General features: G+C 42.6%; 2 protein-coding genes and 2 long non-coding RNA genes across 5 annotated transcripts; 2 read left to right on the top strand and 2 right to left on the bottom strand.

Moving 5' to 3' along the window:
- The first annotated feature begins 9419 nt into the window (after positions 1 to 9419).
- LOC115163023 (uncharacterized) lies at positions 9420 to 11367 on the top strand. Of its 2 annotated transcripts, XR_003869677.1 has the most exons (4): positions 9420 to 9446; positions 9861 to 9948; positions 10406 to 10479; positions 10629 to 11367. It is a non-coding gene; the product is annotated as an uncharacterized LOC115163023 (long non-coding RNA). The 2 variants fall into 2 exon arrangements; XR_003869676.1 differs by lacking the exon at positions 9420 to 9446 and having other exon boundaries at positions 9453 to 9948.
- A 19816-nt stretch (positions 11368 to 31183) lies between these two features.
- LOC115163022 (mRNA decay activator protein ZFP36L1) lies at positions 31184 to 34384 on the bottom strand. The gene is made up of 2 exons (XM_029714598.1): positions 34254 to 34384; positions 31184 to 33858 (listed from the first exon to the last, which is right to left on the bottom strand). The coding sequence occupies exons 1-2, from the start codon at positions 34305 to 34307 to the stop codon at positions 32710 to 32712; spliced, it is 1203 nt and encodes a 400-aa protein (XP_029570458.1). The 5' UTR covers positions 34308 to 34384; the 3' UTR covers positions 31184 to 32709.
- Positions 34385 to 39451: 5067 nt separating this feature from the next.
- LOC115163957 (uncharacterized) lies at positions 39452 to 40749 on the top strand. The gene is made up of 2 exons (XR_003869843.1): positions 39452 to 39541; positions 40554 to 40749. It is a non-coding gene; the product is annotated as an uncharacterized LOC115163957 (long non-coding RNA).
- A 48888-nt stretch (positions 40750 to 89637) lies between these two features.
- Positions 89638 to 222075, bottom strand: LOC115163021 (leucine-rich repeat and fibronectin type III domain-containing protein 1-like protein). The gene is made up of 6 exons (XM_029714597.1): positions 221231 to 222075; positions 141584 to 141772; positions 103985 to 105358; positions 99364 to 100012; positions 90912 to 90965; positions 89638 to 90687 (listed from the first exon to the last, which is right to left on the bottom strand). Exons 2-4 carry the CDS (start codon positions 141646 to 141648, stop codon positions 99454 to 99456), a joined length of 1998 nt encoding a protein of 665 aa, XP_029570457.1. The 5' UTR covers positions 141649 to 141772; positions 221231 to 222075; the 3' UTR covers positions 89638 to 90687; positions 90912 to 90965; positions 99364 to 99453.
- Positions 222076 to 253454: the final 31379 nt, after the last annotated feature.

The following is a 253454-nucleotide window of genomic DNA, read 5'->3' as shown; positions in this document are numbered from 1 at the left end:
GTTGCCCAGTCTCTCCTACTAAACAATTGCTCTACAGACCATTCCTGAGTAGTAAAAACCACATACCCCATGGTGAACAGAGTCAAACCCAGGGATATCATATTATTATTATTTGTCATGGTTATGAGGGTCTGATGAGGGTCTCTCTGAAGAAAGCTGTAGACCACACATGGCCGTACCATCTCTCCATTTTCCTGCAAATACTCCTATGTTGATGTCCAGGGTCAGAAAGCAGTGTGCAAACAACATATTTGGAGGCAATCTGACTTTGGTACATCTATATTTGTACTTCAAAATGAATTATATACACTGAGCCTACAACACATTAGGAACTCCTTCCCAATATTCAGAGAGACACCCTGTTTTGCTGTCAGAACAGCCTCAATTCGTTGGTGCATGGATGCTCGCACTTATTCACTCCAATGCTTCCCACATTTGTGTCAAGTTGGCTGGATGTCCTTTGGGAGGTGGACCATTCTTGATACACACAGGAAACTGTTGTGCTTGAAAAACCTACACTCAACAGCCCACACTCAAATCGGTGCGCCTAGCAGCAACTACCATACCCCATTCACTTAAATATGTTGTCTTGCCCATTCAACCTCTGAATGGCACACTTACACAATCAATGTCTCAATTGTCTCAAGGGTTAAAAATCCTTCTTTAACCTGTCTCCACCCCTTCATATACACTGATTGAAGTGGATTTAGCAGGTGACATCAATAAAGGATAATAGCTTTCACCTGGATTGTCACGGTTGTCGTCGGAGAAGGAGGACCAATACGCAGCAGGTACGTGTATGCTCATTTTAAATGATTATTTATTTTCAAAAACAACTGAATACAAAAATAACAAAACCACTAGAAACGAACGAACGACAACAAACAGTCTGGCAAAGCCTAAGCTCAACACAGAACAATCACCCACGAATAACAACCACAAACACACCCTAATATATGGGACTCTCAATCAAAGGCAGATAGACAACACCTGCCTTCAACTGAGAGTCCCAACCCCAATCAGCACAACATAGAAACACACTCACCAGACTACACATAGAAATACATAAACATAGAACATCAACCCAAAACCCCGGAAATACTAAATCAAACCCCCCTTTGAACAAACACACCACCCTGAACCACATAAAACAAATACCCTCTGTCACGCCCTGACCAAACTACAAAACAATTAACCTTATATACTGGCCAGGACGTGACAGTACCCCCCCTTAAAGGTGCTACCCCGGAAGCACCTTAACAAAAAAAAAAAAAATACCCCCAAACAATACCCAAAAGAAAAATTCCCCCTTACTAAAGGGAGGGAAGGGAGGGTGGCTGCCGTCAACGACGGCACTGTGCTACACCCCCCCTCCCCAACCCACCTATTTTCGGAGGTGGCTCCGGCTCAGGCCGTTCCAGGCTGTCTGGGCAGTCTGGCAGCTCGGGACAGTCTGGGCAGTCTGGCAGCTCGGGACAGTCTGGGCAGTCTGGCAGCTCGGGACAGTCTGGGCAGTCTGGCAGCTCGGGACAGTCTGGGCAGTCTGGCAGCTCGGGACAGTCTGGGCAGTCTGGCCACTCGGGACAGTCTGGGCAGTCTGGCCACTCGGGACAGTCTGGGCAGTCTGGCCACTCGGGACAGTCTGGGCAGTCTGGCCACTCGGGACAGTCTGGGCAGTCTGGCCACTCCGGCAGTTCAGGGCAGTCTGGCCACTCCGGCAGTTCAGGGCAGTCTGGCCACTCCGGCAGTTCAGGGCAGTCTGGCCACTCCGGCAGTTCAGGGCAGTCTGGCCACTCCGGCAGTTCAGGGCAGTCTGGCCACTCCGGCAGTTCAGCTCAGTCTGGCCACTCCGGCAGTTCAGCGCAGTCTGGCCACTCCGGCAGTTCAGCGCAGTCTGGCCACTCCGGCAGTTCAGCGCAGTCTGGCCACTCCGGCAGTTCAGCGCAGTCTGGCCACTCCGGCAGTTCAGCGCAGTCTGACCACTCCGGCAGTTCAGCGCAGTCTGACCACTCCGGCAGTTCAGCGCAGTCTGACCACTCCGGCGACTGTTGACTGGCGGGCAGCTCCGACGACTGTTGACTGACGGGCAGCTCCGACGACTGTTGACTGGCGGGCAGCTCCGACGACTGTTGACTGGCGGGCAGCTCCGACGACTGTTGACTGGCGGGCAGCTCCGACGACTGTTGACTGGCGGGCAGCTCCGACGACTGTTGACTGGCGGGCAGCTCCGACGACTGTTGACTGGCGGGCAGCTCTGACGACTGTTGACTGGCGAGGCTTGGTTTACGCACTTGCAGTTTAGTGCGGGGAGCGGGAACAGGACGAGTCGGACTGGGTGGACGCACTTCCGGGTCCGCACGAGAGACAGGAGCTGGAAACCCAGGGCTATGGAGGCGCACAGCCGGTCTAGATCTTACCTCCTGCACAACCCGCCTTGGCTGGATGGAACTAGTAGCCCTGTACGAGCGGGGTGCTCGTACAGGGCAGACTGGGCTGTGCAGGGGCCTGATGGTAGCCGTGCGTAGAGCGGGAGTTGGGTAGCCTGGTCCTCGGAGGCGTACCGGCGACCAGATGCGCTGCGCAGGCATCCTCCCACCAGGCTGGATGCCCGCTCTAGCACGGCACCTGCGAGGGGCTGGAATAACTCGCACCGGACTGTGCGTGCGTATGGGTGAGAGAGTGCGCTTCTCAGCAAAACATGGCGCTCCCCACCTCATACGCTCCTCCATATAACCACGGGTAGCTGGCTTCCGGCTCTTCCTTCGCCTAGCCAAACTACCCGTGTGCCCCCCCCAAAAAAATTCTTGGGGGTGCCTCTCGTGCTTCTCCCTCAGCGCGTCTCTGGCCTCGTACCATCGCCTCTCCGCCTTGGCTGCCTCAATTTCCCACTGCGGGCGCTGATAATCCCCAGCCTGATGCCAAGGTCCGGCCCCGTCCAGAATTTCTTCCCAAGTCCAATTCTCCCGCCAGTCCAACTCGAACGCCGTCTGCTCCTTCCTCTGCTGCTTGGTCCTTGAGTGGTGGGTGATTCTGTCACGGTTGTCGTCGGTGAAGGAGGACCAATACGCAGCAGGTACGTGTATGCTCATTTTAAATGATTATTTATTTTCAAAAACAACTGAATACAAAAATAACAAAACCACTAGAAACGAACGAACGAACGACAACAACAACAACAACAACAACAACAACAACAACAACAACAACAACAACAACAACAACAACAACAACAACAACAACAACCAGTCTGGCAAAGCCTAAGCTCAACACAGAACAATCACCCACGAATAACAACCACAAACACACCCTAATATATGGGACTCTCAATCAAAGGCAGATAGACAACACCTGCCTTCAACTGAGAGTCCCAACCCCAATCAGCACAACATAGAAACACACTCACCAGACTACACATAGAAATACATAAACATAGAACATCAACCCAAAACCCCGGAAATACTAAATCAAACCCCCCTTTGAACAAACACACCACCCTGAACCACATAAAACAAATACCCTCTGTCACGCCCTGACCAAACTACAAAACAATTAACCTTATATACTGGCCAGGACGTGACATGGATTCACCTGGTCAGTCTATGTCATAGAGAGAGCCTAATGTCATGGAATGTTACTAATGTTTTGTACAGTCAGTGTATATTTCCAATATGTTAAAATTATGAATTGAATCATATCTCCACATGTTACCAGTGCCTGTCCACAGTCTGTCAGTCATTTGGACAAAACACCAGTGGATGATGATGCTAAGCACCATGCAATGACGTCCCTCGTGTTACAGTAAGCGAGAACCCCTCACATAGCCTCTCAACTACCTCCCTCTCTATCGGTGGTGTATTATGCTCCGCTTGCTATATTAGCAGCAAAACTCTCAAGCTAATTCTGCAATATTTTTTTTAGGACTTCAGATGCAGCAGGTACCAAACTGTCGACATAGTGCAAGAGGCATTGGTCCAGAATGAGCTGCTCCTGTGACAGGCAACGCTGCGGTCTACACAAACACTGCCCATCTTTGATTGCAGAAGAGTGTGTACAGTGACGCTAAACACAGCTTGGGGGTTCACAATGATCTTAAAGTTGTTGGGGTTGTTGGGCTCCCGATATACATGCCCCATAATATTGACCCCTGGGATCCCTTGCCAGTCTGTCCAAGTGGATTGGTCACTGTTTTACTGTGGAGGGGAACACATTGTTTTCAAACTGAAAACACACATCTGGGCCGTATGGCCGTATGCCATCTCAAGCTGTGGCAGGAGTTCACCCCAGCTGTCCATGCTGAGTGGCATGATGAGCTCATCAATGTCCTGTAAGGCCACGTAGCGGCTCTGGTACATGTAGAGATAGATGCAGTCGTTCAGTGCAGGGATCTGCCCATAGTAGTGCAGGTCTCCCGGGGAATAGGACCGTTGCCACCCCTTGGACAGGTTGAGGTATGAGGTCACAGGCCAGTCGATGACCTCGACGAAGTCTCTCTCCACATTGTGATCCAGGACTCTCTCAGCAGCTCTACTGCAGCTGTTCCTGTAGATTGCCACCCGCTGCACGCCCAACAGTCGACACATCTCCAGGGTCTGCACCATCTGCAGGACGTTATCAAAGTCAAACAATGGCGAGATGCAGACAGTGAACTCATAGGGGAAGAACTCGTTCCAGGCCCTCAGGTTCAAGACTGGTATGAAAGTCTTGAATGTAAAGAGCTATTTGGTTGGGGACTTCGCATCTATGAGGGACTGGGCACATGATCTCAGCTGTGCCGTAGTCAAATTTATAGTGGTCAGAGTGGATGCTGTAAACAGCTAATGAGTTGTATTTTTGTCCATCACAGCAGAAGAGGCACTGAAAGACTGCCTTCTCCGGTTGGCCACTTCGGTACTCAAAGTATGCTTATACCATGAATGTATGTGTGCCGCCAATGGCCACTAGGGGGTCTTTCTTCACTGTTGAGCTGCACACCGGTTGGTGGGAGGCTGTGGTTGTCAATCTTCCAGGCCTGGTTGAGTTGACAGTTGATTTGAAGGGGATTTAGAGAAGGAGTCTCAGCTTTATCTTGTCTATCTTGAACCTGCCTGACTTCTTCACAAAACTCCTCCCGAACCCCTACCCTGAAAAGAAAAACCAGGTGTAAGGACTGGGAAACATAATAACATAACATTTTATGATACACCACTGGCTTTGACATTTATCACGAAAATGTAATGTGGGGAAATGATGTTCATGAAATGCTCGTTAGAAGAGTTTCAAACAAGTACATGAACACTCATTATTCAAGATTGTCTAGTCTTGTGTAAGCAGCCACAATGTCTCAATGCAACATTTACACTGAGTATACCAAACATTAGGAACACCTAACATTGAGTTACACCCCCCCTTTTGCCCTCAGAATAGCCTCAATTAGTCAGGGCATGGACTCTACAAGGTGTTGACAGCAATCCACAGGAATGCTGGCCCATGTTGACTCCAATGCTTCCCACAGTTGTGTCATGTTGGCTGGATGTCCTTTGGGTGATGGACCATTCTTGATACACACGATTGACTGTTGAGGGTGAAAAACACAGCAGCACTGCAGTTCTTAATGCCGTCTATATAACACCACAAACCGATGCTGGCACTAAGGCTGCACTCAACGAGCTGTATAAGACTATAATCAAACAAGAAAATGCTCATCCAGAAGCGGCACTCCTAGTGGCCGGGGACTTTAATGCAGGCAAACTTAAATCCATTTTACCTCTATCAGCATGTCACGCGCAACCAGAGGGAAAAAAACTCTAGACCACATTTACTCCACACACAGAGACTCTTACAAAGCTCTCCCTCGCCCTCCATTTGGCAAATCTGTTCATAATTCTATCCTCCTGATTCCTGCTTACAAGCAAAAACTAAAGCAGGAAGTACCAGTGACTCGCTAAATACAGAAGTGGTCAGATGATGTGGATGCTACGCTACAGGACTGTTTTGCTAGCACAGACTGGAATATGTTCCGGGATTCATCCAATGGCATTGAAGAGTATACCACCTCAGTCACCGACTTCATCAATAAGTGCATCGACAACGTCATCCCCACAGTGACCATACGTACATTTCCCAACCAGAAGCCATGGATAACAAGCAACACCCGCACCGAGCTAAAGGCTAGAGCTTCCTCTTTCAAGGAGAGGGACACTTATCCGGACGCTTATAAGAAATCCCGCTATGCTCTCAGACGAACCATCAAACAGGCAAAGCATCAATACAGGACTAATATTGAATCCTACTACACCGGCTCTGACGCTCATTGGATGTGGCAGGGCTTGAAAACAATTACGGACTACAAAGGGAAACATAGCCGCGAGCTGCCAAGTGACACGAGCCTACCAGATGAGCTAAATTACTTCTATGCTCGCTTTGAGGCAAGCAACACTGAATCATGCGAGAGACACCAGCTGTTCCAGACGACTGTGTGATCACGCTCTCCGTAGCCGATGTGCGCAAGACCTTGAACCTTTTCACACGTACCAACACATGGGTGTGATCATTCTACAGCGGTCCCTGTAACGTATGATCAAACCGGTGTGATTAGAACGCTTATTTAGAAAGCTTATCTAGAACGGCCAGTTTCGAATGACGCAACAGTCAGCATTTGAGCTGGCCACACTGTTTTTTCAGAAACATTTTGCACAAACACAGTCCTTACAAAGTTATGTCCAAAAAGTGAGCAGTTTATTTTTGGATGCAATGTTCAGACATTCACAGAAGTATCTACAGCATAACACAGTCATCCAAACTAGAAAAATGTAGGCTACATTTGTCCTAGCGCTAACTGAGGAATGATTGATGTAACACAAGCGGTCATTTTTATAACTCTCGGCTGACGGGTGAGCTCACCATTGATCAAAATAATTGAGTAAAACACTCAAGAAATCGAAAGTAATCTGACGATGGGTCGTTTCTGCGCGCTACCTTGCTTTTCTTCCCACAGATACTAAAGACAAGAGAAGACAAGATGAGTTTGGTCTGTTTATAGTATGCATGTTGAAGGGGGTGTGTTGTCTACCATCGTTCACATCCAACCATTCACTTCCTGAAGTTCTCAATAAAATTAGTGAACCCTTATTCACCTCATTTTGTTATAACATCTTTGGTCCGACAGACGATTACGTTAAACCCAGAATGCATTTTATGTCAACAAACATGTCTTCACACACACAACTGGAATTAGCTTGGCTCATCATAATCAGTACAGCCTTCAAAAAAGTATTTTACACACATAATATATGCCCATTACAATTTATAAAAAAATAAGAATGCGTGATTTGTCACCGGCACTTGAAAACGTGAATAAAACAGTAAATATTTAAATAATTACCACACAAACTATTTTCTGATAGTGATTTATTGATACAAGTGGCACGTGCCGGCAGTCAATCACGCAACCTCTCACTCCCACACGGAGCCATTCAGTATTGTTGTTTAAGTATGTAACTAGTAAGCCAAGCTGTAGCATTAGCAATGTCTTTCAAAATGAGACAAATCACAAATGCAAAAATTCTGGAGATTTTTTTACATTTATGAATTTATGAGTATGAAAGTCAGAAATCATATTGCTAAATGGGTGACAACCACAATTAGAGAACTGTATGCCTTCCTGGTGACAGTCCTTCTCATGGGGATAGTAAAGAACTCCCTAAGAGAATACTGGAGCACAGATCCTATGTTTGCAACTCCCTTCTTTGCCACCCTCTTTTCCCAAATGCTGCGATGCCTGCATTTCGTCAACATTGCTACTGCCATCCTAAATGACCCGTTATATAAAATAAAAAAAATTCTTACGAGCCTGACATCAGCATTTGGTCGGGTCTTTGTGCCATACAAGGAGCTATGCATTGAGACGTCCCTGATGTTATGGAAAGGTAGGCTGGTGTTCCGTCAATATATTCCCTCCAAAAGGCACAGCTTTGGGGTCATGTAACGAGTGCACTGAGAGTCGGGAAGCAAGTTCAGGGAGTGAGTGTTTAAATAAATAAACACGTAACACTAACAACGCACCGACATGAAAACAGTCAATAACACCTGAGGAAAGAACCAAGGGGAGTGAAAGGTATAGGGAAGATAATCAAGGAGGTGATGGAGTCCAGGTGAGTGTCATAAGGCGCAGGTGCGCGAGACGATGGTGACAGGTGTGCAGGATAATCAGCAGCCTGATGACCTAAAGGCCGGAGAGGGAGTAAACGTGACAGGTCAAGTTCTTTGTCATGTGAAGACAGGATTTGTCCAGGACATTATAGTTTACACATGGTACACCACTGACATCCAACATTATGAGGGGCTGGGGTGTCCGGTTCTGTGGTGATGGCAATGCTGGCTCCTCATCTCAGTGTAACAAAGTGAAAATGTAGAGTTTCCATCAACCTCGCGCGCAATGTACAGTCGTGGCCAAAAGTTTTGAGAATGACACAAATATTAATTTTCACAAAGTTTGCTGCTTCAGTGTCTTTCGATATTTTTGACAGATGTTACTATGGAATACTGAAGTATAATAAAAGAAAATGACTTAACCCCAGTCCTCAGCAGTCCAATCCCTGTACCTTTTGCAGAATATCAGTCTGTCCCTGATGTTTTTTCTGGAGAGAAGTGGCTTCTTTGCTGCCCTTCTTGACATTGTTATGGACAAGTCCCACGATACAGTCAATTCACAAAGCTCTAAGAATAATTTAGAGGAGGGTAGTGTGACACGTACAAGGTATGGAAGGGTTGTTAGACCAGTAAAGAGACTGGTTGAAGCCATGAAAATGCTTGTCAGAGAACCTGACATGTCAGAGCCCATAGCAACACTCCTAAATGTCCTGTTGAAAGTCTTGGATATCAGTGATACGTGATACAGAGTATTAAGTAGGCTATGTGTATTCAGTGTTGAGTGCAAGTGACAGTTTAGGTTACGGGACAGAAAGGGTGAAGGTGATGTGTAAAAGACACGTTATTACTTTGTACAATGTTTTGTACAGTCCTATGGATAGCCCATGGCTAAGGTTTACCATTCAGGTATTTTTTTAACAGGTTTAAAGTGCCGGCCCTAGTAATGTCTTTAAGGTCTGTATGGGTTGATGGAATTCTGCAGGGATGTGCATAACAAAGTGAAAATGTAGAGTTTTCATCGACCTTAGCGCGCAATGTAGATATCAAAGAACGCTGCAGTTCGCGGTAGAGTAGTAGGTGAAACCATTCAATACAGGAAAAGGGGTGATGTAAATAAAGTTTCCTTTCATTTTGTGGTACTGAATTCATAAAAATATTTGCTGCCATTGTAGTAAGGTTGATAAAAGGAGAGGTCTTCCGACTTACCATTTTTGTATTATTTTCTTTGAAAGAACAACTAGTGGGTTTTGAGCGCTTCTCCCCTATTTGGGAAGTTGGTCTGCCTGCTCCTCAGTCTGAGAGAGATGTCCTGAGAGCAGGTTCGTGTCTCCTTCCTCTGTATATAAAAACTGTTTAAAACTGTACTGTATAACATAATAGTGTTTTTGGAAAACTGGTTCATATATCCTGAACTCAATAGCGAATGTGGCTATGTATATATTTAATTTGCAGTTAATGTATTGAAGACCTATTTCAGCAAGTTTTTGCTGGCTTAGCTAGCCATGTTCATGATGAGCTAACTAGCACCGTTGGTCACTGCACTACAATGTCACGCTAGCTATTGCCAGCAGGTGATTTGCTAGCAGGTGACTTATTGAAATATTAAGTGAATGTGTATTTTCTTACTACCTTAAAAGGTTTATATAAAAGGGTTGTACTTGTGCTCTGTATTTGTGGATTAATATCACTTCACATTGAAGGTATGTATCACTACTGTTGCTCCTATCTAAAAGATATCTTGTGGGCTACCTAACCCGTGAACATGTGGCAGTGACCGTCCTGTCAATGCCTGTCATCACTGTTTGACATCTTTTACTGCAGGTATGCCTTTCTGTATTTTTGTTATTTTCTGAACACAACGCATGTATACTATACAATCACTTTGTAGATTGAGACTGAGAGAGATATTCTGAGAGCAGTGAACGTGTGGCTGTGACCGTCCTGTCAATGCCTGTCATCGCTGTTTGATATCTTTTACTGCAGAAAAAAACCAAGTCAACCTGAAGTGCGGGTGTCCTTGTGCCTTTCTTCTGGGGGGCTATGTAAAGTTGGTTACATCAGCAAAGGACACACTTTGTATGTGGACAATTGGTACAGCAGTCCCACACTCTTCCAGCACAGGGGCCTGTAGCACAGTCAGGTCGAACAGGAAGGGGATGCCGGCATTTGGATGCAGGAAGATACAGAGAGGGGAGGTGGAGTTCAAGGAGAACGGGCAACAGCTGGCAGTAAAGTGGCATAACAAATGAGACGTCCATGTCCTCTCCACTGTCCATAGAGCAACCATGTCGGCCACAGGGAAGGTGGACCAACTGACGGGAGAGAGAAAAATCAAACCAGACTAACTAACAGGTGAGATGATTACTGAACAAGGTATTTTTTGTAATTGGAAGTACAATTCGCATACAGTTCCATTATGCAATGATAGTGACAATATTTCACCCACCTCCCCACTGCCTCATTATCCTCTCCCTTCCCTCATCCTCCCCACTCCCTCATAGATAAAGTAATTACCTACCAAAAGTACAGAGAGAACCTCATGAGAGAGCTGCTGGAGGAGCACCACACCCATCGGCGCCCATCCACTGGGGGTCATCCTGCTGCGGACAATCCCCTAAGCCTCACAGCACGGCATTTTCCCTGCAAAGTCCCTCAAACTGCTGCTCAGGGTAGTCACACACAGGCACTGCAGAGTCTGCCTGTCTGGCACCAGGAGAAGAAAGCAGAGGAAGTTGACAAAATACATGTGTTTAGCTTGTGATACACCTTTATGTATTTCACCATGCTTTGGGGAGTATCATATGCTCAAGCAATATTGAGCATATCTGCAGCAATTAGTGACTGACTGACCTGAAAGGTGACTTGACAGGTGACCTTCCATGATACTATGTCTTTAGAGGTGGGGTTGGAAATGCACTGCATGAATATGGGTTATGCATATTCAGTTTTTTTTCCTCTAGTAAAACTTGTTGTTCAACCAACCACCACCGTTACTGCAGTAAAATTGACGATTTACATATTGACCTATTTGTTTTCTTGGTGTGTTTTCATCCAGTAAAACTGTTAAGGAGTGTACGGTAGCATACAAAAGCTGGCCTCAATCTGCAGCTCGAAAGATGTCCAGTTCTAGTTATGATATTGGCAAATACGGTTTGTGGTTTCTGAAAGTACAGAATAAAGAGGAATTGTTAGTAATTAGAATACAATAAGGATATAGCAATAAAACAATATTACAAAGAAGTAACATAATAAACACTGCTATAAAAACTTTATATTGCATTGATAAAATCACAAATTTGAGTTATAACAGTAAGAAACAGTCACTTTTGAGCTCCACAAGGGGGCAAGGCAGGGCAGAACAGAGCTATGCTAATAGGCCAAATGAAAACAAACCATGGTCATATATATATATTTTTTTATTTAACTAGGCAAGTCATTTAACAATAAATTATTATTTACAATGACGGCCTACACCAGCCAAACTCGGAAGACGCTAGGCCAATTGTGCGCCGCCCTATGGGACTCCCAATCATGGCCCGGTTGTGATACAGCCTGGATTCGAACCAGGGTGTCTGTAGTGACGCCAATAGCACTGAGCCACTTGGGAGTCATAAGGCAAGGGTAGCTTCAAAATACAACACAAGCTAATACTTCTCTGATGCAATTAGCATTGTTTTACAGAGCTAAAATAATTATGTAGCTAGCTACATAAGCACGATTGAATATAACACCATAAAGGTTTTGAAATGAGTAACGTTACATCGCATGTCCGTGGTTATAAGGAATATACACACATATATTATGCTCCATACATACAGTAAGCTACAGTAGAAACGACATACAGAAAGTATTATAACGTAATAAGGCACTTTGATAGAAATGCAGACATTTCCAAAGTTATTATTAGTAATGAAAACAACAATGACTGCGATGCGGGCAACAGACGGAAAATGTGAACAGATCCTGTTCTGATGGGAAATGTCTGCAGACTTGAACTGAACAAACAATTGGGAAGTGCTTGGGGAATTTTGTCCGGGTCAGAAATGTCCAAAAAATTTATTGTCTGCAAAAGTAAAAAGGACTCAATTTTATGTGAACGAATGAGGAGGCGGAACACACCTCAATTCAAACTGTTCTTAGAAAATAAAACTTGTTAAAAAATAATTTGAAATTGACAAGTTGAAACAGCCTATAAATAAAAACAGACTGCAGTGCGGATTAAATGTAGTGTTGCGTAACAATCACATTCTGGAATGGAGAGAACATTCTATCACGTGCATAAAAAAACTCACGCTGGGGCGACTGTTATAGATATTTGGAACTCACGTATGAAAAGGTTAAATAGGTCAACATTCACAAAGCTGCGGGGCCAGACGGATTACCAGGACGTGTACTCAAAGCATGCGTGGACCAACTGGCAAGTGTCTTCACTGACATTTTGAACCTCTTCCTGGCCGAGTCTGTAATACCTATATGTTTCAAACAGACCACCATAGTCCCTGTGCCCAAGATAGCGAAGGTAACCTGCCTAAATGATTACTGCCTTGTAGCACTCACGTCGGTAGCCATGAAGTACTTTGAAAGGCTGGTCATGGCTCACATCAACACTTTTATGCCAGAAACCCTAGACCCATTCCAATTTGCATACCGCCCCAACAGATCCACAGATGACGCAATCTCTTTTGCACTCCACACTGCCCTTTCCCACCTGGACAAAAGGAACACCTACGTGAGAATGCTATTCATTGACTACAGCTCAGCATTCAACACCATAGTGCCCTCAAAGCTCATCACTAAGCCTGGGACCCTGGGACTAACACCTCCCTTTGCAACTGGATCCTGGACTTCCTGACAGGCGCCCACAGGTGGTAAGGGTAGGCAACAACACGTCCGCCACGCTGATCCTCAACACTGGGGCCCCTCAAGGGTGCGTGCTTAGTCCCCTCCTGTACTCCCTGTTCACCCACGACTGCGTGGCCAAGCACGACTCCAACACCATCATTAAGTTTGCTGACGATACAGTGGTAGGCCTGATCACCGACAGCAATGAGACAGCCTATAGGGAGGAGGTCAGAGACCTGGCAGTGTGGTGCCAGGACAACAACCTCTCCTTCAATGTGAGCTGATCGTGGACTATAGGAAAAGGAGGGCCGAACATCGACGGGGCTGAAGTGGAGCGGATCGACAGTCAAGTTCCTTGGTGTCCACATCACCAACAAACTATCATGGTCCAAACACACCAAGACAGTTGTGAAGATGGCACGACAACACCTTTCCCCCTCAGGAGACTGAAAAGATTTGGCATGGGTCCCCAGATCCTCAAAAGGTTCTACAGCTGCACCATCGATAGTATCCTGACCTGTTGAAACACCGCCTGGTATGGCAACTGCTCAGCATCTGACCGTAAGGCGCTACAGAGGGTAGCGCACGGCAAGCGGTACCGCAGCGCCAAGTCTAGGACCAAAAGGCTCCTTAAAAGCTTCTAACCCCAAGCCATAAGACTGCTGAATAACTAAACTAATCAAATGGCCACCCAGACTATTTGCACTGCTGCTACTCTATTTATTATCTATGCATAGTCACTTTACAAATGACCTCAATTAACTTGTACCCCTGCACAATGACTCAGTACTCAATTAACCTGTACCCCCCTGTATATAGCCTCGTTATTGTTATGTACATTTCTTGTGTTACTTTTTGATTGATTAGATTTTTTTTACCTTAGTTTATTTAGTAAATATTTTATTAACTCTATTTCTTGAAGTGCATTGTTAAGGGCTTGTAAGTAAGCATTTCACTTGTAGGTAAGCATTTCACGGTGACAAATACGATTTGATTTGACACAAACTTGTGCACCTGGCATCTACTTCCATACCACGTTCAAAAGCGGTTTTAGTCACAGTCATTTTAGTAACTGTATTTTTTCCCATCAAATACTTAAAATGTACCTTTAATTTCCACCATGTGCACTGTCATGACGTAGCCCTTCCTGGGTGTAGATCATGGCTCCCACCTCTCTCACTAACTCCTACACCCAGGTTCTGTTATCTCAGGTCATAAATTCCTGGCGGAGACTCTCTCCCCCTGGCCATGCAGAAAGAGAGAATACAGAGAGAGAACAAGGGATTTCACTTGGCCAAACTCCTAAATCCCCATAATAGGTGTTTAAAAAAAATATGTCCACCTTTGAGAGTGTGAAAATGGTCCGTGGACACATAAGAGAACGTTATGTTGAGTGTGTTTCATTTTGTGACCTCATGAAGGACAGGAAACGCACATACAGTTGAAGTCAGAAGTTTACATACACCTTAGCCAAATACATTTAAACTCAGTTTTTCACAATTCCTGACATTGAATCCTAGTAAAAAGTCCCTGACTTAGGTCAGTTAGGATCACCACTTTATTTTAAGTATGTGAAATGTCAGGATAATAGCAGAGATAATGATTTATGTCAGCTTTGATATCTTTCATCACATTCGCAATGGGTCAGAAGTTTACATACACTCAATTAGTATTTGGTAGCATTGCCTTTAAAATGTTTAACTTGGGTCAAACGTTTCAGGTAGCTTTCCACAAGCTTCCCACAATAAGTTGGGTGAATTTTGGCCCATTCCCCCTGACAGAGCTGGTGTAACAGAGTCAGGTTTGTAGGCCTCCTTGCTCGTACACGATTTTTCAGTTCTGCCCATACATTTTCTATAGGATTGAGGTCAGGGCTTTGTAATGGCCACTCTGATATCTTGACTTTGTTGTCCGTAAGCCATTTTGCCACAACTTTGAAAGTATGCTTGGGGTCATTGTCCATTTGGAAGACCCATTTACGACCAAGCTTAACCTCCTGACTAATGTCATGCGATGTTGCTTCAATATATCCACATAATTGTCCTACCTCATGATGCCATCCATTTTGTGAAGTGCACCAGTCCCTCCTGCAGCAAAGTACCCCCACAACATGATGCTGTCACCCAAGTGCTTCACGGTTGGGATGGTGTTCTTCGGCTTGCAAGCGTCCCCTTTTTTCCTCCAAACATGACATAACTAACTATATCTCTGAATGTGTACATTTTTCAATTATGGGGTTTGCATTTAATTCTTGTATAAAATGAATGAGTAAAGATGAAACTATTTGTGAAATTATGTAATGTGATGTTTAACCTTTAATGTGAGAGAATGGTATTCCTTTTAAAGTTTAACCAAGTCATTGGCCTGCCCCCGTGAGCACAGATATGATCAGGCGTCATGGAACCACCCTCTTCTACTGTTACGAATAAAAGCCCCTCCTAAGATAATAAATAAAACTTGATCGGCCGTTCATGTGTGAAGGATTAGCATTTCAATTTATATCATTTTAGACTGTGTAATGAATCCATTTTGTCTTTCCCGCTCTCTCAGTCCACACCCCCTTCCCTTTGTCAACCAAGCCATCATATCGGTTTAGCCCACTAGGGAATCTTCCCTATCATTGTTAGTAACCAATATCTACTGTTTGTTTGTTTGTTTATGCATTTCTGTGATTATTTAGTTAGGTAGTAAATAAATGATTAAGCCAATTGGTGTATGGATGACTCATAGTTTAGGCTGGGTTAATGCAGATAACCAAGAATTCTACAATGTTTGAAATGAGACTGACGTAAGGTAAAGAATAATTCATTAATAGAAGACTAATTGATCAGATATTAAAATATCTGAAGAGTTATATTGTGAAAATTATAACGTTGTAATCTGAAGGTTTTCCATAGTGCCCCAACTTCCTAGTTAATAACATTTACATGATTAGTTTAATTACGTAAAATAATAATTACAGAGAATTGATTTGATAAAATAACAGTCTTCACATTGAATGATGCCAAAGACAACATATTATGCTGCCCCATGTGAGGAATCTAAGATAGAACAAGACTTTGCTGTTGAATTATGCAAATATATCAATTGTGCAAACAGAATTGTGCAGACAGACTGCTGTATGCGAATAGAGAAAGATATTGGTTGCGTGTGTTTCCATTTGAACAAGCTATTTGGAAGCGCCTCCGGTCGTGTGTCGATAGTGTCAGAGCGATGAGTTGTCAATTCCAGATTTAGTCCGTTAGGCCAAACGGTACGATTTCTGTCGGTCATTATTCATTTCTAGAGCAAGGGCATAGAGCCAGTAAAGGTAGAAATTAGAAGATAGATCTGTTCGTTGACCGAGCCAAAGTATTATCTGTCCACCTACTGCGCGAAGCCAGTGTGGGTAGGCCACAGGCATATCTGTTTTATGTACCGTGCGCTCTGGTAATATAATGCTAGCAAATAGTATGCCGAATGGGTTAATGTGAAACATCACTAGTAAACCTCCTTTTCATGGTGAAGGGGACCCCATTTTGTGCTTGGAAGTGAGATTTCTGTACAAATAGGATTAGCTTAGCACTAGATGCTACAGCTAACAAAGGGAAAATAGCATTTTATTTTCCTGTGCCACGTTGAAATTCCCCTGCCTTGCGTGACGGAAGTCCCGCCCTTTGTACTACCGTTTGATTTCAGCTTTCTGTGATCTGTGACCCCTGGTGGTGAAGAATCGCCAGTACATTTCTTGAAAAATAATTAGGTGACAACCAAACGTGGATCATGTTCAACATGTCGGTACTTTGGATATCGGTCTCATTCAATAACTAACAAGTGAAATTTCCAGATTTACCTTCCAAGTGGATCTTGTAAATAATATCCAAATTGATTGGTTTTTCACAATGAGACAATTTAAACTTTTCACATTAACCTAGATCAACAAGATCGTCAGGTTAATGTAAAGTTTAATTCCCAAATAGCCTATACATGTTTGAGTTATCATTCAAATTTATCAATCAGTAAAATGTGCTTTGGCAAAGCACATTCAGTAACCCCAGTACTGACGGAAGTCCCGCCTCCAGCGGGAATCCCATGTGGCTTTGGCCTTAGGGATATGGGAACCTAGTGGTGAATGTAACCTAACATTTGAACTACTCTTTACACTTATGATAATCCAGACACTCAAATGATTGGATATCATCATCTCAGTCAATTTAATAAGTTAAATTGTCGAACATACCTTAAGGTTCTTCCAATTAAATTAGACATTTTAAACTTTCCAATAGTAACCTAAATGAACTAACTTCCAAGGTTAAAGTTTAATTCCCAGATAGCCTATCCAGGTATGATTAATCATTATCATTGATTAATCAATTCAATTTGCTTTTGCAAATTCATTCATGTCCAACTCCCACAGTACTCACGTGTCCAAAATCAGTACTCTAAGCGCTCAAGTGGACTCTGCAATGCAGCATAATACCACCCTTAGGTACCATCTGGAGGAAGTCTAGACCCGGAGCCCTGTACTCAAAGGAGTAAAGACAATAGGTTTCAGACTTTGCCTCCCTCATGTGTCTCTCACTCTTCTCCTCTTGGCCATTTGGTACTGAGTTGTATGGTCCTTCTTGGCCAGCAAAGCCAAAGCTCGGCTTTTCCTCTTGGCCTTTCGGCCCCAATATCCCCACAGGAGGAAGCCAACCCTCGCCGCCTGCTTGGCGTGGAATACCTTGACGAACTCGTCAAGAATGTCCCCACCTTTAACCTTGTTCCAGGTCAGCCAAACGATACTGAGACATTCCTAGCTGACATAGAGGACGTATTGGATGGCTACCCGAACGCTACGGGTCCTGACGGTTTATTGGTTGAAGCGAACGTTGAATAGACACGTGACGAGGTTCATTTGTCTACAACAACAACACGTGCTAAATGAAATTAGAATTCAGTGGTTCCATGACTCGCAAACACGATGGCTAACACCATCAAACAAGCTCGGAATGAACACCCACAAGCTTACTATCATAGGCTTCGTTCAGCTTACTTTGGCCTACTCACTGAAACAGGAATGGAAGAGCTGTTACATTCAAACAAATGTTTCTGTCGAACATGTATCCCACCTTCATTACTTACTTGGGCCCTGCAGCCCATGTTGGCTTGCCTATCTTACAACTCAGAGCTTGCAAGCACAGCCTTTGAGGCATCAAAAGGTCACAACGCTAAGAGCCCTGACCACTCGGATTTGCAGTTTGACCAGGAGCACTCACTCCAGTTAGAGGGTGCATTATCAGGTATTGAGGTGGAAGGTTTCCCCTCTTTCCACTGGGATTATCTGCCTCTACCCCTATTACGGGGGCTGAGTCACTGTCTTACTGGTGTTCTTCCATGCCGTTTTCAACTCTCTAGAGACAGCAGGAGCGGTAGATATACTCTCAAAGATCGGCTATGAAAAAGCCAACTGACACTTACTCTTGTGTTACTGACTTGTTGCACCCTCAACAACTACTATGATTATTATTATTTGACAATGCTGGTCATTTATGAACATTTGAACATCTAGGCCATGTGCTGTTATAATCTCCACCCGGCACAGCCAGAAGAGGACTGGCCACCCCTCATAGCCTGGTTCCTCTCTAGGTTTCTTCCTAGGTTTTGGCCTTTCTAGGGAGTTTTTCCTAACCACCGTGCTTCTACACCTGCATTGCTTGCTGTTTGGGGTTTTAGGCTGGGTTTCTGTACAGCACTTTGAGATATCAGCTGATGTAAGAAGGGCTATATAAATACATTTGATTTGATGATTTGATATTGGAGCATTCAGAGATGATGCACAACAATGGTTTCTAACACAAAACCATGATTCCAATAACCTCCGCGGTCTAAATAACTGTAAAGTACGTCGCCATCAAAACGACTACCACTACAATCGACCTGTTCTCTACGTTCCTGCACCCAACCCACAAAAAAGTGTCAGAGCACAAGGGTAACAAAGGGTTAAAGGACGATCAAAATGTAGACCAATGTTCTCTAGAAGTTCCACTACGTGAAGAACTAAAGCGAGAATTTTGAGAAATGGGTAAAAGATAAGTCACAAGGACTAGACGATGAATTACCGGGCACCAGGTCCGCAGGAATTAACACCCTTAGCAAGAACGTTAAAATTCTAATTTCTCCCGCTCTCACTTGAGACCCTATCCAGGGCCCGCTTGATCAAGAAACAAGCCCATAGGCGTCGTCTATAGACTCTGATTTAAAGGTTGCGAAAAAAGGTCAAAAGCCCACTCAAAACCTGAGAAGTCGATCTGCTTACACCTTGAACAGAAATAACACATCCTAGGATCACAAAATACCAGCCTTAGTAAAGTTGAACATTTACTTTGAGGCCTTTGACTCTACAGCTACAGTAATCACCAGTTTTGTTCCCAGAAGTCCATAGGTCATCCCTGTAGACTGCCCAAAACTAGTGCCTGACAGCTGTAGACTTATCATATAGTTATCAACTTAGGATAGTGCTTAAGCAACAAACAAAGAAGGAAAACCCTAGACATGACATTAGAGACAATGCCGTGATAGAGTCATTTTGCCAGGACATTGGATGTATATAGAATACAGTCCAATTAGATGATTTTGGTGTGAGAACTATATTTTGTATATCTTTTGTTTATGCTTTCATTCCTTTTCGGTTCAGTTACCTTGACACTTAAGAAGCGATAGAGCCATAAACAAAGTCCCCATACAACCATCACTTAGTGCCACAACGCCGCTCATTGGGGAATTAATGTAATTATATATTTTGTGAGTGTATGTGCGTTAACATCTGCCTAAGTTACTGCCCAGATCTTCCAGTCTGGACGACCAGACGACCAGTCCGGAATGGCGATCCCAAACCGGACATCCACTGCCCATCCTTGTGGTGGACTGTCGAACACCAAACGTGCTTGCTTATTTCTTTCTTTAAGCAATGTTTTTTTTCTGCCCACTCTTCCGTAAGGTCCAGCTCTGTGGAGTGTATGGCTAAAAGTTTTCCTATGGACAGATACTCCAATCTCCGCTGTGGAGCTTTGCAGCTCCTTCAAGGTTATCTTTGGTCTCTTTGTTGCCTCTCTGATTAATGCCCTCCTTGGCTGGTCCCTGAGTTTTAGTGGGCGGCCCTCTCTTGGCAGGTTTGTTGTGGTGCCATATTCTTTCCATTTTTTAATAATGGATTTAATGGTGCTCCATGGGATGTTCAAAGTTTCTGATATTATTTTATAACCCAACCCTGATCTGTGCTTCTCCACAACTTAGTCCCTGACCTGTTTGGAGAGCTCCTTGGTCTTCATGGTGCCGCTTGCTTGGTGGTGCCCCTTGCTTGGTGGTGTTGCAGACACTGGGGCATTTCAGAACATGTGTATATATATACTGAGATCATGTGACACTTAGATTGCACACAGGAGGACTTTATTTATCTAATTATGTGACTTCTGAAGGTAATTGGTTTCACCAGGTCTTATTTAGGGGCTTCATAGCAAAGGGGGTGAATACATATACACGCACCACTTTTCCGTTAAAAAAAAACGGATGACAGGCAGACAGGCATTTTACTTCATCAATTTGGACTATTTTGTGTATATCTATTACATGAAATCCAAATAAAAATCAATTTAAATTACAGGTTGTAATGCAACAAAATAGGAAAAACTCAAAGGGGGATGAATACTTTTCCAAGGCCCTGTACACTTGTTAGTCTACAATTATCTGTTGTAATTAAGTACTGATGTTTCTACCTTTGACCTGTTTAACTGCCACTATCAAATGTCTGCCAGTGTTGAATGTTATGGTTAAAGTTTGATGCATCTGTATCTGTGACACTGGGTGATTCTGTAGCAGCTGATGTTGTGACTTCCTTCGGTACTGTGTGTTCGGTGCTGTGTGCTTCTGTTCTGTATGTGTCTCCTCGATGCAACTTGTATTATAAAATTGGTTGTTTAGATCCTGGATGCTGATTGGATGAGAAGCGTTCCAAGTCGTGCTGTATTGGACCTCCATTGGCCCACTATACCTGCTAAAAGTTCAATCTACAGTACATTATCACTGTGACTGGTCGACCTCAGAAGATTTGTTGGGTCAGAGCTATTAGCGTAATGGAAAAATAGAGAGTGAACAAATGTTAAAATCTCGACGGGATCGGTGTCCCCCCCTAAATGTTAATTTACAAATGTTAATGAGGTTGGAATGATTACATCCGGAAATGCGAGAAGTTTTATGACTTTTTGTTTGTTGCTTTGGAATATGGGAGATACTGGGATTTGGCACACTTGGAATAATAAAAGCTGGGTTGAAACTTTTTTCATGGATAACTTCATCATGCTCAAATGGATATTCAATGTTAGCTTTATTTATTTTTACTCATATACCAATAGGTGTCATTCTTTGTGAGGCATTGGAAAACCTCCTTGGTCTTTGTGGTTGAATCTGTGTTTAAAACTCACTGCTCGACTGAGGGAACTTACAGATAATTGTATGTGTGGAGTCCAGAGATGAGGTAGCCAAAAATCATGTTAACCCTTGTGTACTCTTAACATTCTGTATACTCCCCTTGTCCTAAGGGTCAAAAATGACCCGCCTTCACTAAACCCCTAAAATAAAGCAGCTTAATTGAATTTTAAACCCCAAATCTATTTAGCATGAAGAAACAACCAGTCATTCATCACAAACTTTGTGAATATCTGGGGTTTCCCTCTTCACAATGAAGAAAGACTGCATTTAATAATCAGTGGACACCACTCGTTTGTATTACAACACACCTGTCATAATTGTTTTCTTTACTAAAGTAGATGTTTATTATTATTATTATTATTATTGCTAAAGCTACTGCATAGGTGTTAACATAATTTTTTTCACAACGCTTATCAGGCATCCAGGTAGGGTTGATCTTGTTCCATATCACGAAGGCATTGTATGAGGACACATCAATGATGTTATGGAAGATGACCAGGGGCCAGCGGGCAGTCATCCTCCTGCAGCTGTAAGTTCCAATCACCTTGTCCAGGTTGTCCACACCTTTGTTGTGGTTGTAGTCCAGGATGATGTCTGGCTTCCTGTCCTCACGGTCATTGATCTCAGCCGTTTTGTGCAGTGTGCTCAGGAGGACCACATTCTTGTTGCTCTTTGGGAGGTAAGAAACTAGAGTGGTGGTGGGGGTGAAGGCAAACTTTGATGAGAAGGCCTCTCTCCCTTGTTCTTTCTAACTGTGCCAACCATGGTGATCTTCCTCTTTAGGAGTTCAATCAGTAGCACACATAATCTCAATTTCTCATTGTGTGTGTGTGTGTGTGTGTGTGTGTGTCTTGTGGTTTTTGTGGTGTGTAAATGATTTAATAACTGCCGGGTTATAAATGACCCTAAGACAATCTTTGTACCCTGGTGGTGTACAGCTTTCATGGAAATACGAACAAAGGCGATGTTTCACTTTTTCTAATGTTGGGGTCACTCTTGGAAAAGTCCTCAAATTTCAAGTTGAAAAATATCATTTAGGGGGTTTTCTCTGCTGTTAAACATAGTGGCGGGTTATTTTTTACCCTTAAGACAAAACAATGGTTAAACACTATTATTGCACGCAGAGTCCATGCCACTTATTATGTAACTTGTTAAGCACATTTTTACTATTGACAATAGATATTTCAGCTTTTATATTTTTTATTAATTGAAAAAATATTCAAAAAAAAAGGTAATTCCACTTTGACATTTTGGGGTATTGTGTGTAGGCCAGTAACACAAAATCTAAATGTAATAAATGTTTAATTCAGGCTGTAACACAACAAAATGTAGAAAAAGTCAAGGGGTGGGAATACTTTCTGAAGGCACTGTAGATTTCAGCATTGAGTCAAGAGCATCTTTATGTTCCTGCAAGGAAATGGAGGCATCTAGACGGATTGCTTGATTGACAGAAGCAATGGAAGATCCAAAGCGTTAAGGAAGGACAGCATCATATGACATAGAGAGAGATCATGAGAGAACTCAGATGTGTACAAGATAGAGTAATGCTACATTGTAATTATTTCGCCTCTATGGCCTATTTATTGCCTTACCCCCCTACTCTTCTACATTTGCACACGCTGTACATAGATTGTTTCTGTTGTGTTATTGACTGTACGTTTGTTTATGTGTAACTCTGTGTTGTTGTTTTTGTCGCACTGCTTTGCTTTATCTTGGCCAGGTCGCAGTTGTAAATGAGAACTTGTTCTCAACTGGCCTACCTGGTTAAATAAAGGTGAATTAAAAAATAAAATGAAAGAGTAAAAAGTAGTTAAGGCTTCATTGATTTGAGAAGGGAGGGTAAAGAGTGCACCGTCCTTATTTTTAATCATATATTAATTGCTGCCCAGTGTTTCCGACTGCTTTAGTCTCCATGCCAACAGCCTACTAGGTCTCTCTGCATTTTTTGCCTTGTTCTCAAGTGGAAAAAGACTTCCTCAGAACTTGTAACATTTTGTATTCAGCTTTCTAATGGTTAAATTCCTCTGCCTGTCATCCGTTTAATCACCTTTCATCATTATCTCTGCCAGACACCCCAATCTTCACATTAATCTTTCACTTGATCGCAATCAAAACACCTTTAGTTTTGTTAGCAGCACATGAATAAGATATAACCTTATCGTGTTCATTTTGAAATAGATTAATATCTGTTGTCGTTAAGTGTGTCTTGAATGGTGAGCTAAAGAAATGTATGTCTAAGTAGCTCCAAACATTGTATTATTTTTACCAGCGAGTTAAACCCCCGCACATTTAAAGTTGTTTCGTTTAGACTGAACATCTAATAGCTTGAGATATAATGTAGACAGTCAGTATGGATTGTAAGTAAGACATATAGAAAATAAAGTAAATATGAAATAAAAATACAACAAATAGTGAGCCACTGTGGTGGTGTTGCTTCAGGTTTGGAGTAGATACATACTGTTAACCTCCCCCAAACACACACACACACACACACACGCACACACACGCACACACGTAAACATCCAACCTCAGGCTCATGCAGGTAAGATCACAAAAAATAAAAGTACACACAGTCATCTATACATGGCCGAAAAAAAACAAACTTGCGATGTGCCTGCATGTACAGTCGTAACCTTTGGAGAGGAGTGGCCCTTTGCACAAGGATGGATGGGTAAAATATCTAGTCCTGGCTGATGGAACTTGGATACCTCCCCCCAATACACAAACACAATAATCCCTAATGGAGAACCTTCACCCCAGACACCTCTGTATAGTCAGTCTGTTGTGATATGATATGCCACCAAGACAATATTATGCCCCGTATCTGCCTCCTCTCTGACCCCACGTTTCATAAATAAAAGCTAAAAGCACTAGATGAAATTCCTGTTATATCACTGCAACATAATTTCCAGGTGAACAAAAAGGAGAGCAGTAGTTGATAAAACCAATCAAAGACAAATGCAGTTTAATACAATTATTCAGGGAGACATCTCTGGAACAGAAGCATACAAAATATCTAACGGGCCTCTTGTTGACTGGCCCTTTTGAGACAGTACGAAATGCTCTGTAAACATCAATCCGAGAGGCTTGTACAAAGTCACAAAAAAAGACAGTATCATTGCCAGCTGCCACACTATCACAGTGTTGATAATGCCATCAATACAATAATAATCAGTGTGTCCTTGGTCCTTACACCTTCAGTAGCTCTGGCGTCAAACAATATCAAATTATATGAGTATAAGCCATAGCATTCAGTATCATCAAACTGTACACAAATGAGTGTCACAAATAGAACACTGAAAAAAATAATGTGTATTACAGAAAGGGAAACATAAATATTATTATGATATGGGGATAGTTTAGTGTGAGGCACATATATATATATTTGTTCAGTATAGATGGACAACATACTACACTTCCACACCTCATCCCCAGGTGGCAGCACCAGCCGGGTCAGGGGGTTAGTTCTGCCAGGAAGCCTTGATAATTACTTAGGTGTGGATTTATTGACGGATCGATCAGGATTTATTGACGGATCTATATTGACAGCATCCATGGGTGAAATCAACAAATTTCAACAAATTTCACAACAAATTTCACAAAAGGGTGAAATCAACAAATGGAACGAAATGAGCAAAAGTTGTAGTGGAAGACAAGAATCTATCCAATAATGCATTTCTTGTCGGACCGTGTTTTCTGGACAAAGAGGCTCATTTGGAAAATCCATGTGTACTGTTGAAGATGGTGAAGAGAGCAGTGGGAAAGATGGATTACATCAAGGTGACTAGAAGCTGCCTTGTTTTGGTTAATTGTTTTGATGAAGAACAGAAGAAATGTGCATTGGATCTGGCAAAATTGCCTACATCGGAAGTAACATGTATTATACATAAAGTGTTGTTAGATCTAGATGTCGAGTACCTTATTCAGAAAATCCCAGGAGTGGTCAGTACACGTCGCCTGACCGATATGGTACATGGAAAGAAGGAGAAAAGCCTATTGATACTATTGTTGTTTGAGGAGACTCTACCTGCACATGTGAAGCTTGGATATGTGAGGTATGCGGTGAGAGCATTTCTGTCCAAACCACTACAGATTGGGATTTGCAAAAGATATGCCCACATGTCAAATGTTTGCAGATGGGAGAAGCATGTTATTGAAGAATCTGTGAATGGAAAATGTTGCATATGCAGTAAGGATAATACTCCAGACTTTTTTGAGTGCCTTGTTAGGGTGAAAGAGGTTGAGGTGTCAAGGATCAGGGCTGTACAGCAGATCTCCTATGTGGAGGCGGTGAAGAGAGTCGAAGGGGCAAGAGGCCACAGTGCTGAAGAAGATATGGTGATGGATGCACCTCAACCAGTTGCAAATGTTTTAAGTCAATCAAGTGATCTGGATACACTCATTGTGAAGAAAGTGGATTTTGTAGCATAATAATAAACTTTTGTTACTTTGCCATTGTCTGCACCTGGGTCTTACCTTCAAACCTGATAATATGAACTGGCCATGACTGACCCAGCAGACACGGGCCAGCTAGGCGACGCCATCTCCTCCTAAGGAGCCACCATCGGGAGGCGCAAGGAGCTGCTTTGTGGCATTATGTGTGGGGGGGGTGGGGGGGGGACTTCTCTTGCTCGCACCCCTTTTCATACCATTCTGTTGTGTGGAAACCAGTATAAATCTCTCTGGGTCCTCATTGACTCTGGGTCTGATGAGAGCTTTTTGGACGCAACCCTGGCTTCCGAGCTGAACATCCCCACTCAGTCCCTCTCCACTCCCATGGATGTTAGAGCACTGAACGGGCGCTCTATAGGCCGGGTCACTCATAATACCACTCCCATCAACCTACGGGTGTCAGGGAATCACAGCGAGACTAGTCAATTCCTGCTCATCAAGTCTCCTCAGATTCCCGTGGTTTTGGGATTCTCCTGGCTCCAGTGACACAATCCCCTCATCAACTGGACTAATGGTGCCATCATTGGCTGGAGTCCGTTCTGCCATGCCCAGTGTCTGAAGTCAGCGCAACCTGCCCCGGGACGTCTTCCTGGGGGCTCGGAAGGTGCCCCGGACCTTTCCGTCATTCCCGCGGAGATCCAGGACCTTCGGGAGGTGTTTAACGAGGCCCGTGCCACTTCACTTCAAGCCTCTCCAGAGGGCCACCGTGTTTTCCAAGCTGGATCTATGGAACGCCTACCACCTGGTGCGGATACGGGATGGGGATGAGTGGAAGACTGCCTTCAATACGGCCAGCGGCCACTACGAGTATTTTGTCATGCCATTTGGCCTCACCAACATCCCTACTGTGTTCCAGGCTCTGGTAAATGATGTTCTCTGCAACATGTTGAACCAGTTCGTTTTCATCTACATTGATGACATCCTTCTTCTTCTACATTGATGACATCCCCAAAGAACATGAGCTCCACGTCCGACAGGTTCTTCAACGCCTCCTGGAGAACCAGCTGTTTGTTAAGGCAGAAAAGTGTGAGTTCTATCGCTCCATCATCCCCTTTCTGGGGTACATCATCTCCTCTGGGAGTGTCCAGACGGATCCGGGAAGGGGAGAGCAGTGGTGGATTGGCCACAACCTTCGTCATTAAAACTCATTTTTCAACCACTCCACAAATTTCTTGTTAACAAACTATAGTATTGGCAAGTCGGTTAGGACATCTACTTTGTGCATGACACATAATTTTTCCAACAAATGTTTACAGACAGATTATTTCACTTATAATTCACTGTATCACAATTCCAGTGGGTCAGAAGTTTACATACACTAACTTGACTGTGCCTTTAAACAGCTTGGAAAATTCCAGAAAATTATGTCATGGCTTTAGAAGCTTCTGATAGGCTAATTGACATCATTTGAGTCAATTGGAGGTGTACCTGTGGATGTATTTCAAGGCCTACCTTCAAACTTTGTACGTCTTTGCTTGACATCATGGGAAAATCAAAAGAAATCAGCCAAGACCTCAGAAATAAATTGAAGACCTCCACAAGTCTGGTTCATCCTTGGGAGCAATTTCCAAATGCCTGAAGGTACCACATTCATCTGTACAAACAATAGTACACCATGAGTATAAACACCATGAGTATAAACACCATGAGACCATGCAACCGTCATACCTCTCAGGAAGGAGACGCATTCTGTCTCCTAGAGATGAACGTACTTTTGTGCGAAAAGTGCAAATCAATCCCAGAACAACAGCAAAGGACCCTGTGAAGATGCTGGTGGAAACGGGTACAAAAGTATCTATGTCCACAGTAAAACAAGTCCTATATCGACATAACCTGAAAGGTCGCTCAGCAAGGAAGAAGCCACTGCTCCAAAACCGCCCTAAAAAGGCCAGACTACGGTTTGCAACTGCACATGGGGACAAAGATCGTACTTTTTGGAGAAATGTCCTCTGGTCTGATGAAACTAAAATAGAACTGATTGGCCATAATGACCATTGTTATGTTTGGAGGAAAAAGGGGGAGGCTTGCAAGCCGAAGAACACCAGCCCAACTGTGAAGCACAGGGGTGGCAGCATCATGTTGTGGGGGTGCTTTGCTGCAGGAGGGACTGGTGCACTTCACAAAATAGATTGCATCATGAGGAAGGTAAATTATGTGGATATATGGAAGCAACATCTCAAGACATCATTCAGTAAGTTAAAGCTTGGTCGCAAATGGGTCTTCCAAATGGACAATGACCCCAAGCATACTTCCAAAGTTGTGGCAAATTGGCTTAAGGACAACAAATCAAGGTATTGGAGTGGCCATCACAAAGCCCTGACCTCAATCCCATAGAACATTTGTGGGTAGAATTGAAAAAGCACGTGCGAGTAAAGTGGCCTACAACCCTGACTCAGTTACAACAGTTCTGTTAGGAGGAATGGGCCAAAATTCACCCAACTTATTGTGGGAAACTTGTGGAAGGCTACCCGAAACGTTTGACCCAAGTTAAACAATTTAAAGGCAATGCTACCAAATACTAATTGAGTGTATGTAAACTTCTGACCCACTGGGAATGTGATGAAAGAAATAAAAGCTGAACTAAATCATTCTCTCTTCTATTATTCTGACATTTCACATTCTTAAAATAAAGTGGTGGTCCTAACACAGTGATTTTTTTACTAGGATTAAATGTCAGGAATTGTAAAAAAACTGAATTTAAATGTATTTGGCTAAGGTGTATGTAAACTTCAGACTTCAACTGTACATCCCTTCACCTTCTTTTCCCATCACCTCAACGCCACGGAGAAAAACTACAATGTGGGAAATTGTGAGCTTCTCGCAGTGAAGATGGCATTGGATGGATGCACCAACCACAAAAATTTTGAGTATCTCCGTACCACCAAATGTCTCAACACTAGGCAAGCTAGATGGGCCCTGTTGTTCACACGGTTCAACTTCCCCCTCTCATATCGACCGTGATCCAAGAATGTCAAGCCGGATGCACTGTCTCGCCGTTATAGCCCCACAGCTATTACCCCGGATACCGAGACCATCTTGTACCTTTGCCTGCCCGTGTTCGATTTAATAAACTTATTGTTACTTCGACATTGTCTGCACCTGGGTCTTACCTTCAAACCTGATAATAGGGGATGAATTTGTTACATACAGTACATCTCTGATCTTGTCAATATCAGATTCGAAAAGCTCCCTGGTCTTTGTAGTTGAATCTGTGTTTGAAATTCAGTACTTGACTGAGGGACCTTACAGATGTTGTATGTATGGGGGACAGTGGAAGGGATAGTCATTATAAAATCATGACAACCCCAATTATTTCACACAGAGCGAGTCCATATCATGTGTTATGTGATTTCTTATGCCACATTTTACTTCTGAACTACTCTAGGCTTGCCTAAACAAAGGGGATGAATACTTATGCAACGACTATATTTGATGAGATTTTTTTTTTTTACTCTAAAGAATAAGGCCTGATTATTTCTCCATGGTTCTGACTTTACCTGCTCGTTGCACATCGGCTTGTATCAATCACTGCGTTCGATAATCCGGGTACTATTTATATGACGATTGACGACGACCATTCAAACATTCATGTATTTTTAACACCAGCTGCTTTTGAAGTTATTAGCCATAATTGCAGGGGCTTACCTTTGTTTTAAGAAGACATAAGGGCTCCCGAGTGGTGCAGAGGTCTAAGGCACTGCATCTCTGTGCTAGAGGCGTCAGTAAAGACCCTGGTTCGATTCCAGGCTGTATCACAATTGGCCGTGACTGGCAGTCCCATAGGGAGGCGCACAATTGTCCCAGCGTCATCCAGGTTAAGGTTTGGCCAGGGTAGGCCGTGATTTTAAATAAGAATTTGTTCTTAACTGACTTGCCTAGTTAAATAAATAAAATAAATAAAAATACACTCCAAATAGCCTACCTTACCGCTCTGAGGTGTCTGCATGGTCCTAAAGCACACCGTTGCCTCGTTTTGTATCACATTCCAATGATAAAACTGGGGGGGACAAAATTTCAGAATGTGGGGCATATCCCCCAGTCCCAAGTGAAAGTTCGTGCCCTGCATAATTGTACAGTTAGTGTAGGGGGCCCCCTCGAATGATGAATAGAGAGTCTTAATATGTCAAAATTACGACTTGAATGAACTTAGCAATGTCAGTTTAAGTCAACAATGAAGAATCGCTAAACATTGCATACCGTGTAAATCTTACATAATACCAAAAGGTAAATGTTTATTCTCTTCACCACTAGAGGGCAGCAATAAACCAGGGGATTGTAGTACATGTAAGTAGCACTTCAACATAAACCTGGTATATGCAAAACATCATCACTTTGAAAATGTAATCATACTATCAGAACTATTGGTATCTACATAACTTCCACAGTTAGCCATATGCAAGTAGATCAAAGGGTTTTCAAAGAATGTCAATACATGTATGGATTGGTCTAGGTCTACATATTTATAATTCATATTATCACAAAGTCTATTGTTTAAAGCAGTGCATACGAATCCTCTTATGGATTACAGTTGGGATATTTTGCATTGGTTTTTCAGTCAGTCCCTTGGATGTCTCCAAAGTTTTGCCTGAATGATCTTTGCTTATAACTCTCAGACGAACACACACACCCATCTCTGCTACACCTCCTCCTCCTCCTCCTCCTCCTCCTCCTCCTCCTCCTCCTCCTCCTCCTGGTGAACAGTTGGGACATTCAACTGAAAGCCTCTACACTCCCCCCCTCCCTTCTCGTAGTCCCCAATAAATCTGCTCCCTGGACCTATGACTTCTCAATGGACTTGCAAATCGCCCTCCCCTGCTTCAGCCCATTTCCATAGGCTAGCATTAGCATACAGATGTTAGTAAGAAAAAGAGAGAGCAGTCTCACAAAAGGGCTGTGCTCCGAGGAGAGCCCCATGCCTTTTCATGTCTTGCAGTAACCCCCTCCATCCCAACTTTTCAATATAATGACCGATCGCTATTGTCTGGGATTATTCAGCAGGGTGCTAGCACCAGAATGCCAGAACAAAGCCAAATAATAAACACACAAAACCGAACTTCTGTTCCCTTCTGTGTATGTGTGTGTCCAAATAAAATATCATTTTTGTATCATGTTCTCATTTTGTGCAGAGATACATTTTTGTTCAATTTTCATCCTAAACATTTTATCCTACTATTTTTCCTCTTAGAAAGCATAGGCCTAAATAATTATACAAGTATTTATCTGTTAACGTCACTTTTTCTAAGATAATAAATAATATCACTTTATTGCATGACGGTGATGGTATAAGGTGCCTCTAAGTATAACAAGTCAGTGAGACAGTGATATCCAAAAGTTTTATTTTGAACCAAACAGGTAAAAATATATTAAGATAGAAACCGGGATTCATATCCCATGGAATGTAAACAATACACTTAAATTATATAGAAACCAACATAATATAAAACCGACACTATCATTTTTGCTTTGAAAAACAAAATAAATAAGTTTTAATTTAACAAATGCAAAGCCTTGTTTGTTTTTCCAACACAGTTAAAGGCTAAAGAAAAGCTCAGTCCTTTCTTGCTGAAGATGGGCCACAAAGACAAGTTCATTGTAAGATAAAATACACATAGTAGTTCATGCCACTTTGTCTAATAACAGCTGGTGTGCAAGAGACCAAGATGTTGATGTAACCCATATTGCTCATACATTGTGGCAACATTGTTTTCCTATGTTATTACCTCACGTACCCCGAGGAAGGCACAGTGATGCCGAAACGTTGGTAAATACCCATTAAAATTGCTCGGAGTTTATATATGGAATGTGCGACTTCATTTTGATAGTTTGTAGTTTATTCGCCGTTAGTCAGCAACCTCCACACAAACAAATGTTTTTGTGTGTGCGCCAGCTCATGTTTTTTAAATTACCTCACGTAACACCACAAATCATGTTTTAATATTATAAAAACAGTCACAAACTTGTTTATGAGAATCCTGTCTCACTGAGTAAGCAAAACTGGATGAATGTTTCAGTTTTCTTTTAAACTTGAAGTTGAATGGTGAAAACTCTGAACCCAAACTAAACGCTGAAATGCACTTGTTGTGTGAGATCACATAAAATATCTCCTGTAGCATCTTGCTATGACCGGTGAGGGCAATAAGTCTATTTACTGATTGAACAAGGTAACTTGTAACACAAGTATTGCCTTCACTGGCATAACGCGATGGTGGTGGACATGGCTCTGACAGTGTCTACACTCAAGCAATTCAAAGTTCTAAAGCTACGTGAGAGCTCAAACACAAAGCGAAGAGTAAAGCATGTTCTTCTGCATCACATACAAATGCACAACACAATTATAAACAAACTCTGTAAAACATACAAAATAAATACATCTAAAAAAAAAAAGCCCTATAGTTAGACTACCTGATAATACTGTCAATTAGTTGCCTTTACTAAAGGCTACATTTTGTTTACAGTAGGCCTAGCTACATTTTTGGATACATTTCAACATTTACTCTGCCTACAAGACAAGATACTATGTTCAGCTTTGGTTACACTCTAAAGGGCAAGGCTATAAGGAGAACCATTGAAGTTGTAAAAAGCACACGTGTGCACAGTAGGTTTGTCCTTCTACCAAGCCCAAAAGTATCATTACTGACATATTTTTTCGAAATGGGTACAAAGAAATTCCCCAAAAGACACCACGGATACTGTAAAGCTAGTTTAGGCACCCATAGTAGCTAAAACGGGTATACAACAGTATACATGGACGTTATGAAATTTAAAAAAAAATGTCGTCTAGCTTTACAACACTGAGCAGAATTCCTCTGTTTGGATGAGAATGCAATGTCCAGTTAAAGTTTAGTCATCTGAGACAGAGAGGCGGCTAAAGATAGGGAGACGCCTGCCCTCAAGGCCAGGGGACTCACAACCACTCAGGCTACTGGAGCTGGTATAGCCTTCCTGGTCAGAAAGAGAGTCAGGTGAAGCACACCGCTGCGTGGCAGGCAGGCCGGTGAATGAGAAGGCATTGCGGTGAGAGTTATGTGCAGCAGACTTTTGCGCACAGACAGTTTGGCACTTAGAGTCAGTGATGGCGTAAAAGTGAGGGTTGTTATTAATCTGATCGTTTCCGAAGTCAGATGAGAACGGGTAGTTGTGCTTTAGTGTAGCAGGTTCTAGAAACAATGGGGACAGCAGTTCTGGGCTACCTGTGGAGGGCGGGGATGATACTGAGGAAGCCCTGGAGAACAGCATGGTCTCTGGAACGGGTTGGAATCCGGTCAGCGCTTGGGGAGAGGAGAAGCCAGCGAAACTAATGCTGTGACGCAGCAGCTGTGGGCGTTCTCTCATCTTCTGTCGCTGAGGTGGCGCTCCGCCATCGGGCCCGAGCTGCTCGTCCGCATTATGGATGAAGTGACAGCGGGCGCCATAGGGGCAGAAGCCAATGGTGTGGAACGTGCGGCAAGGTTCGGTTTTGTACTTCGGGTGCCTGCTCAAGTCACGCTGCTCATCCGTGCCGTGGGCAAACTGACACTTGGCTCCGTATTTGCATGTGCCACTCTCCTCGTAAGTGCGGCACATTTCGGTTTTGTACCGGGTGGAGATGGGAGGGGAAGGGGCGAGTGACTTTGGAGATGACAGGCAGCTGGTGCTGATACTTAGGCCGGGTGGGGGCATCAGAGGAGGGGTGGTGGGGAGCTGCTGCTCGCTGTACCCGAGGCTGCCAACATGGCCCTCTATCATGCTGACCGAACGGTCCACACGGAATGGGATGTGGTTGAGAGAGGAGCGGGGCAACTGTTGCTGGTGTTTCAGGCTCCACTGCTGGTTAGCAGTGTTAGTAAGGGCCCAGCAGGCTGGCTCGCCGATTGGGTCCACACTGCCGCTGTTGAACTTTGAGTTGGGCAGGGTAACCGGGCATAGTGAGTGTCTGCGCTGAAATCCCACGACGCGCTCCATCTGCGTGGTGGCTGGTGCACCATCTGGCAATTCCAGACCACGGAAATTCTATCACACAAGAGAAGAATAAAGTCACATTCCAAGACTGGGGATTCAAGCCATGGTCAAGCTAATACAATGTAAATATATGCTGAACCAAATAAACAGTAAACAGCAAGCAAACACAATAGCCCATGTCAAGTTCCAAAAGTTGGCTATAGTGCGCTTGGTTTGACAAGGAATGAATGACAGATGGAAACTGTTACGCAAGGGAATCAGAAAGTTTGAAGCCTTTTCTTTTTAGCCAAAACGTTGATAAAAAGGCACACATACAAATCCAAGGTACAATTATTAAATGCTATATTTGATAGTGTATTATTTACCATTTTAAATAAAACGTATAACTTTCAGACATGTGCCATATAGCCTGATGTATTAATAAACACTTCAAAACATCTTCTTACCTTGCAGAACTCATCCTCCAGTTCCAAAAACGGCGTTAGGAAGTCGGATGGCATTGTACTGATGCCTCAGTCAGGTTATCCCACTTCACAGTAGAGTGTGTTCTGTGTTGGTGCAGGAAGACGCTCTAATCAAGCTCTTCTGAAGTTTCTCAGCCATCTGTTGGAATCCCAATAAATAGTTGAGAAGCCTAGCTCCACCCACCATGTTGGTGACAAGGCGTGTCTTGCGTGGAGGGGATGCCTCTTGAGTTGTAGCAGTAGGCTTCTCCCCCCATTCACGTTGATATGCTGGGTCCATGCTGAAACAAATACGTGGAAGTTGATATACAACACTTTAACATACAGGCCTCCTATAGGCTATACTTCATAGTTTAAACATACATCCAAACAGCCACAGATTTACACTAGGGGTCTGTTAGTGGGGTTAGTTATGTTGGTCTAAATATTTGTCCAAATAAATTGACTGTGTGTGCCATTTATGAATTCATTATATTTCTCTCTCTTGTGGTTGTAAGTCATGGGAAAGTGAAGATTCAATATAATTATAATTGCACTTATTTGTTTATTGGATATGACTGCTGCGGTATGCAAGGGTGAGCACACTTTCATCTCTTTGACCCATTGGGTCGTTATGGTCTAATATAATATGGGGATGTATTTTGTGGCATGTTTGGCATGTCAAAGGCCCAGAATTGGATGTGAAACCATGCCTGGAGGAGAGAGGAAATCTACAATTCCCTTCAACTATGATGTTATTTAAGGTATTCAGTTGTAAATGGCTGCCATAACACAGGCACAAACCTCAACAAGGGCCCCACCCTTAACTCAAAGGCCCTGCTGTCAAACTGTATTGTATTTTGAGTAAAGTGGGGAGGATGGGGTTCGCCTGTCTGGCAGATAACAGAGGTGGTTGTATGAAATGCAATATGCTCCATAACTAACCAAACCCTGCGGACTGATTACATGCTTATTACAGGCTTATGTGCTCTTTTTCTAAACCTTATGCACAGAACAGAACACATTCTACCAGAGACATTGTGGAAAAGTCCAACTAGACAGGGTTATTAGGCTCACAGTGGGTGGGAGAGCATACTCAAACATTTGAAAGATAGTGTAGGCAAATTCAAGAAGGGCAAATGCTTACAAAGGATGGGAAAAGCTTACAAACCCCAACACTTTCAACTGAAACTTAATTCGTTTGGCATTTTGTTCAACACAAATGTAGGATGTTAATATGATCTCCCTGTTACAGGAAAACTTTCCTGCAATGCAGGTATCCCATTTACAACTCATGGTGTATTTGAGGTTTAAAAGGCCACTTTGAAATTTCAGACTTGATTTTTCCTTACAAAAAAATATCAAACCCAACAAAACGTATCATTAATTCAAATCCACATAATTTCCAGTTGCTGCAGGATTATTTTCCTTCTCTAGCAAACTGGCTCAAATTAAGATCCTACATCTGTATGTCTCCTGATGCCTGAATGTAGGCCTCGTTCTGAGTCTTTCCCTCCCTACCTGACGTTTGGTGATGCGCACCGAAAATAACCCTAAAATCTACATCATTATGCATAGTACATGGGTAAAAACACTCCGGAAACATTTCCGTAGAACCTTTCAGTCGACAGAGAGCACTGTCCCTTTAAACCACTGTGATGCCTTGTCATCAACAGTAGAGTCAACATTTCTTACCATTCTGTAAGAACGGAGATAGGGCCCAGCCATCAGTCTGCTATCCCAGGATGACACTTGTTGTTTTGAAGTAGATAAGGAGGAGGGTTGGTTAATTAGGGCATGAAAAGACAAGCAACTGAAACTAAGGTTGCTGTTTGTCGAGTCACAGTGTCAGTAAACCAGATTAAAGTCTATCTACACAATGACAAGAGACAGTGTCAATTGTCTTTAGTGACAACAGGGAGAAAAAAACTCACTATACTGCCGGTGACAGTATATTGCTCTTTTAGGGACTGTCTCATGCAGGAGTCTGATTCATAGTAATAGAGGCTCATTTTAAATGCTATTTTATAGCTTTATCTCATGCTGGTATCTGTCTATTAGACATTGTGCATTCTACCACTCTCCTGGCACGGTTTAGTTTCTCTCGTGCTGTTTTTGTGAGGCTGTGGAGGTAGAGAGAAAGGTGGAGGGGCCTCCACAGCCATAGCCACCCCCGACAAAGAGAGAGAAAAGAGACAGGGATGGCCCAACTCCGAAAAGAGACAATTATCAGGGCACAGTCAATGTCCTCCCGGAGGCATGGTATGGTTCCACCAATTATGCTTGAGCGATGGTGCTCACTGGGGTAACAATGGGATTATGCAGACGCCGGCCTGGGCCTTCTCCCTCTGATTGGCCCTGCTCTATGTGAGCCATACCAGCATGCCTCTGTCACAGATTCCTGTGCATGGATCTATAGTGATACATGGAAAGGGCTTTGTTAATGATTAGACAATCAGGTCACAATGGCAGAGCCATCACACAAGAGGGGGTGCAATGGCTGTTATAGTTGCTGCTTTCGACCCTCAATGGGAACGTCTCAGCTTCTTTATGGTGTCTGACTTCTAGGACCTTTTTCGTCTTAGTAAAGCAGCCCACTGATGCGTCTCCAAGCTGCTATACAATAGGCATACTCTAATGCAAAGCCGCAGCAACATTTTGCCAGTTAAATGTTGTTTTCTCTACAAATGATTTATGACTTTTAGGACCACAATGAGTGTTTCATGAAAATTACAGTGTGTGCGCGATTCAAAAACGGTGATGCTCAATGGTTTCCTTACAGCGTTTGCGGTCAGTTGCTGTAACAGTCTGGCGTTAGCCCTTATCTGCCTACAATCATGACTGGTAGATGTATTGTTTTTCTTGCAGGAAGGCATGACTTAGCAACTGATTCCGTTGTGTGGTGGCCGTTACATAATCCATGATAACTGCCGAGGCTATCAGGGCTGAGAGAGGTAAACGGTAGCAGTGAGGTTTTGGTCCTAACCAGGGCCCACTCCCCAGAGGAAAGGAAAGCAAGTGGGTGAAGTCTGACCGTTAGTTTTTATACAGGCAATACAGTTAACTCATTCTGTGTATTGGTGTTCAAATTTTAGCGGTTGCGGGCAACAGAGAACGGTCACATTGCAAAAGGGAAACTGTTGGAGCTATAAATAAAATGGTTTTAGGAGAGGGAGAGACATGTCTTGGCATGTGTTGTCTTGACATGCTGCTTCTCATTACACAATCTTAACGTTTTGATTTTGTAATTTAAAACATGTTTAAGTAACATCACACTATATGAAGAAATGGTTGAAGTAATTATTAAATTGTCATTACATGATAATCCCAAGCCATAATTGCACTAGCATTACTAGCTATCTTTCTTGTTGTTACAAAGGGAAGCCTTTTGCTGCTTGTGTTTGTGATGCCATCCACAGTGACATTTATTAGTAATGCACAAAATATCCTGCTACCCCTCCCCTTCCTCTATCTTTCACCCTTTCACTGGAGCTTCCAGTTCCCCCATTCCAGCCCCAGAGCAAGATAGTTTCACAGAGCCTATGTTGGAGCTCCAAACCCCACCCCCACAGACTTCGCCCCCCCAAACGATCCAGGCCTGCCCTCATTGTGCGCCCCTCACAAGAGTCCCTTTGTTGTGGCCCTACATATGCCAGGCCAGAAATACGCTCTGCGGCTCAGATAAACATGGCCTGGCTGTAAACACGTCTGGAGCTCTGGAGGGCCAGGCAGGATGGGGAAGGAGGACCATGCCAGGGCCCAGACGCAGGCAGGCCGAGGGATAGCTCACCTTCTCAGCACAGTCAATAGCTACAGGAACAGACACATATACCTATAGGGTGAGGGCTCTTTCCTGTGCGTAAAAGTCCTCAGAGTCTTGTCCCTGTCTGGGTTGTTCTGGGGGACAGGGTAACGTGAGGTTCCCACAGACATCCGCTCAGGAACAAACAAGCCCCTCATTTAACGCGGTGCTACAGCTTCACAGCAAACATTTGTACATTCACACACAGGTGAAGGATTAGATCGTACAAACAACGTCAACAGAGCGGCAACATTGTAAAACACCCTCACGTTGTTGCAAGTTCCCTATTTAACATATGTCAGGGATGTCCAGAACACATATAGTATAGCATGTAGTCAGAACTTCCCTTGCATTGACTTCCCTGTCTGGGTACTTTTTCTCTTCTGTGTACATACATACGTGTGTTTGTTTTCTGGATGCGCTAGGGTTGGTAGGATACATTTGAAAGGGAAACCAATGGCAACATTGAGGTTAGGTCAGACAGAGCATCTGGTGGTAAGTGAAATGTGTTGCCGGTGTATGAATAAGAACTTAGCTTAACTTTAACGACAGAGAGAAACCTACCTACCGCATGTGTGGATGCTACATTTTAAGCTTAGCTAATATTTGTCCCAACATGTTGCCTTTGAGAAGACCCAAACAAACCAGTGATAAACGTGAGAGTTAGGAGAGTATTTCCTGCATCACACAAGTTATGTGTTACTCCCTCTACTGGTATTGATAACCACTTGTTAATATCATCTTAAGATGGAAGCCTCCATTAAATGATTGCATGTAATAAGTGTATGAGACTCAGAATGACAAGTTCCCACTAGGAAGACACTGCATTAGGTAAAAATGCACAAACCCAAAACAATATGGAGATATTGGTAAGGGAGTAGGGGTTTGCATGACACCACACATATGCAAATGATTAGGCAATAGATGGGCCATACTGACAATTTATCTTAACACACGCTTGCTGAGTCTTCCCTAACTGGCCTTTCTCATGGATTGTGTGTCAATTAGAGCATTTCCATATGCAGGTGGAGTTGAATGGATGTGAATGGCTCTGTTTGTATAAGTACTACCTATTGTTGTCACCCAGTGTTTGTATGGTGGTCCCAGTAGGGGTCAGTAGGGATCATCTCCATGCACTGTATGTAAGCATGGGCCTATTTGCTATTTCACAGCAATGCATAGCAGGCCAATTGTGAAAGAATTAGTGTTATACCTACACTGCAAAATTAACTACCATACAAGTATTTCCTGGCAGTCAATATACTAGAATTAAGCAACATATGTAAATGTAACCAGTACATTGCAGATAAAAATAAGCTACTACATTATTGTAACTTAAAGTTTAAAAAAATGACTAAACATACAAATATTTTCTTTTGAGGTTTCAGATTGTGGTTGTCCTCGAATCAGTGTTTTAGTGGTGTGTTAAAAATGACAATGGCACCGAACTTTGATGATCAGCAAACGGGGTGACAATCATATGCCAACGGTAGGTATGAGCGAGTCATCATGCTGCCCATTGCTTCACGTTTCTATTCAAATTCCTGCGCTTTGTTGTATGTTGTCAATTTGAAATCTGCTCTCTGGAAACATGAAAAATGTTTTACTGATGTCCATAAATCAGGTCTGTCTATTCCTTTCAGAATTATTATTTTTTTGTCTCAATAAATGTATTAAATTGTACACTCAATCATAGAACTCTGTCACACTTTTCACACCACAAACATACAGCAAGTTGACGTTTATTGTCATGAGTCTTGTCCTGGAGGCAGAACTGAGGGATTTCCCCTTAGATAGGCCAGCTACAAAGTCAAAATTGGCTGTATTGCAAAAATTCACGAAAACAAATATTATCTTTTTGGTCTTATTTTAAAATTAGGTTAGGCATTATGGTTAGCAGCGTGGATAAGGTTAGGTTTAAAATCAGATTTTTTGACTTTGTGGCTTTGCTAGCTAGTGACCACTCTGCAGAGCCGCCTCAGAACAAGAGTCATGATAAAAAATGCTCACTTGCAAACATACACTGACCTCCTCTGGATTTTGTTATATAACTCTACCCTTCTTCCATCCCTGGCTTGAGTTTCTCTCCTTTTCACCAGGCCTCGTTTCATGGTTCCCCAGATTCTTACACTCCACTTCCTAAAGTGTTTTCCAAACCCCCCTCCCCCAAACCCCCCCCCCCCCCCCCCCCCCCAAACCCCCCTCCCCCAAACCCCCCTCCCCCACATCCGGAAAAATGACAGCCTTTTCTTGGGTAAGGGAAATCCCTCCCCGCACAGTAGCTCTAGCGTCCCCTATTTCCAGTAAAAGTGTGACAAGGCACTGTGGAATGTGTTTGGACAAGAGCCGAAGAGGCGGCTGGACACACACACACACACACACACACACACACACACACACACACACACACACACACACACACACTACATACTGCTTTCGCAGAAGCATATAGACACAAAAAGTGCCACCACCCTCATCCTCACTCGTCTCTTTCCCCCCAGATCCTTTTCCTGATTCCAGGAAACAGCTCCAGCCTTTGTGGGTCCTCCCTGCCATATGCTGCCAATTGCTGCCTGCTGTGACGCAACACTGCTGACCATGAAGGACCGAGACGACTCTGGTTGGTTTACAATGTGCTTGTTATGGTGGTGGAATTGCAGATTTAATTGAATAAAAACAACATTTTTAAATAAGCAATTGCTTTCCCATATGTCTGCATTATGGAGACAAACAGTTGGCTATGCAGGATATTTTGGCGGACAAATTTGTAACATCAAAGTTAGCAATGGAAACACACGCTCTGTAAACAGCGACGCATCAGCCACAAGATTGGCAAAAAAAAAAAGTCATGCCCCTAAACTAGCAAATGTCCATTAAAACAGGAACCTTAGTTCAAACTCCCATGCAATTGCTTTCCACAACTGGTGTGCTTTAGTTGAGGCACTCTGTGCTTGCGCCATTATTGACGACTGGTGCTGTCTGGAGCATGCACACAGAGTCTGGTTCCCTGGGTGTGAGAATCAGTGAGGTGTTAAAGGAAACCAGTCTTCTTCTCTTGAGCAGCTGTTGCTGTTATTTTAACAGGGGCCTGTCTCTCTGTCTGCGCCAGTCTGTGCTGTCATCGCCCTCAGCTGTTGATAGCACGTTCCCTTTCCTGTTAAATTGACAGGCCAAGTTTGTCAGATGGCCATGTGATGTGCTTTTGGGAGTTGGACACTGACTTCAGAGTCATATTGCAGACTGCCCACATGTCGCAAATGAGATTTCAGTTTGCCTTTTTAACACCATTGAGGATTTGTTAGGATGTTGATAAAGGTTACTTGATCTCTCAGTATTATATTTGGCTGTTATACATTCATGAACAGATGCAAGAGTAATCCAGCGTCATTTGGGTCTGACTATTTGGGACATAGCAATGACTGTAAGTCAAATAAATAAAAGAAAACAGAATAAGATCCAATTTGCTAGCAGAGCAGTCCCCTGTGGTTTCGAAGTGACTGTATTGCAGCAGTGGCAGTTATGAATCTGCTTGTACTACCGGAGGAAACGCCTCATCTCAGGAACAGCGCTGATCTAAAATAGCAGGTGGGAATGTTCCACTGTGTCCCCTAAAGCAGGGGTTCTTACATTTTTTCAGCTCGATACCCAAATGAAGAAATTGACAGTCTCCCGTCACCCAAATCGTCCTCCGTTGACATAAATTAAGAAGAGATAGTGTGTGATAATATATGTATTCTCATAACTCGCGACCCACCTCTACCATGCCCAGGGCCCACTTTGGGTCCCGACCCATAGTTTAAGAAACCCTGCCCTAAAGAGATGCTGTTCTTTACCTTTGGATGATGTCTGTGCTCTGATAAAGCCTATCTGTGTACACAGTCTACAGACCATGTGTGTCTTTAGTCAGTGTAACTGTAGGCAGTTAGTGTAAGAACACTAACAAGCCAATCATGGCTGTCAGAATGGTGGAGTAGTGAACATTCATCATATTCACCCTAAATTACATTAATATATAAGCATTGTTGCCTCTGAGAATTCCCAACCCCCTTTTTCCTGTATATTAAGCATGAATCATGTATATAGTTAGGCTGGTTAGGCTAATCCAGCATTCCTGAGCATTGTTCTTCTTCCAATCTATTGTTCTGACTCTGTTTGCATCATGCTATATCTTTCATGCCTCCCCTTGTCCACACAGCACCTTAACTAGAAAGCTGGTTGAACAAATGTGAATGATGAAACCAAATAATACTGAATTCCTTTTAATATTACATTCGGAAAGTTTAGAGAAAGCTCAATCATCATTCATATACCAAATAGAACTTTTGCCGGCCTTGAAGACTTTGTTTCGTCTTCAAGTCGGACAAGTCAGTTAGGACCTAAGCGCGTGAGAGGGGGACATCGTTTAAAAGTTATACACTGAGTGGATTTTACTCCTGGATATGGAGCCTTGTTATTATTCTATATGAAACTAATGAGAGTGCACCTGGACATGCTACATTATGGAAGTACTTTATGACAACAGACAGTATCTGCACTGTTGATATTATTTTCTCTGGCTTCAGCCAAGGTGACTTCATATTTGGTTTAAAATATAACCTCCAATATGTATTTTCTTTGAAAGTCCGCCTGGCCCGTTGCTCGGTACTTGTTCCGACTGTTTAGAATGTCAACATTACATCCAAAGTTAGAAAACACTGGATAAAACGTGTGGGGTTCGTAAACGCAGGCTCTCGACATGTGCCAGACATTTAGTCTAAATAGCTGTCCTTTTAAATGCTGCTTATAACCCAGGTGGGGTTGGGAACATATTTGACTTTGGAACTCTCTCTTTCTCTCCTGGAGCGCTAGCTGAGGCCAAGGTCAACATATGCCCTCATAGCCTTCACTGGTCCTGCCTCATACCGCTCTGAAGGGGGCCGTACAGTGAAAAGTCAACACAGGCCTTTTACTGTTAATGTTGTCATTACTGTCCCAAAGCGGAGGGGTAAGGGGGCACCTCGTAACTCAACACCAGTTGCAGTACAGGGACTTTAAAGTAGGGTGGGGTGGATGGGAAGGGGGGTTCTTTAACCCTTTTAAATGAGCTCAGCACTTGAGATCAATAGGCTAGTAAAATGATGGAGCGCCTGGCTGTGGGGTAGATGTGAGGCCAAGTGGTTTGGGTCGTATAGGGGATGGTGGTCTGTACAGTCACACGTGCCTCCTGTCAGCAGGTGCCCAGCCACAAGCACCTGGTGACAATTTCTGGGTGGTAGACTGGGGACTAGACCGGTGGGGGGGGGGGGGGGGGGGGGAGCACTGGTCTGGTTTGGTTGCTCCGGTTCACCCCCATGGCAGCCCAGACACACACACAGACAGGCAGACAAACATGGCTTTCTTACAGAAAACACCAGCACTTCTGTTTGCTTTGTTTGTTTACATCCTTTTCGCAAATTCTTTCTCAGTTTGTGTGAACGACGGCTTATGATCAAGCTTTGTGGACACATGTTGAGAGTCGACATACTGGTAGGAGTAGCATTTTACACAGACATATACATGCAAATAGAGAAATGTTTAAGGCACAAAGACACCCTTTGTCCCATGTGTACACGCACGCACGCACGCACGCACGCACACTCTGTTTTCGGATGACATGTTACCAGTAACCTGTCATATATGGAGAACTTACATCAATCTTCTGAATTGTGTTGTCTGGATGTGGTGGCATGTTAAAGTAGAGGGGTTACAGAGTGTGAAGGCTTGTGGTGCTGATAACGGGTACCCCTCTATGCCCACTTCCATTCGCTCAAATTGATAACCACTGTGCAAGATGTTGTGGTTAGCCCAGCCGTAATGGGTGATACCTCGGGGCTAACGGCTCCAACCACTGTCAGTTAGCTCTACAACAACATCTCTGGGAGTGGGTTAACCTCTACTGTATGTTTGTGTAGACTAGAGAGGGTTGAACACATAAAAGTCAAGTCACATAAGCTGTTTGGGGTGATTCCAAATGAACGTAAAGATGTTAACATATTTATTTTTAATCGGACACAGAATAATTGTCTTTTGATGATATCTACAAAAAAGACTCACCTAACATTCTAAAATAGTATTAGGCTTTTTGTACAGAAGATGGGGACACCCATGACAGGACAATGCTTGCCATGACAGAAACAGGTTTGAGATGTATGAAACAGATAACAGGAATGAAGAACATGAGATCAACACGAGGACAGCAGAAAGGAGATTAACGTCTAAACAGATCATTCGATGACTGATTACTGTGGAAGGTGGCTGGGGACGCATTGGCCTACTGAATGACGCCTGTTGTAGAGAGGAATAAATCTGTCTCTTTCACAGCGGGAGCTGCAGCAAAGCATGGTTTTGTTCTGACACTCATCATGCCTCCAGCCAAGTTCATAGCCCTCATCCTGATCACGTTATGGTACGAGCCGCGTGATCTGGGTTTGACTCAGACCTTCCCTTCCCACAGTTGCCAAAGGAAATCTGCTTTTATTAGTGTCGTGTTGCACCAACTTCCTCTATGTGCGGTCTGTGTGTAACTGCCTGTTAACTGTATCGTGCCAAACTCAGCTCCCCCTCCTCACATACCTCTGGAGTGGAGTGGACAGCTGCTGCCAGTATTGGCGAGATTGCCCAAAGCTGTCACTAGACATGGAGGGATAATCTATGTTAACACTGGGCATTGATAATATTACAATCTTCTATAAAACAGGGTTTTAAAAAACGGGGATTCCATTTGCAATTTCGATGAGATATGAACAAGCTTTTCTCTGTGGTACAGAAAATAATATCTTTGTGTTTCTGGTACTAGAATATATTATGGCATATGTTATGCTGTAAGCGATACTGTATGAGTTGTTGGATGATAACAAGGTTATGTCTCTTTTCCTTTCCTGACACATAGCCTAGGCCCGATGAAATGTGAGTGGGCTTCAGCTACAAGGTCTTTGAGTTAACTTAACTGTGGACCTTTCCCGTCTGACAAAGCCTAAGAGGGTACATCATTTCTTATTTCAGGCTGGAACTATCAACACCAGAGCTGCTGACTGACATGAGCGAGCTCAAATATTTGATGTCTGAGGTCGGGAAACGGTTGGCTACGATTGCTCCCATGGCAGACATATTTGGTGTAATGTGTGTAAAGTTTAAATGGTTCATACTGACATGATGTGCACATGAAATATACTCTGTCTCTCTGAAGTGCGGTGTCTGTATTGTGCAATAGCAAGTACAGTATCTGTATTTTTCACCATGTGACAATTGTGTTTAATCTATAATCTAACACATAGTTTGGCTAGCAGTATAAAAAAAACCTTGCATGTTCTTCCCGTATAATAGGGAATGACAGTTAAAATCGAAAGTATGTTATTGTTTTTAACTATTTCTAAAACCACTTTTATAGATATTTGGTTCGTTCCCAACCGATTAACCCTTTGACATACAAAACCCCCCTGAAAAGTGAGTGAGCTGACCACTTGTATTTAATCCTGAGTGACGCAGAGGCATCACTACAGATCTGGGTTCGATCCTGGGCTGTATCACAACCGGCCGTGATCGGGAGTCCCATAGAGTGGCGCACAATTAGCCCAGCGTCGTCCGGGTTAGGGTTTGGCTGGAGTAAGCCGTCATCATAAATAAGAATTTGTTCTTAACTGACTTGCTTAGTTAAATAAAGGTTAAATAAATACAAAAATGAAAAATTCAGCTGCCTATCACATGAAAATGGAATTAGAAAAGGAGAAAAGTTTCCCTCATCTGCTCTATCCCCTTCTATCGAGGCTGTTTCTGAAGAGAAAAAGCTTGAGAGGCGAATGTTTTGAGAGTACCCTTGTCTGTTTTCTCTTCTCTGTCTCCGCTACTCTTTCCACTTTTTCTCCTTCCACAGGACTGGTGAGCTTGCACAAGAGCAGAACAGATGACAAGAAGGCCGCTATTCACCAATCATTTTCAATGAAGTTAATTATCTGTTGCTTAATTGCCCGCAGGGCCCTTCCACAGTAGCACGGGCTGTCCTGGGGGAAAAAAATGACTCTACATACATTTCTAAGAACAACAATTCCTACAACAAGCATTCTCTCCCAATGGGGCATGCTGAATACTGAAAAGCGGCCATTTAGCTGTGTCCTCTTAGGACCTTGTCACACTGAGGAGCTCCATACAATGATGTATTTAATGCAGCGGGTTTTCCAATGCTGGGTCCTGGGACCCCCTCTTTGTTTGTTGTGATCAGAAACTTGCCCCAAAGCACGTCTGTTTCCCAGCAGCCTCTTCACTGCCCCTCCGGCCCTAGCTATACTACAGGACTCACTTGGGGACAATTGGTTTTTGTGGTATTTGTGTGTGCATGGGCATTAGGTTACATTTACTCCTCCTCCCTAGCAACCGACTTGTGCCCTTAGTTTGCTATTCATTTGGGTGGTTTCTTCCAATGATTTGGCATTTCATTTTTTAAATACCCTTTACTCCTCCACCAACCCCCAATAATCGCCTCCTCCCCAGCCTATCCTCCCTGCCAGTCCCACTGGCTCTGTCCACACAAAGGCCCACAACGCCTTTCTCTAGCCCTAACGTGTCAGGACAACTATAGTTTATGGACATCTGGACCCATCACTAGGTGCAAAGTGGATCATGATCTGAGAAGACCGTGAGAAAAGTGGCAAGATTGTGGCTTGTGACTTAGTGTGTTAGCTACAGAGTATGTCCGGTGGGGGGATTCGTTGAATGATGGGTAGTTGATGGTAGTTGGTTTTTATGATGCAAAGCATCAAACGTGGCTTTGCATTATGAATCTACATTTGATGTAAAAGACAAAGAGTTCTTGATGTTCTCTTTTTTACTTCTCTCTTTCTTCTATGCTCTTTTATCATGCTTCTCTTTGTCCACACTTCTCTAGTGCCTGGGGTTTTGTGGTAATGCTGTCTGTTGGTTGTACTTTTAGAAATGATCAAATGTTTCCAAGCAACAGTAGGTTTCTTCAGCACTACAAGATTACTGAAATAATACACTGCATTAATTATTCAAGATCATTCTGTGTGTTTGATCAGCTTCAATGCACTGGCTTATTATATGGGTCATTAATTCATGCTCACTCTAGATGGGAACTTAAGCAGTATAGAATATACTAGCCTGCTTCACCCCTTTTCTGCTCCCAATAGTCCCACATCACCTTTCTCTATTTCCCTTTCTAGCAACTCTCTCTATCCCCCGTTTATGCCTCTATTCCCCTCACTAGCAGCTCTCTCTATCCCCCTCTCTACTCCTCTCTCACATCTGCACTCCTTCTGAATTTCATGGTCCGTCGGCGAATTGAGTCGGCAGCACAAAGCCGGGAGCCACGGCAACGCTGCAGTCCTTGGGGGCGATGACCCCTGACCTCTCACAGCTGCTTTTCTGCAACAGCACCTATCCCACAATCCCCACTTTTTTTCACTCCAGGGGCGAAGGTCACGAAAGGGGAGAACAAGGAGCTGAGTCTTCAGAGCCCAAAACCCAGGCTGGCGTGTGAATGCTCAAAAGCTGACATTCTGTGCCAAACAATCTCACAGGGAAGCACAGAGAAACAGTCAGGGAGAATGGGCATCTTTGACCCCTCGGGCAGAGTGGGAGAGTTAATGTCCATATCATTTCAGAGTTCCTCTTCCATTTAAACTTTGACACTGTCAATTCCATCTACTTTTTCCATTTGAAATAGTAGTGGTCTTTTGTTCTTTGTTTATTTCAGTTTGAATAGTTAAAGGGATAGTTTGGGATTTTGGCATGCATGCTGATCCGGCTACACCAGCAAGCATTTCGCTACACCCGCAATAACGTCTGCTAAATACGTGTATGTGACTAATAACATTTTATTTTATTTGGTCCCGAAGACTTCAAGTCTTTGAGCTAAGCTAGTTAGCATTGGCTTGTGAAACTACTTCTAACTTCCTTCATACTGGGCACAGAGATATAAAAATGGTATACACAAGTTCATCTGACGCTGGGGAAGTACACTATAGATAAAAGGCTTCATTGCCAAAATCCTTAACTATCCCTTGAAGTCAGTTTAAATTATTATTATTGTGTCGTATAATCATAGCAATGATAATATCCTTGAATATTTAAACGTTTATCCATATTAAACTGTTGTAATATTTCAATATCAGACGGTCAACCTGTCTATATTTGTAAAAGCAAATAGTAAACTGGAGAGATGAAGAAGTAAGAAAATAATGAGGCAAATCACTTGACTTTCTTGGTACTTTTTCAACTCTTGTTGAATTACGGTCTCGCTCATTAAAATGGCAATTCTTCCCTGAGCTTGATTGAGCAGCTAATTTTGTGCATCTGCAGAGTAGTTAAAGACAAAGTAGCTCAGATTTATATTGATCCTTCCTTTCTTTCCTTCCCTCCTTTTCCCTCCTTTTCTTCAGCTGTCTCTCACAGAAGGATTCTTCACCTGCAATTGGGTTCCCACACTTGCTCAGTCTACTCCCACACCAAATGATCAACACTTGCTGTGTGTTTCTATGAGTTATGTCTTTTCTAGTTTTCTGGTTTTTCAGAGTTTGGAGTTTTGCAGAGTTTGCAAGTAAGCTTTTACATATTTTCATCATGCTTTCATTGTCAGTATTTGATATTCTGCCCTACATGCATTTGCTTCACCAAATAAATGTTCTATTGATGCTGAATGTGTTATTCAGTTAACATACTACCCCATTCTCTGTCTTCTTGTCTTCTCTATCAATAACCCACTTTCTATTTATTCTCACTTCTTCTGATACTTCTCCCTTGTGTATCCCCCTTTCAATCCTGCAATCCTCGTTTTTTTTAACCAATTCTTGCATCCAATACGGGTCTCAGCACTGAACACCGTGAATGTAGGCAGAGCAGTGCTAACCTTCTCTTTACCCCCGTACCCCCAACAGCCCCCCACACCAACTCTTCTCACCCAAGCTCCCAAGGGACAGGGACAATGCAGCAGCCCCCTGCTACAGTGTAACAGACTGCCCCCCCACCCCCACCCCCATTTCAATTTCCACAACAAAGCAGGTCAGAAGATTCTCACGCTGCTCGGAGCCTGCCATCCAATGCTGAAGATTGGTCCTGCCCCTTTACACACACACGCACGCACGAACGCACAGACACACACACACACACATACACGCACGCACGCACACACACACACACACACACACACACACACACACACACACACACACACACACACACACACACACACACACACACACAGAACCTTCTCTCTCTCCTCCTGCTCTAGCACCCTCTCACATGAAAAAATACTATAGTATACCAATGTGTAAAGACTGTAGTATTGCTATTTTTATATACTAGTATACACTGTAGTGTTTTTGCGAATATCGGGGAGACAGACAGCAAGGTTTATGCTAATCTCTGCTGTCGAAAACTAAATGTTAGTCGAAAAGAAATGTCAGATAATGTCTAGATGCGTTTTAGTGGAGATCAAGATTATAAATTGCTTGACTGGGCTGATGAAACAGTAGTTTGTGCATTAAAGTGGAACAGAGTAAATAGGCATTTTAACATCATAGATTTAGCCGGTGGTAACTTGTGGAATGCGGTTGGAATGCGGTTTTAACCAATCAGCATTCAGGATTAGACCCAACCGTTGTATATTAAAGTGTGTAGTGTAAGGCTCTTCGATGTGTCATACAAATCATATCTCGATTTTATGGATGATTTACTATATATATATATATATATATATATATATATATATATATATATATATATATATACACTACTGTTCAAAAGTTAGAAGGCCAGCATCCCGAAGTCGCCTCTTCATTGTTGAGGTTGAGACTGGTGTTTTGCAGGTACTATTTAATGAAGCTGCCAGTTGAGAATTTGTGAGGCGTCTGTTTCTCAAACTAGACACTCTAATGTACTTGTCCTCTTGCTCAGTTGTGCACTGGGGCCTCCCACTCCTCTTTCTATTCTGGTTAGAGCCAGTATGCGCTGTTCTTTGAAGGGAGTAGGACACAGCATTGTATGAGATCCACAGTTTCTTGGCAATTTCTCGCATGGAATAGCCTAAATTTCTCAGAAGAAGAATAGACTGACGAGTTTCAGAAGAAAGTTATTTGTTTCTGGCCATTTTGAGCCTGTAATTGAACCCACAAATGCTGATGCTCAGCTAGTCTAAAGAAGGCCAGTTTTAATGCTTCTTTAATCAGCACAGAGTTTTCAGCTGTGCTAACATAATTGCAAAAGAGTTTCCTAATGATCAATTAGCCTTTTAAAATGATCAACTTGGATTAGCTAACACAACGTGCCATTGAAACACAGGAGTGATGGTTGCTAATAATGGGCCTCTGTACGCCTATGTAGATATTCCATAAAGAAATCTGCTGTTTCCAGCTACAATAGTCATTTACAACATTAACAAGGTCTACACTGTATTTCTGATCAAATTGCTGTTATTTTGATGGACAAAAAAAATAGCTTTTCTTTAAAAAATAAAAAAATAAGGACATTTCTAAGTGACCCCAAACTTTTGAATGGTAGTAAACATATGTATATATATATATATATATATATATATATATATATATATATATATATATATATATATATATATATATACATACATATACATACATACATATATATATATGGACTATGGACTGGCCCGCCCGTTCCCCAGACCTGAATCCAATTGAGCACATCTGGGACATCATGTCTCGCTCCATCCACCAACGCCACGTTGCACCACAGACTGTCCAGGAGTTGGTGGATGCTTTAGTCCAGTTCTGGGAGGAGATCCCTCAGGAGACCATCCGCCACCTCATCAAGAGCATGCCCAGGCGTTGTAGGGAGGTCATACAGGCACGTGGAGGCCACACACACTACTGAGCCTCATTTTGACTTGTTTTAAGGACATTACATCAAAGTTGGATCAGCCTGTAGTGTGGTTTTCCACTTTCATTTTGAGTGTGACTCCAAATCCAGACCTCCATCGGTTGATAAATTGGATTTCCATTGATTATTTTTGTGTGATTTTGTTGTCAGCACATTCAACTAGGTAAAGAAAAAAGTATTTAATAAGATTATTTCATTCATTCAGATCTAGGATGTGTTATTTTAGTGTTCCCTTAATTTTTTGGAGCAGTATATATATATACAGTTGAAGTCGGAAGTTTACATACACTTAGGTTGGAATCATTAAAACTCGTTTTTCAACCACTCCACAAATTTCTTGTTAACAAACTATAGTTTTGGCAAGTTGGTTAGGACATATACTTTGTGCATGACACAAGTAATTTTTCCAACAATTGTTTACAGACAGATTATTTCACTTACAATTAACTGTATCTCAATTCCAGTGGGTCAGAAGTTTACATTCACTAAGTTGACTGTGCCTTTAAACAGCTTGGAAAATTCCAGAAAATGATGTCATGGCTTTAGAAGCTTCTGATAGGTTAATTGACATAATTTGAGTCAATTGGAGGTGTACCTGTGGATGTATTTCAAGGCCTACCTTCAAACTCAATGCCTTGTTGCTTGACATCATGGGAAAATCAAAAGAAATCAGCCAAGACCTCAGAAAAATTATTGTAGACCTCCACATGTCTGGTTCATCCTTGGGAGCAATTTCCAAATGCCTGAAGGTACCACATTCATCTGTACAAACAATAGTACGCAACTATAAACACCATGGGATCACGCAGCCGTCATACCGCTCAGGAAGGAGACGCATTCTGTCTCCTAGAGATGAACGTACTTTGGTGCGAAAAGTGCAAATCAATCCCAGAACAACGACAAAGGACCTTGTGAAGATGCTGGATGAAACAGGTACCAAAGTATCTATATCCACAGTAAAACGAGTCCTATATCGACATAACCTGAAAGGCCGCTCAGCAAGGAAGAAGCCACTGCTCCAAAACCGTCATAAAAAAGCCAGACTATGGTTTGCAACGGCACATGGGGACAAAGATCGTACTTTTTGGAGAAATGTCCTCTGGTCTGATGAAACACAAATAGAACTGTTTGGCCGAAATGACCATCATTATGTTTGGAGGAAAAAGGAGGAAGCTTGCAAGCCAAAAAACACCATCCCAACCATGACGCACGGAGGTGGTAGCATCATGTTGTGGGGGTGCTTTGCTGCAGGAGGGACTGGTGCACTTCACAAAATAGATGGCATCATGAGAGAGGAAAATGATGTGGATATATTGAAGACATCTCATATATTGAAGACATCTCAAGACATCAGTCAGGAAGTTAAAACTTGGCCGCAAATGGGTCTTCCAAGTAGACAATGACCCCAAGCACACTTTCAAAGTTGTGGGACAACAAAGTCAAGTTATTGGAGTGGCCATCACAAAGCCCCGACCTCAATCCTATAGAACATTTGTGGGCAGAACTGAAAAAGCGTGTGCGAGCAAGGAGCCCTTCAAACCTGACTCAGTTACACCAGCTCTGTCAGGAGGAATGGGTCAAAATTCACCCAACTTATTCTGGGAAGCTTGTGGATGGCTACCTGAAATGTTTGACCCAAGTTAAACAATTTAAAGGCAATGCTACCAAATACTAATTGAGTGTATGTAAACTTCTGACCCACTGGGAATGTGATGAAAGAAATAAAAGCGGAAATAAACAATTCTCTCTACTATTATTATGACATTACACATTCGTAAATTAAAGTGGTGATCCTAACTGACAGGCAATTTTTAATAGGATTAAATGTCAGGAATTGTGAAAAACTGAGTTTAAATGTATTTGGCTGAGGTGAATGTAAACTTCCGACTTCAACTGTATATATATATATATATAATGAGGGAGCGAGAGAGGGAGACATTTTGTAAAAACTTTTCTTTAGAGCTTTGTTGCACAATTAAAGCTCAATTTCAAATCAAATGTCATTTGTCACATGCGCCGAATACAACCTTACAGTGAACTGCTTACTTACAAGCCCTTAATCAGCAATGATTTAAGAAGTTTTAAGTTAAAGTGACTATGCGTAGATAATAAACAGAGAGTAGCAGCAGTGTAAAAGAGGTTAGCCCTTTGATTAGCTGTTCAGGAGTCTTATGGCTTGGGAGTAGAAGCTGTTAAGAAGCCTTTTTGACCTAGACTTGGCACTCCGGTACCGCTTGCTGTGGGGAGCAGAGAGAACATTCCATGACTTGGGTGGCTGGAGTTTCTGACAATTTTTAGGGCCTTCATCTGACACCACCTGGTGTAGATGTCCTGGGCCATACAGTTGCCATACCAGGCAGTGATGCAACCAGTCAGGATGCTCTCGACGGTGCAGCTGTAGAAACTTTTGAGGATCTGAGGACCCATGCCAAATCTTTTCAGTCTCCAGAGGGGGACTAGGCTTTGTCGTGCCCTCTTTACAACTTTTTTAGTGTGTTTGGACCATGATCGTTTGTTGGTGATGGGACACCAAGGATCTTGAAGAGTGTGATCACACAGTCGCCCGGAACAGATGATGCTCTCATTCATGCTTCAGTGTTTCTTGCATCAAAGCAAGCATAGAAGTAATAGTCTGGTATGCTCGTGTCACTGGGCAGCTCGTGGCTTCCCTTTGTTGTCTGTAATAGTTTGCAAGCACTGCCACATCCGACGAGCATCAGAGCCGGTGTAGTACGATTGAATCTTTGTCCTGTGTTGATGCTTTGCCTGTTTGATGGTTCGTCGGAGGGTATAGCGGGATTTCTTATATGCTTCCGGGTTAGAGTCCCGCTCCTTGAAAGTGGCAGCTCTACCCTTTAGCTCAGTGCGGATGTTGCCTGTAATCCATGGCTTCTGGTTGGGATATGTATGCACGGTCACTGTGCTGACGACATCATTGATGCACTTATTGATGAAGCCAGTGACTGATGTGTTGTACTCCTCAATGCCATTGGAATAATCCCAGAACACCCCAGAACATCTGTGCTAGCAAAACAGTCCTGTAGCTTAGCATCTGCTTCATCTGACCACTTTCTTATTGACAGAGTCACTGGTGATTCCTGCTTGAGTTTTTGCTTGTAAGCAGGAATCAGGAGGATAGAATTATGGTCAGATATACCAAATGGAGGACGACGGAGAACTTTGCATATGTCTCTGTGTGTGGAGTAAAGGTGGTGTAGAGTTTTTTCCCCTCTGGTAGCCCATTTAACACGCTGGCAGAAATTTGGTAAAACGGATTTGAGTTTCTCTGCGTTACAGTCCCTGGCCACTCAGAGCGCCACCTCTGGATGCTTTTAGCTGTATACAGCTCATTGAGTGCAGCCTTAGTGCCAGCAATGGTTTGTGGTGGTATACAGACACCTACGAAAAATACAGATGAAAACGCTCGTGGTAAATACTGTAGTCTACAGCTTATCATGAGATACTCTACCCCCGGCGAGCACCACCTCGAGACTTCCTTAGAGTTCGTGCACCAGCTATTGTTTACAAATATACAGGCGGCAGGTAGCCTAGTGGTTAGAGCGTTGGACTAGTAACCGAAAGGTTGCACGATCGAATCCCTGAGCTGACAAGGTAAAAATCTGTCGTTCTGCCCTTGAACAAGGCAGTTAACCCACTGTTCCTAGGCCGTCATTGAAAATAAGAATTTGTTCTTAACTGACTTGCCTAGTTAAATATCTATTTTTTTTTAAATAGACCACCACCCCTTGTCTTACCAGAGGCCGTTGTTCTATCCTGCCGAATAAGCTTAAAACCCGCCAGCTGTTTGTTTTTCATGTCGTCGTTCAGCCACGACTCGGTGAAACACAAGATATTACAGTTAATGTACTGTTGGTAATATATACGTGATCGTAGTTTGTCTATTTTATAATCGATTGATTGTACAGTGGTTCCTCCTTTAAAAGTCACGGCTTCATTGCTCCAGACCACCACAAGGGGGAGCACTCATTATGCATTTGGGTCCCAAGGTTTTTATATGACCAAGCATATCAAGTGGTTCCAATGACAAATTTTGATGCGAGCCACCCTTGCCTTGTGGCGTTCTTTAACAAAGATGGCTGACAAAACATTACGGTGGAACCAGATGTAAGTTGTTATAACCTCATAACGAGTCAAACAAAAAATGTACAATTGAGAGGAATATGTTATTTAATGTAGAGGCAAACGTTTGTGCATATTTTTTTGTCAAAAAGTTAATTTACGAAAAACGCTATTTAGCAAGTTATCTGACTAGTTAACATTCGCCAGCTAGCTAGCATTAGGAGAATGAATTTGTAATTCATGTTGTTTAATGGTTTAGGGCCTCCTGAGTAAACCAGCAAACCAGGCTGTCGTCTTGTGAAACAGTGGATGTAGAATCTAGCTAACTAAAGCTTTTACTGCAAACTGAATGTACAATTGTGTAAGCTTACCTTGCAATGCAGCTGAAGTAACATAGCTAGCTAACTATTTACATACTTGCTTATTGTGTAGTGGAGGATAAAAATAACTGTATGCCTATGGATGTGTAGCTAGCTACAGTATGTAGCCGATCTGAATATGGACCCTAAAACGTATGGACCCTAAAACGTTAGGTTCTGAACTAATATTCATACCAAACTATGAACCTCAGCTATCATAGTTGTTGTATCAACTTCAAGTCTGAATGGCATTAATGAAGCCTATCGATAGAGTAGAATATAATAACTTTATTGTGCCAAGGATACAAGTCCTAAATACACATGTATTGTAGTTATTACCACGCATGAGATTCCCACATTGTAGCCTGTACATTGAATATATTCACTGATCATGTACTCTTCCTTGGCAAATAAAGGTGCGGTTCAGGTATGAATCTCTGAGACATTCTTTTTCAGTCATATCAAACTCCATTATTTGAATGATGCTGTGTCTGCATGTACGCATTACAATTATACACTACAACAGTGTTTACCACTCCTGCTCCTGGGACATCAATTATTACACATTGTAACTATGCAAAAGACTAGAAACATGATTGATTTGTAATTCATATATACCGAAAAAAAATATGGATATCTAACTCCCTTCATCTGCATTAATCTGTGCATTATAAAACGAGGAAGAAAGATGAGGTGGGGAGAGAGGTGTAGAAGGCAGAAAGGGAAAGAGGTAAGAACAGAGGCAGACAGCATATGATTCATGAATTACAGTGCTACCCTAATATTCTCTCAGTTCGTCACAATTGCGGTGTCTCCTAACCAGCCTTGGGCCCCCAGTTGGCCTGAAGGCTATCTTAAGAGCAGGTAAGGTGGCGATGACGGGGCTGGCTTCCTCTCTCACATCAAAACATACCTGCAGACGAGAGAGCATGATTAAACCTTGTTTTTGTATTCTAACATGGTCAGTCATCTTAAATCAGGAGGTGAAAAGCAAAACTGACCTTGGATCATTAACTCTGGGACTACTACATCTCTGTCTGTATTTCAATGTAAAGCATCTCTTTAATAATACTTCCTGTTGACCTGACCAAGTGACATCTCACCTATGATCAAGCTGTGCCAGCCAGTTCAGATGCGGGAGGGGTTCACCAAAACAGCTAATATAACCTAGAGGATTTAGGGAGAAGGGGGAGATGGATGAAGTGAAGAAGAGAGACTGTTATTGTGTGTGTGTGTGGTCTCATTTGTTGTCCACACTAAGTGGCTACAGAGTACTTTATTTTAATTGTATTTTATTTCACCTTTATTTAACCAGGTAGGCTAGTTGAGAACAAGTTCTCATTTGCAACTGCGACCTGGCCAAGATAAAGCAAAGCAGTTTGACACATACAACACAGAGTTACTCATGGAATAAACAAACATGCAATCAATAATACAGTAGAAAAATCTATATACAGCATGTGCAAATTAGGTAGGATAAGAGAGGTAAGGCAATAAATAGGCTATGGTGGCAAATGAATTACAATATAGCAATTAAACACTGGAATGGTAGGATGTGCAGAAGATGAATGTGCAAGTTGAGATGCTGGGGAGCAAAGGAGCAATAAATAAATAAATACAGTATGGGGATGAGGTAGATTGGATGGGCTATTTACAGATGAGCTATGTACAGGTGCAGTGATCTGTGAGCTGCTCTGACAGCTGGTGAGGGATGTAAGAGTCTCCAGCTTCAGAGATTTTTGCAGTTCGTTCCAGTCATTGGCAGCAGAGAACTGGAAGGAGAGGCGGCCAAAGGAAGAATTGGCTTTGGGGGTGACCAGTGAGATATACCTGCTGGAGCGTGTGCTACGTGTGGGTGCTGCTATGGTGACCAATGAGCTGAGATAAGGCGGGGCTTTACCTAGCAGAGACTTGTAGATGACCTGGAGCCAGTGAGTTTGGCGACGAGTATGAAGCGAGGGCCAGCCAACGAGAGCACACAGGTCGCAGTGGTGGGTAGTATATGGGGCTTTGGTGACAAAACAGATGGCACTGTGATAGACTGCATCCAATTTGTTGAGTAGAGTGTTGGAGGCTATTTTGTGAATGACATCGCCGAAGTCGAGGATCGGTAGGATGGTCAGTTTTACGAGGATATGTTGGGCAGCGTGAGTGAAGGATGCTTTGTTGCGAAATAGGAAGCTGATTCTAGATTTAATTTTGGATTGGAGATGTTTAATGTGAGTCTGGAAGGAGAGTTTACAGTCTAACCAGACACCCAGGTATTTGTAGTTGTCCACATATTCTAAGTCAGAACCGTCCAGGGTATGCTGAAAAACAGACACATGAGGACAAACAATAGAAGATAATGTCAATAGAAGACGCTGTATGTGACGCAGACACCTATCGGAGTGTACCTGAAACATTTAAATATAGAGGGCTATATGTCTCACCACTTGGTTATTGCAAGGCTAACCCCCAGGGAAATCATGATGTCACGACTTCCACCAAAGTCAGTTCCTCTCCTTGTTCGGGCGGCGCTCGGCGGTCGGCATCGCCGGTCTTCTAGCCATCATCGATCCACTTTTCATTTTCCATTTGTTTTGTCTTGTCTTCCTACACACCTGGTTTCAATTACCTCATTTCATGTTGTGTATTTAACCCTCTGTTCCCCACATGTCCTTGTCCGGAATTGTTTGTTGTAAGTGCTTGTGCACGTTCCGCTGGTGTGTGACGGGTTTTGTACCCATTTGATTTATTGTTCTGTTAACGGTGGTTTTTATTATTAAACTGCGCCGTTGTAAATCAGTTTTTGCTCTCCTGCGCCTGACTTCTCTACCGCCAGTACGCACCCCTTACACACGACTTGGCAGCAACAGATAGTCCAGTGAAAATGGCTGTGTTTATGTGGTGTAAATCCGAAAATTATCAGCTGACATCTTAAGTTTTTTAAAATTAATGCATGCGAGACAGGTTCCATGTACAACAAGACAGGCAGAGATGGAGAAAAAGAACACAGAACAGTTGAATTACCCTTGGTTATGGACACTTTTGCCAGAAATAAAGCTTCCACGACCTGTTCCTCAGACAGTGAACATCCGGCAATAACTACATTTTCGCCACCTTGGTCAGCTTGCTCTCTGAAAGTAAAGAAAAAATGATTTTTATAGATATGAAAACAATAACTGAGATATGACCGTTCAATCTAAAGCAGCAGATGTCATTTTTAGGATACGTCAATATAGCCCAGTGCTGCTTACCTGAGATGCCATCTTCGTAGGTGTCCTCTGACTTCCTTTGTGTTGGAAAAAGTTACTTTCAGAACATTTATTTTTGATTGAAAATGAAAAAAGGTTTTGCTCTCGACAAAAAGACACAAATGTACCTCCATAGCATATAACAATTTGCCTGTGAATAACCACACCTTCATACAAACTTGCTACTGTATGCAGAAGTCTTGACACACAACCGAAGATGCTGCCATATCCTGCCAGCATGCCCACAAGTGAGCCACTCAGGAGCAGAATGATGAATCATGGAAGAGGGATTGGAATGAGACGGGAACAGCAATTTGTTGCAAGTTGAGGAGGAGGGCTAATAGCTGAACAAAAGAATATTCAACCTTTACTAAAGAATAGTCTAATAGCCGAGCTAGGTGTGAACCCCCCCCCCCCCCCCTACAACAGACCAGATATGCCTTAACGACCAAGGGGTAGCTTGCTACTCAGTGTAATGAAGTAATGACTTTTCAAATAAGTTACCTTACACGTTATGTTGGCTGACAATTTGTTAGTTACGCTGTACTTACAAACCACATAGCATATCATTACAGCAGTATGTACCGGTATGTTAGCTAGCTACCTAACGTTAGTAGTTATACATCAAACTTGCCAGTATATTAACTATAGGCTATCTAACTACCCAACGTTTATTGACTTGATTATTCTCGTCATTCTTAGCTTAGCTAAATGGTATAGTCGTTGTGCTTTCATAAATTCGCTCTGGCTATGTATAGCCTGGACAATAGAACGAGTCAAAACAGCTTAAGAACGTTGGCTAAACTGGAACACTAGCGCGAGCCCATAGCAAATTAATGGAATCGAACGTTCGCAGAGCCTGTTTTGACTCGAGTGATGGTAAGAATTCCATAAAAAAGGTATCCCTTTTTATTTCACCACTACAATCTGTGTAGAAAGTTGTGTAGAAAGTAAACATCCGCACCTTGATGGTGTCAACTGTGCGTTTGTCGGTGTAATGAAAAAGTAGGGAAAAAATGAAAACTTCTGACTATTTCTGGTCTAGCGATCGATGACAAACGATCTCGCTGCCCAGACTTACATAATTACAAAGAGGAGATTCTCCTGATTAAAATGGTGTCCGTGTAACAGTTTTGGTGCCCGTGTAACGGCCCACTAACTTTTAAAGAAGGAACCACGTTGGCTAATAGGAACGATGGTAAAGGTAGATTAGTCTCCCGGTGACGAATCCTTACAAAGCACCCGAACCTTCGTCCTCGATATCTCCGTCTCTTTCTCCTGCAAATGACGGGGATGAGGGCCTTGTCGGGCGTCTAAAGTAAATCCTTCCCGTCCGACTGGTTGAAGAAAAAGTATTCCTCCAGTACGGGGTGAGTAATCTCTGTCCTGATATCTAGAAGCTCTTTTCGGTCATAAGACACAGTGGCAGAAACATTATGTAAAAATAAGTCACAAATAACGCCAAAAATACATACACAATAGCACAATTGGTTACGGGATCGTAAAACGGCAGCCACTCTCACTAATACACTGTATTTCAAACAGTCTAAATATAAGCCTTCCACAACCATAAGAACCCCAACAAATGTAATGATTTTATCAAAATAGTTTTAACCTGCTTTGTTTTGCAACCTGAACCATGCACAATGCACATCCCCACTAATAATGACCTACTTCTTGTAGCAGACATTTTAGAAAATGAACACAGATCTCCTCAAATCATAATGTATTGGTCATGTATACAGTTTAGCAGATGTTATAGCGGGTACAGAGAAAGGTTTATATTACTAGCTCCTAACAATGCAGCAAAATGTCAAACAAGAAAGTTCGGAATGAATCTCGTAAACAATCGCTCAAGCACAAGCCCCTTGTCAAATCTCCCTAGGAGAGGTGGGTGTGAAGTCAAGCGCAGGAGAGAAAATGATGTAGAGAAGGCGTTTATTCAAGAGTCCATATTAGCACAGGCACAGGACCAAATAAGCGGCCCACTAAATGATCCGGAACACAGTCCAGGAAAAATACACCTGTCTAAACGAACAAAATAAACCGCAAACCAAACGACAGGTACACACAAACAATCCCGCACAAAACCACACAGGTAGGGCGAGATTAAATACCCCACTAACGAACCTAAACTCGACACAGGAGATAACACAAGACAGACAAAACCAAACGAAAAGGAAAAGGGATCGGTGGCAGCTAGTAGACCGCCGAGCGCCGCCCGAACAGGGAGAGGAGCCACCATCGGTGGAAGTCGTGACAACCCTGTGCTAGTCAATTGGCAGCTAGCCTTTATATTTCAAGTTCAGTCAACTTGGAATCTATTTGCTAGCTAACAAGGTAGAACAGTTGAACAGCAGGCTAGCCTTTCCACTTGTTTAGATGTTGAAATCAAGTGGCCTACCTGGATAGGAAGATGCCTGCCAATTCCTTATAGAAATTGTATTTTTATGCTCATTGCACATTTACAAAACCCAGACTAGAGAGCTAGCACATAACAGTCTGTTGCTAAACCACAATGCCGACTGCAACAGAAACTGAGCATTCATTTTCCAGAAACAATGTTCATTGATACTCCCATTTTAGTAGGGTCTGCTCTCCATACATTTTGGGAGTTGAGACATAAAAATTGTATTATTAGAAAGGTTAAGTTCTCCTCTGTTACATACATTAAGGGCTAATCAACAATGGGCTATGAGTTCCGTAGAAAATAATGAAGGACGTGGAAGGGGTGTTCCACGACGTGCTAGTAGAGTGGAACTCCCCATGGCTATAATTGAACACATTTTCCACAAGAAATTTCAACAAGTGTTCAACATCTACTGAAATGTGTTCAACATCCACTGAAGTAGCTAGCAAGTTTAGTAGAGTCTACAGTAGTTGCCTTGGTAACCAAACATACAGACTTGCTAGTTTAGCTAACCAAACCACCAGTCCTAGGTTGCTATACGAGAGATCCCGTATATAGTCTCTCTACTGTTATTTTATTGTTGCTCTTGAATTATTTGTTATTTTTCTATTTTCTTCTTTTTATTTATTTATTTTTGTCTTGTAAGTAAGTATTTCACTGTAAGGTTTACACCTGTTGTATTTTGTGCATGTGACAAATAAAATTTGGTGTGATCACCATGATGTCACAATAGCAAGCAAATTTAGTTCCGGGTGGAGAAAGTTGCATTCTGTGCATGGTTCTCTGCATGGTTGTGCTCTGTATTTACAAATCAGTAATCACATAATGTAATTGACAGTACGGTAAGGAGCCGGCAAAATTGACTTTCCAATAACATGAAACTTTGTCATTGTCGCAGTGCTATTTCATGGTGTAATCTCAAAATTATCTAGCAGATGATGGTAGTGAGCCATTACCTCCATTAGCTGGCTATGTAAGGTTAGCTTGCAACTTCAAAAACTGCTTGTTCACAATAAACAACAAGCAATGAGAGCCCGTGCCCATTCACTCATTCATAGATGAATTATATCCCAGTAAAGCAATAATATCGTATTTTAAACAGAAGTTGTTATTTTCTGTGTATAACATTAGCTACTAGCAAGCAAGAAACTAGTTCAGCAACTAGTTAAGGAAATATTTGTGTGCTGATGTAGCTACCAAGCCATATTATTAATTGAAAACGAGGGTTGTCTTTGCTTGCTAATGCTACATGACTGACATCTGCATTCATCCATGCATGCTGGCAAGATAGCCAATGCAATGGCAAGGCAAGGATATCTAGCTAGCTAGCTACTGCACCCACTGGCAGGAAGCTTGAGGTCATTCGGTGTTCAAACAAGATAGGTGGAAAATAATTAAACAATAATTGGAACTCAGCTAGCTAACTAGGTAGTTAGCTAGGTAGTTGGGGCCTACAGATGGGCTAGCTAACATTAGCTAGCTACTGTTTTTACATACATGCATGCTGCACAGTGCCGGTGGGTGAAGCTTGGATAAGTAAAAATACCGTGAGATTGGCTAATTGTCGCTATTTTCATAAATGGAACTGATTAGCTATATATCCAACATTGCAATTAGAGCTAGCTGGCTGGCTATGTATTTCTATAAAAATACATGGCTGTGGCTAGCATACAGGTCAGCTGCAACCAAGGCAATGTAGCTTTGTAGCCAGTTGGCATTTCCTCCATGAACGAAGCAAACTAGCTATCTAGTTGACAACCTAGAAAAATGGAGGCTTGATAACAAGAGACTAGTGCTGATGATTTTATATAAAATGTTAGAAAAACTGGTGTATATTAATTATTCATTAGAAAATCTAGCTAGTCCGGCAGTGGTCTGCACGTGGTTTCCTATGTGTTCTCGAGTCCAGCTTTCCGATGCTCGAAGCCTGGAACTACCAGTTCGGCTTTGTTAACAAACATTGTTCTTGTCTATTATGAAAATCGAATTCAACAATGCCAATAATGTTTTCAATTCGACTTTTGCTTTCAAAAGCAGCTCAAACACTGAACATGTACAATAAGAATGAACTGGCCCCTTGGAAATTGAGCATAGCACAGAAAGATTGAAGGAGAGGAGACCAAAAAGACAACATGACAACAAGAGGATATAAACGTTAATTTAAAAACAATATGAATAAATAAACAATTCTTAAGCTACAGGCATTTGGAATTTCACACTAAAACATATATTCTAATTAATCAAATGTATTCAATATATCGTACAACCGTAGTGTAGTATAGTATTCTCCACTAAACTACAAAATTATATTGAAAGCACTACACATAATCAAGGGACAGTACAGTGTGTAGAATAGTATTCTACAGTATACTACACAATTCTATAGTAAACTGTATTATTGTTTCATGTGGGCTTCTCTGTCCATCATTTATTTTCCTTCAACCAGACCCCTACCACCCATACACACACAGCCCACCACGGGCAGCAGTGGGCCAAATGGCCCGCTGTCAGAGGAACAGATGTATTTAGTCATCCTGGAACACCACATTCTTATGCCATGGCCCCAACACCAGGGATTAGAATGGGTCATCAATAAATAGAATAATCCCCTAACCACCGTTTCAACCCCTCAGCCCCTGCCAACCGCGCGTCACTCTGCTTCATCTCATTGCCCAGCTTCTCACCCTTCTGTTTTACATCCAACTCTCTACTTATAATGTGTCTAACAACTCTGTTATTTTTAATACACACACATACACATGATCAAGGGACAGTACAGTGTGTAGAATAGTATTCTACAGTATACTACACAATTCAAAAAGATGACTGCTATGGTGTGTGGTCATCCACACCGACTTCCAAAATGGCTGCTGTGCCATTTTTCCCCCTTGCATTATTTGACATAGATGTGTAAATCTAGTAAGTCCAGAACTGGCACAGTCCTTTAATGGCTCCTTTAAGACAACGGGGCAGTACCAGTCAAACGTTTGGACACACCTACACATTCAAGGCTTTTTCTTTATTTGTACTTTTTTTTTTATTACTATTTTCATTCCCAGTGAAGTTGGTTGAGAGAATGCCAAGAGTTTGCAAGCTGTCATCAAGGCAAAGGGTTGCTATTTTGAAGAATCTCAAATATAATATTTATTTTGATTTGTTTAACACTTCTTTTGCATACTACATAATTCCATATTTGTTATTTCATTGTTTTGATGTCTTCACTATTATTCTACAATGTAATAAAAATAAATAAAGATAAACCCTTGAATGAGTAGGTATGTCCAAACTTTTGACTGGTACTGTATACACATATATATATATATATATATATATATATATATATATATATATATATATATATATATTTTTTTTTTTTCTTGGTTTATAGAATAGTTATTACTTCTACCCCTTCTCTCCCTGAATCTCCCTCTCTATCCCTCTCCAACTATTTCCCTCTCACCCCCACCTCTCTTCCACTCTCTCTCCCTTTCCCACTCTCTCTCCTCCAGTCCCTATCTCATCCTCTCCTTCTCACTGTCTCCCTATCACCCACTCTCAACCCCCCCCTCTCTCTCTCTCTCTCTCTCTCTCTCTCTTTCAGTGTTCCTCTCCCCTCTCCCCTGCAGTCTCTCTCTTGCACATACACCATTGTCTTCCAAGTGCATCTGCTGAGGGTTAAATCCCCTTGTTTCCTCTTGTGTCTCAATGTGTTGATGTGCCTGGTATCTGCCGAGGACACAACAGGAAGGACTTGGGCCTGGGCCAGGGCTGGCAAGGCTTCCCACCTCATTTGACTTTAAAGCAGACTTGTTCTCTCTCTGCTGTCTCTCTGGCTGTGGGCTGAATGCAGAGAGAGGGGATGGACACGCTGCTGGATGGTTATACAATTCATTAAAAACATATTTTCACACGCAGACAAGATGGCTGCGAGTCAAAAATGGTTCCCTTTCATGGTGCTGAAGAAGAACTCAAAAGCCACCAAGAGGCGACTCATTGTTTCATTAGCAGTCTGCATTGAGGTTTGTCTGGGACACAGAATAACTGCATTTAAAGTAGTCTTAAATTTAAGAGTTTAATTCCAAAACTCTATATATCCATTTTCAGAAAGAAAAATGGAATAGTGTTGTGTGCATATGTATTCACCCCTTTGCTATGAAGCCACTAAATAAGATCTGGTGCAACAAATTACCTTCAGAAGTCACATAATTTGTAAAATAAAGTCCACCTGTGTGCAATCTAAGTGTCACATGATCTGTCACATAATCTCAGTATATATATACACCTGTTCTGAAAGGCCACAGAGTCTGCAATACCCCTAAGCAAGGGGCACCACCAAGCAAGTGGCACCATGAAGACCAAGGAGCTCTCCAAACAGGTCAGCAGAGGTGTGGACTCGAGTCACATGACTTGGACTCGAGTCAGACTCGAATCACAAATAAGATGACTTGCAAATTTACTTTGACCTTAACACTAATGACTCGTGACTTGACTTGAGCCCTTTGACTCGAACTAACTTGATACCCTCCCCAAGCCCAAGTATTAAAAATGATGCTATTAAAATTGTGCAGCGCATCAACTCTTCATTTAACGGATTACAGTTTGAATCGGACAGCAGCCAAACAAATTGTGCCAGCTGAGAAAAAGTTGCGCGTGGCAATGCAGAGGAATGTCGGTGGGTGAATTTAGTCGGAGCCCTCGGAAAGATGATACCCCAAATTATTATTTTCGGATATGAAGACTACGCTGTAGTCAACAAAAAATGGATTACAACTTGCAAAACATGCGGGAAGAAAATTAGACAGAGGCGCAACTTCCAACTTGGTTCAACATTTGAAGCTGCAAAAAGAACGGTAAGTCATGGCTAATATAGCCAACAGCTATATATAACTGTTTTTGTATAGCATGTAGGCTAACGTAACATTAAGTCAATGAGCCTCCACACAGTCAGTCAGTGCGGGAACGTGATCATTGCACCCAAGATTGAGCTACAACTGGCTAGACAGTTTGTAGCCTAAATCCTGCCTGGTGTTACTGCTGATCCTAAAACCATTGACATACATTAGCCTACTGTAACCACACACAGAGAGGGTGTGTGTGTTGTGCGTTAAGTTTGGGCGATTGTGTACAAGCCTACATCGCTCGATTGCGGTCTTTCTCATGGCTACCCATGTATTTCCATGGAAATATAATGTTTATTTGGAAAGTAATAAATACATTTTTTTAAGCATTCATGATTTGCGTAAATGTAGTAAACTAACTATTACTCTTGTTAAAAATATGAAATGGTATACATTATGACTTGTTTAGGACTCGAAACTCAAGGTTTAGGACTTGAGACCTGACTCAGACTTGCCTGCCTTGACTTGGGACTTAACTTGGGACTTGAGTGCTAAGACTAGAGTCTTACTGTGACTTGTAAAACAATGACTTGGTCCCACCTCTGCAGGTCAGTGACAAAGTTGTGGAGAAGTACAGATCAGTGTTCGGTTAGAAAAAAATATCAGAAATTTTGAACATCCCACGGAGCACCATTAAATCCATTATTTACAAATGGAAAGAATATGGCACCACAACAAACCTGCCAAGAGAGGGCCGCCCACCAAAACTCATGGACCAGGCAAGGAGGGCATTAATCAGAGAGGCAACAAAGAGACCAAAGATAACCCTGAAGGAGCTGCAAAGCTCCACAGCAGAGATTGAAGTATTTGTCCATAGGACCACTTTAAGCCATACACTCCACAGAGCTGGGCTTTACGGAAGAGTGGCCAGAAAATAGCCATAACGTAAAGAAATGGCATGTGGGAAACTCCCCAAAAAATGGAAGGTACTCTGGTCAGATGAGATTAAAATTGAGCTTTTTGGACGTCAAGGAGAACGCAATGTCTGGCGCAAACCCAACACCTCCCATCACCCGAGAACACCATCCCCACAGTGAAGCATGGTGGTGGCAACATCATGCTGTGGGGATGTTTTTCATCGGCAGGCACTGGGAAACTGATCAGATTTGAAGTAATATTCTTGAGAGAAACCTGTTTGTCTTCCTGAGATTTAAGACTGGGACGGAGGTTCACCTTCCAGCAGGATAATGACCCTAAGCATACTGCTAAAGCAACACTTGAGTGGTTTAAGGGGAAACTTTTAAATGTCTTGGAATGACTTAGTCAAAGCCCAGAACTCAATCCAGTTGAGAATCTGTGGTATGACTTAAAGATTGCTGTACACCAGCGGAACCCATCCAACTTGAAGGAGCTGGAACAGTTTTGACCCCAGTGGCTAGATGTGCCAAGCTTATAGAGACATAAATTTTTTTTGTTTTATTTCTTGTTTGTTTCACAATAAAAAATATTTTGTATTTTCAAAGTGGTAGGCATGTTGTGTAAATCAAATGATACAAACCCCCCCAAAATCTATTTTAATTCCAGGTTGTAAGGCAACAAAATAGGAAAAATGCCAAAGGGGGTGAATACTTTCGCAAGCCACTGTACTGTCCCCATCGACACAGCCAGCAGGCTTCTCAGGTCATCGCGCAGACAGGAATAAAGAACTCTCCGGAAGAAGAAAGGTGGTTGTGTATGTTTCATGGTGTGATTGTGATAACATACAGAAAGTCAAGTATTTTTGTTCACCCCACCTAGAATACCTCACAATCAAATGCCGACCATATTTCCTCCCAAAATAATTTTCTTTGGTTATAGTCACAGCCATGTATATTACCCCTCAAACCGATACCAGGACAGCCCTCAAGGAACTACACTGGATTTTAAGCAAACTGGAAAACATATCCTGTGGCCGCATTTATTGCAGCTGGGGATTTTAACCTGATATGGATAGGGGGCAGTATTTTTACGGCCGGATGAAAAAATTTACCCGATTTTTAACTGGTTACTACTCTTGCCCAAAATCGAGAATATGCATAGTATTAGTAGTATTAGATTTGGATAGAAAACACTCTGAAGTTTCTAAAACTGTTTGAATGGTGTCTGTGAGTATAACAGAACTCATATGGCAGGCAAAAACCTGAGAAAAAGTCAACCAGGAGTGTAGGATCTGAGAAATGTAGTTCTTCTTTCTAGTCCCTTTCGAAACTACAGTATCTGTGCTGTTACGTTGCACTTTCTAAGGCTTCCATTGGCTGTCTAAAGCCTTCAGAAAGTGGATTGAGCCTTCTCCTGTCTCTGGGCAGAGTATAGGAGCTCAGTTACTGAGTGGTCTGCCTGAGGACAAAGAGATTGGATATGCGCATTCCCGCAAGCACGCTGTTTTTTCTTTTCCTCCTTGAATGAATACACTATTGTCTGTTTGGAATATTATCACAATTTTACATTAAAAATACCATAAAAATTGATTTTAAACAGCGTTTGACATGCTTCTAAGTACGGTAATGGAACATTTTGACTTTTTGTGTCTCGAATTGCCCTCGCGCGTTACCCTTTGGATAGTGACCTGAACGCACAAACAAAAAGGAGGTATTTGGACATAACTATGGATTATTTCAAACAAAAACAACATTTCTTGTGGAAGTAGCAGTCCTGGGAGTGCATTCTGACGAAGATCAGCAAAGGTAATACAATATTTCTAATACTAATTCTGAGTTTAGGTGACCCCGAAGTTGGCGGGTGTCTGAATAGCTCGCCGTGATGGCGAGCTATGTACTCAGAATATTGAAAAATGTGCTTTCGCCGAAAAGCTATTTTAAAATCTGACACAGCGATTGCATAAAGGAGTTCTGTATCTATAATTCTTAAAATAATTGTTATGTATTTTGTCAACGTTTATGATGAGTTTTTTTGTAAATTCACCGGAGGTTTTTCGTAGGAATACATTTTCTGAACACCACGCGCCAATGTAAAAAGCTGTTTTTGGATATAAATATAAACTTGATTGAACAAAACATTCATGTATTGTATAACATAATGTCCTAGGAGTGTCATCTGATGAAGATCATCAAAGGTTAGTGCTTCATTTAGCTGTGTTTTGGGTTTTATTGACATATATGCTTGCTTGGAAAATGGCTGTGTGGTTATTTTGATCTATGTACTCTCCTAACATAATCTAATGTTTTGCTTTCGCTGTGAAGCCTTTTTGAAATCGGACAACGTGGTTGGATTCAGGAGAGGTTTATCTTTCAAATGGTGTAAAATAGTCGTATGTTTTGAAAAATTGAAATTATTGGATTTTTGAGATTTTTGTATTTCGCGCCATGCGATCCCATTGGCTGTTGGCTAGGGGTTCTGCTGGCGGAACGGGGTACAAAGCAAATTTGAGGAAAACGCTACCGAACCTCTATCAACACATTGACTGTAGTATTCAATTAGGAAAAATACTAGACCACTGCTACTCGCCTTTTCAAGATGCCTACAAGGCCCTCCCCCGCCCTCCCTTCGGCAAATCAGATCACGACTCCATTTTGCTCCTCCCTTCCTATAGGCAGAAACTCAAACAGGAAGTATGCGTGCTAAGGTCTATTCAAAGCTGGTCTGACCAATTGGAATCCATGCTTCAATATTGTTTTGATCACGCGGACTGGGCTATGCTCTGGGTAGCCTTTGAGAATGACATTGACGTTTACAAGGACATGTTGAAGGAAGTGTATAGGGGATGTTGTTCCCATGGTGACTATTAAAACCTTCCCAAACCATAAACCGTGCATAGATGGCAGCATTGGCGCAAAACTGAAAGCGCAAACCACCGCATTTAACAATGGCAAGGTGACTGGGAATATGGTCGAATACAAACAGTGAGGTTATTCCCTCCGTAAGGCAATCAAACAGGAAAAACATCAGCAATTGAACGGCTCAGACATGAGACGTATGTTGCAGGGTCTACAATCACGGATTAGAAAAGGGAAAACCAGCCATTTAGCGGACACCCATGTCTTGCACACAGACAAGCTAAACACATTCTTCGCCCGCTTTGAGGATAACACAGTGCCACCGACGCTGCACACTCCCAAGGACTGTGGGCTCTCATTCTCCATGGCCGAAGTGAATAAGACATTTAAACGTGTTAACCCTTGCAAGGCTGCCGGCCCAGACGGCATACCTAGCTGCGCCATCAGAGCATGCGCAGACCAGCTGGCTGGAGTGTTTACAGACATATTCAATCCCTCCCTATCCCAGTCTGCTGTCCCCACTTGCTTCTAGATGTCCACCATTGTTCCTGGCCCAAGAAAGCAAAGGTAACTGAACCAAATGACTATCACCCTGTAGCACTCACTTCTGTCATCATGAAGTGCTTTGAGAGGCTAGTTAAGGATCAAATCACCCCTACCTTACCTGACACCCTAGATCAACTTCAATTTGCTTACCGCCCCAATAGATTCACAGACGATACAATCACCATCGCACTGCATACTGCACTATCCTATCTGGACAAGAGGAATACTTATGTTCATTGACTATAGCTCAGTCTTCAACACCGTAGTACCCTCCAAGCTTATCATTAAGCTCAGGGCCCTGGGTCTGAACCCCTGTGCAACTGGGTCCTGGACTTCCTGACGGGCCGCACCCAGGTGGTGAGGTAGAAAACAACACCTCTACTTTGCTGATCCTCAACACAGGGGCCCCACATGACTGCATGCTCACCCCCCTCCTGTACTCCCTGTTCAGCCATGACTGCATGGCCACAGATGCCTCCAACTCAATCATCAAGTTTGCAGACGACACAACAGTAGTTGGCCTGATTACCAACAATGACGAGACAGCCTACAGGGAGGAGGTGAGGGCCCTGGCAGAGTGTTGCCAGGAAAATAACATCTCCTTCAACATCAACAAAACAAAAGAGCTGATTGTGGACTTCAGGAAACAGCAGAGGGAGCAAGCCCCTATCCACATCGGCGGGACCGCAGTGGAAAAAGTGGAAAGCTTCCTCGGCGTACACATCACTGACAATCTGAAATGGTCCACCCACACAGACAGTGTGGTGAAGAAGGAATATCAGGAGGCTGAGGAAATTTGGCTTGGCCCCGAAGACCCTCCGAAACATTTACAGATGCACAATTGAAAGCATCCTGTCGGGCTGTATCACCGTCTGGTACGGCAACTGCACCGCCCGCAACAGCAGGGCTCCGCAGAGGGTGGTACGGTCAGCCCAACGCATCACCGGGGGCAAACTACCTGCCATCCAGGATACATACAGCACCTGATGTCACAGGAAGGCCAAAAATCATCAAGGACAACAACCACTCAAGCCACTGCCTGTTCACCCCGTTACCATCCAGAAGGCGAGGTCAGTATAGGTACATCAAAGCTGGGACTGAGGGACTGAAAAACAGCTTCTATCTCAAGGCCATCAGACTGTTAAACAGCCTTCACCACCCGACTACTCAACCCTGCACCGTAGAGGCTGCTTCCCTATACACATAGACATGGAATCACTGGACACTTTAATAATGGATCACTAGTCACTTTAATAATGTTTACATACTGCTTTACTCATCTCATGTGTATGTACTGTACTCTATTCTACTGTTTTTTAGTCAATGCCACTCCGACATTGCTCGTCCTAATATTTATACATTTCATTCTTTTACTTTTAGATTTGTGTATTGTTGTGAATTGTTAGATGCTACTGCACTGTTGGAGCTAGGAACACAAGCATTTCGCTACACCCAGCAATAACATCTACTATGTTCATGTGACCAATAACATTTCATTTGATTTGACCTCCTTGATGTCAAGATAACAGATTTAGGAAAACAGACTCTATGCATTGCCTTCATGCGCTCCATACAACCCCCCCAAATTGGGCCAATCGAGAGCTTAATTTGTGTCTACCTAACTCCCAGCGGTCTAAATCACTGCTTCTCAGTGCTAGAGGCATCACTACAGACCCTAGCTTGATTCCAGGCTGTATCTCTACCGGCCGTGATTGGGAGTCCCATCGGGCGGCGCACAATTGGCCCAGCGTCGTCCGGGTTTGGCCGGGTTAAGCCGTCATTGTAAATAAAAATGTGTTCTTAACTGGCTTGCCTAGTTAAATAAAATTAAAAAACGATCCATCTTTGATTGGCTTGAGCCGTTCAGGGTTTCTTCTCGTTAGCTACCATTAGCCTGAGGTCCAGGCATCCACTCTTCAAGTTGCTAATGATAATTACAGAAGAGTGGCTGTCAATGCCAGCCTTGCAGATGAACGCTCTTAAAATGGAGGCCACTGAGTCACTCCACTCAGAGTTAGGCTAAGTGGGGGGGGGGGGGGGGGGGGCGGAGGGGGGTACGTTTTTCCGTATTAGTGGACAATGACCTATGAAGGCCTTGCTTTTTTGACTCAACAATGCAAATGTAGATAATTATAGGTCAGAGGTTGTATGGTATACCTCTTACACCTTCTCTCAGTCAATGTCACTATGCTGCCGCTGCCGCTGGTGCTGACTGGAGACATCAAGTCCATGCAAGTTGACACCTGGCTGGCAACAAGACATATATCCCATTCCCTAAATCAGTGTTTCCCAACCCTGGTCCTCCAGTACCCCAAACAGTACACATTTTTGTTGTAGCCCTGGACAAACACACCTCATTCAGCTCATTGAGGGTTTGATGATTAGTTGACAAGTTGAATCAGGTGTACTTGTCCATGCTTACAATAAAAATGTGTAATGTTGTGGATAGTCTAGGACCAGGTTCGGGAAACACTGCCCTAAATCACTCTTTGGTCAATACATTGTGCTTTTGAAGATACGTTTTAAATGGTCACTTTGATCTAGCTGTATGGTCTAGTCCACAGAGATTCGCTGTCTCATTCAATGGGAAAGACAGACCCTCCTGCCAAGCCTTTTAAATATGCACACACGTCTTCCTGAGAACAGCCATGTTCTCTCTCTCTCTCTCAATTCAATTTAAGGGCTTCATTGGCATGGGAAACATACTGTATGTTTACATTGCCAATGCAAGTGAAATAGATAATAAACAAAAGTGACAAACAATACAAAATTAACAGGAAACATTACACTCACAAAAGTTCCAAAAAGAATAAAGACGTTTCAAATGTCAAAGTATGTCTATGGGGTGACAGGTTGCCTAGAGGTTAGAGCGATGGGACTCGAATCCCGAGCTGTCGTTCTGCCCCTGAACAAGGCAGTTAACCCACTGTTCCTAGGCTGTCATTGAAAATAAGAATTTGTTCTCAACTGACTTGCCTAGTTAAAAAAAAATATATACATGCAAATCCAGGGTGGAGTGGTGGGCCAGGTAGACATTAGGTTTTGAGGCACAGTCTCGTGAAATGCTTGCATTTACCTGCTGTATGGTGGCAGGGTGAAAGTATTTTCGTAGTAGCAGGGTGCACTTGTGTGCTGGGGAAAGTGGAAGAAGCTTTTTCAATCAATCCCTTGAGTGTTGTGGTCACCCTTTCCTGCCGGTCCCTCAGGTCATTTTTGCCTGTGTGAATGATTATGTGGCTGGGGGACTCTAGTCTGTCCTCTGACAACAGCTCCAGGGCATGTCTAGTGTTTGGGCACCAGAGTTTAGCCACTTTGTGGAAAACGTTTATCCTCTTTAATCTATTTGCCATTTGAGTCAAGGAGGAGCACAATCTCTGGATTTTATGTACCCTCAGTGGATGTGTGGGGGATGTCAAGAGAGCTATCAGGGAAGCTGACAGGAGGGCTGTTAGGAGGGTGTAGTGTCTGTTGGGTTGATGGGCCCTGTGTTATGTCCCGTTGTGGTCCAGGTCTGAGGTGGGCTGTTCTGCTCTCTGTCACACCTCTCACTCTCAATTCAATTTCAATTTAAGGAGCTTTATTGGCATGGGAAACATATGTTTACATTGCCAAAGCGAGTGAAATAGATGCTAAACAAAAGTGAAATAAACAATAAAAACTTAACAGTAAATATTACACTTACAAAAGTTCCAAAAGAATAAAGACATTTCAAATGTCATTATGTCTATATTCTTGGGGTGAAATGATGTGCAAATAGTTAAGTACAAAAAGAAAAATAAATAAACATAAATATAGGTTGTTATTGGTGTTTGTTTCTTCACTGGTTGCCCCTTTCTTGTGGCAACAGGTCACAAATCATGCTCCTGTGATTGCACACTGTGGTACTTCACCGAATAGATATGGAAATGTATAGAAATTCTGTCTCTTATATGGTCATACATTTGGCAGGAGGTTAGGAAGTGCAGCTTAGTATCCTGTCACGCCCTGATCTGTTTCACCTGTCTTTGTGATTGTCTCCACCCACCTCCAGGTGTCACCTGTTTTCCCCATAGTCCCTGGGTACTTATTCCTGTGTTCCCTGTTTGTCTGTTGCCAGTTCGTCTTGTCTACCCAACCAGCGTGGTTTTTCCGTGTTCTTGCTTTTTCCTTATCTCTGTTTTGCTAGTCCTCCCGGTTTTGACCCTTGCCTGCCTTGACTCTGAACCCGCCTGCCTGACCATACTGCCTGCCCTGACCTCGAGCCTGCCTGCCCCTCTGTACGTCCTGGACTCTGACCTAGTTTATGATATTTTGCTTGTCCACAACCATTCTCTTGCCTGCCCCTTGGATTATAATAAATATCAGAGACTTGAACCATCTGCATCTGGGTCTCGCCCTGTGTCCTTAATTTTTCCACCTCATTTTATGGGCAGTGTGCACATAGCCTGTCTTCTCTTTAGAGCCAGGTCTGCCTTCTGTGGCCTTTCTCAATAGCAAGGCTATGCTCACTAAGTCTGTACATAGTCAAAGATTTCCTACATTTTGGGTCAGTCACAGTGGTCAGGTATTCTGCCACTGTGTAATCTCTGTTTAGGGCCAAATAGCATTCTAGTTTGCTCAGTTTTTTTGTAAATTATTTTCAATGTGTCAAGTAATTATCTTTTTGTTTTCTCATGATTTGTTTGGGCCTAATAGTGTTGTTGTCCTGGGGCTCTGTGGCGTCTGTTTGTGTTTGTGAACTGAGCCCCAGGACCAGCTTGCTCAGGGGGCTCTTCTCCAGGTTTATTTCTCTGTAGGTGACAGCTTGTTATGGAAGGTTTGGCAATTGCTTCCTTTTAGGTGGTTGTAGAATTTAATGTCTATTTTCTGGATATTGATAATTAGCGGGTTTTAGCTGCTTCCCTAGGTGTTTGTCCCCCTGTATGCTGAGGGTGTCAGGTTCTTGTCCAGTTCTGGCATTTAGGTCGCCACAGACTAGTACATGTCCCTGTGCCTGAAAATTGTTGATCTCCCCCTCTGGGATGGAGAAGCCATCAACGTTAAAGTATGGGGATTCTATTGGGGGAATATAGGTAGCACACATGAGGACATTCTTCTCTGTTGAGATACTTTCCTTGTTAATTTCTAGCCAGATGTAAAATGTTCCTGTTTTGATACATTTAGTAGAGTTGGTTTGGTCTGCTCTATATCACATCAGCATACCCCCTGAGTCTCTTCCCTGTTTCACACCTGGTAGTTTGGTGGATTGGACTACCACGTCTCTGTATTCTAGAGGGCAACCAGTGGGTCCGTATCCTTTGTAACATGTTTCTTGTAGGATGACAATGTCTGTATTTCCAATTTCTTTGATGAAGTCTGGGTTCCTGCTCTGTAGGCCAAAGGCAGATGACCTCAGACCTTGTATATTCCAGGATGAGATAGTAAAAGCTTTGTGTTCCATAGTGTCTAGTGTAATTTTTATGTGGTTAGGCCCAGACCATTACAGTAGGTCTCTCTCAGTATATCTCCATCTTCTCCCTATGTTTTTAAAAACCCCAGGACACTCTGAGATCATTGTGTCATTTCTGTGTGAGTGTAGTATGATGGATAAGAACATTAACATGTGCCTCCCTTGTATGTCACAGTGTGCCTCAGGGTAATGGTGCGTTTGTGAAACTATGTTTGTCTGAGTGTGTGAATCAATGTAGCCCCACACAGACACACACACGAACACACGTGTAGAATGAGCTCATATTGTCACACCTCTCAAAGGCTCTGCATGTGCTCAACAAACCATCTGTGTGATTGCAGTGTAGATTATAATGTACAGTGCGTCCCTCCATGTGTGTATCACTAATAGGAGCGTGAGTCTGCTGAGGGGGCTGTAAGCTGTAGTCCAATTCTTTGTGTTCTTCAGATGGCGGTTGGCCCCCATACGGCCCCTTCTAACAGAGGGGTCAGGCTCCCGGGCCCCGGGGCCAGAGCATCCATCATCCCACTAGTGTTCGAGGCCGGCTCCGTCGACAACACCAATTATACTGAGGAGCCTATCGACAACACTCGCACACTGGGCCTGTCGATGTCCCACTTCTTTTGTCTTGTGCTCACAGACAGAGAGCAAATTATTACTAATGATGATTTATTAGTTATTTTTTCTATTTTGTTGTTTTTGACTGTTTTATGGACCGCATCTTTTAATTGTCTCTTTTTCAACATTTTGTTTCATAAGGTCTTTGTGAATTAACATGTTCCAACAATGTGCTGTTATTAACTAGTTGACAACAATTGAGAAATGTTGAAAATTGAAAGATTTGGAGGTACGGAATTGCCAGTGTATTCCTTCTTTGTGATAAAGTCACAGAAGTGAAACACTTGTGGATAGAGCTCCTCAGATAGAGCTCCTCAGAGACAGTACCCCCAAAGATGTGGATGTTATTCCAGCTCCCTGTCATGCCCCCTGGGCATATGGCACGTCACAATAGAAAACATGCACACTTGTGTCCCGTTTCCAAAACACACTGAAATTAATGACCAATTAGCTTACACAAGTCACTCTTAATTATGCCTCAGTCTGCTTGTGGCATAATAGGAATGTAACAATGGCCGTAGTTATCACGGCTCAGGAGAAGACCCAGATGCCGACAGTTTCGAAGTAACAAAAGTTTATTACAAAAACAAGGGGGCAGGCTAACGAATGGTCAAGGGCAGGCAGAGGTCAGTAATCCAAGGCAGTGTCACAAGCTACAGAATGGCAGGCAGGCTCAGGGTAGGCAGAATGGTTCAAACTGGGAAAAAAATACCTAGAGCACAACAGGAGTACGGGAAAACCACTGGTAGGCTTGACTAGACAAGACGAACTGGCAACAGACAAACAGAGAACACAGGTTAAAATACCCTGGGGATAATGGGGAAGATGGGCGACACCTGGAGGGGGGTGGAGACAAGCACAAAGACAAGTGAAACAGATCAGGGTGTGACAGTGGTGTTTGTGTGCCCTTCTCCAGTGGTATCCAAAATAAGAATGCTGAACTCTTTTGGACCATTTGCAGTTGCTTTCATGTATGATGTGTCTTAGATCTCCAAGGGAGGCAAAGTAATGACTCTAGCATTGTTTTCCAATTGGTTCGAGTGTCAAGTGGATTCTTATACTCCTCATTGCTTTTCTTTTTGATGTATTTCCAGTGGTTGATTATTGTTTTAGTTCATTATTTCATCAACTCATGAAATTAATTAAGTAAAGTACAATATGTTTGAACAGGACTTGAAGTATTATCACACATACATTAGTAGGTCTACAACCCAGACAGAACGATGTCCTGATTTTAGCTTTCGCAACTTCAATTCATATGGAAGATATAATAGGAAGGTAAATGCATAGAAATATAATGAATAGAACAGGCTTGGAAGCTCTAATGCTGGCAATTTGATTGGTAAACTCATGGGTACACTGAATGACTGCCTGGTATTGTGATGCAATCATTTCTATGGTAATTTGGAATGTTATATCAAATGATGCCATGGTAATGCAGAATTGTCATTCAAATGATGCTAACTTATGTGGCTTATGCAATGGAATGTATTTGTTGTAACGTCAGTTGAGTTGACTCAACAAATCACAGAACAGATTGAAGGGTACACTTCCTGCTTTTACTTCCTCCCACGGGGCTATAATAAAATGACGCCGAAGAGGATGGCTCACGTTTTACATGCCCGTAACCAATTGTGCTATTTTGTTCATTGTTTTGCGCTGTTTGTAACTTATTTTTTTACTTATTTTGTACATAATGTTGCTGCTACCGTCTCTTATGACCAAAAATAACTACTGGACATCCGAACTGGGATTAATCACCACAGACTGGAAGAAGCTTTTTCTTTAACAAGTCCGACGAGAAAGATATACTGCTCTCCCGGGAACAGTCCCAGATCCACATCATTTGCGTGACGAAAAGACAGAGGAAAAGAGGATGCAGATCAGGCTGCCTTTTGAGAATCTGTAGACGAGTGAGTAAACTCCCATTGCCATCAATTCTAATTGATAACATGCAATCATTGGAAAATGAAATGGATGACCTACAATTACGATTATCCAACCAACAGGACATTAAGAACTGTAATATAATATGTTTCACCGAGTCGTGGCTGAACGATAACATGTACAATATAAAGCTGGAGGAATTTTGAATGCACCGGCAGAACAGAGAAGCTACATCTGGTAAGACGAGGGGTGGGGGTGTGTCTTTTTGTCAATAACAGCTGGTACGCGACGTCTAATATTAAAGAAGTCTCGAGGTATTGCTTGCCTGAGGTAGAGTACCTTATGATAAGCTGCAGACCACAATATCTACCAAGAGAGTTCTCATCTATATTATTCATAGCTGTCTATTTACCATCACAGACCTATGCTGGCACTAAGAGCGCACTCAACCAACTCTATAAGGCCATAAGCAAAAAAGAAAATGCTCACCCAGAAGCGGTGCTCCTAGTGGCCGGGGACTTTAATGCAGGCAAACTTAAATCAGTTTTACAATTTTTTTACTAGCTTGTCACATGTGCAACCAGAGGAAAAAAAACTCTAGACCACCTTTACTCCACACACAGAGATGCATACAAAGCTTTCCCTCGCCCTCCATTTGGCAAATCCGACCATAATTATATCCTCCTGATTCCTAATTACAAGCCAAAACTAAAGCTGGAAGTACCAGTGATTCTCTCAATATAGAAGCGGTCAGATGGTGCGGATGCTACGCTACAGGACTGTTTTGCTAGCACAGACTGGAATATGTTCCGGGATTCATCCAATGGCATTGAGGAGTATACCACCTCAGTCATTGGCTTCATCAATAAGTGCATCGACGACGTCGTCCACACAGTGACCGTACGTAGTACATATCCCAACCAGAAGCCATGGATTACAGGCAACATCAGTATCGAGCTAAAGGCTAGAGCTGCCGCCTTCAAGGAGCGGGACACTAATCCGGACGCCTATAAGAAATCCCGCTATGCCCTCAGACAAACCATCAAACAAGCAAAGCGTCAATACAGGATTAACATTGAATCCTACTACACCGGCTCTGACGCTCATCGGATGTGGCAGGGCTTGAAAACTATTATGGACTACAAAGTGAAACCTATACGTGAGCTGCCCAGTGACACAAGCCTATCAGACAAGCTAAATGCCTTTTATGCTCGCTTCGAGGCAAGCAACACTGAAGCATGCACGAGAGCACCAGCTGTTCTGGATGACTGTGTGATAATGTAGCCGATGTGAGCAAGAACTTTAAACAGGTTAACATTCACAAAGCTGCGGGGTCAGATGGATTACCAGGACATGTACTCAAAGCACACACGGACCAGATGGCAAGTTACTTCACTGACATTTTCAACCTCTCCATGACTGAGTCTGTAATACCTACATGTTTCAAGCATACCACCATAGTCCCTGTGCAACAGGATCCTGGACTTCCTGACGGGCTGCCCCCAGGTGGTAAGGGTAGGCAACAACACATCTGCCACGCGGATCCTCAACACTGGGGCCCCTCAGGGGTGTGTACTTAGTCCCCTCCTGTACTCCCTGTTCACTCACGACTGCGTGGCCAAAAATGACTACAACACCATCATTAAGTTTGCGGACGACACAACAGTGGTAGGCCTGATCACCAACAACGATGAGGCAGCCTATAGGGAGGAGGTCAGAGAACTGGCAGTGTGCTGCCAGGACAAGAACCTCTCCCTCAATGTGAGCAAGACAAAGGAGCTGATCGTGGACTACAGGAAAAGGTGGGCCAAACAGGCCCCAATTAACGTTAATGGGGCTGTAATGGAGCGGGTCGAGAGTTTCAAGTTCCTTGGTGTCCACATCACCAATGATCTATCATGGTCCACACACAGCAAGACAATCATGAAGAGGGCACGATAAAACATTTTCCCCCTCAGGATACTGAGAAAATTGGGAAGTGTCCCCAGATCCTCAAAAAGTTATACAGCTGCACCATCGAGATCATCCTGACCGGTTGCATCACCGCCTGGTATGGCAACTGCTCGGCATCTGACCATAAGGCGCTACAGAGGGTAGTGCGTATGGCCCAGTACATCACTGGGGCCAAGCTTCCTGCAATCCAGGACCTATATAATAGGCGATGTCAGAGGAAAGGCCATAAAATTGTCAGAGACTCCAGTTACCCAAGTCATAGACTTTTCTCTCTGCTACCGCATGGCAAGCGGTTCCGGAGCACCAAGTCTAGGACCAAAAGGCTCCTTAACAGCTTCTACCCTCAAGCCACAAGACTGCTGAACAATTAATCAAATGGCCACCGGACTTTTACATTGACCCCCCCTCCATTTGTTTTGTTCACTGCTGCTACTCACTGTTTATTATCTATGCATAGTCACTGCACCCCTACCTATATGAAAACATTACCTCTTACCTGTACCCCCGCATCTGACTCGGTACCGGTACCCCCTGTATATAGCTTCATCATTGTTGTGTTATTGTGTTACTTTTTATATATTTTTTTACTCTTCTTGAACTGCACTGTTGGTTAAGGGCTTGTAAGTATTTCATGGTAAGGTCTACACTTGTTGTATTCGGAGGATGTGCCAAATAAAGTTTGATTTGGTCTAGCTCAAAAATATACAGGTTAAGACAACGTATTCACAAATCTGGTATCAGCGCCATTGCTAACTACCAGCGCCGTTGCTAACTAGCATAGCCATTGTTGCAAAGAGTTATGGGATATTAGAATTCTGTTGTCTTAACCTTTGCCATCTTCAACCTATGGGTACACTCACATGGCTGACAGTCCACCCATTATGCCACCATTGACTCGAACAGGGATATCCGTTCTACTCATTCTATTTCTATGGTTAGCTGTGTCGGTGAAAATAGGTCACCAACAGAAGACAAAAACAGAAAAATTCCAGCCCAGTTCAAAATTGGGAAAACTTCACACCTCAATGAACCTTTGAGAGAGCTAGGCAAAACAAATGCTGTGAAGGGGCCTGTGCTGCTCGTAGAGGGGGACACCCTAATCTCTCTTTTGTCCCGGTCCAGGTAGGGGTCTCGCTTTGGTATGAAGTTCCCCTTGAAGTGGAGTGAAGCAGGTTGGGTATAATGAAGTGTGATGGGACACCACCAGCCCCCTCCCCCATCACCTCTCACCCTGTCCCATACAGCCCAATCCCGTGCCATTATTGCCACTAACGTCCTTCCTGGGTCTGTGGAGAAGCCAGCAGATGTTGGCTGGTGTGAAAGGACCCTTGAGCTTGTAAACTAGCCGCCGGGATTTGGAGGGGACGGGATCAAAGGGAGGCCTACTTGAACACCTCCACACATATACTCTGACAAATCTTCGCCCTCCGCATGTAGAAAAATGCATGCACACGTATTCATACATGGACTCTCACAATACAAGCCCATTGTCCACATACCCACACATTCACTAACATGCAATCAAGGACAAATGTGTGCACAAATACAAACATGATTTCGCGCACAAATTCACAGACACAAACACGCACACAGGTACTTGAACACACTAGTTACCCAAACCAATCAAAATGGGTCTGTTTTATGTAATACTTGTCAGTGTAATAACTGAAGAATTCATCAATGGAGGTGAACAGACTAAAAAAATATGCAGACAGAGGAAACAAATTTAACGCCCAGCAGTGTTGTGCGACAGCTTTACTTCGGGTCCTTTTCCCAGATAAAGGGGAGCAGAACGGAGAATCGAGCACCCAGGTAGAAATTGTCTGAATCTTCGTTGAGTTTGACAAACCCAGATTATGGAACAGAGTGCTGCTTGCAATGCCAGGTGACAATTAAAATAGCAAGCAGCGAGGTAGGGAGAAACATAGAAGAAATAATCATTTGCCAGAGTGCTCAGGCAACCCTGTCTGACAAACAAGACAGGAGCATAATGTGGCATCACATAACACAACAGTCCTTCCCCAGATACCTGTTAGACAACGACTGCTCATCTTTTCTTTCCTGGATGAATATGCATTTAGGCCAAATGTAAAGGAAGTGGAATCGGTGGATGTGCCAAGTGCCAACATTGTAGCTTTGTTCTCTGTTATTCCTGTGGCGGCGGTTGCGTCTCCCTGTCTGACAGCGCAGGCCTTTCATCCATAGGAGATGTCCCTGCTAGTCCTCCCAGAATGTCACCTCAGCAACATCATCACCGCTTTCATCCTCTAGGAACAGGAAGTGGTTTTTATGACTCTTTCCTGGATGTTACACTTCATTGTTTACACTCTCGTGATAAACTCAAAGACGAAGATAGTGTAAGGTCACTAGGATTTCTATGGTCAGCTAGATCTTGTTTTTACAGCTTACCAATTAATTTACTACAAAGTAACTCCTTCAAATGTAAAAAATAATAATAGAACGGAGAATCAGAGTTTTGTCATTAAACAAACCTCTTTCTGTCTGTGGCTTTTGTTTTTTTGGGGGGATGAGAAGAGAGCATGTTGGGTATTCAGCCACCCCTTCTAACTGGCTCATGAAGGATGTGACACACACAGACACATGGGAATATCCCTTGCAGTCCAAAATGGCCTTCACCCACACACCAAAAAAATCATCTCACATACTACTCTCTCAAGATTTTGCTTGAACAATTAGTTCCATGGCTCAAATCACCAGAAAAAGTCCAACAGTGCTTTTGACTTGAGTACAATGAAAGTACATACTATTAGTGAGTTTTGGATGACAGTTAATACAACATGAGGTTTGTATTCACTCACTTAAAGAGGACAGACTAGTCCTTAAAACCCCATAGAGGTTATCCAATCTCACAACAGTCACAGGTTAGGGGAGAATGACATATCTAATTAATTACTATTCCCGAGAATGTAAACTGTCTGCCTGAGCAATTTTGACATTAGCTGTGGGACCAGCAGAGGCCCAAGAGGTCTGTCTGCCTGGGTGTTTAGTATTCTGCACCACCTGTTTGGAGCCTGAAGGACCAATGATGTTAGATTTCATTCCATTTAGCAAAAATGCTGAATCATTGCTCCTCCATTTTGTAAGACTCACAAACATACCATGATTAAAGTAGTGTCACACCCTAATCTGTTTCACCCCCCTCCAGGTGTCGCCCATATTTCCGATTATCCCCTGTGTATTTATACCTGTGTTCTCTGTCTGTTTGTTGCCAGTTCGTATTGTTTGTTCAAACTTACCAGCGTTTTTCCTGTCAGCTCCTATCGTTTCCCAGCCTCTCTTTTATCAAACAAGCTTACCAGCGTTTTTCCTGTCAGCTCCTATCGTTTCCCAGCCTCTCTTTTATCATCCTCCTGGTTTTTGACCTTTGCCTGTCCTGACCCTGTACCCACCTGCCTGACCTCTCTGCCTGTCCCTTAGCCTGCCATCCTGTACCTGTGCGGCACCTCTGGATAACTGAACTCTGCCTGTCCCTGACCCTGAGTCTGCCTGCCATCCTGTACCTTTGCCTTACCCTGGATTATCGGGCCCTACCTGCCTTGACCTGTCTTTGCCTGCCCCTGTTGCTACAATAAACATTGTTACTTCGACAGTCTGCATCTGGGTCTTACCTTGATTCCTGATAGCACGAACTGGCCATGACTGACCCAGCAGACTTGGACCTGCGCCACTACGCCATTTCCTTCCAAGGAGCCAACATTGGTAGGCACGAGGAGTTGCTTCGTGGTCTGATGGAGGGGTTCCAGGCCACGGCCAAACGTCACGACCAAGCATTGGACATTTTGCAGGAGCAAGTCTGTGGGATGCCTACTAGGCAGCCAACAATGACGGTAATCTCCCAGCCCCTCTGTAACCTGGCTGGTAACAGTGTCGTCACCCCGGTTTCCCGGGAACCCCGCTTACCTCCCCCAGAGCACGACGATGGAGATTCCAGAACCTGCCGGGCCTTTCTCTCCCACTGCTCCCTCGTTTTCGAGCTGCAGCCTTCTTCGTTCCCCTCGGACCGCTCGAAGATACCGTACATTATTTCGCTGATGTCCGGGAGGGCACTCGCCTGGGCCATGGCGGTGTGGGAGCAACAATCCGCCGTCTGCCTCAGTCTGGAGGTATTTGTGGCGGAGGTAAGAAAGGTGTTTGAGGCTCCGGTGTCTGGGAGAAAGGCTGCCCGGAAGTTACTCCAGCTTCGACAGGACACCCTCAGTGTGGCAGACTATGCGGTGGAGTTCTGCACGCTAGCAGCGGAGGGTACCTGGAACCCGGAAGCGCTGTTCGACACGTTCCTGCACGGCTTATCAGAGGAGGTAAAGGATGAGCTGGCAGCCCGAGAACTACCGACAGATCTCGACTCACTCATCACTTTAACCATCCAGATCGATGGTCGGCTACGGGAACGTAGGAGACAGAAGAGGTCCGATTGCGGTACCAATCGCTCACTCAGGGATCCCACCTTTCAGCTGATGAAGTCCCCGGCGTCTATGTCCCTGAGAAGATCCGAGCTTACCCGAGTCCCTCCAAGAGCCTCTGGAGACTGCTGATTCACCTCTTCCCGAGCTGATGCAGCTCGGCAGGGCTAGGCTGTCTCCAGCCGACCGCGTACGCAGACTTGAGACCCAGAGTTGTCTGCATTGCGGTATTGCAGGTCATTTTGTGTCTACCTGTTCCTTCAAGACAGCTAGCTCATTCGTTGGAGTGAGTACACTGGTGGGTCTGAAAGATAATTGTTCTTCTCCCCTTACTCGGCCCCCTCTCCATGCCACCCTGCTGTGGGGTGACCAGTCCAAGTCTCTCCAGGTACTCATCAACTCGGGGGTTGATGTGAGTCTCATGGACGTTAGACTGGCGTCCAAGCTGGGCATCCCCACTCAACCCCTCTCCATTCCCATGAGTGTTGGAGTGCTGGACGGGTGCTCTTTTGGCCAGGTCACCCACCAGACCACCCCTGTCAACCACAGGGTTCCTGCTGGTTGAGTCTCCGCAGGTTCCCGTGGTATTGATATTCTCGTGGTATCTCTTGGCTCCAGTGACACAATCCCTCCATTGACTGGGCTACTGGTGCCATCATGGGCTGGAGCCCGTCCTGCCACACTCATTGCCTGAAGTCAGCTCTGCCTTCCCCGGGACGTCTTCCTGCGGGGCTTGGAAATTGCCCCTGACCTCTCCGCAATCTCCGCAGAGTCCCAGGACCTCCGGGAAGGGTTCAATAAGGCCTGGGCCACTTCGCTTCCACAGCACCGACCGGTACAAAAGAAGGTCGAGCCTGAGGCACTGGCACGTCGCTATCGGGCGGCGGCTACACCACCGGAAGCCGAGACCTGTCTCGCCTGCTCCAAGATCATTAGCCCCTCTGCTGTTTGTTCTCTGTTGCCCTGTACCCTCCGTATTTTTCCTACCTTTCTGTGTCTAGAGTCAAAACCATGTCTGACTGCCCATTTGTCTTCTGTTTCTAGGCCCATCCCTCCCCCCGTGTCATTGATGGCCAGCCCTGATCTGTTTCACTTGTGCTTGTCTCCACCCCTCCAGGTGTCGCCCATCTTCCCAATTATCCCCAGTGTATTTATACCTGTGTTCTCTGTCTGTTCGTTGCCAGTTCGTCTTGTTTGTTCAAGCTTACCAGCAGTTTTCCTGTCAGCTCCTATCTTTTCCCAGCCTCTCTTTTCTCATCCTCCTGGTTTTTGACCTTTGCCTGTCCTGACCCTGTACCCGCCCACCTGACCTCTCTGCCTGTCCCTGAGTCTGCCTGCCATCATGTACCTTTGCTCCACCTCTGGATTACTGAACTCTGTCCCTGACCCTGAGACTGCCTGCCGTCCTGTACCTATGATTTACCCTGGATTATTTGCCCCTGTTGCTACAGTAAACATTGTTACTTCGACAGTGTCAGGAGGTGGGTGTAGCTGGTGCACTCTCCATCTCCACCCCTGAGGTGGAAATGCGGTACCCTAGGAAGGAGACGGCCTGCTGGAAGAACAGGCATTTCTCAGCCTTGACGTACAGGTCATGCTCCAACAATCGTCCAAGCACCCTGCGCACCAGGGACACATGCTCAGCGCGTGTAGCGGAGTATATCAGAATGTCATCAATATACACCACTACACCCTACCCATGCAGGTCCCTGAAAATCTCATCTACAAAGGCTTGGAAAACTGATGGAGCATTCATCAACCCGTACGGCATGACGAGGTACTCATAATGCCCTGAGATGGTACTGAATGCCGTCTTCCACTCGTCTCCCTCCCGGATACGCACCAGGTTGTATGCTCTCCTGAGATCTAGTTTAGTGAAGAAGCGCCCCGTGCATTGACTCAATCGCCGTGGCGATTTGATTTAGACCTCGATAGTCAATACACGGGCGCAGACCTCCCTCCTTCTTCACAAAAAAGAAACTCGAGGCGGGTGAAGTGGAAGACCGAATGTACCCCTGACGCAGGGGTTCGGAGACATAAGTCTCCATAGCCGCTGTCTCTGCTTGTGACAAGGGATACACGTGATTCCTGGGAAGTGCGGCATCTACCAGGAGATTTATCGCACAATCCCCCTGTCGATGGGGTGGTAATTGAGTCAAATCGGCATATTCAGGGGGAATGTGCACGGTGGAGACCTGGTCTGGACTTTCCACCGTAGTCGCAATAACGGAAACCCCTAAACACCTCCCCAAGCACTCTAGTGACCACCCCGTGAGAGCCCTCCGTTGCCACGAAACAGTCGGATCATGACAGACTAACCAGGGTAGGCCTAGCACCATGGGAAATGCAGGAGAATCAATAAGGAAGAGACTGATTCTCTCCTTATGACCCTCCTGCGGCACCATGCCCAGGGGCGCGGTGACCTCCCTAATCAACCCAGACCCTAATGGTCGACTCTCTAGGGCATGAACTAGGAAGGGCACATCCACTGGAACAATGGGGATCCCTAATCTATGGGCAAATGATCTGTCAATGAAATTCCCAAGCGCCTTATGCTGGGAATCGACAAGCGCCTTATGCTGGGAATGCGGGAAAAACTCAGGAAAAGTAACGGTCAAAAACATGTGGGCAACAGAGAGCTCTGGGTGAGCATGGTGCCGGCTCACCTGGGGTGACGCGAGAGTGCCCTGCCTGCTGCCTCGACTCCCAGAGGAACCTCCCCAGCACCGACCGGCAGTGTGCCATCTGCAGCCACAGATGGTACATGAAACGGAACCTCCTCCGGTCTCCCTAAGCACAGCACCTCCCAGCTCCATGGGCGTCGGAGCGGTGGTGCTGGGGGATGGAACCGACAGACCCCGATCTGGACGTCCGCGGGTAGCCAGCAGGTTATTCAACCGAATGGACAGGTCCACCAGCTGGTCGTATGTGAGGGTGGTGTCCCTGCAGGCCAACTCCCGACGGATGTCCTCGCGCAAACTGCAACGATAGTGGTCGATCAGGGCCCTGTCGTTCCATCCCACGCCAGCGGCCAGGGTCAGGAAGTCCAGAGCAAACTCCTGGGCGCTCCTCATCCCCTGCCTCAGATGTACGAGACGTTCACCCGCCGCTCTACCCTCAGGCGGATGGTCGAAGACTGCCCTGAAGCGACGGGTGAAATCTTCGAAGTGGTCCAGCGCCGCATCTCCTTCTCCCCACATGGCGTTGGCCCACTCCAGGGCTCTCCCTGAGAGGCATGAGACGAGGGCGGACACCCTCTCTCGGTCCGAAGGCGCCGGGTGGACGGTTGCTAGGTAGAGCTCCAGTTGTAAGAGGAAACCCTGACATTGTGCAGCCGTCCCATCATACTCCCTAGGGAGGGCAAGACGAATCCCACTGGGACCGGGTGAAAGAGGGGCGAGTAGTGGAGACCCTGGTTGCGCTGGCGGAGGCGCTGGAGAACCTCCCTTTCTCTCCCAGCGATCCATAGTCTGTAGGACGCGATCCATGATGGCGCCGAGATGATGGAGCATCTCCGCTTGCTCCTGGACGTGCTCCTCGACCCCAATAACAGGGGTACCTGCTCCTGCTGACTCCATGACGTTTCTGGGTGTGTGATTCTGTCAGGCGGTGGGTGTAGTTGGTGCATGAAGTCAGGCGCAGGAGAGCAGAGATGAGTGAACAACGCACTTTACTTAATAAATAGCACAAAGTAAACATACCAATGTGCCAACAATAACGGTTGCCACAAAACACGGGTGAAAACAGCACCCGGAAAAAAACAGCCGGAAAACGTACCGACCTGAACAATAAACAAAGAGTAGTAACCAGTTTAAATCGGGTACGTTTTTTATCCGGCCGTGAAAATACTGCCCCCTACCCTAGAGAGGTTAATGTTGTTACCTCATGTTCTATGTTTTTCTTTTGGATCTTAAGCCCCATTTATATCTGCCGCTAACATGCGTACTTCATCCTGATCTTGTCTGTTCACACTTATAAAATCTAATTACAATCAGATCAGAATGTGTGTCTTTTAATCGTCTATGCCTGTGGGCACATAGACATCTATGCCTTTCGCATCTGTATAAGATCAGGACGCATTGGACGCATGTTAGCACCAGGTGTAAACGGGCTAGTGATGAATGTTTTTTATTTTCTTTGGAGGATATTGACAAGCACCACATCTGGCAAAAGTAGTTCATGACTTTAAGGTTGAAATCAATAAAATAGGAGATAGAAGAGCACTCGTTTAGTTTAATTTGAGCTAGAATTGGTAATTCAACAGGTACTCTTCAAAAGGTCAATGTCAAAAAGGTAGGCCTAGTAATAGAGTTAATGGTCATTTTAAAATTAAGGGAAAGTGTTAAAAAAAGTAAGATCAAAGTTAAAAAAGGGATCCAGAACTTTTTCCTGAATCTAATCACATGGAGGTGATGTGCAGTGTTTTGTCGGGAGAGGCAATCTCAGCCTTTTTGTCAAGCTCTAAATCCATTCACACGTTCTCTTTTAAACAAGCAGATAATCTTTGTGTAAATCAGCACTTGAATAAAAGGAATCTGCTGTAAAAGCATCAAAAACGATAAATGACACATCAATAATAAAGGTTTACCATAATGCAGGCAAAGCTGACAACCACGTGAGAGTGGAATCACTTCGCTGGTTACCTTGCAAAGCTGCTTTTGGTCTCCCTTATGTAAAACATATGCTAATAAGAAATTACACATTAATTTCAATTAATGTTGTCAATCCTGTTGATGCTTTTTGCTTTCCTAAAATACATATTTTATGTATATGGTTTGTCCGTGGACGTTTGCCTACCACAATGGCAATGCAGTTTTAAACAATGACATGGTTGGACCATCTGACCACAGACTGGAAAGCTGAAGTACGACCTAGAGTTAATCAAATAAAAAAAAAAATGTTCCCGTCAACAGTGCCTGTGGAAAGTGACTTGTTAAAGTCACCATGAAAGCCTCTGGCGACCCTTGGTGGCAAAACCGTACTTCTGTAACTGTAATTACATTGTCATAAGGTCAGTTTGGTTGAAAACTGACCAACAAAGCTGATGAAAACACTGCTTCTAATGCATTTTCTTAAAGTAAAACAAGTTTGACACTTCATGCAATTATTAATCTATGAATAGGATTCTTTTCAGAAATTGTGTGAGTAATGTTGCTGCACATCTTCAAGAAAAATAATTTTATTTCTTTATAAATCCACATATTTTACCTATGAAAGCATAAAATTCCATCTCACGTTTTTTTCTTATTGTTGCTTCATAATTCAAAGGAAATATGGGTATCAAATCAGAGAAGATTGAAGGTGTATCTCACATACAAATACATACACAGTCAACAGTAAGGGGAAAAAGAGTATTTGATCCGTGCGTCCATCTTTTCAATTGGCAAGTGGTATACAATAGGGTCAGTTTCTTCTCTGTAAAGTTTGTGTCAGAATGAAACTTAACTCACCATTTCACTATCAAACCACAATGCATTGCTTGTGCTGTAGGTTCATGTAATAAAACCAAACCAGGTGCTTCTTTTGACCTCATCTTGAGAGCCCATGTTTTTGGCCAAATAATTATATTTTTTCCACCGTCATCCAAAATGGATGCATTTGATCTCATAATTGTTGATTATATTTTTCAGTTGTCCATATAGACGGAGGGAGAGAGAGTGGGAGAGAGAGAGAGAGAGAGAGAGGATTATAAAGATTATAAAGTGCCCTAGAGATCACCGAACAACCGTTTGATATTGGTGCATCGACGTGACATCGATGTGTGCTAACACTTCCAAGGCCCTCGGGGAGGAAAACAAAACACTGTATCACCTTCTCTTATTGTATTCCTTTGGCATGTGACCGATCGTTAAGGGAGAGTGGAGCTTTATTATGAAACCCACAACATTTCATCAAAACCATCCAAGGGTGTTCCTCTGTAATAGGCAATTCCGATGAGAATCTCTAAAAGTATTCCGAAAGGAATTTGAGGGGTCTGGGTTGTCAACTCATTCCTCACACAGTGAAAGAAGCCCCAGGTTTTGGAATGAATTTCCCTCCACTCCACAGGGCTGGATTACATCCCAGTTCCAGGTAGAATTGCATAAGTGACGGAACACAGCGATTCCATGGCATCCACCCATCTCTATTCCTAATGCTGTTCTTGGCTTCATATGTATTCTTTTGTGAGTTTGTTTGTCCAGCTTCCTTGAACCAGGGGGATTTTACCTGGAGGAGAGAATTAAAGTAAACGTCACTAAGTATTGCCTAAACCTGCAGTCTACTAGACAATCTAATGCAATAGAAAGAAAACACCATTTGTGTTCTACCTGTCCCTTCTTCCCTTCTCATTTGCCCTTTAAATCAGACTTGCGTAACGTCATAACTTTCCCATCTCTATGTAGAACTTGCATATAGAATTAAAATGTATAGCTCTCTGCCCCTAAACTCACCTTTCCATTCTCCCTCCCTCCACCTCAGAAGACGAGCATGGGTGATGTACGAATCTGGAAGAGACAGGACACAGGAATCAGTGCACAAACCTTATCACCTGAGCTAAGAATACCTGGAAAGATCCCGTATGTCTTACCTGACCCAGGGGGGTACAATTCTGTAGATATGAATATCACATCTGGCTACGTGATTGCGCCTACTAGTCCCTTTTTTAGACAGAGACACAGGATAATAAGATGGTGCTCTAGAAGGGCATAGGCCAGATTCAAACCCACGCCAGACCTGGCATATCTGTGTGATCAGAAGACAACAGCAGTAACCACTAGACCACCCCAGGCCACACACGCCTACCAGTATTTGACAGTGTCTTACACATAGGTGTTGTTGAAAATGAGGTGATGAAAGCAGACCAAGACCATGACGAAGCATATCTAAGAAGCTGGTTCACTGACTGATTTGGATAACGTCGACCTTTCTCAATAGCAATGCTCACTGAGTCTCTGCATAGTCAAAGCTTTCCTTAATTTTGGGTCAGTCACAGTGGTCAGGTATTCTGCCACTATGTACTCATTCTAGTTTGCACAGTTTTTTTGTTAATTCTTTCCAGTGTGGGGTCTGTTAGTGTTTGTGAACAGAGCCCCAGGACCAGCTTCCTTATCTTATGGGACTCTTCTGCAGGTTAATCTCTCTGTAGGTGATGGCTTTGTTATGGAAGGTTTGGGAATCACTTCCTTTTAGGTGGTTGTGGAATTGAATGGCTCTTTTCTGGATTCTGATAATTAGCGGGTATCGGCCTAATTCTCCACTGCATGCATTATTTGGTGTTTTACGTTGTACACGGAGGATAATTTTGTATAATTCTGGTTGGTGAGCGGACCCCAGACCTCACAACCATAAAGGGAAAAGGGTTCTATAACTGATTCAAGTATTTTTAGCCAGATCCTAATTGGTATTTCAAATTTGATGTTCCTTTTGACGGCATAGAAGGCCCTTCTTGCCTTGTCTCTCAGATCATTCACAGCTTTGTGGAAGTTACCTGTGGTGCTGATGTTTAGGCCAAGGTATGTATAGTTTTTTGTGTGCTCTAGGGCAACGGTGTCTAGATGCAATTTGTATTTGTGGACCTTTTTTGGAACACCATTATTTTTGTTTTACTGAGATTTACTGTCAGATTTACTCTCTCTCTTTCTGCAGTCCTTTCAATCTCTTCTCCATCCCTACCTCTTCCTCTCACTCTATCTTCCAACCCCTCCATGTCTTTCTCTCTCTGTACACCACATCTTCTCTTATCAATCTCTCTACCTTTGTCTTTGTCCTCCTTGACTCTGTTTCCTCCTGAACTTGTCTCTCCTCTCCAGTCTCTCTCTCTCCAGTCTCTCTCTCTCTCCAGTCTCTCTCTCTCTCTCCAGTCTCTCTCTCGCTCTCTCTCGCTGTCTCGCGCTCGCTCTCCGCCCCCTCCTTTCCTCCTGTCGCCAGTAACTCTGTCAGCCTCATTGTGTCGCTGTGAGAAACACAGGGCCTCCTGGGAGTGATCTGTCATCTCCTCGCTGGCTGTCTGATGCTCCTAGATGAATTATGGATGCACAGACACTGCAGGTATTTCACAGCTAAACGCTGAGCACAGAGGCTGAGGAAGAATACTACCTCATCTGCCTCATCCAGGCCTGTCACAGAGAGAGAACACTGCCTGCTGCTGCCCACAGCTATAAACAGGCAGCCATTCATTGAGCCAACTAAACTCTCTTCTTGAAGAAGACTATGATCGACAGGATTGTAAACTGCATGTAATCAAGGTCTAATCACTCGGTCATCTGAGACAAAAATAGCTCTTCCTACTAAATGGATATGTAATGCAACCAGGACTCATAAACTGCTCAACAACAAAAACAATTGATCCCAAATCAGAGCTGCATGGATTGCTTCACTGCTGCAGCAGTTGATGACTCAAATTGCAAGCTATTAGGTGAGGTCAATGAAGACAGTGATCGGAAGGTGGATAATCTCTTAGCTTAGGTCAGGGGTTCCCAAACCGTTTTCGCCTCTGACCACATTTTGATATCTGAACATTTTCACGACCCTACCCATGTGAAAACAAGTATGTAATTAACAGCCAATGTTAACTTTTTTTTATTTGGGGCTGACAGTCAATTTAAAAACAGTATTTCTGATTGTCTTCTCAACTCACCATCACATTCTTTTAATGTGGGGCTATATGACAGTCAATTGCAAATTAGTCTGACATAATGTCTCTTATCTCACCACCACCGCTGAGATAGGTGTGCTTGATGCATGTCGCATTGGAGCTTCTTAAAGTCAGGGGGCGGGGTCGACAGTGCGCACCTCATCTCTGCTGTCATCCAACCTGGATCGATATTTGGTTTTAATGCAGACGAGAGCACTGAATCCAGCTTTACACAGATATGAGCTGGTGAAGGGTAGCCTACCATGGCTTTTAGAGCGCTTTCAAAACAACTGGGAACTCTGAAAAATACGAGGTCAAATCATGACGTCAGTGATCTTTAGGTCGGAAAGTCAGAGCTCTAGAATGAAGCCCGAATTCCCAAGTTGGAATTCCGAGTTGGATAAGCGTTCACAATGATTTTCCCACCTGGAGCTTGTTTCTTTCCGAGTTCCCAGTTGTCTAGAGTGCACTGACGTCCGAAGTCTGAGATTTCCGAGTTCCCAGTTGTTATGAATGCCGCACTAATACTCAGAGGGCGATGGTAGGTTATTCCCTTTGAGTCAGGAACCAAAACTCCTCTGTATTGAACTGTGAATGCGTTGTCTGCAGCATGACAGCTCGATCAGCTTTTGGACTGTCAACTGAGCCAGGATCACAGTTAAATGGATTGGGAAGTCGGTCCATCCTAAAGTGCTCTTCCAAGCATTGGAGGTGAGCAGTCATCACTTGTGTGGGACACTTACTGATGCTGTTTCTGTTATTTACTTTCATTACTCAGAAAGTCAACCAAGTTTTTTTTTTTTTTTACATCCATTGTGAATGACAACAGTTCCTCTCTCAATGGTAAAAATCTTTCCAACACTCCCCCTCGATAACCACCACGCCTCGAAGTGAAATAGAACATTGTCATGCTCTGATCTCATATCTCCACATAGTTTTGTGAACAGGTATGCACGCAGTGGATGTGGTTTGATATACAGTGGGGGGGAAAAGTATTTGATCCCCTGCTGATTTTGTACGTTTACCCACTGACAAAGAAAGGATCAGTCTATAATTTTAATGGTAGGTTTATTTGAACAGTGAGAGACAGAATAACAACAAAAATATCCAGCAAAACGCATGTCAAAAATGTTATAAACTGATTTGCATTTTAATGAGGGAAATAAGTATTTGACCCCCTCTCAATCAGAAAGATTTCTGGCTCCCAGGTGTCTTTTATACAGGTAATGAGCTGAGATTAGGAGCACACTCTTAAAGGGAGTGCTCCTAACCGCAGCTTGTTACCTGTAAAAAAGACACCTGTCCACAGAAGCAATCAATCAATCAGATTCCAAACTCTCCACCATGGCCAAGACCAAAGAGCTCTCCAAGCATGTCAGGGACAAGATTGTAGACCTACACAAGGCTGGAATGGGCTACAAGACCATCGCCAAGCAGCTTGGTGAGAAGTTGACAACATTTGGTGCGATTATTCGCAAATGGAAGAAACGCAAAAGAACTGTCAATATCCCTCGGCCTGGGGCTCCATGCAAGATCTCACCTCGTGGAGTTGCAATGATCATGAGAACGGTGAGGAATCAGCCCAGAACTACACGGGAGGATCTTGTCAATGATCTCAAGGCAGCTGGGACCATAGTCACCAAGAAACCAATTGGTAACACACTACGCCGTGAAGGACTGAAATCCTGCAGTGCCCACAATGTCCCCCTGCTCAAGAATACATATACATGCCCGTCTGAAGTTTGCCAATGAACATCTGAATGACTCAGAGGACAACTGGTGAAAGTGTTGTGGTCAGATGAGACCAAAATCTCTTTGGCATCATTTTACATTTTTTTGTCATTTAGCAGACGCTCTTATCCAGAGCGACTTAGAGTAGTGAATGCATACATTTCACTTCATGCATTTACATTTCAAACATTTTTTTTTGGCATTGGCCCCCCGTGGGAATCGAACCCACAACCCTGGCATTGCACACACCATGCTCTACCAACTGAGCCACAGGGAAGGCATCAACTCAATTTGCTGTGTTTGGAGGAGGAGAAATGCTGCCTATGACCCCAAGAACACCATCTCCACCGTCAAACATGGAGGTGGAAACATTATGCTTTGGGGGTGTTTTTCTGCTAAGGGGACAGGACAACTTCACCGCATCAAAGGGACGATGGACGAGGCCATGTACCATCAAATCTTGGGTGAGAACCTCCTTCCCTCAGCCAGAGCATTGAAAATGGGTCGTGGATGGATATTCCAGCATGACACACACACACAAAACACACGGCCAAGGCAACAAAGGAGTGGCTCAAGAAGAAGCACATTAAGGTCCTGGAGTGGCCTAGCCAGTCTCCAGACCTTAATCCCATAGAAAATCTGTGGAGGGAGCTGAAGGTTCGAGTTGCCAAACGTCTGACCTCTGTGATTGCCAACAAGGGTTTTGCCACCAAGTACTAAGTCATGTTTTGCAGAGGGGTCAAATACTTATTTCCCTCATTAAAAAGAAAATCATTTTATAACATTTTTGACATGCGTTTTTCTGGATTTTTTGGTTGTTATTCTGTCTCTCACTGTTCAAATAAACCTACTATTAAAATTATAGACTGATCATTTCTTTGTAAGTGGGCAAACGTACAAAATCAGCAGGGGATCAAATACTTTTTTCCCCCACTGTAGTTTCCAATCGAAGTTACCTGTTGCAGTATATCTCCGAGTTCTGTGCTCAGCTTTTTTGCCCCCAGTTGCTCTCAGTGTATCATACAATGCATCCATATGGCAGAGGGAGACACATTCAGAACTAGAGTGCAGAGGCTTGCCCTCCGTCCCAGGATAGACAGAGACCCATCTGTACAAAAACCCATAATTCGATCCCATCTGGAATATGTTTTTTGTCAATATAGCCATGCAGTACACTGAACTATGCTGTTTCATACTTGGAAATCGTGAGACACAACAATATGTCCTGTGAATAGCATCCCCTGACAAGTATAGTGAACAAAAGTCAATGCTTGAGCATCTCGGCCCTCACAGCTAACGCCCATATGGAGAGCATAAGCTGGGGAGTTTTTGAGTCGTTCAGTCAGAGTTTCCTCTTTGTTTAACAGTGTTATCTGACAAAGGTATTGATGTGAGTTTCTGTGCCTCTGCCTTCCCACACATTGTTTTCACCATATCAATTGCGGCCGGTAGTATCAAGATCTCTGCAGTAGTGTGTGGTTTCATAGCGTAGCAGGCCTAGCCATTCATCGTGGGAATGATTCAAGTGCAACGGTCAAGTGCAGCCTTTTCCCATGATCTGAGGGCACTCTCTGGTTGAATCTTTTTGATTTTAATCATTTAAATTTAGATTTTTAAGGTTAACCACATTACAATGATTTTGAGATACAAAGACGATATTATAATATATCCTGAGAAAAAATAATAGTATGTATAACCTTTTTTGTTTGTTTAATATATATATATTTGTATATATATTTATATATATATTTATATATATATATATATATATATATATATATATACTGCTCAAAAAAATAAAGGGAACACTTAAACAACACATCGTAGATCTGAATGAAAGAAATAATCTTATTAAATACTTTTTTCTTTACATAGTTGAATGTGCTGACAACAAAATCACACAAAAAAAATCAATGGAAATCCAATTTATCAACACATGGAGGTCTGGATTTGGAGTCACACTCAAAATGAAAGTGGAAAACCACACTACAGGCTGATCCAACTTTGATGTAATGTCCTTAAAACAAGTCAAAATGAGGCTCAGTAGTGTGTGTGTGTGGCCTCCAGGTGCCTGTATGACCTCCCTACAACGCCTGGGCATGCTCCTGATGAGGTGGCAGATGGTCTCCTGAGGGATCTCCTCCCAGACCTGGACTAAAGCATCCGCCAACTCCTGGACAGTCAGTGGTGCAACATCGCGTTGGTGGATGGAGCGAGACATGATGTCCCAGATGTGCTCAATTGGATTCAGGTCTGGGGAACGGGTGGGCCAGTCCATAGCATCAATGCCTTCCTCTTGCAGGAACTGTTGACACACTCCAGCCACATGAGGTCTAGCATTGTCTTGCATTAGGAGGAACCCAGGGCCAACCGCACCAGCATATGGTCTCACAAGGGGTCTGAGGATCTCATCTCGGTACCTAATGGCAGTCAGGCTACCTCTGGCGAGCACATGGAGGGCTGTGCGGCCCCCCAAAGAAATGCCACCCCACACCATGACTGACCCACCGCCAAACCGGTCATGCTGGAGGATGTTGCAGGCAGCAGAATGTTCTCCACGGCGTCTCCAGACTCTGTCACGTCTGTCACGTGCTCAGTGTGAACCTGCTTTCATCTGTGAAGAGCACAGGGCGCCAGTGGAGAATTTGCCAATCTTGGTGTTCTCTGGCAAATGCCAAACGTCCTGCACGGTGTTGGGCTGTAAGCACAACCCCCACCTGTGGATGTCGGGCCCTCATACCACCCTCATGGAGTCTGTTTCTGACCGTTTGAGCAGACACATGCACATTTGTGGCCTGCTGGAGGTCATTTTGCAGGGCTCTGGCAGTGCTTCTCCTGCTCCTCCTTGCACAAAGGCGGAGGTAGCGGTCCTGCTGCTGGGTTGTTGCCCTCCTACAGCCTCCTCCACGTCTCCTGATGTACTGGCCTGTCTCCTGGTAGCGCCTCCATGCTCTGGACACTACGCTGACAGACACAGCAAACCTTCTTGCCATAGCTCGCATTGATGTGCCATCCTGGATGAGCTGCACTACCTGAGCCACTTGTGTGGGTTGTAGACTCCGTCTCATGCTACCACTAGAGTGAAAGCACCGCCAGCATTCAAAAGTGACCAAAACATCAGCCAGGAAGCATAGGAACTGAGAAGTGGTCTGTGGTCCCCACCTGCAGAACCACTCCTTTATTGGGGGTGTCTTGCTAATTGCCTATAATTCCCACCTGTTGTCTATTCCATTTGCACAACAGCATACGAAATGTATTGTCAATCAGTGTTGCTTCCTAAGTGGACAGTTTGATTTCACAGAAGTGTGATTGACTTGGAGTTACATTGTGTTGTTTAAGTGTTCCCTTTATTTTTTTGAGCAGTGTATATACATACATACATACATACATACATACATACATACATACATACATACATACATACATACATACATACATACATACATACATACATACATACATACATACATACAAAAAAAACAACAACAAGATCATCCATATAATACTTTTTTCTCAGGACGTTTTGAAATTGTCCTGCAACTCAATTTTCATATCATGCCACCCCACATGGGGTCGCGAACCCTAGTTTTGGAACCGCTGGCTTAGGTTAACATTACCAAGGGCATACCTGAACATACCCATAGGGGTCGCTATTACGCATGTGGCTGCCATTCGCCTTTTCTAACCCAACAAGGTTCTGACCCTTGTTTAAAAGTAACTTCCAGCTGCTAGTGACATAGCCTGTAGCTTGCCCTCCAAAAACGAATCAGAATAACACAAATGCCTTAGGAAGCCCCAAAGATGACGTCAAACCCTCGTTAGTACATTGAGTGTGCTAATATGCGGGATGACGTGATGTTGTTGGTGGGCAGCAGAGACACAAATGATAGCGTTTAAAAAGCCACAGAGCTGTCCCGGGCCCAGCTCAGTTCATTTGTATTTGGAGAGCGCAGATGTAGAGAAGATTGTGCTATACTGCGGATATTAAACTTACAACAAACATATCAGGGCCAGCAGAGTCAGCAATGATTGGTTTCATGGAAACAGAGTGTGGGGGGGAATCCCATCGGGCAGCGAGGGAGAGAGGGAAGGAAGGAGAAAGAGGGGGGACGTGGAGCGAGTGAGCACAGCGTGCTGTCCTTTATGTGCTGTGTGATTTTATGATGATTGCCTATTCCCATCAGTCAAGGGGCACAAGCAAAGCCTGCCTGCAGTCACAGCTGCAGCTCAATAGGACTAGTTCACTGTACTATTTACTACGCTTCATTTAAAGAGGAAAATACAATACAGCAAAAGTACTGCGCTTTGTCAAGACAAGCCCCTCGAAATAGATACTGCATGCAGATGCACCTAGACTTATAGGAACACAGCATGTACACACAAAACATGCACACAGACACACACACACACACATACACACACACAATCTGTAAACTACACACATCTGTAAACTCTTACAGAAGCAGTCTGCAGAAATGTTAATCAATACAGATGAGCCCTGAGCACTTGCCCAGCCTTGTCTGACAGGAATCACCCACCTTGGACACGAGATAATCCTTGGTAAGGCAGAGGGACCCCAGCACCGGGAAATAAAAAGGGGGCGGGGTGGGGAAGTCCCAGATCCTGTGTTATTGTGATATAGCATCCTCGTCCTTCACTGACTTCCCGTAGTCTGGGTTCAAGTCCACTACGGTGGTCCCTTTCAAGGGCCCTCCGAAGCCCCCTTCCGAGGCCTGATGGGGTCCCTCGTGCCCTACCCTGTCCACTGGACCAGGAGGCATGGGCTTATTAGCCAAGCCTGAGGAGGAAGGGGGGATGGGAGTGCCTCCCCCGCCCGCCGCCTGGCCTCCGTTGGTCTGAGAGCACACGTTGCTGACATGTGTCGCCTTCTGCTTGTAATGGTTGCTGTGCAGCTTGTATTTCATGAGGAGGATGAAGATGAAGACAAGCACGGACGCCACGATGATACCGCCAATCACGATGATCATGGTGCCGCCCAGGAATTGGTCGTGGAGGGAGCGGCACTGACGGTACTCGCGCTCTGTGGTGAATGCCACGCAGCCCACCAGGCGGGTGCCGGTTAGGGCCGTGACGCCATCGTCGTACACCGCTAGCACACACAGGTCATAATCCCGTTGAGTGGCCAAGTCACTGAGTAGGAAGAACTTATGAGACGCAGGGATCATCCTGAGAGAGAGAGAGAGAGAGAGAGAGAGCGAGAGAGAGAGAGAACAATGTTATTGACAGAGTGAACATTCTAGCAGTAATCCGAAAACTGAGAGCTTGTATGAAGGCAGTAAACTCAACAACCTATACTTTCAGTACCTGGAAATTACGTTTAGCCTTTACTACCCTGACCACACACTTACACACTTTCCTGCTCTCCCCTCGTTCTGCACTCTCCATTGTCAGGTTTACTTTCTGTCTTACAAACACTAGACCACACATTGGCTAAGGTGTGTGTGTGTGTGTGTGTGCTGTTACCCCGGTGGCTAGCGTGCCAAACTGCTCCATTTATCAACAGGGACATAGGGGCCCGGGGGCTCCGAGGTGACGAAACATGGAGCGGAATTCCAAAGCGCGACATGCTCAAGGGGTGACAGCGTGGATGACAGTGTGTGCATTAAACATTTCTCCTCTAAACGCAGGCGCCAGCGGGGCCAACCTCTACGCTCACACGGCGGGATTCCTACTGTCTCAGAGTACCCTCCTCTGCCCTACCTTATCCACAGGTTACACCTGCTGTTTCCATTAAACTGACTTACTACCGTTACTACTCTCTTGCCACCCTGTTTATCCACTGTATTCTCCTTTCCAAATTATAATACATTTATGGAGCATGCAGAATATCTTCCACCCATAAAGCTAATGTCATATTATGGTCTGGTGTTTTACTATGAAGTAAAAGTTTCATGATGAGATGTTACTTGTATTGCTACGTGTTATTACTTTTCTGTTGTTTCTCTATTTTATCTCTCTCTGCGTTGTTGGGAAGGGCCCGTAAGTAAGCTTTTCACTGTTAGTCTCCGCCTGCTGTTTACGAAGCATGTGAAGAAAAACATTAGATTTGATGTGAACAAAAAAACTTATGAACTCACTACTGTAAGTCTCTCTGGATAAGAGCGTATGCTAAATGATCAAAATGTTAAATGTACATTTCAATTCCGTGAACATTTCCTTGAAAGAAAGAAAGGAAACGAGAAGATCAAACTACTAAGAAAGGTAGAATCTCACTAATTAGGGGGAATTGTCTTGATGTTGTTCTGTACGCCCCAGTGCATATACACTCATCATTAGTGGATGTTCTGGATGAGTGGAGGTCACTAGCCGCCCACAGACGGGTCTGGCCATTTCGTTAGTCCTGAGCCTAGCATACAGTCTAGGTATAAAAAGGGAGGTCGCCCGGTTCAAAAAATAATAGGCCCCAATATACTGTATCTTCAGATGTGTCGTCATCCATATCCTCTGGTGGGGTTTTGATGGACATGGAGGAGAAGGCTGGGTCCTCTGCATGCAATGGGGAGGAGGTGGTGGGGATGGTGAGAGAGGAGCGGGAGCCCTCACTGATGTAGTCAGACCTGACCTTGCCACAACTCCTGTCACCAGTCTATCACATTAGAGATGGGAATATGGATGTTACAGGCAGGCAGGGGGCCAGGAGGGGTTAGGGGGACATGGAGGATTGTGTGTGTGTGTGTGTGTGTGTGTGTGTGTGTGTGTGTGTGTGTGTGTGTGTGTGTTTACTCATGCGCGCGTGTGTGATCAAGGATGTGAGTGTGTGCTGAAATCTCCCTACCACATGCTGTCTATAATGGCTTTAACATAGGATAGTTCTCATCCTCTCATGTAAGACTGTCTCCGAAGAGGCCACACAAACATAAAGGCAATTAGGTAGTGATATCTGGAGTCAAAAGATGGACAGAGAGAGGGAACGAAAGGAAGAGAAATAGAGAGTGCAGTCGACTTGATGTATGAAAGAAGAAAGAGACTGAGGAAAGCTGATACCGTCACAATCCTCTCCTGTTCTCAGCACAATGTTAATGTGTCTGAGAGGATATTAGCTGTCCTCAGCCACCGCGTCCCTTCATTACCCCCTCCCTCCATCGCTGACCTCCCCAATTCAATACAACCGTCAGTCCACATAGAGCTGGACTCATGTGTGCCTAATTGATTAAAAAAACGCATTCCGATTACTTTGCAGTGCCATAAACCAAAGGCCTCCATATGCTTTTTGCATAATTAACAGCAAATTGCTTCTCCCACATGTCTTTTGTGTCTTAATCCATCCTCAGGGAAAGTCCGGAAGTTAATTAGGTACTAACAGGGCTCCTTCAACGGAGAATCACTCCACAGTGCAATGTTGAAGAGGGCCGTGGTGTAATATAAAAAAAAGAATCAATAGATGAATTTCTGTCTTTTAACGAATCTCTCCGTCCGTCCATTATAGGCGTGTGGAATAATCCACTGTGTGAGTGCCTTCCCTGTGGCTCAGTTGGTAGAGCATGGTGTTTGCAATGCCAGGGTTGTGGGTTCGATTCCCACGGGGGGCCAGTAGAAAGAAAAAAAAAATGTATGAAATGTATGCATTCACTACTGTAAGTCGCTCTGGATAAGAGCGTCTGCTAAATGACTAAAATGTAAATGTAAAAAATGTGAGGTGCTTCAACAGGGAGGTGGATGGAACTGAGCTCGCTGGCTATTTTTGCCGTGGGGGTAGGAAAAATAACCCCCTTCCCCTTAAGACTTCTAATGGTGTACAGTAGTCTCACTTCTAAATCTCTGTAATAACATTAGCTGGTGCTGCAACACTCACGGGGATGTTTTCTACTGCACCTCCTATAAAAATAATGAGCCGCTGAACAGCGAATTTAAAGAAATCTTTGAACGCTCAAGAGGAGAATATTGCCCTAGGAGAAGAAAGAGGTTCGCAGCCGACTCTGGGGGAATTTAATGGCCGGCGATTTCTCTGGTTTTCACTTTGAGGAGAGAATTATTTTTTTCTGTTAATGTTCCACTTGATTCTTATCAGAGACAAACAGAGGGCTGTAGTGACTGTGGGAGTGACCCGCCTTTCTTCTCTGTGTAAATCGGGATGTTTCAGGTGTTTTATGCTCTCTGCAACAGTCATTCTCTGAAATCTATGAAATGGAGGAGGCTCAGAAACCACTGTTCCCATAAGAACAGATTATTTACATTCCTAAAGTTGGGGTGAAGAGTTCAACTCAACTGTGCCTCATTCAAAATCAATTATCAAACCCTGCCTTCTGGAACGGATTGCACTTCACTGGGGTAATGTGTTTACATCAGTGTAACTCTGCACTGGGATTCCTTTGGGTGCTATTGAAAATATTTAATATTTTCTCTAACTGAAGTTAACACCTCTAGTGTCCACGGCTTACAAATGATCACAATCACTTAAAAGTCTGGACAGTATATTGGTATTTCTGATAGGAACAATACTGAATTACAAAAGCCAAACTCGACACTTTTCAAAACCCTTCCATGACACTTACAGTACTAGTGAGGCATTACAGTACGAGTGAGGCATTGCAACCTTCAGTCCATTATATCATTGAATGCCTGGCCTTTGACACTTGGGAGTCAACCCACCTAATAAAACATCTGAATCTGATATCAGAAAGGTCAATATTAACTGGATCTCCATCTCAGGCCTATGGAGATGATTGATGGCAACAAGTTCTCTTCTTATAGGCTCTTCACTGCCAGACACATTATAGCTAATGGCTACTGCACAGTAAGGCTATATAGGCTGGTGTGGCAATAGATGTCTGCACATTGAGTCATTCCAACCCATTATTTCAGAACTTCAATGTAATTTTCCCTGTGGGCATCATGTTCTATTGTTTCTGCAGTTCGCTCTGTGACTTCTTTAGCGATGAGTTAAGTCCACTCGTGTTGTCATCGGGCACTACATTCATTATCAACGTGATTCAGTGCCTCTCTAAACCAGGCTGTTAATGAGGATCAATTTGGAGGCTCATGAACTGTCGAAGAACAACAAGAGACCCACAGTATGCAATGCCACATGTGAAGACCACCTTCCACACAGAGATACCAGTCAGCTTTACCCCCCCCACCCATAGAGATGCATGTCATCTTATATGATCTTTTTGTAAAAGAATGCTCTTCCCAGCTCACCTGTATATGAGGATGTCGTCAGAGGAGCTGTTGTACTGGATCTGGTACATGCGGACCCCCGGGATGTGGTCCTGAGGGGGCCATCGAATGGTGGCCGAGGTCGAGCTCAGCTCCGACACACTGACCCTCTGATGGTCGGTGCGGGCGTGGCCCCCGCTGGCGTTGGACTTGATGGAGGTGGGGATGTCCGAGGGGCCAGGCTCAGGCTCCAGCTTGGGGTCATAGTGTGGCGAGGGGTTAACCACCAGCTCCACGGGCGCCGTGGCCTCGCCAGCGGCGTTGGATGCGATGCATGTGAACTTCCCAGAGTCCTTCACAGTGGTGGTGAGGATGTCCAATGAGCCGTTCTCATAGCAGATGGTGCGGGACGTGTTCCCAATCAGCTTCCCCTCAGGGCTGACCCAATGCGTGGAAGGTTCCGGGTCTCCCACTGACTTACAGCGCAGGCTCACCTCCTGACCCTCCATCACAAACATCTTGGAGGTGTGCCGCGTGATCATGGGTGGCTCGCACACAAACTCCTCCTCGCGGATGGTCCAGAAATACTTGCCGGCGAGCTCTCGGGGGGAGGCGCAGGTCTCCAGGTCGTCTTCCCTGGTCAGCCTCCTCAGCCACACTAGCTCACAGTTACAGTGCAGCGGGTTCCCACCGAAGCTCAGCACCAGGGATGTGAGTGGAGAACCCTTCAGCTTAGCGTACACTGGGATCCTCAGGAACAGGGGATCTGGAGGGATTTTCTTCAGCTTGTTGGAGGTCATGTCTAGACGTGCCAGCTTGTGCAGGTTGGAGAAGATGCCCTCGGGGACCATCTCTATGAGGTTGTGGTCCAGACTGAGGGTGTTGACACTGGCCAGCAGGCCGATGGTCTCCCAGGGGATGTTCACCAGGTTGTTGTAGGACAGGTCCAGGTCTTCCAGGGTCTCCAGGAAGTCCTGGAAGGCCCCCTCTGAGATGCTGTGCAGCTGGTTGTTGGCCAGGATCATGTGCCTGAGGTTGACCAGGCCTTGGAAGTGGGTGTCGTCCAGCATGGTGAGCCGGTTGGCGTCCAGGTGCAGGGCGTGCAGGTCCTGCAGGTCGGCGAAGGCATACGGCTTGATCTGGCTAATGGTATTGCGCGACAGCGTCAGGTGGATGAGGCTGCTCATGTTGGCAAAGTCACGGTGACGAAGGGTGGTGATGAAGTTGTCCATGAGGCGCAGCTCGGCCGTCTGCCGATCAATGTTTGGCGGCACGAAGAGCAGGCCTGTCTTGGCGCAGAGAACAGTGTAGGAGGGCATGAGGTTCTGGCAGGTGCAGCGCTTGGGGCACAGCATGGTGGCGACGGGCGCAGCGAGGAGGGCCAGGCACAGGAGCAGGCACTCCATGGCTAGGCTCCTGGAAGACAAGGGGAAAGGCTGTTAGCATACAACAACAACAACAACAATGAAAACAGCATTGAAAAAAATAACAAAAACAATGAAAACAACAACAACATTGTTATCATTGGGATGGATAGAATGAACCTTTACGCTGATAGCTGTAAATATAAAATATTTGTAAAATGAAATGCTTACATTTTTATCTGGAAACTGAAAACAGAAAATCTATTTAAATAAGGCTGATTTCTTTCAAGAATAGATACAGTGCATTCCAAATGTTGTTGCATTACAGCCTTTATTAAAATTGATTATATTGTCCTCATCAATCTACACACAATATCCCATAATGACAAAGCAAAAACAGATTAAAAAATTCAAATGAACAGTACCAGTCAAAAGTTTGGACACACCTACTCATTCAATGGTTTTTCTTTATTTTTACTATTTTATACATTTTAGAATAATAGCGAAGACATCAAAACAATGAAATAACACTTATCATGTAGTAACCAAAAAAGTGTTAAACAAAACAAAATATATTTTAGATTTGCGATTCTTCAAAGTAGCCACCCTTTTCCTTGATGACAGCTTTGCACACTCTTGGCATTCTGTCAACCAGCTTCATGAGGTAGTCACCTGGAATGCATTTCAATTAAGGTGTGCCTTGTTAAAAGTTAATTTGTGGAATTTATTTCCTTCTTAATGCGATTGAGCCAATCAGTTGTGTTGTGACAAGTCCATCATTACTTTAAGACATGAAGGTCACTCAATCTGGAAAATTTCAAGAACTTTGGAAGTTTCTTCAAGTGCAGTCACATCAGCCATCAAGCGCTATGATGAAACTGGCTCTCATGAGGACCGACACAGGAAAGGAAGACCCAGAGTTACCATTAGAGTTAACTGCATCTTAGATTGCAGCCCAAATAAATGCTTCACAGAGTTCAAGTAACAGACACATCTCAACATCAACTGCTCAGAGGAGACTGTGTGAATCAAGCCTTCATGGTCGAATGTATACAAAGAAACCACTACTAAAGGACACCAATAAGAGGAAGAGACTTGCCTGGGCCAAGAAACACGAGCAATGGACATTAGACCGGTGAAAATCTGTCCTTTGGTCTGATGTGTCCACATTTGAGACTTTTGGTTCCAACCTCCATGTCTTTGTGAGACTAAAGGTAGCTGAATGGATGATCTCCGCATGTGTGGTTCCCACCGTGAAGCATGGAGGAAGACGTGTGATGGTGTGTGCTGGTGACGCTATCAGTGATTTATTTAGAATTCAAGGCACACTTAACCAGCATGGCTACCACAGCATTCTGCAGTGATACGCCATCCCATCTGGTTTACATTTAGTCCCACTATCATTTGTTTTTCAACAGGACAATGATCTAACACACTTCCAGGCTGTGTAAGGGCTATTTGACCAAGGAGGAGAGTGATGGAGTGCTGCATCAGATGCCCTGGCCGCCACAATCACCCGACCTCAACCCAATTGAGATGGTTTTGGATGAGTTGGAGTGCAGAGTGAAGGAAAAGCAGCTAACAAGTGCTCAGCATATGTGGGAACTCCTTCAAGACTGTTGGAAAAGCATTCCAGATGAAGCTGGTTGAGAGAATGCCAAGAGTGTGCGAAAAGCTGTCATCAAGGCAAAGGGTGGCTACTTTGAAGAATCTCAATTAAAACAAAATATTTGTATATGTTGAGCACTTTTTGGATTACTACATGACTCCTTATATGTTATTTTATAGTGTTGATGTCTATACTCTAATTCTACAATGTAGAAAATAGTAAAAAAATAAATAAAGAAAAACCCTTGAATGAGTAGGTGTGTCCAAACTTTTGACTGAGACTGTATATTAAAACCCCCCGTAAATATCACAATTACCTAAGTAATCAGACCCTTTACTCGGTACTTCCTTGAAGCACCTTTGGCACCGATTACAGCCTCAAGTCTTCTTGGTTATGACGCTACAAGCTTGGCACACCTGTGTTTGGGGAGTTTCTGACATTCTTCTCTGCAGATCCTCTGAAGCTCTGTCAGGTTGGATGGGGAGCGTCACTGCACAGCTTTTTTTTTTTTTAAAGGTTTCTCCAGAGAAGTTAGATTGGGTTTAAGTCTGTGCTCTGGCTGGGCCACGCAAGGACATTCAGAGACTTGTCCCGAAGCTACTCCTGTGTTGTCTTGGCTGTGTGCTTAGGGTCGTTGTCCAGTTGGAAGGTGAACCTTTGCCCCAGTCTGAGGTCTTGAGTGCTCTGGAGAAGGTTTTCATCAAAGATCTCGCTGTAATTTGCTCCGTTCATCTTTCCCTCGATCCTGACTACTCTAATATTCCCTGCCGCTGAAACACATCCCCACAGCATGATGCTGCCACCACCATGCTTCACCGTAGGGATGGTGCCAGGTCTCCTCCAGATGTGACACTTGGCATTCATGCCGAAGAGTTCGATCTTGGTTTCATCCTTCTGGAAGGTTCTCCCATCTCCACAGAGGAACTCTGGAGCTCTGTCAGAGTTACCATCGGGTTCTTGCTCACATCCCTGACCAAGGTCCTTATCCCCCAATTGCTCAGTTTGGCTGGGCGCCCAGCTCCTGGTGTTTCCAAATTTCTTCCATTTAAGAATGATGGAGGCCACTGTGTTCTTGGGGACCGTCAATGTTGCAGAAATGTTTTGGTACCCTTGCTCAGATCTGTGCCTCGACACAATCCTGTCTCGAAGCTCTACGGACACTTCCTTCGACCTCGTGGTTTTTGCACTTTGTGCCTTTCCAAATAATTTCCAATCAATTGAATTTACCACAGGTGGATTCCAATCAAGTAGAAAAATCTTAAGGATGAATAATGGAAACAGGATGCACCTGAGCTCAATTTCGAGTCTCATAGCAAAGGGTCTGAATACTTACGTAAATAAGGTATTTATATTTTTCATTTGTAATACATTTGCTAAAAATCCTAAAAACCTGTTCTCGCTTTGTCATTATGGCGTATTGTGTGTCGATTGATGAGGAAAAATGTATTTAATCCATTTTAGAATAAGGATGTAATGTAACAAAATGTGGAAAAAGATAAGGGTTCTGAATAGTTTCGCCAAGATAACGGGGATATCTGTGGAGGCTACAGAAAGAGAAGATATCAATGCTGCTCCCTTGACACCACACTTCATTCTACCACACCTCACCACTTCAAACCATTGATATCTGACACCCCATCTGTCTATAACACACACTCAAATAGAATTTCACAAGGCAATGCATTATATAAATATTCAGAAATGCTCCAGAATAGCTAATGGATATCTGTTACGAGATCCTTTGTTTATTGTTTGTGCACACCATTCCATTCTCATAACGTTTACATAGAAATGCATGAACGTAATTATTTCCCACTGCCAGGGAACCCACTCTGAATATCAATGCTCTAACTGCAGGGAGATGAAAGAGATGGACTTTCAAGCGGGGAAGAGGAGGTGGGAGAAGGTGGAGAAAACATGGATGTGTAGTTACGGCTCTCTGCCAGGTGGGGGAGATATCGAGCCACACAGGTGGTATATCAGCAGGGACTGAGAGAGGAGAGCTGCTCTCTTGCTCTGCTAAGGCGAGCTATATATCAGAGGCAGAGAAAAAGACAGTGCGGTGTCTCAGTGACACGCCCAGGCAGGGCTGAGCTCCCTGCTCTCCATTATAGGGAGGATGAGAAGTCACAGCACCCCCGGAGAGAGATCCATTACCCCTCGACAACTAACTAAGAAAAACACTATGGGAAAAGGTACCGATGTCAATGCATGTCAGTGGTGGACTATTTCATGCAGGCGCATTAGCCATAGGCCTATCAGTGGAGGCTCCTGAGGGGGCTAATAATAATGGCTGGAATGGAGTCAATGGAGTGGTATCAACCACATGGAAACCACGTGTTTGATACCATTCCATTGACTCCATTCCAGCCATTATTATAAGCCGTCCTCACTGCAGAAGCTTCAACTGAGGCCTAGGTACTCAACTTAACAGTAAAGTATGATTGAGTCATGGCATTCATATTAATGAGTAGTCAAGAGCAATTTACATACAGTACCAACACAGCACATTCTTCAGTGTTAAATTAACACTGAGCGTGTTAAATTTAATACTGGTCCGGTGTCTATACAGGTCCACACTTAAATTAACACACTGCTTAGTGTAAAGCCTTATTTGCCTATTTCCCAGAGTGCCTTTTGAGTGAATTGTAGCGTTACCACCCATGACTATTTGTTAGTGACAGAGACATGGTTGTTGCATTCCACAGGGATGCTGGCCCATGTTGACTCCATTGCCTCTCACATTTCTGTTAAGTTGGCTGGATGTCCTTTGGGTGGTGGACCATTGTTGATACACACGGGAAACTGTTGAGAGTGAAAAGCCCAGCAGTGTTGCAGTTCTTGACACAAACCGGTGCGCCTGGCATTTCCTACCATAACCCATTCAAAGGCACTTCAATATTTTGTCTTGCCAATTCACTCTCTGAATGGCATACATACACAATCCATGTCTCAATTGCCTCAAGCTTAAAACTCCTTCTTTAACCTGTCTCCTCCCCTTCACTGATTGAAATGAATTTTACAAGTGACATCAATAAGGGATCATATAGTAGCTTTTACCTGGATTCAACTGGTCAGTCGATGTCATGGTGTTTTGTACACTCAGTGTATATATAACCTTTTTTAGTAAGGTTCTTTAATCTCCTCCAAAGAACCAAAAAGTTTCTGTGTAGAAAAATGTCAATTTGTTTCTCAGAGTGAATAGACTTTCTTTTTATACAAACATTCAAAACATAGCCTACAGTGCGAAACTTGAAAGAACTTGTGGTTCTCACAGTCAAACGAAATGACAATGTATCACGTGTGCACGCACCAGTGTGCTCGGTAATTCCAAAATAAAATATTTAGGGTCAAAAGACGATCTGCTCTGCCGTTCCTCACCTTCACACCAGGGCTGCCAAGAAGGTTGCTATAAGACGTAAATGGGAAAATAATGGAGCCGTGACAAAAAAAATTGCTTCCTACTACCATGAGATGTATATATTTAATGTATTATATGAATGGTGATTACAGCCCTTCCGAAAATACATTTAAATCGTGTTTTAATTAGATTTTGTCCACCCTGCTCCATGTATTCAATGTCTTCCATTTTAAATCTGCCGCAGCTTTACTTCCGGACCATTATGATGGATCTGGCAGCTACTTCTCTGTACGTTCCTAGCTGCAACCTGCATTCACAATGACTGCCGGGATGGGAAGACTAAGGTACGAGACTACCTAAATCATCAAAACTGGATCAAAATTGTACCCATTCAGTAACTGGTACAATAAGTCTAAGTAACAGATTGGATTAGTTTAGAAAAATGTAAGTTATTTATATGTGAGTTGCATAAGATGCATGAATCTATCAATGTACATGTAAAAACTGAGATATTGAAACAAACAATGCTAAAAATCTATCTACAATAGAGCATGCTGGGAAATATGATAGATGGGTGTGGTTTTGGTTTAACACAGGGGTTCTTTTACACCAATGAGTGATAATATAACACCTGAAACAACACTAGAAATGTTACATAAAAAAATCAACAGTAGGTAACACTGTCCAATTTGTTGTGTACTAAGTCGATTCTGTCGCAGCATGCATCTCAGTGAGAGTGTAAGTGTCCTTAAAAATGCCCACAGTAGCACAGCACGTGTAGTTTGTTAATAGTATATGGAATCCATCATTATTTAGTCTCTTGACGTTCTGGTTGGCTCTTATTGTAAGTACAAGTATTGTTTGTGGGGAAATAGCTTAACATGAGTTTTTTCATTTTTTCAAGGGATTTCAATACTTTAATGATGTTGCTATTTGTGAATTACATAAGATGGCATAATTTTTTGTAAAACTCTATCAGCTCAGTACGTCTGGGCAGAGACAGACGTGATTCTCATATGGTACATATTGTTTCAATCCATTCTCCAGCACTGGAACACACAGTATTGAGCAGCGCCATCAATATTTTAGTGAAGGAATACTTGAGTGCTTGACAGAGGGAGCAGAGTGGGTAACCTCTTGCCCTGTTAGGCATTTAATAAGAGACTAATGCGGTCAAGGGTAAATATACAGTATAGAATCTGTCAAATGGATGTCTTACAATCACTGCATTATGTAAGGACCAAGCTGTTCATGACATGTTTCTACTGCATGTTCCTTGGGCGGCAGGTAGCCTAGTGGTTAGAGCGTGTGGCCGGTAGCTAAGAGGTTGCTAGATCAAATCCCCGAGCTGATAAGGTAAAAATCTGTCATTTTGCCCCTGAACAAGGCAGCTAACCCACTGTTCCAAGGCCGTCATTGTAAATAAGAATTTGTTCTGACTTGCCTAGTTAAATAAAGGTTAAATAAAATAAAATTCACTATGTAAGGAGGACTGGTAATACATGCTAACTGATAAAGATGCACATGAAAAGGTGGTTAAAAGGGGATGATAGGGTATGAATACAGGGTACAGCGACTCATCACCCGCAGTCATTGTTTTTAACAGTGGGATTTCCATTTCAATGAAAATAAGAAAGGAGAGACTGTCAGAACATGAAGTAGAGTGGTGGGTGGAAGATTGACAATTAATGGAAGTGTTCTGACAATCTAACAGCAACAGCTGGTTAGAGGACATCCTGCTGTTCAAACGGGCTTCTTTTTTCATCAACACTAATCAACACAATCTCAAAGAAGAGGAAGGGATGGTGTGTGTGCACGTGTGTGTGCACAAATGAAAACCGGAGAGAGGGAGTAAAGAGCAGTAAGATAGAGAGAATCCGAGTGAGTGAGAAAGAAAGAGAGAGTGGGATAAAGAGAGACAAAGAGACAGCTAAAAGGAGGCAGACAGCTAAAAGAGAGTGAGATGAAACGAGTGGAGCGAAAGCAGACACCTCCACCATCCACTCCACTTCTCAGCACAATATAACATGTCTGAGGGTGTATTAGCCATCCACAGCCCTGGATCCTCCCTCCTCCAAAGAGAAAGGGAGAGATGGAGAAATCGCTCATGCCACCCAATCTCCCCCACCCCCCCCTCGACCTAAAAGCATCCCTCACCCAGTGCCTGATGGAAAAGAGGGCAAGCGGCCCACAAAAACAAAGGCAAAGCGCTTTCCCTGGGCTCAGTGTGTGGGTACAATCACCTCTGTGATCAGTATTGTAAATATGAGTAAGTAGGGCAGCTGTACTTGAACAACAAGGGCCTGCAGCCTGCGGTGTTCTCTCCCCGTCCCCCTGGGACACAGACTGCTGTCACGAGGGCTTACTGGAGCTACCGGAGCAGACGAGTCACTGAGCCTGGCTTAACCAACCAACACTCTCACTGAATGCCTCTGCTTGCCTGCCTGGCTGGCATGCAAAGGGTGGGCGGGGGTCACGTCCATACACAACCCTCATGGCACACACACACACACACACACACACACACACACACACACACACACACACACACACACACACCCCTTCCATTAACCCCTTCCATTATGTGACACAAATCAGCTGTGTTATCTGGATATCATCAGTAGGAGTGTCATTTGCATGCTATCTCCTAACGACAGGGAAAGTGATCAAGAGGATCAAGCTGATTGGTCAATACTACAGTAGAGTTTGGCTGGGGAGGGTCATAAAGGTCCCCCTCCATGACTTAATTACCTGGCTTACTAGGGAAAGCTGGGGAGAGAAACTGTGACTAATTGCAGCCTGATGCCTTTAAAGAGGAGATGGGGAGGGTAATGTTCTTGCTGTGCTGGCAGGCCAATTGATTTTTACTGTTACAGGCGTTCTCCAAAGCTCCTGCCATTTCTGTGTGTTTTTTTTTTGTCCATGGAGATTTGAATTGCGGAGATATAAAAAATACCTGTTATTAATTTTGACATGGTATTTATTGGTGATGCATTGCAGCTGCGACAGCCGTCGCCATGTATTTGTTAATCATTATTAAAGGTTTGAACCACTCTTGCATAGTCATTTCCACACGCTTTGTGGCTTGAATGGAAGTCCACCTGGACAGAATTGAACGTCCTAGACATTTTATAATCATCACTTTCCATTGTGCGCGACTAACCTGTAATTGCTAAGTGAAAATTGAAAGCGAGATATTAATTAATGGAGAGCATACCTATTTTTTTGTTAATGGGAAACATTTGATTTTGTTGTTTTGTTTCTTCCTCCTTGCTGTTGGCCGTAAATGTAATTGCCCATTTTGATTTGCATAAGCATCCCTTCCATGGGATTGTGCATGGCGGAGTAATTTTTGTTCCATTTCATTTTGAAAACATTTTCTGTGCGAACATGGTGGCACTGTGGTTGAACTCTCCCATGGGGCTTGTTCGGTAGGACAGATGTTACATTACTGGAATCTATGTCCTCTGCAAGCTCACCAGAGACCTCTTAAGAAACCTATTAAGTAAACAATGGTTATGCTGGAGGTTATAGTGGGTGTACCGTGTACGTGGAAAACACTTCTATTAACCATCTCCAATACACTTCAATACATTGGATAGTGGATCAGCCTGTATCTTATACTTATATAATCCTACACATTTACTATAGTCAAAACATTTTCATTTAAGACAACCATCCATCCACACACATACATGCTGTACAATAGATCTATACGTCTTTACCATAAACACTAAGACATACTGTACATGTACATCCTGCATGGTAACATTGAGCTTGAACTTTGAACTCCTTCATGCAAACATGAGTTGAACATACAAGGGTTGCAAAGCTACCGGTAATTTACCGAAGTTACCGGAATCTTCTGCAATTTTGATAATTAACAAAACTCTATGGCATCGATGGTAACTTTTAAAGTTATACTTGAATAAAATAAAAACAAATGTATTCATATATAGCTCACATTTTTTATATCTGTGTCCATATTGTCATTGTGTTTCTAGTAGATAGACCATATGGTTCAAGAGAAAATAGCCTAATTAGTGGAAATCAACAATTACATAATTTTCAATTAACTCCGCAAGTTTTCCAATTACTTTTTTTTCCATAACTGCCACCAGTTTGATGCCAAAACATTGAAAACAAATACCTATTGACATAGTAAAATAAATAAAATTGTGTTAAAAATATCTACTGTGTTTACAAAACATTAGGAACATGAAATAGACTGGCCAGGTGAATCCAGGTGAAAGCTTATTGATGTCACCTGTTAAATCCACTTCAATCAGTGTAGATGAAGGGGAGGAGACAGATTAAACAATGATTTTTAAGCCTTGAGACAATTGAGACATGGATTGTGTATGTGTGACATTCAGAGGGTGAATGGGCAAGACAAAATATTGAAGTGCCTTTGAACAGGGTTTGGTAGTTGGTGCCAGGCGCCCCGGTTTGTGTGTGTCAAGAACTGCAACTCTGATGGGTTTTTCACGCTCAACAGTTTTATCGTGTGTATCAAAAATGGTCCACCACCCAAAGGACATCCATCCAACTAAACACAACTGTGAAAAGCACACCTTGTAGAGTCCATGCCTCGACGAATTGAGGTTGTTCTGAGGGCAAAGGGGGGTGCAACTCAGTGTGTTTTGTAGACTCAGTGTATAAAGGATATTTCATGCTGAAACACTCATATTAAACCCCAATGGTATTCAACAAGTTGATGGTTTATATTTAGGATAATGTTCTACAGCTTTATCATTCTATTTCATTATTTAATTAGTACATGTGAAGGCCACATTACATGTCATCTTATACAATTCAAAATAAAACGTGAAAGTTACCAAAATTCTGGTAGTTTACTGGTAAACGTAGAACATTTTCAGTAATATACCTTCCCTCTGCAACCCTATACCAATCACACATCTCTACACACACAAACACTCACACAACCAGTATTACAACAATGTTCAGGGAACACAGTGCTCTATTGGGCCTGTCGTGTTTGACTTCCAATGCAGGGATGGGGGAATTCACCTCCACAGCACCATAAATTAACACAGCAGCGAGTTCCTGCCCTGCAACACATAACCAGGCAGAGCAGACGCTATAACACAGGCCATTCTGTAGCAGATCTCCCCCACAGCCATAACACATTCAACGGGAGGTGCTAGGTGGTGGCGGATGGTAGCCAGGCGACAAGTCTGACAGCACACGAGAGTGCCAACTAGTTGATAGAAACTTCAACCCTGTCTCCCTTTAAGACAATGGCAAGATCGCTGGCGGAGTGCCTCTGTCACTCTGATTATGCAAGCAGGCAAATGCACCCCGCCTCCTCTCTCCTTTCCTCGCTCCATCCGTCCCCCAGCCTTCACTCCCATCACGGGACACCCTCCACTCCCGAATCAGATTGGCAACTGTTGGCGATGGTTAATAGGATTGTGTTGCTGAGGTGAAGCAGCAACATGGCAATCCACTCCCAGTGCCAAAACAGTTAATGGCATTAGAGCTCGTAATTAGCCCATGATCCCTCTGTCATACACTTTAACAGCATTGGCCTTTCCCTAAGTAAGCTGTAGATACGCCCGCTCCCTCCCTCTACCTCCCTTCATCTCTCTCCATTTCCCTCCCTCCATCTCCCACCCCTCTCCCTGTCCTCTACTGTGACTGTCAAAGCAGCATGATGTATTCAGGGGGCGAACTGCAGGGCTGTGGCACAAACTAATGCAAATATATACAGGCAAGCAGGCACACACGTACCAGTATGCACCCATGCACATACACACTAACTACAGCCAGACAAAGCCACCATGACAGTGGCTGCGAGCTGCTCTGTCTCTTGCGACACTAAAGGCTGTCAAAGTTTACACATGTTAACTAGGGCTGGGAATTGCCAGGGACCTCACAATATATGACGATACTTAGGTGCCGATACAATATGTATTGCGATTCTCACAATTCTCACTATTCTATATGTACTGTGATTCGATACTGTGATTTTATTTCAATTCGATGTTCCAAACATATCGCTCAACATATCTCTGCTTCAGAGGGACAAGAGAGAGCCATGAGAAAACAAGTTTGATCAGTCCTGGAAATAAAAGAGTGCTGAAAACAAATTGTATCCCTATTTAAAAAGAAGATGGAGAAACAGCGATGAAGGGAAAATACTGGAGTTTTGGTGCAGGTACAGCCAACTAGCTCAAAAATAATACTGCGATATTGTCAAAACGATACGATACGATATATCATCAAAAATAACATCCCGATATGTAACTGTATAGATCCCCCCCCCATCACTAATGTTAACAGCAAAGTGCCTCCCACCCGTTAGAAACCAAACTCCAGGCTCTCTCAAACAAGTCCTCTGCTAAACATTAGCCTCCTTTTCAAAGATGAGCTGGTCAAACACGTTGGCCAGAAGAACCCTCTACACTCTTCTTAGCTGTGTAGACCTCCGCTGCGGTGACACAGGTCTTGCTGTTGTTGTTGTTGATGGGATAGTGGGGGTGAGGACTGGAGACCTGAGAGACGAGGCTGTAGTCGACACCCGCCTGGCATGAAATAACAGAGTTGCACGTCTATCTCTACAGGGCTATGATTACTGCTACCAATTATGACACTATATAGTGGTGGTAAGATAATAATGCATTGGTAAAAATCAAATCCTCATATCTTGAACTACACAACATTGCATTGAGCTATATTTCATCTCATGCATCATCATTCTGTAGCAGTGTGAGCATATTCTGTACAGGTTGGCAGGCAGTCTTTGCCGGAACACTCACCAATCATCGGTTATGGAAGTCAACAGGAAAGGGATTGGATTAATACTCTGGGAATGTGGCCATGACAGCTGGGTGAACACCCTGGCTCACTAAAGAAGTGCCATGGGATCTTTATGACCCCAGAATATATCAGGACATTGGTTTTGAAGGCACATCCATCCCAGTTATGATGCCCTTACAGCACTGTGTCTGTACAACTGCAATGAGGCTTTGGATCTTCCATAGGAATCTCCCATACTGGCCCACTGAGACACATTCCCAAAGATGTCTCCCATCCAAGCACTAGCCAAACCTCACCCTACTTAACTTTTGACTTTGTCTGGCAGTGAGGTGCTGTTTGTGATGAATGCTACAAGGGTTTAAGTGCTTTTGTTATGGTGTGAGGTTTGTCCCATTTTCTGAGTGCACATCTTCTAAATCAGTGGGGTATGGCCTAGCCTGCTGCCTGACAGAAAATAAGTTAGGATGTGAAACCGGGGCAGCTGGAAATATCACCTCTTAAGAGGAAGCAGCGAGTGTCTACTGTCTGCATTATTTCCATCATGGTGCAGAGGTTTTTGCTCAGCAGCTTTGGCAGTGAACTTACAGACGAGCGCCCCTCAGCCAGGAAGAGGGATGGCTGCTACATGTTGACATCCTGTACTACCTTCAAAGGCTACTGCTGCGCTGTGGTTCGTATAGACGGTACTGCTAATGTGTGACTAGCCTTGGAGTCAATCAGAGTGAGAAGCTCAGCTCAAAAAGCCACAGCTGAGACGGAAGCGAGGGAACTGCCATCTCACACCCCCTTTGTCTCCCTACCTCTCTCCCTCGCTCTGCCTTGGAAGACATTAACACATCCCTTTCCATTCCCGTCCTAAATTGAAGAAAAAAGTCTCAGGTGGTTTCCTGTAGGATCCCTTCTTTTCAACTATATGAAACGTAATTTATGCAGAACAACTGGAGAAAGTATGACAAGAACAGAATAATCTGGTAGTTATACTTTACTGTTTGCTTACGAGATTGTGGTTTAGGCACACAGGCGATTAGAGTGGCCAAGTGTTATTTCTGGACCAGTTCGAGATGTGTGCTCTGGAAGGTTTGGGTTAGAAGCAGGGCTGGCTAAACTGGTCCTGGAACTGCTCCATTGCTGTCTGCTGAGCTCTCTAGTCTTACTGATAATAGACTGAGGTGACTCAGAGCCCAGTCAATTTGTGTCTGCCTCCCCACACTGCTCAACGCCAGGGAGAGCATTACATCTCCACCCACACACTCAGCCGAACCTACACTCTAGCTTATGAAAACAAACACTAGACTACACACACACACACACACACACACACACACACACACACACACACACACACACACACACACACACACACACACACACACACACACACACACAGACACAGACACAGACACAGACACACACACACACACTCACACCATAGGAATCTCACCTTTCTTTGAAGAGGTGTGTGCTTAGACTCAAAGTAAAGCTCAAGAGGCTCTCTTAGATGGAAAAATGTAGGATATCAGCCAACCTTCGGCAGCCTTCAGACTATAAGCGTCATTATTTACCCAGCCTTTCTATGATATTGTGTGGGGGAGGATAGGATGGCACCATGATTTGGATACCTCTCTGCCGGAATGCCCACTACTGGGCGTCAAAGTGTAAACAAGAACAAACAGCATTCCAACAGAGGCACCTTCTGCTTTGTGCTCCTTAATGAAATGGACTCATGCGCCATGCTTACCCACGGTAGTGGATTGATATGTACAAATGACAATGAAACAACATGAATGCGACTCACATAGGGAAGTTATCATCATCAAGAAAAATGAACAAACCTCTCCTCTACTGAGAATACCTCATAGCAGGGGTTGATTCCTGTCAAGGTATTTTCCTAAGAGAAGCATTCAGCCGACAAATTGTGTTGTAAAAAGTTCTCTACAATTCAAATTGTATTGTTTGAAGGCTTGACATCGAACAAAGGACGTCAATGCCAGCAGGACGTGAATATCAGCCACAAGGCTAAATGCCAGCATGACATGAATATCAGCCACGACACTGAATATCAGCCATGTTGGAGATACAGCATGTACAACTTCAGCCCAGTGGGTTCTATGACTGGTGAACGGATTAAAACATCTCTAAGCGGATGAGCGGAAGATTATCAGCCCACTGACATGTTAGCTGCCATTATCACTCCATAGCTGTAGCTACATGATCAAATTAGTCTCTTTCTCACATTCTCAATCAACAAAAGTTAGCAACCATTGAACATTGGCGGTATTTTGTCATAACAATTGCATTTTTACAGTAGCAATGCTCTGTGGATTCTCTTTCCAGTGGTTACACTTTGCACAAACATTACTCCGGAATGTATTGTACATAACATGTTTACACTGCAGGATGTTATGCAAAGTGAACCAACTTCATCATACCAATGTTCAGTTTATCCCAGGTTCATTTTCTCACATAATTCCAGCTAGTTAGGCTTCTTCACACATGAATTATGCATTCATGATCACACACCGATTCTCCACACAATTTCCCCACGCAGTCCTCAGAGCATGTGTCCGAGGTATACACTATGTGGCCTTCCTGGCAAACGTTTGGTGAGTGCTTCTCTACAGAGCCCCTGGACAGTACTAGAGAGACTCTTTACGCTCCCTTGATTCTGGATCATGGAGATGATAGAAATACGATAGTGATGGAGACACTTGAGATTGGCAAATCTTTTCCTAGTACACTAGGACCTCATCTGGGATAAGTGAAGAGTCGATGCCAGAGGGGTTTCTCCCCGGCAGGCAAGGCAGCGGCAGGGATCTCCCTAACGCAATATCCGCCAGAAGTGGCCCTCCATATTTGCCGTAGATTCTCAGAGAATTACTTCTATTTATCATCCGCCACCCAGGGAGAAGCTTGGCAGCTATAAAGCACAGAGCGGCTTGCAGGTGGGAAAATTCCCCAGTAGTACAGTTGCTACTGTGTGTAAAGTACGGTGCGCTTCATCCGGAGAATGTGTGGAAGTGTTAGCGGTGGTAAAAATTTCCGCCAGGCGTGTTTCTCGAGACATGACAGCGTGTAGGTAGAGGAGCATATGGATGCGGAACAAACAACAGCATGATGCGGATGCTTTGACCTTGGCGAGGCAGGCTGGTGCTGCTGCAGGAGGCCCACATTGCTGACAGGTGCCACACAGCCAGGTACAACGCCTTGTTTCGTTTTCCCCGCACTCATGCACACGTTCAGAACACATACTGTATGTCCCAATCAGGTATGATAAACTACATGGGCTGCATTCCAAACTTGGATTTTGTATTAACATACTCCTTAGAAAACAGTCTATCTTTGATTGATGGGAAAACAGAAAAGAGTGGGACCTTAATAGCTCATTTGTTATGCAAAGGCCCATCCCTGAATTTCAACTTGATGTATATGAGAGCATTCTACAGCCAGTCACGTAGACTTCAAACATACTGAAGGAGACACAGCTTGTCTTGCTGAATCTGATTCATTTGGCAATCACAGCGATACAGTGCCTTCAGAAAGTATTCACACCCCTGGACTTTTTCCACATTTGTTGTGTTACAAAGTAGGATTACATTGGATTTAATTGTCAACCATTTAGAAAAAATACTCAAAGTGTTAGTCAATACATGTTAGAATCACCTTTGGCAGTGATTACAGCTGTGAGTCCTTCTGGATAAGTCTCTAAGAGCTTTCCACACCTGGATTGTGCAACATTTGCCCATTATTATTTTCAGAATTCTGTCAAATTGGTTGTTGATCATTGCTAGACAACCATTTCATGCCTTGCCGTAGTTTTTCAAGCAGATTTAAGTAAAAACTATAAATCAACCACTCAGGAATCTCCCAGTGTCTGGTGAAAAGCAGACAGAAACAGGTTTTCCTACATTTGTTTGCCTGTGCTTAGCTCCATAACGTTTATTTTTTATCCCCAAAAACTCCCCAGTTCTTAACGATTAGAAGTATACCCATAACATGATGCAGCCACCACTATGCTTGAAAATATGGAGAGTGGTACTCAGTAATGTGTTGAAATGGATTTGCCCAAACATAACACTTTGTATTCAGGACATCCTCAGTTTTCGCCTATCATAGCCACTAAACTCTAACTGTTTTAAAGTCACCATTGACGTCATGGTGAAATCCCTGAGAGGTTTCCTTCCTCTCCGGCAACTGAGTTAGAAAGGACGTCTGTATCTTTGTAGGTACTGGGTGTATTGATACAAAGTGTAATTAATAACTTCACCATGCTTAAAGGGATATTCAATGTCTCCTTTTTTTAACCCATCTGCCAATAGGTGCCCTTCTTTGTAAAGAATTGGAAAATCTCCTTTGTCTTTGTGGTTGAATCTGTGTTTGAAATTCACTGCTAGAGTGAGGGACTACAGAGAAGAGGTAGTCATTCAAAAATCATGTTAAACACTATTATTGCACACAGAGTGAGTCCATGCAACTTATTATGTGACTTGTTAAGCACATTTGTACTCCTGAACTTATGCCATAACAAAGGGGTTGAATAATTATTGACTCCAGACATTTCAGCTTTACATTTTTAATTAATTTGTAAAAAATGTAAAAAAAACATCATTCCACTTTCACATTATGGGTTATTGTGTGTAGGCCAGTGACAAAACATCTCAATGTAATTATTTGTTTTAATCCAGGCTGTCATGCAACAAAATGTAGTCAAGGGGTGTGAATACTTTTTAAGGGCACTATATGTCTTATACAGTGCTGTCAGACATACGGTCGGCTAAAGATAGCTAGCTGATGAACATACTGCACAGAGCAGTGCAATGCAGTGTCAAGGGTAGAGGTCTATCCTGCAACAAACCTTTTCTGGCTAGACAGGTGTTGTGGTTGTGTTGTGCAAGCCCTCAGGCAGCTGGTAATTACCCAGCCCTGTGATGCCTTGAATCCATTTTGGGACTCCTAACAGTTTTTTGCTGACTCACTAAAAAGTTTTCAACGGCTAACAAGAGGACTTTTTTTGTTGAAAATGCCACGTTCAAAACCTCCAGACCTTCCGATGTCTGCAATTTAAATTCCATCTCCAGTCCATTTAGCTGAGCACAGATGACTTCCAATATAACCCCCCAAAATGCAGCGAGAAAATTGTAATAAAATATTTTTTAGACCCATTCAAAATGGCTTGCCCAGCAAAAGGCTGATTTGATTAGTCTTCCAGAGTAATATTGTAAGTGCATGGCCGTGCAGTACTGCCTTCTCTGGGGACAGGGAGGTTATGCCAGAGAGAGACCCAGATGACCCAGAGTGCCATCCAACGTGTGAAACTCTCAGCTTCTCTTTAACATTGCTGCAGGGCAGCTCCCATCATGTCATCACATTTAGGCAGCCTTAGTCGTGCCGTGGCCAAGTGGTGTGTCATTGTCCTTTGGCTTTTGTCCTCTTTCCCCCGAACCATCTCATTAAATGAATTAGCCAGCTTCATTCATCCAAATTACCCGGTACTATAAAAAGTACGTGAGCGACAGACAACCTTGGGTGAATATGCTACTACCCTATAGCTAGTTATTTATTTAATTCCAAGCTTATACTTATCTCTCCTCTAATTTATCGGATGTTTGAAACTGAGCTTTCATAAAGTTTCCTTATGATAGGGGCGTCATTCTTTGCAAGGTTTCATTGTGATAGGGGCGTCATTCTTAGCAAGGCCTTGAAGAGGCCTCTACAGTATAGAGCCCTTTATTAAACATTCTACTACGTCTACATAAAGATGGTCATTTGCCAGTGAAATAATAGGTCTGATGAGAACCATTATTCATATTTTAAGACCATCTATTATATTTCACAAGCACTGTAGTCAATTTCTAAACATGTAGTGTATAAGCTCATATACCGTCTATTCTCACCTTCTGGTCTGTAGGCATCCACTGTAACCTTTTATATTGTCAATTGACTCGGATACTTTTACAAGCTACATGCCCTTGACGAGTTCTGACAGTCACTTTGACTTGTTCATTTTGTATTCAGTATGAGGATGTCTGGCCTGTATGCAATGAGCATCGGAGGCAGCCAGCCCAGCACCGGACCATAAATTACACGCCTGTCAATGAGATACACTGGCTTGCTTGTCCCCCTGTCTGTAAGCAATCAAAGTCATGACAGGCATGTTAAGCATGTCATGTTGACACCTTCATAAGGAGATGGCTCAATATTTATCGAATGGAGAAAGAGGAGCGGCCAATAATGTCCGCCTTTCTGCAGAATTATAGCTAGTAACTGGTCGGTTCGATAGAGAGAGAGAGAGCAGGGATAATCAGTCCTCTGTCCGATGACTGGTCCTACACACCCTGTCCGCCTCCTGCCATTCCTATTCATTTTGGGGGTTTGGGGGCAGAGACTTATCTGAAATTTCAGGACTTAATTGAATGTTGGAAATTATACATGTCTGCCCAAGGCATGGTGACAGCTCCAGAAAGCACAGACACATTGAGTAGGCTCCGAGAGATTATGACAATGAAAGGAGGGGGAAGAAGAAATTGAGACAAATCCTATCTAGTTGTCTGTTTTAAATCAGCGCGACGTTGCCGGAAATAATGAACATTTGGGTAAGTCGCACAAACATTTCCGAGGGCGGAAGATAAAAAAACTTTCACTCAACTAAAATGAGTGCTTTTATTTCAATTACAAAACGACGACATAATTTATAGTATGTTATTGATCGCCTCAAACAATAATAAAAAAAGTAGCCATGGTAATTAAAACTTGTTAAAAAAGTTATATGAATGACTCTCAGACGGATATTCTTTGTAACATGTATGGTAAGTAGTTTCTAACTTCTTACTGTCTTTCATGAAGAACTTTTTATAAGGACAGTGCAGTCTGAAAGTATTCGGACCCATTCACTTTTCCACATTTTGTTACGTTACAGCCTTATTCTAAAAGTGATTACATGTATGTTTTTCCCCCTCATCAATCTACACGCAATACCCCATAATGAAAATACAAAAACAGGTTTTTAGAAATTTGCACAAATGTATTCAAAATAAAAAACTGAAATATAACATTACATAAGTATTCAGACCCTTTTCTCAATACTTTGTTGAAGCACCTTTGGCAGCGATTACAGCCTCAAGTCTTCTTGGGTATGACGCTACAAGCTTGGCACACCTGTATTTTGGGAGTTTCTCACATTCTTCTCAGCAGATCCTCTCAAGCTCTGTCAGGTTGGACGGGGAGCGTCGCTGCACAGCTATTTTCAGGTCTCTCCAGAGATGTTCGATCGGGTTCAAGTCTGCGCTCCGGCTGGGCCAGAACATTCAGAGACTTGTCCCGAAGCTACTCCTGTTTTGTCTTGGCTGTATGCTTAGGGTCGTTGTCCAGTTGGAAGGTGACCCTTCACCCAGTCTGAGGTCCTGAGCACTCCGGAGCAGGATTCCATCAAAGAGCACTCTGTACTTTGCTCCGTTCATCTTTCCCTCGATCCTGACTAATCTCCCAGTCCCTGCTACTGAAAAACATCCCCACAGCATGATGCTGCCTCCACCATGCTTCACCGTAAGGATGGTGCTAGGTTTCCTCCAGACGTGACGCTTGGCATTCAGGCCAAAGAGTTCAATCTTGGTTTCATCAGACCAGAGAATCTCGTCTGAGTCTTTTAGGTGCCTTTCGGCAAACTCCATGTGTGGTGTCATTTGCCTTTTACTGAGGAGTGGCTTCCCTCTGGCCACTCTACCATAAAGGCTTGATTCGTGGAGTGCTGTAGAGATGGTTGTCCTTCTGGAAGGTTCCCCCATCTCCACAGAGGAACTCTGGAGCTCTGTCAGAGTGACCATCGGGTTCTTGGTCAACTCCCTGACTAAGGTCCTTCTTGTCACGACTTCCGCCGAAGTTGGTCCCTCTCCTTGTTCGGGCGAAGTTCGGAAGTCGACATCACCGGCTTTCTAGCCATCGCCGATCCAGTTTTCATTTTCCATATGTTTTGTCTATTGTTTTCTACACACCTGGTTACTATTCCCGAATTACATGTTCATTATTTAACCCTCTCTTTCCCCCATGTTTGTGTGTGTGTTGTATATAACGTTCAGGTCGTTACTTGTTGGCTGGTATTGTTTGCCGGGTTCGTTATTACGCCCGTTATTTACGAGTGACCGGTATTTTCACGCACCTTTAGTATTTGTTTCATACTGGTGCTGTTCGTGGAATAAATTACCTTGTACACTCATCTCTGCTCTCCTGCGCCTGATTCCATGCACCAGTTACCCACAGCCTGACACTTCTCCCTCGATTGCTCAGTTTGGCCGGGCAGCCAGCGCTAGGAAGAGTCTTCGTGGTTCTGTAGTTTTTCCATTTAAGAATGATGGAGGCCACAGTGTTCTTGGGGACCTTCAATGTTGCAGACATGTTTTGGTACCCTTCCCCAGATCTGTCTCGGAGCTCTACGGACAATGCCTTCGACTTCATGGCTTGGTTTTTGGGACTTATATAGACAGGTGTGTGCCTTTACAAATCATGTCCAATCAATTGAATTTACCACAAGGGGGCTCCAATCAAGTTGTAGAAACATCTCAAGGATCATCAATGGAAACAGGATGCACCAGAGCTCAATTTCGAGTCTCATAGCAAAGGGTCTGAATACTTACGTAAATAAGGTATTTCTGTTTTTAATTTTTAATAAATGTGCAAAAAAATCTAGAAACCAGTCTTTGTTTTGACATTTTGGTTAATGTGTATAGATTGATGAGAGACAAATATATAAACCATTTTAGAATAAAGCTGTAACGTAACAAAATGTGTAAAAAGTCAAGGAGTCTGAAAACTTTCCGAATGCACTGTAGATGGCTGGACTACAAATCACAGAAAAGAATGCAGCAGTAAATCCAGACTTCAATATGTCTGGGACAGGGCCCATAGAGAACACTTTAGCGAGATAGAACAAGGGAAGCAGACTAGCCTGGACACGCTCCTCTGGACAGATGATGTCAATTATCACTCCAGGCTAATTATAAAATACATAGCAGATAGGCTGCTTCAGTGGCAGGCAGATCTCTTCGTGCCAGAACAATGTTCTCACATTCATCTTGTGGAGGAAATCCCCCATGGTGTAACTATGCTTTGCCTCGAATGGTAATGCCAATAATGAGGGGACAATATAAGAGAAGATATTAATTGAATTATGGAAATGAGACGTGACATTTTTTATCTTCTGGGCTCCCCAAAGAGCACATTCCGCATTTCTCAATAGAGTTTTCTCTCTGATTTGCACAGTAATGTCTCTGCGTGTGACTTGGAAGTTGGCAGGGGGTTTGGGCTGGTATGCTGGCCTAAAATTAGGCGATGTGCCATAGAGGAGGAACGGGGGAGGAGGAGGGTACAAGGCTGTAATTACAAGGATCTGTGCCCCTGTCGGGACAGCCATGATGGAATCTGGGCAGGCTGGGCACACTGTGCTGTAATAATGACATGCTGGAGCTCTGTCAGTGTTCTTGGAGCACAGCCAGGAACTCCTACCAACAGCATAGATAATGTAAACAGAGATAAATAATACAATAAAAGAGACATAAAAACTGCTGTTGTTTTTGACAACAACATCAAGCTTAACCAGTCTTGAATACAGAGTTGTTGACCCTGAGTGATGAGCATCTTCTTTGGCGCCTCACCTGCTTTCATAGCCTACTTGATGTACCATGTCATGGTTTTTGCATCGTTTTGTTTAACACACACATTCAACCACCAATGGCATGTTACATAACCTTGCAGGTGGCCCGTTAAATAGCACAGAGCATCATAGAAATCTCCCTGGGATCCACAGAACAGCTTCTGCCTGGACAGATGCTGGGCTAGTGACTCATCCCTGTCTCTGTCTGTGTGATTGTAATGATTATATTAAAACCCTCCATGTCTCCTCGACGTGGAGATAATATGCACATGGCAACACCCCAAGTCTGAAAATAGTGTCACTAATGACAACAACAGTAGCGCAGCAGTGGTGTGGTGAGGGGTGATAAGACGGAGGAGGGAAGGAGGCGAAGAGGCTTTGCAAAAACAGTCACATAGTGAGAGGACTTCGACACAGAGGGCCTGTACCGCGGGCCGCTGCCCCGCCTCTCAGCCCAGCGGAAATCTCCCAACTCCCAGATCAAAGCTCGAACACGCTCCAGAAATCTCCTCTGCTCTCTCTCTGTCTGTTAGGAGAATAATTGCATAAGTGGTTTCAGCTCTCTGAATTTATCTCCCATAAGTCAACTTGTCTCTCACACACTTTCCTCTTCTTTCTCACTTCTTGCGTCTTGCTTCACTCTCCCCTGTCTTTCTTGCCTTTACTCTTCTCTTGCATCTTCATCCATGTCTATAGCCCTCAGATTTGCCACAGAGCTAAACCCGAGAGATACGATTGACAGACGTGAGAGAGCGATGAGGACAGGGCTGAGGGTTCTCTAAAGATTACATCCTCCAACACAATCTCAAGAGGGAGTCTCTTGCCATTTTATGTTTCATTGCTGACCATGGTTATCGTCAATGTTTATCTTTCCAATTTTGTTATGATTTAAATATCATAACGCAAACCCCTGCTATGATGCAATTTGATACAATGACACTCTCCCACCCATCCACTTACCAAGTGTCTTTGTAAACTGCTCATTAAGACTTCACTGTGGCAAAGCACTGGGTGGATCAATGAAGGGAAAATCAAGCCTGATCGGCTGAGATAATACTGGCCTCTCCTGGAGAGTGGCCCGGCCCCTGCTCACCCACCGGCTGTCAATCTGAAGAGTACCTCATCCACACTCCCTCCAAACACTACAGCCACCCAGCAAGAGCCCTAAACCCTGCCAACCCCAGGACCAGTAAGGGAGGAGAGAGGAGGGGAGGAGAAAGGAAGGTGGGGGAGGGGACCAATTCCCATGTTGCCTTTGTTGTTGTTGTCAATATGGGAGATGAGCACATCGATGTGGAAATAGTCCGCCAGAAGGTACAGTCAAAGCACAAAGGTTGCCAGCATTAAGTACTTGCATGATTATATGTGTAGATATTATATGCAATGAAACGCGACCGCACATACACACGCACTCACACACACACACACAAACGGCCCCATACCCAAAACTCTGAGAGCGCTGGAGTGTCATGTTGTCTTGGCAGGATGGCTGTAGTGGCAGATGGACTGTGCTGATTCCTTGTCCCCTATGGCTTCCTTGGTAGTGCCAGGCAGAAGGGATGATCTTTCTGCCTGTAAGCCAGTCTAAAATGTCTCATGTTGGGCTTCAGAAAGCAAGGAAACATCCCTTGACGGCTCTCTTCATCCAAAGCTACTGTCTGCTCATCTCTTTGACTTAATAAAAAAAAAGATTGTCTTGTAACATCTAAACACTCTAAATAATTTGATTTCCCAAAAGCAAAAAGCAACCTGCGTGGAACCTTTAATTTGATCCAATATACACTTAACAATTTTAATAAATGGTTGAGGGAAATTCAAATCAAAAGCGCCTTCCAATAACTCACTAATTGTCCAATTGGCCCTTAGCTGACAAAAACAATTGGTGTGATGAACTCAGTGACAGGTGAGTTCTCTTGCAGTTTTTAGTTTTTCTACTGTGTCCGATATGGCAGTTCTCTTACTATATGCTGTGAGACATTAAATATTTCCTCTTGGGTATCTCTCCTGTGTGATAGCACAGATTGGATCACTAATGTCTCATTCCATTTTTTCATTCACAGCTATGACAGGACATTCACGCTGAAGAGCAGACATTAGGCATATCGTTGTCAGAGAGCAGCGACGGCCCGTTAAGTTCCTCAAGGGTAGCTGGCTTCTTAAGTACTTATTCTATTAAGGTTACTTCAATTCCTCAAAAGAATCAGACTTCAGTCAATACAGCCAATATCCCAGTTGAATGATTTGGCCCCTGATTCCTGCAGGACTTATACCCTGAAGACTCAGAGCCACCGTACTCAAGAGCTAAAAATCTATACAAAGACAATCATTTAGTTCACCTATTGCATTTGAATTGTCAAACAATGACTTGCCAAATGTGTCCTTACACAACAGACAATTCACATGGGAAAATATCAACGCTGCTACCATCTTTCCAAATGAGGACTATATTTTCTCCGCCAGCAGGGTGTCAATGTGATGATAATGACATTCACCTCGGGAATGAACCTGCCTCAATTTCAGACCGAAGGAGAGATTGACTGGCAACAGGAGATCATTATATGTAACTCCTCAGTCCTCGAGACAAGAATGTCAGTCCATTTGATTTAATAGCATTCTGTTTCACATTGTTCCAGTACTCCACACATTGATGTTTACTCCCTTTGAAGTGGGAAAGAGCAGGTACCAGGGAAAATAATATGTAGTGGTCGCTGTCACTGCTCACTTCAAAAGAGCCATTTCGAGCATCAATCAAGGGTTTGCGTTATTCGACATGATTTTGACACAGCCAGTGGCTGTGTCAAAACCCTGTGATTTCTGGACCGGTTGGTGAAAGATGAATCTGTATTGATTTGCCAAGTTCGTCTGAGGTTGTAAATCATCGGGAGATGCTATTCTTCACAAAGTGGGCTACGATGTTGTGAGAGACAGAATGCTCTGGAGTCTAGCTATCCTCCATTCATGTCATTTTGATCAAACTACAAACTTAGATGGTGGAAACAGTAGGTTTAAAACTGACTGCCTGGCATAGTTATGTGCTACATTTGTATATGTGCACTAGATGAACATACTTTATATTCAACTGAATTGTAGATTAAAATGGTCAACTCTACCATATGATACATCTGTGTTCTATACCAAAACCCAACAACTTTACGGCTAAAGAGCTGTGATTTCTAATGATTAATCTATACTGAACAACAAATATAAACAATTTCCACAATTTTACTGAGTTACAGTTCATATAAGAAAATCAGTCAATTTAAATAAATAAATTAGGCCCTAATCTATGGGCTGGCCTTGAAGGGCATAGGCCCACCCACTTGGAAGCCAGACCCAGCCACTGGAGAGCCAGGCGCAGCCAATCAGATTGCGTTTTTCCCCACAAAAGGGCTTTATTACAGACAGAAATACTCCTCAGTTTCATCAGCTGTCCAGGTGGCTGGTCTCAGATGTTTCCGCAGGTAAAGAAGCCAGATGTGGAGGTTCTGGGCTGGCGTGGTTACAAGTGGTCTGCATTTGTGAGGCCGGTTGGACTTACTGCCAAATTCTCTAAAACAACGTTGGAGGCGGCTTATGGTAGAGGAATTAACATTAAATTCTCTGACAACATCTCCGGTGGACATTCCTGCAGTCAGCATACCAATTGCATGCTCCCTCAAAACTTCAGACATCTGTGACATTGTGTTGTGTGACAAAACTGCCTATTTTAGAGTGGCCTTTTATTGTCCCCAGTAGAAGGTGTAATGATCATGCTGTTTAATCAGCTTATTGATATGCCACACCTGTCAGGTGGATGGATTCACTTGGCAATTGAGAAATGCTCACTAACAGGGATGCAAAAGATTTTTGCACAAAATTTGAGAGAAATAAGCTTTTTGTGAGTATGGAACATTTCTGGGATTTTTTTATTTAAGCTCGTGAAACGTATATTTTTGTTCAGTTTATATTGATGAAACATTTTGCTCAACATCTAATCAATCAAAGTAATCATGAAAGAAATCACTTCAAACAAAGAATACAAATCCCACACTCCCTACTCCTCAGTGTGGCTAAAAGTCTACTGTGGGCTTGAGAGCCGTGGCCGATGCAACACATGGGCTGATCAATAGTCTTTAGGGAAGTGATCACTGCTGCTACCTCACTTTCCAACCAAGGTGCATGAATTGAGGCACAAACTGAAGGAGAGTGGAGATTCAGCAACACGAGGAGGACAATGGAATTCAATTAAAAAAAGTTTATTTTGCTCAAAGTTGAACAATGGTCTTTGTTGAGGCTCAGATTGGAGATCCTTTAGTGATCTCTCCAATGAGCAGCACATTTGGCCAGGACTATGGTGGCTCTAGGGGGCAAAGTACCACACAAGGTAACAAGCTCATCTCCCAACACTTCACACGCCTCTTCCTCCATCCAGTCAGAAGGTTCTGAAGGTTGAATCTACCAAGACCCAAAATAAATCCCTCCAGACTGTCCCTATGGAGATAAAGAGAGAGAGAAAGAGCGCGAGAGAGAGCATGAGACAGTGAGACAGATGAAGTGAGAGAGGAGAAAGAGAGTGAAAGAGACTCAAAGGTTGTTACTGGCCAGGGGGTAGTGTGGAACTGTGAAAGGTATTAGCACATTGAGAGAAATCTACCAATATTATGCCAACTGCCAGCAGATGCCAAAAACATCTTCCTCTTATCACCTAATCCAATTCCTGCTTGTGCAGGTGTTTCCCTGAGCGTGTCTGTGAAAAATGCTAGAATTGAGCTGGATCAATTCTCTCTTAGTGTTCATCTTGGCTCTGTGATCTTTGGAAAGTGGTTCATGTATTTTACAAGAGAGCAGAGGAAACAACTCTTTTAGTGGAGTTTCTACAGCTCTTATGACTCCATTTTCAGTCCGAAATTGAAAGCTTTTTCTTTCGATGCTGAAGCTTGTCCATAGCACACATCCCTTTATCATGGCTGAAAGTGAGGCTTTAAATGGAGAAATTATAGACTAGAGGAGAGCCCCTTCTTACCAACTGATTATAATCACCATTACCAAACATTCTGCAGATGTAGGCTATCAGTTAACTGACTTTGTTTGGCTAGCCTTAAGCAGGCCCTCAACAGTTTTGGATATTTATAGTGAAAGAAAAAAAAAACACTCTGAGCAATATAGTATAATCTACAGTGAATAGAGCCATCTGCTTGGAGACAAAACAGTAATTATATAACAATTATGAATGGAATGTGTATTGTGTAACAACATGATTGGACATTATTATTTGAAACATAGGCGTTGGAGAGGGAGGCATGTGATGTATTTTGACTTAAACAGACTGTGAAAGGGGCTAGACCTCACTGACGCACGCATGCATGGACACACACACACACACACACACACACACACACACACACACACACACACACACACACACACACACACACACACACACACACAGTTCAGGAGTTGGGTGGAAGGAAACACACTCTGCCTAAGTGAGATAGCTTGAGATAGCTAGAGGGAAAGCTCAGAGGGACGTTGTTGGAACACAATGGTGTTGTAGAGTTTCAAGTTTTATATAACATTGCCTGAGGGATGGTCATGATGGTTAGACTGACATTGTTGTGACACAGCACGAGAAGAGAAGAGAAGAGGGATGTTGGCTTGATGGTGACATGTACAGTGTCTGTCTGAGCAGCCCTGCCTCAGTGGAGACACGGTCGGATTGGGGGATTAATCCTATCCTGCTTCACAGAGTGTTTAAACAGATGGGCCCGGCTGCTGTGAAAGCCTCACTCACAGATTGCCTTGGAAACCGTTTGAAAAGAGAAAAAAACCTAGTGAAAGAGAGTGAAAAGTTATAGATGTCCTGGGTGGCTAACTCTCTGTGGTGATGTTGCTAGGGCCAAACAGAAATATGTATAAGATAAAGTTATATATGATGGAATATGTGCACAGAGATGTGATGGTTATGCCACAGGTTCCAGGTTTGTCGTTATTTTACTTCTGTAGCTTTTGTTCTGCGTTAAAGTCCCTGTATTCTCGACATGTAGGTTTTAGGGTATGCCCAATAACATAACTATGCATATTGACATGTCAGCTAAGACTTGGTGTCCTTACTTAAGACTTAATTAATCGTAAAGATACTTGTGATAATGAATTTACAAGGACATTTTCCATTCAGCAGTCATCATGCGCTACAAAATGTGGGCTTAAAGAATCCTTAAGAGTCTAACGACACACCCGTGCGTCAATCTAATGAACATAATACAAAAGTCCCCATCTGTCAGTTTAAGCGAGTTTGAGCGACACGTGTTTTTTTTGCATGGCCTGTCTGAATCCACTACATCAGCCTATGTCGCCCTTCCGCATCTGTGGTGGAAAGTGGCAGTGCCACAGCGCTGTTTCTCAGGCCAGATATGACCACTCTATGAAAAGATGCTACTCTCGCGAACACGATGGTGTTCTCCCTTTTGCACTACAACCCCCACAACTGTCATGGGACTCGAAGGTAACCCATACCAATGAACGGAAGTACTGTGTGGAGATAGTTTTGTGCCTTCTAGATATACGACAGACACTTCAAAACCTTATTTCTTGTGTTTCTTTTTTTACCGTCTTTCTCAATGCGTTTCTATGGGCCAAATTCAAAATTGTATCAAATAAATTGTAAATATTTTTTGATGTACCTAAATGGGATCTAAAATTCTAGATGAAATAGGTAAATGATCCATGGTATAACCGTCTTAAAACAATTCCATATGTTAGCTTAGTAGAACACCCCTCACTCCAACCACTTAGACTTTTAGAGGTTAAAGAAGAATTTACTTTTATTAATGTGCACATTTCTGCAAGCGTTCCAAATGTTGTCGTCAGGAACATACTGGTTCAGAGAGATAAACAAATTGACTGCATTAATAGTGGTAACTGCTGCACAATGGACAAGGCCACCACACTGGTACTGGCAAACAGAGAAAGTAGAGCTGCGAGCAGCAATTCAAGGCTACAAGCAGATAACAGTTTTAGAATTATTCAAATAATTTGAAATGTTGGAAAGCTTTCTTTTTTTTAGAGATGCATTTGTTCCGCAAAAATGTTGACATTTGCACCCTGTTTTCGATTCCAAGTGCTTGCTACAGAGTCACCATGTTTTCAATCAACACCATATTGTCTGTGTGGGTGTGGCATGTGGCCTACTAGCTTCATAAAAAAAGTACTACTGTATGTCTGACGTTATTATGAAACAAATACATAAAAAAGGCAGATGTTGGTTGAACAACAATGCAAAGAATTGTTGGAGTTTGGGCAGCTTCATTGCTAGGCACTCGGAAACCCCACATCGGTATAAAGAGCACTCAACAACTTACTTTTGATTTAAAATTCCATCAATGCTCATAGGAACAAAACAAAGACTATTTCAAATACTTTGAATTCTTCTCCATACCTGAGTGACTCATGCCAAAGGAAAAGAAAACAGTGAATCTCTGTCTCTCTTTCACCTGACTGGGGAGAGGTTTGCTATGTTTTTGTTTCTCTTTCTCCATTTCTACCCGGAGCACTCTGTTTTCTCTTCATTCTCTCCGTTTCTCTCCATTCTCCCTGTTCAGAAAGGGCTTGGGTTTTTCATCTCCTGTCCACAACTCTGCCGTCTCTTTGTCTCCCTGATGGGGGAAGTGTTTGGTCTTCCAGCTTTATTCTTTCATAACCAAGCACTTCCTCCTAGCTCCATTTTCACAAATACCTTCTGTTGAGTTCTGAGAAAACCTGACATGGTGGCTTTCCATTCTTGAGTTGCGTAAAAGGTTTTACCATAATGTCTGGTGCCGTTTATGTGGTCGAGAATACAGGGACTTTCACGCAGAACAAAAGCTACAGAAGTAAAATAACCACAAACCTATTGAGGACATGAAAAGAACATCCTGTCCACGAAAACAAAACACGAACAAGGCATATATGTCAGCTACTCCAATAATCACAGAGCGCTAGAGACAGGGAGTGGCACATGAGAGAGAGAGAGAGAGAGAGAGAGGAGGACGTGGGGTGGACAGAGTGCGAGAAATGGAGAGAAACAGAGAGAGGGAGGGTGAGAGAGAGAGAGAGGGTGAGCCGACAGAAGTGCTGGCTGTGAGGGACGTGGTTGGCATGGCGAGCTTAGCGCTTTGACACCTCGTTACGGTCTGCCGTGACACTGACACGTCACAGGAGGAAGATGGAGAGAGAGGATAGAGGGAGAGGAGGGGGTCCTATCAGAGCTCCCAGGCTCACAGGCCTGGCATGTGGAAGATGGAAGACAGAGGATGCCCCCACCAGCAGGGCAATCAAGCTCAACAGATGGCGCCGACGTCTGGGAGCCTGAGACTGTATATGCCCAGCTCGAGCAGGGCTGATGACAGAGACGCATAGGACCTATCTGAGCAGCATATGAGTGGGTGCAAGGGGAGTGGGGGGGGGGGGGGGGGGGGTGTACAGGCACGTGTGTTTGTGTGTGTGTGTGACAGTGTTTTACAGTGTGTGTGCGACAGCGTGTGTGAGTGACTGCGACAGTGTGTGTTAGAGTGTGTGGGTGGGTGTAGCCTACCTGAGGCTGACACACTGTCGGCCAAAAAATTGCAAACGCAAATGTGATTAATTAGCTCGTTTTTTTATAATTACTACAAATCACACCTACTTCAAATGGTAAAGATTTTGTGTGTCACTGCTAATTCTTCCAATTGACATTCACGAATACAGTCTTAGGCTTATGGTAGAAATATGACCGTCGCTTTCATTTATCTTTTCTATTCACAAATACAGAGGGTAAATTAAAGTGCGAGGGGTCCAGTGAGTTGCACAGAAAATAAGTAAAGATTTGAATGTTGTAGGAAAGGTAAACCGTAATAAATGATGCAGGTTTAGTACAGTACTGACATAGGAAGAGATACATAGAAGGGGGAGGGAAGGTTTTTCAAATGGGCTCCTTTTATAACACACGCACACTTACACACACACACACACACACACACACACACACACACACACACACACACACACACACACACACACACACACACACACACACACACACACACACACACACACACACACACAAACAAGCCCTCTGTTTCTCAAAAAACAAATGGGCTGACAATACATGAAAAGCCTTCAAAGATGCTCTGAAGTAACATTTATGCAAAAACAGCAAGGGGGGGGGGTGAAGAGAAAAATTCAGCATTGGCTTCTTTACCAAATCATTGAGGAACAAAGGTATTACACATATGTTTTATAACGAAGGCTCATGATTGCAACAAAACAAAGAACAATTCAACCCAATGGTAACCGGGTTAAGCAAGTACCCCTAAATCCTCCCAAATTAAATGGGGAAAAAGAACCAGAGATTGAAGATATCCCAGACAGATGAAATCCTGTGAAATAGTACGACGTGTAGTGGGAAGTTGTTCAAATCATAAAAGCTTGACTACTGAAAAGGTTTTGTTACATCTGCCTCTTCTAAATAATAGTCTTCCTTCTTTCAAGCCAAAGATAATTCACAGACAAATTGATATTCTGATGCATTGACGTGTATTCACATGTATATGTCATCTGAGTCCAGATTACAAGCACTTAACAGTTCTATTCTGCAATAACATATCCTCTTACCATCACCATTAAACCGTCACCATCCAATTGAAACTCTCAATAGCCTCACACTTATTTCTACCTCTGCCCATAAAAATGACATTGCATAACACCCCCACACCATAAAACACAAATATATATTCCTGTCTTTATTGAGATTGCATGTTCGCTTCTGGGTGGGAAAATTCCGTTGCAAATTTAATTTATTCTTCACACTAAATAGATTACCAACCCTATGCAAGCCATGAGGGATATCCCATTTTTCCATGTAATTCACCTAGACGAATGGAATCCATACTGTATTCTTTTTTTATTTCACCTTTATTTAACCAGGTAGGCTAGTTGAGAACAAGTTCTCATTTGCAACTGCGACCTGGCCAAGATAAAGCATAGCAGTTAGACACATACAACACAGAGTTACACATGGAATGAACAAAACATACAGTCAATAATACAGAAGAAAAAAAAGAAAACAAAAAGTCTATATACAGTGACTGCAAATTAGGTAAAATAAGGGAATTAAGGCAATAAATAGGCTATGGTGGCAAAGTAATTACAGTATGGTAATTAAACACTGGAATGGTAGATGTGCAAAAGATGGAATGTGCAAGTAGAGATACTGGGGTGCAAAAGGAGCAGAATAAATAAATAAGTACAGTATGGGGAAGAGGTAGGTAGATAGATGGGTTGTATACATATGGGCTATGTACAGGTACAGTGATCTGTGAGCTGCTCTGACAGCTGGTGCTTAAAGCTAGTGAGGGAGATGGGAATCTCCAGCTTCAGAGATTTTTTCAGTTCATTCCAGTCATTGGCAGCAGAGAACTGGAAGGAAAGGCGACCAAAGGAGGAATTGGCTTTGGGGGTGACCAGTGAGATATACCTGCTGGAGTGCGTGCTACGAGTGGGTGCTGCTATGGTGACCAGCGAGCTGAGATAAGGCGGGGCTTTACCTAGCAGAGACTTGTAGATAACCTGTAGCCAGTGGGTTTGGCGACGAGTATGAAGTGAGGGCCAGCCAACATGTAGGTCGTAGTGGTGGGTAGTGTATGGGGCTTTGGTGACAAAACGGATGGCACTGTGATAGACTGCATCAAGTTTGTTGAGTAGAGTGTTGGAGGCTATTTTATAGATGACATCGCCGAAGTCGAGGATCGGTAGGATGGTCAGTTTTACGAGGGTATGTTTGGCAGCATGAGTGAAGGATGCTCTGTTGCGAAATAGGAAGCCGATTCTAGATTTAATTTTGGATTGGAGATCCTTAATATGAGTCTGGAAGGAGAGTTTACAGTCTAGCCAGACACCCAGGTATTTGTAGTTGTCCACGTATTCTAAGTCAGAGCCGTCCAGAGTAGTGATGCTGGATGGGTGGGCAGGTGCGGGCAATGATCGGTTGATGATGGGGACAGAGAGTGTAATCAAACACTAGCATGTTCATGATGATCCTCAACACGCGCTATAACACTACCGCTTTTAACGCTGCATGGACATTGGCTAATGGCTACTGATCCCACTCCGCTTCTTGTGTTCTCTTTAATAGCCAGCCTTGTTTCCCAGCGGTCACTTTTACATCCGGTCCTTTTCCCCTTAGCACTCCCCAGACTGCAATGAGCACTGATGGAGCCCCAGACATTACACAGGCGTGAATATGAACCAACAGAGTGAGTCCATTATTGGAGACGGATGAGAAAAACATTGTCCAATAAACTGGTGTGGCTGCGCAGTGAAACCAAAACACTTCTGCTCCAGTGGTGTGTGGGCATCATGGAGCAGCTGTCAGCTCCAAGATTAAATTTGAACAATCCATTTTAGTAAAATGAAGGCTCTTGGAATAGATCCCTCCTGACACATGCATGTTTATATGAGTTTACCAAACAATGTGTTGAGACTAACTGAACAAAAAAAACGCAAGATTGATTTTTGAGTGCTTGGTCTGGACGTTTGGTCAGCGATTGGTTGAGGTCGGTGGCCATTTTCAGAGGCCTTGTCAGAGTGTCAGTCACAAATTACACTTAATTGATATCCACTGTTTTATATCCACCTTCAGAAATAATTCTACCTCTTCCATCTACACCTTGTTTCCCTTTTATGCATAAATGAATAGAAAATCAAGGACAGTGATAATTAATGGAAAATTAGGGGGATTTCAAACCATCCCAACCATCCCATTTCCATATACAGCAGCTGGTGTGGCAGTGGAGGAGAAAAAAGATGTGCATTGGGCTTCATTATGATTCCAGCCGGACACATTTGTCAGGGATTATCTCTGAGTGTCTAACACCTAATTACCGTTGGGCCACTGTGCAGGGCGTCCCTCTGAGAACTCTGCTGGCTCTTGCTGGCCGGCTGGTTGGCTGCAGCTGGCACCTCTGGGGTGCCCTTCTGACCCGCCTGCCCGGTGGTACTCTTGATCTGCCACCATGACCTCACACCACGTCCTTGCCAGCCAGCTGCCCAGTCGACTGAAGGGACATCCGGTGTCATCTTCGATTCAGGGGATACGCCAAATATTGAATATAGATGGTCATATTATTCAGAACTACATACAAATACCACTTTCTATGTTCTTTCACCTAGCCTACCGGTGGATTTGCCTGTAAGCATATAGATTAAACAATGTCCATGCATTTTAATTTTTTTTGCTGTGCTTCTTTGTTTTATCTCAGTGGAGTCAGCAAACACTTGCTATTTACTTTTCCCTTAGACTAAGTAATTCCTTAATATGATCATTCCACCCTGCTGCTCACACATTTCATGGCTCTTAACCCTTAATATATTTCTTTGATATGTAGGCTGCAGTGCCAATTAGAGAATGAATGCATTAATCAAACAGAGTCCAGAGATTGTATTTTCTATTTATGCATTCAAATTCATGGTAAATGTCTGTGCCTGTTTATTTGAGTGTTTAAAGATGATTGTAAGCACATTTTAATTAGGAAAGTATATGGACATAGCTCAAGATTCAATAATGACAGTAGTTGTTTAGGTAATGAATTGATCTATGTATAAAAACACCTTCTGATTGCTGAGTTTATCAGGAAAATAGCTCTGACTGTATCACACACACACACACGCAGACAGACACACACACACACACACACACACACACACACACACACACACACACACACACACACACACACACACACACACACACACACACACACACACACACACACACACACACACACACACACACACACACACACACACACACACACACACACACACACACACACACAAAGTAAATCAGCAAATACTGCAGTGACAGTCACAACAAGTTTACTGGTTCACATCTATCTTTAGGGCATATTGGTAATGCAGGCAGAATGCATTATACTGTAAGAAACTTCAGGAAAAATTAAGTGGTGGCAAATAAGATTGCTTACACTTAAAAGAAAGGTTATATTTAGATCCCTTTGAAAAACCCTTTTTGGTTCAAGATAGAACCCTTTTGGTTCTGGGTGGAACCATTAGGCACAGACATTGGGCTCCCGAATGGCGCAGCGGTTTAAGGCACTGCATCTCAGTGCTAGAGGTGTCACTACAGACCTGGGTTCGATTCCAGGCTGTATCACAACTAGGTGTGATTGGGAGTCCCATAGGGCGGCGAACAACTGGCCCAACGCCGTCCGGGTTAGGGTTTGGCCAGGGTAGGCCGTCATTGTAAATAAAAATGTGTTCTTAACTGACGTGCCTAGTTAAATAAAGGGTAAACAAAAATAAAAAATGAAAATAAATAACACAAACGGTTCTATCTGGAACCAACAAGGGTTTTACCTGGAACCAACAAGTGTTCTCCTATGGGGACAGTCGAAGAACCCCTTTCAAACCCTTTCTTCTAACGGTGTAGCTTGGAAACTTCAAGGATACATTAAAAAAATATGAATTGCATTTAAATGGTTTCATATTTATACATTATCACCATTGTCTGTGCCAAATGAACAAACCAATGAATTAACCAATGAATGAATGCTGTTGTCAATTCCATTGCACTACTGCATGTTTACTTTCAGTGGTTCTGTCCTTGCTCCCCGGATTGTGTACCCTACACACTAACACTTGGGGAAAGTGGGAAAAAAATCACATTAGAAAAGGTTCAAGAACAGTGTCTCTTGTAGAGCCTGAAATCTAATGACTCTGGATGGGGACTTTATGTTCAGATTCCAAGCTGTCACTCTATCTCTGCCATCTAACTTGACTCTAATCAATGTGAAGTTGGTCAGAGGAGCCAGGAACTCTCCCTGGGAGGGAAGCAGCCATGTAAACCCCTTCTGTCCCAACCATCCTTATAACCGGCCCGGCACTCACCAGCTGAGGTGAAACTGCCCTTGGCATGCCCAGGGAGAGTGGGATATGGGGGGTAGGTTGGGAGTGCTCTCAGACACAGGCCATTAAAACATTCCGATATCAGTCTTATTCTCTAGACCATACTGTATACTCCAGTGACATTAATCACTATTCAAGAGGAATTAAGGCACTATTGCTACCTAACATGTGGGATATATACTCTAATTAGGAGTTTTAGTTCTGGTGCATGTATTTGTGAAAAATGATCTTCCAAATAAGCACCCACTTGTCACTGGCATGCTCCCCTAGACATAACTTCATCCTGCTAATGAGGGTGTTTACCTGGCAGTGTGTACAGTATAATACAAGAAGCTGTATCCAGAATGTGCATTAACCATCAATTACCGGGTGCCTTAATGCAGACACATCATGTAACAAGCAGCTAATAGCAACTTTTATTATTCTGTATTTTTTTATTGAACCTTTATTTAACTAGGCAAGTCAGTTAAGAAAAAAATCTTATTTACAATGACGGCCTACCCCGGCCAAACCCTAACCCGGACCACGCTGGGCCAATTGTGCACCGCCCAATCACGGCCGGTTGTGATACAGCCTGGATTCGAACCAGGGTGTCTGTAGTGACGCCTCTAGCACCGAGATGCAGTGCCTTAGACCGCTGCTCCACTCGGGAACCCATATCATGTTTACACATTCAATTAGGGGATATCAGGGTAGAGCAAGTCATTATTTCATCAACATTTCCTAAGTTAGTCTGCAGCTGCTGTTCGACATGGGGTCAAAGTCTCCCACAGACTGTTTTGAAGTCAGCTACAGCATATTCCAATATCCACACTAGTATACTATCATACCACTTAGAATGAAGAAATGTTCTGGCCATGATTTCTAAGTAGCTAGTACTCTAGGGAAGGTATCGGAACACACCCACGTGATATTCTGTCCCTGAGGGTCAAAAAAATAAACTCCACCGAGGCCATGATATTCAGCGTACCTTAAAGACGTGGAGGGGAAGCCACCACTTGGCGTTGTCCACGAGCCGGCGGCCAGGGCTCTCATCCGTGTGTGGCTAGCCTCCACTCTGCTCTATGTGGACAGCCTACGTTGGCTGGACTCAAGTCTGCCCGCGTTAAGACTCCTGGCCGCCTGTCATTGGCTCAGCTCGGGCCACCTGCCAATCTGCCTGTGAGTGACAAGGAGAAAAAACACAGATGAGGAAAAGAAAAACACACACAAACTGTCACTTTTACAGATACATTTACATATAAAGGTAATTAACTTGACAACGACAGATGAGTGATTACGTCTAAGAAGAGACAGAAAAACACAAGAACTTGTAAAAAGAGCTAACTTTCCACCAGAGTTGAGTATAGGAGAAGATTCCGAAATCTGATGATTGCTTTTCATTCATCAATATGCGGTGGCCTTGAGCAGTGTGGGAGATAAATGATAAACAATTTCTGTTGATTTTAAATGAAAAATCCCAACGGATTGAAATGATTTTACTGTGATAGCTAACTGTGTATATTCACAAGAGACAATGACATGAAAGGTGTGGATAGAGCTTTGTAATAAGGCCATTTTCACACACAGAGGATTGTGTGAGCTTTTTTTTGGGACATTTGGACTGCTACAGGGGATTTGGGTAATGGTTGCATTTAGAAAGCCTGTGAGATCAAGCGCTCATTTGAAATCTCTGGCAGCTCATCGTTGCGTCATCATTTTTCTTGTGGCTCTTCAGGGCTCGAATATAAATTTCAACCAGACTTCAGGAGGGCTCAGTCATGCCTGTATCTATTAGCGTGTTTTATACTTGCCATGCAAACCCTATAGTTTACACACTATGCACACAGCGATACGCTGCATGAAACCTGAACTGGAAAACTGAACTGATTACTACAGCATTAGAACCTTTGCACCTTGAATGAATTTCCCTCAGTGGGAAACTAAAACATTTGGAGTGTTTGTCTAATCAGACAAATGAACATGAATATATTGTTAATACATAACAAACAAAGCAACACTTGATTAAACCTATTCGTTGATGAATATTGAAGCATTTTCTGCTCTACCAACTGGATATGTATTCGTTTAGCCATACGTGCATCCCTACAGGCATCTACTGAGTTGTAAATTAGTCACACTCGTGAGTTATGTTATCCCCCTTAATCAGAGACAGCATCAGACACGATGCCAGAGAATCGAATTGAAACATGACGAGGAACACACAAAGGTAAAACACACACACACACAAAACACTCCCTCTCTCTCACTGACATACCCTGAGGTTTGGCCCCTTAGCCGTGTCATAAAGACAGGACATCAAATGAAAAGTTTCCACTATAATAACAGCCTCCCTGCACTGTCTCCAATCAGCTTCATCTGGCAGCCAGAGCAGACAGAGTCTGGCTCCACTAGCAGATCAGGTACGGCAAGCATGAGACAGTACCGCTGTGTTTTTTTCTTCTACGATTCATGTAACCGCTCCATCGCACTATCAACATCAGCCCTGCACAGCTCTCCTATCTCGCAGTACAGCAGCCGGCATTCGAGCCTACCACTCTGGTGCTTTACAACCCATTGACATTGCTAATAGCTGGAAAGGTCAAAGCACATCTTAGTAGAATAGTCGCTCAGGCTTATAGCTTGTACAGTCTTCCCCTCTTCCTTCTTTTTAAAATCTTTTCGCGTCTGACATTTAGGGCAAAGGGGTTTCAAGGTCGGCTCAAAGGCCATATCGCAAATGCGGAAATCAAACAAAATGAGCAGAGAGCTTGGAATCAGCCATAACTATTTGCGCACGATTCATCACCTGGGGTTTTCCTTTAATGGTTGGTCACCCCACTGTGGAACCATTGCTGTGTTCCTCATCTTAGACGTGTCTGAGGCAGCTAAAGAGCATCATTTATCAGTTCAGCAAGTCTGCTCATGATGATGCCACCGGTTGCTGTCGGTGGCCAGCGGTCACACACGGTGTCAGACTTCTCCTCAACTAAGGCATTAGGATGGAGTCAACTGAACTGTCTAGCTAAAATGGACCTTCGGGGCTCAGATTGTCATGGCAACAGGTTTAGTCATGACACTGGGGTTGCAAAGGAGTGACACCTGATTTACTTGACGAGGTGGCCCTGATTGTCTCTGAACTCGACGTGTGTCGTGGTTATGGTCATCTGATGTCCAGCAGTCCCGGCAGGAGCAGGAAAGAAGCCAACCTTACGTCTGGAGAACAGAGAGGAGGGTAGAGGAAGGCAAAAGATCCAGAAATGGCTGCAACCTTCAACCTTTCCTCCCTAACCAACCAATATACAGTGTGCAGTCACTCCAGTCAGCAAAGAAGACAGGTTGTCATGTTGCCACTGAAGTGTTTCTCGTAGACAATGCAGCTGTTATTTGTTCAGCGAAGGGATTTGTCACAAGCTATAACACTTCAACATGTCCATGTCTCCTTTTACTGTCAGTATGACACATGGTTCTTCTGAAGATATTGAATTACAGGTACTAGATGTATGTTGGGCCTAGTCGGCTACTAAAGAAAAGCTTGAAGGCTGTGCTAAAGCAATGAATGACTATGTTATGGACAGTGCTCCTTAACTGCTGTGAAGCTGTGTTTTCTGGTTTGAAGGCTTCAAGCGGGAAGTCATAATGCAGAAACAAAACGGTCGATGCGGATGCAGATCGATTGGCTCACTGCAGCCACATGGAAATGCTTTCCAGTTGGCTCCCCTTAACATCCGAGCTAAGCAATAATCAATCTACACACAATAGTCAGTCCGACCAGTGTATTCCAACCGCAAGGTAAACACAATGAGGTAAACAAGAATGTTTGAGATTGTATCTAAACCAAACAGCATTCTTCACAAAAATGTAGAGGAGGCTAAGATCCAGTCTCCATTCCCTCCTCCTCCTCCTTCTCTTCCTCTCCCTGAGGGAAAAAACAACATATGCTGACTTCAAGGCAATCCAAACGTTGTTAGTCTTGGATGGACAATTGACAATCCCCAAGATGCTCAGCCCGTTTGAGTTCAAGGGAGAGAAAAAGAGAGAGAGAGCTTCACTTAAGCACTTTCTCAGCTTGCAACTGTCAGTCTTTGAATTTAGTCTTGCCTTGCCCAAGCCAACCCCATATCCCCCCCCCAAAAGAAATAGCAAACTCAGGAGAAAACAAGGAGTGAGAATGTCTGTGTGATAAAAGAGAGAGAGAAAACATGCCAAGCAAGAGAGAAAAAAGAAAGAGAAAGAGGGCAAGTTCTTTCCCCAGCATTCTTTGCACTTCAAATCCACTGCACACACCTGCCCTCGCCCAAAATGCACAATCCAATAGATAGAGGGTGAGAGAGACAACGAGAGAGAAACCTAATTGCTATTTCACCGGTTCGGGGGGGGGGAATGGCTCCCATTCGCTGTAGGCCCCACTGTCCAAAGAGCAATTTTCTCTATATTATAAAGATGATGAGCCACCCTGACCACAGGGCCAGGGGTGAGCATGAATCGTTTCACTCTGGGGGAGAAACATTATATATATATATATATATATATATATATATATATAAAGAGAGAGAGAGAGAGCGAGAGCGAGAGAGAGAGAGAGAGTTACCTGGGGTATGAGCGATGGGCAAAAACCCCCACCCTGCTTCAATCCAAATCCCGCTCCTCTGGGGAGCAGAGGGGGAGCAGCCTGTGCTTTCTTCCTATGGAGGCCAGATCGCAGCTGGGAGGGAGGTATGTATACTGTCTGCCCTTTTCTGTCAAAGAAAGAAGCACTGCTTTCCCATAGATGGTAAAATATACTGTGTGATGATATGGAGTTGCAGAGGGCAGCCTCAATGATCCAGCCTCCCATTTAGATGAGATGTGAGCAAAGGTGGTTAGGTAAAGTCAAGGTAACAATACATTTAAAATAAATGAAATTAAATGTGGCTCCATTCAGGAAACTAGGGGTATATTGTGCGTCACTACTTTACAGTAGAGGCATTTGAACGTAAACCTTTTCAATCAAAATGCATGTTGGGGCAGAAATGCCTTCTGAAACACGTGAAACATGTATGCGATCTGTAAATACAAATACAATTGTTTAGTTAGGAGCCTAGTTGGTTTAGTCACGGAAAAAGACAGGAATTTTCCCACTAGCTATAATTGGCTAGGATAATGGATGAGCTGAACATACTGAGAGATGAGTTCGGATTGGTCTGCCATGTAGCACACTTATGTCAATAACATCACCTGCTCAGTACGTGTATTTAATCCTTTCTAACGCTGCTTTTTTGAAAGATATCACAAAGAACTGCAAAAGTGTTGCTAATGTTCTCCACTTTCTGGAGGACCGAGGTTTGAAATCAGTGGAATGCCCGGTGGAAGCAGAGTGTGATAGCTAATGAGATGCAGAGAATTCAGGCATTTGATTGCAAATATGTGGAGGGCGTTGAAAAGAGAACATCCAGAAGGCTGTTGTATAAAACACCTGTCTCTGGAATACATCTTCAAACTAAGGGCAACCATGGCATCCGTGACAGAGAGGAAGAAGCGTTAATCCATGTTTACGGGTAAGAGAGTCTAGCTAGCTACATTATCAGATATTGTACGTTTCTAATTATGTCAAAGTTGTATTCATTGCAAGTTAAAGCATACTGTTAGCTAGCAAACTAACATTAGCTAGGTCGCTAGCTAACATTGTGTATGATCTGTGTAGTAATATTATTTGTGTCTCAGAGCCATTTGCATTGCTAGTTATACCCTACTGTTAGCTAGCTAGCTAACATTGAACCTACTTGGTTAGCTTCAGCTACCTGTAGATTCATGCAGGGTAGTAACATTATGGCATTATGGTTAATTGTTTAGCTAGCTAGCTACAGTACATGTCTAAACAAAAGACTCCACTATCCAAGTAACCATTTCACTGTACCGTTTACACCTTCTGTATCCTGTGCATGTGATGTAGTGTGTGTTTACTAGAGACAGTAATGTGAAGAACAACATGACCTGCACCAAAGTCAAATTAGGATATAACGTTAGGCCAACGAGACAGTGTCTAAGTTCTACAATTCTCCAGTAGAATGCCCTGCTTTTATTTTGTAACACTCACAACCGTTAGCTATTTTCTGTAATTAGCTCGCCATTCATTTGTAAATAACTTGTTGTGAGTTTATTTTCCTGTAATAATGAATACAAATTTGCTAAAGTTAAGACATTGTCAGCTATATTATATTGTCATTATTTGAACTGGCCTGCCAGCTAACTTCATGCTAGCTAGCTAGCTAACAAGCTAGAAATGAACCAAAACATTGTTTAGAAACTTGCTTTTAGTTGTCTGGTTTCCTAGATTGATAAATACTAAATAAATGTTTAAAAGGATGGGTTTATTGATGTTAAATACACCAGTTATGCTATTTTTGACCACCAGGCTACTGATGTAATGCAGCCTATTGTTTTTATGTTCATACTTTTTCATGATGACATCGACAAGTTTGATGTCAGACGACAAAGAAGAGCTCTCCAGTAGGTGTACCAAAACATTCAAGGGACATTTTCTCAAAAGTGGGGCTACAAGTTTATCAACTTTCAAAGCAGAATTACTTTTCCATTGTTCCTCAACTGTAGTGTATGATATATGTAAAAAACACAATTTCAAATTTTGCTACATAAGACCGAATCGAGCCGGTAGGTCACAAATGTCAATCAATCACACTAGCGGTTATGTCATCAAAATACACTACATTGCCAAAAGTATGTGGACACCTCCTTGTTGAACATCTTATTCCAAAATAATGGGCATTAAGATATTATGGCGGTGCCATGTTGAAAGTCAGTTAGCTGTTCAGTAAGGCCATTCTACTGCCAATGTTTGTCTATTGAGATTGCATGGTTGTGTGCTCGATTTAATACACATGTCAGCAACAGATGTGGCTGAAATAACCAAATCCACTCATTTGAAGGGGTGTCCACATACTTTTGGCAATGTGGTGTACATTTAATTTGCATAGAAAAACACATACTGGTAAACATGATGTTTGCCAATGGCAAATGTTAAAGACAATGTCTGGTTTTGTATGGCAGAACCAGCCTTGACGTGCCATGAACAAATAGTACTTAGGTTTACATTCATCGTTGGCTTCACCTGTTCTAACCTCTTTGATCATGACTTTGCCAAGTAATTTCATTTGCCTTGGTCGAGAGGTTTAACTCAATCATGATTTGGAAGGAAATTATGTATTTTTCTAAGTTTTATTCTGAAAGGAGCCTAAGCTATTTTCAGGAAAACTTTGGAGAGTAAACTAGGGGAGCTAGAGTTTAGCAATTCTATAATTTCTCATTTCCAATCCAGACGTGAGAGGAACAGTAAGCATGCCCGGATTTCTTAACACTCAACCTCAACTCAACCTTGCATCTCCGCGGAGTGAATACAGAGTGTGTGTGTGTGTGTGTGTGTGTGTGTGTGTGTCTGTCTGTGTCTGAAAATATTAGTGGATGGGAAAAAGACAAAGTACACAGTGAAGAGGATAATCAATGCTACACTGTTTGACCCCACAGCATCACATAAAACATGTTTGATTATTGCCAGAAACACATGCACTCACTATATATCAATTAGAATTACAGCCATTAAGAAAAACGGTTTCCAAAAGGGTTGTCCCCATAGGAGACCCCATTTTGGGGTTCCAGGTAGAACCCTTTTGGGTTTCAGGTATAACAAACAAAAAAAATGTAATCAAAGGGTTCTACTATGGGGACAGCCGAAGAACCACTTTAGGTTCTAGATAGCACATAGAGTGTAGGAAGAAATGTTGTAAAATGCAGTTCAGTGCTTCAGGAAAATTGAAAAAGAAGGGGAAACAGGAGAGGTAGAAAAGAGGAGAGAAAAGCAGCATGACGTCTGTTCGATCTCATGCCATGGTATCTCAGGATAACTGAGGTGAGATGAGCCTTGTCAAACAAAGACGTGATCGCTGCTATTTTAAGAGGTGGGGTGAAGATGGGTGTGAGGCGTGCTTCTTCCCCCCTGCTTCGTCTGGGAAGTGGGTGAGAAAGAAGGTAGAAGGTTTATCACACAATAACATTCCCTGTACAGGTAGGCTTACAACAGAAACAAGCACAGGCAACCACTAAAGACAGATTCCGCCACACTCCAGACAGCAGTAATCTCCACCAGCCAGTTTTGAAGACAGACTTTATTTTGTCACAAGCCAAAAATCGCATCATCAAGAAATGAAATGAAATATCTCCAAGTCCAGTGTTCTGCTTACTTTCCTGGTTTTCAGATAATGTGGTACCCCCGAAAAGACAGTTTTCAGTTTTGATCTGGGAGTGGGTGACACACAGTGTGCAAAGCTGTCATCAAGGCAAAGTGTGGCTAGTTTGAAGAATCAAAAAATATAAAATATAATATGATTTGTTTAACACTTTTTTTGGTTACTACATGATTCCATATGTGTTATTTCATAGTTTTGATGTCTTCACTGTTATTCTACAATGTAGAAAATAGTAAAAAAAAAAAAAAAAACATTGAATAAGTAGGTGTGTCCAAACTTTTGACTGGTACTGTATCAATATTAGAAATTAGCTATGACATAGCCAATACATTTACTGTTTAGCACAACTTTGGAATTCACCCCGTCTCAAAATCGAATGGTTTTGACCATTTGGAAGTTTCTCAGAGTGATCTTATTTTCTCCCCTCGCATTGGCCATGCAGTGCGCCTCGCAAAAGTGATTATCAACTTTACCATGTATATCTAAAAACGACCATACACACTGATTGCTTAAAGCAAAACTACCAAAACTATTGCTGATGGTGAACCTGAACAATCAAAATAAAATATATTGTAAGGCCTGTTCAGCAGGTATAGCCAGATGAGAGTTGTGTCTCTGGTAGCTTACTTTTATTCAGGTAAAACACAATTTTCAACAGTGCATAGTTAAGCAATATGGCCGAGGAGCCGTGGTACAGTATGTGGCCAATATACCACGGCTAAGGGCTGTTCTCACGCACGACGCAACGCGGAGCGCCTGGACACAGCCCTTAGCTGTGGTATATTGGCCATATACTACAAACCTCCGAGGTGCCTTATTGCTATTATAAACTGGTTACCGAAGGAATTAGAGCAGTAAAAATAAATGTTTTGTCATACCCGTGGGATACGGTCTGATATACCATGGCTTTCAACCAATCAGAATTCAGGGCTCAAACCACCCAGTTTGTAAATCACACTAACCTAGCAAATTACATAGGTTGTCAATAAACGAATGAAGCCTAATATCACGCAAGCCATTTCAGCATTTGAATGCCGAAGATGTCGCAACCGCTGTGCAAAATCAGGAACATGCCACCTACCTCGCGTTGATGAGAGAGAATGGATCATGAGCCCACCAAAAAAACATTCACTGCCAATTCGGAATGTTTGAATCGATTTTCTGATCGATGCACATTTTTTACATTTGACATTTTTAGTCATTTAGCAGACACTCTTATCCAGAGCGACTTACAGTAATGAATGCATACATTTCATACACGCTATATTGTATCGGTTTGGGGTCCGCGGTTTGTAGTGGTGTTTATTATTTATTCAATTATTGAATCAACCTGCATCACTGAGAGTAGTGGGCAACCAGAAACCCCTTCTCTTATTTGAATCATTTGAGAACTGATTCAGAACAAGCCTAAAATAATGTGTCACTTTCAAAGCCCTGATATCATTTTCTATCTCCTTCTTCACCTCTTCAAAGGGAGCTCAGTCTCCTCCTGTGATTTATGTCAACTCCGCTAAGGAAGCTGACGCAGAAAACCTCATCAAATTATACCCTGTCTTTCTGACAGGAAGTCGGCAGGGGCTCAAGACTTTACCTACTCCCCTGTAGGCATTCATTTATTTCTCTCGTCTGCCCTGACATGCCGTATTCATCTCAGATACTGAGAGATTTACACCGCTGCAAAAGAGTACCATCTAAGAGCACTTAACTGAATTACTGTCATGCAGTCTTTAGTTAATTACCTCCCTAATAATGCCCCACATTCCCTTGTCTGTGAGAAAGATGGCACATTTAAGTACATGGAAGAACTGACTTCATTCTAAGAGACAGAAGGAAGATAGGGATTTGAAACCACAATCCCTCGTTAAGTTGTTATCCTCCCCTGAATCTCTGGCAGTCATTTTGCCAAGTGCAGCCACATCAGGACAGGCTAGTCAGTGGAACAGATTGTATTGCACTACTTCTTCCGAGTCCTAGCTACTTTTTCCAAGGTGCACGTTCGGTCTACTTGAGAATGATTTAGCCTTGCGTCATTACCTTGTCTTGGTGAAGGGAAATGGGTGGGAGGGGAAACAGTAAACAATTTGCCGTTTTTAACAAGGCCGTCTGTAATCATATTGGTACATATTGGAAAGGAGGGCAGATTGTACAAAAATCCTTGGGCATGGTGAAATGTCATGCATACAGTGCTCCCTCTCCGGCCTCTAGGTCACCAGGCTGCTCGTTATGGCGTACACCTGTCACCATCGTTACGCGCACCTGCGTGTCGACTCACCTGGACTCCATCACTTCCTTGATTACCTGCCATATATCTGGCACTCCCTTTGGTTCCTTCCCCAGGCATCATTGTTTCTGTTTCTTGTCTGTGCGTTGTTTGAGGTTCTTTTAAAAAAAAATTATGTTCCATTTATTTTATTAAAACACTCACTCCCTGAACTTTCTTCCCGACTCTCAGCGCACATCGTTACAGTTATGCAATATTTAATTAGAAATTCAATGAAATAACGAAATACAGGATATTAAATGGACCCATTGAATACTGTATATGAGTCACAATATCCTTGGAATGGTGAGCACACCACATTAGATTCCATTAACTCCTTATAAAAGGGACAGTTACATAATTTAATAAAGACACTGTCATGGAACATGTAATGTACAATGCAGAATGGCTATTATCCAGTATGACTGCTATCTAGTTGCATTTGTAATTGGTTAAGACCGGTCATATTCAGCTTACAAAATACACTACATGACCGAAAGTATGTGGACACCTGTTCGTCGAACATCTCATTCCAAAATCTTGGGCAATAATATGGAGTTGGTCCCCCCTTTGCTGCTATAACAGCCTCCACTCATCAACACCCCAGCCGACGCTTGGCGTTGCGCATGGTGATCTTAGGCTTGTGTGCGGATGCTCGGCCATGGAAACCAATTTCATGTCAGCAACTGGTGTGGCTGAAATAGCCGAATCCACCAATTTGAAGGGCTGTCTACATACTTTTATATACATTTTGTACATCTTCTTCTGTAATTAGACTAGGTCTAATAAGAAGATCAATATAACATATATCAAATATAGGATGCCCTGAACAGAAAATGTTCGAACGGCACACATACTTAAACAACAACATGCCTAAAACTCCAGCCAGTGTAGATATGCGTTGCAAACAGAGGTGTTTACAACGAGCGGTTGATAAAGCATGGTAATGAGATATCTGAGCACAGGGAAATGGAGGCAACGTGCCGGTGCGCTTATATTGCTCATCACTAGAGATTGCTTGTCATTCAAGCCTCAACATGCTCTCTGAATTCATTGACCCCTCCTGCGAGAGATTGGATTTTGCATATGGGTGAAATTCTACGTGGCCGGGCAAAATTTTAAGAATACTTACCGGTATTATAATAACAGACATGAGTAGGTGAAGTGACTCTCAATAACAGGCAGGCTAACATTATGCATGCATTCTGGTGAGGATGCATACATTAGCATAGTCAGATATTGGTTTTAGTTGTCGGGTGACATTGGGCATAGTACCACATAATATTGCATTGCATAGTCGGTGCAAAGAGGGAGTCAGCGGGTCTCAAATGTGATCTGAACCTAACCTTCAGCTTAAATGGCAGAGAAATTAATATCTGGCTCCAGATGGCTGCTTCACCCTGAAAGACAAATAAGAGACCAAGAAGAATGATTATCTTCATCTTGGCCAAGTACCTTTTTGTGGGATTGGAAAAACCTGAATCTTAAGAACAGTAATTTTGTCCAAATGCTTGTTCATAAGAGCTCTCCAATACCACCGCACCTCAACACGAACGATCACCTTCAACACTCTGGGGCATGCTCACACCACTCAACCACCCTTAATATACTAACTAGGCATCCTTCAAGACCAATTTCCCACTTTCTCCCAATTATTAGCTGGGAAAAACTGCCTCCTTGAAATGGGGCCTCCATCCCTCCAGAGATTGCTCTCGTCCCCCATGCAGTAGCACATTGAAGCTTTCATCACAGCAGGGTTGTTAAAAATGGCTGCTCTGGGATCAGATCTGGGATCAAGTGGTAGGTCGTGCGGATGGATGGACTGTAAAGCCTGTGAAGCCCACCCAACCCCATCCTCATCTTCCTCCCAGGGATCGTAATAGCATCGCATAATAGGGACTCAGTCAAGAGTGATGGTGTTTGGCGCTACCTCTGTTTGATGTCAGCCTCCACTACACTCCCGTTGCTCTCAGATTCCTATCTGGGTGTAGGCCTGACCAACCTCAACTTGCAACACATCAAATGGCAGACTAGAGCATCTCACTCACATCATTAAGACTGTGGCAAGAACATGACACTGACACTAGTTCTTTAGACTACAGAAGAAAGAACATTCTGAAGTGACAATGAGATATGTAGGCCTACTTCTAGAAATAACCTTCTGCAGTGGCATATGTCCCTTAGACTATGGAAAGAACATTCTGTGTAGTAAGTATAGTATAGCATATAGTATCTGCTGTGAATTGCACCCCCCTCTATGTTAATTGTATCTTCAGTTTTGGTATATGACGGGAAAGAGAAGTATTTTATGCCTCTACTTTTCCAGGATTGCTTTGAAAATTATTTCAGTCCATCACCTCATTACAGGAAGGAATGAAACCCATTAAAAAAATTGACCACTTTAAAAATGAAGCCAGTGAATATACAGGCCATGTAAGAGTACTAAAGACTATATTTTGGAGGAAATTAGTTGCAACAAAGAAAAAATACAAATTACAGAGGAAGAGAAAAGAGAGAGAGAGCGAGAACCCACTGGGCACACACTGGTCGAATCTACACCGTTTTCAAATCATTTCAATGAAATGACGTTGAACCAATGTGGGATAGATGTTGAATTGACGTCTGTGCTTAGTGGGAAGCCTTTGTACTAGGCTATTTGATATTCCATCTCATTGTTGTCGTAACGAAGTAACTAGCTACCTCCACACAGCGCAAACTAGTATGCTGTATTAGCATTCCTTAGTGTTACATTTATCTTCCTTAGAGGACAAGGAGACACGAGAGATATCTCGCTCATGTGGTAAATTACCGTGTCTGTGTTAGCCTGAAGGGAATTGTGTAGGCCATCATTAAGGGTGCTGTCCCCAGAGTTTCAAACACCCAAACGTCTCTAGAAAGAATGAGGACTTATATACAAATACCCTAGGATACCAGTCATTGTCGAAATAGGGCTTAAAATGATGAACTTAAGTGTACTCAAGGGCTTAGACTCATCACAAGGAATATGTATTTCTCCAAACGGAATTGTATGATGCTAAGCCAAGGTGAATCCAATATTCATTTAGTCATAAATATAGATAAGCACATGTCATTTTACAAGGACACTGAGCCTCTCCAATAACAAAACAAAGTCATTCATAATAAATTGGGCATGGTCGGTCTACGTAATCTCTTTTATATGAATGCTGTTAATAACACTTGCCATAGCCTCCATATGCAATTTGTTAAATTACAATTGTTATTATAAGACATTGGGCCATAGTCCTCTTGTGAATTTCCTCAACATTTTATTTTAACGCCATCAATATTGCAGTAAGCAATGGTAACACACTGAAGGCAATGCAATGTGCACGTGCCAAATGGAATATGGGACATCAATGCACTATACTAAATGCATGCCTGCCTTAACACCTCTGCTCTTTAAGTCCAAAAGCAGGTGTCTTAGGAATGTCTTAAAAGATTAGGAGTGTGTCAGTCTGGCAGTTAAAAGAGCTCGCTCAAGCCTGGACTGGTCTAATGTCAAAATAACTGGATCATTTAGGCCTCTCAAGGGAATTAATGCATTAATGATGCATTAGGGGTAATTGACACTCAGCAGCACTTATCAACATTGATTTCCTCCAATCCCGAGCCCCATATCTGATGATATTAAAGGCTAATTAAATATTAATCAGGAATATCATAGAGCCCACCCCATGAGCTCAGGAGGAGCAGATACACTGAGAGAATTAAGGGGAAATGGAGGAGTGTTGCTTCATTACACACAGACTAAATGCAGGGCGGGCCATACACATACCAGTACCCACTCATACTAAAACACATAATACACATAATACTAACACAGTGCATTCTCTTTTTATCTCTCTCTCTCTCACACACACACCTGCACACACACCTGCACTCACACTTCTACAGATTCAAACTTCTATAGATGCACTATGGAGAGCATCCTGTCGGGCTGTATCACCGTCTGGTACGGCAATTGCACCTTCCGCAATCGCAGGGCTCTCCAGAGGGTGGTGTGGTCAGACCAACGCATCACCGGAGGCACACTGCCTGTCCTCCAGGGCGTCAACAGCACCCGGTATCACAGGAAGGCCAAGAAGATCATCAAGGACCTCAGCCTCCCGAGTCACAGCCTGTTCACCCCGCTACCATCTAGAAGGCGGAGGCAGTACAGGTGCATCAAAGCTGGGACCGAGAGACTGAGAAACAATTTTTTTCTCCAGGCCGTCAGACTGTTAAAAAGTTACCACTAGCCAGCCTCTGCCCAGTACCCTGCCCTGAACCTTAGCCACTGTTCTAGCTGTCTACCACCCGATACTCTACCCTGCTCCTTACAGACTGCTGCCCTATGTAACACTGGTCACTTTAGTAATGTTTACATGCTGTTTCAACAGCTTTATATGTACAGTATATACTGCATTCGAGTCATGGCTCATCCTATATAACTATTTATTTGTATTTTTCTGAATTATGTTTTGTATTTAGATTTTTTTACTGCTAGGTACTGTATTATATTACTACACGGAACTAGAAACACAAGCATTTCGCTGCACCTGCGATAACATCTGCAAATCTGAGTATACAACCAATCAACTTTGATTTGATTTGACACACACCTGCACACATGTACGCATGCACACACACACACGCGCACACACACACACACACACACACACACACACACACACACACACACACACACACACACACACACACACACACACACACACACACACACACACACACACACACACACACACACACACTTGTAGGGAGCTCCAATCACAAATTAGCCACACACTAAAACACAATTAAATACAGCTCTACCTTCCCATGTGAACTGAAGTCAGAGTAGAGAGACGAAGAGCATTTGGCAGAGATACGACTCATCATATTATGTTTGTAGCCCAAGTAAGGTGAATACATCCGTCTTATTCCAATACAACACACTGGTCATAAACCTTATTGAAAGGGAGTTAGGTCACCTTGGTTTGAATTACTGTATTGCCTGAAAAGGAATGTATTGCTCTATGACTATTTAACTTCCAACAATGATACAATGTTTACTATTAAAATTCACTGAGTCACATGGGTCTTTCAAAAGTCAGTTAAGCGTCGACTATAGGCACTCCATACTAGATGGGGTATGAATTCTCAATTCATTTGGTGTGTAAATGCTAAATTACAGAGGGTGGCATTTTCCTGCTAGGCTCTGCAACATGATTTAATTTCACAAGACACTGCTTACAGGTCCTCAGCTCAGAGTTTATAAACAGTAATAAATGCTGTGAAATGAAATCACGAAGTCGAGAAGCAAACATTTCTGGACATGTTGAGAGGAGCTTTTCGCTTTGCACGGCCTTTCCCTGGTTAGTGTAGTAGTGGAATATTTCTCATTAATGTTCTCCTCCTGTCTTCTAAGGAATATGCTGAGTTCATTATTTTGGAGAAACACCGAAAGGCCGTTAGTTAATATGTCCAATACTCATTCTTTTTCATGTTGAAATCCCTGTGAGATAAGGGCATCCAATCTGCATGTTGTAGCTAGCTAGAAGTTAGTGCAGCTTCCATGTCTCACAGGGCATGTCGGAGAGAAACTCACTCAAAGGTAGTATTATCACACTATAAAAGCATGCTGAGGGCAGCAGAATAATATTTAATATGAAATTGTGATATGAAATATTCTACCTTGATTTAAACCACCCCATACAGTGGCTGGTGTTCACTGTGCAAATCTGTTCAGGCCCTGAGAAGATTTACAACAGGTATATATACATATAATCTGTAAACCTGTATTTTTTATTGAATGTGCTCATATTCACCCTTGTGTGAAAATGATTAAGCAAGGCTGTTTTAAAAGGTTAATGCCGCCTCTCTGAGTGTCTTTCCTCTGAATCACAAACACTTTTGGCATTGAGACACTCTTATTCTTCTGTCGTATTGTCATTCACCGCCTTCAGTGCAACAACCAGCTTGTTGGTTACTGCACTCTATCAATTATTCTCTGTGTCCACTCTCCGCATTGCTGCACGGAGAGGGGATTAGAGGATGAAGGATGACTTATGGTCAATGCCAGAGGAGCACAGGAGGGAGACCACACACACACTCACACTCACACACTCACACACACACACACACACACACACAATGTATAGCAAACACACACGCACACATAACACACACACACACACACCTACACACTCCCTTGAACCTAGCCAGGAATGCAGTTACTGTAAGCAAATGGGAAACACCAAAAGCATACACCGCAATGTGCAACTGCATTCTCTACTTAGCATGTTCATTATAAAATCTAACAACATGTGGACACATCTGCATGCTCATTTACATGCACAGAATATTGCACACTCACTAGGGTGGGAATAATGAGATATAAAATGGGAAAGTGGTGTATCTCAGTCCCTGAGCCTCTTCGGCTGTGTTTATACAGGCGGCCCAATTCTGATATTTTGTCCAATTATGGGCAAAAGAGCTGATCTGATAGGACAAAAGACCAATTAGTAGAAAAATATGAAAATTGGACTGTCAGTGTAAATGCAGCCTTCCTTTCTCACATTTCTCTCCCTTACCATTGGCCAGGCAGATAGAAACACTTGGTGTTCCCCTCACACATCTGTGGCATTTACACAGACAGACAAATTCTGATCTGTTTTCCCATAATTGTTTTCACACCAGATCTTTTTCAGAGCCGATCTGATTGATCAAAAGACCAATGAGTGAAAAAAATATCAAAATTGGGCTGTAAATGTAGCCTCAGAGGAAATGTTGAAACGAGTCTAACGCAGCTCAATTACGGGCTGCTCTCCAGACGTTGGTCATTTGTCTTCCTCCCCCGCTGGGCCATTTGACCAGAAAGCCTCACTCTTCCTGAACACTGCAAGGTGTGGTTTGAAACAGACAGATGAAAACAACTGAATGTCTGCATGGTCATAGTATAACTCGTTTGATAGGTAAGATACTGCAGTACACAGCAGCTTTTTTTGATTCCCCAATTAAGTGAGAATTGTGTTCATCAGAGGGAGAGGAGGAACATATGCTGCATCCGACATGTCAGCCAGATGTGGGTTTAAGTAATGAGAATGATTAATCTATATGACTTTGAACTAAGATAATGAGCATGAGGCTGTGTGTACAGGGAATCAACAAATTAATCGTTGTTTTTAACAAGAATGAAAGGATTGCTTTACCCAATCCAGTCTGAGGTAAAAGTCAAACCTCATCTCCGAGCGTGAACACTAGATCGTTGCTATTTTGGTCCAGGTGGCATTCTGACACCCAATGGGAATACTGCGAGTGAAAGGACAGAGAAAGGGTTAACGCAGCAGCCGACTGTAGTGTGTCACTGTGCTATGTAAGCCCATTTTGCCCAAGGCTGCATTGTATGGAGTTAAGGTTGGCAGGCGTTGAATAATTAAAGACTTGGCTGTTTCATTGCTTAATTAAGCACCTTAATTTACCTCATCTAGCAAAATTGCAGAGCCTGCCCTTCCCCCTCTCATCCCCCATCCCTACCCCACCCTGGCCCACTTCAGCCTGCCCAGAGCTTCGTCATTTATCCTGTTGAAAGAGGACAGCCATTCACTGTGTCTGTGAGTCTGTATATCATACTTTATGGGAACCGCTCAATTTTCCACAAGCACTTTAGTGGAGGAGTCTGATAAAGACTATACTGTAGAACCAAATTACATGCAGCCCAAAACACCTTTGTAAGATGTACATTCATACACGCTTAAAAATCTATATTTAACTTGGTATGATTTGTGTTTTATTGTTACTCAGGTCTGAATCAGATTAATACTAGATGAGTCATCCTGGTCAAACCCTCCGATTGGCTCCCATCATCACGCTGCTCCAACCGGCACCTCGATAATTCAGACCGATATTTGCGCCGTGTTCCTGGGCGAAGGTGTGCAAATGTAATTGGGGGGGGAGATAAGAAACCTGCTCTATTGAACAGTGAATGGAGTTACAGTGCCTTCAGAAAGTATTCACACCCCTTGATTTTCCCCCCACATTTTGTTGTGTTACAAGCCTTCTAGTTGTGTACACAATACCCCATAATGTCAAAATGGAATTATGTTTTTTGGAAATTCTTACAAAATAATACACATTTAAAAGCTGCAATGTCAATAAGTATTTAACCCCTTTGTTATGGCAAGCCTAAATAAGTTCGGAGCAAAAATGTCACATAATAAGTTGCATGGACTCACTCTGTGTGCAATAATAGTGTTTAACATGATTTTTTTATGACTACCTCATCTCTGTACCCAACACATACAATTATATGTAAGGTCCCTCACTTGAGCAGTGACTTTCAAATACAGATTCAGCCACAAAGACCAGTGAGATTTTCCAATGCCTCGCGAAGACGGGCACCTATTGGTAGATGGGTAAAAAAAAGCAGATGCTGATGATCTCTTTGAGCATGGCAAAGTTATTAATTAGGCTTTGGATGGTGTATCAACACCATCCACCATCACTGCAAAGATACAGGCGTCCTTCCTAACTCAGTTGACGGAGAGGGATGAAACTGCACATGGATTTCACCATGAGGTCAATGGTGACTTTAAAACAGTTACAGAGCTTAATGGCTGTGATAGGAGGAAACTGAGGGTGGATCAACAACATTGTAGTTACTCCACAATACTAACCTAATTGGCATAGTAAAAAGAACAGAAGCCTTTACAGAATAAAACAATTCCAAAACATACATCCTGCTTACAAGAAGGCAACGGTAATGCTGCAAAAAAAATGTGGCAAAACGATTATCTTTCTGTCCTGAATACAAATGGTTATGTTTGGGGCAAATTCCATATGGCACATGAATGGACACAGCAAACGGAAGGGCATCAAACGCATGGAAACCATGTGATTGATGTATTTGATACCATTTCACCTATTCCGCTCCAGCCATTACCACAAGCACATGAAGACAGCCATTCACTGTGTCTGTGAGTCTGTATATCATACTTTATGGGAACCACTCAATTTTCCACAAGCACTTTAGTGGAGTAGTCTGATAAACACTATACTGTAGAACCAAATTACATGCAGCCCAAAACACCTTTGTAAGATGTACATTCATGTATTTGATATCATTCCACCCATTCCGCTCCAGCCATTACCACAAGCCCACCCTCCCCAATTTAGGGACCACCAACCTCCTGTGCACCAGACACTGGGAGATGAATTCACCTTTCAACAGGACAATAACCTAAAGCACAAAGCCAAATCTAAACTGGAGTTGCTTACCAAGAAGACAGTGAATGTTCCTGAGCAGCTGGGTTACAGATTTGACTTAAATCTACTTGAAAATCTATGTCAAGACCTTAAAATGGTTGTTTAGCAGCAATCAACAACCAATTTGACAGAGTTGGAAGAATTGTGAAAATAATAATGGGCAAATTCTGCTCTTAGAGACCTAACCCGTGAAGAATTACAGCTGTAATCTGCCAAAGGTGCTGACTCAGGGGTGTTAATACTCATGTCGTGTTTTCAGTAAATTTGCAAACATTTCGAAAGCATGTTTCACTTTGTCATTATGGGGTATTATCTGTAGCTGGGTGAGAGAAAAAAAGCAATTTAATCAATTTTGAATTCAGGCTGTAACACAACAAAATGTGGAATAAGTCAAGGGGTCTGAATACTGTCTGAAGGCACTGTAATTTCTTCAATCCTCGTCTGATGTATCTGCAGCAGGCTATCGATTGATTTTCCTGGCAAAAACAGCCATATTAGCAGGAGAAGACATTTGAGATTGCAACTCTGCGTGACCTATTTAGAGAGTCTAAATATACAGTGGTGCAGCATTGTAAACACTCGCATTCCACTCTTGGCTAATCACTGAGGATCCCTTTGATGGAATTCACAGTCAGAAATCCCACAGCAATGTATCAGATAAAAGACAAAATTTTAATTTATTTAATCTCTCTATAATAAAAAAAGGTTTGGAAATAGATATGGTCTTGAACTTTCAGGCCACTCCCTCCCCTGTCTCCCTATCTTTATATTCATATGTTGACATGTGTGTTCACGTCAAAACACAATCACTTACATGGATGAGCACACTGCTGATCTAAATGAGAGACTAACGGGGGAAAAGTGTGGTTAGCACAGGCTAATTAGCGATGATATCGTTTTCTGGAATCAGCGTTGCTGGTAGCAACAGGTTTTAACACGTGAGCACGACATGGCTTATCTCAAGGCAAAGTGAGGTTTAATGAGGTTTAATAAGTTCTTGATGATTTGTATTTAATGTTGTGGCCTTGAGCATCAGCAGCCTGATATATAATTGCATTAACTGGCCTTAGAAAAACGGCACTTTGAAATGCAGTGTTCATTTCCTATCCATTTCCCCCTTTCAATATTCAGCACGAGATCAATAGTTAAGTCCCAATACAATAATTAATTGAACCTATACAATACTGAAAACATGGCAAATTAATTATTACTCTTGCTCTCAGTTAGTATTGTGAGTATTCATTATAACAGGATATCAGCGCCATCACTCCGCATCAATGAAGCCGAGATATGATTTGTTTGAATGGTAGGCTAATTTCCAAACAGAGAGGGGGCATGGGTATGCTACTCCTATGATGAAAGAGAGCTCATCTTCGAAAAAAAGAGCTGTGAAAACAATCCAATGACACAATTTGTCACACCCCGATCTGTTTCACCTGTCTTTGTGCTTGTCTCCACCCCCCTCCAAGTGTCGCCCGTCTTCCCCATTAACCCCTTTGTATTCTGTGTTCTCTGTTTGTCTGTTCGTCTTGTCTCGTCAAGCCTACCAGCGTGTTTATCGTACTCCTGTTTTTCTTGAGCCCCTGTTTTCTAGTTATCCCGGTTTTGATCGTTCTGCCTTCCCTGAGCCTCCCAGCCCTTCTGTACTTTTTATACTGCCCTGGATTACTGTCCTCTGCCTGCCCTGACCCTGAGCCTGCCTACCGCGCTGTACCTTACGGACTCTGCCATGGACTACTGACCTCTGCCTGCCCTTGACCTGTCATTTGCCTGCCCCCTGTTTAACTAATAAATATCTATCATTTGAACTGTATCTGGGTCCTGATACAATTTGACCCTCAATCAGTCTCTGCTCATCTCAATAAATACCCAAATCTCACTTGTGTTTGTAGTGCACAGACAATGGAAGCAACGTCTGATGAATAACACCACCCAGAGACCGAATTTCTATATTCTTAAAAGCTAATATGCTCCCTTTGTCTTTGACTTATTCTGACGACCGCTTCACATTCAAAGCAAAACAGTGCCTCATTCTCACTGAGATAAATCATCTGGAAATAATTAAGCTGAGACCTTGTTACTTTGAACGGTTGACATATTGTATAGGAAGGGGCAAAAAAATACACATTACTCAATAACATTTGTCAGAAGTCAATCAGAGGAGTTGTTCCACTACGCATTTATTCACTATGCATTACTCAAGTGGATGTCACCGAGAATGACTGCACATTAAGTGATGCCCCCAACATATGTACAGTCATTTACAATAATATTTGACACAGTGATGTTGAATATACACCTTTTAGAAACCGAAGATGGAGCAGGAAATCAATCATTAACCATTGAAATCAATTGGAAACCCTTCGCACCCTGTGAAACACCCTTAAAATGAGTGATGATCGCTGATATTCTCTCCCATGATGTAATTTCTGAAGTCGATGTTCTACAGGAGTCTGTGTGTATCCTGTCACCCAGCTAAGCAGACCCCTGCCAGCACTAATCTCAAGTGATCTGCAGACACATGGCCTTGAGCCATGAGCATGAACACCCATCCACATGGTATACTGATCTCGTTAAATGGAGACTGGAGGCTCAGCAGAAAAAGACCAAAGCCCTCGCTGTAAACTTCTCTGATGCAGTTTACATCCCTATAATGCTGTGCTGGAGAGAGGAGGGGAAATTGCATCAGAATAGGGAGGAAATCCTCCCCAAATGTCCCATAACATGAAGAGACCTGTGGACCATCCAAGAATCCACCACTTATTTTGAGTGGTATGAAGTCGACAGGAAAGCATCCTCTGTTCTATGAAATTATGTTCTGTCAACATTGTTGGTATAATTCTTGTTAAAGTTGTTGATTTCTCATTGTATTTTCACCATTCGTTATTTCAGATGTGTTTTGACCATTTTACATCTGAAATGATGGCCCAGTTACATTCATTAATTGTCTGAATTACACAGGACTTACCCACATTTCCACTGTAATTTGTTATTAAGGAACACTTGTTCTATGCACACAGATAGGAGCAAGGAGAAGGCCCAGGAGCGCTTTTTGCTGGGCCTTTCATTGTGTTGGTATTCCTATGCTTTTATACGTGGAACAATGGGAAGACTTTTTCAAGCTCCGGAATACCTCATTGCAGTAATTACTTAGAAGTAAAAGCATAACACTGATCATGGAGCTGTCTGTGCGTTTCTCATCGAGGAGGAAGCCTACTGCTTTGCATCTTAAGTGCTCAGGACTTCCATAGAGACAATAGTGAGAGGCTGATGAGAGGAGGATGTGGGATAAGAAGACCTTCGGGTGGGTGCTTCCAAATATAACAGTATAAAGTGATGAGAATAAAGAGTTCTATCAGGAGACTTGCATGTTAAGATGGTCTCTACACCTTGTAAATTCAAGCCATTTTCATGGAAATGCGATCCATTTTGATGAAAGCCGTTATAGACTTTATCCCTAAACAGCCTTTTGAGGGCCCTAAACCACATTTTGTTGGGGGCCCCTAACCTCATGCACAAAACCTTTTAGTGGCCCCCTTCTTGACATTGAGTTAATTTCCTGCAATTCTACACATTTTGCAATGGGGAGGAGAGAAGATTTAGCAATTTTACAACGAATTTCAGGCAGTTCTACATTTAGCCAAAAATCTGTTTTATAGCTAATTTCCTTTAATTCTACACATTTTGCCAAAGGGTGTATTTTTTTTCTTTTTTGTTTGTTTTAAAGCTAATTTCCTGCAATTCAATACATTTTGCCATGACTTATGCCATGTTAATATGATATCTGAGTGAGAGTGACTATAAAAATCAATTGGGGCTCCCTAGAGGTCAGGGCCCCTGGGCACGTGCCCTGTCTGCCCAGTCGACCATGATTACTATAAGTTTAGATATCTGGCTAGACTAATTTACCAATCCAAAAAATGTTTGCTGACATGGGCTAATTGAGTGACTGTCAGTGACTGCCATGACAAGAGAAAAACTGCTGATGCACAACCAAATTTCAAAATTGCACCTCGTGTATCCTACTATTCTAAGGGCTGGATTCAATCTGTATCGCAGAAGTATAGCGGTAGATACGCATTATAGCTCGGTTGAAATTTCAAGGCAATGTTCCCGCGTTCACAGAGAATACATTCACGGTAAACACTGCATACATAAACGTCGGCTCAATTGGAAATGACCTTGAAATTTTAAAGCGGATTTTCTGCGACTCTTCAGTGATACACATTGAACTCAGCTCTAACTCTCAACAGTAAGTTGAGACCCCGACTGAGTTCCGCAAAAATATATTTTTGGGGGGGGGGTTGAGGGGCCCCCTAGCGGTCGCAGGGCTTAAGAGGTTGTTTATGTCGCTTATGCCTGGGGCAGTACCTGTCCCCTAAAGAACACAAAAGAGTGTTATAGAAGGTCTGGATCCGAGGAAATGCCTCAGTGTGCTGTTTTAGTGCCTTCATTCATTTTCCAACTTTAAAAAAATCTGAAACGTGCTCGTCCTTTTATGATTCGGACTCTTACCCCGCACCAACTGCTGGGAAACGGTTCATCACAGAAATAGAGCCACATGAGGCAAAGAGCGAGTCAACAGCTCATTTGCATTCGCTTTCAAATTTCTCCTCAGACCTACTCGCATCTGAAGTCAGCACCTTTCCCATGTGTGGCTCACTGGAAGCAAGAAGAGGAGGGGTTGGCCAGCGGGATTTGAGTCCAATCCCTCCAGAGCGTTGATAACTCCTGAATCTTCTACGTTAAACACAGATATTTTTGAATGTGCTGCTGTTGATACTGCTGGGACAGGCCTGTGGTGTTGTGCTGCCTGTCCCGAGTTGATTGATAAGACTTAATCTGTCCGGAGCAAGGAATGGCCTTTCTGTGATAGGCAGTGTCTGTGGAGTAGGAGGTGGACAGCCTGTCAACTCTGAGATTCAGGATCAGAATCATAGGTGAGGGAAGGCAAGTATGGGCAGTCTGGGCCTTCTCTCTCTGGATCTCACCCCCCTTGACTTCTCTGTACTTTTATTTTTATTTTAACTCAGTCTGTAGTTATTGTGTTCTGTTCCTTTCACCTTTATTTTTCCTGAGGGTTTCCCCATGGGCAGTCAGGTATGGCATTAACAAGATTGCAATCATGTGTATTTCAGCTCAGTGGTTTCTGGGTAAACTGTCTGTCATAACACAATGAATATAAAGGATGTTACTATAATACACGCATGAGTCAGCAGGAAATCTTGTCACTTCTACTAAAATCCCGGGAGCATATGGCCAGGGAATATACACTGAAGAAAAATATGAACGCAACATGTAAAGTGTTGGTCTCATGTTTCATGAGCTGAAATACATTTCCATACGCATAAAAAGCTTATTTCTCGCACATTTTGTGCACAAACTTGTTTAAATCCATGTTAGTGATTTGCCAAGATAATTCATCCACCTGACAGGTGTGGCATATCAAGAAGCTGATTAAACAGCATGATCCTTACACAGATGCACCATGTGTTGGGATCACTTAAAGGCCACTCTAAAATGGGCAGTTTTGTCACACAACACAATGCCACAGACGTCTCAAGTTTTGAGGGAGCGTGAAATTGGCAGGCTGACTGCAGGAATGTCAACCAGAGTTATTACCAGAGAATTGAATTTTCATTTCTCTACCATAAGCCTCCTCAAATGTTGTTTTAGAGAATTTGGCAGTACGTCCAACCGGCCTCTCAACTGCAGACCACGTGTATGGCGTTGTGTGGGCGAGCGGTTTGCTGATGTCAACGTGCCCCATGGTGGCGGTGGGGTTATTGTATGGGCAGGCATAAGCTACGGACAACGAACACAATTGCATTTTATCGATGGCCATTTGAATGCACAGAAATACCATGACAAGATCCTGAGGCCTATTATGAGGCCCGTTTTTTATTAAGGTATCTGTGACCAGCAGATGCATATCTGTATTCCCAGTCATGTGAAATCCATAAATTTGGGCTTAATGAATTTATTTAAATTGACTGATTTTCTTACATGAACTGTAACTCAGTAAAATCTTTGAAATTGTTGTGTTGCCTTTATATTTTTGTTCAGTATACTACTTTAAGGAAAGTCGGTCAAATACCACTTCATAAAGCTTGCTTTGTGAAGTGTTCTCCCCTGAGAGACCTCTAGTAGCTAAGACATGACACCACAGGGCCTAGGGCCAACTCGGTCAAACAAAGCTCATAGGTCTGCAAGCGAAAAGCTGTGTCACTGATGTTAAGGTACAGTAAAATATGTATGTTTGTACAGTACCAGTCAAATGCTTGGAGACACCTACTCATTCAAGTGTTTTTCTTTATTATTCTACAATGTATAAAATAGTAAAAATAGTGAAAACATCAAAACTATGAAGGCAGAGATGTACGAAGTAGAAATGTCAACATGTTGCATCACATATTTCATTACGATTCCAAATGGTTCCTTCTTTCTCTCTTCCCCCAAACCTTCTCTCCCTTCAAAGTCCATATAATAGCTTATTGTGAAAGAAAATGGCAGCTCATCTTCGGCGATACAGAAAAAGTAGGTTATACTTCAAATTAAATGTATAATATCAGACTGTGTAATTTATTTATGTATCACTATTGCTCCCGAAAATACGTGCAACATGATTTATTTAGTTTGTGTCGCAGAAAAGAGTTCAGTCTACATATTCAACATGTTTTCACAGCCCTGTATTTTACAGCTTTTCAAGCCACTCAATTAGGGACTCATTATACCGTATTACAATAATGCTGGGCACTGGACAATAGTCTAAGCAAAGCTGTAATCTACCACTTTATCCCACTTGGATATTGCTTCAGTCAGTGCAAAAACTAAATAAATGTGATTATAATATCCCTGATAATTGGTTTTGAAATTTGAGATAAGGTGACAGGAAATGGCATGTGGGATGTTAAAATGACATTTGCAATTCTAAAGGAAATCTGATGGGTATATTAAACTCTGACAGATATCAAAATGAAGCGGAGGTATTACAAGTCATTCACATCAGCTTTAGCTGTAAGACGAGTGGAACAAATGTAGTAAACAGACAGGGTTTCAAGGTGTGACAACATTGTACAAAGTCCCACTCCCAATTATTAGAGGCTTCTGTAACAAAACAAAACACCTACAACAAGGGTGTTAGACAGTAATGGGCTAGCTACAGAACACACACGCACGTACCTACGCACGCACGCAGGCAAACACACACACACACACACACACACACACACACACACACACACACACACACACACACACACACACACACACACACACACACACACACACACACACACACACACACAGAAACACACACACACAGAAACACACAGAAACTTGTATTGGGAGGGTTTGGGGGAATTACAATCCTAAAAAAACTATAGTCATTCTGCATAATTTCACAGGATTTCATTGCCAGGCGCCGTGATGAGAATCTCCTCCTGAGGAAGTAAGTATCTTAGGATGTAAATGAGCTGATCCGACCACTAATGGTAGCATTCAGACAATATTAATTACTTCACTGTTTGCATTTTAAGCCTTATTGGTTTCTTCACTGTGCACTCTACAGGGAATATGGTTAAGGGACAGTTTGACATTTACTGGGGGAGGGGTCCAAATAGGGGAGGGTTGTCTGACTTATTTTTTGTTTTGGGGAGGGTTGTGCAGTTTTATATTGGGCACAGGGGATGGTAGAGTATTGTTTCCTTGGTTTACCTTTCACACTTTTTTTCACAAGTTTTACTATATCATTTAATCCATCCTAGCCAAATTTCCTCATCTGCTTGCATGTGCTTCTCCTACATCAAGGTGTTTTGGTACTTTCCTTACGCGTGCTAACGTTTAACATAGTCTACCAGTCTAACTGTCTATCCTTCCATCTATCTACCATTCATAGTGACAATAGTGGTAGTTGGATCAATTGTCCAGAACTGCAATAGGCTAACTAGCATTGTACCACACATGAAATCATTCAAAGCTGCACCAATGTTGAATATAAGCGGAGAGGCCAGGTGCGCCATTACGCATGAAAGAACAGACACGCAGCTCAAAAAGCTCCCCTTTTGATCTTGTTTAGGGACAATACAATTATCTAGACTAGCCTACAACACTACAATGCAACTAGTAATTGCATTAGTGTTTTCAAATGAGTACACAATTCTACTCTAGGCTGTATAAACCAGTGAAAATGTAAATGGAAAATGGCGCAGAAACACTGTGATTTGAATAATGAATTCAATTTGGATCTGTTGTGGGACTGCGCTCAACAGTTTAGAAAGGCACTGTAGCAGGTTAGTCTGGCTGTATTTTAAGTTCTGATACTGAGATGGGCTGTCTGTTGCGGATATCATTCTCCTAAGTCATCCTACAATAACATGGCCACATATGCTCCCAGCAGGTCCAGTTATTCAGGAAGGTTTAAAGGGAAAACCCAAAACTTGAATAAATAATAAGACGCGTGATTCAGTGTTGATCATATTGGAGGCAATGCGATTACAATTCATGACAGGTCAGGCCCCCAATACACTCATTAAAGTAACTCTCTCCCAGTGAAAGGATATCAATACCCATTTCCCAAGCCATAGTTATCAATTACCATGTGATGCAGAGAACCAAAAACTCCCCTCCTTTCAGCACATAGCACATGTCAAAAGCCTTACCTGACTGATAATAGCCATTGGTGAGTTTGTCACAACACTTTGATGATGATGGCAAAAACAACAGATTCCTAAAGCTGGGATACGGCTTGAACCGTGAGCATCACCTGGCTCTTGTCTTGTAGTGACAGTCTCTATCGCACCATCCAGATTAGCCATAGATGACGGGTGACCCCCGCCTTTCAAGCTGTTACCTGTCAGCCACTCTGAAAAAGCTCAATCATCCCACTTTTTCCTTCGACAAGAACAGCAGTAGAGAGAGAATTGTGATTGTGAATTTGTTTCCACACTGCTGCTACTGTTTATTATCTATGCATGGTCACTTTGCCCCGACCTACATGTACATATTACCTCGACTGGGCTGTACCCCCGCACATTGACTCGATACCGGTATCCCTTGTATATAGCCTTGTTATTGTTATGTCATTTTCTTGTGTTACTTTTTGATTGTATTTGATTGGACCTTTGCCACAATGGCCATCTGAGGTACATCTTTCACTGCTTCCTCTGGCCTGCCATGGTCTATCCTCCTCTCTCTCCGCAACTAATCTAATGCTCGCAAAGAACCCCAGCTAAAGTTCACATTGCAAATCCTGTTTCAATATGCTAATCTATTTGATGTTGTATGCAAAGAGCCCTGCTTTATCTGGCACATGCATGCTCCATCACAGCCAGGCTGAGCTCTTTTCTTTTGGTAATCATCCCTGTCTCGCACATCCACACTGACAGCTCAGTCTGGGCTCATGTATTACCCCAGGAACCATGAGACACTGTCAAACTTGAACAAAAGCAAAGCCCACAAAAATAAGACATACTGTACATGGCCTAAGCAACACCTAACACCTTCAGCTCATGTTATTTCCTATTGTGAGATTGTGGCAACATTGTAGTTCTGTGCATTCAATCTCCATGTACATTTATATGTGAAAGCTGCAGGGGACTTTCTAGTTAGCACACACTCACGCCATTGGTACACCTTGGAATCTACACATTTCGATGGGAAATGTGACAACAATGAGGCCACGGTTAATATGAGTAGAGAGTAGAGGATTACTTTATTAATCCCAACTTGGGAAATTGTTTTATCACAGCATGCATCATCAATGACTTACAAGGACAGGACATGCAACAATGAACAACACATGAGAAAAAACAATGGATATTAAGACACATAAAGGCACCTCCACAATAGTATCCCTAAAATAACAGTCTGATTCAAGTCCTGTTTTCTATCCTACTCTGGGGGAAAACAAGCAACATCACTGTTCAATAAGAAAACCTCATAAAATAGTTAATAAACTACACTTGTTGAAAAGCCTCGTGGCTGTGGGTAGAAATGGTCTAAAACCTCTCTGTGGAACTTTAGGATAGGATCAACCTGCTACTGAAGCTTCTCCTAGGGGCAATTCAAACAGACACATTGTAACGACATTGACTGAAGAGAGAGGGCCATGTAAGGCGCAGTAGGGATCAGGTCAGGTAGGAGAGGATGTTTAGCTCCACAACAGACTGCCGGTCTATACCTCAATCAACACATCCATAGTAGACATCAACCATTTGTTGCTTCTCAACTATGTGATCGCGAGTCACTAGGTCTCCATTGTTCTGCTGCTCTGCTTCCATCGATCCATTTGTCTTCTGAGGTAGAGGTCTAGATTTAGCAGAAGAGAGATAGAGCCCCCAGTCTGACACTATCTACATACACACCTCCATCTGTCTTTGTGCGAGGTAAAAAAGGAAGCAAAGAGGGAGCGGTGAATATACAGTGCGTGCTGAAGTGAGCGAGAAAAGTGAGAGACGCCCGGGACATGCAGGGGTGTGAATAATGAGTTGGATAGCGGCGCTAGGATCCCTCCAATCCCTCGGAAACCCTGTTAACAACGCGTCTCTACTTCCCCTATGGGATGAGTACGATACAAGTCCTCGCTATCTTAAGCCTCCCATGTGCAGGGATCCTGGAAAGCAATTTGGCTCGGGGTCATTAAGTCACACCAAACTGTCAGCGATAGTCCATCTATTTGTACTCTGGGTAGAAAATCAGGAGCCTGGGTTGGCGTTTCTTTATCCTCTCTCGTTGCTGAGGCTTTATCATGCACAGAATAACTGGCATATTAATTGAGCTATTGCAGTGACGTATTGCTGGCTTGTTAGGCACAACAATAACCTGCAGGAGGGCTAGCCTTAAGAAGAACAAACACGTTTTGTTATTTTTGTGCTTATGGAGACAAATCCCATTAGGGGTATGGATGGGAGGTGTTCCTACTTCAATGGAGCACACTGGGCTCGTACTAGGAATATAGATCCAAGCAATAACATGTTCAGCTGTTCAGCATTGCAGGGCCAGAAAGAAAATGGCAGCCCACTCTGGCACCAATCAATGGTGCACTGACAACAACAAAAGCAGCTAGCGCCATCACCTGAGGTGAAGGATATTAGGAATGAGATTGGTCTGAGACAGACAGCCTTGTTGGGCCTGAGATAACAGACTTGGAGAACGGGGAGACATTGTGATTTTTCACAGGAACTGTCAAGTAACACGTAACATGGGAACCAAGCACAGCAGCTTAAACATGCCCACATGAAAGACAAAACAAAACAGAGAAAAACAAATTCTCCATCAATTTTCACATCATGTCTTTGTACAGTAGCTTGTTGGGCAGGTACAGCAGAGCCAAGACAGCGTGTCAGCAGTGTTCTGTCTCGAAGAAGATGGCTTTTCCACTGAGGGAATTGTTGTGTGCTCTCGCTCACTCTCTCTCTCTAGCATGTCTCCTTATTGAGCGGCAGAGCTTACACGGAGCAAATTAACTGAGCAATCGTTAGGAGACGTGTAGTTGTTAAATTGACTGGGCATCCTCTAGACACACAGCCCGAACACACACAACACTTAAAATCAAGCAGAAACCACCTGTCTAAAAACATAATTAGCAACAGATTCATTGATGAATAGATGAGCATGCAAACCAGAATATTGAGGAGATAAATGCATGCATCCAAAAGCAATATCCTACTATTACCCACCGTATGTGTGAGTGACAGCGCATCATGGCTTTCCCAAGAAGTCAGTGGTGTATAACTCTAATCTAGCACTCAAAACATCATTCAGAATAGGAAGTTAGCCATAAGCTATTGTAAAGCAGATTGTCTTGTTCATTTAACAGTTTGGCTGAAGGCCTTGCCTCTATTGCCTTTGCCGATCAAGGCATACGAAATCCCAAGGTACTGTAACGCCCCGTTCTCTGAACTACTCTTGTACTTTCAAGCTACATTTACATTTGATTCCAGTGAAGTAACATGGAGGAATGTACAGCATTGAATTATTACAGTATAATATACAAAATATTTAAGTAAAACACAAAGCCCTGTGCAAATGAGATTCTTGCGGTTTTATGTAGACAACTATTCATGGTTCAGATGTATCTAAACATTATGTATAAATGGCACTAATGTGCTTAACACTGCACGTCTAGGGAAAAATGCCCATATCTAAGACCACAAAACACAGTAGTGGTGAAATAAATTGTAAGCAGTGTTGTCCACTGAGCAAATTCTACTGTGTATGCTATACTAAAATACCCCTACTCTGCATAGTAACCAACAGAGCACACAACTCTAGGGCTTCTTATCCTTGAAAGCACTCACTGTATTTTCCATTTAGTACCTTGCCAGCGTGGATATAACGTTTGAGCAATTACCGATTTGCACAATTGCCCTGTGCGTTTTAGCCTGTACTAATGCAGGTTATCATCTATCCCATTATCACAGGCTTAATCAACAGCATGTTTCAAACCCATAAGTCGTGGGGTCCTATACGTTTACGGCGCACCCACGCACAAGACGCTCCCATATGCTGACTTGTTTATGATGTGCACCGCACCGTAAAAGGCTTGGCTGCGTTCTCTCATCCTGGGTTGAATTTTCCATTTCACTATAATGACGTAGACAAGCAAAACAACAGCGGAAAAACTGGAATTGCAGATGGGGGCATATGTCTTCTCTTTTCTCCTCTCAACTTTCCATCCCCCCCGCCTCTCTCTCCCTGCTGTCTTCTGCCCTTCAATATTTAAGGTGGACAATTTCAGGAGGTTATTAAAATGAAGAGCTTCAGTTGAATGCAAGTCAATTGTGATATTAAGGTAATTCATCATGATATTGATCTTCAGCGCTTGCGGATTGGGCATGGAGTGTGGGTGTGCATGCATGCCTGTGATTGTGTTGCACTGGTTATTTTCATAGAACGCATCTTCGCATCCAATATGAGACATTATATGCCAGCTTTATCTGCCAATCTCATTTTAGCGTTCATAATACCTGCAAAACCGCCATTGGCAAATTTCATTGCACCAATCGATATAACGCAGAACGTGTTCAACTCCTCTCAGCACAGCTGTAAGCATGGCGACATTGATCCATTGTTATGCCTGGACAATAAGAATGCTAATGACTGAATGAGATTGGCTGTACCAGACAAAACGCACTGTGTCTATTTTGTGAATAATGTGTTTTTGTCGCCCATGTCAGTATTAAAGTTTGATGGGACTTTGATCATTATCGTCCTTTACTTTTCAGACTTTTCTTCTTCCCGGAGACAAAGGATGTATTTTTAGATGGAGGGATGGAATGGAGAAACATGCAAGCATCCACAATGGTCCTGAATGATTTAAGGGCTTGAAGGTGTGCTCTTCCTCCTCTGACCTTTGGAGCATGCATCCTCTGGCACTTAAAGTAAACACTGCTCCAGTTTATTGCTGCTTAAACAGAACATAACACTCCACATACATTAAAATTGACCATTGTCAGCCTTTTAAATGCTTTATTTTCCAAACGTTTAAAGTGCGTGTGGGCAACGGAGGGAAACAAGACGGTGCAGTTTGAGGCGATGAGGCAGAGAGTGATGTGGGCGCTGGAGATGGGGGTGTGAGCAGGTGGGTCTGACGTAGTTGTGACGCAGCAAGCCTTTGATTATTCATTACGAATAGGATTTATTTGATTCATTTAGTTTTATTCTTCACCGTAACCACAATGTCACAAATAATTGAACACACACAACATGAGCAGATTAACTTGGTCAAAACAGTCAAATAAATTCTTTATTTAAGACTATTAGAAAGTATGTTGGTACTTATTTATTTTTGATGGTTAGGTTCTAATTCTCTGAATAAAAAAACTCTACGGACACTATGAAAGCTTAACCAAGTTTATTCTTGCCAGAGGATCAATACAGCTGCATTAGACAAAAACATGTTCACACAAGCACTGATATTTAACTGTTCCTCATAGGCTGAGTCTCCTCCTACACATCTGTACAAACATTGTTCTTTACTGCTAGGCAGGACACTAGTGATATCGGCCATAAACTTGTATTTCTCCCTTAAAGTGACCTAACCTGACCTCGACCCCCTCCATCACTAATCCATGGCTCTCTCCCCTTATCAATGCCTGCCACATGTAATCGCTTCCCTGCACTCAACACATTCCAAGCTTAATTGCACACACTATATACCTTCCTCCTATAACCATTAACTTCTGGTGTAGACCCTCCAAACCTCAGCACTACATCAGTGACATTAATAAGTATATTTCATATTCTCAGAATCCAACATGATCCCTAGCCACAAATGAGTAAGTCACTCAGCTTTATGCTGATAAATCCTCACTGGACTCTCTTTCATTCCGTTTCTTCTTCACATCAGCAAAGAAGGTCTCTATGTCTCAGAAACTCACTTCATATAGAGGGGCTATCACACTTTCACACTGTGGTGCATAATGATTTCTTTCTGTTTTTAGAGGGAGGGAAAACAAACACCCACCATGCCTATTTTTAATTTTTAATTGTCAGTCCACATGTCAAGTGTAATTGCGCCAATTGTATTTACCCAAGTTCTCTCTCTCAACTCCAGGACCACAGCTAGCTAATTTTTATTTTGCCTGATGCAGGACTCTAGTGCCAGAGAAGAGAGACCCTCGGACTGAAAACGTTCACACCGCCACTAATTTACGAAAATAGAGTAAATTTGTGCCACAGTTTAGATTACCGATAGATCCGCGTTCTAACTCCCCCTTGTGATAGTGTGGTGCAATGACAGAATGACGCAATTTACCACAATCTACCACAAACGGTCACGGCATAAGCTCAAAACTTTTAAAGGAAGAACCACTGTAGGACCCAAGATCATTGCAACCAAACACGCACGTTTCCTATCTCTGTCCCCAGCAGGTCAAAGGTCAAAAGTCACATGCACCAACATGACATAAAAAAGCTTCCCTGTACAGTACTTGCTCTGAGTTTAAGTCTTAATTGAGTTTGCACTACGCATGAAGTAATCTTTCATAGCAGGCTGCTTGGTGATGCGTTCCTTTAGTGATACACCTGCTGCAGAATCTCAGATGGGCCACACATGCTCAAGCTAACACACAGGGGCTCTGGCAGGATAAACTATTTAACTGCACCCATCCGGCAGGCTTCATTGTACGTTGCTGCTTGGAGGAAGGGCTATAAACAGATTAAAGTAGAATAGTCCTCTGAAGGATGCTAAGTAAAGCCCATTAAAACTAAAATGGTTCCTGTGCAGCAGCTCATACAAATTGCAGCAGGGGGAAAAAAAGCCACTCTCTTTTGTGAGAGGATCATATCCTATGTATGCTTGCTTTGTAACAGATCCAAAAGAATGTTGTCTTCACTGCGAGAGCCTAAAGCTGTCGTGTCACTTCCACGTTCATGACGTGTGAGCTGTGTCTCCATTGAGAAATTAACAGTGGGATTATCCTATCCTAATCAGACTCAAGTAGCACAGAGAATGACATAGGGTAATTGGGATGGCTCCAAATGCCAGTCAAACAGCACACGGGCAACTATCGCATTGCATTATCATAAGCTTCCAGACCACGTCTATTCTCCATTCTTATATGGAGGTAGCCAGCAATAAAAGTAACATTTGTGGGATCAACTCAATTTTGGTGTTTACAATCAGCATTTTTACAAGGTGTATTATGCTAATGTACATTGTTTATCTTATATAATACATAGGCCTTGATCAGTGTATGTGATGACATTAATTATAATGTGAGAGTGCTGATCTCTGAATCTGTTCCACTTCTCTAACAGAGAAATCTGATGCAGCATTTTCCCTGCATTATGCTAGCATCTTGTACGTGTGACAGGGCACTGTGTGTTCTTCTGGCCAGTGCGGTGTTGAAGTTCTCCCATGTGACCCTAAAGTGTGTTGAGATTGCTATTCTTCTCAATAAGCACTTCCTGTTACATCATCGCTGACACTGAAATAACTCTTAGTTTCTATTTTGTGCTGTTTTTAATTGGGTTTTAAATGGCGCATACTGGAGTGACACGTAAAGGAACTAAAGCATCCCGGCCCTGTTATTTTAAGATGCACGTCGTAGGGAGGAAGGAAGCTAGGCGTGGATAATCCAAACTGACTCCAGCGAGTTTGACCTTATCAGTGAAGTTTCAACTGGTAAAGTGTCCTGGCTTGCCACCGGCTCCTCAGACAGTGTCTGTCACTGCTGATCCAAGTTGTAATTAATGGGCTGTAAATGCATCATTCAGCCTCTGGACAGACATGACTAAGGGAAATGCAACAGACAATCTCTTTCACAAAGTGAATGTTTGCATGTCTCTAAACCTAACCATGCTTTGTGACATACATGTATAAATCATTTGTTTTTATTGTGACACACAAGTGACACACAAATGTATATGTCTGTCGAAGGTGAAAAAACAATGGTTAATTGTTATTGATTTGATATTCCATTGAGACCATGTTGGTATAAGCCATATAAGGGTAAATAACAAATACAGATACTATGACTACCACTACCACTACCACAACCACTACCTCCACCACAACTACTACAATAGTTAATAAAAAAAGTATACCGAATACATTCATGTATTAGTCGTTTTTTCATATACTGTAACTCTTCCACTCTAAAGGGTATCATTTTGTTATTCACCACCCATGTGTAACATCAATCTGGGTGATGTATTGGGGCTATTCAGCACCAGACTACCCTTCACACGCCAATGCCCGTTGTGGGAAGACAAAGACTTATTTACCCATTAAAATGTGGGAGAGATTAGATGTCCTCTCTTTCAACTGCATGTCTTGATGTCTGCCACAATCCTGCAACAAATGGCATAAATTACGTCCCGTGAATGGTCACATGTTTTGTGGCAATTAGTTGACAATGTGCACGGTCGTCTCCAACCATTGAACCCAGTTATTATGCTTTTTTTTACAACTAGAGATAGCATCATGCTTACAACCAGAAAGGAGATAACAACTGAAACAACAAGAAAAACGGGAGGGGGGAGGGGGGGCTAGAGAGCGTGCTATGGAATAGACGTGTTTTGAAACAAATTCATATTAATCTTAATCTCTCACAACCTATAACTTCAAACATTGTCTGGCAATATGACGAAAGGAAAAGGCATCAAAAAAAGGGGACGCAAAACAATATCATTTGGATGAGACAGAAAACAAACCAATGCCAACATCGCTGACCCATGAGGAGTTAGCTGAAGATGCTAGCTCCCCACAAAACCTACTCCAAGTGACCTACTGGACGCTATAAACTCACTAAGCAAGAAGGTGGACACAAGGTTGGCTGATATCTCAAAGAGTATTGGGACTTTGTCTGAAACTGTGAAGGCAACCAACGGCAGGGTACATGAGGTCGAGCAGACGACAGTTGATCACGAGGCCAGGCTACAGGACACAGAGAGAACAAAACAACAAAACACTGAAATGCTCGAATCACATTCAAGAAGCCTGAACATCCAAATAGTTGGGATCCAGGAGGACACTGAGAAGGGGAAACCCACTGAATTTGTATCGGAGCTGATACCGGCATTGCTGGGAAGTGCACACTTCAAAACGCCAATCCTGAACGACCGCGTACACAGATCACAGGCAACGAAGACGGTAAAGGGCGTGCCTCCCAGGCCATTCACCGCACTTCTGCACTATCCCCAGAACAGGGATCTTATCCTCAAGCTGGCTAGTCAAAAGTTCCACCTTAACTACAACGGAGCCAGGGTGTCTTTCCACCCAGATCTTACTTTGGAGGTGAGGAACCATCGGAAAGAGTATGATGAATTGCACAAGAAATGCAGGGCGGCCAACATCCGATATGGATTCCTCTTCCCAGCCCGGTTTAAGGTGACAGTCGATGGGATCAACACGTACGTTTGACAACCCAAAAGAGGCCTAACTGTTCTTGTCAAGCGAGCTCCCTGACTGAGGATGCAGAACTGCTGTGTCAGCCGGCTAGGTGGCCAAATACAGGCCAGGAATGTGTTTCCAATCAGAAGATCAGAAATTGGGACTTAAAATCCCGGGTGAGATGTTATTTCTTGTATAGCATTGTTTAGCCTATCATGTTTTAGTCCCACTCACCCCCTAATGGGAGAGTTACGTTTTATTTAATATTTGTTTATATGTGGAGCGTCTATTGATGCAGAGATAGTTTAAGCTTTATGTCTAGGCACCTTAAGGTTTGTGTGTCAATGAGTGCTTCGTTTGGGGAAGTCACTCAGTAATGGGGTCTGTGTTTTATGTTCACTTTTAATACAGGTGGCATGACAAATTCACCCATGGTGGGATGTTTTTCTTTTGGGTTTTGTATGACAGAAACAATTTGTTCTAAAATAAGAAATGCCACATGGTGACCGGGCACAGATTAGACCTGGTGGAATAAATCAGTTGGAATTGCAATGGGTTAGGTCATGTCGTGAAAAGAGCCAAGGTTTTTTCTGATCTTAAATCACTGGCCGGTGACATAGTGCTTCTTCAAGACAATCATATTAAACGCTCGGCTCAGGCCAAACTACGAGTCGGTCAGATATACCAGTCAAATTTTAATGCAAAAGCGAGAGGGGGTAGCAATCCTGATAAGGAAAAACATTTACTCATCCTCAATTTCAGACCCTAATGGTCAGTATGTTATTGTGGCAGGTACACTGAATTCGATACCAATAACCTTGGTCAATTTAACTTCGTTGATCCGTTATTTTTTCAAAGGTTATTTAAGGCCATACCAAATATCTTGGATACAAGTGTTATTGTTGAAGGCGACTTTAACTGTACGTTAGATCCTCTTTTAGATGAACAGCTATCAAGGTCACTTCAACAATCAAATGCCAGTGTCTGTCTAAATGCGTTGATGACAAACCTTAACATTGTCGATATTTGGAGACTGACACACCCAACATATAGGGATTATTATTTTTGTCAGTTCATAAATCATATTTCAGAATTGACACATTTTTTGGGACTCCAAACTAATTTCAGCAGATACTTCGGTTACCTATCACCCGATTGTAATTACAGACCAATCTCCCCTATCCATGGTGCTGAAACAGGACAATATGTCTGCAGGTTGGCGACCGTGGCGCATAGATGCCTACTTATTGAAAGATTATAGTTTTTTCAGTATTTGAAATAGCAGAAATATTTTTTCCTTGGAGCTAACGACATTGGGGATGTTGACGACTCTACCCTTTGGGAATCTCTCAGGGCTGTGATTAGAGGTCATATTATTTCATATACATCGGAGAAGAAGAAACACGCCAACACTAGGCTGAAAGAAATTGAAAGAGAATTAAGCGAACGGGAGAACGTTTTAGAACGGTTTACTCGAATGCAGTCATTGAGAAGATCACAAAGTTGAAATATGAATATCAAATCAAATTTATTTATATAGCCCTTCTTACATCAGCTGATATCTCAAAGTGCTGTACAGAAACCCAGCCTAAAACTCCAAAGAAGCAAGCAATGCAGGTGTCGAATACAATACCATCCTTTCAAAACGGGTGGGCTCTTTACTTGCTAGAATGCAACAAAGTTATTTTGAACTGAGTGACAAACCACATCAATTATTAGTAAGACAGCTAAGGCATATACAGGTATCTAGAGCTATTCATAAAATAAAAGACAAGAATGGTAAAAAAGTAACAGATCCTCAGGATATTAATAAATGCTTTGCGCAGTTTTACTCAGAGCTATATCAATCGAAATGCGATGCTACTGATCCACCAACTATGGAACGCTTTCTCACTGAATGTAAACTTCCTAAACTAGACAAGGGAGCAGCTGCTGCACTCGATGCTGGGATAACTTTAGAGGAGATTAACGCAGTGATAGCACAATTTCCAAACAGCATGGCCCCTGGGCCCAATGGATATGTAATACAATTCTATAAGAAGTACTGCACCAGTCTAGCTCCACTTCTGTTGCCAATGTTTAAACATTCCTAAGAAAATGCCAAACTCCCGCAAACACTATGAGGCTACTATAGCACTCATCTTGAAAAAAAGATAGCGATTCCATGGAGATGTTGTCTTATTGCCCCATGTCGTTGCTCCCCATAGAAAAGGTGTTGATAAAGATATTGGCAAACCGATTGAAAGAATATATTTCTGACATCATACACCTTGACCAGACAGGTTTTATACCAGGCCGACATATATACTACAATTTGAGATGCCTTTTCAATGTAATGTATCATGATCATAAAGTTGATGCAGTGGTAATTGCTCTTGATGCAGAGAAGGCATTTGATCAGATTGAGTGGAAGTATATGACATCAGTTCTGGAGCATTTCGGGTTTGGAAAGGAATTTATTAATTGGATAACAATTATTTATGCACACCCAATGGCATCCATGGTAACCAATCAGGAGATTGGTCGCAGTCATTTCGCCTGTTCAAAGGCTGTCGACAGGGGTGCCCTATTTCGCCTGCTCTCTTCGCTATAGCCATGGAACCCCTCGATACTCTCATTCGTGTATATGCCTATACAGCTCCCGTTAAGAAACGCAGCACAAAATCTCCCTTTATGCTGACAATGTTCTTTTGTTTTTATCCAAGCCTAAAACTTATATTCCCCCTCTATTTAACTTGACAAATACATTTGGCTGCTTCTTAAGTCGCTCTGGATAAGAGCGTCTGCTAAATGACTTAAATGTAAAATGTAAATGTTATAAGATAAAGTGGCAAAAAAGTGAATTGATGCCGATATCACAGCCTGTGAATATGCAATGTCTGCAATCTACCCCATTTAAAACAATGATGGACAAGTTCAGAAGCTTTGGCATTGTAGTGACAAGAAAATTGATCAGCTTCAACAAAATATAGATTTTTGGAACTCTGTCTATTTCCTTGGTTGGTTGTATAAACGCTATTAAAATGGTTGTCCCATCCAGGTTTCTTTACTTCTTCCAATGTCTACCCAATTTCATACCACAAAGCTATTTTAAGAAACTGGATTCAATGGTAATTCCATTTTTATGGGATAACAAGGCAGACAGAATTTCAAAGAAGCATTTATGCAAGTACAAGATAGAGGGGGGTTTTGGCCTCACTTTAAACTGTATTATTGGGCTGCCAATCTGAACATTGTGTCTTTCTGGAGGGAAAGTTTACCTGGGATCCGTCAGAATGATATGCCTTCATGGCTTATGATTAAGCAGACCTCCTATCTATGCTCCTCACTCCCTGCACTTGTTAAAAGCCCAGCATGTGTGAAAAAAGCCACTTACGACTCTAACGCAGTCATTTGTCACACTCTTAGGATCTGGGAACAGATTAGGTATTTTCTTTGCATACCCAATGTCTACATTGACAGCCCAATTTGCCTGAATCATGCTTTCCACCCTGCTTTGGATGATATGGTGTTTTCACAGTGGAGGGAGAAGGGGCTCACAACAGTCAATAACTTATACATTGATGGTCATATAGCTTAATTTCAACAGTTACAGGGTAAGCTTAACATGCCAGCAACACATTTTTTCAGAAACCTCCAAATCAGAAATTTCTTAAGGACACATATCCCACATTATGGCATTAAGCTAAAGAATCCTACATTATATAGCCTTATCCTTGTCAAACCCCATTCAAAAGGGTCGGTCTCTAGACTTCATGATGTGCTACAGGCCCACATAGAGGTATCTACAGACACTTGGGAGCAGGAACTTGGTTCAGAAATCTCAGATGAGGACTAGGTAGAAGCTCTCAGGAATATAACCCACAGTTCAGTGAATGCCAGACACAACCTTGTTCAGTTTAAGGTGATACACAGGTTACATTACTCTAAGGTTAAACTGCATACAATATTCCCAGACACCTCACCACTGTGTGAGAGGTGCAAACAGGATGAGGGGACTTTCACCCACTTATTCTGGACTTGCCCAAGTTACATGCTTACTGGGCTCTCATTTTTTATTACTTATCTAAAGCCTTTGATAGAGTTATAGCCCCAGACCCATTGATCGATCTGTTTGGTACAGTTGATGGGAATACCAGGAGGGGAAGGTTGTCTCTCTTTGTACTCTATTAGCCAAAAGGCTCATATTGTAATTTTGGAAATTGGAGACTGTACCTACCTTTGAAATGTGGTTACGGGATTTAGGGAATGTAATGCATATGGAATAGATTCTATACAATACCTCCAATAGAAGTCCAATGTTTTACAAAATACAGCAGCCGATACTGGATAAATGGTCTATACCTCTTCATAACTGTGTTGATGATCTGCTGCTAGTCTGTGCTGTACTCCACTAAATATTTATTTTTGGTTGAACTACACTGCTTGTAATTACTATATGCTGTCTTCTTATAAGATTTTTTTATTTTATTTTTGTATATGTGAGTTAAGTTTTGGTTTGTAAATTTGCCATCCCATTCAACACTACAATGAATGTCAATGTTTGTATCTCAATCTTCTTTAATTACCTGTAAACCAACTGCTATCCGCCGGAGACAGATATGATTAATTAGCTGTTTTCTAGCTATCAGCACATAACTGTCACTGTCACTATCATCATTTAATTTAACCTTTTCACGCGAGTTCCAGATATCTCTAACTGTCGCCCCTGTGTGAATAATTTTTTGCTCTCACTGTTCAAAAATGTGATTGTTACGCAACAGGACAGTTACCCGCGCTTCCCTCAAACCAAGGCATGCTACCTGCTAATTATCTATAGGCTATGTTTTAACCTGTCAATTTCAAATAATTTTCTCACAAGTTTTATTTTCTAAGAACAGTTTGAATTGAGGTGTGTCCCGCCTCCTTGTTAATTTGCATAAGAAGTAGCCCATTTCACCATTTACCGAGCGGACACACCTCTCTTCAACGAGAGCCCAAGCACTTCTAGTATTGCTGTCATGGTTGTTTTCCTCATAAATTGGATATGTGTGCATTCCTATCAAAGTAAGTGGCTTGTTTTCTGTATATCGTGTGTTCATTTCTGCTGTAGCACACCATATGTATGTATGGATCATAATGTGTTTACTGTTTTATTCAATTCTTTTCAAGTTCTGGTGACAAATCATGCATTCCGATTCTTGCATAGATTGTAACGGACACATATGATGTGTGTAAAATAATTTTTGGAATGTTGTACTGATTATGATGAGCTAATACTATCTGTGGCGCCATGTTTATTGACATCATACAATATATTCTGGTTGTCACGTAAACGTCTGTCAAACCAAAGGTTTTATAATAAGTGATAGTTGGTTAGGTTAGGGTGTGACTAGGGTGGGTACTCTAGTTGTTGTATTTCTATGTTGGCCTGGTATGGTTCCCAATCAGAGACAGCTGTCTATCGTTGTCTCTGATTGGGGATCATATTTAGGCAGCCTTTTCCCACCTCTGTATAGTTGCCTGCGAGCACTACATTGGCTTCACGTTTCGTTTTGCTCTTTATTGTTTTCTGTGCGTTTCACTCGAATAAAGATGATGAAACCATTCCACGCTGCACCTTGGTCCGATCATTACAACAACATTTGTGACACCCCCCACAAAACCCCCTAAAATGGTTTCATCCCTGTTTAGCTTTCTCGCTATGGTTAGGCTAGGCAGTAGGCTTGTATTTGGTGGGATGATCTGTGAGGTGAAAACATTTTATTTGCTTTGTGATTTGTCAAAAACTGTAAAGTCATGTGCTCCGGTTCTTGTATACACTGTAACAAATACATCAACGATTTGTAATATGCTGAAATGCTCCTACAGGCAATGAGCGCAGCCATCTCTGACTTCGCTTATAGTGAATGGCATTCTGGGATTAGGTCAAACATAAACAAACATGGCTGCCATCATAAAGAATTTAGCTGCTGTTAGCTTAGCTGACACAAATGTATTTTCTGAACAACATTACATTAGTCTCTTGTGCTCACCAGAGATGTGATACATTGTAAACTAGTCTAGCTGTTAGGTCGCTAACTTATGCTTTGTTTTTTGTCAGCGCATTCTGTTATTTAGACTGGTTTATGGAATGAATTTGGCTGTGGATGTGTTCTGTGTGATGCTTGGATGATGAAGTTCGCATTTATCTTTTACGATAAAAGGAAAAATTTTGGAATAAAGTTGAAGACATTTATTTTCCATCAGTACCAAAAAATATTTTGCTGCTGTTCAGACAACAATGCTGTTTGCGTCATACGTTACTGTTCCAATGACATATTTGAGATAGTATGCCTCAGGGACCACTCAACAATGATCACAAATATGTGATCATACAAGCCTAAGGGTTAATCAGCTATATCATTTGTAAAACATCAGTTCTCATTGAGAGCTGTTTGCAATTCCCCATGCTATGACCATCTGTGTTAATGACAACACAGTCAAAGACAACTGCAAGTGGGGACCCCTGAACACAAGGCAGTAGATGAGGCAAGTAATCGTTGTTTCCACTCTCTGCTGGTTAAATATTGGGGAAGGTTTTTCTTTTTTTGTCTACACTCCAGGCCTTTCCTCCTTTCATTACCTTCCATTACAGGCAAACTGAGCTCACAGCCCAGTCCTTGGACAAATTATATGATTCCTCCACACAAATATTTGTGTCAAACAATAATTTGCGCCTCAATTCGGCTGGCTTGTCACACCACGGGTGATGTGGCTCCCAAGTTTTCCTCCTCATCTAAATAACTATAATTTGCGACTTCTCTGGGCTTGTGCGTGACACCTTTAAATCTGCGACTCATCCTAATGGTTCCTAATTCCTCAGAAAGAAGGCCGGTCTCCCTGGCGGAGAGTGGAAAATGAAAGGCTGCCCGACGCTCTCGGCCTGGCTATCCATTCCATTTATTTTTAAACCATCGCAGAGGTGATACTGGAGTTGGTGTGCATGCAACCTTCGTCTGCTAGGCCTAACAGCCCCCCTTGCTCAGGCGTGAAGAGGGTCAGGTATAAATTAAGGAAGGGGAAATTACATGGAGAACAGGAGCGCAGGGTGGAACTGGCAGACCTTATCAGGGTCTATCAGTGGTGAATCTGAAACATGGCCATGTAAATGGCCCCTCATAAATTATGAAAGATGTATTATCACACAAATGGAAAGGGTGACAGTGATGGAAAGAAATGGGGCCGATCAAAGGTAATTCTTCAGCATGGCCTGGCAATTATCCAGCAATAATGAATTACTATTCCAATAGCCTAAAACCCCACCCTGTCACTCACATGCACATGCTTGGAGATGCCAGGATATTCCAAAGGTACTGTACACTGAGTGTACAAAACATTAAGAACACCTTCCAAATATTGAGTTGGCTGGATGTCCTTTGGGTGGTGGACCATTCTTGATACACATGGGAAACTGTTGAGTGTGAAAAACCAGCAGGGTTTCAGTTCTTGACACAAAACGGTGCCGCCTGGCACCTAATACTATACCCCGTATGTCTTGCCTATTCACCCTTTGAATGGCACACACACAATCCATGTCTCAATTATCTCAAGGCTTAAAAATGCATCTTTAACCTGTCTCCTCCCCTTCATCTACACTGATTGAAGTGGATTTATGCGTCAGTCACCAGGGGCTGATACTGTCATGGTTCATGTGGGGTCAAATGACAGCTAAGAACAGTTGAAGATGGATTTTAAAGAACTGATTGGGTTACTACTTGACACCAACAAAACACCCCATAATGTCTGACCCTCTGCCCTCCCTAAATTGTGGCATTGAAAGATTCAGCAGACATTTAGCCCTCCATAACTGGCTACGAGACTATTGCAGCTCTGTGGGTGCAAAACTTATTGACAATTTTGATACCTTCTGGAAACACAGCTCGTATTATAAGGAGGATGGGATCCACCCAAATCATTTGGGTTCCTGGATTCTTTCACAGCATTATAAGGCTGCATTGAGACAATGACGTATCAATGACCCTTGTCCAGATCATTTAATCCCTGCCATAGTGTTGCTGAGTTGTCATAATGCTTCAGCAAATGTACATTATCCCATGGGCATTGGAAGACACAATGTAAGTAGTCTAATTGATGTGCCTATGACTGCTCTGATTGCCTCTACTGATCCTACAACTATTCTATGTAGTAGTCATATGGCTATGAACCAGAGTTATACTGTTATACTGTGTTTTGTCCTAGGAGGAAGTCCAGTGTGTGCAGCTCACCCTGCACTAACATAAATGCAGAAGTTTGTTTGAAAGCAGTATCCAAATCCATCGGATGTAGTGATCACGATATAGTATCCATATCTAGGAAAACCAAAGTTACAAAGGTTGGGACAAATATAGTGTAAAAGAGGTCATACAATACGTTTTGTAGTGATTCATATGTTGTTGATGTTAATAATATTTGTTGATCCTTGGTGTGTAATGAGGAGCAACCAGACGCTGCACTTGACAAATATATGAAATAGCTTATCCCAGTTACAAATAAGCATGCACCCATTAAGAAAATTACTGTAAAAACTGTTAAATCCCCGTGGATTGATGAAGAATTGAAAAATTCTATGGTTGAGATGGATGAGGCAGAAGAAATGGCAAGTAGGTCTGGCTGTACAACCGATTGGCAAACACAGTGCAAATTGAGAAATCATGTGACTAATCGGTATAAAAAGAAGAAGAAAATACACGATGAAATAAAGATAAATGACATAAAGAATGACAGTAAAAAGCTTTGGAGCACCTTAAATTACATTTTGGGCAAAAAGGCAAACTCCGCTCTATCATTCATTGAATCAGATGGCTCATTCATCACAAAACCCACTGATATTGCCAAATACTTTCATATTTTTTTTTATTGGTAAGATTAGTAAACTTAGGCATGACATGCCAATAACAAACACTGACTCTACACATCCAAGTACAATAGATCTGACCAAATTATGAAAGACAAACATTGTAATTTTGAAATCCTAAAGTAAGTGTGGAAGAGGTGAAACAATTATTGTGAAACAATTATTAAGCCACTGGGGTCTGACAACTTGGATGGAAAATTACTGAGGATAATAGCAGACGATATTGCCACTCCTATTTGCCATATATTACATTTTAGCCTACTAGAAAGTATTTGCCCTCAGGCCTGGAGGGAAGCAAAATATATTCCCCTATCTAAAAAGTAAAGCCCCCTTTACTGGCTCAAATGGCCGATCAAACCGCCTGTTACCAACCCTTAGTAAACCTTTGGAAAAAAATGTGTTAGACCAGATACAATGCTATTTTACAGTAAATAACAGACTTTCAGCACGCTTATAGCAAAGGACATTCAACAAGCACAGGGCTTACACAAAATACTGTTAATTGGCTGAGAGAAATTGATTGTGGAGATGTTTTTTTAGACCTCAGTGCGAATTTTGACATTATCGATCATAGTCTGTTGCTGGAAAAATGCATGTGTTATGGCTTTACATCCCCTGCTATATTGTGGATCAAGAGTTACCTGTCTAACAGAACACAGAGGGTGTTCTTAAATGGAAGCCTCTCCAACAAAATCCAGGTAGAATCAGGAATTCCCCAGAGCAGCTGTCTAGGCCTATTACTTTTTTCAATCTTTACTAAAGACATGCCAATGGCTTTGGGTAAAGCCAGTGTTTCTATGTATGCGGATGACTCAACACTATACACATCAGCTACCACAGCAACTGAAATTACTGCAACACCTAACAAAGAGCTGCAGTTTCAGAATGGATGGCAAGGAATAAGTTAGTCCTACATATTTCAAAAACTAAAAGCATTGTATTTGGAACAAATCATTCACTAAACCCCAAACCTCAGCTAAATCTTGTAATGAATAATGGGGTAACTGAGCAAGTTGAGGAGACTAAACTGCTTGGAGTCTGTACTTAATAAAGTTCCAATCTGCATTCTTAACAGCACTGTTAACAAGGCAGGTCAACCGTTTTGTCACACCTGGGCTACTGTTCAGTCGTGTGGTCAGGTGCCACAAAGAGGGACTTAGGAAACTTACATCTGGCTCAGAACAAGGCAGCACGGCTGGCCCTTGGATGTACACAGAGAGCTAACATTAATAATATGCATGCCAATCTCCCCTTGCTCAAAGTGGAGGAGAGGTTGTTTTCATCACTACTTGTATTTGTGAGATGTATTGACATGTTAAATGCACCGAGCTGTCTGTTTGAACTACTGGCACACAGCTCAGACACCCATGCATAACCCCACAAGACATGCCACCAGAGGTCTCTTCACAGTCCAGAACAGACTATGGGAGGTGCACAGCACTACATGACTACATTACATTTTATTCCACATCAAGTAACTCATGCAAGTAGTAAAATTTGATAAAAAAAAACAGATAGAAATACACCTTACGAAACAGCGGGGAATGTGAAGCAACATGAACATAGGCACGGACACATGCATACAAACACACGATAACATACTGTACACACTATACACACACGTACACATGGATTTGTGTTGTAGATATGTGGTAGTAGAGTAGGGGCCTGAGGGCACACACTTAATATGTTGTGAAATCTGTTGAGGATGTATCGTAATGTTTTAAAAATGTAAAACAGCCTTAATTTTGCTGGACCCCAAGGCAGCAGCTAATGGGGATCCATAATAAATACAAATACAAATACAAACAAGCTTTCACCTGGATTAACCTGGTCAGTCTATGCCATGGAAAGAGCAGGTGTTCTTAATGTTTTGTATACTCAGTGTATGTCTTGTGCACGTCATACTGTATGCAGGAGTTGTGGATCACATCTGACTGTTTTCAATTTTATAAAGGCCAGGCAATTCCAATGTAGAATCAGAATGTGGTCTGAATCCTGGGTGATGTTCCAGTTGAATGCATTTTTTTTAATGACAGAAAATTGATCTACGTTATTTATAGTGTTTGGTTGAATACAGACAGCCCAGGGCCATTGTCAGTTATAGGATGCGTGAAATAATCATTCATGTGAGGTAAACATTGCCTGGGAGTGAGGTTTAAAAGCCTGGGAGTGAGGTTTAAAAGAGTAAGAGAATCAAAGTCATCCAGGGCATATTGCAGTGAGTTACAATAGTAGATTTTTAAAAGGATCACTCCAGGCCAGGGCCCAGATTATTTTGTTTGATGATAATACAGTTTGGGCCTGAAGTAATTGGTGTCAAATATTTATTGAGAGGGCTGTCTTGTTTGGTCATGTATTAACACTGGGTGACAACATGTCACAACAGAGTGTCAAATTCAGACACAAAGCCCAAGGATGCAATCACTGTCTAACACACTAAAGTACAATAGCCTTTGTGATATGAGAAGCAGCACATACACGACAAATGCTGCTGAACGATGCAACACAAATCTAAGTCACAGACCGACAGTCACATCAATGTCAGCAATGGCTCAGTTTTCAAAGAAAATAAAGCTCCCAGTTTGTCTTACGACATAGCAGTCGTGTTAGGCGGTACTTAACTGAGCAAATACCACATTTCAGCATAGCACAGCTAATTCTTTGCTGAACACCTTTCTGAAAGTAAATTCTGTTTAGCTTTTGTATAGTGGTAATTTCCCTCTCCCCAAATACAGTATAGTCTACCATCTCCAAGTCCACTGTGCAATACAGAAGGAAACAGGTGCAAAAGGGTAGGCTACTTTCATTGTTTAATAAAATCTGTAAGGCTTTTGGGAGAGTAGAGCTAGTGGTGGATGACCAAATAATGGCTCATAGACGTGAAAGAGGTAGCCTGGAATGCATCTTCCCAAAAGTGCCATTGTTAAGCAGCATAGCCACAACAACACTGCCCAGATTGACCCACTCCCTTCAGTGGGTATTTCCTTATTGATGGATTATAACTCAAGAGCAAGGCTGGAAAAAGCCCTAGCTCGTTTCATAGCCCCATAGCCCCATTCAAGGGCACTTTAATACCCAGCGGAGAGGGAATATGAAGGTCATCTCAGTGGCGCCATTAAATATACTCCTATCTCTCTACTCGCCATTATATTTATCGCTCATAAAAATGGCTGACTGCTTGCACTATTATTAGGAGAGAGCGAAACAGAGAGAGAGAGAGAGGGAAACAACTCCAGTTGCCTCAGCCCTTTTGGATCAGACTATGCATTTGTCTTCTCTGGTCTGTTTGGTTTACCCTCACCAGCCCACTTGTTGCTGTAGCTAAGTCTGTGCCAAGCTGTCGGAATCAGTTGGCCAAGAATAGTGGTTTTCTATTAATGTGAGTTGTCTGCTGGATAAAGGTTGTTGCCAGCATTTTTCATGGCTACTTTGGTTTCACTTCCCTGTCTGCCAGAGTACCAGGTGGGAAAGTATAATATAATTTAGCGGGGGGTGGCACTGCCACAAGACTAACTTGAAATTCAATTGCTTATTCTAATATCTTTTGACCTTGAACAAGATCAACCTTCGGAAAAACTGTGGAATATATATTACTGGTGAGTTCCATTTAAATTCTAAAGCAAGAAGAGATGAGCAAATGCCAAATTCTATTTAAAATATCCCATTGAAGACTGAGCATGGATTGATAGATAGACACATCATTGAAATACGTCACAGGACAGAAAGGTCAGCCTTCACTACAGAGCTGTTACCATCATCCATCTTTGATAACAGTCATTGCCTCTTATCTTAACATTTAGCAATCAAACTCTAATCAACTACCAAACATCCATTCAATACTAGGAGGCCACTAGCAAGGCCAGACTAGACATTTTCCCTGTCCTCCTCTCTGTCCTCCTTATTCATGTCTAATCCAATTCGCCATACGAAAAGTGTCTCTAGTGGTGAACATGTTTTGAAATGGGACATTGTGACATAAAATCGTTTGAAGTAGAGTTGCACCCGAAATGACTGTAATTGATGCAATAAACAATTGAATAAATTACATTGACTGGCTCCAGTTTGAAGTGTCTGTTTTTGATGCATGGCAGTGACAACTCCTGCACCGAGCACTTCTGCTCGCTTTTCCCCATACACAGCTCAGAGTGCTTGAAATCTATCAGACATTGCACTTTATCAAAGGGATGTATTCCTCCTAACTTCCTCAGAAACGGCAGAACTTGAGCTTTTAGAAATGAAAGCGAACCAGCCTGTGATTTCGGGATTTTGCTTGGTTCTTTGACAATCACCATAACTTGATTATATTCCCCTAGTGCAGTCACCCGATTTGTGGGTTTGTATCCTGCTACTTACAAGAAGTGACCTCATTTACATTGTCATTGTGCATGATATGGGCCATGCTAGATGGTGCATTAGTTCCATTTTAGGCAATAAAAAGTGTTACTGTTCCTTGCTGGTTCTTGCTAAATACTGATATGAACAGAATGTCAGTTACATGTCCTCTCACACCCACGGTTAAGATCATGTCCTGTTCTGTGATCAAGCCTAATTAATTACATTTGAAATAGAAAATGATCAGCATTGGCAACGTTGTTATGCTTTTTATAGTGGAACGTATAAAAACTATCTTTACTGTTTCTTCCTTGTTTTATTAACAAGTAATGAACAACTAAATTGCAGATGCTCCCAGAGGTTAAATGCATTAGATCTAGGGGACCTGCCCACAGAAACCAGGGGACATCAGGAGCATCTTAACACACATTCACAGTCACTGGTGTTCTACTCTGGGTTGTTGGGCCACTCAAGCTAAAGGCTAACAAATGTTTCTGCTTATATTTACAGTTTTACAACAACCTGAAGGTATACACAGAAATGATGACAATAACCAAATGTTGTTCTGCTTTTGAAATATCTGAAGGTAAACAATTCATGACGATGCAATTATAATTGATCATGACACACCAGCAAGTATTTCATATTGCTCATCTTTGGGAAAATGCATTAGCTTTGTAAAGACGTATTACGGTGATGGTGTTTACTGTACTCAGGTGAGAACAGTAATTAGAAACTTTATCAACACAATCTCTGCAGCTTGCAGCAACCAATTTTAGACACTGCTATTGTTTCATTTATCACTGTCAAGCTAGAACCAATGCTTTGCTTATTCATGATTTTTGCCTTATTTCTATGTGCTGCTTTGTACCTTATTACTGTGTTCTGATTATAAGACACTATAGCACACACACACACACACACACACACACACACACACACACACACTAGGCATATACAGTGCATTTGGAAAGTATTCAGACCCCTTGACTTTTTCCACATTTTGTTACATTACAGGCTTACTCTAAAATTGATTAAATTGTTTTTTTTCTTCATCAATCTACACACAACACCCCATAATGACAAAGCAAAAACAGGTTTTTAGAAATATTTGCAAATGTATATATATTTTTTAAATATTACATTTACATAATTAATCAGACCCACAGCATGATGCTGCCTCCACCATGCTTCACCATGCTTCACCGTAGCGTCCAGACGTGACGCTTGGCATTCAGGCCAAAGTGTTCAATCTTGGTTTCATCAGACCAGAGAATCTTGTTTCTCATGGTCTGAGAGTCCTTTAGGTGCCTTTTGGCAAACTCTAAGCGGGCTGTCATGTCCCTTTTACTGAGGAGTGGCATCCGCCTGGCCACTCTACCACGAAGGCCTGATTGGTGGAGTGCTGCAGAGATGCTTGTCCTTCTGGAATTGTCCTATCTCGGAGCTCTATGGACAATTCCTTTAACCTCATGGCTTGGTTTTTGCTCTGACATGAATTGTCAACTGTGGGACCTTATATAGACAGGTGTTTGTCTTTTCAAATCATGTCCAATCAATTGAATTGATCACACGGTGGACTCCAATCAAGTTGTAGAAACATCTCAAGAATGATCAATGGAAACAGGATGCACCTGAGCTCAATTTCGAGTCTCATAGCAAAGGGTTTGAATACTTATGGAAATAAGGTATTTCTGTTTTAGATTTTGATACATTTGCAAACATTTCTTAAAACCTGTTTTCCCTTTGTCTATATGGGGTATTGTGTGTAGATTGATGAGGGAAAATAATAATTTAATACATTTTAGAATAAAGCTGTAACATAACAAAATGTGGGAAAAAGGAAGGGTTCTGAATACTTTCGGAATGCACTGAATTCAAAAGTAATCAAAATATATATATATTTTATTATGAGCAACAGTCAAGGCAAAACAAATGTCTTGTGGAGGAGTATTAGAATGTTTGGAAAGAGACAGACTGAAAGACAGACAGCGAGATGATTGATAGTGGAATTGATGGATGGTTGCATGTATATACTGTATGTGTGTGTGAGTTTATGAATGTGTCTCCATTTGTATGAATGTGTTTGTTTGTCTGCTACAGAACAACACCTTATATAATATACAGTCTCGCTTCTCTTGCCACCTACCCACACTAAAGGTTTGTTCAGCTCATTCAATCTCCACCAGCAAGGAAGTGACATAGGAAATGCATTTACGGGAGGGGCAAACTGAATGAAATGCTACATTTACTTTAGACGACAGCTGGTGCAGGGGCGAAAAATCAGGCTACACACCACAGAGGTGTACCAGATTGATATTGTGGTGATTTTCCATCAATTCCTTCAAAGTGGCAAAATACAAAATGGTCTCTTTGGCTAGAGTCTTCTGAATGGCTGGAGGTGGCACATCCCAGCAAACAGAGGACATCCTGAGAACATTTGGTGACGTTGCCATTAGGTCCCTTAAGGGTTTCGGCGCAATGTGACCCACTGACTTTCTGAAAAGTTTCTAGGAACATTAAAGTTCCCAGAATGTCACAGAGGACCATGTCAGGACGTTTTTAGGACGTTCTTAAGATTTTTCCTTTACTATTCCTTAGGATGTTGCGTGATGCTCCCAAGTGAACGTTCTCTGAGCGACCTTTTTCCAGTCCTCAGTTTGTTCAAAGGACGTTTTTTTTACCCTCTTGGGACATTGTGTCATGGTCCCTTGGAGGTTTTGTCTAGTTCCTGGTTTGTCCCAAGGACATTTTTAGGACATTCTTGGGACGTTGTGTAATGGTCAACTGGAGGTTTTGTCTAGTTCCCGGTTATCCGGCGACAACCCCAAAGATGTTTTTAGGATGTTCTTGGGAAGTTGCGTCATGGTCCCCTGGAGGTTTTTGTCATGTAATGGTCCCCGTTGTCCCAAATCATTATAAGTAAAGTAATTAAATGGTATGGGGGGTTTTAAGGTAAGTTATACGCTGTTCAGCTAAAATAGTGTAAAAATCTTGAATCAATGACAATATGATTACCTTTGACATGATCACTTAGTGTTGACTACACATGACACAATGTCCTGACCCAACCTGGGACTTGAACTCACAACTTCTGGATTTGGGGTATGCTGCGCTACAAAGACGGTAGAATCCCCCACAGAGTCATTACCAATAATATTGTTTTATTCGGATCCTCATTAGCTTTTGCCAAAGCAGCAGCTATTCTTCCTGGGGTCCACACAAAAGCATAAAACACAACAAGTAACAAAACACTGATAGACAAGAACAACAACAAAAAATTAAGAAATGTCACATTTTGTTGTAAGTGCAAAATTGTCTTCTGTAGTGGTCATTAGGAAGTAAATATGAACACATTTATATTATAGTCAATGGGTAATGTTACAGTAGGTGAAAAACATATTTGACATTTTACAACTAAGTACTTCTCTGCAAAATAATGCCATCTGTACTATTTTTTTATTTATCAGTTAATCTGACTATTCTCTTGCTGATTTGATTGACTTATTTCAGCAATTTGAGTTTGGGATTTCGGTATAGTTGTCTAATGTTGGTGGGGCATATTATTAGGTTTTAATGTTACTCCTGCATCACTATGATAAACATAACAGGTTTTCTTTAATGTATTTGTAAGCTGAAGTGCAATGTGTAGGAATAGGCCTGCTCGAGGTGAAATCAGTCAATGTTACAGACATTGTGGCATAGCAGGACGATTGTAATGCCGTGAACCGAGGTAATGAATTAAAATCCCAGGTGATGACTGTAATCATGTATGTCAAAGTGTGTCAAATGTGTGTCCCAAGCATTGCCATAAGACAAAAAGCAGTTAATGGATCAGTGGCTCACCAATCAGGGCCTTGATGGGCTTGGCAACAGTTACCAGAGGTGATGTGTATGAAACTAAGATGTGAGTGCCTTGGTAAAATGTTCTTATTTTTTGGGAAAATGTTTCTTCTGCGACCATCAGATGACGTCCCCGGGACAACTTGGAAACTAGACTAAAACCACCAGGGGACCCTGACACAACGTCCCAATAATATCCTAGAAACGTCCTCTGGGACATCCCCATGACAAACCAGAAACTTGACAAAACTTTCAGGGGACCATGACACAACGTCCTGACCACTTTAGGCAAACATTTCGTGACGTCCTAACAACTCATTTTTGTTTGGAGGGATGCCACGTCAGTGTGCTGCGGGCATTTGTCACTATAAATGAGCAGGGAAGTGTCCCAGAGCTAGGATAAAATCCACTTCGAAGAGCAGAAAATCCATCTCAAGTAATGACCTCAGTCTTATCAGCAAAGCCACTGCCATATCTGATTGGTATAAAGGGCCCGTTTCATTACATACAGTCTCAAAGTCCAATGCATACCATATAATAGGAGCAGCATGAGGGATTACCTTGCAGATAAGCAATTTCTCAGCCATTCCCAAGACGAAGCCACAGAACTACTCTGCCTTCCAGATCGTCCCTGAAATTGGACCAACCAATCAGCTACTACGTCTCCAAAGCCAAAGTCATGTCACTTCGAGAAAGTGAACCATTTAGGACCTACAGTGGCTTGCGAAAGTATTCACCCCTCCTGGCATTTTATCTATTTTGTTGCCTTACAACCTGGAATTAAAATGGATTTTTGGGGGGTTTGTATCATTTGATTTACACAACATTCCTACCACATATTTTTTATTGTGAAACAAACAAGAAACAAGGCAAAAAAACAGAACTTGAGCGTGCATAACTATTCACCTCCATCCAAAGTCAATACTTTGTAGAGCCACCTTTTGCAGAAATAACAGCTGCAAGTCTCTTGTGGTATGTCTCTATAAGCTTGGCACATCTAGCCACTGGGATTTTTGCCCATTCTTAAGGGCAAAACTGCTCCAGCTCCTTCAAGTTGGATGGGTTCCGCTGCTGTACAGCAATCTTGAAGTCATACCACAGATTCTCAATTGGATTGAGTTCTGGGCTTTGGCTAGGCCTTTCCAAAACATTTAATTATTTCCCCTTAAACCACTCAAGTGTTGCTTTAGCAGTATGCTTAGGATCATTGTCCTGCTGGAAGGTGAACTTCTGTCCCTGTATTTAGCGCCAGCCATCATTCCTTCAATTCTGACCAGTTTCCCAGTCCCTGCTGATGAAAAAACATCCCCTCAGCATGATGCTGCCACCACCATGCTTCACTGTGGGGATGATGTTCTCGGGGTGATGAGAGGTGTCGGGTTTGCGCCAGACATTGCGTTTTCCTTGATGGCCAAAACGCTCAATTTTAGTCTCATCTGATCAGACAACCTTCTTCCATATTTTTGGGAAGTCTCCCACATGCCTTTTGGCAAACACCAAATGTGTTTGCTTATTTTTGCTTTAAGCAATGGCTTTTTTTCTGGCCAATCTTCAGTAAAGTGCAGCTCTGTGGAGCTTTGCAGCTCCTTCAGGGTTATCTTTGGTCTCTTTGTTGCCTCTCTGATTAATGCCCTCCTTGCCTGGTCCCTGAGTTTTGGTGGGCGGCCCTCTCTTGACAGGTTTGTTGTGGTGCCATATTCTTTCCATTTTTTAATAATGGATTTAATGGTGCTCCGTGGGATGTTCAAAGTTTTCGATATTTTTTATAACCCAGCCCTGATCTGTACTTTTCCACAACTTTGTCCCTGACCTGTTTGGAGAGCTCCCTAGTCTTCATGGTGCTGCTTCCTTGGTGGTGCCCCTTGCTTAGTGGTGTTGCAGACGCTGGGGCCTTTCAGAACAGGTGTATATATACTGAGATCATGTGACAGATCTTGTAACACTTAGATTGCACACAGGTGGACTTTATTTAATTTATTAAGTGACTTCTGAAGGTAATTGGTTGCACCAGATCTTATTTAGGGGTTTCATAGCAAAGGGGGTGAATAGATATGCAAGGACCACTTTTCCATTTAAATCTTTTTTTTTTAAATTATTTTTGAAACAAGTTATTTTTTTCATTTCACTTCACCAATTTGGACTATTTTGGATTTCCATTACATGAAATCCAAATAAAATCTATTTAAATTCCAGGTTGTAATGCAACAAAATAGGAAAAACGCCAAGGGGGATGAATACTTTTGCAAGGCACTGTACCTTGTGGGACCCTGCATAGAAAGTAAGGTGAGCTCGAAAAGGAATTGTCCCTCTATCCTTCCAGCATAATGTGTGCATACTTCCACATATAGTGTGCCTCAACACATATTAGGTAAAACTGCTTTACTTCTTCAGTGGGGCGAATCGATAACCACTTGTCCCCCTTTCTCTCTCTCTTTCCTTCTTCCATCTTCTCCTTACCCAACATGAATATAAAGTATGTGTGTTCATTGACTCGTGTTCATTGCGCATGAGTTGTCCCAAGCTCGCAGCAATTTTTAGGGCTGATGGTGACAGGGTTGATGAGCAATGGGGACGTGAGAGAGAGGGGGTGGGATTGTTGACAGCTCTGACATGAGGAACAATGAAAGCAAACAAGAGAGGATGAAGAAAAAAATTATAATCTGAATTGAATGTGTTATTTACCTCTTGAAAGGGAACCAAAAGTGGAAGCTTTTTTTTTTTGAAAAGGGGGGAGGATGATGTTAAGGAAAGATTTAATTGCCTTCGAAAAAGGGAGATGGAGAGAAAGAGGGATGGGAGAAAGAGAAGGCAGAAAGAGGGATGTGGTGGTGCAATCAAAGTTTTTATTCCAAATAACCTCCCTCTTCAGTTCCTTGTGAAGGGTCATGTAGAGCTGAGATGTAGCCCTGACAATGAGGGCAACTGGGATTGTTTTTCATTTGAGGGTACATAAGAATTGATTTTTACAGAGGAGTGGGGAGGGGATTTGGGGGGTATATGGAACAAAACCCTTGACCAAAGGAGGATATCTTTGGCAGACAGTCTAGCGATTTGCAAGGGTAGATTGAATGTTATATTCTTTACTACACTGAAAACATTATCAATCTGTTATTTCCCTTTTAATGGGTGCCACATACTCCTACGTATGCAGTTGTTTTTTGATTCCTTTCCTTTCATTTAGTTTTTTCTATAACAGGCTTTCTATTCGTCTTTTTTTGTTGAGACGTACAGAAATCAATTTGCGGTCTTGGGAGGACAACAAAAAATGTACTTTCCTGACCTTGGCTCTACCCATGCTGAGCCCCAAATCATACAGTATCTGCCAATGTTGCTCTCGTCTGTATTTCCTGATATGCTTCTCCTGAGATTGTTGAATTTTTTTTTACCATACAATATGTATCCAGGGTAAAGAGTGTAACTTGACAGTAACTTATCATCTGTATTGCTCCAGGGGAGAGATTCCTGAAACGTAAATTGAACACTTGTCATGTATGTAGTGCAATACACACACATGTAAATACTGGATGACTCATATTCCCAACATAGGATACCTACTGTAGTAGTGACTAACTTAATTACATTGATTTTCAATTGCTTACATGCATTGGTTAAAACTGTATGTGGACCAAACTGTGAATAATTTTTCATTGCTTTCACACAAAATGCATTCAATGACCACATTCTCCGAAATCCATGAACTTTTTTTCTCATTCATACTCCATCACCTGCAAAACTATATATTTGCAGCACATGTTTTCAAATGCAAACACACTGTTTCCAAAACTGTTTATAACACATTCAAAACAGAATGATGGCAAATGTTGTGCATTTCTGCTGTAGATTGAAACATACAGAACATTTCAGCAGAATATTTAAATCATTCCAAACACAGCTGATTGCAATTTCAGCTGAAAGCCTATCCAAGTGTCCTGTTTTTAGTCTCCTTACCAAACAGACAAAAGAGGACGGCTTCGGAATGATTTAGTTTGGAAACATGGATCAAGGAAGACCGGTTGGTGGGGAAAGAAGAGTGGCAGGGGGAGGGAGAACGCGTGGAGGACAAAGGAGAGGAAGACCAAGAGCAGTGGTCTCTGATGAGATAAGGGCCACAAATATTGACCATGTTGTAAACCATGGTCTCTCTTTGAGAGAGGCCAGTTGAAGGGTGCAACCAAATCTGCAGCGTTCAACAGTTGCATCAATAGTACAAATTTTCCGGCAAAACAACAGGTGAGATGTGCATCCTTCAATGATAATTGAACTACATATTACAGTACAATACAGTATGTTCACATTTTTACATGTACTGAAATGTTTTATTATATTGATTGTTTTCTGTTTTTCAGTAGAATCCAAAGGTTGCCTCCCACAGGAGAGAGAAGCAGAATATTGTCAGATGCGCAGGAAATTGCCATTGTTGACATGGTAAATGGCAACAATGCAATAAACTGCGGGAAATTCGGGACAGAGTGCTGGCAGACAATATCACTTTTGGGAATGTGAATATTCAGCACAATGACAATTGCCAGAGTCATAGTACCCTTTGAAAGAAACAGCAAATGTGTGAAAGATTTCTCCGATATCATCATATCAATAACCAAACAGGGTACATACACAGCTATGCATAATGTGAAGCACTGTAAAACTGTGGATTTACTGTATTTTAGAGAGTAATGGAGATGGAAGCCAGGCAAACTGCGCATACATACATCTCTGTGGGTGAAGCTGGATTCAACCTGGCAAAAACACACCGCAGGGGAAGAAATTTGATTGGACAGAGAGCAACCGTGGATGCCCCAGGCCAGAGAGGCGCTAACATCATAATGTGTGCAGCACTGCCCAATGATGGTTTGCTGTTACACAAACCACTCATTGGCCCCTACAATACAGAGAGACTAATTTATTTTTTGGATGACCTGCATACTCGACTTCTGCCAGCGGAGGAGAGAGGGGCAAGAAACTCCCCTACCTTCGTCGTTGTGTGGAATAATGTGGCATTCCACCACTCTGCTGCAGTCACAGACTGGTTTGATGCACATCCCAGGATGTCAGTACTATTCCTGCCTCCATACTCCCCCTTCCTAAACCCCATAGAGCAGTTTTTCTCTGCGTGGAGGTGGAAGGTTTATGACCACCATCCACATGACCAGATGTCCGTACAGGATGCCATGAATGTGGGGTGTGGAGACACTTCTCCTGAAGACTGCCAGGGTGTGGAGACACCTCCTGAAGACTGCCAGGGTTGGATTAGACATTCCAGAAGATACTATCCAAGATGCATCGCCAGAGGAGACATAAGATGTGATGTAGATGAGAACTTGTGGCTAAATGGAGGAGAGAGAGAGAACTAGAACCCTCACAGTACTGTACAGTATGAGTGATTATACTATACATGTTGATGAGAACTAGAACCCTCACAGTACTCTACAGTATGAGTGATTATACTATACATGTTGATGAGAACTAGAACCCTCACAGTACTGTACAGTATGAGTGATTATACTATACATGTTGATGAGAACTAGAACCCTCACAGTACTCTACAGTATGAGTGATTATACTATACATGTTGATGAGAACTAGAACCCTCACAGTACTCTACAGTATGAGTGATTATACTATACATGTTGATGAGAACTAGAACCCTCACAGTACTCTACAGTATGAGTGATTATACTATACATGTTGATGAGAACTAGAACCCTCACAGTACTGTACAGTATGAGTGATTATACTATACATGTTGATGAGAACTAGAACCCTCACAGTACTCTACAGTATGAGTGATTATACTATACATGTTGATGAGAACTAGAACCCTCACAGTACTCTACAGTATGAGTGATTATACTATACATGTTGATGAGAACTAGAACCCTCACAGTACTCTACAGTATGAGTGATTATACTATACATGTTGATGAGAACTAGAACCCTCACAGTACTCTACAGTATGAGTGATTATACTATACTTGTTGATGAGAACTAGAACCCTCACAGTACTGTACAGTATGAGTGATTGTACTATACATGTTGATGAGAACTAGAACCCTCACAGTACTCTACAGTATGAGTGATTATACTATACATGTTGATGAGAACTAGAACCCTCACAGTACTCTACAGTATGAGTGATTATACTATACATGTTGATGAGAACTAGAACCCTCACAGTACTCTACAGTATGAGTGATTATACTATACATGTTGATGAGAACTAGAACCCTCACAGTACTCTACAGTATGAGTGATTATACTATACATGTTGATGAGAACTAGAACCCTCACAGTACTGTACAGTATGAGTGATTATACTATACATGTTGATGAGAACTAGAACCCTCACAGTACTGTACAGTATGAGTGATTATACTATACATGTTGATGAGAACTAGAACCCTCACAGTACTCTACAGTATGAGCGATTATACTAGACATGTTGATGAGAACTAGAACCCTCACAGTACTCTACAGTATGAGTGATTATACTATACATGTTGATGAGAACTAGAACCCTCACAGTACTGTACAGTAGGAGTGATTATACTATACATGTTGATGAGAACTAGAACCCTCACAGTACTCTACAGTATGAGTGATTGTACTAGACATGTTGATGAGAACTAGAACCCTCACAGTACTGTACAGTAGGAGTGATTATACTATACATATTGATGAGAACTAGAACCCTCACAGTACTGTACAGTATGAGTGATTATACTATACATGTTGATGAGAACTAGAACCCTCACAGTACTCTACAGTATGAGTGATTATACTATACATGTTGATGAGAACTAGAACCCTCACAGTACTGTACAGTAGGAGTGATTATACTATACATGTTGATGAGAACTAGAACCCTCACAGTACTCTACAGTATGAGTGATTATACTATACATGTTGATGAGAACTAGAACCCTCACAGAACTCTACAGTATGAGTGATTATACTATACATGTTGATGAGAACTAGAACCCTCACAGTACTGTACAGTATGAGCGATTATACTAGACATGTTGATGAGAACTAGAACCCTCACAGTACTGTACAGTATGAGCGATTATACTATACATGTTGATGAGAACTAGAACCCTCACTGTACTCTACAGTATGAGTGATTATACTATACATGTTGATGAGAACTAGAACCCTCACAGTACTCTACAGTATGAGTGATTATACTATACATGTTGATGAGAACTAGAACCCTCACAGTACTCTACAGTATGAGTGATTATACTATACATGTTGATGAGAACTAGAACCCTCACAGTACTGTACAGTATGAGCGATTATACTAGACATGTTGATGAGAACTAGAACCCTCACAGTACTGTACAGCATGAGCGATTTTACTATACATGTTGATGAGAACTAGAACCCTCACAGTACTCTACAGTATGAGTGATTATACTATACATGTTGATGAGAACTAGAACCCTCACAGTACTCTACAGTATGAGTGATTATACTATACATGTTGATGAGAACTAGAACCCTCACAGTACTGTACAGTTTGAGTGATTATACTATACATGTTGATGAGAACTAGAACCCTCACAGTACTCTACAGTATGAGTGATTATACTATACATGTTGATGAGAACTAGAACCCTCACAGTACTGTACAGTATGAGTGATTATACTATACATGTTGATGAGAACTAGAACCCTCACAGTACTCTACAGTATGAGTGATTATACTATACATGTTGATGAGAACTAGAACCCTCACAGTACTCTACAGTATGAGTGATTATACTATACATGTTGATGAGAACTAGAACCCTCACAGTACTCTACAGTATGAGTGATTATACTATACATGTTGATGAGAACTAGAACCCTCACAGTACTGTACAGTATGAGTGATTATACTATACATGTTGATGAGAACTAGAACCCTCACAGTACTCTACAGTATGAGTGATTATACTATACATGTTGATGAGAACTAGAACCCTCGCAGTACTCTACAGTATGAGTGATTATACTATACATGTTGATGAGAACTAGAACCCTCGCAGTACTCTACAGTATGAGTGATTGTACTATACATGTTGATGAGAACTAGAACCCTCACAGTACTCTACAGTATGAGTGATTATACTATACATGTTGATGAGAACTAGAACCCTCACAGTACTGTACAGTATGAGCGATTATACTATACATGTTGATGAGAACTAGAACCCTCACAGTACTCTACAGTATGAGTGATTATACTATACTTGTTGATGAGAACTAGAACCCTCACAGTACTGTACAGTATGAGTGATTGTACTATACATGTTGATGAGAACTAGAACCCTCACAGTACTCTACAGTATGAGTGATTATACTATACATGTTGATGAGAACTAGAACCCTCACAGTACTCTAAAGTATGAGTGATTATACTATACATGTTGATGAGAACTAGAACCCTCACAGTACTCTACAGTATGAGTGATTATACTATACATGTTGATGAGAACTAGAACCCTCACAGTACTCTACAGTATGAGTGATTATACTATACATGTTGATGAGAACTAGAACCCTCACAGTACTGTACAGTATGAGTGATTATACTATACATGTTGATGAGAACTAGAACCCTCACAGTACTGTACAGTATGAGTGATTATACTATACATGTTGATGAGAACTAGAACCCTCACAGTACTCTACAGTATGAGCGATTATACTAGACATGTTGATGAGAACTAGAACCCTCACAGTACTCTACAGTATGAGCGATTATACTATACATGTTGATGAGAACTAGAACCCTCACAGTACTGTACAGTAGGAGTGATTATACTATACATGTTGATGAGAACTAGAACCCTCACAGTACTCTACAGTATGATTGATTGTACTAGACATGTTGATGAGAACTAGAACCCTCACAGTAGTGTACAGTATGAGTGATTATACTATACATATTGATGAGAACTAGAACCCTCACAGTACTGTACAGTATGAGTGATTATACTATACATGTTGATGAGAACTAGAACCCTCACAGTACTCTACAGTATGAGTGATTATACTATACATGTTGATGAGAACTAGAACCCTCACAGTACTGTACAGTAGGAGTGATTATACTATACATGTTGATGAGAACTAGAACCCTCACAGTACTCTACAGTATGAGTGATTATACTATACATGTTGATGAGAACTAGAACCCTCACAGTACTCTACAGTATGAGTGATTATACTATACATGTTGATGAGAACTAGAACCCTCACAGTACTGTACAGTATGAGCGATTATACTAGACATGTTGATGAGAACTAGAACCCTCACAGTACTGTACAGTATGAGCGATTATACTATACATGTTGATGAGAACTAGAACCCTCACAGTACTCTACAGTATGAGTGATTATACTATACATGTTGATGAGAACTAGAACCCTCACAGTACTGTACAGTATGAGTGATTATACTATACATGTTAATGAGAACTAGAACCCTCACAGTACTGTACAGTATGAGTGATTATACTATACATGTTGATGAGAACTAGAACCCTCACAGTACTCTACAGTATGAGTGATTATACTATACATGTTGATGAGAACTAGAACCCTCACAGTACTGTACAGTATGAGTGATTATACTATACATGTTGATGAGAACTAGAACCCTCACAGTGCTCTACAGTATGAGTGATTATACTATACATGTTGATGAGAACTAGAACCCTCACAGTACTCTACAGTATGAGTGATTATACTATACATGTTGATGAGAACTAGAACCCTCACAGTACTCTACAGTATGAGTGATTATACTATACATGTTGATGAGAACTAGAACCCTCACAGTACTGTACAGTATGAGTGATTATACTATACATGTTGATGAGAACTAGAACCCTCACAGTACTCTACAGTATGAGTGATTATACTATACATGTTGATGAGAACTAGAACCCTCACAGTACTCTACAGTATGAGTGATTGTACTATACATGTTGATGAGAACTAGAACCCTCACAGTACTCTACAGTATGAGTGATATTACTATACATGTTGATGAGAACTAGAACCCTCACAGTACTCTACAGTATGAGTGATTATACTATACATGTTGATGAGAACTAGAACCCTCACAGTACTGTACAGTATGAGCGATTATACTATACATGTTGATGAGAACTAGAACCCTCACAGTACTCTAAAGTATGAGTGATTATACTATACATGTTGATGAGAACTAGAACCCTCACAGTACTGTACAGTATGAGTGATTGTACTATACATGTTGATGAGAACTAGAACCCTCACAGTACTCTGCAGTATGAGTGATTATACTATACATGTTGATGAGAACTAGAACCCTCACAGTACTCTACAGTATGAGTGATTATACTATACATGTTGATGAGAACTAGAACCCTCACAGTACTCTACAGTATGAGTGATTATACTATACATGTTGATGAGAACTAGAACCCTCACAGTACTCTACAGTATGAGTGATTGTACAAGACATGTTGATGAGAACTAGAACCCTCACAGTACTCTACAGTATGAGTGATTGTACTAGACATGTTGATGAGAACTAGAACCCTCACAGTTGTGTACAGTATGAGTGATTATACTATACATGTTGATGAGAACTAGAACCCTCACAGTACTGTACAGTATGAGTGATTATACTATACATGTTGATGAGAACTAGAACCCTCACAGTACTGTACAGTATGAGTGATTATACTATACATGTTGATGAGAACTAGAACCCTCACAGTACTCTACAGTATGAGTGATTATACTATACATGTTGATGAGAACTAGAACCCTCACAGTACTCTACAGTATGAGTGATTGTACTATACATGTTGATGAGAACTAGAACCCTCACAGTACTCTACAGTATGAGTGATATTACTATACATGTTGATGAGAACTAGAACCCTCACAGTACTCTACAGTATGAGTGATTATACTATACATGTTGATGAGAACTAGAACCCTCACAGTACTGTACAGTATGAGCGATTATACTATACATGTTGATGAGAACTAGAACCCTCACAGTACTCTACAGTATGAGTGATTATACTATACATGTTGATGAGAACTAGAACCCTCACAGTACTGTACAGTATGAGTGATTGTACTATACATGTTGATGAGAACTAGAACCCTCACAGTACTCTGCAGTATGAGTGATTATACTATACATGTTGATGAGAACTAGAACCCTCACAGTACTCTACAGTATGAGTGATTATACTATACATGTTGATGAGAACTAGAACCCTCACAGTACTCTACAGTATGAGTGATTATACTATACATGTTGATGAGAACTAGAACCCTCACAGTACTCTACAGTATGAGTGATTGTACTAGACATGTTGATGAGAACTAGAACCCTCACAGTACTCTACAGTATGAGTGATTGTACTAGACATGTTGATGAGAACTAGAACCCTCACAGTTGTGTACAGTATGAGTGATTATACTATACATGTTGATGAGAACTAGAACCCTCACAGTACTGTACAGTATGAGTGATTATACTATACATGTTGATGAGAACTAGAACCCTCACAGTACTCTACAGTATGAGTGATTATACTATACATGTTGATGAGAACTAGAACCCTCACAGTACTGTACAGTAGGAGTGATTATACTATACATGTTGATGAGAACTAGAACCCTCACAGTACTCTACAGTATGAGTGATTATACTATACATGTTGATGAGAACTAGAACCCTCACAGTACTCTACAGTATGAGTGATTATACTATACATGTTGATGAGAACTAGAACCCTCACAGTACTGTACAGTATGAGCGATTATACTAGACATGTTGATGAGAACTAGAACCCTCACAGTACTGTACAGCATGAGCGATTTTACTATACATGTTGATGAGAACTAGAACCCTCACAGTACTCTACAGTATGAGCGATTATACTATACATGTTGATGAGAACTAGAACCCTCACAGTACTCTACAGTATGAGTGATTATACTATACATGTTGATGAGAACTAGAACCCTCACAGTACTCTACAGTATGAGTGATTATACTATACATGTTGATGAGAACTAGAACCCTCACAGTACTCTACAGTATGAGTGATTATACTATACATGTTGATGAGAACTAGAACCCTCACAGTACTCTACAGTATGAGTGATTATACTATACATGTTGATGAGAACTAGAACCCTCACAGTACTGTACAGTATGAGTGATTATACTATACATGTTGATGAGAACTAGAACCCTCACAGTACTCTACAGTATGAGTGATTATACTATACATGTTGATGAGAACTAGAACCCTCACAGTACTCTACAGTATGAGTGATTATACTATACATGTTGATGAGAACTAGAACCGTCACAGTACTCTACAGTATGAGTGATTATACTATACATGTTGATGAGAACTAGAACCCTCACATTACTCTACAGTATGAGTGATTATACTATACATGTTGATGAGAACTAGAACCCTCACAGTACTCTACAGTATGAGTGATTATACTATACATGTTGATGAGAACTAGAACCCTCACAGTACTGTACAGTATGAGTGATTATACTATACATGTTGATGAGAACTAGAACCCTCACAGTACTCTACAGTATGAGTGATTATACTATACATGTTGATGAGAACTAGAACCCTCACAGTACTGTACAGTATGAGTGATTATAATATACATGTTGATGAGAACTAGAACTCTTACAGTACTCTACAGTATGAGTGATTATACTATACATGTTGATGAGAACTAGAACCCTTACAGTACTGTACAGTATGAGTGATTATACTATACATGTTGATGAGAACTAGAACCCTTACAGTACTCTACAGTATGAGTGATTATACTATACATGTTGATGAGAACTAGAACCCTTACAGTACTGTACAGTATGAGTGATTATACTATACATGTTGATGAGAACTAGAACCCTCACAGTACTCTACAGTATGAGTGATTATACTATACATGTTGATGAGAACTAGAACCCTCACAGTACTCTACAGTATGAGTGATTATACTATACATGTTGATGAGAACTAGAACCCTCACAGTACTCTACAGTATGAGTGATTATACTATACATGTTGATGAGAACTAGAACCCTCACAGTACTGTACAGTATGAGCGATTATACTAGACATGTTGATGAGAACTAGAACCCTCACAGTACTGTACAGCATGAGCGATTTTACTATACATGTTGATGAGAACTAGAACCCTCACAGTACTCTACAGTATGAGCGATTATACTATACATGTTGATGAGAACTAGAACCCTCACAGTACTCTACAGTATGAGTGATTATACTATACATGTTGATGAGAACTAGAACCCTCACAGTACTCTACAGTATGAGTGATTATACTATACATGTTGATGAGAACTAGAACCCTCACAGTACTCTACAGTATGAGTGATTATACTATACATGTTGATGAGAACTAGAACCCTCACAGTACTCTACAGTATGAGTGATTATACTATACATGTTGATGAGAACTAGAACCCTCACAGTACTGTACAGTATGAGTGATTATACTATACATGTTGATGAGAACTAGAACCCTCACAGTACTCTACAGTATGAGTGATTATACTATACATGTTGATGAGAACTAGAACCCTCACAGTACTCTACAGTATGAGTGATTATACTATACATGTTGATGAGAACTAGAACCGTCACAGTACTCTACAGTATGAGTGATTATACTATACATGTTGATGAGAACTAGAACCCTCACATTACTCTACAGTATGAGTGATTATACTATACATGTTGATGAGAACTAGAACCCTCACAGTACTCTACAGTATGAGTGATTATACTATACATGTTGATGAGAACTAGAACCCTCACAGTACTGTACAGTATGAGTGATTATACTATACATGTTGATGAGAACTAGAACCCTCACAGTACTCTACAGTATGAGTGATTATACTATACATGTTGATGAGAACTAGAACCCTCACAGTACTCTACAGTATGAGTGATTATACTATACATGTTGATGAGAACTAGAACCCTCACAGTACTGTACAGTATGAGCGATTATACTAGACATGTTGATGAGAACTAGAACCCTCACAGTACTGTACAGCATGAGCGATTTTACTATACATGTTGATGAGAACTAGAACCCTCACAGTACTCTACAGTATGAGCGATTATACTATACATGTTGATGAGAACTAGAACCCTCACAGTACTCTACAGTATGAGCGATTATACTATACATGTTGATGAGAACTAGAACCCTCACAGTACTCTACAGTATGAGTGATTATACTATACATGTTGATGAGAACTAGAACCCTCACAGTACTCTACAGTATGAGTGATTATACTATACATGTTGATGAGAACTAGAACCCTCACAGTACTCTACAGTATGAGTGATTATACTATACATGTTGATGAGAACTAGAACCCTCACAGTACTGTACAGTATGAGTGATTATACTATACATGTTGATGAGAACTAGAACCCTTACAGTACTCTACAGTATGAGTGATTATACTATACATGTTGATGAGAACTAGAACCCTCACAGTACTGTACAGTATGAGTGATTATACTATACATGTTGATGAGAACTAGAACCCTTACAGTACTCTACAGTATGAGTGATTATACTATACATGTTGATGAGAACTAGAACCCTTACAGTACTGTACAGTATGAGTGATTATACTATACATGTTGATGAGAACTAGAACCCTCACAGTACTCTACAGTATGAGTGATTATACTATACATGTTGATGAGAACTAGAACCCTCACAGTACTCTACAGTATGAGTGATTATACTATACATGTTGATGAGAACTAGAACCCTTACAGTACTCTACAGTATGAGTGATTATACTATACATGTTGATGAGAACTAGAACCCTCACAGTACTCTACAGTATGAGTGATTATACTATACATGTTGATGAGAACTAGAACCCTCACAGTACTCTACAGTATGAGTGATTATACTATACATGTTGATGAGAACTAGAACCCTCACAGTACTCTACAGTATGAGTGATTATACTATACATGTTGATGAGAACTAGAACCCTCACAGTACTCTACAGTATGAGTGATTATACTATACATGTTGATGAGAACTAGAACCCTCACAGTACTCTACAGTATGAGTGATTATACTATACATGTTGATGAGAACTAGAACCCTCACAGTACTGTACAGTATGAGTGATTATACTATACATGTTGATGAGAACTAGAACCCTCACAGTACTCTACAGTATGAGTGATTATACTATACATGTTGATGAGAACTAGAACCCTCACAGTACTGTACAGTATGAGTGATTATAATATACATGTTGATGAGAACTAGAACCCTTACAGTACTCTACAGTATGAGTGATTATACTATACATGTTGATGAGAACTAGAACCCTTACAGTACTGTACAGTATGAGTGATTATACTATACATGTTGATGAGAACTAGAACCCTTACAGTACTCTACAGTATGAGTGATTATACTATACATGTTGATGAGAACTAGAACCCTTACAGTACTGTACAGTATGAGTGATTATACTATACATGTTGATGAGAACTAGAACCCTCACAGTACTCTACAGTATGAGTGATTATACTATACATGTTGATGAGAACTAGAACCCTCACAGTACTCTACAGTATGAGTGATTATACTATACATGTTGATGAGAACTAGAACCCTCACAGTACTCTACAGTATGAGTGATTATACTATACATGTTGATGAGAACTAGAACCCTCACAGTACTCTACAGTATGAGTGATTATACTATACATGTTGATGAGAACTAGAACCCTCACAGTACTCTACAGTATGAGTGATTATACTATACATGTTGATGAGAACTAGAACCCTCACAGTACTCTACAGTATGAGTGATTATACTATACATGTTGATGAGAACTAGAACCCTCACAGTACTCTACAGTATGAGTGATTATACTATACATGTTGATGAGAACTAGAACCCTTACAGTACTCTACAGTATGAGTGATTATACTATACATGTTGATGAGAACTAGAACCCTCACAGTACTCTACAGTATGAGTGATTATACTATACATGTTGATGAGAACTAGAACCCTCACAGTACTCTACAGTATGAGTGATTATACTATACATGTTGATGAGAACTAGAACCCTCACAGTACTCTACAGTATGAGTGACTATACTATACATGTTGTTGATGGTTTTTGTTGTTGTAGTTATTATTGCAGCCCTGGAATTTCAGGAATTTGTTTCTTGTTTCAACTTTTTATTTTCCATAAGTAAATTACTACATGCAACGATATAGAAAAAATAAAGGCTATTGAAGCAAATTGCTGCATTTCTTATTCATTCTTGTTACATATTTTAGTACAGTCAATAAAGTGAAAAGGTGTTATTCTTATTCTATAATGAAATACTGATTTATGTGAAAAATCATTCAGAGAAAAGTTCATCATTTATGTAATGCTCCCTGTTGTTAGTGTTTTTTAGATCAATGTGTGATGAGTGACAATGTACGCTTTCTGAGTGAGAATTGTTGCCAGTGTTATAGTCGAACGAGCTTATTCTGAGACATGTATGAAGTGTTTTGGTGGTCTGAGTGAGTTTTGGAGGTGAGATTAACTGTTTGGCCAAGATGCATGTTGTTAATGCAGACTGTGTGAAGAGTTTTGAAATAGTGGCTTCAGTATTGACCGATGCTTGTTAGCAATTGAAAAAAACTGAGAGTAGACACATGGCAAATATCACGAGTAACTCATTCTACCAACTGATTGAAAACTCTGATTGAGCTATTAGAACCCTCTGCGTGTCTCCACAGCCTTGGTACACCCCACATTGATGTGTTGTCGACTCCCCATGTGCAAGGATCTCAAGAGTAAGTTAGTTACTCCACAACAGGTCACATAACTACTGAATATCTACCTGCAGAGACATTTCTCCTCCAGAGTTACAACTCCATTGAATGTAAAGGGCAGCCCGACTTCTATTCTGAAAATATTTTGCAGGGTGGCCTACATAGCTCTATCTGTGTGCTGTGTGCTGTTGCTGGGCAGGGGGAGCCATTTTCCTCAGGTTCCAGTGCATGATGGGAAACAGTGGTTGGCGCCAGACAGTGTCAGGGCCCAGTAGCAATCTAATCACTCCAGTCTCAGCAGGGAGCTCAGCCACCACAGCCACTCTGGATGGACTCAGGCTGCAGGTAGTAAAAGCCTGCTTTACCCCACCCACCACTTGATCAATGAGTGCTAAGGTTCAGGAAAGAGAAGGAAAGTGTGTGTGTCTGTCTGTCTGTGCTTGTGCTTGTGCGTGTGCATGTGTGTGTGTGTGACATGGGAGTGCAAGGCTGAGCTGAGAGGATGAGGAAGGAGGAGATGGGAAATGGGAGTGTGATGTTTTTAAGTAAAATATATTTGCCGTCAGGTATTGATCAGGTGATCAATTTAAGCAATTAACGGTTGAAACAAGTTTGCTGAGCCACCGTTATTCTCTCCTCACAGCACTCAACGCACAATGCATTGCAGAGCCTCATATGAAAAATGAACGAGGATCCCTTTCATTGGGAATACATCAAGTGCAGAATTACAAGAGGGATGCAGCTCTCACACTCCAAAGACTCAAGGCTCACACCTACTGGTTATGTTGTGTTCTCTCTGACACATGGACTACTCTTTGGCCCTAATAGAAAAATAGGGCTAGGAGAAGTCATATGCCGTATCTGTGAGAGAGAGGGTGAGAAAGAGAGAGGTAGAGAGATAGTGAGAGTGAGGTAGAGAGGTAGTGAGAGAGAGGTAGAGAGATAGTGAGAGAGAGGTAGAGAGGTAGTGAGAGCGAGCTAGAGAGATAGTGAGAGAGAGCTAGAGAGATAGTGAGAGAGAGGTAGAGAGATAGTGAGAGAGAGAGAACAATAGACAGGGAGAGAGAGAGAGGGTGTGTGTGTGCTTGCGTGCATGCTTGCTTCTCTCTATTCAGCTCATCTCTTTTTTTATTGAATTAAAAAAGCGGATGTAGTAAAAAGTTGATTTTAATTACCCTGGGCATTATTTCACTGGACTGCTGTTCAGAGGTATTAAAATTCTCCACAGTAATTAGCCAGCAGAGTAAATTGATATGGAAGATATTAAATCAATGATAATTTCATAGTGAGCACATTATATGTGAAATGGCTGTAGTGAAAGTCTGCTAGATAGATTAATAAGATTACATTTTTTAGTTGTGGGATAAAGTTTCCTTTACGCTTTAATGCCACAAAACCCAGAGCTTTGGCAAGAAACTATTTTTTATCCAATACCCTTTATCCTTTTGTTTTGGATTTGAAATGATCTGAGAATCTCAAGAATGGGGCAATATCAGTCCTTGGAGACACAAATGAGTGATTAGCACTTGACAGGCTGCGGGTCATATCAAAGTGTTGACGAAGTGACTTAGAAAATTAATGGTTTCTGAGATGTGAGCGAGAAGCTCAGAATTCTCAGTCACTCTCTCTCCTGTCCTCAATCTCAGGCTATTTGAATGTATTGTGGCTTTGGATATTGAAGCACGAATGAGCAATGGATATGCCATTACATTTCCTTGTCACCGAGATGAGATTGTAAACTGCATTCCGACACACACAGGAAGAATATGACGCACTCTGAAGCAAAGCTAGAGTGATGTGATTGGAACTAACATTAAAGGGAGGGAGAAGCACAAGATCTAAGGCGTGAATAGAACCTTGTGGTCCAGAGACGGGCACGTTAGCAAGAAAGCTAGCTCCCTTGGGTGAGTGGTAATTGTGCTTATGCCCCAGTCATTACAATACAATCGGGTTAGTGTGTAATGTTAATGCAGTATGAAAAACGTAACCATCTCTGGTTGCTATGCTGCTGTAGTTGGCAAATAAACACACATCCGTCTGCACATACATATGCATACACGCGAGATATTCAATAATCCAGTCGTTTTTAGAAGGCCTAATATATTTTGTTCTGCCTGAAATGAGGCTGTGCTCCATGGCTAATTGCTTCTCTTTCCAGGTGTCTGCTCCTACATGACTGGGCCACTGTGCTATTAAACAGGCTCATTAAAACCTCATGTAGTATCAAGCCTCTCTCCACCTGGACGCGATCGCCTTCGGCTGCTCATCTCTAGACCTTAGCCATTATACAGTACATTCGGAAAGTTACGGCCTTATTCTAAAATGGATGAAATCTTTTTTTTCCCCCCTATTCAATCTACACACAATACCCCGTAATGACAAAGCAAAAACAGGTTTAAGAAGTTTGCAAATGTATTATTAAAAAAGGGTTGTTGTCCTGTTGGGTCGTTGTCCTGTTGGAAGGCGAACCTTCGCCCCAGTCTGAGGTCCTGAGCGCACTAGAACAGGTTTTCATCAAGGATCTCTCTGTACTCTCCTCCGTTCATCTTTCCCTCGATCCTGACTAGTCTCCCAGTCCCTGCCACTGAAAAACATCTCCACAGCATGATGCTGCCACCACCGTGCTTCACCGTAGGGATGGTGTCAGGTTTTCTACAGACGTGATGCTTCACATTTAGGCCAAAGACTTCAATCTTGGATTCATCAGACCAGAAAATCTGAGAGTCCTTTAGGTGCCTTTTGGAAAACTCCAAGCGGGCTGTCATGTGCCTTTTACTGAGGTGGCCTGATTGGTGGAGTGCTGCAGAGATGGTGTCCTTCTGGAAGGTTCTTCCATCTCCACAAAGGAACTCTAGACCTCTGTCAGTGACAATCGGTCACCTCTCTGACCAAGGCCCTTCTTCCCCCGATTGCTCAGTTTGGCCGTACGTCAGCTCTAGGAAGAGTCTTGGTGGTTCCAAATTCTTCCATTTAAGAGTGATGGAGGCCACTGTGTTCTTGGGGACCTTCAATTCTGAAGACATTGTTTGGTACCCTTCCTCAGATTTGTGCCTCGATACAATCCTGTCTCGGAGCTCTACGGACAATTCCTTCGACCTCATGGCTTGGTTTTTGCTTTGACATACACTGTCAACTGTGGGACCTGATTTACACAGGTGTTTGCCTTTCCAAATCATGTCCAATAAATTGAATTTACCACAGGTGGACTCCAATCAGGTTCGCTTTGTCATTATGGGGTATTGTGTGTAGATTGGTGAGAAGAAAAACATATTGAATACATTTTAAAATAAGGTAACGTAACAAAATGTGGAAAAGGTCAAGGGGTATGAATACTTTCCGAATGCACTGTAAAGTATGTAGAGGCAGGCATGGCTACTGTAGGTGTGCACTCTCCTCACATGGGACACACATTCCTGTTCTATTAGTCTGAGAACAAATTTGATTGCACAATAAATCCTGGCCATGTTTCCAAACAGTCAAAGCAAACATATTCCACATAAGAAAACACTGTGATGAGGTATAATGAGAATTAAACAATGCAGGGTACCACAGCGCTCCTCTACTGTCCACAATGGATGCAGTACCTCTCCAATTTCATAGCTACATATTGATGAAAGCCATTGATTGAAAAAGGAGTCAATTTGCCTAGCTTGTGCCATAGGCCGGCACTATACTGCAGCGTTAAGGATCTGTATATTGCACCTGTGGCTATAGTCTAGACTAGTCTGTGTTAGTGGGTCTAACTGGTATCCTTGGAGATCATGGCCATGATGGTCTGCTGGGGTGGGATGAGGGTCGGGAGGAGGATCACTGACCTTTATCCTGCAGGCTCTCACAGGGGAAGCGAGAGGAGAAAATGGGGTGCCCTCTTGTTCATTAGCCAGAGCAGCCATTTGTCCACGTCTTGGCGTAATAGTGAGACTACCTCCAGGCCACTGGAGCCCTGCTGATGGATGGCGGCGGTTGAGAATGGAAGCATCAATCGTCTATAGGGCCCTATCATGGTCCCATCATCCTCCCACTAGGCCGACACTGAGTGACACCGCAGGGACGGCCTTACCTTGTCCCCGGCAACCATTTGTTTTGTCTACCGTTGACCTGGCTCTAAGTGGGAGGATGGAGCATGGAGAACCAAGCAGCGTTGGACTAAGTGCACCTTAGAAAATGGTTGACCGAGGAAGCACGTGAGAGGAATGCTTATTGCTTATAGTACATGCATGGTCAAGTAGACACATTGGTAAAAGATTATCTCACACATTACACATTTTTGATTTCGCATTGATCCTCGTTCAACTAAGCGCGCGGTCACAAAAGAAGACGAAAGCAGTTTAGATTGAACTGCATATCAACCTTTCATCAACCAACCAGTAGGGACTTGACAATCTATGTATTTCCATGTACTATTTCTGAGTAATTTCTAATGGATAACGAGGCTGTTAGCCAGCAATAAAGGCAGACAGCTCAAGAGAGTATTATGCTCCACATTAATCTCCCCTCTGCAGATCATAGACACCTCTATTGCCTCTGTTGGAAATATGATCTGGAGGGTTGTGCCCGCTGTTGTGATTTACGAGCCGGAGGGAAAGGTAATCATGACCTCTCTTCCACACCCAGTGTCTTGTCTCCTCGCTGATTACTCTCCGATGTACAATGTCAGCAATGATGGTGTTATTGTTTTGATTTCTTGCCATCGAGAATCTCCTTTAACCAGGGGTGACCGACCCATCATTGCATTCATCTTTAGAACAACAGCATATTTACTGAGTACTTTCACTGTTGCCAGCTCATATCATTACCGCACACCTGTGTAATGGATGCAACAACATTATTTTCTGTAATGATGTCAACCATGGCCTATTTCAGAATGCATAAAACTAAGCTTGTCGGCTCCAGACACTGACTAATGTGGGTCGTAACCCACTCTACGGGAGAGTATGGGTATATGTGCACATTGAAGCTTAGAGCTTAGTGTTAAAAAAAACTCAGTCCCACTTTAAACAAACAACTACTGTATTCATAAAGGTTTTGGAGCAGGAGCTGCTATATCACATTTTATACAGCAAGACAAACATACATTATTTGTGAAGAATATGTCATGAGTAATGCTCTCTAAAGCCTTTATAACTAGCTGTTTGTTTAAGTTATGACCAAATGCTCCAACCTCTCCAATATTGTACATTAAGGGGAAAGAGAGAAGGAAAAAGAGAAGGAGGATGGTCGAGGTGAAACCGATGGCTGGGCTCGGCAGCCATACTCAGTAGGAGTGAGGGTGGGATCAATAGTGGAGGAGACTACTGAGGGTCAGTGGGCAGCTAGATCACAACAGAACAGCCAGCAGCCCTGAGGAGGTATTGAGGGCCTGCCAGCTCACTGAGAAGGGCTAGCAAGGCCTCACTGCATGTGGATCAAACCGTCATCAAAAGGGGATTAGGACCAAAGCTGTGGTGGTGATGGCCACACACCTTAATTCACACAGAGGGACATATGATTGTAGACCTGATGAACAGACAGTTCAACTAATCCAAATGTTATACCATACTCTAGGACATCCTGAATATCTGAGAGTAAGCCTTTGTTTGTTAACAAAACATTATACATACTGTATAATTTCATTACACATGTGTTATATCATTTATTTCCATTACGCAATTGCAGGGCACCACTCTAACCAATCATGAGGCAAAAATAAATATAGTGAACAAACAATGATACAGAAACTCTTTTCCCATCTGCATTGGTATTTCCAGCAAATTTAACCTACACATCATTACTAGTTAATGAACTCACATTTATGCATGCATAGTTTTTATATATCAACAGTTAGCCTAGCGGTTAGTGTGTAGGGCCAGTAATGGAAAGGTCCCTGGTTTGAATACCTGAGCTGACAAAGTGAAAATCTGTTGATGTGCCCTTGAGCAAGGCACTTAACCCTAATTTGCTCCAGGGGCGCCGAACTACTATAGCTGTAAAACAACACATTTCACTGCACCTATCCAGTGCCACCCCATTGAGTTTGGTTTACGCATTCATTTCATGCCTATTGCGGATGGGAAATGCCACCCTTTCTGCATGAGTTCTGCCCACATCTGAAGACACACAGCCCACGTTGCACTGAACAAAAACCATAAGAGTTCATCAACCCGACTAGGCTACTGAGTGGGGCCCGTACATTTCCTCTTTAACAGTCCCAGAAGAGGATTACAAAACAATGAAAAAAGAAACCCTAGCCAATTACAACAGTACAGTATGGGCTGCAGCCGCAATGCTGTAGATTTACGGTTCACACAGAGTCTATTTTTATCTTAATGCTGACAGCAACCATCCCACTGTTCATACAACGGTGATCGAGATAATTGGGGTGCCATTTATCCACGGTCTCGCTCAAAGACTTAGACATTTTCCCCAATGATGCCTCATAGAGCAATGATGGTAGTAACAGTACGCAATCTATCCATTTTCTCCCCTTGCAATTCTCCATTTAAAATCTGGATAGTGCCCCAGCATGGGGACACTCTTTACAGAAGTTGAATCAGAGGGCGACATTTACAAACCCTGAAAACAGGGAGGAGACTGAAACTAGTGAGTGTGGCTATTTCAGGTTTATTTCCATGTGGGGTAGTTCCGACCAGTTATTTAACATGTGCCTAGTCTTCAGCTTTGATGGAATGAAGGGAAGGCTGGGAGAATCTCCCTTGAGCTATCGCTGCGTGTGTATTGTGTTTGACAGCTTGCTGGATGCCAGACTCTATGGATCAAAGCAGGCTGTAACAGTGAAGCTAATCCATTATAACCTGATCTGCCTCACAAAAGAGCAAGACTAGGGCCCTGTTAGGTCCCTACCTTCTCACTGACTCCAACTTCACAGCTGCCTCAAATGTTAACAGACACAACAGGACTGCACAGCTCTCACTTATCACACTGTGGGATAGTCAAGGGCATGAACCGTTGTTGAGTTGGACTGGGGAGGTGTGGTCTTGACTGGGGAGGGAACGAAGAGAGAGCAGATCCGTACGCCTCAGAATGTCTATTCCACCATAACGGGCTACTCTGTTCTAATTCTCACCCTACTGACAGAGAGCCCGCTCTGGGCAAGGCACAGAACACCAGACAGCCTGAAGTAGCCAGGTACAAATGTATTTTGGTTGGCACCAGCCATGTCCACCTAATCCCACCCATGGGCTACGGGTTGGAACACACACACACACACACACACACACACACACACACACACACACACACACACACAAGCACACGAACAAACACACAAAAGCACACGAACAAACACACACATACAAGCACACGAACAAACACACATGCACACGCAAACATGTGCACACACACACACACACACACACTGCTAGAAATGTGTCAACATGTTTTTTTCTGAGCTACAGCAATACATAAACAATAACCTAGACTGAAACAAACACACAAACAAACACACACAAAAAAAACACACGCACACACACACACACACAGTTCAGTCCCTCCCCAAGGAGGCACAAACTCTAACACCAGGCAACAAAAAGCAGCCTTCAGCTATTGACTGGTCAAAAAAGGCATCTGGGCTTTTTATGAGGTTTACAATGAAACCTGCAGATTGCACAAATTAGACCAAAAGGAAATCATAGACCATATGAATGAAAATAAATACATTGAATTGTTTTATTATAGGCCTATCTTGTGTCTATTAGTCTACAGGGTCTGAATATTATTGATAGCCTTTCATATTCAGTTCACCAATAGTCATCCTCTATGCCACATACAAACCCATCCATATTTGGCACTAGAATAGGCCACCGCAGGTGCTCGCTGGCCTAGAGGCAAGGCTGTCACAATGCAGACCAAAATGCTAATTAGTGCACGTTAGACACACGTCATATTTCAGAGAGGCTATCAGATTTGTGTCAGATTTGACCTTCAAATCGAATGACGCCCTAATCGCTGATGCATGAAGATTGCCGATGTAGCTGTGTTTTAATGACATTGTAGCTTAGATAGAAGCATACTCACTACATGTCGTACATGAGAGTATGTAGGCTAGGTGCTGAGTGGCTTTGTGTCTGTGTGTGAGGCCGTCTCTGTGAGAATAAGTGTGTGGGTGTGAAGTGATATAAAGTAAAGCACCTTGTAATGTTCCATATGACCGTTATCGTTGCACGCACTTCGCCCGAGTCACTGCTATCTATTATCTCTTGTTAGTTTATGCAGCAGATAACGAATATACTAATGACTGTTCATTTGATCATGATGCAGCGTAAAACACATTATATCAGCGCCCTCCAGCTCTCAAAACCGTGAAGTTTCACGGATACCGTTCCGGGAGCTCTCCATTGTGTTGAGAGTCCGTACATACAGCCAATCCGTCTTGTGAATTGAATGTTAACGTTTAGAGAGCTGTCCATGGTGCTGAAAAGTATTACCCAGCCACTTCGGCCAGCGGTAAACAGTGCTAGTTCTGATTTCAGCGTAGCCTTACCAACCACATTCCTTGCTGTTTCTTTCGCCCCTAAGCAGTATTGTACAGGACTATAATAGCTATTCACTGCAAGAATGTTGATGACACAGAAGCAAATTAAATATCCCTAAAGTGTGTTCTCAATCCAACAGAGCCAACGCATTCCAGTGCGGTCAGAATTGCAGGCAGCCACCAAGCACAAATTTCGTAAATGACACCAATTAGGCCTAAACATGTTTTAGTGTTACTCTATTTTGTACATCATTGAGACACTGCATGAAATATGTTGCATTGATAACGTAAATATGCTATACAAAACACACATTAACATACTAATGCATTATTGGTTAGAATGGAAAACATACTCATTCGTGCACAAATCGGTTATATTTAATCAAATGAATGTCAAATTTTAGATTGCATATGTTGGCACAACGATGGCGTTGCAGGCTATTGTCGGTAGGGCATGTCGGTAATGTCGGTAATTCTTCAACTAATAAAAATGCAGCAACGTTCAGGGAGGGCTGTTCTCATGCGAAATTGCATCCCAAGTGGCAGAAACCGACGTTTAATTTTCGAACACATTTTAAATATGATTAATGCATGATCAATTAGCCTACCTTTTTGGTTTGAGCCCTCTCTCCGGTCCCTCAAAGTCGAAAGATCCCGCTGTCGAACGCACGGTGCCTGGCGATCAGCGTCCAACTTTGCGCTTCTGTCCTCACAGAGAGGGATCCGCTCTTGCCCAGGGTGAAACTGAGGCGGCGGAGGGTTGCTCTATAGCAACGCCAGTCGGGCAGCGCAGGGAAATGTCTGAGCGCGAAAAGACGCACACCCAGACAGGAGACAAGCTTCAGGTACCGCCAACGGTCACAGGTATAGCAAACACTCACTGGAAAACACACAGGGATAACAAATCTATCATTGAAATACTGGAAAGCTACTATTATAAGGTGGTTTTAGTCAATCTCTTCGGTTTCATCTGTGCTGGGTAGCAATGCCTCTTCCCACCTCTGTTGCAATGCACAATGTCCTTGAATAACATGCTGATCACATTTATCCAATGGTCCCTGGCACGACGTTCTTTTGAAACGTGATGTTTTCCGTTCCCCGAAATATCCAAGAAATCATACAATTGTTAGAAACACACTCCAGTGAATTGAGACAGACGGTACGTTTATCCAAAAACAATCACTCGTGCATTTTGGAGAAAGATTATGCAGTAACCTTTAACTTTGTCCACAATACAAGGTGCAGGCGTGTCCAGCGTTGCTCCAAAATCCATAGCTGGGTTCCTACAACCTCCTACAAACCTATCATTTTTTTATCCATCTATTGAAAATAAAACAATAGCCTATCAAGTGAAGGAGTATCCTTTATCAAGGAATTACAGAGCTGTCGCTTGATATACGTCTCAATTAGGTTATTGGGCGAATGACAAAAGACGTTGAATGATTTACTCGACAATTCGCCCGGATGGCTTCTGTGGATCACCCCTAGGTGAGCGAGCGGGTGGGGTGAGATGCAATCTCAGCTCGGGACTTGCAGCGGCACGCCCAGTCCGGTGTCCCTCTTCCTCAATCCCTCCAGCGAGTATTTTCCGCGTCGCTCTCTGTAGGCCTACTTTCTGACCAAGTAAGTAGCTTGCAGAGAGAAACTCATCTTATCCACCTCCATGTCTTCATGTGAAAACCTTGAATTTAGTTAAAAGAGGTTGCATTGGGAATGTCATGTAATAGGTTTCACTAAAACATCAGATGCAGAGAGGGAGGGAAACGGAGATGTGCACGGGAGGGAGGGAGTGATGCACTCACTGGTGGCTATGCACTTGTGAATTTAAATGAGCTATGCACTTGTGCATTTAAATGAGCTATGCACTTGTGCATTTAAATGCATTTAAATTCAGCTTTTTAATGTGTAGCCTAATAATGATCCCAGTCCCTTATGATTTTAAATCATGATGTTTCCTTGGTCCTTGTAGGCCCCCACTAAGACTTGATTGTGATGATTAGGCCCAGGCTATATCACTGTCAACATATATCGCTAATTGTTATTAATACCATTACATTAAGTCTGTAATATTTCATTATTGCATTATTCTATTTATAGGCCTGGCAAAGGGTATCATGTCTCACCCAGGAGAGGTTGGCACAGGAGGCTAGATTATTTCCAAGGTGCAGGATTTAGTGAATAAAGTTGTAGAAAGTAGCTTAATCATGGACTAATGCAGTGCTCAAGACCAAATATGTGCAGATAGAAATACTCCTCAGATATTTTATTTCATTTCATGAAACATGGGACCAGCACTTCACATGTTGCGTTATATATATATATATCTATATACAATGAACAAAATTATAAACGCAACACGTGAAGTGCTGTTTTATGAGCTGAAATAAAAGATCTGGGGAGTATTTCTGTCTGTAATAAAGCCTCTTTGTGGGGAAAAACAACGTCTGATTGGTTTGGCCTGGCTCCCCAGTGGGTGGGCCTGGCTCCCAAGTTGGTGGGCCTATGCCCTGCCTGGCCCACACATGGCTGCCTCCCTGCCCAGTCATGTGAAGTCCATAGATTAGGGCCTAATTACTTTTTTTCAATTGACTGATTTCCTTATATGAACTGTAACTCAGCAAAATATTAGAAATTGTGAAATTGTTGCATGTTGCATTTATATTTTTGTTCAGTGTATATTTGTTATTCTAATTTTTTTTCATAAGAAAAGACACATCGGCATAGTGTCACTTTGCACTTAAGAAGTAGTAAGAATACATTTACTTAAGTCATCCCAAACTTGACATAACATAGCCTCCCATATACATGTCTGTTTCCCTACTTCTCATCAGAAGAGAGAAACCAATTGACTTAAAGGCCCAGTGCAGTCAAAAACTAGATTTGCCTTTGTTTTATAAAGATTTCCACACTGTGTGGTTGGACTAATACTCTGAAAATATGGTAATGCCCTTTTATTGTAAGAGCTATTTAAAAAGACTGCCTGAAATTTCACCCTGTTTTGGTGGAATGGAGTTTTGGCCTGCCTGGTGACATCACCAGGCGATTAAATTAGTTAATAGATCAATACAAACAAAAGTTCCAAACCTCTCTGCCAATAACAAACAGCTAGTTTTAAGCTTTCCCATCTCAACTCAGACCACTCCCAGACAGTCCTAGAAACATTCTTGCTGGAGGAATTGCTCTTTTGACCATTTTAAATAAAATCAATCAGGTTAAGGTATTTTTTTTGTTACCCAGAAATGATTTGATAGTGAGAAACAGCTGCATTGGACTTTTAAATAGCCTCTGTGTCAGGAAGCCCTTGTTAGCGGAATATGCTATCCCCACATATAAACAGCTGGCGTCAGATAAGAATGTTATCGCCGCTTGTCCCTTACATGCTGACACAAATCAACTGAATACATGAATTTGTGCCTGACAAATGGAAACAAGCAAGTATCAGGAAATAAAAACATGACAATAAACATTATTGTGTGAATTAACAACTCGTCTCAAAAGTAACCCCCCCCCGACCCTGCCCCTTGCTGCATTGACAATGAATATGCTCATTCCCAATTTATCTTCTTAATCCTCAATTAACGTATTAAAAAAAATCCCCATTATATCCGGCTGTTTAAGCTACAAATATCTTTTGTTGTTGCATGGGCTGCATATCAATTCACCGAATCCACCTATGTCGGCCTTCTGTATCTGTGGTGGAAAGTGGCAGAGCTACAGCGTTATTTGTCAGACCATGAGACATTCCAAAAATCAGTCTTCTCACGAAAATATCTGTAGTGTCAGAACAGACTAATATGAACAACGGCACCAGTTTCCAAAAGGAATGAAAGTATAGAAGTAGTTTTGTGCCAACAAAATATACAGTATCTCCTAAATATAGGATAGACACTTCAAAACCATATTCCTTATGATTTATTTTTTGACCGTCTGTTTCCTCATTTATGAATGTGTTATTCAATGCATTTCTATGGGCTATAGTAGTAAAGGCCAAATTCAATATTTTATCAAATATTTTCTACATAGCAACATCATAACCACTTCCTCAAAATAGTAACTTGCTTAATTAAAACAGTCAGAATTAATCCAAGATAAATCAAGAAATATCTAATTAATTTAGACGTTTTTGCAGAGGAGGTCAGTTACACAATTTTATATCTAGCTAAGGCGTTTGGTCCAGTATTTCTCAAGTAAAAACATTTGTATGAAAAAACTAATCAGTGCGGAAAAGTCTGGTTGTGTGCTCAGTACTGATTTCTGAGAACAATAACATGTCTACAACTCCATCATCTGCAAGCTGTGAAACTATTGTAAAATAATGCAACAAGGTACACGCTGTTCATCACTGCCCAAATCACTTGCTGGCTGGCTCAATTCCAACTCAATGTTTGTCAATGAAGCTAGCGAGTAGTAGGTAGAAGGCACATTGAGCAGCCAGGCCACAACCAGCTTATCAAGTCACTGGCGAGTGGCAGCATTTCGTTTTTTACAACTTTCTCACTATCTGTTACCAGAGTGTGCATCTGTCTGGCAGTGTTTCATAGGGAATCATGTTACAAAACAGGCTGTGAGGCGACACAAGATGCTCGTGAATGGGTTTGGAATATTGACAAGTTGCAATATTGACAAGTGCACTCTGAGCATCTCAATTCTAATTTTGCCCAAAAAAAGAGTCAGACTCGAGTGATAGACAATATTAAACACATCAGCAAGTGGTCACTCCATAAAGTGCTTAGGGCCAAGAGTTATTTCAATATAACATGTAAACATGTCTGAAGTGCTGCGTAATAGGCAGGTCTGTCTCCATAGAGCTCTATTAAATTACTTCTAAATGATCTCTAAAACTGTCTGGCTAGCTAGCTAACAAACATAACAGTGCATGTAAATTCTTCAAATTCATTGTTTTCAGTTTTGGGAGTATTGAACTAACTACAGTACATGTAGTTCAACTAGTAATTTAATTACATGTTGCCGTTGCTTGGTGGTTGAACTAAATTCAAATCTTGGTAGTGTTTTCAGTAGTGGTGTAGCTAAGTACTGGAACTACATACTACTTTTCAGCAAAAATAAAATATGGGTGAAGTAGGCAAGAATTTCCTTTCTTTTTCACCATCAGACCTGCCTAATTCTCACTTGAAACACTTTTTGTGTTCCTAATTCTCACTATTTGTGTTTAATAGGCTAAATCGCACATTCTGTTAACATCTGACTAGAGAGTAATCTGTTCTTGCAATATGTAGTTTGACCTTTTAGATTTAGACATGATAACTTTTCACAAAGTAGTTTGTAATTAACTATTTTTTCTAAGTATCTTTAGTTAAAGCTGGAATGTGTAACTTTTTGGTTGACCTGCCAAAATTCACATAGAAATGTGAGTTATAGATCTGCCATTCTCATTGAAAGCAAATCTAAGAAGCTTTAGATCTGTTCTATGTGCACTATTTCGATGCTTCCCGTTTTTTTGCATCTTTTACTTTCGGTTTTGTACACCAGGTTTAAACAGCTGAAAATACAATATTTTTGGTTATGGAAAATATATTTCACAGCAGTTTAGATGGTACAATGATTTTCTACAACAGGGTGTCAAACTCATTCCACGGATGGCCGAGGGTCTTAGGGTTTTTGTTTTTTCCTTTCAATTAAGACCTAGACAACCAGGTGAGTGGAGATCCTTACTAATTAGTGACATCAATTAATCAATCAAGTACAAGAGTGAAGCGAAAACCTGCAGACACTCGGCCCTCCGTGGAATGAGTTTGACACGTGCTCTACACTGTACTTTCTTGTTTTGTCACATAAACTGAAATTAGGCCAACTATTAGAATTTTACCAACCAGAAAATAGGGGAGCGATTTCTGCATAGTACATCTATAAGTAAACTGTATATTTATTAAGGGTAGTTTAGTGTAGCTTAACTTCTTCCAGAGTGAAGTAATTGGTAGCTTGCTAAAATACAGTATATTTTCAGAATTGCTTCCCCAACACTGATTGTTTTAAACAATATCTTATCACAGTCCTGGCAAACAATGGTTAATAACCAACTCCCTGAGCAAAATGGCTGACCTTTTATCCCAACTACGTCTGTCTCACTGTCTGGAGGTTCTGGCTGCTATGATTGGATAGAGCGAGCTTAGTTCATAAAGAGCAATCAGCACAGCTGCTTCTCTCATATTAGTGGGCACTGGGCAAGTGGACATGAACGTAATCCATACCCAACTCTCCAGTAGGCTAAGTCATGACAAACTCACTTACAAATGCAGTTTTGGAAGAGAGTGACTTTATGACCAAAATTATCCTATTTACACATTGTAGTACATTTTGACACTAAAATTCATGCTTCTGACTCATATCGATGCAGTAGAAGTTGAAGTTGGTTCTAAGGTAACCTAGGCAGCGATACACTATGCACTGGGCACAGATGTCAATTCAACGTCTATTCCATGTTGGTTCAAAGTGTCACGACTTCCGCCGAAGTCGGTTCCTCTCCTTGTTCGGGCGACGTTCGGCGGTCGACCTCACCGGTTTTCTAGCCATCGCCGATCCACCTTTCATTTTCCATTTGTTTTGTCTTGTTTTCCCACACACCTGGTTTACATTTCCCTCATTACTTGTCGTGTATTTAACCCTCTGTTCCCCCCATGTCTGTGTGTGAAATTGTTTATTGTTTCGTGTATGCGCACGTTAGACTGGTTGCACTGGGTTATGTTACCCGTATAGTTTTAGTGTTCTTAGTGCCGTGTTTTTGTTCGCCTAAATAAAAGGCTCCGTTTGCTACCCAAATTCTGCTCTCGTGCGCCTGACTCCCTTACAGCCAGTTACACATACCTAACACAAAGTAATTTCATTGAAACAACGTTGATTCAACTAGTGTGTGCCCAGTAAGTATTGGCTGCCTATGTTAGTTCTAAGGGACAGTTGACCTTTAAAATCTGATTTTAAATCTAACCTTAACCCTAACTTTAACCACACGACTAGACTTATGCCTAAACCTAACCTTAAATTAAGACCAAAAAGCTAATTTTTGTTTTCATGAATTTGGACTTTGTGGCTGTGGTAAATAGTAACAACCCCTCTCCCTCGCGGCAAGGCCCCCCTGGACCCCTGGAGAACAAGGAAGTGAAACACTGTGGTAGGAATTCTAATCAACAATGAGGAGAGACAAGGTCAATCACCAATCAGGTTATTACTTTTTTCAAAACGTATTATTAAGGAAAGCATAAAGCAATTGCTTCTATAATGATGAGGCTGGTCGGCTCAACACTTCCATGTGTTGTGGCGAGTAGGTCTGACATACAAATAATACAAATATCTTTTATAGAAAAGATACGCCCTTTTAGTCTTCTGACAAACAACAGGTGTATGGAATGGGTCACAAGGTGTAACTTGATATATGAGAAAGGAGTATCCCGCAGCCAGATAGCATTTGCTATGAAGACTGTTTTACATTTACATTTTAGTAATTTAGCAGACGCTCTTATCCAGAGCGACTTACAGTAGTGTCAGACTCGAGTGATAGACAACCCCCTTATTGTTTAGTCTGGCCCCTAAGACTAAGCTCGTTCCTGGTACTTCGTAGCACAGAAACACCAATTAATTCTATGGCATGAATCAATTTTCAACTCCAGATACTCCCATCTCAACTAAAACCCCTTCTTGACCACACGCCCGGACAAGCTCACTCAGGGGAGTGAGCCTCTAGGTCATACACTACCCCAGGATAGGTGCTACATCAGAGATGACATACAATGGTTCCCACACATCTTTTCTCAGACCTTATCTCCCCAGAGGAGGGAGTGACTGGCGCACAGACATTGTGGAGACAAGTGGTTCCCCATTAATCACGCCATCCCTTCACATTGTTTAGAATAGGTAAAGACACATTCACATATGAAGATAATGTTCTCTTCTCATTCTGATATTCCGCATAGCACCAGAGACATGTGAAAGACAAGCCTGACTTCTCCCCTCTCTGGGCCCCAGGTAACTGAGCCCCAGCTGAGGGAGGAAGTGCAACTGCCAACACCAGAGTCCAAAGGGATACATTCTAATAACAAGCAGATAAGACATCTTAATTATCTATGTTGCCTAACTAATTCTGATTCTTCAGGCAACAACGGGTAGCCTAAAAATATAGCCTACCCTTTTTTTTGTTCGAAATCATCTCAAATTACTCAAAAGGTAGGGCCAATATCGACAACAACGTTAATGTAATGATCTACAGTGGATATGGTTGAGACTGACATATTAGTAGCTGTGTTGCCAAATTGAGGCAAGCAGTGTTTGCAAAATCAATGCGACATGTGGGCTAATCAACTAGGCCTACGTTAGCCTAGGCTGTCGATAGTGGGTGCTAGATATGCACTATCGTCTACAATTGATGTGCATTCCCAGTAATTCACTCGTGTCCCCCGTGGACCGGCTCATACATGAAGCATCCTCCATTCAGGCTGCAAGGCATCATTTCCCTCCTTAGCCATTTTTAATGGCGAGCCGGCAAATATAAAAACTGGAGACATTAATTTTATCTTAACCCTCCTGCTGTGTTCCGGTCGAATTGGACCGATTTACAAGTTTTCTCTCTGAAAAATGTTGTTCATTTAATCTGATTGTCATAAGGTTCCATGACTTTGTCCACACATGGCATTTGAACACACAAAATACATTTTGAAGATTTTCATTAAATTGTGGGTGTTTTATTTAGGTTTTGTACACCTGTGGTGTTCCCGGTCAAAAATGACCGGTCATTAGAAATTAATGGGTGAGACTACAATTAGTGTATAAAATTGAGTTCAGGCACATGCCCATTCATCACATGGACACACTTCCTCTCCCAGACCCGCACATGCATGTGCGTTTGAGTACACACGCACACACCTCACTCCCCTTCTTGGCTTCCATGGCAACCCCCACAGAAACCTTTCCACAGTATAATCTTTCCCCCCAAGGGAACCACACCTCTTGGCATTCTCACAAACAATCACAACATTGTTTCAATAATATATAGAACTTTTCTTGCTGCTCTGGTATATAAAGCTTTTTTGAGGCCTTGCTCTCAATTCATTCTGTGGCAGCACAATGACCAAACAGTATACTGTATGGGAGGCTCTTGATCATATCTTTGATCAATACACTGGTGAGGAGGAGAGAGTCCTTGTTAACTTTGACACAAAGTAGTCTGTGATAAATAGCACAATATGTTTCATCTGAGTATTTATTATAGTAAAAATAATCTATGCATTATCCTTTTTTTACTCAAAACGAGTTGTATGAGCTCAGGTCAATGAGGCCTACAGGCCATAAATAGCAAATAGAAGTTCAAAACTTGTAATGTTCACAAGAACTTAAGTTGAGAAAAAGATCTAACACAACATTAGGTGATAATATATGGATTTATAATCAGCTATAATGGGGGCGGTCATTTTGGACCGGGAACACAGCATTAATTAACATGAAACAAACACAACAGGAGGGTTAATAAAACATTTTCCACCGCCATTTCCATATAACTTAGGATGTTGCACACCGCATTCAGCCAAGGGTGAGCAATATCCTAAATTGTCAGAAAATCCCCAAATGGTAGTGAAAAATTGTGTTTTATTAAGACAGAACACTTATTTTAGTTAAGGAGGACAATCACACCTTTTCAGCCTGAATGGAGGATGATTTATGTACTGTACAAGCCGGTCCACAGGGAACAAGTGTGTATTACCAGGAATGCACATCAATCCTTGACGAAAGCGCAGACCTAGCGCTCCAGCACCCCCTTTGGTTGCCTAGGCTAGGCCTAGACATAAGCAGCAACAAACGCTACAAACTAAACAGCATGTTTTAAGTGTGGGGGGTAAAGTACCCTATAGTAGCCTAGGGCCAACATTTTAATAGTGGATGTCTGACGGTCTTTAGCAACGTGAGAGAGGTTGTCGCCTATGTAGGGGAAATCACGCGCTATCACAACACCTACCTCATCTACAGGCTAAATGCTCTATACATACTGTAGCCTGCTGTGTTGAGTGCCTTACTGCTCCATGTAGGAATGTACAGTAGATTGAGAATAGATTCTATACATAGACTGCCTATCATGTAGACCCACAGTACTATTGGTTAACTAATGTTAAATACCATCACTTAGAGGGGTTAATTATACACTATTTTAATCTCCCAGTAGATACCCCATCAGCTAGCCGTCCATTGGGTTAATATAGTATATGTCAAGTCCTGACCATAGTAAGATGTGATTTTCTATGGTAGAGTAGGTCAGGGCGTGATGGGGTGTTCTGTGTTTTCTATTTATGTTTTAGTTTTAGTTTTCTATTTCTATGTTGGTGTTTTTTTTGGTTGATCTCCAATTGGAGGCGGCTGGTCCTCATTACCTCTGATTGGAGATCATATTTAAGTAGGGGTTTTTCTTCCTGGGTTTTGTGGGTGATTACCTTTTGAGTAGGTTTTGTTTCTCTCACGGTTTGTTGTTTTGTAAATTCAGTTATTTATGTTTTGCAAAGTTTCACGGATTTAATCAAATGTGGAACTACAACTACGTAGCACTTTGGATCCGATCCTTTCGACAGCTGTGACAGTATAATGAACTTGTATGGCTTTGAATTGAAACACTATTTAGGTTAAAGTTCTCATTATTTATTAGGCTGGCTGATGGCAGAATATCACCTCACTTAGGAACACAGCAAAACTGAAATATGGTTCTACACAATTGTGGAGAATAAACTACAGTGGGAAGCACAGCTGTAACCTCATCCATTTTGTATTTAACTTTTCTCTCGATTCCTCTTCTGGAAATGAAGCAGCCAGACACACTTAACGTTTCAAAACCAATCCTTTAAAGAAGTGCCAAGGATCAGCGCGATAGAGAAAGTATTACAGTAAAGATGATGGTTAATTATGCAGTCCGCAGATACGGTTCACTAATCTCCTCTCCCTTTCTCTGAATGTCAGGGTGTACACACAGTATCAGCACATGAATGGGAGCACATTCGCCTGGGAAATCTCATGTGTCTGTATGACTGGGGTAGCCAGTGTTCACTTTTTAAGTGAAATCTGACATGAGAGAGGGTAAGGGTGAGTAACAGAGCCAAAACCAAACTGCTGACAAGGTTGAATGTGTCAACTCCCCAATATTTACACCCAGCCATGTTGAAACAAAGCTGACTTAGTACATTGACTAGCCTGATACTTTCTGTGTTTTATATATAAACTCAGCAAAAAAGAAATGTCCTCTCACTGTCAACTGCGTTTATTTTCAGCAAACTTAACATGTGTAAATATTTGTATGAACATAACAAGATTCAACAACTGAGACAAACTGAACAAGTTCCACAGACATGTGACTAACAGAAATTGAATAATGTGTCCCTGAACAAAGGGGTGGTCAAAATCAAAAGTAACATTCAGTATCTGGTGTGGCCACCAGCTGCATTAAGTACTGCAGTGCATCTCCTCCTCATGGACTGCACCAGATTTGCCAGTTCTTGCTGTGAGATGTTACCCCACCCTTTCACCAAGGCACCGGCAAGACATTTCTGGGGGGAATGGCCCTAGCCCTCACCCTCTGATCCAACAGGTCCCAGACGTGCTCAAAGGGATTGAGATCCGGACTCTTCGCTGGCCATGGCAGAACACTGACATTCCTGTCTTGCAGGAAATAACGCACAGAATGAGCAGTAGGGCTGGTGGCATTGTCATGCTGGAGAGTCATGTCAGGATGAGCCTGCAGGAAGGGCACCACATGAGGGAGGAGGATGTTTTCCCTGTAATGCACAGCATTGAGCGTTGCCTGCAATGACAGCAAGCTCAGTCCGATGATGCTGTGACACACCGCCCCAGACCATGACAGACCCTCCACCTCCAAATCAATCCCACTCCAGAGTACAGGCCTCGGTGTAACACTCATTCCTTCGACAATAATCACAAATCCGACCATCACCCCTGGTGAGACAAAACCGTGACTCGTCAGTGAAGAGCACTTTTTGCCAGTAGTGTGTGGTCCAGCGAAGGTGAGTTTGTGCCCACTGGCGACGTTGTTGCCGGTGAGGTCTGGTGAGGACCTGCCTTACAACAGGCTTACAAGCCCTCAGTCCAGCCTCTCTCAGCCTATTGCGGACAGTCTGAGCTCTGATGGAAGGATTGTGCATTCCTGGTGTAACTCGGGCAGTTGTAACTCGGGCATCCTGTCCCGCAGGTGTGATGTTTGGATGTACCGATCCTGTACAGGTGTCGTTACACGTGGTCTGCCACTGTGAGGACGATCAGCTGTCCATCCTGTCTCCCTGTAGCGCTGTCTTAGGCATGGACCCTGGGCATCTTTCTTTTGGTGTTTTTCAGAGTCAGTAGAAAGGCCTCTTTAGTGTCCTAAGTTTTCATAATTGTGACCTTAATTTCCTACCATCGGTAAGCTGTTAGTGTCTTAACGACCGTTCCAGAGGTGCACGTTCATTAATTGTTGATGGTTCATTGAACAAGCATGGGAAACAGTGTTTAAACCCTTTACAATGAAGATCTGTTAAGTTATTTGGATTTTTCCGAATTATCTTTGAAAGACAGGGTCCTGAAAAAGGGCTGTTTAGTAGTTTAGTACAAGTTTAGTCAAATGTTTCGACACACGTACTCATCAAGGGCTTTTCTTTATTTTTACTATTTTCTACATTATAGAATAATAGTGAAGACATCAACACTATGAAATAACACATATGGAATCATGTAGTAACCAAAAAAATGTTAAACAAACCAAATTTATTTTCTATTTGAGATTCTTCAAAGCAGCCACGCATTTCCTTTATTACAGCTTTGCACACTCTTGGCATTCTCTCAACCAGCTTTATGAGGTAGCCACCTGGAATTCATTTCAATGAACAGGTGTGCATTTTCAAAAGTTAAATTGTTGTGACGATATTGTGTAGAGGTAGGTGAAGGAGTCAAGTGCAGGAGAGCAGAGATGTCCGAGATGCGTATTTAATAGGCAAGTTCCATAAACATACAGGTCAGGTACCATACCAAAACAAACGCTCTTAACCTGTTGGGGATAGGGGGCAGTATTTACACGGCCGGATAAAAAATGTACCCGATTTAATCTGGTTACTACTCCTGCCCAGTAACTAGAATATGCATATAATTATTGGCTTTGGATAGAAAACACCCTAAAGTTTCTAAAACTGTTTGAATGGTGTCTGTGAGTATAACATAACTCATATGGCAGGCAAAAACCTGAGAAGATTTCATGCAGGAAGTGGCCTGTCTGACAAGGTGTTGTTGTTCTTGCTTCTGTTTATTGAAGAGTCAGGATCTTAGCTGTAACGTGACACTTCCTACAGCTCCAATAGGCTCTCAGAGCCCGGGAAAAATCTGAACGATGACGAGGCAGCCTCAGGCTGAAACACATAATCGCCTTTGCCAAGTGGCCGATCAGAGGACAAAGGGCTTAGGCTCGTGCCCGAGTCGACCCAGTGATATATTTTCTTTCGGCTGTTTACCTAATTGCAGATTCCCGGTCGGAATATTATCGCTTTTTTACGAGAAAAATTGCATAAAAATTGATTTTAAACAGCGGTTGACATGCTTCGAAGTACGGTAATGAAATATTTAGAAATCTTTTGTCACGAATGATCGTTATTTACCATTGGGATAGTGTCAAGAACGCACGAACAAAACGTCGCTGTTGGAACATAACTATGGATTATTTTGGACCAAACCTACATTTGTTATTGAAGTAGAAGTCCTGGGAGTGCATTCTGACGAAGAACAGGAAAGGTAATCAAACTTTTCTAATAGTAAATCTGACTTTGGTGAAGGCTAAACTTGGTGGGTGTCTAAATAGCTAGCCCTGTGATGCCGGGCTATCTACTTAGATAGAATATTGCAAAATGTGCTTTCCCCGAAAAGCTATTTTAAAATCGGACATATCGAGTGCATAGAGGAGTAATGTATCTATAATTCTTAAAATAATTGTTATGCTTTTTGTGAACGTTTATCGTGAGTAATTTAGTAAATTGTTAGTAAATTCGCCGGAAGTTTGCGGGGGGTATGCTAGTTCTGAACGTCACATGCTAATGTAAAAAGCTGGTTTTTGACATAAATATGAACTTGATTGAACAAAACATGCATGTATTGTATAACATAATGTCCTAGGTGTGTCATCTGATGAAGATCATCAAAGGTTAGTGCTGCATTTAGCTGTGGTTTGGGTTTATGTGACATTATATGCTAGCTTGAAAAATGGGTGTCTGATTATTTCTGGCTGGGTACTCTGCTGACATAATCTAATGTTTTGCTTTCGTTGTAAAGCCTTTTTGAAATCGGACAGTGTGGTTAGATTAACGAGAGTCTTGTCTTTAAATAGCTGTAAAATAGTCATATGTTTGAGAAATTGAAGTAATAGCATTTCAAAGGTATTTGAAAATCGCGCCACAGGATTCAACTGGCTGTTACGTAGGTGGGACGAATTCGTCCCGCCGGTCCTAGAGAAGTTAACAACAGAGAAAACCAGTTACTCACGAAAGGAGGGAAACAAAAAACAACGCTCCTAAACTTATACACACTATGCATAATACGTGAGAACCAATAAGGCACAACCTTAGCGAAGAACATCACAAGAACAATCCCGCACAAACCTAGGCAGGCAAACCTAGGCAGAAATGAAGGCAAATGAAAAACAGGTGTGAAAGAACCACAGACAAAACAAAGGAAAAAGGGATCGGTGATGACCAGTAGGCCGGCGACGCCGAGCGCCGTCCGAACAGGGAGAGGAACCACCTTCGGTGGAAGTCGTGACAATTGTGGAATTTCTTTCCTTCTTAATGCGTTTGGGACAATCAGTTGTGTTGTGACATGGTAGGGGTGGTATACAGAAGATAGCCCTATTTGGTAAAAGACCATGTCCATATTATGGCAAGAACAGCTCAAATAAGCAAAGAGAAATGATAGTCCATTATTACTTTAAGACATGGTCATTCAATCTGGAACATTTTCTTCAAGTGCAGTTGCAAAAACCACCAAGCGCTATGATGAAACTGGCTCATGAGGACCACCACATGAAAGGAAGACCCAGAGTTACCTCCACTGCAGAGGATAAGTTCATTAGATTTACCAGCCTCAGAAATTGCAGCACAAATAAATGCTTCATAGAGTTCAAATAACAGACACATCTCAACATCAACTGTTCAGAGGAGACTGCGTGAATCAGGCCAGCCCCCGTGTCTTTGTGAGACACAGAGTAGGTGAACGGATGATCTCCACATGTGGTTTCCATCGTGAATCATGGAGGAGGAGGTGTGATGGTGCTTTGCTGGTGACACACTCTGTGATTTATTTAGAATTCAAGGCAGACTTAACAAGCATTCTGCAGTGATACGCCATCCCATCTTGTTTGCACTTAGTGGGACTATCATTTGTTTTTTAACAGGACAATGACCCAACACACCTCCAGGCTGTGTAAGGGCTATTTGACCAAGAAGGAGAGTTATGGAGTGCTGCATCAGATGACCTGGCTTCCACAATCACCCGACTTCAACCCAATTGTGATGATTTGGGATGAGTTGGACCGCAGAGTGAAGGAAAAGCAGCCAACAAGTGCTCCGCATATGTGGGAACTCCTTCAAGACTGTTGGAAAAGCATTCCAGGTGAAGCTGGTTGAGAGAATGTCAAGCGTGTGCAAAGCTGTCATCAAGGCAAGGGTGGCTACTTTGAAGAATCTAAAATATAAAATATGTTTTGATTTGTTTAACACTTTTTTGGTCACTACATGATTCCATATGTGTTATTTCATAGTTTTGATGTCTTCACTATTATTCTACAATGCAGAAAATAGTAAAAAAATAAAGAAAAACTCTTGAATGAGTAGATGTGTCCAAACTTTTGACTGGTAGTGTATATTTCGAAACCCAATTGCCCACATGCCTGAGTGGGTTTTCTCTTCATAGCCACAGCAAAATTGAGTCCGTATTTTAAAGGACCCACACTCTCACGAGGTGAGATGAGGGTGAACAAAATAAGAGTGAGACTGAGAGGGACCATGGCTCACTTTGCTGTGACAAGGCAGAGTTAAGAGTTTTTTTCAGAGGTTAAATGGAGGTTAGCAGAAAGCTGATACCTCCTCAGCTGAAAGCGTCTGTTGCTCCGTGCCTGAATATTTGTGCCAAGTGACTTTCCTTGGCCTTACAGATGGAGGGAGGGCTGGTTGGTAATGGGCCCAGTCCACTTGTGGTTTGTCTCCTCCCAAATGGGTCGGACAGGGTCCACTGACGAGGGGAAGTAGGCCTAGTCAAGTCAGCACCACTAACCACTGACTGGTGCCAATATTTTGGTGACGTCTTGGATGGTATCTACTACCATGCCGTAGACATGCCACTCTGTCATGCCACACTGTGAATGGATGAGTGTGGCCTAGTTCTATTGCGCCGATGGAGGATATATGGTTGGCGAGGCCAAGTTGCAGAGTAATGCAGGAGCAATATCAAATATTTTAGCTCTATTGTCCTTTGTATATGAAGTTCAATAATTGGTTCTGGTTTCCCAATATATTTTACCTTTAACCTATCAATACTTACTAAGCATTGAGTGATGTTAGTGGAAGCATATAATCTTTAGTCATAGTTATTCTCTTTCTTTGGCTCTAAATTAAATAACTTATAGTGCATATACAATGAGACAAGGCTTTGTAAGAACACTCTTGGTTAATTTAACTCAGGGTCCTTTTGTTTTGCCTCAGCACATATATTCAATACTGGTGCAGGAGTTTTCTAGTCCCACTGGAGTATTGTTGCATACATTTCTGTGAATTATTAGTATAATATGGAATTATGACCTTAGCTATCAGCATTTGTGAGAGTCTCATGCATTACAATGATACACCTGAAATATTTAGAATACTAAGGTACGGAGCCACAAAGTCAGCTTTATCTACAGAAGTGGAGGCTCCTCAGGGGAGGACCATCCTCCTCAGTGCCTTTCATAAAAATAGAAATAGTGAAACATTAAAAAAGTGGTACTTTTTAGATAAAACTATACTAAATATATTTATGTCACCAAATAATTCATAAAAACACTGTTTTGCTATGAAGGTCTACAGTAGCCTCAACAGCACTCGTAGGGTAGCACCATGGTGAGCCAGAGGACAGATAGTTTCCATCCTCCTCTGGTTACATTGACTTTAATACAAAATCTAGGTGGCTTACGGTTCTCACCCCCTTCCATAAACCTCCGGAGGTCGTCATCCAACCTATCAGAGCTCTTACAGCATGAACTGACATGTTGTCCACCCAATCAAAGGATCAGAGAATGAATCTAGTACTGAAAGCACAAGCTGCAGCTAGCTAGCACTGCAGTGCATTACTTATGGTGAGTAGTTGACCCAAAGCGAGAGAAAGACAATAGTTTAACAGTTTTGAACAAATTCATGTATTCATGTATGAAGGAGAAGCGAGAGAGAGCTATATTTCTCATTTCACTTACTTAGCGAATACAGCTAGCTAGTTTAGCCTACTCAAACACTTGACTCAAACAGGGAGGAATGCTATGTTAGCTAGCTGGCTATGGCTTTTGGTTTTATACATTTATTGCCACCGGGGCCCACCGGTGTAACTGCTAAACTCCTTTCTGACTGTACACTGTACTGCTTGATTGTAGCGGGTTTAGTAATGTGTTAGTTTTAGTAGCTATGTTGACTATGACGTTAGCTAATATGGTGACAATGATGTAGGCAGTGTGCAGCCGTTAGGGGTTATGATATGAAGGCTTGGCTTGGAAAGGTATTTTTCACCCAGTCACAGACAGCTGATGTGTTGTGCACTGAAGTCCACAAGCTAAGGAAAAAGGTGAGAGGAGGAGAGCGCTTAGATGTGAGAAGGAAAACAACAAGAAAAGTGATCATGCTGTGTGTATGTGGCTGCTATAAAAGTGAACTTTGTTTGCATGTGTTCATTCCGCTGGTACTGTTGAAAAACGTTTCTTAAACGGAAGCAAATGGAACGAAACGAGGATAAACATAACTGTATTTTTCCAATTGAAACTCTCGTTTGTAAAAGTGGGACTAATGATAACACCCTAGATCAGCTAGATGCAGGCAAGAGTGTGCAAGGCGGTACTGAATGTGTCACTATCTGTCACCTTGATTACTCAAATGTTTCTCTCGACCTGTGCACCTACGTTGTAAGCTTTCATCCATAGTCTATGTTGTAGCAACCTCAAGATGGGTGTAGGGAAAATGTGAGTATCATGTAGTAGCCTAAACCTACCAATGTTACATTGAGCTGGGTGAACGGAATATGAATGACAGTCATCCAATGTGGTGTAATATAAATAATTATCGTCCTCCCTCATCTTAAATGGAACCGACTGCCACTGATCTACAGTATTGGTTTCTGTTTGAGAGACCTCAGAGTCATATCTCTGAGTGCAACCAGACACTCATACCTTAGAGGCAAACTGCACGCCAATCAAATTCTATGTTCCCAATCTAATAATGCTGCGTCTGTGGCATGTGGGCCAGAGGCTCTGGCTCATTCAGTATAAAGGCCCACGCTTTGCAGCAGCCACAGAGGATGGTGAGAGGCTTAGCTGCTCTGATGGCAGTGGGCAGCCTCTCTGACCCAGAGGATCCAGGACGATTGGATGTGCTCTTGCTGTTAGGCCTTAGCCACTGGAGTGGAGAGAGGGAGTAGGGGATTTATTGGAGAGAGAGAGAGAGTTAAGGCTTGGAGTCAGGACTGAAGGTCGGCTTGGATCGAAAACTGATACTGCGCCCTCCATGCCCCTTTGGTAATCTTCAGTTGTTTTGCAATGCCTTTTAACTGGGAATAGGCCACACCTTTACATTTTCTCACAGGCCGTGTGCATACTGTACACACACACACGCAGGCACACGCACACACACACACACACACACACACACACACACACACACACACGGACACACATGCAGACACACAGCACTCTCATATCGCTTCAGAATTTCTGCTTTAATTCATCGTGCACCAATACACATTTATCCAAGTTCTGTGTTTTACTAACTCCTTGGAATAATTGCTTGTTTGAAGGCAAAAGTTGTGTTTTCAAAGATAATGTCATTACAGAGCCACAATGTCTCATTATAGAAGGCAATGTTGTTACACTGAGTGGTTTTAATTAAAGCAAGACTAGAATGCTCTTCTGCAGCTCGCTGCTGTTTGTCAGTGACACAGAGAGGCATTTGTCTAAACTCTAAATGCTTTTGTCAGGCAGGGCTGGCCTGTCACTGATGTAACTGGAAAAAAGGGAGCTTCTCAGAGAAGAGGGATACTGATGGGGATGAGTGCTCCAGTGAAACTGTTTTTACAGTGAGCAACTGTTTCTTTACTGTAGATGCACAGCCGAGTGGTTGGATAGCCCAACCCAGAGTCATATGCACTTAGTGTACAGAAAATTAGGAATACCTGCTTTTTCCATGACATAGACTGACCAGGTGAATCCAGGTGAAAGTTAAGATCCCTTATTGATGTCACTTATTAAATCCACTTCAATCAGTGTAGATGAAGGGCAGGAGACAGGATAAAGAAGTATTTTTCAGCCTTGAGACAATTGAGACATGGATTTTGATGCTGTCTCTAACTCTGAATGATCGGCTATGAAAAGCCAACTGACATTTACTCCTGAGGTGCTGACCTGTTGCACCCTCTACAACCATTGTGATTATTATTATTATCTGACCCTAAAGGTAATCTATGAACGTTTGAACATCTTGGCCATGTTCTATTATACCCGGCACAGCCAGAAGAGGACTGGCCACCCCTCAGAGCCTGGTTCCTCTCTAGGTTTCTTCCTAGGTTCTGGCCTATCCAGAAAGTTTTTCCTAACCACCGTGCTTCTACATCTTTTCTTGCTGTTTGCGGTTTTAGACTGGGTTTCTGTACAGCACTTTGTGACATCGGCTGATGTTAAAAGGGCTTTATAAATACATTTGATTGATTGATTGTGTATGTGTGCCATTCAGATGGTGGGCAAGACAAAAGATTTAAGTGCCTTTGAACGGGGTATGGTATGCCAGGCACACACAGGTTTGTGTCAAGAACTGCAACGCTACTGAGTTTTTCATGATCAACAGTTACCCGTGTGTATCAAGAATGGTCCACCACCCAAAGGAGATCCAGCCAACTTGACACAACTGTGGGAAGCATTGGGGTCAACATGGTCAACGCAATATTATGAAGTTTCTGTCTGAACGTTCCGAGAGCGGCACTTTCTCCTCCATAGCCGTTGCTAGTTGATAAATGATCCTTCCGCATTGTGCTGTTTATTTTGGATCATTTTAAAAACCTATGAAGATGTCCAGTGACAGCAGATATACAATTTGTTGACACCCTAACACAGTACAGACTTGGATACACATTATCCCCAATGCTAATCAGTAAAAACATCTGTTAAATTCGCTGCTCTGTTTTGATTGTTTACAGCGGGTAATTTCACAGGGAATTGTCAGAGGAGCTCTCGTATTGTTATATCACCCAAATATAGAGAATAAAGGCACCAACATGGCATCCATTCTAAAACCTGGCTGAAATCTCTATATATTTGGCTCTGGCCCAACCCTGCTCTCCACTGCCTCACAGCTTCTATTCTCACAGATCCACAGGCATAGTCACCAGTGTCTCCAGACTTGCTACTTTTCCTGACACTGTACACTTTCTTAGTTTAACTTGCATAGACCACGTGACGGAGTCCAGCAACAGCAGCATATCTAGGGTACGGTGTAGAGGATGACGAAAGACCAACAGAAGTGTCGAACCTTTGAGTGAGAGAGTGAGTCAAATATACAGTTGAAGTCGGAAGGTTACATACACTTAGGTTGGAGTCATTTAAACTTGTTTTTCAACCCCTCCACAAATTTCTTGTTAACAAACTATAGTTTTGGCAAGTCGGTTAGGACATCTACTTTGTGCATGACATAAGTAATTTTTCCAACACTTGTTTACAGGCACATTATTTCACTTATAATTGTCACGTCCTGACCCTTGTAAGATGTCATTTTCCATAGTAGATTAGGTCAGGGCGTGACAGAGGGTGTTTTGGGTGGTTTTCTATGTTTTCTATTTCTATGTTGAAGTTCTAGTTTTTCTATTTCTATGTTGTTTTTTGGGGGGTACTAACTGAGTGTATGTAAACTTCTGACCCATTGTTTTTCACCAAACTTTTAACCTAAACCCAATGACATGGTGATATTTGTTGTTGAATTCACATTAGTTGACAACTCAACCAAATGTAAATCAAAAACTAGATGTTGAACTGACGTATGTGCCCAGTGGGAAGGCTTTCTGACTGTCTAACGAGGATCTAACTTCCTTTGAATGTGATTCTAATAAACAGAACTTTGTCATTATGTGTCAGTTACGGTGTTGGTAGTGATATATATAGATAGATAGATAGATGGATGGATTAAATAGAATAGTTAGAGAGATGAAAGTTATGGGAGGTGCTGGGAGATGTACATTACAGTTTGTTGCATCATGGTAGAAGGGACACATCTTAGCGCCTTACTTCAGCACTACTAAAAATTGCATTGATGTATATTAGAGTGGCAGTTGTCCACGGGACAGTGTAGTAGATTCCCCTTGTAGTGTAAAGAGTGAGGAATTGCGAACTTGGCAGCCATTTGCCTCTGTGCTCAATAAATGTTGTATGTCTCACTAATGTGCCATAGACTCAGCAAAAATGAAGGACATATGGGGAAACCATGTACAGCGTTCTGGCAAGAAGGGCATTTCATCTTGATAAACGAGAGCCTCGATGGCTTCTCAAATTGATTCAGCATGTTAAAGATGAAACCTCATTTAAATATGTGAGCAGTGGGAGGTGGGTGATTAATGATGCATCAATAGCGGCCCACCTGACCTGAAAATTGCGGTACATGCTTTACCCATCTGGCTTAGCTATTGATTAAGCTGGAGCTGGACACGGGCCAGGAATGAGGAGTCATGTTCAACTTTGGAAGAATCATCAACTATTAAAGCCTGCGTAAAATCCAAGGTGGCCTATTAGTCTAGTTTGGCAGCAATGATTGTGAAACAGCTTTGGGGTGAATAAGACCATGAGCACAGGTCAGAGAAAATTAGGAGAGTGGCTAAAGTGAGAGATCAATGAACGATGCAAACCTTTCTTTATTAAAACATCAAATCCTACACACAGAGATGAGAACGTCGTAGACATCAATTTTCAACAAACTAGCTTTGAAATGTAGACCTCATTAGCAGAAGAGCATGGTTATTCCACCAACAACAAGATTAAAATCTCTCGCATTTCTTCATCTGCTTCGTATATCAAAGTGCTCTGATATCCCTACAAACGAGGGCCTGACTTCATTATGAACAACGAAACAAGCTCATTTTGAGTTGTTCATGCACAGAAATCATTAAGAAATCCAACTCTTTGGTTGATCAACAATGCCGTCCCCAGATGGGTTCGTTACATAGTTTCTCACGCAGACCTTTGGGACTTACAAAAATTACCACTGTATAGAGGGGAAAAATGTCCACTCAATAAAATAGCCCAATGTAGAGAAATCATTTCCTCTTAAAGGAGCTACTACTTGTTCTATTCCTTCAGAATCCATATAAGGGATCTTTAAGGTAATCTCCTCTAATAAGAATGATAAGATCTACAGTCCATACGCTCACCTTGGTCCTTACGGAGAAAAATAGAACCAAATAAATGTCTTCAAATGAAAAGAAGAACATGTTATTTTCCATTAACAATTTCTCAATGAATGAGATACAAACTACCTGAATGGTTTTGATATTTTCTCCGTGACCCTGTCAAATATTGTTTGACAGTGGTAGAATTATTATTCAATTATTGAAGTTCACCAACTGAGGTCAAATACTGTTAGGAGAAAATGTAGCTCTTGAACAGAATTCAATACTTTTTTTTAAAATAAGTTGAATGCAACCCTATTACGGTACATTATTCAAGTGAAGTAGATGGATTATTGTCTTGAATATTATTTCAGGGCATCTGGAAATATTTTTGATCAAATAAAACCCCCAGATCTGTACAAGTGAAACTTTGGTAAGTACACAGAGACACATTTTCCCTTCCTGTATTCTTTAAAACCCAGCTACAGGAAGAGGCAACCCATTAATAAACGAATAAAACAAGAGTGCCAATGAGTGTTACATTTCAGGTGAAGTCAATTTATGCAAGGCGCAGTATATTGACACAAATAAACAGTCACAGAGAGAGCAATGCTTCCTTCCTAACATGCTGGAATGAAAATGCTGAGCAGTAAGCAAATACGTTGCTGCCTGCTGTGGCAGCGGTATAATTTGACTTTGTGTTCCTAGTAAACCATGTTCGAGGTGACATTTTTTGGATGTCACCGCACTTAATGGGTTAGCGCTCATAATGGGAAGATTCCCTATGAAGTGGATGCAAATGTTTGTTGTTTTTAGGAAGTTCAACTTTTTTTCCTATGAACCTGCCCTCTACAGACATTTACTGTTCTTTGATTTGTACTTTTTCTCATTAAAACCTGGGCTACAGCCACATGCCTCCATGGCTCATCTTGGGAAGAAAAACAGATACCGAAAACTAGGAGCAGAAAGATGGACATTGTTAATTTTTTAAGTCGTTGTCGGGCAGATGAACCCCAAGAGATTTCCTTCCTGTCTCATTATCTATTTTTTTTTGCTGCAGTTGCTTTTGCTTTGGTCATACTCTTTAGTGATTTAAAGGGCTTAATTTAAACCAAAGCAAACATTTATGTTGCAAAACATATGCTCAGTTTCTCACAACTTCACAACAATTACCCCCCAACTTTAATGTTTATCGTTAATTACGGTTTTGGGAGAACCTCTTCAAAATTGTCATTTTGCATTCCAACAAGCAGCATTATACATGAAAAGCCACATCGCTATGGCATTGCAATGCCTGTCACTCTGATTTGGACAGCAACACTAATATGAAAAAATATGTATAATCAGAATTTTCCGTGTTTAGCCATTTTCCATTGCCATTCTCAAAGAGAGCATGGGAAGTTGTGCCAACTAACCATGACAGTCAGTCCATTACCTTTTTTATGGAGAAGATTTAGCTGTTAAGTGCAATATTGTGTTCGCCCTGTTGAGAATGAGATAAAGAAAATTATACATAAAATCGAGCACAGAGTATGCATACAGTGCCTTCGGAAAGTATTCAGATAGGTTGACTTTACCCATATTTTGTTACGTTACAGCTGTATTCTGTATTTTCCTCATCTACACACAATACGCCATAATGACAAAGTGAAAACAGGTTTTTAGATATGGTTGCAAATGTATTAAAATAAAAAAACATATTTACATAAATATTCTAAGAGACTTGAAATTGAGCTCAGGTGCATCCTGTTGCCATTGATCATCCTTGAGAGATTTCTACAACTTGATTGGAGTCTACCTGTGGTAAATTCAATTTATTGGACATGATTTGGAAAGGCACACACCTGTTTATATAAGGTCCCACAGTTGACAGTGCATGTCAGAGCAAATATCAAGCCATGAGGTCGAAGGAATTGTCTGTAGAGCTCAGAGTCAGGATTGTGTCCAGGAACAGATCTGGGGAAGGGTACTACAAAATGTCTGCAGGATTGAAGGTCCCCAAGAACACAGTGGCCTCCATCATTTTTAAATGGAAGAAGTTTGAAACCACCAAGACTCTTCCTAGAGCTGGCCTCCTGGCCAAACTGAGCAATCAGGGAAGAAGGGCCTTGATCAGGGAGGGGACCAAGAACCCGATGGTCCCTCTGACAGAGCTCCAGAGTTCCTCTGTGGAGATGGGAGAACCTTCCAGAAGGACAACCATCTCTGCAGCACTACACCAATAAGACCTTTATGGTAGAGTGGCCAGACGGAAGCCACTCCTCAGTAAAAGGCACATGACAGCCCGCTTAAAGTTTGCAAAAAGGCACCTAAAGACTAGTAGACCATGAGAAACAAGATTCGCTGGTCTGATGAAACCAAGATTGAACTCTTTGGCCTGCTAGCCAAGCGTCACGTCTGAAGCAAACCTGGCACAACATCTACTGTGAATCATGGTGGTGGCAGCATCATGCTGTGGGGCTGTTTTTCAGTGGCAGGGACAGGGAGACTAGTCAGGATCGAGGAAAAGATGAACGGAGCAAAGTACAGAGAGATCCTAGATGAAAACCTGCTCCAGAACCTTCAGGACCTCAGACTGGGGTGAAGCTTCACCTTCCAACAGGACAACTACCCTAATCACACAGCCAAGAAAATACAAAAGTGGCTTCGGGACAAGTCCCTGAATGTCCTTGAGTGGCCCAGCCAGAGCCCGGACTTGAACCCGATCAAACATTTGTGGAGATACCTGAAAATAGCTGTGTCCCGAAGTCACTCTTGCACGCTCCCCATCCAACCTGACAGCACATGAGAGGATCTGCATGGGAGAAACTCCCCAAATACAGGGGTGCCAAGCTTGTAGTGTCCTACCTGGGAAGACTCGAGGGTGTAATCTCTGCCAACGGTGCTTTAACAAAGTTTTGAGTGAAGGGTCTCAATACTTATGTAAATGTTTTTTTTTAAATACATTTGCAAAAATGTCTAAATGCCTGTTGTTGCTTTGCAATTATGGGGTATTGTGTGTAGATTGGTTAGGAAAAAAAGCAATTGAATCAATTTTAGAATAAGCTGTAACAAAATGTGGAAAATGTCAAAGGGTCTGAATATTTTCCCGAATGCACTGTATGCATTGCAGTGTATACATTTGAGAACATAAGAACATTGCTATGCTCACTTTTGCAAATGTTTGGTTGAAAACAAGATTTTGAAACATAGCTTCATAGATTACTACCAACAGTCACAATATTTCTGTGAATAACGAACCATAGCAGGCCTACTGCTATCCTCCATAAATCCTCCTTTATTACGGTCTGTTACAACTTCCACCTGAGCCCTGCTGGCACAGGTGCTATTGACTGTTGATCTGACTGTTGTCATTCAACTCATTAATGGTCCTGTGAACTCACCTGTTTAAACCAAGGACTGGGGGCCAATTAAATCAATTCAATAACGGGTTACCTCTGCAGCTGCGTTTCACCCGCCATTGCCTACAGCAGTAATCACACTTCCAAGCACACCAGGAAGGGTTGGCATGCTCACACATGCAGATTAGCGCAAATCCATTTGCCTAAGTAATTTTCAAACTATAACAATACCACGTGATGGGTTGAGAAGTGGTGAAACCTTCAGTCTACAGCTAGCTTCAAAAGCGAAGCCCAAGGAAGTGTCTGGGTAACGGGATTAGGTCTGGAAAGGCCAACCCAATTACGTTACAAAGGAATTTCGAAAGCCAAGGCAACTCAGTTCATTTAAAATCTGAGGCCATTACTGGACACGTAGTGAGAAAAGGCCTGCAGTATCAGGTTTCTGGGCTCCGATGCAATGCTGTATATTGTGTATACATGGCCACATACTCAAAGGGGTTTTCACAAAGTTTACATACTGTGTATGATATTCAATTATAAGTGCTATTCAATTGGATCTCTGTTAAAGGAAACTTGAGAAGAAGCACACACAGGCACAAAGAAACAAACAGTCTCCTCTCTCCCAGAGGGTCTGCAAGAGGAAGTGTTGTGATTGTTTCCCTGCCCCTGCCTGAGAGCAGAACGACCCATTGGCTGCTAATGATTAAAAAAAACTAAGCAGTGACAGGCTTTGTCCACAGCTTATTCACCTCTCCAGTCATCAAAAGGCCTGCGAGAGGCCTGCTGCTCTCTGATAGAGCCCAATCTGTAATCCTCTAATGCAGGAGATAGGGCTACTGTCACCCCAGTGACACCCCACAGGGAAGCAAGCCCACATCACCAGACACAGGGCTAAAAGGACAACAATCCTGGAACACCCCTCCCATTCTACTACTGCCTCAGAGAGGCATTGTTGTCCCAGCCCACAGAGACTGTCCTCTTCTCTAACCATCCACCACCCACCACAAAAGAATTCTTCTTCATGCTTCCCATTGTCTCACTAGCTGACTAGAGAGAGATAGATGTCATACCCAAGTCTCTAGTGTTTTTGCCAGCATCACAGGAAATTAAATCCACTGTAAAGACTATCACTTACCTTGAGAGATGTGAGTCATGACTGAGTGCCAACATTCTCTGTTGTTAAGAGGTGTTGAGTATGACATGCTACATGCTGGGATGTACCAATTAGAGGGTGCTAAAATATACATATTTGTATGCAAAGTCCATTCAACTGTACATAATATGTATATAGCACAATAATATAATATTTAACATGGGCCTAATGCACAGTGAACACGCTCCATCATGTTTTGCATTGCAAGGGAGGCTATTAATTGAGATACTCTGGTGAAGTGGCTGTGGCTTTTCCAGATGGGAAGCACAGCTCCCTCTGGAGCCGATGGGCTGTGGACCCTGTGTAGGTGGAACTGCAGTGGAGGACAGTCAGTCACAACAGAAAATGTCGGATTCAGAGACCTCGCAGACAGTGCTGGAGATAATGCAATCTAAATGTCTGTAGAACTAGTCTATATCTTGCTCCATTGGCTTTTCAGCACAGCCCAGATTCATCCCTTGGTTTTGCAAAAGCACTGTGACATTGTCTAAGGTGTAAGGAGATGTGATTCCCAAAAAGAGTATGGATATCAACTGCAGTGGAGGCTCTTGTCACGCCCTGACCGTAGAGATCCTTATTATTCTCTATGTTTGGTTAGGTCAGGGTGTGACTCTGGTGGGGAAGTCTATGTTTTTTGTTTCTTTGTTTTTGGGCCGAGTTTGGTTCCCAATCAGAGGCAGCTGTCTATCGTTGTCTCTGATTGTGAATAATACTTAGGCAGCCTGTTTTCCACCTGTGTTTGTTGGAGGTTGTTTTCTGTTTAGCATTCTGAGCCTGACAGAACTGTTCGCTTTCGTTTTTGTTGCTTTTGGTTATTCTTGTTTGAGTGTTTCTTGAATAAAATATCTTCTCCTTCTAATGACGAGCGTTACAGAACCTCCCACCAAAAACGGACCAAGCAGCGTGGCCAGGATAGTTGGACATGGGAGAAGATCCTGGACGGCAAAGGGCCCTGGACACAGATTGGGGAGTATCGCCGTCCAAGGGAGGAGATAGAGGCAGCAAAGGAGGATGGTGACGCTACGAGGAATTAGCACGGCAACAACGGAAGCCCGAGAGGCAGCTCCCCAAAAACATTTGGGGGGGGTGCACACGGGGAGATTGGCGGAGTCAGGGTTGAGACCTGAGCCAACTCTCCGTGCTTACCGTGGGGAGCGTGTGACCAGTCAGGTACCGTATTATGCGGTGATGCGCACTGTATCTCCAGTTTGCATTCATATCCCGGTGCGCTTTGTGCCTGCGCCCCGCATTTGCCATGCTAGAGTGGGCATTCAGCCAGGACAGATTGTGCCGGCTCAGCACTCCTGGTCTTCAGTACACCTCCTCGGTCCAGGATATCCTGTGCCAGCTCTACGCACTGTGTCACCAGTGCGCCTTCACAGCCCAGTTCGTCCTGTGCCAGTGCCCCGCACTTGCCGGGCTAAAGTGAGCATCCAGCCAGGACGGGTTGTGCCAGCCCTACGCTCCAGACTTCCAGTGCGCCTCCACGGCCCAGTATATCCTGTGCCAGCTCTGCGCACCTGGTCTCCAGTGCGTCTCTCCAGCCTGGTACGCCCTGTGCCTGCTCCACACACCCGGCCTCCAGTGCGTCTCCCCAGTCCGGTGAGACCTGTTCCGGCTCCACATACGAAGCCTCCGGTGACGATCCAAGGCACGGCGCCTCTGGCGACGGTCCACGGCCCGGAGCCTCCCGCGACGGTCCACGGCCCGGAGCCTCCCGCGACGGTCCACGGCCCGGAGCCTCCCGCGACGGTCCACGGCCCGGAGCCTCCCGCGACGGTCCACGGCCCGGAGCCTCCCGCGACGGTCCACGGCCCGGAGCCTCCCGCGACGGTCCACGGCCCGGAGCCTGCGGCGACGGTCCACGGCCCGGTGCCTGCGGCGACGGTCCACGGCCCGGAGCCTCCGGCGACGGTCCCTGGCCCGGTTCCACGAAAGTGGGGGGAGCCCCCAAGTGGAGGGGGATCTGTGTCCCGCACCGGAGCCTCCACCAAGAGGAGATGCCGACCCGGACCCTCCCCTATAGGTTCAGGTTTGCGGCCGGAGCCCGCACCTTTGGGGGGGTACTGTCACGCCCTGACCGTAGAGATCCTTATTATTCTCTATGTTTGGTTAGGTCAGGGTGTGACTCGGGTGGGGAAGTCTGTTTTTTGTTTCTTTGTTTTTGGGCCGAGTTTGGGTCCCAATCAGAGGCAGCTGTCTATCGTTGTCTCTGATTGTGAATAATACTTAGGCAGCCTGTTTTCCACCTGTGTTTGTTGGAGGTTGTTTTCTGTTTAGCATTCTGAGCCTGACAGAACTGTTCGCTTTCATTTTTGTTGCTTTTGGTTATTCTTGTTTGAGTGTTTCTTGAATAAAATATCATGAACACTTACCACGCTGCGCCATGGTCCACTTCTCCTTCTAATGACGAGCGTTACAGAACCTCCCACCAAAAACGGACCAAGCAGCGTGGCCAGGATAGTTGGACATGGGAGAAGATCCTGGACGGCAAAGGGCCCTGGACACAGATTGGGGAGTATCGCCGTTGCTTTTGGCTATTCTTGTTTGAGTGTTTCTTGAATAAAATATCATGAACCCTTACCACGCTGCACCTTGGTCCACTTCTCCTTCTAACGACGAGCATTACAGCTCTTCAGAGGAGGAAGGGGAGGACCATCCTCCTCAGTGAATTTCTTAAAATAAAAAATTGTAAAACATTGAAAAACTACACTAAATATATTCACGTCACCAAATAATTGATTAATACACACTGTTTTGTAATGAAGGTCTACAGTAGCCTCAACAGCACTCTGTAGGGTAGCACCATGGTGTAGCCGGAGGACAGATAACTTCCATCCTTCTCTTGGCACACTGACTTCAATACAAAACCTAGGAGGTTCTTGGCTTCTCACCACCTTCCATAGACTTACACAGTAATTATGACAACTTACGGAGGACATCCTCCTACCTATCAGAGCTCTTGCAGCATGAACTGACATGTTGTCCACCCAATAAAAGGATCATAAAATGAATTTAGTACTGAAGGCATAAGCTACAGCTAGCTAGCACTGCAGTGCATACAATGTTGTGAGTAGTTGACTCAAAGAGAGAGAAAGACAATAGTTGAACAGTTTTCAACAAATTAATTTCTTAAAAAATGAAGGAGAAGCAACTTACTTAGCTAGCAAATGCAGCTGGCTAGTTTAGTTACTCAAACACCCGGCTCAAACAGAGGGATGCTATGTTAGCTAGCTGGCTATGACTATCCAACACAACACTGGAACTCTTCCAAGTCAAGGTAAGTTTTATTAAATCATTGCCACAGGGGCCCGCCGGTCTAACTTCTTACTGACTATTCACTGTAACGTTACTGATTGTAGCGGGTTTACCAACGCATTAGTTCTATTAGCTATGTTGACTAGGACGTTACTTTAGCTAATATGGGGACAACGATGTAGGCTGTGTGTAGCGGTTATAACATGGTTTGGCTTGGGAAAGGTTTTTCGCCTGGCCACATACTGCTGATGTGTTGTTCATTTGAAGTCCACAAACAAAGGAAAAGAGTGAGAGAAGGAGAGTGCATAGAGGCTAGAATGAATACAACGTGGCTGCTATGCTCAGGGTTGTATTCATTCCGCCGATTTTGTTGAAAGAAAAATCTTGAACTGCAGCAACCAAACGGTGATAAGTGCCTTTCATTCCTTTGGGTCAAACTATTCAAAGAAAATAGTGGAGCTCTGCCATGGGGTGAGAAAATACACTATATATGCAAAGTATGTGGACACCCCTTCAAATTAGTGGATTCGGCTATTTCAGCCACACCCGTTGCTGACAGGTTTCTAAAATCGAGCACACAGCCATGCAATCGCCATAGAATAACATAGAATGGCCTTACTGAAGAGCTCAGGGACTTTCAACGTGGCATTGTCTTAGGATGCTACCTTTTCAACAAGTCAGTTGGTCAAATTTCTGCCCTGCTAGAGCTGCCCTGGTCAACTGTAAGTGCTGTAATTGTGAAGTGGAAACGTCTAGGAGCAACAACGACTCAGCCATGAAGTGGTAGACCACACAGGCCGTGTGCTGTGTGGCCTCGGTTGCAATAGTCACTACCGAGTTCCAAACTGCCTCTGCAAGCAACATCAGCACAAGAACTGTTCTTCGGGAAATTCATGAAATGGGTTTCCATGGCTCACAGGCCTAAGATCATCATACGCAATGCCAAGCGTCAGCTGGAGTGGTGTAAAGCTTGCTGCCATTGGACTCTGGAGCAGTGAAAACACGTTCTCTGGAGTGATGAATCCCACTTCACCATCTGGACGAATCTGGGTTTGGCGGATGTCAGGAGAATGTTACCTGCCCGAATGTGTAGTACCAACTGTAAAGCTTGGTGAAGGATAATGGTCTGGGGCTGTTTGTCATGGTTCGGGTTAGGCCCCTTAGTTCCAGTGAAGGGAAATCTTAACACTACAGCATAAAGTGACATTCTAGACTATTCTGTGCTTCCAACTTTGTGGCAACAGTTTGGGGAAGGCTCGTTCCTGTTTCAGCATGACAATGCCACCATGCACAAAGCAAGGTCCATACAGAAATGGTTGGTCGAGGTTGGTGTGGAATAACTTGACTGGCCTGCACAGAGCCTTGAACTCAACTCCATCAAACACCTTTGGGATTAATTGGAACGCAGACGGAGAGTGGCCTAATCACCCAACATCAGTGCCTAACCTCACTAATGCTCTTGTGGCTGAATGGAAGCAAGTGCCCACAGAAATGTTTGAACGTCAGGTGGAAAGCCTTCCCAGAAGAGTGGAGGCTGTTATAGCAGCAAAGAGGGAACTAACTCCATGTTAATGCCCATGAGATGTTCAACGAGCACGTATCCACATACTTTTGGCCATGTAGTGTGTCATTACCATTTTGCTGTTGCTTTGGCATCAGTGAAATGTACCATGAGATATTATGTAATCGTCAAAATATAGCAGATTAATTAAATCCTTATAATAGCTACCATTTTTTTAAGTAGAAAAGTCATGTTGAGATATTGCGGAAGTGAGCCGCCATTTCTCGGTGTTCCAAAGAAGACCGGCTGTGAAATCTACTTTATAGAGTTCAATGATATGATTCATGTGCACTCTTATAAACAGCCCTGCTTTTTACAGTGAAGTGGCATTTAGCTTGTCTAGACTCTTTCACTCAGCACAGATGTCTGCATTTCATTTTGAGGAGCAATGTCCTTGTAGTGAACGTCTACCATAACGTCTACCAGATGTCTGCCTTCATTATCTAGCATTCGTGAGTGGAACTTAGCAGTTTGAACAATGGCAGTTTGATCTTCTGAGACTAGAACATAGATTATTCATTAAAGTTGCCCTATAACGTTTGACATGACGTCTTGAGAAATCTCGGAGACCTTGCCTCATTTTTCATGGCAATGCTGCACCTCACTTCAGAGTATCTTCTGTTTACAGATGCTTTGGCTCCGAGTATACCTTCGGGTTTTCATATCCACCTTGATAAAACGGTCTCACACACCACAATTAATTTAGGCCCAGTAATGGACTCTTTGTATTACATGCCCCAGGATGGGTGCCGGTGAGCCACCGCACAATAGAATCAGGACTGAATTAATTTCTGAGGATTTCTGTGAGTAGGAAAATGTGAGTAAAGAAAAACACCAATGACCTCTTAATGTTAGGGCCACAGCACATCTTGAAATGTCAGGAAATGATTGAAATACATTTGAAAGGCATGACATAT

The sequence above is a fragment of the Salmo trutta genome, chromosome 26, assembly GCF_901001165.1.
Source record: "Salmo trutta chromosome 26, fSalTru1.1, whole genome shotgun sequence".
NCBI classification, from domain to species: domain Eukaryota; kingdom Metazoa; phylum Chordata; class Actinopteri; order Salmoniformes; family Salmonidae; genus Salmo; species Salmo trutta.
This window is presented reverse-complemented; position numbering and strand designations above follow the sequence as displayed.

Coding starts and splice junctions, on each gene's coding strand:
- LOC115163022 (XM_029714598.1), bottom strand. CDS start 34,307: ATGCCATCCGACTTCCTAACGCCGTTTTTGGAACTGGAGGATGAGTTC. Junction 33,859..34,253: donor TGGAGGATGAGTTCTGCAAG/GTAAGAAGATGT, acceptor CTTGTGTGATAG/AATTTCCGTGGTCTGGAATT.
- LOC115163021 (XM_029714597.1), bottom strand. CDS start 141,648: ATGAGAGCCCTGGCCGCCGGCTCGTGGACAACGCCAAGTGGTGGCTTC. Junction 105,359..141,583: donor TTCCCCTCCACGTCTTTAAG/GTACGCTGAATA, acceptor CTTGTCTTCCAG/GAGCCTAGCCATGGAGTGCC. Junction 100,013..103,984: donor GACGACATCCTCATATACAG/GTGAGCTGGGAA, acceptor TCTCTCTCTCAG/GATGATCCCTGCGTCTCATA.